This window comes from Crocodylus siamensis, chromosome 1 (genome assembly GCF_052110815.1).
Source record: "Crocodylus siamensis isolate JL-2025a chromosome 1, ASM5211081v1, whole genome shotgun sequence".
NCBI classification, from domain to species: Eukaryota; Metazoa; Chordata; order Crocodylia; family Crocodylidae; genus Crocodylus; species Crocodylus siamensis.
The window spans coordinates 97069033-97357390 of NC_143395.1; the positions used below are offsets into that span (position 1 = coordinate 97069033).

At 43.7% G+C, this 288358-nt stretch overlaps 2 protein-coding genes across 5 annotated transcripts; one reads left to right on the forward strand and one right to left on the reverse strand.

The window, feature by feature from the left end:
• Positions 1-2150: 2150 nt before the first annotated feature.
• On the reverse strand, positions 2151-173896 carry CEP85L (centrosomal protein 85L). 2 transcript variants are annotated; one of them, XM_090038580.1, is made up of 13 exons: positions 173614-173896; positions 156779-156940; positions 108235-109010; positions 58349-58470; positions 35676-35793; positions 26400-26576; positions 23648-23800; positions 23156-23310; positions 20456-20573; positions 19933-19983; positions 9768-9875; positions 8766-8979; positions 2151-7001 (listed from the first exon to the last, which is right to left on the reverse strand). In XM_090038580.1, exons 1-13 carry the CDS (start codon positions 173660-173662, stop codon positions 6838-6840), a joined length of 2367 nt encoding a protein of 788 aa, XP_089894706.1. In that variant the 5' UTR covers positions 173663-173896; the 3' UTR covers positions 2151-6837. The 2 variants fall into 2 exon arrangements, with proteins under 2 accessions (XP_089894706.1, XP_089894715.1); XM_090038589.1 differs by lacking the exon at positions 173614-173896 and having other exon boundaries at positions 108235-108898; positions 156779-156911.
• PLN (phospholamban) lies at positions 82794-104676 on the forward strand. Of its 3 annotated transcripts, none has more exons than XM_090038552.1 (3): positions 82794-82953; positions 87797-87832; positions 95776-104676. In XM_090038552.1, the coding sequence occupies exons 1-3, from the start codon at positions 82794-82796 to the stop codon at positions 95940-95942; spliced, it is 363 nt and encodes a 120-aa protein (XP_089894678.1). In that variant the 3' UTR covers positions 95943-104676. The 3 variants fall into 3 exon arrangements, with proteins under 3 accessions (XP_089894678.1, XP_089894694.1, XP_089894684.1); XM_090038558.1 differs by lacking the exon at positions 95776-104676 and adding an exon at positions 90066-93314 and having other exon boundaries at positions 82850-82953; XM_090038568.1 differs by lacking the exons at positions 87797-87832; positions 95776-104676 and adding an exon at positions 90066-93314 and having other exon boundaries at positions 82847-82953.
• Positions 173897-288358: the final 114462 nt, after the last annotated feature.

Consider the following 288358-nt stretch of genomic DNA (forward strand, 5'->3'; position numbering starts at 1 on the left):
CAAAGAGAGAACTGGCAGATTGTAGTGTGCCCAGTGCTTGGTATGAATCAAAACCTCAGGGACAGTTTGGACAGGAATTTGCTCAGAGAACTAATGTAAATAAACATTGAATTTATTTTGCTCTTGGGGACGAATAATTTTCATTTAAACTTTCTCAATCCTCTTGGCCTATCTCTGCCCTCATGCAGTATTAAAATTTGCTGTACTGGAGGTTATTAATTAATGTGAAATGGGGAAAAACATCTTCTGTTGATTAATTGTCTGATTTGATACATTGTGAATTTGAGCAATTGCAAGATGTCCTTTTCCAGTCTAACCAAGGAGACTATATATCTAGGAGTTATTTTTGAATGTATAACTGGTCAATATAGTATTTTTCTGGGCAGACTAACCTTGTAATTCCCTCTTTCTCCTTGCCCCTGTCCCCAGATTATTTCCATTTATGCCTCATTCTCCTCTCCCCTGCTCTTCTCATCTCTTTTCCTTGTGGTGGGTCTCAAATTTTCCCACAGAACCAAGACAGCTGTTGGTGGAAAGTCAGTTCCTTCCTTGGAAAAAGTTGTTTAAGAAGAGCTTGAACTAGTAAGAGAGGCTTTTGTTTTGTTTGATGGGCTGATAAATCTAACAACAACCTGTGCAACTCCCTACTATGCAACTCAATGCTCTGTTATCAACTCCTTTCTGCTGGTCAGGGGTGGAGGGGAACCCCTCCCTAATCAAAGTGTCCTGCAGGGGCCTGGGCATTCAGCTCCCCGCAGCTCAGTACTGTAGAAGGGAAGGGAGGGCTGCTCCAGCACCCCACCAGCTTCTAGCCTGAGACTCTGCAGCATGTGCTGGCATTTCTTCAGTCCAGCGGCAATGTCTACACAGTTACAAACTGGTTCAGTCTAGCCGGGTTAGACTACTCTGCAAAGATTGAATCAATTCAGACTCAGCCTTTTTTAATGTCTTCCCTTAGCCTTTGTGCCTGAAAGTTTGTGAAGAACTTTTCCCCACCTATTTAGTTAGTCTAATAAAAGCCTAAAGCTAGTCTCTTAGCTGAATCCTGCTGCTGCTCTATGTTTCCGTAGGACTTGATTGCTTGCAGATAGTCAGTTTTATGTACGGTGTAAAATTTTCTTTATTTGCAGGCTGCATTAAGGGATAAACAACTTCTGACACATTTGAAATCCTCAGCCTTGCTGTGGCCCGAAGATGCTCCATGAGACATTGAAGGCCCCCTTGCTAGATTGCTGATTGACCAGGTGCTGTAGGATGCAAGGAAAGCATCACCACAGAAAACTAAAGTGGTCTTTGGATCGTGTCTAGTTTTCCTGGCAGGTCCCTCCCTCACCAGCTGTCTGCAAATGCTGCTTTGCATACATTTTTCTTTTGCTCTCCTAGCATTTAACTATGAGCACAGGCTCTTAATTACTGGCTTTGATTGACAACTATTTTGCTTCCTTGCTTCCAGACAGGGGAATCAATATTATGTTTAGAGAGCTTTTGTTACAGGCTGAAGAAAGAGGATTCTCAGAGAATTACCAGTGAGTAATTTTCCTGTATTTATCTAGGCACTTCTTTCTGAAGTCTGTGAACAGGTATCCCTACTTTACTTTTACCTAGAGATTTTACCATACATCTGTGGGGCTCAGTGTTCTCTTCCTAATGAAGCAACAAATAATGTATTAATAGCAGAATAGTCTGTTTCCTATTGCCTAGCAACAAATCACCACAGGTGATACTTCTTTAAGAGCAACCATCACTTATGCCTTGGAAAGTTTTGCCTACTGAATATTTGGATGATATTTCCCATAAGAGCAATAGCCTTTTAAGAGCAACATAGTACCAGGGCACTGATGTACTGCTATTAAGGCATCAACTGTACAAAGAACTAAACATGAAACAAAAAGTTTAGAGAATTGGTATCAGAATGACAGATTTAGGTAGAATATAGGAAGGATTTTAAGGAATTACCCTCTTACCTCCACTCTTATTTGCTTGCATTACACATCTTCCCTTCCCCACCCCACTCCACCTCCACAAGGTATTGCTTGCTTTTGTCCTTTTTGGGGGAGAGACCACACCCTTCTTGTTTCTACGGTGTTAAGTGGAAGGCGACCTCAATACACACTGGTTATGACCACATACAAACACGGATAAAAAACAACTCATTTTGTAACAAAATTTATTTCTCCTCTGTAGATACAAATCCCAAACATCAAACGAACTTCCAGTGGAAAAATACTAGCCAGTAACAAGGAAAACTTTATTATTTAATAAATAGAACTTTGGCATTCAAAATTCTAGCTGTAAACCCTACTTTAAAAAAAATTACAAAAAGAGGCAAGAACGACAGGCTAAAGTCGAGCCAGCCAGTGGCTCCTTAGCTCCTTTACACCAAACACATTTAGATTAAGTCATGACAACTCTATTTACATGTGAGGTATTCTAAGTGGTTCAAAAATTGAACCCAATTTACAAAACTACCAGTCTTTATAAGGACTGATCCAGTACATAGGTCGGCTGTGCTTTTAAAAGGTAGCGCTAGATAGACTCTCCTCTCCAATGCTCACCAAATGATATCCTGTAGTTAATAGATACACAATGAACACTTTCTGATCGAGTCTCCAGCTCACTTTTCATGTACAGAAAATCTGAGATTACTAAAAGCAGACTAACTTCCAAAGTTTATACCTAGTACCTACAGCACTTAGAGATTATTTCTAGATATTATGTAGGAGGGTCTTTACTATAAAAGCCTAAGAACAGAAGATCTGTAGTTAGGGAGAACAAGGTGCAATCATAAATGGACATTCTTGCATCTAAAGTTGTTTAGGGAATATACATTTACTGCGGGCAAAAAAAAAAGGCACAAAGGTGTGCAGCAGTGGAACTGCTATTGCTAACGAACTCTTGATATAAAATAGTCTGTTTAGATAATCTTTAAAATCCAATGACCTGTTTTCAAATTGTAAATGCTGATTAGCTTACAGGAGAGAGCTTTTCACAATCCCTCACTGGAAAACTTGATTTCTCAGTTCAATCCAAAGAGCCAAATTCTACCTCCAGTTAAATCATGGCTGTCCACTGTAGCTACATAGTGATTATCATAACTGGATCCTTATGATTTCATTAAAGAATACTGCATGTGGCATTACATAACTGTGGGAGGTGGATAGAAGCCTGAATAAATGATCAGGGCAAAAAACCACGGCAGTTTTGAATGGTTATAGCAAGCTAAATAAATTACAAGATTACGCACTATAAACCCACACAACTAAAGCTAAGAATCAAAGGGCCTTGTTACACAGTAATTTTGGGCAGCTCCTGGAACTCCTAACCCCTGGATTGTCTGCACATTAACACCTTAAAGTGGTTTGAAGTGCTCCTTATGTGGCTCAAAGTGGCACCCCTTCAAGGCAGGATTATTTCTGATCTGTACTACCCAGCTCCTGTTCCATTACAGTGTGGCCACTCCCTGCAGATATGCTACCCAAGTTGAAACCCTCCAGTATCCCAAGATCTCTTACACCCCTGCCCATAGAAGCCTGTCCTGGCTCACCAGCCCTCTAGTGCCAACTCACAGATGCAGGTCCTAGTCCTGCTCCTGCTCACCAGCCCTCTAGTGGCGAGTCACAGCTCTGCAGGTGGGGGACAGTCAGAGAAGGTTTCTAGACTAAGGGTATGACTGCTCCAAACTCCAAGCTGGTCAATCAACATTTGTGGGGCTTACAACCTGAGATGTAACAAGGTCCTAAATCAGGTTTACATAATTCAGCTCAACTACTCTATATAGCAATTACATAGCATCATGTATAGCTTGCCCAGAGACAACACTCTCCAAGCCATTTTTAAAATACATTCTTGAATACAGTAGTTATTACTGTAAATATCACCAAAAGGACTGTATAACTTAGACCTGAAACTATACAAAAGTTACTGTACATGATTCTGTTAGTCCACTAATGGGACTATCCATTCAGTTTTTCAGCCCTTGAGATTGTCTCTAACAGCTACAGCAAAAAGTTGTCATGACTAAATCAGTTTACTAAGCGATGCCAATGTTAACATTCATTAATTAACCATATCATATTAAATATGTTGAATGGGACCACACGCACTACTTTTAACCAGTTAAACAACCATGCATATCTTACTTAGACAAAGCTTATTCCATTTAGAGACATCTGTAAACTGATGCATATATCAAGAGCTACTATAACAGCAGGTCCAATTTTAAGAAATCATGAAGAAAAAAAATACTGTATCTGTGGTCAATTCTAACTGCACTGCTAATTTGCATCTTTGGCTCATACATCTGTCATTTCTCTCCCTGCTTTAATTTAACTGAGGCAGATAAACTCAGTGTTACTTTAAATACCAAGTGCTCTATGTTTAAACATAAATACTAGAGGTGCTGTAACAGAAATTGCAGAATTAGAGCATCATCATTCAAAAAACAACAACTAAAAAAGGGACTTTCAGACTAGGAGAACATATACATACTTTGGAAGAGTATAGGCACCTACTGTCCAAAAAGCTCAAGGTGTTTTTCAACTATTACTTCATTAATCACAACTTCCCAGTGCACCACCCGTATTTCAGAGATGGGACAAATGGAAGCAGAGAGATTAAATAACCTCTGAACATTACAGAGCAAGTCACTGGTAGAGAAAAATATATAATCCAAGAGAAATTCCTCCTTTTTTCTCCCCCTCTTCCACACACACACAATTCAGACCTGGAATACATTTCCCACTTAGGAGTTTTGATTTTTCTTGTTTACATAAACAGTAACAGCAAGCCCTATGCTACAAGTAAAGTAACATATGTGACCCTTTTTGTGCAAATATGCTTAGTTTCAGTTCTGCCCTAGTGTGAAAAGTCCCCTTTTAAAGTTGCCACAACCGGTCCATTATAAATCAGAATTTCTAGGTATTTAAAAGCAAATGGCCCTAAAAAACAAGTTCCCAGCTGAAACATAGTTTTGGGCTAAAAAAACAAAACAAAACTATCTTTAATGTAATGACTAGATGGTTTCAATAGTAAGCATGGAAGAAGGACCAATTTGTGATACTTCTTAACGCTCACAACAAAGCTGCTTCAGTCTGAGTAAATTATCTCTTTTTAAAAAAATACTGTGAAGCATTAATGTAAATACTAAATGGATTTTCAGAGACCTGGGTTGAGTGTAGGTACAGGTATCAAGAAAAAAACCTGCTAAATAAATAAAATTATGTAGTAGTTAGAAAAGATTGGCCAGAATTTTTTTTTAACTACTACATCTTTTTAAAACTATTTTGAAACACCAAAAGACTGACAATTTCAAAGTCAAAACTGACATATTATCCATGGACTATTTCTTGCTGTCTAAAAATGACAATTTTGATGTTAAAGAAACTTAAGACTGCAACTGCTTTATCATCGATTTGCACTCTCAGTCACAGCAACTGAGGTTATCAAGGGGACCTGTTATCAGCACTGTCCATCAACTGTTATAATTACACAAACATGCTGCATATTATTTACTCTCAAAACCTTTTCAGTTTTAATGATCTTAATTGTTGAAAACCAACTCAATATTTAATAATGATACAGTGTAAGAGCCAGCTCAGCATGGAAATGAGAACTCGTTTGCTGTGGTTCCCCCTCCCCCCGCCGAAAAACAAGTGAATGCAGTTGCCAGGCTAAGTTCTGCTCAGAGACAGCACTACTACATTCCTTCAGGCTTGCAGAGACTCTCCTGACTGCAGATCAAAACTCAAAGAATATCTGTCAGTTCCCATAAGTCTCTCCTTAAAAAAAAAAAAGAAAAGAAAAAGAAAAAAATCTTTCTCTGCAGGACTGGAGGAATCTAGGACCCCAAAGAGCATGCAAAATATTACAGTCTTCACATAACATTCTGAGTTTGTGCAGCACTGACAGGATTGGGCCTTGATCCTGTACAAGGCCAAAAGCCTTACAGCTCTTCCTTTCAAGCAAATGGTGGAGGAACTGTATAGAACTGGGCGCTCCATGTGCAGGCTGTACACATTTAAAATGGATTAAAATGTCTCCAGTGTTACTGTTTCTGAGGGAGTGCTAGTCTTAAATTTTACACATCCTGGTGTTTGTGGGGGTGTCCCCCAGCTGTCATATAGTTAAACACCTTGTTTAAAGAATGGATGAATAAAAAAGATTTGATATCGGCTCATGATTGACCCACATGCACCTATAGATATTTTAAGCTTGTCTATTCATATGCTTGGGGTGGAGGGAACGAATCAATTGCAAATGAACATTAGGTGATCACTTACTGAAAATCACCCCGGTGAATCAAAGAGCACTACGGTCCCAAGTGCAGTTTCCATCACAATGACTTTTGCAGAATGATCTACCTCCACCACCCATATTTCTATACCTATGGGTGCCTGACTCTGTCATGCCCACCTTTCAATACAACAGCGGAGTTCAGATCTCTGTTGTGTAACTGTGAGTACAGTAGTAACAACAGTGCCTTTTTCCAACACTTTGCTTTGACTCCAGAAAACAATATAACCACATGAAGTTATTATAATAAGCCATGAGAGAGGAAACAAAATTTTACGTCTCTATAAGGAACGTTCTTCACAGCTTGGTCCTACGTTCAGTAGTTTGGAGAAAACAAGATGTTCTTGTAGTCTGTACTACTCCCTTCAAATGATTTTGCCCACTTCCCAGATTCAATATGCACAGTCCACTGAAAACTTCCAAGACACCCATGTGCAGCTCATATGCAACTTGCTATCTTCCAATATGGCTCCTCAATTGAAATGCAAAGAACTGTAACACAGCAGCATTTAATAATGTAGTCATTGCTGTCAGAGCAAAATGTTATCATTGGGTAATGCAGTTGTCTCCCATGTCCTGAGCATAACGGTCTGATATTATTGTCCTTAATTCATCAATATCCTTTCGTAACTGACACACATCCAAGAGTTTCTTGGAAAGAGTTTCTGTGCTCTGGTAATGCTCACTCTCTTCAGCCGAACTGCTCATTGCTGTTGAAATACAGGACACAGAGTTAGCGCTTTCCACAGCAGACATTTGTGAAAACCTGCACAAGCTCAGTCAATTCTAAAAGGGCATGCCTGATTTTAATCCAATGATACCAGAATAAATCAAAACAGTGTTTGGTGCAATTCAAAGCAATTTTTTTAATTTACTGTAGTTCTTTCAAAAAAGTATTGATGGGAAATCCTCATAGTCTACTTCATTCTACCTTGATAAGGGGCACTGGGAAAGCTGTGGCAGAACTTCCCAAGACCTGGTGGCAGACATACAGCCTAACACAAGATGGAGGGCTTGGGAAACTGAACCAGGCCAGCCTGGGAAAAGGGACAAAAGGCAGAATGTGGTGTTCCTGCAACTTGAGAACAAAGTAATCCCAAACAGCCCAAGGTAAAATTAAAGTTTATTCCCCTCTGTAAACATCCCAAATCAGATGCTAACAGGATGAATCCAAGATGGCTGTAGGAGTTCTTGCTACTACAGTGAGGTATAATTGGTACCTCTCACTGTCAGTGGAAGTCTGCTTAGTAGTCGGGCTATCTGGTCAGTTGTGATCAACACCCAACACCAGTAAAATGGCAGTGTACACTGACAAAGAGGAAGTCACAAACAGTTCACCAAAACTGTAAAAGGTAACCCCAGTTGCAATGCTTTCCTGACATATGGCTTGAAGGCATACTCTTGAGATTCAGATCAGGTTTAAATTAAGTTTTAAGACTGAAAGAGGGTTATAGATTGCATATGTAATCAACAGTGCTGACTGTCTTTACAGAGCATCGTCTGCCTCTGAACCATCTGAACAGGTTCTTCCTGGACCCAGTTGGAAAGTAAGAGGGAGTATCTAATCCTGTCAATCAAATATAAATCCATCCAACATTCTAAGGGGCTGACTGAGAAAAACTAGGACTTTACCCATATCAATTCCTCTGCTGTGTGCACGTTACTCCATAAACATGGCTGGACTACAGTGGAGTACCTGATGCAAATTAGTAAGATCCTAGAGTATCTTCTTTCCTGTCAGATCACTTCCTGTTGTGACCGATGTGATCTCTTAAAATTAGGTCAGAGTATCATCACCAATCAAATGAAAAGATCCCAGTATAATACCACCCTGCACAAGGAAGTGATTTCAGAAAGGCTGTATGTAACACGTTATTTAATCACTAGTAGTGAAACCACACAGCTGAAAACATGTTCTCTGGGTTAGGAAAGACTGATGTCCTGAGTACTTTTGTTTACTGGGTGTAATCAGCTAAAACTGGGTGTATTTAATGCCAAAGAACTGGGCAAAACACACTGACTTGCCCTATTCCCAATGTAGTTTAAACTGGATACAGGTTCTTCCTTTTCTGTCCCGCTCTATTGTATATGTTGTTATGAACAATCAAACAGCTGCTGAATTTCACTGCACATGAGGGAGCACTGCCAATATGGAAGATGTGGGGACTGTTTGTGATTTTAAGAGCTTTGGGATTCTTACAAGAGGCCCCGCACATGGTATGTAGTGGAGTCTAAAAGCTCAGCATGCAACTATGTAATACCTACAACCTCAGAGTAACTTAGAGGCAATACTTAAAACTTGGAGCTAACTGCAAAGCCAAGACTACTTGAAAAAAAATCCAGGAAGAGTGCCATTTTATCTTCCATGAGAGGGGCAGAGGCCATACACTTGCATCAGACCAAATACAATTCCCTTATTATAGGCTGCGTTTTTTTAAAGTAAAATATAAATACTGCATGGTAATATCACTTACATCTGATTCCCAGCAATAAGGAAAGGTTAGGCTCCTTGCCCTGAGCTCTCTGGGTGAGAATACTGCACAGTGCTTTCAAGTCAAACAAACAATGGGACATTTCCTTGAACAACTGATCCGCCACTGGCATCTTTGCAGACACTGGCTGTCTGGACTCCTCCATATGGCATATCTGCTCACTCAAAGAAGCGTTCTCATCCAGGAGTCTTTGGTTCTTTATGAAAACAAATAAGGAAAAAGGCCATGTGATATTCTTTACTTTACATCTGCCCACATTTGTTGTAAGAGCTGAGGATTTCTGATATTCACTGTACAAATAAAACACCAAGCTTCTGTTTCAAGTGGAAAACAATACAAATAACAATGAATGAACTCAGAGAAATACCAACATCCATTAGCCAACAGGTTCAGGTCTTGCTCAGACTTTGGGGGAATAAAAAAAAAAAGAAAAAAGGGTATCACAGGAGTTTTTGGCCACCACTCACCAAGTGCGAATGGCTAAAACTCCCAACCAGATGATAGCATTCCATCCTGGCAGTTTGTCATTACCTGCACTATTTATTAGCTCTTCAGGGCAGAGACCATCTCTTTATTACATGTCTAACAGCAGTGGTGCTCAACCTCTGAACCACGGAACTGTTTCATCCAGTTTGCAGGGTTTCCCACAGGTCTAGAAATTTGGTGGCAGCGGTGTGGTGGCCAGACCAATACCAATTAATGTGACCACTGCTCTCCAATCACCAAATTTTTCTGGACCCATGGGGAGTCCTGTGGTCCAGATGTCATGGTCCTGACAAGACAAATTATGTCAACATGCAGCTGTGTTGCCACCAGATCCAGCCAGCCCTGCACCACTCACTTGGTCCCTGGGGCCAGAGAGATTGAGCACCACTTTTATACAGCAACAGGCACAATGTGGCTTCAGTTAGGCCTTGAGGCCCTGCAGTAATATATTTTTCTTTTTAAAATAATATTGATAAAGGCTTTTCAGTTTTTACTTACTTCAAGCAAAGTCTTATTTAACTGCTGTATATTCTTCTCTTTTTCTTCAAGCTCATTCGTGATCTTCTGAACTCTCAATTCATCTTGTAAAATCTTCTCTTCCATGGACTACAGTGAAAACAAGAATAATGGCCTTAATTCATGTACCATAACATAATAATTGTTGTTGATTTGCTACTTTTGGATTGATTCTTTTCCCCTTGTCTATTTATTTCACCACTTCCCTAGAGTCATTTAAAGAGTCAGTGCCAGCTTCTACAGCATTTCTACTAAATACATTTAGTAGAAATGGTGGATGGGCTCTTTTCTTCTTCCCATTTTGTGATTCAGTCTTAAGATCAAGAGTGACAAAAGCTGATTAATATTTTTTTTCTGGGACCTGAGAAAGGTTAAATAGGATTTCACTAAGATATGTAAGAGATCAAATAAGATCTGGACCATGAAATCTAAAATTACTGTACAATAACTTTTTTTCCAAACATCTTTATTTTACATCAGGGCATCTTAAACGAACAGTAGCTTTACCACGCAGTCAACCAAAGACTGCGGCGCTGGTGTCATCGGGAAGGCTTTGGCTTCCATGACCACAGCCTGCTCTCTGGCGAGAGAGGCAGCGAGCTGCTGGGAAGAGATGGCCTCCACCTCTCTCCCTCGGGGAGGAGGCTCTTCTCAGCCAGGCTGGCTGACCTGCTCCACCGGGCTTTAAACTAAGCCCGCTGGGGGGTGGGGGGACTACTGCCACTGCTGGCCCACTGAGAGACCCTTGCAAAGCCAGCGGACCAAGGCACTTAAGGGAGACCACCCCTGCCCCAGCCCTGGCACAATCTGTGGGCAAGGCAAGAGCCCCCAAGGGCATACTTGCCTGCCTGTACACTAATGCCAGGAGCCTGGGCAACAAGCAGGACGAGCTCGTCCTCCTGCTCAGTGCAAAGAAATACGATGTCATTGGGATAACGGAGACCTGGTGGGACTCCACCCATGACTGGACCACGGGTATAGAGGGCTATACCCTGTACAGGAGGGATCGTGTTGACAAAAGGGGCGGGGGTGTAGCTCTCTATGTCAAGGAAAGCTACATGTCACTGCAAGCTGATCTTGGCGACCGGCATGGACAGCTAGAGACCCTCTGGGTAAAAATTCGTTGGGAATACGGCACAGGGGACACAACAGTGGGACTCTACTACAGACCTCCCACTCAAAGTCCTGAGCTTGACCAGGAGTTCGCCTGGGAACTGACTGAGGCCGCTTGCTCCAGGACCTTGGTTGTCATGGGTGACTTCAATTACCCGGACATCTCCTGGGAAGATCACTCAGCAAAATCCGAGCAGTCGCAAAACTTTCTCTCGTGCGTGGATGACCTCTACCTGACTCAAGAAGTCTGTGGGCCAATGAGAGGCAAAGCGCTGCTCGACCTGGTACTGGCTACGGGGGACGACCTAATCGGCGACCTAGTGATCGATGGGAAGCTGGGTGACACCTTCACCATCCACCATAAAGCTGGCAAGTCAGTCAGCAACACAGAAGTCCTTGACTTTGGAAAAGCCAACTTTGACAAGCTCAAGAGGCTAGTCAGTCAGGCCCTCAGGGACCATGACCCCAGGGAGATGGGAGTTCAAGAAGAGTGGTTGCTTCTCAAGGAAGCGATCCTCAATGCACAAGCTAAATCTATCCCAACACGGAGGAAAGGCAGCAAGAAGGCACAGCAGCCCCCCTGGCTCTCCAGGGACCTAGCGGACCTCCTGTGGCTAAAAAGGAAAGCCTACAAAGGATGGAGGACGGGATTCACCTCCAAGGAGGATTACTCCGCGCTGGTCCGGTCCTGCAGGGAGCAAACCAGGAAAGCCAAGGCTGCAACTGAACTCCAACTAGCTTCAGGCATCAAGGACAACAAAAAGTCCTTTTTCAGATATGTGGGGAGCCGGAGGAAAAGCAAGGGCAACGTTGGACCCCTGCTAAACCAGATGGGGCAACTGACAACTGATGCCCAGGAAAAAGCCAACCTATTAAATAGGTACTTTGTGTCAGTCTTTCATCAGTCACATGGGATGCCCATGCCTGCTATGGGACAGGGAAATCTGGGTGAGGGGGATCCCCTACCCTCCATAAATGCTGACCTTGTGAAGGAACACCTTGAGAAGCTGGATACCTTCAAGTCAGCTGGCCCTGACAATCTGCACCCCAGGGTACTCAAGGAGCTGGCGAGCGTCATAGCCCAGCCCCTGGCATGGATCTTTGAAAACTCCTGGCGCTCTGGTGTAGTGCCTGAAGACTGGAAGAAGGCCAATGTGGTGCCGATCTTCAAAAAAGGGAGGAGAGTGGATCCGGCTAACTACAGGCCCATTAGCCTGACTTCTATCCTGGGGAAGATCCTAGAAAAGTTTATTAAGGAGGTCATCCTTGAGGGACTGGCCCAGGCTAACATTCTAAGGGATAGCCAGCATGGGTTTGTTGCAGGTAGGTCTTGTTTGACCAATCTCATTTCCTTCTATGACCAGGTGACCTATCACCTGGACAAGGGAGAAGAGGTTGATGTCATATATCTTGACTTCAAAAAAGCTTTTGATCTGGTATCCCATGATCACCTCTTGGCCAAACTGGCCAGTTGTGGCCTTGGCTCCACCACGATCTGCTCGCTGGGAAACTGGCTCCGTGGTCGGACCCAGAGGGTTGTGATTGATGGCAGTCACTCATTGTGGTGCCCTGTGACCAGTGGGGTCCCTCAAGGCTCTGTCCTGGGACCCATACTGTTCAAGATCTTCATTAACAATGTGGACATTGGAGTCAGGAGTGGACTGGCCAAGTTCGCCGATGACACCAAACTTTGGGGCAAAGCATCCACGCCAGAGGACAGGCGGGTGATCCAGGCTGACCTGGACAAGCTCAGCAAATGGGCAGATGAGAACCTCATGGTGTTTAACACCGAAAAATGCAAGGTTCTCCACCTTGGGAGGAAAAACCTGCAGCACCCTTATAGGCTCGGCAGTGCTACGTTGGTTAGCACTACAGAAGAAAGAGACTTGGGGGTCATCATTGACCACAAGATGAACATGAGCCTGCAATGCGATGCTGCGGCTAGTAAAGCGACCAAAACGCTGGCTTGCATCCATAGATGCTTCTCCAGCAAATCCCGGGACGTCATTCTCCCCTTGTACTCAGCCTTGGTGAGGCCGCAGCTGGAGTACTGTGTCCAGTTTTGGGCTCCACTATTCAAAAAGGATGTGGAGAAGCTTGAGAGTCCAGAGGAGAGCCACGCGCATGATCAGAGGTCAGGAAAACAGATCTTACGATGACAGGCTGAGAGCCATGGGACTCTTTAGCCTGGAAAAGCGCAGGCTCAGGGGTGATCTGATGGCCACCTATAAGTTTATCAAGGGTGACCACCAGGATCTGGGGGAACGTTTGTTCACCAGAGCGCCCCAAGGGATGACGAGGTTGAACGGTCACAAACTCCTGCAAGACCGTTTCAGGCTGGACATAAGGAAGAATTTCTTTACTGTCCGAGCCCCCAAGGTCTGGAACAGTCTGCCAGCGGAGGTGGTTCAAGCACCTACATTGAACACCTACCTTCAAGAGTAAATTGGATGCTTATCTTGCTGGGATCCTATGACCCCAGCTGACTTCCTGTCGTTTGGGCAGGGGGCTGGACTCGATGATCTCCCGAGGTCCCTTCCAGCCCTAATGTCTATGAAACCTATGAAAATAGTAATGTCACATGCTTTGGCACAGAAGAAAAGGGGTTGGGGACAACTGGATTCTAGCTTTCTAGACCAAGGGAACTGAAAAACAATCCAACAACCAAGGCAGTTTTATAGATCACTACATCATACACAAGCCAATTTATGGAGTAACACTGCTTTAGAGGAATATTGATCCATCCTGATCCTATAGACCCATCCTCTAGAATGTAAGAGAGATTTTTCAAGCAGGTAGTGTTAGAGTGATGTAAGCCATGATGGTCCAAAAATTGTACAAAAGGAAAGGATTTCTTAGGGTGATAATCTTTACTGGACCGTCGACGTAGTTGGGATAAATTTAGACAGGCTATCGAATAGAAGGCATTCTTCTTTTGCATAATTTCTGCACCACCATAACTACAATGTCACTCTTAAGCTACTGTAACATGGAAGATATCAAAATGCGCTGCTTGATGGAAAATCTACAACCTAAAAGAAGCCAGACTACACACTGACATCTTCTTAAGCCTGTGCAGGCAACATAACATCATCTCAAGGGAACTCATCACCTTTAGGACTAGGGACAGAAATTACACATAAACCAGTAGAAGTGACCAAAAACCAGTTCAAATCTATAACACAAAAGAAGGTCAGCGTACATAAACCACTTTCAAAATGGCTGAAACTGGTTTAAGATAAACCTGGATGGATGTGGTATCCTATTCCCTGAAAATCCTAACATAGTACAATTGTCTTTCATACTCTGTCTTAAGTATGATTTCTAAAAGCCAAAGATGAGAATTTACTCTTGCTGGTGGACCAGTCACACTACAAGCTAATCAAAGGTTGCACTGACCAGTCACAATGGGCATGTCTACATGTGCATTAGCATGCTTTAGTTAATGCACGTTAAATCTAGTACCTCAATTGTGAGGTAGTAGGAAAATGGGCATTATCCTATCTTAATGTGCTTAATTAACTAAAAAGCAGGATTTTGAAGTGATGCTTAAGGCTCATTGGCCTATTTCAAAATGCACATTAGCTAGATAGCACGGGGTTTTTAGTGATGCTTTAACGTGCATTAAAATAGGTTAATGAGTATTAAAGCGCATGTGTAGATGTGCCCAATGACTATATGTTTGAATTCATCGCTTTATTGACAAGCCAGCTCTGTATGTTAAAGATGTGACTGGGCAACACTATTTATAAAAACAGAACAGTTTATAACTAACTGCTATTAAATTTTTATCATTTGATTTCCAAAACTATATTCATCACTAGCTCCATATTCCTGTAACGAATCCTCTGGAAATAATTTCTGTGTTGCTCTGAATATAGTATCAGCCTTTTTGATTCATGAGTCATTGGCATTTATTAGGCATCACTAGAATTGAAAATCTCCATTAAATTTCCAAATATTAATTGAGCGCCTCTAATCCTCCCCTGGATATAAGCTCCCTGTCTACCTGCACACCCGTAAACAAGCCCACAGGTTTTTTACCCTCAACAGAGGTTTCTTTCTCCTCCAGCTGTGCAATTCAATTTCACGCAGCAAATGCACAAAGTGAAATTTAGTGGTTAACCCTGTCAGTCACGATGAACAAAATAAACACAGCTCCAGTGACAGAAGTCTCTCAGATAACACATTCATTATATAATCTGACTTTTATTTTTTTATTGTTTTGCATGTACAAAATATTAATTTTGTCAGGGTCTAAATTAATCATTGGAACAGGGATTTTAAAACTTCCACCACTGTTTTGCAATTTCTGAAGATGCACTATACACAGTATGATATTTCTTCAAAAACCAACCATTAATCTCTCCCTGTTAAAAGACAAACAAACAAAATAAATCATATCACACTGAGATCAAAATTGTTATCTTGGGATTACAAGTAAATAAGAAATTAACCCTGTCCAATATAATGCTGTTTGAAGTAGGATATGTTTTTATTTCAACTACTAATCTTCAGAGACAAATACCAAAAAAGAAATATTTTGGCAGGGGGAGATGGCAGCATTGAAAAAAGGGTTTTGACGTTCTTTGGAATACAGAACTGAAAGAAAGAAATTATAAAGCATGCTTTTAAAATTGGGACTGGAGATAATAAGGAAATAAGATGTCTGGTGTAGTTTCAAATATCTTTTTTTTTTTAAAACCAGCTTGTTCTTCTAAGTCAGTGATTCTCAATCAGGATGCTATGATATCTTTTGAAGGGTGCCGCAGAAAGTGTGAGGAAATAAAGCAAATAATGGCAGCCTCAGGCTCTCCCTGGCTGGTTGCTCCCCACCTCACTGCTTATTCCCTTTGCAAAGAGGTGACTGGAAGCACTGTAATATATAAAATTAGTTTTTGAAACAGCATGCTGCTCAATTCACTAAAGTTGTAGAAGAGTGCCTTGTACCTAATGAATCCAGTGCATGAGAATGAACTCATACTGAAACTCTATCAAAGACAAGAACCAACTACTTGTGGGGGCAAATTCTCATAAGATAGTCACTCCATCTCTGATCTCAGTTCTAGTCCTCAAAAGGAACTTACAAAACACCTTTCGTAGACGAGTCTATGAACTTCCCTTCATAGATCTACTGGATACAAAAAATAATGTACTCAATATAGACACTGGATTTATGACACATCACAACGCACCTGACATCTGATTCACCATGTACCCGCCACACCTGATTTTATACACTTTTCTTTCCTCCCTTCCTCCCCTCCCCACCTTTTCTACCCTTTGTCTTCCTAATTTACAGCTATTTACTTTTTCACAGACAGCCTCTTTTCTACCTTGGAAAACTACTATAGTAGAGTTACCCTTGCCTACCTTTGGCTTTTTCCCCCCTTCATTTTCCCTCTCCCTTCCCTTCTTTACCTTTTGTTTTCCTAATTTCCACCTATTTACATTTTTACTGACATACTGTCACACAATTAGCTTCTTTCATTCCTTGGAATCTCAGAACAGCAGAGAACCCCTGTCCCTGAAGAAGTGTGATTGTGCCCAAAAACTTGCAAAGAACTTTTTTCTAACTACTCAGTTGGTCTGATAAAAGATATCACATCTAACCAAAAACTGTGCCTGCCTTGAATCTAATGAGAGGTGTCTTTATTTTGATATGGCAGAGAACCACTGTTCTAGGTTCTGGTAAGGAATCCTGTTGCTCTGCTAGTGATGTTCGTAACAGTTCACTAGTGATTTCCTATAACCTGGTTCTCCAGCCTATCATAAGGGAGTAAGAATTAGGGCTACACAAAGACAGGCAAAAGAATCAAAATGAAACAATTCTTGAGGCTGGGGGTGAACCAAACGTGGACTATTTTAGGATCTACAGCTGGTTTGAGAGCTAGGAACATACACAAACACCTTACCCCCAGACATGTTTAAGGATGCAGAGGGAATGGAGGGCCAGGGGGAAGGGAGAACAACCTCAAGGAACAGAGCACTATGCTGTTCAAAGGATGGTGTAGTTCTAACACAGGAATTTCACAGCCTGGCTCACTATGCAATACAAATGAGGCATATCAGACCCTAACTGCACAGTGAAACCTGCTCTACAAATCTACACAATACTGTGCCATGCTTCAGAAATCAAATTTAAATTAGACACAGGCAAAATATCAGGAACACAAGAAAGGCCAGGAAAAAAAATACATCATAATATTTGAAAATAAATATTTGTAGAGATGTCACAATCTTGACTGCTTGGGGAAAATATGTGAGTTGTATAGTTCTGCTGGGAAGATCGTTAACTATGGAGAGGGGAGAGGACACCTGGAAAAGTCTGTGGAATTCAATCTTGTTAAAGTTTTAGAATTCATGAAAGGTCCCAAGAACATCTGCACACTAAAGTATTCCCAACTTGATAAATGGTACTTTCCTAGGAATCCCAGAAGCTTAAATTATTGCTTTTGCTTTCCAGTACACTGATGTGTAGTGCTGTAAATGAATTTCCTCATGAGCCTTCCGACTGCTGCATTTAATATACTGTAGTTTAAATATGTAAGGACATGGTTGTTTACCAAATATCAGGCTTCCCATACTTGGGAGAGAGGGGCATCAAAAGGGCATGTTCAGCATGAGGCAGTCCTGGTTCTCCTATAGGCAGAGAAAGCCCAGTCACAAAAGAACCAGTGTGCTCCCAATGAAGAAGGCAGAAGAGAAGCGACAGATGTTGTGAGCTTGTGCAAGAACATAACCTGCACAGGCCAAAGATCCTAGCCTCGTGACTCCTTGCCTACTTAGTCAGATATCAGGCAAAGAATACGATAGATTTACTAGCGTGACTCTCGCCTCTGGTTACAGGGAAGACTGCCAGAGAAGAGGTGCCTTATTGACCCACACAGCTGTTCAAAGCCCATATACTTTAGCTCTGCTACCTGAAGAAATCCTCAGCTCCAAATTAGATCCACATGCTCCCTATAAAGTGCATGGAGTCAGACGTTTCAGAAAGGAATCCTCGAAAACAATCAGATAACCCAAACTAACCCTGGTTCCAACCACACAAGAAATGATCAGGGATGCAGGGTTTCCATTTCCCAAAGAAAAACAGAAAAAAAGGTGAATTTCCCCTTTTATCTGAAAAAAATGTGGATTCTTCATTTTAATGGGGAAATGTTTAGATTTTGCAGTTTTGCAAAGGGCTCTCTGCAAGCTGGCAGAGTTCCAGCCTGCTTGGGGCTCTGGGGAGCAGGAGGGGGGCAGTCAGGCAGGGGGATGCCATGATGGCTGACAAGAAGCCTAGACAGCAGCTCCTGCAGGTAAGCCTGGTGGTGGGGCTGAGGGTGCTGCCCAGCCAGGCGGTACATAAGGCCTGGGGCAGGAATGCGTGGCTGCAGGGCCCTGGCAGGGAGCAGGACAGATCCACAGGCAGTTCGTCCAGTGGTCAGGGGCTGGCTCCCTGCCACTGTTTGGACTCCTGGTGGGGGGTGGGGGGGACAGAGGGTTACATGCCCCCGCCCAATCTGTGCATGGAGCACAATAAATAAAGCATCCCAGTCCACATGTGCACCGGAATTAGGGTGCAGTAATTAACTAACTCCACCATGGGATAGTATTGTTGAGGATAGTACGATTGTACAGCAGGGAAATTTACTTCACTGAAATGCACATGTAGATGGCAACAGGGGCTAGCTGGGGCACGAGGGTGCTACAGTATGGAGCCTGCCTGCTGCCTAGCTCTGCCCTGTAGCACCCTCGTGCCTCCACTGCTGCCATCTGGAACCCAGGGCTGACCCTGTGGACACCACTGCCAGCCCTGGGCTGCTCTGCCCCAGCTCAAAGTACAGCTGTCCCAGACACATGTGCAGACACTGTGCCTAGGAGCTGTCTTCTCCAGCATAAACTGTGCCTGACTTAATCACATCACACTAACTACACATCTAGATGCATCCATTTTTACCAAAATAGATGACTGAATATGCTTCAGTAGTAGATGTTAGTTAACTCACACTATAGCAACTGATCAATAACACCTTTAACTTTAAGTCTTTGCCTATTAGACTTCCATCCACTGAAGACAGAGTTAGAGCAAATGCTGATGTCTCAGCAAATGTACACGAGGAATTATATATTTAGGGAGCAAATGTGTATTTCTCTCTCTTGGGGGCCTGCAATTTGTGCCTGTTATTTGACTTGCTGCTAAACAATGTACAGTCTTACTCACAGAGCCAAATGTAACAAATAGCTCGGCACACCACTGATGAAATATCCTTTAGATCACTTACTTGTGTGCAGGCCAAATAAGCGGTATCCAGTCCATCCACAGGCCAGATCCAGTATGCAGGGCAAGGGGGAGGGGGTGTAGCCTGGCTCCAACCTGGCTGCATGGGGCTTGGGAATTTGGCAGTTGAGGGATGAAGGGACAGGGGAGGGGTGCACGGCAGCAGTATTAGTTGCCACTGTTCCCCTGCTTTCAGATTTCCCAGCCCATGAAGAATTCTGTGAGCTGGATGCCATGGCTCTGTGGTAGAGATCTGGACTGTAGCCAGGGCCCAAGCACCCCTAACTTTAGACCATCAGCATAATACGGTAGCTGTATGAGAGCTGGCTATATCTCTAGCTTGCTCCTACTGGCAAAGTGCTAAGAATCTTTTATCCCCCCCTTAGTGAAAATATATTAAATGCTAGACTTTGAATTATTGCATTTAATAAAACAGAGACTTCTGCCTTGCTCACACCTGAAATCCAAATTCAGTTATGAAGTTATTAGCCTAAGCAGATATTACTTCCCATTTTTGCATTCCTTTCTTAAACTTCCCTAACAAACTATTTGCTACATATCCAATATAAGAAGAGAATAAACAAACTACAGGTATGGACACAGGAAAATCTACAATGTGGTAAAGTGGGCAAGAGTCTTACTATGAATTAGATGCACCAAAATTACTGGCTACGTGCATGCTTTTGCCCTGCGGTAAGTGGAAGCTAAAACATGACAGCTAAGCCTTCGGTGAAACAGTGATAAAGCAAATGATGATAATTTCCTTACCTGAATTTCTAAAGTCAGCCCAGCTATCTGATGTTGTTGACTGTCTATGACCTATCAAGAAGAAAACAAATGAGCATCACATTCAAAAAAGTCTGATTCTGTATTAGTTTTAAGTGACAGTTTTTCCATAAATTCCGATGCAACTATTTTCTAATATCAAGCACATCTTTTAAATTGCATCCCCTAAAAGACCTAAATGAGAAATCCTTTGCACCTATATGGCAGTTCCCATCATGAAACCACTAGCTGCTCAATTGATCACAATTAGCCAAGTAAGTTTCTTCTTCAAAACTTAGTCTCTGCATTACATTTGAATTGAAGCCCATTTCTTTTGAGCAACTGAAAATTCATGCAAAACAAAAGCCTTGACCACAGAAGTATGTGTGGAAGGGAAACCTCAATTAGCAATAAACATGAAATAAATCCTAAGTGAGTGATAAATAACATAAACAACACAGCAAGATACAAGGCTTCAGGGGTACAAATGCTACCAATAGCTTCTGTAATCAGTTCCATGTACTACCTTACTGGCTTTCTCATTCTCTTCTCTGAGGCATTCATTTTCACTCTGCAGCTGTTTTGTGTCCAACATGGGGAGACGAATACCATCTTCCAGGCATTTTTCTACTTTTTGCTGCAAACTGCAATTGAGAATTAAAGATGCAAGAGATATCAGTGAATTATTTGGGGGAGGAGCAAAGCACTAAAACTGAAATATGTTCTAGAGGAAAATATACACAACCACTATCACCTGGTTTACTGTCACACCCACCGAGATTGTAGGCCCATAGTCCAGCCTCAGTCCAAGTAAACAGACTGGAGGACGAGTAGTGTAAAATCCTGAAATCCCTGGAATTACTGTCGCTGACAAGAATAATCACCTGAATACAAAGGAGAAGCTTTGCTACATGTCCTGTATAGACACCTTTGCAAATATTGTATTCCTTAGTTCTAAAATAATTCCCAGACCAGATTCTGTGCTGTGTCTCCCAGGACACTCTGCTTAGGTTTGGCCCAGCAGGCGAGGAACAAACTTGTGTGCTACTTGGATTCTCAGCTGCTTGGGGGACGCCTACACAGCCCTAGCAAAGGTCAAAGTAGCATTGAGGACTGCTTTGACTTAGAGAGACCTGTAGCCAGGTCTCTGCCAGCCTGCAAGGGGAAACCTGTGGTTTCCCATGCTCTTCTCCTTTAAAGGAGAATCCATTTTTAAAGTTTGTTTGTGACCCTTTCATATATTCTTGTGACCCACTTTTGGGTTGCAACCCAGGGCTTGAGAAACACTGGTTTAGATCATACTTGTTACACAAAGAGTTTGATGGATGGCTTGAAATCTCTACCTCAGTGCAGTTCAGGGCTGCAGCCAGGCTGGACCAGCTCCAGGCAGGAGCCACCTCTGCAGCCCAGTAGGCGGGACCTGACGCAGGCTGTGCTGCCATGGCCTGGCTACAGCCCTACAACCCCACCGTAGGAACAGAAATCTGGGAGGACACATGCCTGCCCCACATCACCTGTGTCCCATCCCCCCCATATGGCCTGTGCACCTCCACCTCCCCAGATGCTTAGCCTCTGACCCCGCTCCTCCCCCCCACTTACCTAGCAGGAGCTACTCTCTACTTCTGCCTGGCCGCCATGTGCAAATACTGCCCCCTGCGTCCTGCTCCCCCCAGCCCCAAGCAGCCCCTATCAGGCTGGATCTCTGCCAGCCTGCAAAGGGAAACCACAGTTTCCTGCATTTTTTCTTCTTTAAAGGAGAAAGTCTACTTTTTTTCTCCTTTAAAAAGAGAAAATCTGCTTTTTTCTGTGAAAAACAGGAAACCTGGACAGACCCCCAGTTATGAGCAATATAGGCAGCCCCTTTCCTGTTGTTATAACTTCATCACTGTCTTTAAGACATGGGCATGCCAGAGCTGGCATCCTGGCTTATTGCCACCAAGGTGGGAGGAGAGTTGGCAAAAAAGAAATGTGCACAACAAAGGAGCATTGTTTACAGACTCTTAGTATTCTGAGAGAATAAGTGACTTTAGGTGGTAGGAGGAAGCGCAGTTGATAGTGGCTGAAGGGTAAGCCAAGCCACAGAAGGGTCAGATACTTCAAAGTCCCAACTCCATCTCCTACCTTTTGTCACAGACAATGGAGGAAGTTTTCTGGGAGATTTATCTGCAGCTGGTGCCTAAGCATTGACCTTACATGCTTGTAAAAGAACAAATAGGACACATTTCCATGGAAAAATTCCAGCTGGATTACTGACAATGTTGTCATGGTGTAGGTTAGATTCCTAGTGCCACTTAAAAGCTTATGTTAAAAATAATAGGGAGAAAATGTAATTTGCAGTGATGTGTGGTAACGAGTAAAAAAAGAGAGGCCATGAAAAAGAGGCTCATTTTCACTCATTTCTGGTGGGTGTCACTTCAGTTCAGTGCCCCTCACTGGCTTGGCTGTGCACCTCAGGACAGCTGCCTAAAAGTGTTTCCATGATGAAAGGCTAGCTGATTGGGACGTCTAGCCAGTCAGATCATTGGGCACATTGTTTCCAGCTTACAACGGATACACCTTTTTATTTGTGCCTGTGTAATCTACAGGGGATCATTTAATCTTCCCTGAAAGCCTAGAAATAGTTGAAGTGGTCTCTGGTTTCTAAATTAGAAAGCAGGATTGTCACAGCAATAAAAGGCATTCATGTGAAGAATGGTGAAGTGGGGGTAAGTGCTAGCCTGCACGGACTTGGAATGAGCTGCAGGAGACCAGAGAACATTCTCCTGGGGTAGGAGCGATTTGGTGACATCAGTTATTCTGCAAAGCTCTTTCATGAGACCCATCATAAGGGGCAGGAATGAGAGACCAGAAGACACGATACTACAGGTGATTTGAATTGCAGTGCAGAGACTATGCACCCCAAAAGCCTGGCTACAGGCTTGTGCAGCCCTGTTCCCGCACAAATCTCAGGGGTCATGTGCCCCTCCTTACCACATACACACCCCCAGCCCCATACACTGCGGGGGCTGAGGCCTGGGGGCGGGGGGTCATGGGTTGGGAGTGAGGAGCACCAGCGGGGCCAGGGGGCCGTTTTCTACTTGAACTATTTACTGGGTTGGGACAGGCCAAAGTTTACAAATGAGTCCCATTCCAAAAAAAAGTTGAGAACCACTGCACTAAACCATTCCTAGGGTGCCATTCAAGTAGGTATTCATTCCTAGGGTGCCATTCAAGTAGGTATTCATACCTCTGCACTGTTGAGACCAATTCCTTTTCTTTTTTTTTCTGACACACTAGTTGCAGCTCTTTTTCCCTGCATTGTGCTCTAGCTTCTCCAAGCTTCTTCTCCAAATCTGCCACTGTTTCTTGGAGCTGCTTGTTCTTCTCTTCCAGAATTTGCAGCTAAAGCATAACATCAGAACAGTCAGACATAAATTGTACATTTTATATTAAAAATGCTTCCTACAAGCTCCAGCTTTACAGTTACCTTCTGACTACACATCAGTCTCATCACTAAATTTTCAACTATTGTGCACTTAACTTCACTATAAATATCCTTTTTACACTGTAAAAGCATTTTTTAAGATTTAAACTATTTATATCTCTAACCAAGTAACAAAACTAGCGATACACATTGAAATGAAAGCAAGAAGAACTACAAAATCATCAACAATGGATGTCATGGAATATTTTTAAATCTGCACATCTTAAGTAGTATTACAACTAGAAAACTGCTTACCTGCTTACTCTGACTTTCTATGTCATCCAGCGTTGGCAGGTCAGCCAGATATTTTTCTAAGGTTTCAATTCGCCTCTGTTTCTCTTTGTTTTGTTCTGACTCTTTCTGGCATTTCTTTTTCAGGCTATTTATGTATCTGTCTCTAGTTTTAAGCTAAAAGGGAAGAAAATTACATCTTTTGATTATGGCAGAAAATATATGTACAGGATAATCTGGAAATCAGTATCACAAGGCTCAAAACCAGCTGATCTACAAAGCTATATTCCAAGCCAGAAGTAAGGGTAAGGGTAAGTAAGGGTTAACTATTACAGATGAAATGAAATGGTTGTTTATTTTGCTCGACTTCAATGATGTTTAAATATGTATGCAGTCTTGAAGCATCTGAAGCCAGTTTTGTTTGGTTTTTTTACCTCCCATGCCTTGGGACTTGAAAATGCTTATTTATACATTTAATTTTTAATTCTGATTGTAGAAGTATCCAAAAAGTGCTAGAAATAGCTCTTCGGTAAATGAGTATGCACTTGGCTGCTACACTTCATGGGACTCTGCAGATAAAAACTAGTAGCCAAGAACTGTTTCTTGGACTAGTGCAAAAGTGCCTTCCCCAAGGCAGTAAAACTGGAAGTTTTGTTCCTACTGCTACTCAGGAAAGGGGACTCAGGTATCTAAGTTCATATTAGAAACTGGTATATTTTTCCAAGTTTAGGTTAGTATTCTTTGAATTGTGGCACATTAGCCTTTAATGTATATGACCCTACCTTTTTATTAAATTACTTTACATACTTACTTCAAAAGATCTTAAGTAACTACTATGGGTTGAAGCCATGCAATTTGGCCAACAGCTATACTGGACAGAAGGAAGACTGGTAGTCAGGGTTTTGCTCTACTCTCACTTCCACTAACTGGGTGTGTAACATTGTCACTTTTTCTCTCTCTCTGCTTGTTTTGAGCACAAAATCTCTCTCATGATGTGCCTAATAGGGTCCTAATCCAGCTGGTGACTGTGTGTGATAAAGTAACTATCTAGCGCTCACATAAGTGTGTTCCATCAAAGCACTTTAAACAGGAATTCAGTATCATTACCTCCATTTCACAGACAAGGAAACCGAGGTGCAGAGTGGTGACTCAGCTTGCTCCCAGTCATTGATCAGGCCAGTGGCCACAGAACAGAACCAAGGCCTTCCAGGCTCCAGTGTTGTGCTCTACCTACTGGGCCACTACTGGGATCCAGACCACTTCTAGTGTCATGCCTTATGGCACTCTTACGATTCTCCTTACAAAGGTTTTTCTTTGGTTCTCATATTATTAAATACACACACTACAAGAAGCAGCCAGATAATATCTTCTTAGGAAGGTCGCTCTGCTTGTTTTAGAATATTATTTTGTGCATCTGCTACAGGAATAAGAAAACTGTTTCAAATGCATAACTACAAAGATTTAACCCAATAGGAATCTCAGACAGAGCTTCAACCTTGATGGAATCTGACAACTATACAAGAGGACATCACAATGAAATAGCTGCTTTGTTTAAGGCAGCTTTCCGAAACCAATCTTTATTCACCAACAGCCTGAAAAAGATTCTCTTTGTTATGTTTTATGACCAGTCCCAGAATGACCATGCATTCCTGGCACTTGGTTTATTAACAGGACTTAATACAAATACACCCCAAACCTCTTTTCATTCAGAATGTGATTTAATAAAAATTATATCTGTGCTGTTCAGACCCGGAAATCAAGCAACTTACCAGATAAGAAACACCTACGGTACAGATAAATGTGAACTGTAAGTTTTAAATGTAGCTGACATTTCTGTGTGGGGTGCTGGGGACATTGATCTTGCTGAAAATAGGTGTACGCCACTGGCCAGATCAGAACCCAATAACAGTTCCAAAAGAGTTTAGCAGATAATATTTTTCTCCAGGTACAATTTTTCAAGCCAAGAGCCTCAGGCATGCCAGAGGGCTGTAGACACACACTAGAAAATTTTTTTGATGATTTGTCAAAGAAATCTCTTATTTTTCTGGGAGCAAAAACTGACAGAGCATCCCATCCTGAAGAGACACCAACACTTCTCTTTCTCTAGAGAAGGTTCAGGTCATGGATAGGCCTACTGCAATGTCCATCATTTTCAGAACGCTGATTACATGGCCTTCCATGTCTCCTCTCATGTACCCACAGCCTCCCCTGAAGTCATACTCTGCACCTTCTCCCTCAACTACTCCTAGCTAGAAGGAGAGGAGCAGCATGTCCTCTTAAGGGAACCTGTTCAACAAATTAAATGAACAGAAATTAAAATTTCAACATGTGGTAACAAGTGCACTGCTCTAGACTGGTACCTGGGGCAGCTGCTTCTAGCATCACTTTGTTTATGTTTGTTGCCATCACAGGGCACCTGTACATGGAGTGCCCAGGCTGCTCCGACACCCTGGAATTCCAGCACATCGGAGCAGACATGATTAATTGAGGCTGCTGGAACGTGGCAACTGCCATGCTCCACCAGCCTCCTGTGTCTCGTGTAACAGCATCCCTGTGCTTAAAAATGGCAGCAGGGTCACTTAAACTAAAGCTTGTCAAATGAGCTTTCGTTCAAGTGCCAATTTTAAATGCAGGGACGCTGATACACGAGACATGGCAGCGCTTTAATTACAGTGGCTCTCAGAGCCACTCTAATTAAAGAGCTGTCCCCTCCCCACCCCTGGAACACATGCAAAAGTGCCCAGTGTCACAGAAGTTAAACATGAAAATCACTTACTTTCTCTTCCATCTTCTTTTTATCCTCACTAGATTTGTTTGAAAGTTGTTTAACGTACTCATTGAGTTCCAATTCTTTAGTCGCAACTGCTGCAAGTTTTCGCTCAAACGCCTCACAGTGGGATACTGATCTTTCCGAAAACTGAGGTTGCAGTGATGTGCTCTCATATTGTGGTTGCTTATAAAGAGTGAGAGAAAAAAAGAAGAGTTAAAGTGCAGCTCGCATTAGCTTGAAATTACCAGATGGCTCCTAAAGCGGGGGGGAGGAAGGAAAACACTCATACTTAGTAGGCTGGAAAACAAACCAGTAGTCTTGCAAAAAGAATAGCACATATGTTATAAAATGCTTTGTGATGAGATAGCACAACAGAGATTGCCCATGAGAAATAAACCGCTTTAAAAAACCCCCCAAAATAAACACAAAGACCCTTAATGCTGCAGTATACTTTTTACAAGCCGAAACAGTAGGACACATTTCAGCTGATATCTGTGCATGATTTCTAAGCATCAGAACAAAAGATACCACCAGAGTCATTTCTGGAAATGGTATTTTGTAAAGAAGGAAAATAAACTGAATTTGGCAGCTGTACCATAATAGTAGGAATAATGGCCTTCACAAAAAACCTAAATGGAGACAGTTGTAGTATGTGGCCATGTCCGGACAAGCACAGACTTTTGTTTCCCTGGGGACAAGTAGCAGTGGCATACCTCCTGTCGCCAGGGAATGCCCATGCCACGTGCGCTCTGGTGTGCAGAAGGCAGCTCCAGGTGGGATACGGAAGGCTGGGGCCAGCAACTCTGCTGGCTCCACCAGTTTTACCTAGGGTCCTGGGGGCCTTGGGGAGCTGCAGCTGTGGTGCTCCTGCAGCTAGGAGCCTGGCCAGCAGCTGGAGTGTGGCTTGAGCCAGAGAGGCTTCAGTTTTGGACGGTGCATACCACTGCCACATGCGCTGCTCTGCTTTTTGATGTGTGTTTTTTTTTGACCCTGGGATGTCCAAGGGTCAAAAAAACCCCTTCTGTGCTGCAAGGTAGTAGCACAGGGAACACCTCCACGTGTAGTGTGGCACTGCACATGGGTCTGCAGTACCACATAGTAGATGTTGGCACTCATCTGGACACAGCCTGTGGGACCAAATTAGATTTCTTTTGCGAGAGCAAACAATTCTGCAGTGCTTACAAACTAAAACACTATCCCACTGCAGCAGTATAGCCACTTGAACCTTTTGTTCAGAACCACCTAAACCAGGTGGTTGTGAACAAAATGTTGCGATTCTTAGCTTTTTTAAATTTTATGAAGGGGTAGGCATTATGATCTACATACAATTAATGGTGAAACTGAAGTAAAGAGAAGCAAAGTAACTTGCCCAAGAGGTTGCCAAGTGGCAGAGGTAAGAATAGATGTGAAGCCTCTTCTCTTGTACCCTATCTGTTAAAGCACGTTGCCTTCCCAAATCATAAGAGTGAAAATAATTTTTCATTGTTCATGGTGAGATCAGTGTGGGATTGCAGGAGTGGCAAAAAGTAATAGGAATTTAAGAAAGAAAAAAGCTTCTCTTGCAATAATCTGACAAAGAGAAGTTTAAAAGGCCATTTGACATACCTGAAAAGATGAATTTTGAACTGATAATGCCCCCTAAGCACAACAGACAAAATACTGAAAATCATTAAAAATTTATAGGGATTAAAACCATCTATGAGGAAAGCCACTAAGAAAATCTCCAGTAGTAGAGGATGAATAAACAAATTAAAGCTGAATCTCAAAGACTGGTTTTAAAATACAATTAAATCATGAAAAGCTTCATGTATTTACAATACATTTAATTAATGTATATTATTACATATATCAATGATTTCAGATTGCAATGGGGGGGAGGGGGCTGGAAACTGACACACATTTAAAAGATACACCAACATTTTATTCTTTTAGAAACAGTCTCATTCACCCAATCCCTGAGAGCAACTAATATACACCAAAATTATTAGGTTTATGTGTTGGAAGAGTTTTCTATACCTTCCACATGTGCTTAAAAATAGTTAATGTTTCCATTTGACCCAATACACATTTATTACAGACATACTCAAAAGTCAAAGAGTAATGTGCTGCAGAGCAGATGACTGGCATTCAAAGTTTTCTTCCTGTGAGATATTAGGTCTGTGTGAAGCAGCAAGTATTCGATTCAGATTCGGCCGATTCAGAGACATAGTGATTTGATTTGGTGATTCAAATCACTGACCCGATTTGATCTGGAGGATTCAGAGATTAGGCTATAGACTATAATGGGGAATCACTAAAATACCTATAACTTGGTCATTTGTTTTGCATATTCGAATGAAAACAGCAGGGATGGTAGCCTCTTCTGAAGGCATGAAGCCTGCCAAGTTTCAAGGATATGGGTGCAGGGGTTTCTGTGAAAATGCCCCTCAAACTGTTTAAAGCAAAACTCATATTCCTTGTGTGCATTGCGGCACAGTGGGATGAAAGCAGCAGGGATGGTAGCCTCTCATGCAGGCATGCGGCCTGCCGGATTTTAGGCAGAGTGGTGGAGGGGTTTCTGTGAAAGTGCACCTCAAGGTTCTGAAAGCAAATAAAAAAAAGCAATAAAGGTGCAGAGTGAGGAGGGTGGCACTCACTCTGTCTGCACACGGAGCTTGGGGAACCTCAGCAGCAGGAGGTTCACCTTGAGGAACTCCAGCTGCTCCACCAGACCAGGACCCAAGGAGGTATGGAGGTATGGTGGAGTGTCACATCACCAGCAACGCTGAACCCCCTCTCCCTTGGAACACTGGTTGGTGGACAAAACAGGTGTTCCTGCACAACCGTGGCCAGATCCTGCCACACTTGGCTACAGGTTGCCCAACAGGCGAAGGGGTGGCAGTGCAGCGGCTCCACATCCTCAGCGAGATAGGTAGCCACCAAGGCCCCCGTGCTACTATGGCACTCTGTCAAGGAGCAATACACATCCTCTGCAAGCAAAATGGGGTCAGAGGGGCAAGCAGAAGTGCTCTGGGTCAACACATAAGGGGGCCATGGGGAGAGGGATCTAATGGTGGGGGTCTACTACAGACCCCCCAGCCAAGGGGAGGAGCTGGACCAGGAATTTTTGGGCCAGCTTGCAGAGGCACTTAAGGCAAGGGATGTAGTTGTCATGGGTGATTTAAATTACCTGGACATCTGCTGGGAGGAACAGTCAGCCAGGTCGAACCGCTCCAGGAGGTTCCTGGCCGAGACAGAGGACCTCCACTTAATTCAGGAAACGCACAGTCCCACCAGAGGAAATGCCCTGTTGGACCTGGTCCTGGCCACAGGTGACGACCTGTTAAGGGGCCTCCAGGTCCTTGACCACCTGGGTGATAGAGATCATCGCTTGCTGGAATTCACCATCCAGCGCAGGGTGTCAAGGGCCTGCAGCAAGGCGGTAGACTTGACTTCAAGAGGGCCAACTTCAATGAGCTGAGGAGATTAGTGGGAGAGGCGCTGGGGTTCTCAAGAGCAGGGGAGCTCAGTGCCCAAGATGAGTGGTCGTTCCTTAAGGAAACTATACTCAGGGCCCAAGGGGTGACGATCCCAACAAAAAGCAAGGGGGGCAGCAGTGCTTGAAAGGCCCCCTGGCTCACCAAGGGTGTACGGGAATGCCTGATTGCCAAAAAGGTGGCATTCAACCGGTGGAAGGTGGGTGCTATCTCCAAAGAGGAGTATACGTCCTCTGCTTGGGCCTGTAGGAGGGCTGTCAGGAAAGCTAAGGCGGACATAGAGCTAGGATTAGTGTCCAAGATCAAAGATAACAAAAAGTCCTTTTTCAAATACATAGGGAGGATGAAGAAAGCACCAGGAAATGTGGAGCCCCTGCAAGATGCTCTGGGCAATCTGGTGGTTGCGCCAGAGGAGAAAGCAGATCTCTTTAACCAATTCTTCACCTCTGTTTTCTTGGGCAGGGACCGGGACTTCCCCACCGTGATGCAAGACGGACTCAAGGGGAACGCCTCCAGCCCTCAGGTTGGGGAGGACCGGGTTAGAGAGCTTCTAGAAGGGCTGGACGTGTTCAAATCAGCCGGTCCAGATGCTCTCCACCCCAGGGTGTTGAGGGAGCTAGCAGGGGTTATTTCAGGGCCCTTGGCACGGCTTTAAGAGTGCTCGTGGTGCTCGGGCCAGGTGCCAGATGATTGGAAGATGGTCAACGTGGTCCCCATCTTTAAAAAAGGGAGGAAGGAGGACCCAGGCAACTATAGGCCCATCTGTCTTACCTCAATCCTAGGGAAACTCTTTGAGAAGATCATCATGGAGCACATCTGTGATGGGCCGGCCCCAGAGATGATGCTCAAAGGCAACCAGCACGGTTTCATTAGGGGCAGGTCACGTCAGACCAACCTGACTGCCTTTTATGATCAGGTCACAAAAGCACTGGATGCAGGGGTTGCAGTGGATGTAGTCTTTCTGGACTTCAGCAAGGCCTTTGACACCATCTCCCACCCCATCCTCATTAAAAAATTGGGCGACTGTGGCACTGATGCCTACACAGTCAGATGGATTGCAGATTGGCTGAAGGGTCGTACTCAGAGGGTGGTGGTGGATGGGTCATATTGGACCTGGGGAGAAGCGGGCAGCGGCGTCCCCCAGGGCTCGGTTCTTGGGCCTGCGCTGTTCAATCTCTTTACCAGCGACTTGGACGATGAGGTGAAAAGCAACCTGTTTAAATTTGCTGATGATATCAAAATTTGGGGTGAGGTGAGCACACTGGTAGGGAGGGAAAGACTGCAGCAAGACCTGGATACGTTACAGGGGTGGGCTAACAAAAACAGGATGCGTTTCAATACTGACAAGTGCAGGGTGCTGCACTTGGGCAGTAGTAACCAGCAGCACACTTATAAGATGGGAAACTCCCTGCTTGACAGCACAGAGACAGAAAGGGATCTTGGAGTCATTACTGACTCCAAGATGAACATGGCCGACAACACAAGGTCACAGTTGGCAGGGCTAAATGGACCTTGTCATGTACCCACAGGTGCATCTCAAGCAAGGCCAAGGAGGTGATCCTCCCCCTCTGTGCAACACTGATCAGGCCACAGCTGGTGTACTGTGTCCAGTTCTGTGCACCCCACTTCAGGAGGGATGTGGACAACACTGAGAGGGTCCAGATGAGGGCCACCCGCATGATCTGGGAACAACAGGGCAGACCCTACAATGAGAGACTGCAGGACCTGAACCTGTTCAGCCTTCACAAGAGAAGACTGAGGGAGGACCTGGTGACCGTCTATAAACTCACTAGGGGGGACCAGAAGGGTTTGGGAGAGACCTTGTTTCCCCTAGCGCCCCCTGGCATAACAAGGAATAATGGCCATAAGTTGCTAGAGAGTAGGTTTAGACTAGACATCCAAAGGCACTACTTCACAGTCAGGGCGGCTAAGATGTGGAACCAACTTCCAAGGAAAGTGGTGCTGGCTCCTACCCTGGAGGTCTTTAAGAGGAGGCTTGATGCCTATCTAGCTGAGATCATTTGAGCCAAGTTTATTCTCCTGCCCAGGCAGGGGGTCGGACTTGAAGATCTACAAGGTCCCTTCCGACCCTACTTCTATGATTCTACCTGCCTTATGGTGGGGTCTGGTGCCTCTGGACCCCGACACTGAAGCCATGCCCTTGGCCCACATTGGTGGTGGAAGAGATTGGCTCATGGTTGGAGTGCTGGCACAGGAAAGTGGATCCTGCTCTTCCATGTCCTCCTGCCTCTGCCCTTCTGCCTCCTTGCCCCTGTTCACCAGCACCTCCGTCCAGTGATCGAGGGTTTTACTACTGCAGAAACTCCCCTTCACCCTTGGGTCGCACATGCCTACCAGCATGTGGACCGTACTGGACTGCAATAGATCCAACCATTTTTGATGCCCTCCTTTACCTGCTTCACCAGTGCTTGCACCTCTGGTGAAAGCAACTTGCCCCAACCAGGAATATCGATCCCCTGGAACTTCTCCATTTCATTCTCAAGCTACTTCATTATGGGGGTCACCTGGCTATAGAGGGCATTGCTGGTGCAGAGGCTCTCAGAGGCCTTGAGGAATGGCTTGAGGACCACCAAGATCTGAGAGATGATATCCTACTCTGTTTTGTTAAGGGGGCTGCTGATCCCAAATTCCCTAACCAATGCCATTTCATAAATGGCCTTCTGTTGCTCGACCCGCCTTTCCAGCATCAGGTGGAGTTCCACCAAGTCTCCACATCCTGCATGATTTTGTGCTGCAGGATGCTCAGCTCCATCTGTTTGTCCCACAGCATCTTGTCCCCTTTGATGCTGCAGTGAAAGTAGTCTGCCACTTTCCTGCATTTCAGAATAAGCTGGCTGGTAGTGATGGCGCCATCACTGGGAGCCCTGTCCCCCTCCAAGGCGTCCCTTAGTACAAGGTAGAACCTGTGTGCTACACAGCAGATCGTGGACCGCCTTGACCATATTGGCCTTGTTGTCGGTGACCATGAACCCATGGGTGAACTCGCCTTACCCAATGAGACACCCCTGCACCATGCGGTTTATGGCCACTATGATCTTCTTTGCCATATGGGACCCATCCATCACCTCTGCCTGAAGGAGAGCCCACCTACCTGACCAATCACACCAGTGCCCTGTGAGGGAGAGGTAGGCATGATCTCCACCCTGGCCGCTCCAGATGTCCAAGGTCATGCGCAGGGCTACCAGTGGCACTGCCTTCCACAGCTCCTCCCTCAAGTACTCATGCAGGGAGGCCACCACTGTCCTGCTAACAGTGGTGCATGTGGGCACTTGATATGATGGGGCCATGAGTGCCATGAGCTGCTTGAATCCTGGATGCTCAACTAAGGAGAAGGGCTGGACATCCAGATCAAGCATCTCCCCAAAGCTTGGAGTGACTTGGTTTGGCTTCAGAACGTGCCCCACTTTGTCTCTGCTTTTCCCCCACTGGTCCAGGGTGGCTTCTTGAGGACAAGGACTTTGGAGTGAGAGGGGGCTTCTTTTTGGGCATGCTCCCACTGGTGTCAGGCTGAGGAGGAACAAGGGCATGGGGGTGCTGCCTTCTGAGATGCAGCTGCATTGCCATGGTGGGGATGTGTTTCACATTCTTGCCCTGGGCTGATCTGCCTTCAGCAGTGCTGGCAGGTAACATTTCTGGGATCATCTGCCACCTCAAAATGACGTCACACTACACTACACTACCCACCCACTTCTGGGTTGAGGATGAGGATCCTGCCTTATTCCCCTTCTCACCGGCAGAGGCACAATAACAGGAGCAACTGAGTCACCTGCCCCCACAACCTCCTCTGCAGTGCCTTCCAGAGAAGGAGACCTGCCTCTAAGGGAAACTTTGAGGGGTGTGGAGAACAAACTGAGATTCCCCCTCCTTCCCCAGAATTTCCTTTGTTATAGCCCTCAGCTCCTCTGCTTCCAGTTACAGCTCCTCCTCTGGCACCAGAAGGCTAATGCTGGGAACTGAAATTGGGGTGGATAATGTCATGCTGCTGCTGGATAGTGGTGGTGGTGCAGGTGCAGGTACTGCTACCACCTCCTTGCTACCACTAGCAACAGAAGACCCATCGCTACCAGGAAAGAGGGTGCAACTATGTTTGGGATGGGAGGAACTTGCAGCTCTCCCTCTGTCCCCTCTTCTACCCCTGCCAGAAGACCTGGCACCTGCCTTTTCAGCATGCTTCATAATGTTTGGTGTGCTGCAAAATGTGTTTGTGTGTAATAGATGCTGTGCTTTCCTGCACAGTGATGACATACTGTCAGGGAAAACACAGATTTCTTTTTGTACGGGGAAAGAATCAAGACGGACTAACAAGAACAAATAAGAGAATGTTGGGGGAAGAATAATTTGAAAGGAATGGATAGGGATACCAATAGAGATTGTAGACAAAGGTAAGTAGGAAAGGATTGGATACAACTTAGAAGGAGAGAGACTAGCTAGCAAGAGACTAGATAGCGAGCCACAGCCTGATACGTTGTTTCTACGTCCCTCCCCCAGAACACTGTGATTGGAGGGGAACTAACTCAGAGAAAGATCACAGTCACTGGCCAGCTACAGATGTCAATATCAGAGCAGTCTTTTGTCCCCCTTCAGCCTTTTCCATATATGGAAGATCATCCCAGCCCCCTCCCTCGTCTCAGTTTCTGTTTCCTGCAAGCCTTCCAAATCTCCAAATCTCTCTGAATTGATACCAAAGCTTCTCACAGACCTATCAGATGTACCCTATGCCAGGTCCTCAGTTGGCATCTGTTAGCATATTTCCAGTGATCTAGAGCAGAGGTGTCAAGTCCACCCCAGGCCTGATTGAGGACACAGCCACTGCTCCCCTGAACCCTACCCACTGCCATATCCATTGAAATCCTGGGGCCCCAAATTCTATAGCAGGCCCTGACTCTAGCTCCACCCCCCAGCTTGCACTAGCTACCCAGGCTGAATGGTACTATTGGCTGGATGTTGGACTCCATTGATAGAGGGACTTACGCTGAGGGACTTGAGCTAAGGATCTGGTTAAATGTTAAATGACAAGAAGTTTAAGGTGACAGCAAAGGGACAGCACAGGAGAATAATTTCTTCATATACTTGCGTTGAGAATTTCTATTTTGCCTCTTTTTCTGCTACATCTATGGCTAAGTCTTCAGTGCAAAGGTCAAAATCTACATGTAGGTCTACCTGTACTTGGGTTTAACCCAGCTAGCACAGATATGAACTGTAGTGAAGGCATGACATCACAGGCTTCAGCCCAGGTTAGCAACCAGAGTACTTGTCTAGGAACCTGGGGAGACTTACGCATGCCAGGATGCCACATTTTCACTACTATGATACCTCCTCCAGGCTTCCCATATCACCTTTATTCATTCGAAGTGCTGAAGTTCTTTCAGCTCCAACCTCTCCCTGCATCCTGTTTTATAGCCTGCGCTGCCAGCTAGCTTTTGCTACAATCCCCTAAACTCATCTTCCATAACATGTACTTTCCTTAGGTTTCAAATATATTCAACTGGAACAGTTCAGCTTAATACATTTATTACGAAAGTACTTAATTGGAAAATGTCTGGCAACAACTTCCCCCTCTTCTGCCTCCAAATTTCTGCAGTCACTTGGAACATTCATGCTAATAGGACATTCTAAAATGTATGCAAAATACATCCATTATTCAACTTTATAGGCAATGAATCATTGTGGTAACTTTACTTTTTGGCCCTCAGTGAAATCTGAACATACATACCATTGAGTACTTCTGAAGCATTCAATTAAAATGTAACACAGCACTTTACTAAAATAAAGATATCTATCCTACCTGTAAATTAGTCATGAAAGACTCTTCACAATTCACAAGATGGCTCAGTCTGGCATGCTGAGCTCTTATTTCATTCTCCCTTATCTTCTGATGTAGGCTGTTAATTTGTTGCTTCTGCCTGCAATATATGAAGTCAGATTACATTTGTGAAGGAGTTTGGTAGAGGACAGAAAATAAACTGGAAGATTTATCGTTGAGAACATTATTACAATAAGGATCAACTTTAATTTTTAATCTCTCATCTGTCCAAACCCTAGGCTCCTTTTTACGAATTTGGCATTTTCACAATTTTAGATTATTAACATCTGGTATTTTCCCACTGCAACCTGCTGGCAAGTAGCCCATATTAAGCCTGAAATACAACATCTGCTGAACCACCATCCCACATACACTCCTCATATAAAATGGGCTGTATTCAACCTAGGGTACCCAGATGGAGGCTCCATGGAACTGCCACTTTAGATCACTACTGAATTTGAAAATACTTGTATCATTTACACCTGCAGTCAGAAAACATATGGACCGAAGCAGGAAAAGCAAATAAGGAGGAGATGTAAAAAAAAACAGATCTACTCCCGTATTTATTTTGGGTTGACCATTTTCCTCTGGAGGCCCTGCGCCTTTACTGTTTTTATCTGTGCAAGATGAACATTTATTTCACACAGGGAAATCTACAAGCCACAGGAAGCAAAAGGGTATTAATGAAAAACGTTATTAACAGGTAATTCTGCTTAATACTTCCTATTCTGAATGTTGTACACGCAAGATCTGTGTGGGATTTACTTGGATATAAGACCTCACCTAAGTTCACAAGCTTGTTTGTGACATTATAATTAACACTCATGGTGATGATGCCACGTGTAGAGAATTATATCCAAAAGATAAAATGGCACAAACAGGACCAGAGGATAAATTTCTATGGAAAAATGCCTATTTGTATGCAAACAGTGCAACAAAATTGTTATATTTATAAATGATAACCGAAGTGCATCTCAAAATAAATATCTTCCAAACATTCTCATAAGGTACCAGTAGGTTTTAAGAAAAATAAAACAGAATTAAGAGGAAAATGGAGAAGATAGTTACAAAAGGAACTGTTGATCAATTAGGTCAAGAGCCTCTGGTGGCAAAGTCAGAGAAAATGACATTGGCACAAACCCAATTAGAGGGATTTTTTTTTTTTTTTTTATTTAGCAATATTGACAGAACTGGGTATCACCAACAGTAGGCCCCAGTAATTTCACCTCAAGGAGAAATGTGATGCTTTTTCAAATAAATGTAAACTTACATGTCCCATAACTGTTTGTTGCACGATCTGTGGTGCCAACACACATCTATAATAATAAACCCATTCCACCACATGTGCAAATCAAGATCAATGGGGAAAAAGTATGATACAACTCTATATCATCTTAAGGTAATTCATTACATAGAATTCAGATGAACAAAAACAAGGCGACTGAACATTTTGTAGCAACTCCACAGTAAGTCTTAATATATTCTACAAAGTTATTCTGCTAGGCATTACATTTTCCTTTCCAATCTACTTTGAGGGATAAGCCTGTACATGTTAAGAAAGCAATGGATAATACTGAATAAATTTCCCCTAAAGGAGTGGCAGCAGAACAGAACAGAACACTTCTGGTGGACGCATTTATCTACTACTGCTTTACAAATAAGAGCTGCAAATCTGTGGAGGGAGTAGATTTGAAAATTAGGAGAGTATATGCTCTTTACTAGACATAGTCTACACTGCCATTGTCAGAGATTAAGAAGCCTTAATAAATTCTTTTGCCTTCTTAGACACAGTCAAGGGTTGAACAGTCTTCAGAAAACTCAATTACTGGAGCTTTTAACCAGGGGTCAGAGTGGGATGATAAAATTGCCTTGTATAATATCCACTATATTAAAAAGGGTTTTTTTTTTTACCAAGTCTGATTTAAATTATTTAAATGACCATCAGTGGATCCTTGAAGTAACTGTTTATTTTGTTTTGGTTGTTAAGACTTCACTGCTGGTCGTAAAATATGTATTTCTAGCCAGATGTTGAATGAACAGCATGAGCTTGCATTTAAAAATAATAATGAACTTCAAAATGTCATCCTCTCTCTTTTTACAACCCTCTTCCTACATCTTCTGTAACCTCTGAAGGAAAATAAAGTGAGCCAAATGCCTCCCTAGACTAAGTGACATTATACCAGGGATAAGACTGTCTCAATATTTTTTCGTTTATATTGCAAGGTATAGTTAGAATTGCCTGCCATGTTAAAACTTTGTTAATGAAAGATATGATGCAAACAGTTGCACTAGATTATGTAGTTCTGCACAATTATCTTTCCAAATACATTTTTTCACAATTAAATTACACAATTAAACTTCAGACCATAGAGAAAGAGTTCTTAAGAAACCTGATGGCGATTAATTCACCTACAATGAAAAACAAAATATATTCACTCCTTGCTGCTGTTCAGAGTCTTTGGACAACGAAAGGCCTCATAGCACATACACTTCATTGCCAACGATATCATATGCTGAAATAACTCTAATACATTGCTCCCCCACACCCGTTACTACAAATCCATTCCACAGCCATAGGCTGTTGGGCTTTTGTTTGAAAAGAAAGTGTGCGAAGTACTGATCTCACAAATATAGCATAGCCTGTGTGTAACAGTGAAAATGCTATACCTAACAGCCTGCCCATCTTCAACAAGTAATTCTAGTATTTTCATTAAGGTTCTGGCATAAGGTTCTTTCAATTTGCTGCTCAGACACATGGCAATGTTTAAGGGTATGCTACCAAGACCAGTAGTCCAAAAATACAATCAACCTAGAAAATGACAGCTGATTTCATCTTCCAGAACGAGACATTGTCAGAACAGAACAGCTTTAATGTTAACAACATGAAGTGCACACTGTATCTTTATAAAAGACTAAAACAAGGGCCAACAGAAAATTCTGGAGGGGTTTTTTGGGAGGACCAATGGTGGGGGTGTGGTGGGGAGATCCTGTACTCTTTCCACATACCAGATGCGCTTTGGTAAGTATCAAGGTTTTTCAAAGACTCAAAACTTTAACACGAGAAATTTTCTTTTTGGCAGAAAAACAGAATTTTCTAACCAACTGTAGAAAATGGATATTCACAATGCAATGAAAATGAAATCTCATTCACAGAATTAGTTTTCTGAAAGAGCTCTTATATTCAATTACTGAGGGCACCAAAGAGAAAAATCGATCTGCAAAATATTGCTTGTATGCAGACATTTGAATTTAGTTTCACTACTGTAAAGCAGAAAAAGAGTACGTTTAAAAAAAAAAATCACAGACCTCTCTCTTTGTTCTGTATTCTGGCTTTGGGGGAAAAGGGGTAAGAGGCATAGCTCTAAAGTAATCAACCAGCCAAATTAAAAAAAGGGTGGGAGGGAAAAAAAAGGATTTTTCTCTAAAACAAACTGAACTAAGGAATGAATTGGCAAGGTTGTTCTTAAAACATTTAAAGTAACAGTTCAGAAAAAAAATCTTAATTTAAAAGAGGTATACGTTTTTATTCCAGTAGCCAAATAACTGATGAAAGTATAACACTGATGTTTCATAACAAGGGTTTTAGGCTGCAAAACATCTCTAATCTTTTCACCTTTCCTTCCAGGTGTAAAGCTCTATTCAAGGAGCAGAAAAGAAAGCTTTGAAGTTTCTTTTAAACTACATGAAAGATCCCGTTTTACCCAGAAGACAGTACTGAATTCCCACGCAAGCATGCTTCAGTGAAGTAGTTTCATTTTCTTTGGATAAAATAAATCTTAAAAACCTGTTTTTCTTCCCAGACTTCATCTGCTTGTTCTACTCTGATTGCAGCTTTATTTTTCTCTCTCCTTCATCTCCTAAAGAAAATTCAATACATGTCCTAGGGACACTCTCCTCTCACTATGTTTAATTCCAGTCATTGTTGCAAATCTCTGAAGATCAAATTCTATCCCACTGCAACCCAACTGAAGTCAAAAGATGTACAACAGGTCACAGTGGGTCCTCACATCCTATGAGCTTTCCAGCTCTCAGGTATCAACTGCCAGAGACAAGTTCCTGATACACTTACATTTCCCAGCAGACGAGGTTCTTTGGGTAAATCTTATATCTTTTATTAGACCAACTAAATTGTTGGAAAAATGAATTTTTTCCCCCAAATATTTAGTTGGTCTAATAAAAGATACCAGATTTACCCAAAGAACCTTGTCTGCCTATATCCTTAGACCAACATGGCTATAACCAACAACCATTACATTTTCTGATTTAGCTCACTTTTACATTTAGCTCACTTTTACCTTCTTTTGTAAAATCTCCAAGTCTGCTTCCTGATCTCTTCTCCATTTATTCCCTAAACACCTTATATCTCAGCCCCCAATAATGCTTTTAATCCTATAAATTAGTGATATTTTATGGGATAAGAGGTGAAAGACTTCACTGACAGTACAGACACTGATTTTATTTTGATCACATTAGCAGAAATCAACTACGCCACACTGTCAACAGGGACTAGTTTAGCTAATTAGAGACTGATTCATTTTTTTTAAATATAGAACGATTTTATTAGAAACCACTAGTTTATTTTGCCTGGCCTCCTGTGTACTATCATAGATATTTCATGCAAGATACTCTATAGCGAGTCCAATGACTTCAGCTGAACCAAAGCATTTCAGCCCTCAGAAAGCAAAGCTCTTGTATGCCACAAGCAGAAAACAGAAAAGACTAGAATCCAAACAATTTCAAGACATCTGCAAAGGCAGGCAAGGATCTCTGGGTAGACGTGGTATCTTTTATCAGACCTACGGAGTAGCTGGAAAAAGGTTCTTAGCAAGCTTTTGGGTGCAATCACTTTTTTTCAGACATAGGGAATCTCTGCTGTTCTGAGACTTCAAGGAATGAGAGAAGCTAAAAGTGTGACAGGATGACAGTGAGGATGTAAATAGGTGGAAATTCTGAAAATAAAAGGTAAGAGGGGGAGCAGGGGAAAGAAAAGCCAAAGGTGAGTAAGGGAGGCTCTACAGTGGTCTGCAAAGGTAGGAACACAGGAGATACATGTCCACCTGTCCCAGCAGGCAGCCAGCGCCCCCGTGGCTCTAAAGGAAAACTCCACCCAAGATCCACCCTAACATGACCTCCTGGCCCGGTTCTGGTAACTAGTATTACTACAGGCAGCTAAAAAGGCTTCTTCCCAAACGCAGGGAATCACTGCCCTGCGCTTCTCCCCCTGCAAACGCAGGGCAGCCCGAGTGCGGGCTCCAGGCAGCTGCAGCTGGGTTGGGCGGGGAGGGGCAGGGCGGGACTAGCGCGGTGCGCTCACAGACCCTGACTGCAGCCAGACGCGCGTCACAGAACCTCAGCCAATGGCAGGGATGGAAGGGTCCGAGAGCCAATAAGGTGACTACACTTCTGCAAAGTGCTGCGCCAATCCCAGGCGAGCCCGCCATGGAAAACAAATGAGATGGCAGGAGTGGGGCCGAGTGGCGGTGAGGGTGGGGAAGCTCGGGGCTGTGCGCGCGCGTCGGGGAGTCTCCAGCGGACCCCTCCCGGGGCTGTGACGCAGCTGGCTCCTTCCAGGGGAGAGGGAGGGGAGAGCTAGAAGCCGGCCACCTGGGTAATCTTCGGGCAATGAGGGACCAGTCACCCTGTGTCTTTCTTCCCACAGAGACCTCAGTCCATTACACCAGGAACCCAGACTTCAGGGAGCTCAATGGTAGGGCAGCCCCCAGGTGTCATGATACTTGAGCTCAGCCTGGGGCTCTGACTGGCTGCCCCTTCTTGCTGCTCCACAGACTGGAGGGAGTGGGGAGTTAAGCCTCCCTCAGAGGCACTGGGTGTTGGCTGCAGCCCAGGCTGGGACAGGGACCTGTGCTGGGGGCCCTGGTACCTTCCTCCAGGCCCTGTCAGGATTGTGGAGGAGGGGAGGAGAGAAGGGTGGCTGCAGGCCGATGCCTGGTTTCTCTGGGAGCTGAGAGCAGGGCAGGCTGGGAGCCTGGATAGACAGCTGCACATCTTTCCCACAGAGACCAGAGAGGATCCTGAGAATGGAACACTTTATGGCAAAACAAACGCTGCTCATGGCTCAAATCCACTTGTGTGTACACACACACACACACACACACACACAGGTAGGGCTCCGCTGGCTGCCCTGCCTTGCTGCTCTATGGGTCAGCAGTTGGGCTGGGTGTACCCTCGGGGTCCCTTCTGGATCCTGGCTGTGGGATTTTGGACAAGAAATACAGGTGTCGGGAGTGGGAGGGAGGTGCTCCATGCAGCTTAGGGAGCCAGGAGCAGGGAGGAGAGGAGGAATCCAGGCGCACGTGTGTCCCGCATGCACATGTGCCCCCTTACCTGGCCCGAAACAGAGGCGGACACAGCAGCAGCGGAGCCAGCAGCAGGGGCAGCAGCAGCTGATCCCCCTAAGGTAAGTGGGCAGAGGGACCGGATGCAGCTGAGCTGGATCCGGAGTGGAAGCCCCCCAGGATCCCTCTTAGCTGAGCTAGTAGGGAGCCACGCTCCTGAGCCACGCCGCGCAAACAGAGCATGCCGGCGGGCAAGCAGGAAGGGCCAGGAGGGAGACTCCTGCTAGGGCAGGGTGAAACACCGCACTAAGCCATAAACAAGCAGCAACTCCTATGATGGTGTCGACACAGAGTGCTGCCAGGGCCCCTGCCTGGGGGACACCGCCTACCCGGGGCTTGTCTGAGGCCTCCACCCAGACAGAGCCCATGGAGGGGCTGGCGCCCCCCCCATCCCCCCCAGCCTGCAGGAGTTGCCCCGCAAGCGGGGGCAAGGATTGGGGACCCCCACACCTGTCCTGTGGGCACCTGCCTTAGGGACCTGGAGGCGCAGGTGAGGGAGCTCCAGGAGGAGGTTAGCAGGCTGAGGGGAACCAGGGAGGTGGAAGATGAAATTGACGGCTTATCTTCTTTTCCTGCAGGGCCACACACCCAAGGAAGAGCCCTCCACTGCAGAGTGGCAGCCGGTCACCTCCAGAACCAGGGATGCTTGTAACATTGCAGTACCAGTTCCTCCAGTCTGGATGGAGAACAGGTACGAAGCCCTGGCAACTCTGGAGGAGAAAGAAGGAGAGGAGGCAACCGGAGAGGAAGCAACTCCATGCTCTCCATGATCCCAGCAGGCCGAAGGAGCTAAGCAGTCCCAGAGGAAAAAGCATTGAGTGATCATCATAGGCGACTCCATCCTGAGAGGTACAGAGGGCCTCATCTGTCGCCAGGACTCCTCGACATGCGAGGTCTACAGGCTACCCAGAGCAAAGATTCAGGACATGAAGGGGATGACCCAGGCCGTGATCCAGCCCACCGATTACTACCCCATGGTCCTAATCCATGTGGGTACTAATGATGCTGTCAGGAGAAGCCCTGATCACCTGATGGCAGAATACCACACTCTGGGGAGCGTGATGAAGGAGATAGGCACACAGGTGGTTTTCTCTTCTGTCCTACCAGTGAGCGGACGTAGAAGATGGCATGTGACATGCATTGCAGAGACCAACTGGCAGCTTCAGGAATGGTGTCTCGAGGTGGGCTTTGGTTTCCTCGACAACGACCTGCACATCACAACAAGAGACATGCTTGGATGGGATGGGCTCCACCTTTCTCCTAAAGGTAAGCATGTGTTTTCTTCTAGGTTGGCGGATCTCCTCTGGCGGGCTTTAAATTAGGCTCGTTGGGGGAAGGGGAAGACGAGGGTGGAGGAAGCCTTGGACTGCCAAACCAAGCAACACCCACAAGTACAGCCCAGCCTAGACTAATGAGCGGAACATATACGCAGGTAAGCGACAGGGGCCAGGGTAATGCTGAAAGTAGGGGGCCAGTGCACACATCCACAAGAGGCCTCAAATGCCTCTACACAAATGCTCATAGTATGGGAAACAAGCAAGAGGAACTTACCCTCCTGCTAGCTGACACCAACCCAGACGTAGCGGGGCTCACTGAAACGTGGTGGGACCCAATGCATGACTGGGTGGTGAACATCAAGGGCTATAGGCTGTACAGGAGGGATAGGACAGGGAGGAAAGGTTGCACTCTACATTAAGGAGGAATACACATCCTTGTCAATTAGCAAAGAATCAGAGGAGGGGCACTCTGAAGTGCTCTGGGTTAGAATACAAGGCAGTCGAGGGGAAAGAGATTTAACGGTGGGGGTCTACTACAGACGACCCAACCAAGGGGAAGAGCTAGACCAGGAATTCTTAAGTCAGCTCACGGGGGTAGTTAGGTCAAAGGACGTGGTCATCATGGGTGACCTGAACTTTCCAGACATCTGCTGGGAAGAGCAGTCACCCAGGTCTGACCGCTTATGTAGCTTTCTAGCCAGAATGCAGGACCTCCATTTAACCCAGGAGGTGCACAGCTCCACCAGGGGAGATGCCTTGTTGGACCTGGTGCTGGCAACTGGCAACAACCTGGTGAGGGGGCTGCAGGCGCTCAACCACCTGTGCGACAGCGATCATCGCCTGCTGGAATTCACTATCCAGTGCAAGGTGGCAAAGGCCTACAGCAAGGCAGCAGCCCTAAATTTCAGGAGGGCGGACTTCAGCGAGCTGAGGAGAATAGTCAGGGAAGCACTGAGGTCCCGGAGGGGAAGGGAGGGGAGCCAGGTATCCAAGAAGAGTGGTTGCTCCTTAAGGAGACGATCCTCCAAGCCCAAAGGGAGGTAATCCCAACACGGATCAAAGGAAGCAGGAGGGCGCAAAAGCTCCAATGGCTCACCAAAAGCATCCGGGAGTGTCTCCTAGTGCCTCCAATGGAAGGGAGGAGCCAGTACTAGGGAGGATTATACTGCAGTTGCTCAGGGAGGCAGTCAGGAAGGCCAAGGCAGAGATGGAACTGGGACTAGCTTCCCGGATCAAGGACAACAAGAAGTCCTTTTTTAAATACATAGGAGCAAAAAGAAGGTTCTGGGTAACATGGGGCCCCTGCAGGACACGCTAGGAAATTTGGTTGTCACACCAGATGACAAAGCTAACATATTTAATGATTTCTTTGCCTCCATTTTCCTGAGGAGGGACCAGAACAGCCACCCCCTCTGGGCTCCCCTCAGACCCCAGGGGAGGTGGACCTAGGCCAAGGGTTAGTGAGGAACTAGTTAGGGAACTTCTGGAGAGACTGGATGTATTCAAATCAACTGGTCTGGACAATCTCCACCCTAGAGTATTGAGGGAATTAACTGAGGTCATTGCGGGACCCCTGGCACGGCTTTACGAGCACTCGTGGTGCTGTGATGTGGTGCCAGAAGACTGGAAGAGGGCCAATGTGGTTCCCATCTTCAAAAAAGGGGAGGAAGGAGAACCCAGGAAACTATAGGCCAGTTAGTCTTACCTCAATCCTGGGCAAGCTTTTTGAGAGAATTATTCTGGCACATGTTCACGAGGGGCCAGCAGGGGAGATTATGCTTAGGGGTAACCAACACGGGTTCGTTAATGGCAGGTCCTGTCAGACCAACCCGGTGGCCTTCTACGACCAGGTCACCGAATCCTTAAATGCAGGGGTGGCAGTGGACATAGTCTTCCTGGACTTTCGGAAGGCCTTCGACACTGTCTCTCACCCCGTTTTCATTAAGAAACTGGGGGACGGTGGTGTCAACACCTACACAGTCAAATGGGTCACCAACTGGCTGGAGGGTTGCACCCAGAGAGTGGTGGTAGACGGGTCATTTTCGACCTGGAGGGATGTGGGCAGTGGGGTTCCGCAGGGCTCGGTCCTGAGGCCTGCAGTGTTCAACATCTTCATCAGTGACTTGGATGAGGGGGTAAAAAGCACCCTGTTCAAATTTGCTGATGACACTAAGATGTGAGGGGATGTGGGTGCTGCAATCAGACCTAGACAGGTTACAGGGGTGGGCGGATGAGAATAGCATGGGATTCAACACCAACAAGTGCAAGGCGATGCACCTGGGGAGGAACAACCAGTACCATCCCTGCAGGTTGGGGAACTCTCTTCTCGTTAGTACAGAGGCAGAAAAGGATCTTGGAGTTATCATTGATGCCAATATGAACATGGGCCTGCAGTGTGGGGATGCAGTCAGGAAGGCCAACTGCACCCTGTCATGCATCCACAGATGCATCTTGAGCAGGTCCAGGGAGGTGATACTGTGTCCAGTTCTGGGTGCCATACTTCAGGAGGGATATGGACAACATTGAGAGTCCAGAGGAGGGCCACTCGCATGATCAGGGGGCAGCAGGGCAGGCCCTACGAAGAGAGGCTACGGGACCTGAACCTGTTCAGCCTCCAGAAGAGAAGGCTGAGGGGGGATCTAGTGGCCTGTTACAAACTAGTCAGAGGGGACCAGCAGGCATTGGGGAGTCCCTGTTCCCCCAAGCACTACCAGGAGTGACTAGGAATAATGGTCACAAGCTGGCAGAGGGTAGATTCAGGCTGGACATCAGGAGGGGCTCTTCACCATCAGGCTAGGTTCTGGAATCAACTTCGAAGACAAGTGGTGCTGGCTCCTACCCTGGGGGTCTTTAAGAGGAGGCTAGATGTACACCTTGCTGGGGTCGTTTGACTCCAGTACTCTTTTCTGCCATGGTAGGGGGTCAGACTTGATGATCTGCTCAGGTCCCTTCTAACCTTACAAATTATGAAACCTCTAGGCTGGAGCACTGGGGGCTGGTTGTCCAAGGCTAGGATGCAGCTGGCTTTGGGGTGGGCACTGGGGGCTAGTTGTACAGGGCACCAGTGCCCAGCGCTGAGATGCGCCTGGTTTTGGGACAGGTATTCGGGGTCCCCCTGGTGTGTCTGGCTCTGGCATGGGTATCTTGATTTCTCCCCACAGGCACTGCCAATGGATTACAGCATGTGGGTCCAAACCCCCAGGCCTGGGTATGAGGCTGGGTGAGTATCCTGCCAGGCTCGGGGTTGGCTGTGCCCCCATCTGCCTCCAGCTTCAGGATGAATGCTCTGTGGGGAGGCGCGAGACTCCTGTGGGTCTTGCCTGTGCTGCTGCCCTGCACCATTCCCCCTGGGCTCTGTGTGGCTCTGGGAGGGCACAGGGGTGCACTGGGGCCAGGGGCAGGGAGAGGCTGCTGCTGCTGCACAGTGCTGACTGGGAGTGCCATCTTAGGGCATTTCTAACAGCGTCTCCCCTCTTCTAGGACATGCTACTACCTAGAAGACAAGAAGAGAGAGAGCAGCTGCAGTATCCATATATTCTGCTACCGTATGTAAACACCAGCACTGCTCCCTGCCCCTCCAAGCACTTCTGCTGCCTCTGAGCTGTATCATCTGTCATGATTCCCTTCCGGGCTGGAGTTGGGTCTCACTACTGTGATGGCAGGGGCGGAATTCCACCACCAGCCAACAACATAGTATAGCTAGCTTAGCTGTGATATACATACAGTATTACTTCATATGTGTTTGGTGGGGGTGAAGGCCTGCCCTGCCCCTTATGCTCAGGGCATCTCTTTGCAGCCAGACCAGTGTTATTTTGTGTGATGCTATCTGTTGGGTCCGGATGAGTGGGGGATCAAGCTCTGCTTTGGAGTGCCTTCATGTGAACCCTCGTTAGGGCAATTCTACAGCCCTACACTTCTGTCAGGGCATGGTTGTAAAGTCCTTGCAGGGGGTCAATCACATGACAATGTCACTTCTTTCCACACCCTAAAGGAACTCAGCTTTGTGCAGGGACCAAGCTGGGGCACAAAAGGGGTCTCTGAGGTACAAGGGGGCTGGACCATATCAGGCAGCTGGATGGCAGCAGGTCTGGTCTGCTCCAGCCTCCCTCTAGGGCCTGTCCCATACACTCCATTTCTATGAAGGACAAAAAGGGTGGGTTGGTTTATTTCTAGTAAGCTCATTTTGGAAGCCTTTTTCCCTGTGAGAGCTGTAGCACTACAAAGGCATCTGCCTCCAGCCTTCCTGCTGTGTGCAGTGACTGGCATTTCTCCTCTCAGGCATGCATAATATTTAATAGCACTAAAGAGGTGGGGATCTGGTTCTGATATCTGCCGGTCATACAGAGTAGGGCAGGAAGGTGAAACTTGGCCTGACTTTAGCCTGACAGGGAGAACAACCTAGACACGCATGACATGCATCTTAAGGGGTTTTTAAGCCTTCCTCAGACCCATGCCAGATCTGGGGTCAAGGAGGATTTTCCCCCTGCTCAGAGTGGTCTCAACTAGCGGGTTTTGCCTTCCTCTGTAGCAAGGGTAGGACCTCTGCCTGGGTTCTATTTCTAATAGCCTTTCGCAGCAGCTGCAGCACCCTGGCTGCTGTGGCTCCCCTGGTTTCCCTGGGACAGGGGCAGTCTCGGTGCTCTGTTGCGCTGCTCAAAGTCTAGACATGAGGTTTGCCTGGACTGGTTTCCACAGGCCTGAAACTGCTTCAGGCAGGGCTGGGACTGGATGTGACCTCGGGGGGGGGGGGGGGGGGGGGGGGGTCCCTTCTAGTCCCACTTCTCTACAGTTTCTATGCACACTATGACAATCCCTCTCTACCCATGGGACTGTTCATTCTCATTTCTCTGGTTTTCTTTTTTAAACCAGAGATGTCTTTGTGAATGAGAAAGTGTCTCTCATTCACATCTGGAGGAAGTTTACCTGACATCACTACACTGTTTATGCCTTCCAGAAGGCCAAAACTGCACAGACAAAAGCCAGCTGACTTGAAACAAGGGAAAAATGGTTGTGCTATGTATTTTTCAAAATGTTAACTTGAGGTAAAACTGTTTGGCAATAATATGAATGTGTTTTACTTGGGTATAGGAAAATGCATTGTTATTCTGTGAACTGCACTGAACTTTCACAGTACTGGAAAGGGAGCAATCACTGACACATAGCAACTAACAAATGTAATAAGGGCGGTAAGGTTGGTGCTCATATTCTACTCACCATTAAAAAAACAAATCCAAAGCAAATAGGGCTGTGTGTTTCATTGCTGGGGAAGGGGAGTGGCAGGAGCTGGGTAACTGCCTCAGTTCAGCCTAGGCCCAGCCTCATGAAACAAGGGGGTCTTTGCAAAAGGATTCTTGTGCGAGAGGTGGTGGCAGAGGAAGAGGGGAACAGCACGCAGCTCCCCCTCCCCCCATGAGACTGGTGGCGTCTGAAAGGCACCTCATACAAGGACTTGTGCAAGAGGGAGGTTTTCACGGGGGTGTGAGGATTAGCAGCAAAGAGGAAAAAGCCTCCCCTCATGTGCCAATAGGATCAGTGTCACATGAGCATGCAAAGCCTTATATGAGGACTTTTTCACAGGGGAGCTGGTAGCAGAGGGGAAGGGGAGTAGCTTATATCCACCCCATAGGGTCAATTGTTATGAGTCTTGCAAAGGGCACCTTGCACAGATGTGGCCAGGACTGGTGAGAAAGGACTCACCCCCAAAGAGCTACATGGAGTCCACCTGGAGGCAGGCATTGCAAAATACTTGGTGGAAGGTGAAGGAGGGGACTCATGAATGGTGATTATGCTTTGCTGAAGATTTTACTTTAGAATATTGGGAATTTATATTTTTAAGAAATTATATTACATACACAGGTTTTTTTCTGGTGATGTCATAACAGTATTTATAACTTATCATTCCATGGGTTCTTGCACTGTTCTCATGAGGGTAGGGTCCAACCATCTTCCAGAGCTAAGCTGCATGACCAGCATCTGTCACATACCGTTCATTTTCTCCCCAGGGGAAGAACTGAGTGTTCACTGTAGTGTTTTGATAGTGTTCTGCTTTTAGGGTTATTTTGGTTTCTGTTTTTAAATGTAGTCCCAGCTGTATGTTTGTTAGAGAAGAAACATACCTAGCTGTAGCACAGCTGAAGCTGGGGAGGTTTCTGACAACCCCGGGTCCCTGGGGTCCTCCCTCCCACACAATTTTATTCTCAAGAACTCTCTGTTCCAAGTCATCACAGCCCCTGGCCTCACTCAGGGAATGGTGAAGTGACAGCAAACAAATGCTGCACAACCAAGAGAGTTGATGTTCTTATTCTGTTCAGCTTGGTGCAAAAATAAAGGAATCCTATAGCACTCAATATACTGGGCCAAAACCAGCAGCACAGCCTCATGGGCCAGATTCTGAAGGCCTCTACCCTGGCACACAGGAGATGTGTATATAGTACAAGTGATGCAAAGGCTTCTCTTGCACCCCTCGAGTAAAACTGTCAGAACTGCGGTTCCTGCACTCTAAGGATAGTAGGGTCTGCTCCTTCTTGGTACGCATCTCATTCCCACAGCACCAGCTTGCCGAGTAGAACTGACATGCAGGGATAGTGCACCATGTTCCTGATCCCCTCCCAACTCAAGTTACCTCAGTCCTGCAGCATCCCAGCAGAGCTGGCCCCACCCACCTGCTTTCACAGAGCTGAGACAATAAAGGCTCTGCTCCTTAACCCCTGCCTGCCAGCCCAGGAGGATGTGGGGCAGGGGAACCAACCCCAAGCCCCCCTAAGCCCAGGTCTGCACAGCACAAGAAGATGGAAAGCACCCTCTGTGGGGCTTACCTCCCCCCTCCACAGACCCTCAAGCCAGGCTGGAATCACATTAACCCCACTCCCACCCCTGGAGGTGCCGGAGGGTAGGGGAACACAGCCATCCAGCCAGGACCAGCCCTGCAGCTGGGGTCTGTAAGGCATGGGGAGGGGAAAGCTCCCTGTACCAGGTTTTCCACCCCTCCTTCCCCCTGCAGCCTAGAGAGCAGGGCTCAGATCCCTTAGTCCCACCTGCTTGCCAGCTGCACTTGCCTCTAAGGGGCTGGGGGAGCTAGGGGCAAGTGCATCCCTCCAGCCAGGGGAGAGGATGGAGAAATCCCCCTGAGGCTGGAAAAACCAGCGAGCCCCAGGCTGGAGGGATTGTTTCTGCTGGGAAGAGGAACAGCAAGGGATTGCGGGGGCGTGTGCTGGGCAGCCAATCAAGAATGAGCTCTGCCTGCAGGGTGCCCTTGGCAGTGGCCAGCAGGCTGGGAGGGGTGCTCTAGCACCCCCCAGCTACCGGTATGAGCCACTGCAGGGGTCTACCTGCCTTTCTGGTTTAAAAAGTGAACATCAGTTCACTTCATTAAATCGGTTCAATATACACAGTTTAGATAAACCAGCAAAGACTAAATTAATTCAGCCTCAGGCTTTTTGATTGTCTGTACTTTAAAAGCCTTTGAGGCCAAGTAGTTACAGATGCACAAACGTGCATACATACCCACAAACGTGGGTACATAATCAGGTTTACACAGAATGTTTGCATACCCTACACCACCCAATAAGTGGTGGCAATCACTAGAAATAAGTTGCACTCATCTGGGGCTTTGGCCAGGAAAAGGCCAAAGGTCCCAGATGAGAGAAAGCTCACTTAGATTAGTGGTGAGAAAGTATCTCCCTCCAGGCTTATTCTAACATTACCAATGGCTTCAAAGAATGTCTTTTTAAAAATATTCAAGCCAATCAGAGAAATACTTCCTGCTCTTTACTTTCAAATTCAAACTCATCTAAATCTCTTGAGAAGAACTATTCTATTCAAGACCAGTATCAGGTTTCAGGTCCAATATTTGAGTCTTTCAGGAGTTGGAAATTGGCGCTTTATCTTTCAAAACAGGGATATAGCTATTTTATAATGGATCACATGGCAGTTGTGCTAACTTAGTACCATGAGTTCCTGGGAAATACAGTACAGCCTTATGATATGAAAACACCACTTTTAAACAATCCCAACAGCAGGAATAGATTTTTGTCAGCATGATGATGCAACAAGCTAACTAACCCCGTTATAAAGAATTATGACTAGAAATAAACATCGTTTTTGTCACAGGATCAGCTGTGCCGGGATTGGCAGATACAGACACTGCCTAAAGCCCTCGTCCCTGCAGGATTGGGTTCTGCCATTCCCAAGACTTCAGGGGCCAGTTCCTATGGTACAACAGTCCTGGGTGCCTGGCCTCAACCTGGGGCATGCATCTGCAAGTGAAAAATGGGGATCCTAGAGAGTTCCCTTGCTCTGCAGCAGGAAACACCCACCTGGGAATCCCCAGAGCAAGGGAACCCCATGGGGTTCCCTGCTCCATGCTTGCTGACACACGCCCTGGGGTGGAACCAGTGGCTTGTGGGATGCCCCTGGGTCCCCTACCTCGCCATATTGCTGGGGATAGGAGTTCAGATGTCCTTTGCAATGTCCTGGAACCAACCGTTACCACATTTTCTGGGGCAATAGATTTTGGGCTTTGTCATGGGATAGTAGGGAAGGCAGCCTAGTGACAGAGGATGCAGAAAAGGCTAAAGTACTTGATGCTTTTTTTCACCTCAGTCTTCACAGGTCAGGTTAGCTTCCAGACTACTACACCTGGCAGGAGGAGGTGAGCAGCCAAGAGTGACAAAAGAACAGGTTAAGAGCCATTTAGAAAAGGTGGATGGGTAGAAGTCCATGGGACTGGACAGGATACACCCAAGGGTGCTGAAGCAGTTGGTTGATGTGATAGCAGAGCTGCTGGCCAACATCTCTGAAAACTCATGGCAATCGGGAGAGGTCCCAGATTATTAGAAAAGGACATATATAGTAAAGCACCCACAATTTCCTCACTCTTCCTTTTGTTGCTGATCACCCCAAGCAAGTGGCAAGATATCCTTATTCCACACCAGACCTTTGGGTATCCTGTGCAATTTGTTTATTTCACAGTAAACTGTTGCATTTCTTAGATGGCTACTATTCTTCACATGCCTTTCTTTACATGATACATTCTGGAAAATTCTAAAAAGGGCATAAAAATCAGTCTCTGCCACAAAAAAGCCAGGGGATCTTGGCCTTTTGAGCCCTATGTCCCACAAAGTCATACCTTAGCATACACACAGACACAGGCACTATGACCCCTGTTATTGGATAGGGGCGGGACAGGAAAGGGCCTTGTTTTCTGATGGGTGCAGCCCATTTCTTCATGAGACACCCTAAAGCTGTCATTGGTCCAGAGGGAACTCTGTATTTTCCAAGGCCTCAGGAGAATTTAGTGTTGGCAGGGTGAAGGCAATACTATATTTGAGGGGCAAGATGAAACAAAGACCTGGAAGATTTGTTAGATTTTAAAATGGCTGTTTTTTGAAACTGCAGAATAGTTTGAAAATGTCAAAATAAGACTCAAGAGAGCTAACTGAGTTAGGAGAGTGCAGGTGAGGAAGTCAGAGGGTATACTGCAACTGCATTTTATCAAATGGCATTGCTGTTGCTCACACAATTGTTGCTACCCACAGAACACAGACAGTGAGGGATACACACAGAGCTGTCTGCTAAGGAAAAAAGGGATAGTGGGAGTTGGTAAGTTTTCTGAAAGAACTCCCAAACATGTACGATAGTCCTGCTTTATCTGTACTGAAAATGAGAACATTCTCTGAAAAATAAAGCTACAGCCTGCTTGCCAAGTTTAACTCGAGGGATTAGAAACCTATGACCCTTGAACCAGATCCAGTCAGTAAAGTGGTCCAACCTGACCCAGGGGAATTGGTCTTAGGAAGTTGCACCAAATCATCCCTCCAATCCACAGCACTTGCCTCTGCTGCAGAGTCTATTGCTCCACAGGGTCCGAGTTTCCCCTTGCTGCAAAAGGGCTGGGAATCTGGCACCCAGCCGCTCAAAAGGGGACAGGGGCGGAGACTTCCAGCCTGCAGGGATAGTTGGGTCGTAAGCTCCAGCCCATACCAGCACAGGCTGCTAACTCCTGACACAGCCTATAACATTTCAGTGAAAACCCTTTAATAATTTCTGTTTCATTTGGATGACATATACAGTAATTGTTTATGGTTCTAAGGGGGCTTATGATAAAATCATCATGAAAAATTAGTAGCCAAACACCAGAAACCACAACAACCATTTACCAAGATTATCGACGAGAAAGTCAACAATATTTTAGTCTCCCAAACAGGTAACTTCGTAAGACTAGGCAAGTAAAATTATTCCCTTGCATCCAAAAGTCTGTCTAATTTTATTCAAACCATGCAACCAGTCCAATAAAAAATATCGCCCCACAAAAAACCTTGCCACAAGGGCCATATATACAAATCCCAGTCCATGGACAGAACTTCCACTTACATAACCAAGGGTTGCGCCTTCAATCAGAGCTGGAGCAGTTCATAACTTAATGATACCCATGAATTCAACCACCCACATTTCTCCAAAAATTATTATATTCAAACTATGATTTCTACACATGCAGCAAATGCTGCAACCCATCATAGAATTTTAAATCAAGAGCTACAATTATACACTGAACAACAAAGAATTGCAATAATGTGTACACAATCAGATCTCACCACATTTGATGTCAACTAATCAAGGCAGAATGGTCTGATAAAAGGCAAAGAAAAATGATGTAATTCAACTGCCCAAATGACAGCTCTAACTAAAATTTAGTTCGGGGTAGAAAGCCAATTATTTGGCAGCTGTTCTAAGAATCTTAATGTTATTACATGCTGAGGAATAAAAGCTATTCACTAAAACTACAACCTTTAGATTTACCTTTCCTTAAAAAGCTGTTTGACTGTCTCTGAGCTGCTCAGAAAGAAACCCATAATCATTATTGAATGCAGTATTATTCTTAGTAGCCTATTTCATATGCTCATATATTCACACAAGCCCTATATAAAAGTTCTTGCCAAACGAACAGGACAGATACTGCCTAACAACAGGTCAGAAATCCCTAGAACACAACAGCTGGCCACGTTCACAATTAGTCTAAATATTAGAAAGCAAGGTTAAAATTTTTAGTTTTAATACACAGAGCAAAACATGAGTTTATGAAATTCAAATATGTTAGCATTTAGCAAGACAATACAAGAACAGTTGCTCCTTCTAGTGGTAAAAATAATGTGGTGCTACATGTTTAAACAAAATCCTGGACAAATAATACATTATACAAACAATCCAGATGTTTCTTCTGTTTTTTAATTACTTTGAATTATGTGGGGTACAGTGTTCAGCCTGTAAATGTTACAAAAGCACTAGCAGATTTGCTTTTAAGGCCAGCTCATCTTGAACCTCACTCATGGCCCAACTGTCCTTCATTAACCGGCACTCAGAAAGGAAAGGTGATACACACCTCTGACTGTTCACTCATTTGTGGTTATTTCCTCTCATCCATTTCCTGCAAAAGGGATGATCTGGATTTGCTTTACTCAGTCCTTAGGGCTGTACAGAAAACTTGACTTTGTCTCAAATCCACTATGATTTCTGGTTTTTTATTACATACCTTACAGTAATACATTTAAGTAAGTTAAACCAAAACTAACTAAATAAGCTTTAATGTATTAATACCATTCTGTTCATAAGTGCTTAACTGATCATTTCTAAATTCAACTCATGGAAGGGACTCTAAAACAAATCCAACTGACTGTTACCCACTCCAGTGGTATTTCTGATGCTGTTTCTGTTGAGAAACGCAAACATACATTTTTAAAAACTCTACTCTAGATTTCCATTCCACTATAAAAGCCTACCTACCTGTGCACCGAGGAAGCATTTTTTTTTGTTACAGTTGATGAAGTTCCAGCTATGCAGTTTTTGTCAGATTTCCAATGTTAAAGACAAATAAATGGCATCTGTCCAGCTAGTATGATCCAAAGGCATTTTTCTTTTTATTCTGATCTCTCTTACTGGGGGTGGAGTTGACTCTTTTTTTTTTTAAATTAGAATATCTACTGAAATATCTAAGATTTTAAATGCAAAGCATCCATTACCTCCCCAGAGGAGCTAACCATGTAGTGCAGATCAGGGTGCGAGGACCAAGGTAACATCAGTTTCTCTCATTCACGGAACTACTGTGTGCATGGTGTATCCCTGGCTTGTGTCAAGAGCAGCGATTCTCAGTCACAGTGCTGTGCAACCCTGATTTACAGGATGAACCCTGAGACGTCAAATACAAATTCAAAGCATCAAGAATATTCCAACCTGTTGTAGTCTTTTTGAATTCTTTGCAACAGAAAAAATTCTCTATTATTTTTCTGTAGTCAAAAAATGAGTGAAAGCTGGAGAGCTGGCGGTTTCCAAGGATGCCCTGAGTCTAAAAAAGTTGAGAACCACTATGCTAGAGCAATGTCAGGGTTCCATTTAACTTGTGCAACATCCAGGGTTGAAATGGCAGCTGGGACCTGGCACCACACAGGCATGTCCCTACCCATGCTTCATTTCTTTCCGCCATGCCCTTCAGTTCTTTCACAATTCCTATGTTGTATATTTCCATTAAGGAATAGAAAGCAAGTTACTTAGCCCCTATGCACATCCTCACCTTTGGCAAGCACGTGCTACAGCTCTTCAAGTTTGGAAACCTTTTGCTTTAGCAGTACCTGTAGGACATGCTGCTGAGTCCTGTTCCTTTTTATGCTTTGCACTAAGGTCAGTTCATGCTTCCCATCAGCTCTCTCACCTGCAAAGTCTTAACTCACAATTTCAAGGAGAAAAGGAAGTGGGGTGGAACATGACTATAGATAGCGATGAGACATCTCAAAGAATTCCAGTTACTAGAAAGGCATCCAGATTGTAGCCGTACTGGTCTAAAGGAAAAGGCAATCAGGACTCCTAGTCGAGATAATATCTTTTATTAGACCGACAAGATTTTTGCAAAAAAATTTTGTTAATTGCAAGCTTTCAGGCACAAACACCCTTCATCAGGCATTGGAGAAAAGATTGTAAAACTTCTTCTGGGTAGAAATGAAAGTTCATATTTCACAGGATTTCACAGAGTGAAATCTTTGAAATTGACTCCTCTGTGAAATCCTATGAAATAAGTCCTCCCAACATTATGATAGTTTATTGTATGCTTGGTTTTAGCGTTTGGTGTCTATTTAAACCAGTGGTTCTTGACCTTTTTCTGACTTGAGGTACCCCTTAGAAAGTACCAGCTCTCAGATTTCACTCACTTTTTGACTACAGAAAAACAACAGAGCATTTCTTCTGTTGCAAAAAACACAAAGACCAAGATATAAAGGCAAAATGTTTTAACACTCTGGATTTCTATTGGATATCTCTGTGTTTATCTTGGGAATCATACCTTTTACATCTATCAGTTCTAAAACTGTGTGGCATCCCACTGTACCCTAAAGGATCTCAAAGCATCAATACCCTGGTACAGAAACACCAAAACAAAGAACCAGCGCTTTACTTTCAGTTCAGTGTGCCCCTAAGCTGAGCACAAGATGCCCAGAAGAAGCATCACGTAGTTTGGCCCAGCTCACCCAAAGTCTGTATAGATTAGGTGCTTCAGTGGGGCTTCCTGGCGCTTTTATCAAACAGCTGATTGAAACAGCTATTAAAGTGCCAAAAAGGCCCACTGAAGCACACGATCATACAGACACTGGGGAAATCATACAGACACTGGGGAACTGGGTCAAACCAACGTGCTTCCTCCTCTGCTAAAGCTCTGAGGTTTTTTTTCCACGTCTGTCAGCAGCCTAAACTGCTATGGGAGAAAAACAATACTGTGAATAAGTCAGAGTTTTGTGATTATATTGGTAACCATGTTAAGCCTTTTTGGTATGAACTCCTAGGCAGAAAAGCAAGTAACACAGAATTCAGTGTCCAAAAGAACTTCACAATGAACTGTAATGAAATGTCTTGTATAAGGGAAACAGATTAACCAGAAATACAAACTGGGCTTTCAACTGATACAACTAACAAGCTTACAAGCAAGGTCAGATACTAAATAAAAGGGATAAAGCAGAGTAAAGGGACTCCAAAAATCCCAATCGGGATGGGGAAAATTTCCCCAACACAGGATCTGAGGAAGACAGCCCTGGGTCATCTTAAACTTTAGGATTTAACAAACACACATCTAAGAGCTGATGGGGTGTTCTCAGGGTAGGAGTAACATGGAAACACAAAGCTATAGCACATAGTGCTGTTGGCAAAAGCACAGCCTGGGAAAACTGCTGCAACTCACACAGGACAACCTGAAGCGATGCAAGTTACATCAAGGGCCTCTGGGATCAGAAGACTTTAACCGAAGCTTAAAGCCACCAGAGCCTACCCTTTCCCCTGGGCTGAAGAGAGTGAGCTGTGCCTTTTGGAGGCACAACATAGAATCTCACTCATAAACTCTTATACCTGCTGTACTTTAAACCATCACATTTGTTATTGAAAACCGAGTTCTAAATAAAGTGGTTCCCAGTATTTCTAATCTCCATCATGAAAATTTTGATAACATAACCAATGCAAACAGATTGGAGATAAGATGCGTTTAACTGCTTTTAGAGCCGTAACCAAAAGATGAAAAAGAATGAATATAGGCAGAAGAGCCTTCAACAAGTAATAATTCCACATTGAAAGAGCAAACTATCCATCTTCCTCTACCTCACATGGAAAAGACAATTAAGAATGGGCCACAAAATAATTATGTGTTGTCTTCTAAGTCACTTGCGTAGAAATGTACAGGCTGAGGAGAAAAAAAATATTTTACAGCCAGTAAAAATTTTATAGGCAATAAACTTGGCAACTTGTCTCATTCTCCTTTTTCCACCAAGCTGGCTCTGAAGAGAGAGAAATTACGCTAAATTCCTGATCCAACAAAGACATATGCACACACTTGCTTTTCTCCGGTGACTGCTTTGTGTAAAAGTCTTTACGAGTCTGAGGCTCAAAAACCTTTAAACCACCAATCCTTTCTGGAAGTCAACATCTATAAGCAGTGTTTATGTCAATAGTCCAGTCTATTGTTCAATACTCAGTTTGAAGGCATAAAAGGATTACTCACCGATCAATCACAATTTCTTTCTGTCTTAGCAACCCTTCTTTGATTTTCATTAGAGATTCCCAATTGGGTAAATCCTGATATCCTGTGGCTGGGTAACCTTGACGAGAAGAGCCAGTCAAAACCTGAACAAAAAATAAATTTTTTAATTAGTTCTAAAGAACGGTAAGAATATAGAACTTTCTCTGTTCTATAAATGTTACGGGATCTATTCTTTCTGAAATATAAGACTTTCTTGTATACAAATCTGCAGCATGATCAATTTTCCTTTAAGTAAAACAATCAGGCAGATAGTAAAGTTAAGAAAGTGAACTTTCTTATCAAATCTTGTTTGTTTTTTTTTAAAAGGCATTTTACATATCTCTGAAAACACAGATGAAGGGAAAAAGCCACTCAGAGGTCAAGTACAATGGCGTTAAAGGAAATACTACAACGCACTGGATATATATTTCATTAACTTCATCTGTCTTTGAGCAATATACAACAGACTGATAACAAAACTGCTGCTGTCTTCAAATACCAGTTCTTCAACATAGTTCCTTTCACTCACTGGATTTTACATGAAATAGACTACATGAAAAATAATACAACCTCTATCAACATAATGTGCACTTAAAAGAATAGAAATGGGATTCAGTTCTGGCTAAATTTCAGGGCCAAATTCTAAAAAGATTTTAAGAATTAAAAATGACACAAACAACACATTTTCAAGTCTCCATGTATTTTCAACAAGGCTAGACTATAAAAATCACATTATTAACTGTATGAAATCATATTTCAGCAATTTTGATTGAGGTTCTAAGAAAACCTCTTTTATTTGTAGTATTGTAAAAAGTGTCAGTATTTTCATCTATTTTTCTCACAAAGGGAATGAACACTACACAATTTCCACATATATAGTGTAAGGCTTCCTTTTCACTTCCAGTATAGAATGTGTAAAAAGTATCAATAATTACAAACCTTTTTTTAACTTAAAAAGAAATTGGTATTTTAAAAGTTTAATCTTACACAATTATAGAAAACCTTTATCAATTTGAAGGCTTTCTAAGATAAACTGTATTAATTTGCACGTTGTATAGATATCTATAGTTCTGATTTTTGGATGACTAAAAGTTGGTCATAAACCGTTCATTAAAATTATGTTTAATTTTGCTGATGGATGAACATTGCATGACTAGTATAGAAAACACTCAAGAAGCTATTTTTATAGGATTAGTATGTTAAAACTTCCATATTTTGGCAGCGTTGGAGTGATGTAGCCATGACGTTCCAGGAATTGCAGCCAATGATTTTTTTCGACTAACTGCAATGTTGAGATAAATTTAGAAAAGCTTTTAAATACAAGGCAAGGCTTTCAAAAGCTTGCCTGACTTTATTGCAATCGTGTACTGCACTAACATCACAAAAATCCCTGCCTTTTAAAAACTTCCATAAACAGGCAACAATGTCTTCATCAACACATTTTCAGCTAAGTAAAACTGTCTGTCATCTCTTTCAAAAATTCTCTCATGCATCTGAATTTTAAGTTCCTGGGGAGACTGAAGGATTTTATAGACTTACAATCCCCTCTGGTACTTCATTTAAACATTTAATATTTTTTTATTTACTTAAACAGGACTTTTTCAAATTGACACTCACTAACGAGTCCCAATTTAAAACCTGAATGGACCATCTCTGTACGTCTTCAAGACATGCCATGCATCTGATTTTGGCATCGGATCTTGGAGTGAAGTTTAAAAGTAGCAAGTAAAATCCACCAACCATGACAATAATAAATAAGGCCAAAAAGGCCTTATCTTTAGGGGGGCAATCAGAACATCAAGCACAAGACCATGCTAGCTTCAGCTCAAGGAGAAGTTCTAGTGAGAAGCACTATTGCATTTACTCGATTCTAAGATGAAGTTTCCCCCTCCCCCCACTTAACATGGGGGGGTACCCTTGTTTTAGAATCGAGGGTGGGGAGCACATGGCTGCTATGGCTCAGGCTCCAGCTCTTACCTGGCTCAGGGCTATAGCTACAGCTGCTGCCTCCCTCCCCACCACCTCTGCACCCCACCTTCGGTGGGACAGGCAGGGGGATAAGCAAAAATGGTATTCAAAAGGACAAAACTGTAAAAAAGCACAATAAAAACATTCCTTCTATCAAAACACTCCACACCACCTGCCTCCCCACTGCCTGCCCCCCTGCAGCAGTGGAAGGAGAGACGAATTAAAGATGACCCTCCAATATTCAGTTTCTACATGTGGAAAATTATAACAAATTTATAAATTTTCCATGTATAGAATCTAACTATTGGGAGGTTACCTGAAATTCAGGGTTATCTAAGATTTGAGTAAATACAGCATCAACAGGACACTAAAGTTCTGGCTCCTACTCTTAAAAGAGTCCAGAAGATTGGGAGAACTGAACATTTTGCATTTAAATACCTTACTTTACTCTTGGTTTTTGTCATTTACTTCTAGCAGACGAAAAAAACATTAATAAAAGTGCTTTCCCCCCACATTTTTAACTGAATGCCAATTTCTATCCAACAGCAGCTTGATGCAGATCACAAATAAAAATAAATTAATAGTCTAGTAAAGGGATGGCAATGTTTTTGGGCAGAATGCCAAAAACACCTGCAACCTTGACTTGTAAGATGTACATGTGCCAGGGAGATGGCAGGGGAGTCATAAAGGGCCTGAATCTTGTTGTAGCAGAGCAGCCCTGTCCTCCCCTCCCTGAGGTGAGCATGCCAAGCAAAATGCCTTTGCATGCCATGCTCTGGAATGCACGCTGGGGGTTGCCTAGCACACAAGAACTACAATTTACACTTCATTATGTTAGAAAGTTGCAAAAATTTACAAATCTAAATAAATGCATGTTAAGTTAAATAACTGATTAAATATGACTAGTGCATCTCTTGGTTAAGAATTTAAGTACCACCAAATTTTACATAAATATTTTATATAGTTGCAAATCTAGATTTCTTAACTATTACCAGCCACTCACCTGGAGTACTGTGTCCAATTTTGGGCCATGAACTTCAGGAAGGATGTGGACAGCTTGGAAAAAAGCGCAGAGGGGAGTGACAAAAATGAAGCCTGGGAAGCATGACTTACAGGCTGAAAGACTTAGGGTTATTTAGTCTGGAGAAGAAAAGACTGAGGGAAATTTGATAAAAGTCTTCAGATATCTGAAGGGTGATTATGGATGGAGATAGAATGTAACCCCAGGGGACAAGACTAGGTGTAATAGACCAAAGCAGAAGAAATTCAGTTTAGAGATTAAGAGAAACTGTCTGATTGAAGGTAGTCAAGCACCGGAACAGGCTACATAGAAAAGTGGAATTTCCATCCCTGGAAATTTTCAAAAGCAGGTTAGGCAGATGCTTGGCTGGGATGGTTTATAGTCAGGGACGATTCTGTTTTGAGTAGGGGGTCAGGATTAGATGACCTTGTGGGGTACCATCCAGCCCTAATATCCAAAGATCCTATGAACCAGAAGTGGGTATGAAGGGGGAAAAAAAAAAAATCAGGTCTTCCTTTATGAAAAACTAAGGACTAATACAGAACAATAACAACAACTAGAGGACTAATACTGGGGAATTCAACCACCTTTGATTTAAATCAATCTACCCCACACAAATCCATCCCACACATGTGTATCCACGTGTGCACCAGCACTGACAAAATGATGTTTGGAAGGTGTCTGAAAGAAGTTTTCTGAGTGAATACCTTAAATCTCATCAATTATTCACGACAACTTGTTCCATGTTAGTCTTGCAAGACTTGGTATTAGCATGTGTAGTATCTGGCAAGTAAAAATTATCACATTTCTGTTCATGAAGAACATTCCTTTAAGTTCTGTCATATAACATTTCCCTTCAGCAAAAGGAACAATTTACCCCTACACAAAAAATTAAATCTAAAGAAGAATCTTTGTATTTGGCTTTGATGCTATGGTCTAAATATAAAATAATCTGGTTTCCCTATTAAGATACTTAGTTATTCTAATTATAGACACTGACTTTGGTAAATTCTTTAGGTTTCCTCCTTACAATTCCCTGCAATTACAATGTATGAGGATTGCTTATGCTTAGTATTAATTTAGTATTACTTTTACTAAGTAATACCAACCTGATAATGAAACTAACTTGACGACTGTATAGCTGTATCGTTAAAACATTATGAAAGATAGCATGCATGCTCCCTTTAGAAAAACCACACAGCTTCAGAATTTTGAGGACATGGATACTATCAATCTAAACCCCAATTTAGTTTCTGGAGCTCACAAAAACTCAGATTCAGTGTCACTTCTTTCCCTGTTCTTCGTTTTCCTATGTAGCTGCAGATAAGGTGCACCAACATGAAATCACTGCTATGAGAATCTATTTTGTACAGCCAAGCAGACCAGTGCCTTAGAATGTCTATCCTAACAGCAAGAAACTTTGTCACATGCTAAAATCATTGAGTGGTGCCCCATTTTTTGGCCTTTGCCAGTTCGCCCACTGTACCACTATTTGTCCTTCTATTCCCTACTGGGTATTGGGCTAGAATTAGAAAGCCAGAGAAATAGCCTTCAATCTAAGCAGAGAAGATACTCTCCCTTGTTATCTTTCCATGCCTCTTAGAGCCAAGGATTCATTTATTACATTACTCAGAAACACTTATCTGAGATGCTGAATCAGTGTCCTGTGCAGTACCTATCTATGCATTTGCCAATTCCCATTCACAGCTCTAACCATACACTGGAACTTCCAATAAGTAAGCTAATACAATAACTGTCTGGGACAAAAAAAATCCAGTCAATAAGGTCTTGAAGAAGACGACAGGATGTAAATAAGTTAACATCTCCAGAAAAAGTCAAATCTCCCCATGCTTGAGATACAGCTCAGTTCTACGATACAAGAGTAGAATCCTGCTTTCCTAGAGGTAATTCCTCCCTCCCTTGTCCAGAATAGCCAATCTTCTATGGTCCTTCCCTTGAGCACCTGAGTAGAAGGAAAGGAAAGCTGAACTCAGGTAAATCCTTTTCCACCAGAGACGGAGCAGGGTGCTTCCATATTCTGTCACAGGATGGCGGGCACTAGCATCAAAGGACTTAGCAGCCATCCGCTGGTTTGAACTGAGCCCTACAAATAACAACAGGCATGACACATGACACCCATCCACCTCTAACTGCTAACTTCTCTTCCGTAAGAGACCTAAAACCAAGACTTTGGGCAATCATTGCCAAGGGTTTTACACTTTTTCAAGGATTATGAGGGTATCAACCTGATTCAAACATTACATTCTGCTTTTGTAAGATTCCCTCTGTAGTTTCAACAGGCAAAGTTATTCTTCAGCTGCTAAAACAAAGGGCAATGTATAAACAAAGAATCTAAATAAATATAACCCATCTCATTGCTTGACAAGGGTAAGTTTTGGCTCTTATGCTAACCAATGAGAATGAACTTTCATTAGAAAAGTTACTAAAATGGATAGGGGGGAGAGATTAAAGACTATTACTGACATGTGAAATAGTCTTGAATATTATTTGAAAGCCTCTGCTCTAGATACTTTTTTGAAGCATTATTTCAAAACCAGTTGATCACTTAAATCCAATGCAAAAACAGTTAAAAATCAGATGGATATGCAACAAAACAAAAAATATCTATTTGTGTTATAAACTGACTGTGCAACCTATGTCACTGAAATACCAATGACACTTGAAAGTATGAGACAGAATAAACTTTGGAAAGTTTATTTAAACATATGATAAGTGATTTGCCAAATAGTTGCTACACAATGGGTTCCAAAATACACATCAACAGTAAGTACATAAAACTTATGTGACAGACAAACCTACTTTGTTTTGCTTTTTTTAGAAGATTTTTATAATATAGACAATCTTTAGAGTTCACTATGATTTTCTGGTAGATATATCAAAAGCAAGTGTTTTGGTGGTCATTTCAAATAGACAAATTATTTTTCCATTCCTTGTATCCAAGTGCTATAAATACTTTCTGAATAGTGCTCAAAATAACAAAGACACACTTCATTCATTGACAACACATGGTGCCGAATACTCCCAACAAGTTTCCAAATAGCTTGAATTGTGTGGTAACACCACACAGGTGGTCCAATTACATGAGAACTTTTTGTCCTCTAAAGCCAGTAAATCAAGGACTGGGAACAGAATTCATTTTTAGAAGTCACACATAATACACAAGCAACACTCCCCACTCCAGCAACCACTACCCCGAAAAATTACAAAAGATCTTAGTCTAACACCTGAAGCGTTCTTTTGCAACTGCTCTAGAAAACACAACTATTTTTGCTGGCTGGCACCTCTTCCAAGCGTATTTAGCTTAGATTGAAAACATCTGTTCAGCTGAAACCAACCCCTTCACACAGTGCAGTCCAAACTAACTTGTTTTTTTGACTTTCAGGACCTGGCAAACTGTCAAGTCACTGCTGAGACACAGATAGTTGCTTTAAGTCTTTGTTGTAATAGCTTATATGCAAATATTTATTGCTGGGACACACATTGCTGACTGATATCATCATGTTTCCCAACAGTGGGAAAAGAATTTCTCTCTTGACTAGAGGATACTAGCATTTGAATATATTTTTACCAAAATGTATTTAGGATATGCTGATATCCAAAACTTCCTCCTGCTTTTTCCTTAAAGCAGTCATCCCTCCACCCCCGACATAAGCAATTCTAATTAGAGTGCCCCCCTTCACCCTGAAGCATGTGTATAGACACCCTCAGCATCTGTGCAGAAGGATAAACCATCAATAATATATTTTGTATTCTTTACTAGGTGGCAACTAAATATTAAGAAAAAGGATTTTCTTCCAGAAATAATCTTTCCTTAAAATTATTAAAACTGCAAATCAACTTCTATCTTACAACAGTGAAAATTCCAACAGCCCTATTCCAACAGAACTATTACTCACAAGTGACAGGAAGCTAAAAATTATATTAAGTCAGGAGTGTCAAAAGTATAGCCCTCAGAGCTGCTGTATCCAGCCTACCCGGCTTCTGATGGACCACTGGAAGTTGTGCACAGGGGAGGAGGGAAGGGGCCTGCCACTCAGTCCAGGGCCCTTGAACCCCAGTGTACAGCAGCCAGAGGGTCAATGAGGGCTGGCACAGCCCAGGATGTCCTCCAGTCACTTAGTGTCCCATGGCAGACACAGAGCCAGAATTGTCACTGCTGCATGCTCTGGGCTGGAGCCGCTACCCCAGCATGAAACACACGTGTCAATGGCAGCAGCTCCAGCTCTGGTATGGGGCATGCACTGGGATCTGGAGTCATTGTCTCGTGGACTGGCCAGGAGTTGGAGTCACTGCTGCCACAGCCACCCCATGCCCTGGGCTGGATCTGGCCTCCAAGGAGCCCGATCTTCCAGATCCAGCTGAGGGCAGGAGGTAAGTTTGATAACCTTGGTTGAAATGAACAAATACATCTGGCGAACTGTTTGCAGCTTCATGAAATTAAAGAAACCCAGAAAACACTTCATACAGATTCTACATAATCAGTCACAAAAGGACTAAATAAACTCCTGCCCCAACAGGAGGGCACAGGTCATAGAACAAGCCAGGAAGCTCTGCTAACTGCACAGATTCAACCGTTTTTTCCTCTCCTGGGTAAGGAGGAAGTTTGAGATTTTGAGAGGCCATGGATTAGTGCTGTAGCTGCCAAAGAGAAAAGAGGAAGAAAAGAACAAATCCTCCTCTCCCTCCCCTAACACTGTTTCCCAGATTTCAATCCATTTAGCCTGAGGATCACAAAGTGGAACTGCTTCTTAATTCAAACCCCTGTGAAGCAAAGATAAAGGGAGTCTCAAAAAAGTTCAGTGGCTTACCAAAGGTCACACAAAGCCAGCAGGAGAACCAGGAACAGAACAAAACAGGTGACTTGTGGCACCTGTATTCCAGCCACCTGCTTCATTATACTCTGCACTGCTGCCACGTGAACAGGAGTGCTGCCACTCAGCAACAGGCAGTGGGTAAAACTCTTAAAACAGCAAAATCTCAATGTTACAAAAAAACCAGCTGCTTTTGCAAATCTTACTTATTCCGAGTCAGATTTTGTTCTTGATCATAACCGTGCAACCCTACCTCCAAATCAAAAGCATCTAATAGGGCTCTGCAGGAACTGGAATTAAGCCTTTCTTAACATCCTTATTAATGGATAAGACACAGGAATCATAAAAAAATTTTGGAAATTATGTTACAAATTAGGAGTAACTGTGACATACAAATGGTCCTGGAGAGATTATAAACACCACCAGAAGATAATGAAACCATATACCTTGGATGGAAACAGTTAAATATGCTTCAAACCATCATGTAAGGCAATTAGTATGAGAAAACAATTAATTGTCTGATTTGCTGTCCACTGGCAAGTGTTCAGCAGCATATTCTGACTAGAAAAAAAAATGAATGCAACTGTGGTCAGAAAATACAGTATCAGACTATGGAGAAGATAGCTCTAGTGTAAACCCTCTTTATATGGCTCTGGTTTAAGCTCTCTTGGAATACTGCATTCAATTTTCATAGATTTCATAGACATCAGGGCTGGAAGGGACCTCGGAAGATCATCGAGTCCAGCCTCCTGCCTGAGGGGCAGGAAGTCAGCTGGGGTCTTAAGATCCCAGCAAGATAAGCATCCGATTTACTCTTGAAGGTGTTCAATGTAGGTGCTTGAACCACCTCCGATGGTAGGCTATTTCAGACCTTGGGGGCTCGGACGTAATATTATCAAAAATATAATGACACACTAGATTGAATTCAGGGAAATGCAACAATAGTGACCAGAGAGATGCAGGGACTGATTTATGAGAAAAAGATCAGAAGAGCTAACTACACAGTGCACAATTTGAAGAAACATGATATCAGTCTGAAAATATGTCTAAGGATGGAGAGTAATCATTTACATAATGTATAGCATATGGTAACTAAGGGTCATAACTGAGGAAATACACAGTTTGGATTAAAAAATTAAGGAAAAAAGTTTGAAACAAAAAAAACATTGGTGACAAAAATTTCCCAAAAAGAATTAGGGGAAGTCCCATGGCTTAGAAGTTTCCCGCACAAAAACACTGGAAAAGAGAGGGTACAACGTGTGCCCTGGCAGAGATGTGGTCATAGTAACGTAACAGTTTCTTCCTTCTCACTACAGTATATAATTTCACATGAGGTCAAGTAATATAACAGTATAATTTAAGGTAGAATTTACCCCTCTATGTCTACAGGAGGACCAACCATACATAGCGTATAACACACTCACAATTAAATTAATAAAGGTTCCACCTTAAATACACCTGGACCATATCCATACCATACACATGCCACACAAGGGACTTCTGAAGAACAAAAGGCCAGAATGACAGTTGCACTAATTGGTATCCCAATTCCCAGAAATCTAAGTTAGCACTGACTGGAATACTGAAGTTAGCAAAAAAGAACCCCACTCAAGAGTGTTTTCCTCCCGGTTTTAACGTTCCTTTGCTTTCGTTACTATTCCTGTACATGCGTCTTAGAGAATTTACGATATTATTGAGAAAGCAACATAAATATTGTTTAGATATTTCTCCCCTCTTTTAGCTACATTTCAGTTTCTGTTTAGATATAGTAGTGATAAAGCAGAGCTATGCTTTATAAGGTGGGTCCAGTTTGTTGCATTAAATGGACCTCCACTAATGCATTCCATTGTGTAATATTTTTATTGAAATTGTATTAAACAATCTTTACAAGAACCAGCTACCGTATATGGTAAAGAGAATTATCATCTTGGTTTTTATGAGTCAATTATTGACAGAATAAAAGCTCTCAATAAGAAAAGAATGAAAAGTTAAACAGTTTATACAGTAGTGTGCTGCACTTTGAAAGCATTTTTCCTCCAGATTAAATGCAAGGGGGTGTGAACTGGAACCACACATCATGCATGAGATGAGATAACATCTTTTTTTTACTTGAGGCCAGTGACAGTTGGGTCCATTTATGCCTCAGAAACGCTTAACCCTGTGTCACATGGGTTAGTGTAATTTGTCCTCTTTCCTATTATCAGAGTCTCTTTTGTGATAAAGCCCAAAAGTCCAATCAAGACCGTGTCCCCACTTAGTCAGAAAGATGAGATAGTTACTGCCTACAATTTAATTAAGTGCAAAGCACAAAAAATGATCATAAACAAGCAACAGGATTGGAGGAGGAAGGAAAGATGAGGATAAAAATAATCAGATCAGTTATGTAGCCTAGGCATAGACTTGCACAATGGGAAACTTCAATGGTAAAACTCCCATTAATTATAATGGATCAAGACCAGATCCTATACAATTCCAAAGCTTTCAGTAATACCAGTTTATGCAAAGGTCCCTAAGCTAAGTAGGTGGCTGCTAAAATGCAGATAACAACAGCAAAACCAGGTCCTGAGAAGGAAGAGTATATACAGACTGGCTGAGGGAAGGTGGCCCAGGAGAAAAAAATAAAGATAGTTGAGTCCCAAGGTGAGAAATGGGAAGTTGAAATTGGCATCACTGGAGGAAGGGAGACACGGTAACAAAACAAAATAGATAAGAAGCAGAATTATGTACTTCTCATAAAAGTCTCTTGCAAAACTTGAAAAAACTAGGCACGAAAAACTGAGCATTTGGGAATGTTTTTAACAAACTAAAGCAACTGGTGCAAAAGGGCAGCAATTGCATTTTGTACTGAATGGGAACTTGAACATGGTAGTAAAACATGGAGAAACTAATGTTAGGAAGTTTGGGGTTGAGAGGTTTTTGCTTTATTTTTACCAGGATTTCAAAAAACTTGTTAATAAGACTCATTTCAATTTCAACATGCTAGGATATCAATCACATATAACTATCTTTCATCTGACACAGAAAGGAATATTTCTGATTTCCTAGAAACATTTCAGAAAATTGATTTGCATAATAATGACTGCAATTCACTACTGACATTCAGCATTCTGGATCTCCTGAATTTTCAAAACAGTTGTATTATGGCTTTGCTTTATTATTGTATAGAAATCCCAGCTCCCTTGTGCAAGACACTTAGAAACATAAGAGGGCAGTCCTAGCCTCAGAAGGCTTATACTGGTAAGTAATCTATTTGCTCAGAATCTGTCCAGTCACTTGAATAGTCTCATTTTACACAAACCCCATCTCTGTGTCAAGAAGCCAGCACAAAAACCTACACAAAGAAGTGAAAAATATTATTGGGCACTGTATGACTCATGAGAACATCCTTCTCTCTCTACTTCAACAGCAGCACTGATTAGCTTATCCACACAAATTATCTTAAACTAAAATGAAAAAAAAGCATAAAAATGCATTCCTGAACCTTGCAAAAATGATAACACACTGTCAGGGGTACCTCGCTCATGGACAAAGAGTACTGTCTTGTTTGTGGTATGCCAATTACTCAGTTTTGCTCCACAAGTTTCCCATCTCTGCCCCTTCTCAACAAGCACACTCTGATGTGAAAGAGGCATTCCCAAAGCTGAAAGCCAGATTATGCGACTCCCCCTACATATCTAGCCATTAGCGTTAAAATTATAACGCTCACAAAGCAACAGAAATGCCATTCCTTAAACTCTGTACCAACACCAATATTTTGTGTAAAAAACTGCTTCCATTTACATTCTGGCAAACCTTACAAACACAAATCACTTGTAGGTGCCATTTAATATATGCTATTAAGAGCAACAGTGCCTGGAATTTTCCATTGATAACAAGCAGGTCTTTCCTAAGTATAGAAGCACTTGTTTTATAAAGTGTTCATATTATCTTCCCATTACATTTAAATTCAAACGTTCTTGACTGTAACATTCAGGAGACAAATGGGAGCCCACTACAATACTGGCTGAGTTCCTCTTCCTTCTTTGAAGCTTTCTGCAATACACCACAGCTAAGTTGTTAAAATGATTTCTTCAATTTATTATTCTAAACTGGAATTCAGTCTGACAGAAGTGTGTAAATAGTTTTTTAATTTAAAAAAAGCTAACATTGATATAAAATTAAGATTGAAAACTTATGCACCAAAAATTCAGGAAATAATTATTGAACCACCATTATTACTTATCTATGTTATAGTATCGCTTAGCCTAGGAACAGAAATTACACATACATCAGTATAAGTGTCTGGAAACTGATTCAGATCTGTAACACAACAGAAGTCCAATGTGCATAAACTGCTTTCAAAATGGCTGGAAACAGTTTAAGATAAATCTGGATGGATGCAGTATCAGACTTAACTGATTTAGGTTAAATCGGCTTATTGAACTTCTGTCCAAGAGCCTCTCCTAATTAAAGTTAACTTGCAGTCCTCCAGCATCCCAGGATGCTTTGCACCTCCCTCACAAACCTCCCTTTGCAAGGTTAACAGGCTAGCCTTGACCCAAGCTGTCTGTTCCAGTCTAGCAGGAATGCATGCTCTGGCACCCCACAGCTTCAGGCATGGGCCACTGTTGGCATGTGACTGCATTTCCAGAATCAGAATTAAATGTCTGTTCACTTGTTTATCAGTTCAATCCATACAATTTAAAATAACCCACAAAGATTGAATCAATTCAGCCTTCGGCTTTTTGACCGTCTGTACTTAGCCTTAGAGACCAGAACCCGAATCAGCACCCAGTTTTAGGTAATACACATGTGCACCCATGTGCATGCATACACACACACACACACACACACACACACACACACACACTTCCACACAACAGCCAGTAGACAAGATAAAACAAATTAGCAGGTGGGAAGACAAGATTAGCAATGAAATAATCATGGTTAGCACATTAACAGTCCCAGCAAATTAACCACCCAAAAGGTTTCCAGGGCTGATAATATCTTAATTTCCGATTCTCTAATGTGGCAGATTTATGTTAAATGTATGCTGCTGCTATGTCTATACACATAATTTATCAAGCACTTGTAAAAATATGTCGCTATTTTTCTTTAAGTTGGTCTCATCTTTCCTGCCAGAGGTAGCATAAACCCATGAATAAGCGTTGTCTTTAGCCTGTATTTGAGAACGGGACTTCTTCAACTAGGGAAGTAAAGACGAGCATAAAAGGGCACTGACAGACATGCAGGCCCCCGCCCTAATACTTGAGGCTTTACATAAAGCCCTGCGAGTTAGAGCACCCCCCAACCCCAACAGACATCTGCCTCTTGGGTCTGCCACATTAGAAGGAAAGGTGATGAAATAGGTCTATATTAGTTTTTGAATATGAACTACAATGCTATTATAAATATCTGGCCAAAAGTTTTTGATATTTGAAAATGCAGACCTGGAAGTTTTAATGCGCAGCCTTGTGTCACTGAACTGAATGGATTCTCTCTCTTCCACTACTGTTTTTGTAGAATTTTTAAGAAGAAACCCAGTTGTGCATGTCAGCAACTGACAGATTCAACAGACTCAGTATTGTGAGATTAAATGAAAATAAAGGATGCATCAAATGGATATCCTCAAAAATCACTACTTGTAAACAACAGAGTTCAAAACACACACAAATAACCAAATCAATCCACCATTGAGGATGGTGGCCAAAACTTCATCTTAACAGGCAAGAAAAGATGGAATCCAGCCAAACTGTTGTCCTAGAAGTCTTGCAGCTGTGACTCGTTTTACAAATTTGTCCTTCCCTTACCCACATGCTGTCAGTACAAGTGCTGCACAGCATGCTCCCCAATCTCTTGTGAATTAACAACAGACTTCAGTCAAAAGAATGAAAAAAGCAGAAACAAGTTTCATGTGAATCAGTAAGGCAAAGCTGTGGGAAAAACACAGGACCTCTAAGTCTGTGTCTTCATATTCTATATGGGCCAAGAAATTTCAAAGAGCCTGTGGAACATAACCAACATACAAGAATACACTTGTATCTCTCTATGGCTAGGGACAGAAGTTACACTTAAAACAGTTTAAGTGATCAGAAACTGGTCTAAACCTGTAGCAGAACACAAGTTCAGTGTATATAAGCCAATTTCAAAATGGCTGAAACTATTTTAAGATAAATCTGGGTGAATGTAGTATCAGACTTAACTGATTTGGATCAAACTGGTTTATGGAACTTCTGTCCCGGACCTTCCTGATTCAAGTTAAATCAGTCCCCCAGGATCCCAGCATACTTTGCCGCCTTGGGCTGGTCTGTGCTATCTGCTCTAGAGAGCAGGGCTGGCCCCACCCCTCTGCTCTCTGGCTAGTGCAGCAAGGCCTGGCTGACAAGGGGGTGGGGAAGGGGCAAGCCCAGCTGGAGATGCAGCCCAGTCTGCAGGGTGGGGGGGGGAAAACTGCCCCATCAAGCAAATCCCAGCCAAGGTCTGGGGCTGGGGTGGGGACTAAACACCCCTCCCCAACTCATGGGCAACTGATGCCTCTTGAGTCAGGGGGCACTTGCCCCTCCCCCCCAGTGACCAGTCATCAACCGGGGGGGTTCCCCCCCCACAGCCGATTCTACTGATCCGCAAGTGGCAGCAGCACACCACTGGCACTTCCAGGCACCCAGCTGACACTTCCAGGAGAGCAATGACACTTCCAGGACAGCCCAAACTCCTGCTGGTGCTCTTGGGGGGGGCACCAGTGCTCTCGCCTGCCCCCCCGCCCAGAATGCTGGCTGACGGGGGTGTTCACCAACACTCTCAGATGGTGCACCTCCTACGTGTCGCCACTGCACCTGGTCAAACTTACTGCTGGCTTTAACTGTGGGCTACAAATCCCAGGGGCACCTGGAAGCAGGAAGAAGTGATGAGCAACCTCCTGCTATTGTAATTCTGGACTGCAAATCCCAAAAACCTCAGGGGCAGCAGGAAGAAGCAGTGAGCAGAGCCAGAAAGCCATGCTCTAATGCCCCCCAGCTTCTGGCCTGAGTCACTATAGGCATGTGACTGCATTTCCTGAATCAAAGGTAAATGGCTGTACACATCTGTTTCAATTTAATATGTGCAGTTTAGACTAACCTACAAAGACTGAATTGATTCAGCCTCAGACTTTTAAACTGTCTGTACGTAGCCTACAAATATAAACCCTGCAACTTCAACTGAAGAAAAAGGCTGAGCGGGAGCTCAAATTGTTTTCTGCCCTTTATGCAGGGATTATCAGGGAGAAGAATAATCTGGTTTTCAAATGAGATACCAAACAGTTTAGCGCATGGGTTCACTATTAAAATTTTAGCAGGAATTCTCTGACTATTCCATTCTGTATAGTGGAAGGCAGCATTTTGCCACCTTTTGGCAGCCATGGCACAATTTAATCCCGCGCCCTTTAATCCCTTTCCCCTGCCTGATCTGCTGCTCTGCGTTTTGTTCACAGCCTGACCCAATACTCTGCTTTCTGATTCCTTCCCTCTGCTCCCTGCCTGGTTTGCTACTTAGATCCCTGCCTTTTGCTGCTGTGCTTTCTGCCCTTCCTCCCAATCTGCTGCATGCCACACACAGAATTAGTATAGAATTAGGACTGACAAGTGTGGAAGGTAGTCAAATATTCTGTGCATGGAATAAGTGAACGGTTTTAGCTGTCTGGCTTTGCTCCAGATGGCAAACCTCTTCTACTTGACATTATGAGATGTACTTGAGACACACTTGTCTCTGAAAAACCAACAGTTTCATACATGGGTCTGAGGGCAATCCTGTCAGTTACTGAAAGCATTTTCCATCCTTTCAAGACAAATTAGAAGCAAAAAGGGCAAACCAGATATTACCAAGGTCAGGCCTTGAGGGCTTCTTAGTATAAACAGAGTCTAATCTTTCCAACTTCCATACAGACCAACAAGATCACAGAATATTTAGTACTTAGATATTATACAATGCTTCTCATTTGTAAACCTCAAACAACTCAGAAAGAAACCAGGCATATTATTCCACTATACCCATTTTGCACAGCAGGACACTTGAGGTAGAAAATGATTGAGTGATTTGCCTATGGGTTAAGCACAGTGCAGTGCAAATAAGATTGTATTTTCCCAATTTGGTAGAAGTGAAACAGAAGATAACATGGGGTTAAATAAAATGTTCTCTAACAATGCAGAATATTTCATACAGACATTTAAAAAATAGGAAGTAAAAGAAGAAGGGGGGGTAGTGCAGCAAGTAGAGCACAAGCCCAGGATGTTAGAGGACAAGATCAATTCCCTCTTCTGCTTAAAGTGATCTGAACCCATTTCTCCCACTTTACAGAAGAATATCTTAAGCACCTGGCTGTATGGCATACCAAAGTGGGTATCTATCCCTCTGTCCTGTTGGAACAGTTCTACTTTGTGCAAAAAATATTGTTAAAAAAGCCCGGTGGGACACCTGGGCTAAAGTACAGATGGCCAAAAAGCCCTAGGCTGAATTGATTGTATCATCAAAGGTTAGTCTAAGCTGCATAGATTGAACCAATCAGCAAGTGAACAGGTATTCACTTTTGATTCTAAAAATGCAGCCACATGCCTGTAGTGGCCCAGGCCAGAAGTCACAGTGAACTACAGCATTCCTCCCTGCTTAACTGAAACAAACAGGTTTGGCCATGGCTAGCCTGTGCGAGTGCGTGTGTGTGTGCGCGCGCATGCGTGCGTGTGTGCACGCGTCGGGGGGGGGGGGGGGGAGATGCAATGTATCCTGGGGATGCTGGTGGATTGTGAGTTAACTTGAAATCAGGAGGGGATCTGGGGCAAAAGTTCAATAAACCAATTTAACCTAGATCAGTTATGTCTGATCATATACCCATCCAGGTTTACCTTAAACCAGTTTCAGCCATTTTGAAAGCAGTGTGCACTGAACTTCTGTTGCGTTGCAGATTTGAACCAGTTTCCGATCACTTATACTGTTTGATGTATAATTTCCATCGCTGAACCGGTGAATGTTCATTTATACAAAAAAGGAAGAATTTCAACAGGAGAGACTGAGAAGAGAGGGCACCCCAGTGCCCTCCAACTACAGTGCTACTGATGAGAGGGAAAGTTCACCAATTCTGCCATATACCAGCAGTTCTGTGAAACCAGCCCCCAAACAAGTTTGCCATAAAGCACTCACACACATAAAATAATTCATCCAGCTATAGTAAAACAACAAGTAGCAGAAGTGAGAATAGAGAATAGAAGGTATCTAAGCAAGATCACTGGAATCTCAATCCACTGCCATTTTCACTGGGCTACGCTACAGCCTGATCACCATCAAATGAACAGTGGATATTCAGGTTAGCTTGTTAGGAAATACCGTAATACCACTGGCAATATTTGGCATGGAGATACCATTTCCTCAAGTATGAAAAACCCTTCTGTTTGAAAACTGGAGTCTGGGGAGGATGACTTTAGATGAAGAAATGGTAGACTTCTACTGAAAAATTCCAGTTTAATGGGGAGTCAAGTTCAATGTGATAGAATTAGTTTCATACAATTCTGTGCGTGCAACTAAAATATCAGTATGTTTGGGGGATACTTCATTCTGTAGAAAGACATGGATCTTAGGAAGATTATCGCAGCTTTTCAGAAAAATATTTTTAACACGATTCTTTGTAATACTGAACTGTTCTGCTGCACCCTCACTATTAAGGAACTTCTAATGGATAAGAAGAGGATTCAGAATCCTTCATGTTTTGAGAGAAGCAGCAGTTTCATACAGAACCCTGGAGACTCTGCACCTTTGGCCTTTTTTAGCCTGCACAGAATTCTTTCCATGTCTTTGATTCGTCAATGAAACCATATAGATTCCCAAATGTGCAGAAACCGCATATATCAGCTGTAAAGGCTCCATGCTGAACTGTTCACTCTGGAACTTCTAGCAGTTTGGATTCAACAGCAATATACTTCTATAAGTATGTCTACACCCAGAGGTTCATTATCAGTTTCTTAAATCTAGGAGCAGCATTTTTTTGTTGAATCACACTCAACCCTGCACCCCATCCCCTTGACAGGAAAGCAAAGGCCCACTGTTTCCAGGGTATGCGTTCACCAGCAAAGAACAGGCACAGACAGCGTTGCAAATGGAAGGCCACCACCCTGCTTGCCAGGTAGATTAGTCCCTGACCTCCCTTGGTAGCAGACAGGTAAAGGACAGCCTGCTGAAGCCACTGGTGTCCGTTCCAGAAGTGCAGAAGGAGCTGCTGGGGCTGCCAGTGACCCTACTAGAAAGGCTCCATTTTGTAACATGATATCTGTTGTGTAATAGGAGACTCAACTGTAAACTAAACATAGGAAAGAATGTGGAAGGTATGATTCTGCAGACACGGACTTTTTTGGCAAAACAGCCAGCCTGTGCCAGAAGCCTGGGTCAAGAGCCAGTCTTATTCACTATAAACAGCTCTTACTTTTTTTTTTTTTACTTTGATAGAAACCATTTCAGCTGATGATAAGGTCAAAAAAAAAGTGACATGAAGGTATACAGATCCACATTTTCTCCCAAATGACTTGGAACAAAAAACACCATAACAGAGCGCCAAATATTCTCTTTTGGTAAAGTAAAAGAAATTCTCCTTAATTTCACTCTGGCAATAAGACAGTCAACACTACAGTCAGGCCCAGGATTCACCATACTACAGAGGGCATAGTTTTCATACCCCATTGTGTGATAACAACTTTCATTAGGAGGTAGTTGCATGTAAAGGGAGAAAACACAAATCTCAGGCTTTCACTGGAATCAGTCTTTCTGCTTAGGGATCGGTATGAACTACAGCCTCAGATCCAAGTTCAGTTTGATACTTCGTATCACCAAATACCAGATTTCAACCTCTCAGGTTCACAATTATTTAAGTTTGGGATTTGAAGCTATCCTTTTTAAGTACAATTAGAAAATTTACTTCAGAAAAACTACCTATTATTTATAATAAAAAACATTCATATTTTTTCACAATGAAGTCAGGACTTTATCATAAAGAACCTGAAGACATTTCTATAAAACCATTTAAGGAGAAATTGGAAAAAAATATCCAAATATATTTGAGCTATATCTTTAATTAGGCAATAAAAAGGGAAATAAATAATGGCTAAAAATCCACCAAGGGATTATTTGTCTGTATATTTAACACTGCACACAAAAACAAAACTCAAGACTAGTGGACTAGGATGCAAGAAGGAAACAAATGACAAAAATTGGCATAACTAAGAACAGCCTACAGTCCAAACGCAACCTACAGCCAGCCCCTGCTTAATGCTGTTTCGCTATAATGCTCATTTGAAATTGATACCCAACTTCACTTAGCACTCAGTGAGTTTTGTTATAATGCTTGCAGCTGCTATCTTGGGTCATTAAAAACAATTTTGGTTGCCATCTTGGGTCGTCAAATACTTCCGGTTTCACTTAATGCTCGTTTCACTTAACGCTCAGGTTTTCAGGAACCGATTAAGAGTGCTAAGCAGGGGCTGCCTGTATTTATTTTGAAGCTCAGCTACCCATCAGCTAAATGTCTAATGCAATTTCTATCTTGATCCACATTGAGCGACCATTGGAGCAGGACAGATCATTGTTTAAGGAAACTTGTAAATTTCCCTGAGATTTACATCCATAGAGAAAAGCAATTACAATATTCTCTGTGATATGCCCCTTAAGCTTCTACATACTGCTAATGTGTCCCTCAGCTGCAAAAAGTTCAAATGTTCCTCTGTTAAAGAAACTTCTGCTGAAGATACTGAACAGTTGAAGTCCAACAAACAATCTTTGTCCTCTGCTCTGTAATTACTGTTCCAGTGAAGATAATTCAGCATCACCACACTTGGCAACTGGAATGTAGTCTTCCAGTCTTATCTCTCCTTCATATGCCTTTGTCTCTGCATTCATCCGTCACTCATAACATGTCAAAGAACACAGCTAATCTTTATGCTTCCTGGAACAGTTTATCTGAAAGACACTCAACATGCTTTCTTAGGTACAAGAATTACAGCATATCACCTAATGCAAACTAAGCAAGCCAGATCAATTGAGAAGACTTACAAGCCTCAAACTACAATGCACCTTTAGACGTTATTATCATAATGGGAAAACAAGGATAGTGTTAACCAAAAACACTCTGACACTAAAACCATTATTTCCTTTTATATTCTCTGCTGGAACACCTTTTTCTTTGCCAGTGAGAAAGCCTGTAAATGGTACTCTACAATAGACTAGTTACCAGTCTGTTTTTGTTGAATTTAATGAATACTTTAGTATCTGAATTCCAAAACATTACTGCAAAAAGAACCCATTTTTTGTAGAGTCTGCATGTTTATGCTCTTAATACCATCTTGTAAAATAAGATATTACAATGTATTCAGTTTATCCTAAATGTCTGATATCTAAAAAATTAAAACTTATGTATTGGGAGGGAGAAATTTTAAAAAACCCCATTCATATCAGAAGGGCACAAGTCTCTTTTGGGGAGCTCCTCTCCACCTAAGAATATGTCAAAGCATCAAGTTAAAAAAAGAAAAAAACTAGCCCTATAATGCATCATGCTGTTTAAAAGTCCATTACCATTTCACTGGCTAAAGGAAATAAAGATATTAAAGCTGACCTTTACTGAAACAGTCTTCAGTTAGTAACAAACCAAAATTAATACTGTTAGAGCCTTTAGCTTTCCAAAAGGAAAACATATCCTGACTATGCAAGATACTACAACTCAAGGATGCAAGAATCGGCCATTCCATTAGTTTCTGTGAGATTTTTAACTAGCTGTCCATGTATACCAAGAGAGAGTACTGACAGAGACTTTCTCTCAGCTTGCTAATATCAAATGACAGAATTAAATTTAAACAGCAACCATCTCAACCAGCATATAAAATGGAATATCCTGAATTACATTCTAACATGTAGGGAAGAGACAGAACTTGTATACTTTGTACCAAGAGAATACATGCACTACTGATATGACGCGTTGGGGTCCACAGCAGAGGTCCAATAAAAGGAAGGTGTTTACTACAACACTCTTCTATAGGTCGTTAGGAAGGTAAGAGTCATATCCAGGAGGCATTTAGGATAGAACAAAAATGAGGCAGCAAGACTAATCTCTTAACCCTTACCACTAACATTCGAGAAAGAAAAATGGAACAACAACTAAACTTGTAAAACCATCTCCTAAAGCGCAATCTCTATTCTTAAAAACACTTGTATAAAAATTCTGCCTTCTCTCAGCTTACCTGCCTTACAATCCTCAACTGGTGTAACTATGTAGTATCAATTTGAATGTAAATCAACATAATAGAGTTCCACTGATATGCTAGAATCCTGCCTGCTGAGTTCTATGACAAAAGTTGTTTCAAATGAATTAGCTCCTGTTCTTATACATTAACAAAATGGTTTCCTAAATTACACTCAGGGAACAGTGCAGGTTACACACAGGTATCACTAAGGGCAAAATTTGGCCTGCAAAATATATTGCTGGTGACAATGAACAAAAGTGAAAGAACCCAGCTTTGACTTTTGGAGTAGTTTGTAGTACTAGCAGTACTGTCCCTCCTCATGTCCCTTCATTCTTCCATTATGTTTAGCCTGAACAAACGTGATATTTAAGTTTCAGTGAGTTACACAGTAAGTAATGCCATATTTATTTTGGAATGTGCCTCTGTAAAGATATATTTCAACGTATACAATGTCATGACAGACAAGTGACATAACAATAGGAAATAAGGCTTCAGCCAATTCAGTGCTGTTGACAAATCCCTTTGTTTTTGTGGTTTTAAAGTAATCAAACAAGGCTCTGATTAATGTTAATTACTATTCTTAACTATAGATTATGAAACCCCAAATTAACATCTCAACTGTTTTAGATGGATGGCACAGGTGGTCAATGGCCACATTTGCCTCATTTTATAAAAGGTATGTTATGAAAGACAGACCAATCTCAAAATAACTTACAAGAAGTTAACAAGATTTCTTTTACTACTATTTAAATGAGGAGCTGCTACACAAAGGGTAACATCTCTTCTCCATGGATATTATCCCCCCCCCCCAAAAATCAACCGGATCTCTAAACAAATGAACAGAAACATGGTCCGTGGCAGATTCCCAATTCCTCTGGAGAAGGCCCAGATCATCTCCATTTAAGGCCATGCAAGCAACAGCTGCACATTTTTGTATACCAGAACAAAATGAAGCAGACCAAAGCCTCTACCGTGTATCCCTTTTTAAAAACGTTTCTTTTCTCACGTCCTCAACTGGTCCATTGGTGTCTAGTACTTTGTAAATGTACACAGAAGAAAAGCACAGCATACACTTGTGTAAACTTTTCGAGCTTGTTGCACTAGTACATCAAACAGGAAACACTTTGGGCATTATAGAAACATTAAAACCATGGAAAACTGCCCTTCCCCACATCATGAGAGTGTAAGATTCCAGATTCAATTTTAAGAAGGTCTACACAAAAAAAGTGTTGCACACAATCAGTTTCTCTGCAAGCAGTATAGACAACACAGTACTTTCACACTGGTTCATTTAATCTAAATTTGTATAATTGTATTCAAATATTTTAATTTTTTTTTTTTTTTGAATAGACAGTCCTCAACCAGTTTTACAAAGCACAGAAGAGGATTATGAAATTCCTCAGGAGGCCAACCTGAAATCCATAGTACTCATTTCTTCTTTATTTTCTTGGAATATCTTATGTCAAATATCACAATTAAAAAAAGAAACTACTGACTTGAGAAACTTTTCTTTCCAATGTCATTAAAAAAATCATTCTCCATTTTTTTTTTATATTTATGAACCCCCGAAACAGCAACAATCCAACAACAAAAGCACGACTCCCAAAAAAGAGTAACAAAATGACAGTAAAATACTACTTTTACCCCAAATCCATCTGTATATGGATAGTACTGTTGATGTTATAGTCAAAACAAATATGATTTAAAAATGATCAGAAGGAAAGCAGGTAAACTTAAACAGAAGAAAGTTTTAGCAACAGTGGTACATGTTCTCTCATAAAAGGGCATGGTGCATGGTACAGCCTTCAAAAGGTACTTTTGCTGTACTGCATCATGTGATAAATACAGGATGCCTTCTTTATAAAGGGCAAATACATGTTGGTGTCAGAGATGTAGAATGCTAATATTGCCACTATGAGTGACTTATGAGGCCTTTTGCACAAGTGAAGAATCAGCAGCCTTCCCTAAGGAGCCATTCAATTAACTTTGAATTGAAACAATAACCTCAAAATTTTCTGTTCTTGATTTTGAAGGACAATTCAAATTTACTGTGTTAAAATAAAATAATCAAACTCTGATTACATTACAACCCATTCTAACAGTTTCACAGGCTTGACTGTTAAACTAAAAGTCAAAATAGAGCTTACTTGGGGAAAAAAGGGCATTTATACACATGCTCATGGGGTGGGTGGGGGAAACCTTTAATTAGAGTGGCTCCAAGAGCTGCTCTAATTAAAGCACTGTCATGTCTCCTGTATCAGCATCCCTGCACTTAAAATAGGCAACAGGGGCACCTGAACTAAAGCACATTTGATGAGATTTAGTTCAAGCTCCACCACTGCCATTTTAAGTTTGGGGACGGTGATGCACAGCATTTAGGAGGCTGCTGGAGCACAGCAATTACCACACTCCAGCAGACTCGAGTAATAGAGTCTGCTCCAACACACTGGAATTCCAGTGCTTTAGAGCAGCCTTGGCACTCGTGTATAGATAGATGCCCAAAAATGCTGTAAGACCAAACCCTCCACTTGGCCCTCCAGGATGTTGTATATCTGGTTTCTACTTCATGGGCCTGTAGGCCAAGAACCAATGCTCCCTTTTTGCTTGTACAGCATCCAGCCCACTGTCTGTGTACTACATGATAATGGCATCTATTTACAAAATACTTGAGTTAGGGAAGAGGCTAGAGTGGCAAATCTTTTCAATCACATGGGAATAATTTGGAAGCTTAAAATCATCCAAGTTTATTTAGAGCAAAACCCCACCTCTTAATCTAATCTCTGGATGTGGCAATCTTGAGATGCGGTATAAATTGCATAGACTCCCCTGTGGTACGCAAGAAACATCTTGGAGAGACAAGATGATAGTCTTTACTGCACTGTATGCCCCAGGACGTCAGCTGCATTATACAAAAGCTATTCACCCCATAACACTAACCCACATGTAACAAATAAGCAGCATCATAATCCTCAGGACCTATAAGAAATGGAATGATTTATATCAACCAAATTCTCAACAGAGGCAGGTTTTTATTATGAACAAACATTTTGCCTTTGATGCAGCAAAATTTACCATATCAAAGAATTTTAAGACTTCTATATTTGCCACAACTCCATGAAAAAACTATATATTAGCATCCAGCCATTCCACTGAATCATGCCACTACTTAAGTTCCTTGGTTTCATGATGATTCAAGCTGTTTTTCTGCTATTTAAGTAGACAGCACCTTACAGCTTCCCCTTCTCCCCCATGGCCCTTTAAGAAAGAGAAAATATTTCCAGTGTTTAATGTGTTACTGCTATAACAAGTTTAGATGAGCAACTTCTCTGCTTTAGAAGACTGTATCACAACCAATCACAACTTCTGAATTCCTGCATGACATCATGAGCCCGGCCTCTGAAACTTTTGTTATTTTTTCTCCACCTACTTCAATTGTTCCCACAAACTTGGTGACAGACTCGGACAAGTTGCCAGAGAACTCCAGACAATTTCCCACAGCACAGAGCACACAATTCTATAATTCACTAATAATCATCAACAGAGGTAAGGGATCTCTCTTTTTATTACAATCTACTGTAGTTGCAGTTTCTTAAATTGCTCTACTCAAATTTAACAGACGATATTATTCATACCATCGTAAATAAAACCTCAATAGCTATCTTTTAAATGATGAAGGTATTTCATTTCCAATTCCAGAACAGGAAAACATAAGGCAAGGGATAAAAATTAAAAAAAAAAAAAATTAGAAAATCCTATGTATTCTCTCTTTCTAATATGGTGCTTTAGTATTTCAGATAACCCAGACTGAATAGTTTAAACCAAACGTTCCCCAATTATTGCGGACCCTTTCCAGATTTACTAGGTGCCTGTGTACCCCTGCCAGCATACGTTTTATAGTTTAACCCCTTAAATGCCAATTATTATTATAATGAAAATTAAATCCACCATTACACAATTTCTCCCATGTACCCCCCGGAGCTCTCTCATGTAGTACGCATACTATTGTTTAAACCAGGGGTACCCAAACTAACAGTATTACACAACAAGGTTAAAACTCTTATCATTCCTGCCCAGTACTTTTACTTTTTTTTTTTTTTTTTTTAAATATAAACTGAATTTTTATATTTTTTATTATTAAAATTTTAACAAGACTGTAAGGTTTCATATTGATTTTTTATTTACCTTCCCATTAGCAACCCAACATCAAATCCTAGAAAAGTAAGCTTTCTTTAAGTTGGAAAAGTTGGTTCACTTACATTGTGCCAAAAGAAAACTTTTTTTTGTTGTTCAGTATATTTGACTATAGTTTAAGCAGCATCAAGGTGCAGTATCCAAAGTTCTAGTGCAAAAGATTAAGAATCATAGATCTTCATTTTGTAATCTTTTTAAGACTTCTTTTTTTTTATTCTTGCTGGCCAATACAGGCACCTGAACTTGACCCAGAAGATTCCTACCACTATGCAGGATAATTCTGCTAAAATCATCAAATACTGTCATCCCAAGAAGCCAACTCCCTAATTCATCCCCAAGTGAGAGCTTGAGCACCATGCAAAAAAAAAAAATCAGAGTATTTTGAAAAGCAATCCTCTTAAATTTGGCCCTCTATAAACAATGTGTATAGAAATCCTCTAAATGAATTTAAAAATGAACTATTCTTTTGGTACACAGAAATAGTTGTCAAGTTTATGTTTATAAGAAGCACAAATGCCAATGACTGCACAGATCAAGAAACCTGAAAAAAACTGTCCCACAGGAAAGGGTACACAAAAGTGTATTTAAAATCTAAATCTATCCCTGTATTAAAAATGGATTTTTTGTAATCCACATGGACCTCATCACATAAGCATGTTTAAAGTTTCAGGAAAATTATGTAAGAATACAGGATTCTAATGTATAGAAATATTTCTCATCACTGTTGATACCCATATACAATGTCTATCAACATTTCTGAGAGCTGTATGCACTGGTGAAATTACACCCAGATATCTGGATTTGTATGCAATGTGTGCTCAACTGAACCCTTTGTTTCTGGTTCTGAAGGAAGGGCAAGAATACATACAGGCACGCGCGCGCACACACAAACAAAATGTGGGATTAGCAGTAAATGTGGGACTTACCAGGATGGGCCTATAACCAAATACCAGCATTCTTTTTTTTTTTACTGAAATTTTCAAATTACAGAATTAGCAAACTACAAAGATACCTATGAAAGTATAAGGGCACCTTTGGTTTTATTTGCTTTTAATGGAGTTCGATCAAATAAAAACACATGCTAGAAAGACCCTTACAAGGAGGTGCTCTGAAATAGCTTCAGAGTCCATCTCATCTCCTATACCATATGTAAACTTCTGCAAATATATCTGGTGCAAGCACCTGAACTGTGCCCACTCTATTCCTTCTCCTTTCCCCAACCTACTTTTTCATCATCCTAGTGGCAATATATATATATATATATTTGCACTACTTGAATCTTTTGCCTCAATTCAGATTTGACCTATATGCTTCCTATTACTTTGTCAATTAGTATTACGAAAGCAAAGAGAAGTTTAAAACCCAAAAGGAGAAAAAGAGCTCTTTCCTCTTAAAACCAAGAAGAGGGCAGGGGAAGCAAGCAATGATATTCCCAGATTTTGGATGGGGAACTGATATATACAAAAAGTGATCAATTTCCCCCAAGTTGCACAGGGATTTTGTGGGAGAGTTAGAAATTTAACCCAGATAACTTATTGTGCCTCAGTATAGATCATTCCAATGACTTGAGGTCCTGGCTTATTTTATTCAGTTATGAACAGTATAAAGAAATTGAAAGTGTAGTTACTTTAAAAAAAACAGTAACTTAAGATATGCACGCTCAATTAAAACCTGAGCAAGTAATTAGGCACATATGCTATAAGATGTTCATTAAAGTAATTTCTAGACTCCTCAACCTTTTCTGTTCTCATCAGCCTGAAATTCAGGAAAAAGTACAAACTTTTTGGTCTTGAGCAAGGGTATAAAATAAAAAAAAACAAGAATACAAAAATTGATTAGAAAACAAGGTATGGGTAAAATCTGATTCTAAACCTTCTGATTGAGTGTAAGTTCTCCCCGCGAAATTGTACAAATGACATATACGAAGACCATTTCAGTGCCAAGATACAGTTTATCTTTTCCCTTCAATCTTAATTTTAGACCATTTCCCAACGGACCATCTGGCTTCCTTTCAGCACCAGCTTTTCCCAGTTATCTAAGTTGATTCTTGTGCAGAAAGTTACTTCTCAATGTGACAGAGAACGGGTGCCATTTCCAGTCCTTCTCATCTGTTTGCACCACATTTTCCTTATTTCTCTTTCTTCCTCTGCTCATTTTCTGGCCTTCTGTCCCCCTGCCATTCATCTCCATTTCTCCTTTCCTGAACCCCATGTTCTATTTTAATTCAATTCCCCCACCCTGCTCACTCAGCAAACATATATCTTCCTGTCCACCCCATTTCTATCATAAAACACTAACCACCCCATCTCTTCCCAATGCTTCAGTTACCACCTTAACTGATCTCTCTCTATCCCTTTTTCTGTGTAATGCTCATATTTGTCTCAACCACTTACTACGTAGGAATATTTTAGCGTGCCCCAAGAGCTGTCTCTTTCTGCAGGGTCTGCAGGATCACCACCTGGTACCATTCTCTATCCAAGACAACTGAATCAGTCAAAGTAAAAAACAAAAACTTGAACCATAGTACTTAAAGCTGGAACAGTGTTCAGGAGAACTTCCATACTGTGGGTGGATGTACAGGAACTCAGTTAATAAACAAAAAAAAGCAGTGGACTACAAGCAGATCATTTGTTCAAATATTGCTGAGTGCTCTCACAAGTCTCTCCAGCAACACTGAACACTTGTTCCACTGAACTGAACTGAGCATAAAAACAGTAGACAAAGGACCTCTAGTGGTCTAATGAATTAGCACTCATCCTCTTTCCTTAGGCTGAATTAAAGGAGAGATTTCAAGGTGACAAAAGGTTCGGTACAGTTAATGGAAAGGTACCTCAAACAGTGTTAAGGTGTTCAAAATGAGTCAACATATTGTAGAATGATCTTAATTTTAACTAACTATAACTATAAGGCAAACTCCTTTAGCTAAGGAGGAAAAACAGGTAGGTCTCCACACTACCCACAGATCCTTGCAGGCCCAGAATGATAAATTTTGTTCCATATTCGGGTTTGGGTATTGCATATCTGCCTCTAGAAGGTCCCCAATCTGCACAGACGTCCCCACAGTGGGCAGACCTAGACAGTGGCCTTGCTCTCTTTTGGTTGAAAAAAGTTCTAGGTTCCCAGCAGCAAACACAAATCCTGCTCATTAGTTCTTTCCAACCTCAACTTCTCTTTACGTGCAAAAGAGTAACTAATCCAACAAATGTTCTGTGATAGACTATTTTAAGCAAGAGTTTCCAAAAACACAAATGCACAATGGTACTTAAAATTTATTGAAGAGGCTGATTTTCAAAAACCAAGTGGCTGATGTTGCCTTTTGGGAAGCATGCTATCGAAGTAAAAATACCATTAATTACTTCATCACTTGGTGGTTGTTTTCTATGCCTAACTATCCCGTGAGATACCAACAAATTGCATGTGTCAAATACCTTTTACTTCACTGATATCATTGCTGCATTTAGTAGACATATGACAGGAAACAGGCGGTATCTAAAATTGTTGTGGCATTTCCAACGGAGCCAAATTTATTCTGTATGACTCCAATGCAATCAATGTAGTTACACCAGGAATGAATATGGCCTACAGTTTTAAACTATGTTCAGATACCACCTCTCAGTATGAAGGACATTCAGAAACACGGATAAAAATAACCATGCACATTCACTAAAATGATGTCAGCAAAGAACCAAGTAGTGATTGTGGTTTCTTGTAAGACTTTATGCAGATGGAACCTCACACATAATGGCATGTAGAGTAGGTAATGAGGCCTTATCTTGCACCATTCAGGTGTTTCTAGCACACAAAATATCCATACAGTAATAGAATCAAAGGATTTTTTGTTGGGGGGAGGGGTTGTGCAATACTTGGCACATCATTATATAGGATACAAGGTTACCTGGTTTATGGAGCTATCAAATATAGTTTGTCCTCTTGCTGCACTTTGGCTCAGAGAGCCTTGTAACTCTTGTGTGTGCATACAAGTGTGACGTGCACAATTCTGGACGTTGAACAAAAATGTTTGTGCCAGTTACCTAAATTTGGGTCTCACTCTAATGCTGTTTTTGACAGCCAATGGAGGCCTTCCCTTTAATTAAACAATTCTTCATGGCACCAATATACCCAACTGTTCCTTTTGACCTTGTCAACTATCCACACAGCTGTGTTGCTGAATCTTTTTCTCTTTATATACACTTAGGTGGGCGACAACAGTCATGGAGGATTAAGGCAGAAGGTATGTGTTTGCTAGCTGAAACCATGCACCTTGTAAAGAAACACGTGCTGAAACCTAGACATATGGGCATAACTATATGCAGATCAGATAAGCTCTCCCACCAGAGAGAGTGGGCGAGTAGAGAAAGCAGCATTCAGAACTACTGCTGATTACTTCCTGGTTCTTTCAAAACCTGGCTATTTACTGTATTCTGAACACCCTTCATCCTTTCACCCCTCCCCCACCACCAAATCATGCAACATGTATTTCTTGTAAAACACAAAAACATATATTTCGCTTACATCACTTTCCCACTTACCCCTTGATGCTGGCAGTGTCCTATATATGAAAAACAAAGCCAGGGCTGATTTCACTTAGCAATTTTTTCACCCCTTCCAACAGTGGATATTACTTTTAACTTTATAAAACAAACAAAAAAACCCAACAACCTTAAGTGACGGGTCTTTACTCAGTGTGAGTGGTCTTTCTTAGTAACACAGCAATTTGTGATGAAGTCATTCTCAGCAAATAAGGCTGCCTGTGAAGTGTCAACCTCATGGGCTGCATGAACAAAATTATTTGTAACTACTACAAATCTTGCCTGGAACATAAACATTTAAAAGCAGCTCAGTCCGTATTAGGTTACGAGAATGGATAAGTATTCATTTGAGTCATGAGAACTCTTGTGTGTGGGCCTGAGAGACAGCAAGAAGAATATTCCAGGCAAACACTTGTTATACCTGCTTTCATCACTTCAGAGTCAAGCAGGGTTAAAAAAAAAAAAATAGTGGCAACAAAAATATATGCCTGGTGTTGTTCTGTTTGTGTTAATATTAAGATAAACTGAAAATTCAAATCAGTAAAACAAATAAACAAAAACCAAGTAATTTTCAAAAGAGCTATTATGATATTGAAGCAACAGAAGATACTCAAATATTTATGTGCAATCTGGTTTCTTTTAGAAGTCACTTTTTAAAGTGCTCTTGCAGTCTTCAGTACTGCAAGTGGAACTGTCCTGGTTATGGCATACATTTTAATAATAGCACAAGCAAACTGACAGCCACTTACTGTCTTCTCCCGTAGAGAGGCTTAGAAGAAAATATATTTAAAAAAAACTTTGAGTCTAACCACATGCTATTTCCTATGAGGTATTTTAGTCAGATCTGCACATGGACTCAACATCACCTTGTAGAATCCATGGTTCAATCAGAATGGCACTCCATTTGTGGGATGGTAGGTAACTGCCATATACTAGTTTTTCATCCTTTGGCAGTTCCCTGTAGAAGGGATGGTAGGAGTCTACATGACTTATTTCAGGGCATAGACTAAGGAAGAATACCTGTTAAATATGATTTGATACAAACTTACAAGAGTAAGCTCTGGTAGGGAATGTATGAGACAAAGAATAATGAATACTAATGCTGAAGCATTTTGTGTCAGGGAAGTGATGACTCTGCTAGGGACTGTACAAACAAAAAACCCTACCATTGCCCTGAACAGTTGGGGTGGAAGGGGGAGAACAGGGACTTTTTTTGCATTTATTTTTTTTAAACACCAGATTACTTGTATTCCCCTAAAATCACTGTGTATGAAACAGTTTCTCTGATTTAAGAAATTACAGCTACATTTTTTCCCTCCACAGTTCTGAGTCTGAAATGGTTTAGTGCATGTTAATACATCTAGAGCATCTTATTTCTGTCCTCTAAGAAAGTAATTTCCCAAATCAAAGAATGCATACATTTTCTTATACTGTCAATTCTTTTAAATAGAAATTCATCAACAAGGACGTATTTTCTTTTCTGTCCAAGCTGAGCTATCAAGAAATTAAATGGATTTTCCCAAGTCAGTGGAAGCCATAAACAAAATCTAAATCACAAGACCATAGTGTATCTTGATGGATTCAAACCAACTCCAATGAATAAGTTGGGAATATTTTCACAGGCTCTGAAGGGAACAAGATTAGAAGCTACAGACCTAATTCTGGGAAATGTGGAGTATCCCCAACACCCATTTTATAATAAAGCATCACCTTGAAGCAGCAAGTGCCCAGTACCTCTCAGGATAAGGCTGCACATGTAGTTTGTGTGTGAGCCTCCTTTATCTTTACAACTACTTTTCCAAGTGAAAATATTCATAAAAACTAACCTCACTTTTTCCTTTCAGGCATTATCACAACTGTAATACAATCTACACTCATACTGATCAAAACACTTTACTTTTGTGTTTCTAACTCTTCACTTTCCTGCTTTCCCAGCTCCACAAAGATTCTTTAAAACCAAACAGAGAAGATAATAAGCACTTTGCACTGCTCCTGACAACTTCTGTTCTTTACCTGCACTTCTAAATCTTCTGGTTTGTGTCCTCCACTTTGCTGTTGCCATGGAGAAGGTCCAGTACATAACACGCTCTGCCCTGCGGAGAGCCTCAACTATTGAGGTGAACCCACAATCACGCCAAAGGCTCCGGGATCTCTTTGTAAATTTTTTTCTTATTTTAATTTGCCTCTTGCTTATATGTATCATTGTGATGCTTCTTTGAAGTTCCATTGCTTCTGAATGATCCCCTCCATGCTATCCTATCCGAAAACCGCAAAGGGAGAGAAAAGAACCTCACAAGAAACTCCCAATGCAAGGATACCTTTGGGAGAGGGCCTGATACTTGGACTAGAGCTATCTGTCAACTACCACACCACCCTTACTAGCTACTGTAAAACATATTAAACCCAATGCTGTCTTGAATAGTGATTTAAAGCTTATTGTTAAAATGCTGTGCATGAGCTAACTTACTTGTTTGTCTTGTCAAGGGGCATCTTCTGTGAATGTTATAAACTACTGTCTTTTCTGTGGACTTGGGAAGGTCGCTGTGCTACTTAACTACAGTTTCAGCCAAATCAACGAAAATATTCAAACAGAAATATTACTTTTTGGCCAGTGTACTTTAATTCCCACTTCCAATCACCTAAGATACTAGACATATTCATAACTTGAATCTGGAGGGGATCTGGGACAGAAGTTAAATAAACCGATTTAAACTAAATCAATTAAGTCTGATATTATATCCATCCAGGCTTATCTTAAACTGTTTTGGACTTTTGGAAAGCAGTTTATGTGCACTGAACTTCTGTTGTGTAACAGATTTGAACAGGTTTCTGATCACTTATACCGCTTTGAGTGTAACTTCTGTTCCTAGCCTTTAGTGTTCACACACATGCATAAGGGATGGACATTAGCTAGCTGGTCTACAAGTAGTATATTTTTCTAACAGGGCTATCTTGAATAAAAGCCACACATCTGTCTTGTAGGAAGTTTGATGTTTTTGCCATGGAAGTCAAATTTTGCAGGAATCAGAAACAGAGCAGAAGAGCCACAGACCATGGGCCAACAGTGGCCCATGAAGGTGTTGTTCATAGGCAAAACCAAGACTTCCTTTTTAACTGCTCGTGTTTATTAGGGAACAGCCAAATACAAATATTTCCCCATTAATAATTATCCAAAGAGAAGGTATGCAACTATACGAAGAGGCCCACATGATCAGGTACAAAAAAAGCAATCTACAGAATAATCCTTCTAAATATATGGCTGTACCATTAAAGTCTGAGAATCTCTAGAAAAAAAGAGAGAATTCAGTGATCTCCTACGAGCAAAAATGAAACTACAGAAGCCTACTTAATGCAGTAAAACTTTACATCACTGAATGGTTAAAATCAGTGTCATGACAAAAGTAATTCATAAAATCAACAACTGTAAGATTGAAGCCCTCTCACTGCTGCTCATATTTAAATATGTACAATCTTTATACCAGCAGCATTCAGAGTCAGAGAAGCTCAGGATCCAAAGATGTCAGTCAGAAAAACAGAATTCGTTTTTAAAAAGGATCTATTCTACTCCCATCTGGGTGTGCAACTGCTATTAATATAAAAGAGATGTCAAAGGGAATTTCATGCAGATACTAAGGAAGAACAGCTTGCCCCAGAACTGAATGTTTGTTACAGGAATACGGATTAATGATCATGAATAATGGGAAGTCAGAAAGAACGAAGCAGCAGCATAGCATGTGGTGTAATGTAAGACTACATGGGTATGCCTTGCATGTTTAAGGCAACAGTTATGAAGACAGCAAACTCACAGAATGTGTATGACAGCTATAGGCAATAAACAAAGCTACTGTATGATGATTACAAGAGTCACTGATAAGATTCAGCAATCCTCTGGCTCCTATGACCTTCATTTAAGGACAGCTGCAAATTCTGCCACTTGCACTTCTAGAACATATTAGAATCCTAAATGTGCCCTTGAAGACAAGTGAAAAAACTGTTTCAAACACCTTGGTATCTGCATATCCCCTCCGCACAGTATCACATGATTTTGGTAAAGCCAAATGCAGGAGAGCATTAATTCTAAAAAGTATATCCTTATAATTCTTGCTTGCAAAAAAGTTCTGCTACTGTTATTTAGAATATGCTTATGGTAAAGTGTAACCGAAGAATTACAGTGAATTCTAAAAATTTAGTTTAGTTTAAAGGGAACGAGAATATTGTTTACAATTAAAACTGTAAGTTGTCTCATTTTCAATTTCATGTCTTTCCACTGTGCCCCACAAATCCAGGAGATGATATTAGTAAGTCCAGAATAACTATTTATTGCAAAGCGTCTAATACACATTAAGATGCTACTGCAGAAGAAATATAATTTAATGCTGAAAGCCTCCCTTTGTGTTTGTGTTGGAAGGCTCCAGTTTTCACTCTGGTTCAGTGACGTTTAAAATGTATTATACCTGAAAATAACTAGTACTGAAAATTTATTTTAAAACAAAACTGTTGGGCTTTTGTATACAAAACAAAAGAAAACACTCCCAAAAGTGGCAATCTGTACATTCAGGAAACACCTCATTGGGATAAGCTCCACTAGAGCCAATTGGTTTTTTTCAATCCAAGAAAACACTGCTAAAGGGGAATTTTCCTCATAAAAATGAAACATGGAATTGAGACATTGTTCGCTTATAATAAAACAAACAAACCCCAAGACTTAAGAAACTGGAAACCCTCTAACCATTTGACAACAATGTTCATATGTAGCGTGTACTGTAAGGTTACATTTATGTCACAGGATGCCTATACATGTACAGCGAGGCTGCTCTGCCACACTGTAATTACAGTGTACTGGAGCAGACTTGATTAATCAAGTGAAAAAAACCTGTCAATTAAAGAAGTAGGCTGGAGCATGGTAATTACCAGGCTCCAGCATATTACAGCATCTCAGCATCACCATGCTGAAAAATGGCATCATGGGGGTGCTGATACACATGACACTCTGGGTACTTTAATTAGATCTGGAGAGCTACTCAAATTAACCCCCCTCTCCCTCCACCCATCTCCCACTCCCAGAGCACGTGTATAAATGGCCTTGGGGTTCTGCTGATAAAAAGAAATGCCCTAACATTTCTTTTTCTTTTACAAAACTAATGCCAATGAAACCCAGAGATAAAAATAAAGCTTTTGTACACATTTGGTTACAATTCTCATTCTTTGTATATTTATCTTTAAAGTATTTTACTTCTGTTTACTAAAAGAAGAGATTGTATTAGTACACAAATAAGATGTTCAAATGCAAATTAGAAACACAAGACTTAGTTCTAACATTTACTATGAATTTAAACCATAGGAAACTAAATCACAAAACTTTTGGTTCTTTATATTTCTGTATTTTACACTCACCAATCACTGTATACAAACAATAGAGTGCAATTGAATACAGTTCACTCCCTTTTTAAAAGCACAATAAAAAAACCCTTAATACTTTAGATGACTTTGGATTAAGTTTTCATTTCTCTATTCTGCTTTACTACACACTACACAACTTTTTGCTAGTTTCTTACACATACATGACAAGAAAACAAAAAAGAAATAATCTTGGATCAGTCCTCCCAAAAAGGAAAAATACAAGTTCTGAACTTCTAACTGTCCCCAACCCCCTTGGACTTCATAGTTATTACGGGCTAGAAGGGACCTTACAGATCACTGGGTTCAATGGAAGTTCTCTCTTCCACTGAACCCAATGATCTGTAAGGTCCACCACCACCGTACATACTCAGAATCAAAATTACTCTTCCCTAAAAAACAAAACAAAACACAAAAAACTCTATTTTGTAGGACCTCTGTTTATAGCCATTTTACAACAACTGAGGATTCAACCATTTGAGCATTAGTTTTCTGACAGAGCAAGTCTGGGCAGCAAGGTAACAAAAATACTGACAGTTTAAAAACCAGCAGGTAGAGACAACCATTGTATTTTTTATCCTGTATTACTTTTACAACCACTATAATTGCTCCTACCAGGAAAGCCAAACCTCTTATTGAGAAGTTTTATGATGAAAAGGCAAGTATAGAATAGACATAATTAGTACTGCTCTTGCAAAGCTATGTAACACTAATGACTCTCACTGCAGAACAATCCATGCTGCATAGGTACACGGTGCATGGCATACACCAAAATGCACATAGCTTTTTGGGCAAACACATATAGCAGCCACATTTTCATTCACCTTCAATTTATTAATTTAAAAGCAGAAATGCTTTTTAGCTATACTTTACATGACAGAAACCAAACCAAGTACAAGAAACTGTTTATACATTACTTCTTGTAGTAATAAATTCATTCCAAATTCATCTACAGGCAGATCTATTAACATCCTATTGGAACCTATGTGGGCCACAGAAGCTTTCATTACCAGACTCCAGCACTTAACGTATAGTAGCGCTACAGCTTTGTACGGGCAAATATTACTACTAGAATCTAGCCCATAACATTAGAAAAATATTTGTAAAGTGCTCCTAGAAATGTTGAGAATCCCATTTAATGCCTTATTACAAAGAACTTTTTTACCTTTAAATCTCCTCTTCCCCACTCTTCAGTTTGTAATAGATTTAGCATTTTGTAGCTGGAAACTGAGAACGTAAGTAAGTATAAATCAAAGGACTATGATTTTCATTTTAAGGGAAAGGGGAGATCGATTAACCTTTCCTATAACCACAATAGAAAAATAAAATGTATTGATAATACGTATGGAGCTTCTAATCAAAAGCAGTGTCTTTGTTAGTAATCTCATAAAATATTTTTAAAAGTTTAAACCCAGACTCAAAAAATGTGTTTTATTATTTTTGGCATGTAGCTTTGCCAGACTGTTTATTGTATAAAAATCAGTTATGCCATTTAAAAAAAGATACAGGAAAACTAATCTCTTTTGAAATTCTATATTGAACAAATAAAAGCAGAATTCCTTCCTGTTTGGTGAAACAGAGGGGAAAACTGGCTTATCTTCAAAATGAAGTTTTGGCAGTATTTAGTAGGCTGTGTTGAACAGCCCTATTTGTTTCTGTTTTGTTTTTACAATTGCTAAGTTATTATTTTAAAATAAACTATTGCGTATGTGCTATTAAAAGCACTAAAATGCAACGTCTGCCAACTCAATCTAGATTCTTAATAAGGCTTTTGCAAAAGCAGCAATAAATCTTATGTAGCACGATGTTGGCAAAATACAAAGGGCGTGACTGTGCCACAATGCTGAAAACCCTAGAAGGACAGAGAATTTTCAAATTTGCAAAGACGCATCTAACCCATGTTAGAAAATTCTTACATTTTTTTTAAACAAAGAAATTTTAAGCTACTTGTTACTGGTCTTTCAGGAGCTATAAACCAATACATTCCAAAAGCTCCTTGAAGAACACCACACACAAGCTTTCATTTTCAAATATAGTCAAATGGTACATAAAAGCAATTTCTTTTAGAACTGATCAGTTCCTCGCAAGTTATGAAGATATAGGAGATAAGAGCAACTAGCTTAGAAAGTTTATTTTAAGTCATTAGTTACTGTGAACAATTTTCTCTTAGGCAGCAGAAAAACTGAATACAGGTAGAAAACTAAGGATACAGGATAAAATACATGTGAATTGCAATTGTTTACTACAGAAGCTGAACCAGCGAAAACTGCAATCAAGAGTCAGTTGCAAGCACAAGAGGGCAGACCTGTGAAGAGCATGGATCTTGCCAACAACCGAGGACTCAACTTGCTACTCAATTTCTTGCTTATTGTCATGGTGCTGGTGCTTGTGTTTATTCTTGTGAAACTCATGTGAAGCCCTGTACGGTTCCATGTTCCTGAAATGATAACTTAGCACTTCAAAGTATCTGAACTTAATATGCAATGCTGTACAGACAGAGAAATGTCTAACAGGATACAACCAACACACATTCAAATATCTATCCTCCAGCAAAAACAGATCTTAAAAGCTAAGAATAATGATGTATCTGCCATTAGAAAGAGAGAGTGAATAGTTCCTTGCTGACTACGAAAGGAAACTGTATCTAGGCTGACATCACTCTTGTCACTGATACAGAACATTTACTTATATTTAAATATCTACAAAGCAGACTGCAGCTTTTCAGGAGTATAATCTTTGCAAAGAGGATTGCAGAAATAGGGAATCTCCACAGATCAGCTTCTATGCAAAATGTGAAACACAGACAAGCCAGAAGGGCAGAAAACATGCCTAAAGAAATTGATAGCCAGTTTCAAGTAACTTCTGAAAAGGGAAACAAAAATAAGGTAGGTATTCCCTAAAGGAGAAATACCTACCAAGCAGTTACAGGATTTGACAAGCAGATAAAGTTCAAATATGAAAGTGTAGTGTAGCTTTTTAGGAGATGCACCATCCACTGTACCATCTGAGAAGTGAGAAGCCATTGCTATTATGCATCAGTACTCAAAGCAGTTAGAAATTCACCAAATGTTGAGCTTGACATTTTGAGCAGACAATTAATTACAAGATATTGTAAAACAGGCTACTATCAAGCCTCCACACTCTAATAACTAAAGTCTGCTCAAAATATCATGCAATAGTAAATGGAATGGCCTGGGTAGTTGCAAGAAGAGCTCACTGCTGTCATCTACTATGCGTGCAATAAACACTTGAAATGGTCTTTCCAAATTCAACAGGCATATGGAGCAACAAATTATAAATCAACTACTTTTATGTTACTATACTAGTGTATTGTCAAGTCCTGTAACAACTGTCAATGTACATTTCAAGCAGAAAGAAGTTCCACAGCTACTTTACTATAAGCACTTTATCACACATTTTGATTTATATTTTGAGGGATATTCTGCTTTTTAATATGCCTGTACATTCATATATAAGTGATTCAAGTTGTAATAATGGACAGTGGTTATTTTGATTAAATCCTTTTAGCATTTTGTAAATGAGTACCACAACATGAAACAAACCCAAACCCAACAGACACACAGAAACTGATCCAAAGGCCACTGCAGTCAAAAGGAAAGACAAACCCACTGTAATTTTTCTAGAGGTGCACTGATGCATCAGTCCAATCTCAGATTGGTACCCATATGAAGAAAATTCTCTATAACGGATTTTGGCGCAATAGGGGCCAATATTTTAGCTGATAAATGCCTGTGCTGAGCGCAACCACAACACAGCATGGAATAGAGCCAGCAGCATGGACAGCCCCCTCCAGCTCATAAGTTGGAAGGGGAGTGGGGAGAGAAGGGGAATGAGGGGAGGGCAGATCAAGGCCCTCATGGTAAGGAAGGGGGCAGGGGAAGGCACTGTCCAGCCAGGGTGTGTGTGTGGGGGGGGGCCACAGGGCAGGGGAGCGGCTTGCATGCACCCTGGGAGGGAGGGGGGCGTGCGCCTGTGGATCTGTGCGGCATGGGGTGCGCTGCAGCTGTGGCACAGAGCTGAAGCCAGGGCTGCACGGGACTTTTCTTGCCGGGGGCTAGGCTTGGAGTGGGCTCCAGAGGCGCTGGGAGAAGGCTGCAGCCACCCCAAAATTTCACTGCATCTCCACTCCCAGCCCTGTGCTGCCTCCTGACGCAGCCCTGGCTCAGCACCCTGCCTCCACCCAAGTGCCAGGAAAAGCTGCAGCTGTGTGGGGTGATAGACAGCAGTGCTGCAGCGAAATCTGGGGTGGCTGCAGCCTCCTCCCAAGCTCTGCCAGAGCCTGCTCTGAGCCGAGTGGCCCATGAGAAAAACAGTGCAGAGCTGGCTCCAGCTCCACCTCCACCTCCCAGCTGCTACCCATCTCACATTTCACAGATCCAGCAGCACATGCCCCCCACCCTCGGGGGGGGGGGGGGTGGTAAGCAGAGGTGGGAGCTGCCCCCACCCCATGAGCTATGGCTCCGTCCTGCACACCTCCCCCCTCCACGCTCCTTGGGCAGTGCCTGTCCCTGCCCCCTCCCTCACTGCAGGGGGTGTTGATCTGCCCCCCCCATGCCTCTTCCCTCCCGCCTCCTGCCTCCCCTTCCGCCACACCCGACTTACCACCTGGAGGCAGCTGTACTGGATATCGGATCTGTATCTGCTGCTATACCTCCTTAAATATTGGCATCAGCCCCCAAAAATCTCCACTAGTGTACCCCTAATTTTTTCTAATGTAAATTCCAGATACGTTACCTAAATCTATTTAAAAAGTGTACTGTGTAAATACAAGAAAAAGATAAGCAAATTTAAGCATCAGGATACACTGAACAAAACATATATTGTCAAATGTTTCAGTTATTTGAATTTGAAAAGAGACCCTTTTTGACATACTTCTGACATATCATCTTCCATTCAAAAGGACTTTATCACCAGTCAATATCATGCAGCTACCTTAGGGAAAAAAAATGTAATACCCACTTTTTCAGCAACTAACGACACAACATACATTTGAAACAATAAGCAAAATATACAAGTGAAACTGCAAAGAACATCTTCACTAAAAGGCAGCTACTGGACCTGGCTACACTTATGGGACTATTAACAAGTTCCTTGTTATATATAGAGACGAGGCATTTTTAAGGACCAGTGGCACCCCTGGCATTTTTTTTTTTTTTTTTTTAAAGAAGTGGCAAATCTACATTATCCACTCACACTTAGGTGCTAGTCTGCACATTTAGTGTGCTATTGCATCCCAGCTATCAGACCCTAAGAGTCCTAGTTTCATGACCAACAGAGTCAGAATGTCAAAGTAACTTCATTAAAGACATAAATATATGTAAACGAACTAACAACTAAAACAAACACAGTTTTTAGCAAGAAAATATGGTTTCATCAAAACCTTCAGAGGGAAAATGTAAATTAAATATTTTTTCAGTTTTCGACAGTTGATAAAAATATTTTTGAGTTGACTTTTAAAAAACTTCACTGTCAATTCCACTGGTCAAGTTGAGTCAATCACAAATGTAGCCTTCATTTGAATATCCAAAATGTTTAAAAAATATTTCTTCTCTGTTCTGATTTGGTACAGAAACATATTTCTAAAGGTTATCTATCATGCAGGAGATTTAAAAACTACTATTTCATGCCTAACTCTCAGGTTACGCCTATGTATTTTACAAGAAAACGTTAATGGAAATTGGTAGACAAGGTAGAAGAAGAAAGGAAGCTAACAGTCAAGTAGTTTTCACACATTATCTCATGTTAAATACTAGGGTCAAATAAAATTCCACATAGTCTAAAGGAGCTTCTTCTCACTAAGCACACAAACACATACTGTGTACTGAAAAATAACAGGGTATTTTTCCAAATTACGTCTACTATATAGATAGCCCTAACAAACAGATCTGCAACCCTATTTCTTACTATGATCTTCATGACACATACCATTTTCATTTTAAATATTATTTCTGTTATCCAAAGTTTAAAAATACCCACGCTCAAACCTCTCTCAGCCAAATTTTATGCAGGGTCTCTCAAGTCAACAGAAGCCCCTTTTATGTAACAAAGCCCATTTTCTCCACCTTACAGTAGCTTAATCAGGCAGCCCTTTCCTTTACAGCAGAGGTTAGCAACCTACACACAGCCTGCAGGGCAGATCCACCCTCAGTGAAATCCAGTTGGCATTTTACTAAGGGTACACTGATTCCCCAACCGCTTGATCTAGTCTGTATTTTGCTAATGGCACACTACATCTCCAGCTGCTCCAGCCCAGAGGCTCCAGCCCATGTGGAGAGATGTTCTTTTCACATTGCAGCCTCTCCTCAGTCCCTGGAGAAAGCAGAGGGGAATGGCAGCCCACAACACCAACCACCATTGCAAGCTGTGGCCTGCAACTGCAAAAGATTGTCCACCTCCGCCTTGCAGGAAAACAACTGCCTAAAAATTGGAGATCTGAGCACTAAAAGATCAGCTATATGGGATGAATACTAAGTGTAATGCAGGATGGTACAGAAATACAGTGCAAATCTTTCCTTCTCTAAAATAATGTTAAAATCAGCTTCTCTGAAGGATCATTTACACATCTTAGATGAAAGGATATGAGGACAAGTTACACACTCAGCAATGCTGCACAACAGGGAAGATTAGTAAAACCTCAAAACTCCTGCATAGTGTCAAAGTGTTAGAGAAATCCATAAAGACTAGTACCACCCCTGAAATCTGTTTTAAAACAGATATGTAAAACATTACTGCTTCAGGTGAACATCATCTAATTACTTCTAAGTAACATGCATCTCCTTTAAAGAGGTATTTGACTGATCCACTGAAGCTTTTCTATAGTTTTCAGAAGGAATACTCTTTAAAAGATACTTTCACCTTGGCTGCTTGCTGAGTATGTTATGATGAATGGTTAGTGTAAATTAGCTTTTAGAGCATGGGGCAAAGAAATTTGATCATTAAGATTTTTAAATTTAGCAGACAGCTATACCAAAAATTGTGACAAAAGGTTGAATACAAACAGACTAGCAATAACACCAAAAAGGTTAGCAGTGTGACAATTAGCCATTGTAAATCTTTAGCAAGGTTTGGGGCACTATTTCCATCACTTTCAGATTTTCAAATGAAACTTCGATGCTTTACCAAAATGTATCCGTTCATCAGCAAGCGATGGTGGATACTGCAGCTATTCTAGTCTAAACACAGCTACTGAAATTGAAAGCATGAATACTGGGAAGTTCTATGGTCTGTTTTGAAAGAGGTCAAATTGGCCAACTGCAAGTTCCATCTGGCCTTAAAATCTTTGTCCTATATTCTGTGTCAGAGTTAAATTTTGTTAGTTGTTTCTTCCTGTTGCTGTTGTTGGCAGTAGTGTTTTTAAATACCATATGTGGGCTATTTCTTTCTTGTATTGCAGTCATTTTGAGAGAAATCCACACACCCATTTCCAAACAACTGGGACTTTTCCTACTGCGCAGTTAAATAATTGTCACCCATAACAAAAAAATATTTTTGGTAACATGCAAAGAAAAAGGAAAATTGTGAAAAGGAATTTTATTTTCTATGATAACTTCTAAAAAATAGTTTATTGTCCTGTTAATGGTATTGTACACAGATATCACTGCTTTTTTGATTCTTTTTCTAAATAAAAGGAACTTTTCGCAAACTTTTCCTTATCTCAGAAAATACACCAAATCGTATTTAGGAAAAACTGAGGTGCAGACATGGCTCTAAAGTAAAAACACATTTTATTAACTGCTCTTTTAGGGTGACTTTAAAAACTGTACCAATTTGGCTAATGGTCCGCTAGCATAGGGAAACTATTCTCCCTTCCTTAAACTTCTGTCATTTGTTTATAAATGTAAAAAAAAAAAAAAAAAAAAAATCCCTCCCCTAAAAACTTATTTAAACCTCCCTATTCCTCATGTGCTACAATCACATTTTCTCACCTGAATAAGACCAGAGTGGTCATATTTCAGAGCCTGTAAATATTACTTGGTCATAAGTGGTGTTAACAGTCAGGAACACTCATCTGTCCCAAATAACTGTGTACAACTTCCTATCCCATGTCAGCTACACAGTCTCCTCCATGGGTAATTCAGAGCATTTTTCCTAAACTTGCCATCTGACCCAGAAAACAGACTTTTTTAAAGTCTGGGTGGACCTGGTCTCCTGAAGTGTATAAAACAAAAATACAAGACTGCTTGGAATTATTTTAAATTTGCTATAGTTCTGAAAATGAAATAAGCAGAAAGATCCATTTTACAAACTTACCCAAAAAGATAAGAATGGCCTCCACTTTATGATGACTCTGTCCCCAAAACATAATTTAATTGTTGATCGTCAGCGTTCATTTATACACAAATGACTGGAGAGGTTTTGAAATAATCATCATATAATGTATGCAAGACTTCACTTTTGTTAAACTGTGAGTTTCATCTTCATGCAAAGGAGAGGGAATCCAATTGTCACAAGTAAAAAACTATTTAAAAACAAAAAAAAAGCTGTAGGAAAACAGCACCTACAAAATATAATCTAAATAAAAGTGTTTAAATACTTAAGTTGCTTTATTTGTAATATCAATCTCTCCAACGAAAAGATGTGAATGGTGTGTATAAAAGTGAGGAGACCTCTACACAAAAAAGAAAAACACAGAAGACAACCTTACTTTGAGTGACTAATTAAACACAAGGCAGAATCAGTAATATATACAGAAATATTCATATATAAAAATCATATATAGATACCACTTTTAGCTCTACCTAGTAACTACCCCGATGGACCATCTCCCAAATAGATAATTCCCCTCTCTAGCATCAGAATGCCATCTACACCAGTGGTTCTCAACCTGGTGCCACAGCACCCCGGGGTGCCTTGAGATCCTGTTGAGGGTGCCATGGGGCACTGCTAGCAACGTTAGGTTTACAAATAGGATTCACAGGATAAACCCAGAGGTTTCAAATAGGAATCCATAGCGTTCTGATATAACATTCTGATGTATCATGGATTTTCTGAGTTCCCCGCAATAGAAAAATTGTCTGTAACCAAAAAATGAGTGAAAACTTAAGTGAAAACTAAGAGCTAGCATTGTCTGAGGAGTTTCTCAAGTCTAAAAATGCTGAGTACTATACAGGCAGTCCTCGACTTACAATGTTTCGAGTTACAATGTTTCACACTTACAACATTTATAAATTGACACAGTTTCAACTTTCTCATGTCAATTTTGACTTTACAATGCTTGATCCAATGCCACGCCACACCACTGAATAAGTTTGCTGCATCACTCATCCCCCTGGAGAACATCTGTCTAAACATCCTTAGACATTTGCTTTAAGAAAGCAAACAAGATTCCAGAAAAACCTGCAGCCAAGACTCTTAAGACAACTCCAGCCAAGATCCTTTCAAAAAGTCCAGCAAATCACCTCAAAGACATCCTTCCAAATCAATATGATTGCTATTTAGAATATAAATACATTAATGTAACTATATTACTCATCTATAATTGATTGAGCATAAAATTCTGGGTTATTTTTGCTGAAGATAGGGTATCGGGCCTTGATTCGGGAACTAATCCCCCATTTATAACATTGTTTCCTGTGGGAAAAACTGGTTCCAAGTTACAATGTTTCAACTTAAGACACAGTTTTCAGAAACCAATTGTGTTGCAAGTCCAAGGTCTGCTTGTACTAAGGCTAGAGGCGGTTGACAGAGGCCTCAACTTCCTCCCACGGTAATTTTACCTGTAAAAGAACAATCCCCATCAGGATTAGAGCCACCCTTACAAAACAGAATATGTAGTTAGTGTGCCAACTATAAAGATGAGAGAGGTAAGGAACTTTTTAAATCCCTCCTTAGGGAAAAAACTATAGTACTGAAGATATTTAAACAACCAAGCTAAAAAAAACAAACTTACCTCAGCATTTAGACAAACTAAAAAACCCATTAAGGTTACAATCCAAATCTGCCTTTGGTTGTTGCATCTCCAATAACCAGAACTGAGCTTCAAGCCTCTGGGCCAAATCGACTGTGTTGGGTCATTCCAGATTTATGCTAGTTTAATTCCACTGGCATAGAAGGGTAATGCAGTTGTGAAATCCAACCTTTCCCCGTTATCACAACCCCCTTTTACTAAGGCAGTACTCAGAATGAGAATCCATTTTTAGACAACATAATGTAAATGTTAACTCTTCCAATGATGGGCTAGACTCCACATTATAATAAAGAGTTGCTTAAGTTAATTACAACTTGGCTGCAAGTGGAAAGGAACAAGGTTATTTGAGTGATTGTGATATATTTTGCTAGATCAACTGAACAGCTGGAAAAATTGTTCTTTGCAAGCTTTTGGGCACAGGCATCCTTCTTCAGGCAGACAGAGAGAGTCTGCTGGCCTTTTCCAATTATTCAGTTGGTGTAATAAAAAATATCATATTTACCCAAATAACTTTGTCTGCCTGTATCCTTAGACCAACACAGCTACAACGAACACCCAAGAAACAAGTGTGACACACACAAAATTGGCAAACAAGTGGTGTGCAAAATAAAGAAAGAAAGAAAGAAAGAAAAAGCCTTCTTGAGAAGTAAAACATGGAGGGGGCAGGAAAAGGAACTAGCATAAAACAGCAATCAACACAGGCAGTCCCAGGGCAGGACACACACAGATTATGCTCGCTAATAAATTATAGTAATGATACTACAGTAATGAGGGCTATGTAAACTTCCTAAAACTGATTTAGGCTGTTTATAATAAAGCAAAAGTTTTTTAAAAGGTCCAAAGTGCCATGAAGAATAAAATGCTAAACTTCTGAGAACCTCCAGCCTGTCAGTCTTCCCTACAGCACAGGATGGATGGTATTACAGAACTCTGTCAACAAAAAAAAGTCAGTGCTGCCAAGAGTATTTAAGATGTTCTCTTTTTTCTCAGGACTAAGGATATTTATACCCAAAGCTAAATTGCCTCTGAACTCACATTAATGTTATTCTTACCTAATTTTAGTTTGTCTTTTCATAAAAGCTTTCATATCAAAATGTACAGTTTTTTAGCAGCTGCATTTGCTTTCCATGTGTAAAACACAAGTGTTTCATTTTACCACTCTTTTCCGCTAGCCATTTCTTTAGTAGGAAAAAATGCTACAAAGCACCATCACCTGCTTGGGGATCACCATGTTAAAATGATCTGTTTAAGATTACTTGGGGGGGGGAAGAACCCTGGCAAAACGTTGCAAAGAAAAGCAGGCAAAATACAGAAAAATTCAACATATTTACACAAACCAGTCTGAGTGTGTGAATATTTAAAAAACAAGAGAGACCCAGCTGAGAATGTAAGTGATGGGGGATGGGGCATTGCTGAGACTAGGGGGTCAGTGGGCACAACCGTTGGAGGCCTCAAATGCCTCTACACGAATGCTCGAAGTATGGGGAAGAAGCAGGAGGAACTTGCCCTCCTCCTAGCTGTCACCAGCCCTGACATAGTGGGGATCACAGAAACGTGGTGGGACTCATCGCATGACTGGGCGGTGAGTGTCAAGGGCTATAGGCTATACAGGAGGGACAGGATAGGAAGGAAAGGTGGAGGAGTAGCACTCTACATCAAGGAGGAATATACTTCCTCGTCAATTAGCAAGGGGGTAGAGGGGGGGCACTCTGAGGTGCTCTGGGTTAGAGTAAAAGGCAGTCCAGGGGAGAGAGACTTAACGGTGGGAGTCTACTATAGACCTCCCAGCCAGGGAGAAGAGCTTGACCAGGAATTCTTAGGTCAGCTCACAGAGGCAGTGAGGGCTAAGGATGTGGTCATCATGGGGGACCTGAACTTCCCAGACATCTGCTGGGAAGAGCAGTCAGCCAAGTCTGACCGCTCACGTCGGTTCTTAGCCAGAGTGCAGGACCTCCATCTAACCCAGGAGGTGCACAGCCCCACCAAGGGAGACGCCTTGTTGGACCTGGTGCTGGCCACAGGTGATGACCTGGTGAGGGGGCTGCGGGTGATGGGCCACCTGGGAGACAGTGATCATCGCTTGCTGGAATTCACCATCCAGCGTAAGGTGGCAAAGGGCTGCAGCAAGGCAACAGCCCTAGACTTTAGGAGGGCTGACTTCAACAAGCTAAGGAGGATCGTTGGGGAAGCGCTGAGGACCCAGAGGGGAAGGGAGCCAGATGTCCAAGGTGAGTGGTTGCTCCTTAAGGAGATGATCCTCCATGCCCAAAGGGAGGTAATCCCAACAAGGGTCAAAGGGAGCAGAAGGGCACATAAACCCCCATGGCTCACTAGGAGCATCCGGGAATGTCTCTTTGCTAAAAAGGAGACATACACCCAATGGAGGGATGGGGTCATCACCAAGAAGGACTATGTTACAGTCGCCCGAGGATGTAGGGGGGCAGTCAGGAAGGCCAAGGCAGAGATGGAGATAGGACTAGCTTCCCGGATTAAGGACAATAAGAAGTCCTTCTTCAAATACATAGGGGGTAAAAAGAGGGTCCCGGGTAATGTGGGGTCCCTGCAGGACACGATGGGCAACTTAGTCGTCATGCCAGATGACAAAGCTAACATATTTAACGATTTCTTTGCCTCTGTCTTCCTAAGTAGGGACCAGTTCAGCCACCTCCCTGCTGGACCCCCCTCGGGCCCCGGGAGAGACACGCCTGGGCCAGGGGTTAGCGAGGAGTTAGTTAGGGTACTTCTGGAGAGGCTGGACGTGTTCAAGTCCGCTGGTCCGGACGATCTTCACCCTAGGGTTCTACAGGAACTGGCTGAGGTCATTGAGGGACCCCTGGCGCGGCTCTATGAGCACTCGTGGTGCTCTGGTGAGGTGCCGGAGGACTGGAAGAGGGCCAATGTGGTCCCTATCTTCAAAAAGGGAAAAAAAGAGGACCCGGGAAATTACAGGCCAGTTAGTCTTACCTCAATCCCGGGTAAGCTCTTTGAAAAAATTCTCCTGGCACACATCCAGGAGGGCCTTGCGGGGGAATGCATGCTCAGGGGCAACCAACATGGGTTCATCAGTGGCAGGTCTTGTCAGACCAACCTGGTGGCCTTTTACGATCAGGTCACCAAAGCATTAGATGCAGGGGTTGCTGTGGATGTAGTCTTTCTGGACTTCCGGAAGGCTTTCGACACTGTCTCTCACCCTGTCCTCATCAAAAAGCTAGGAGACTGTGGTGTCGATGCCCACACGGTCAAATGGGTAGCCAACTGGTTAGAGGGCTGCACCCAGAGGGTGGTAGTGGATGGGTTCTTCTCGACCTGGAAGGACGTGGGCAGTGGGGTTCCGCAGGGCTCGGTCCTTGGGCCCGCACTGTTCAACATCTTCATCAGTGACTTGGATGAGGGGGTAGAAAGCACCCTGTTCAAGTTTGCTGATGACACTAAGATGTGGGGGGATGTGGGTGCACTAGAAGGGTGCAATAGGCTACAAGCTGACTTTGACAGGTTGCAACGGTGGGCGGAGGAGAATAGGATGGGGTTTAACACTGATAAGTGCAAGGTGTTGCACATGGGGAGGAAGAACCGGCACCACACTTACAGGTTGGGGAACTCCCCTCTTGCCAGCACGGAGATGGAAAAGGATCTTGGAGTCGTCATTGACTCCACGATGAACATGGGCCGGCAGTGTGGGGAGGCAGTCAAGAAGGCCAACCGTACCCTGTCATGCATCCACAGATGCATCTCGAGCAGGTCCAAAGAGGTGATCCTCCCACTCTATGCGGCACTGGTCAGGCCGCAGCTGGAGTACTGCGTCCAGTTCTGGGCGCCACACTTCAAGAGGGACGTGGACGATATTGGAAAGAGTCCAGAGGAGGGCCACTCGTATGATCAGGGGTCAGCAGGGCAAGCCTTATGAGGAGAGGCTACGGGACCTGAACCTGTTTAGCCTCCACAAGAAAAGGTTAAGGGGGGACCTTGTGGCCTGCTACAAACTGGTCAGGGGGGATCAGCAGGTATTGGGGGAGTCCCTGTTCCCCCATGCGCTGCCAGGAGTGACCAGGAATAACGGTCACAAGCTGGCGGAGGGTAGGTTTAGATTAGATATTAGGAGGCGCTACTTCACAGTCAGGGTGGCTAGGGCCTGGAACCGGCTTCCAGGGGAAGTGGTGCAGGCTCCTAGCCTGGGGATTTTTAAAAGGAAGTTAGATAAGCACCTTGCCGGGGTCATCTGACCCCGGTGCTCTTTCCTGCCAAGGCAGGGGGTCGGACTAGATGATCTTCCTAGGTCCCTTCCGACTCTAGCTACTATGAAACTATAATGTGAGAAACATTTGTGAAGTGGCCATTTTTTCAATCAGCAATCTTACCAAGATTCAACTTTGAATCAAACAGAAACTCAATTTCTGTAAAAATTCAGATAATATATGTTCTGGCTCATGTCAATATTATTGTTTCAATTAAAGCCTCTCTTGAAATGTCTCATAAATACTACTAGATGCACCATGCACATTACAAGTACAAAAAAGCAAGAGTGCCATTCCCATGTAGATAAACTGTCCTGTACGGGTAATTGCAAGTAGATATAAAAATTAACTGAACCACTTTATTAGCATTCAAACAATAATCAAGATTAATGAAAAGTTGCTCATACTAATGCCTAAAGAAATTTAAAAACATTAGTAGTTTAGGTGAAATGAGAGGAATTCTGCACCAAGCATTTAATGAACAATATTTGATGTCTTATTGCTTACCAACCACCTGATGGCAGCACACACAAGGTTTTATTCTTACCTGCATAAACTGTTCACTTCCTGTTCTAAGTTCTTCAAGCTGCTGTAGTTGCCCAGCTGCTAAACTGTACGACTCCTCTGCAGTCCTACAGTCCAAAGGATTTGCATGCAACTGTTCTCTAAGCCACATCTGAGTCCTCACTGAGGGCTGAATGGGAACGCCACTCACAGACTGCAAAGTTGCATATTTTTGTCCAAAAGCGTCACAACTGGCTGTGGTGGGTTTGCTTTCAGGTAAGGCACTATAGGTCATGTCTAAGGCATGTCTCCGATGAGAGGAGTCTGAAACAAAGTCATCTTTGCTGCAACTTTCAAATTTGTATTTGCAGTCCAACGCAGACAATTGTTTTTTCCCTGTTTCTTTATCCTCAATTTTTAGCAACTCCATACTATTATGAAAACAACTTGGCCCATTTGTCCTTAATTGCGGTGACATGGTCTTGTCTCTCCCTGATCTGTCTGTACTAGCCCTGGAGTCCTCTGAATGGATACTTTCATCCTGACTGCAGGTATCCGGTGTGCTGAGTTTAGATAAGGATGACCATTTCCTTACAGGCCTTGCATCCTTCATGTCCAGAGAGTTGTCCAGTGTGCCCCGATTTCTGCTTCCTCCTGACCGTAATAGGCTTGTACTCCACTTTGAACCATCACACTTGAAAGGTTCCCTGTGTTTGGAAAGTGAAGAGCTGGCATTAGACGGCATCACATGGGCAGTGGGAATAGAGACCAATGATCGGCTGGGTTTAAACGAGGAAGTACCACTTGAAGTTGAATGATCTGGGAAGAAAGATGCATCAAGTAAATAAAGTGCAAGACAAAACTCCTGCCAGCATTACCAACCAAAGGGCTAAATATCAACAGCAAAGATGAAAAGCTAAAACAGGAAGGTGCCCTTCTAGAATTTCTTAACATGACACCAGCTAATAATCTAGGATATCTTGGAAAAACAGGTATCTATAAACTTTACCATTTAATAATTGTTTCCCGTCAGTGCTCTTAGCCAGACAACTGCATTTTCACTTTCCAAACTATGCTACCATTTTTAAAACACAGTACTTTCCACCACCTACCCCCCACCATTTTTTTCCATTACTGAAGTTGAATATTTTAACTTAAAACAGTATTCTCATAGATTAAAACAAGGTTTTTGGAAAGCTTTTCTGTTCCAGGTCAATTTTGCAATACCTACACAGGTAGAAACTACCTATTTGGCCCTCTATTAAATTACCAGTGTATTTGTTTAGTGTTAAGACTATAAATATAGGAAATATATTTTATATATTTTAATAATGTAACTTCATAGTAAGGGCTGGGTTGAGATTTTTTTTAAAGGAGCTTTAAAATTCTTCTGTTTCACATATTAATTGCATTTAGTCTCCAAACCTGACATAATTATTCTTCAAAGACATCTGAGTTTCTATACACTCTATGTTTATTAATGTTTACTATTTGCAGAGGAAACAATGAACAAGCATTCCCTTTCTAAAACTCGCTTTCTTCTGGTTTCTCTAGCTAAACAGTCACCATAAATTCTAAAGTTTTTCTCTCTGATTTTCACATACAGATAGTGGATCAGGCATAAGCTACTTCTGAACTTTTTAAACTAAAAATATACTGTTCTCTATATTCAGGTTAATATAATTTTCTAATGCTAAGAGTCTACAAAAAGATTATCAAGTTCCACCTGTTACTACTGTTCTCACCCTTGTCAGTGTTTTTCCCTGATTCACCAAAGAGCCTGTGTAGCCAAGATAAGCAAGTCAGCAAGAGAGATGCCCATGTGAGTGAGTGTTCACATGTGCTATGAGGAGAGATTGCAGCTCTGTGGAGGTAATGGTACAGCATACAGTGGAATGATATACACACCAATGCACATGTGCTTATACCATGGAACGTTACATAATTCATAATTCAATTCTGTATTTTCTAAAGAAAATAAATTCCAAGTTTAAAAAAAAAAAAATCAGTATAGAACATAAGTTCTCATAACATTTCCTAAAGGTTATGGACAAAATTTCACATAGCTTGAATCACGATCCCCTGTATTTATACATGCCACTGCAAAAGCACATGGTGTGGAAGTTACACCAAAGCTATGATTGATCAAGACATATAGGATGAGGAAGAAGAGGTCCAGTAAACAGGCAATACAAAGGAAGTACCAGAAGCTAAAAAGGGACACTTATCAATAAAGCATGGATAAGAAATACTTCGCTTCTTTGCTTTCTACTATTTGAGTCAGTTGGCTTAACCTAAGTAGGATAAACTGTAAAGTGGAACCTCCTGTGTGGAAACAACATACAAAAAGAAAAAGCTATAAGATGAAAAGATCCCACTCATTTATTGTACTCTTCCCTGCATCACCAGCTGAAATATTAACGTGAGTGCAAAATATAATGTATATGAGCCACAGAGAGATTGCTGGGGAAAGTTAACAGAGGTGAGACAGAGGTTACTGTGGTTTGACTGACAGCTCTCCTGTGCCAGCAACTGGTGCTTAGCTTCACTGCCTATAGACAACCAGAAATAAGCAGCTAATCCTCTCATTAGAGCACCACCTTCCACTAAGTCACATGGCTCAGCCTTGCCTATGCTGTCCTCATTCACCTACTTTGACTAAAACCTTTTTCTTGCAACTATGCACCTGTATTCTGTCCAGCAATAACCACTGCAAAAACAATCCAAAAGTAACTTCTTTTCCTTGTTGAAGTCAGGAGTAAGGACAAAAAGTAAGGTTTCACATTGCTTTATGCTGTACTTGGAAAACAGCACATAACTTGAATTGGCATAAAGGGAACTCACTTTACAATGTAACAAATAGGGATACATTCCATACCCCAGGGAGGGCTAGGGGAGGAAAGATGAAGGCCCCAGCAGTGACAGAGGGAGTGGGGCACACGCAGGGGCTGGGCTGAGTGGGGCCCTGGCTGGCCTGAGTGGTGGGACAAGTGGAGGCCCGGGGGGTATGTGCCCCCCGATCTGCGTGTGGGCCGGAGGCAGCTGCCACTGCGTACTGCACTTTTGAGCTCCGCTACCCCAAGAGCTGCGCGATGCCATGTGCCTCCTGCCGCTGGGCAGGCAGGGGGCACAACGCAGGTGCAGCAGGGAGCAAAGCACTCAGGCTTCCACACACCAATCACAGCAGAGTGAATTTACCCCACATATAAACGAATTTTTGGTATAAAAAGGGTCATTGCATAAGAATGAATTCGCACATACAGAACCCACATAAAGCAAGGGAAACCTGTACTACTTCCTCCACCAACATGCTTAATTTCAGAATTCAAAGATTCAGAATCAAAACAAGAGGGAGGCGGAGAGAGCATATGTGTGCATATTTCATATGGCCTCAGTAATTACTCTATTACAAGTTTGAACTATTCATTTTTGAATTGCAGTCTAAATCCTGGTCCCAATGGCAATAAAACTTGGCTAAGGAAAGACACTATTTCAGCAGCTATAAAATGTATATGGCAGGGGTTTTCAACCTTTTTGAATCAGTGTATCGCCAGTGGCCGGATACGGGTGGGGGGGAGGAGGGGGCTGCATGTGGCTGAACGCAGAGTGGCGACAGCCGCTGTGTGCAAGCTTCCTCCGCCCCTCACGTCCAGCCAGGCAGGCAGCACCTGCACAGCAGCGTGGGATGGTGCGTGGCAGTACTCCGTCCCCGCCCACCAGCGCGTATCCCCTTGGGCCTTCTTAAGTACCCCCAGGGGTATGCATACCCCCAGTTGACAACCCCTGGTATATGGTATGATGCTTAGAGGTTAACAGTGATGGATATTACCAAGAACCCTAAAGTATAAGGAAACTGTGTACTTAAAACAGATTAATGTATTTAAACTATGGTTTTCTTTTCTCTTGAATTTATACTTGCATTGAAAATTTGTTTCAATTTTCAGGTAAAAAGCCCTCATCTATAAGCAAAGGTATCCTGCTATTTATCACAACTTCCCCACCAACAAAAATTTCTTTCCTCCCAGAAAAGGCAAAGCAACTCCTAAACATTTTTGACCATTTTTATTAAGAGAAAATACTGTATTTATTCAGGGGCATGTGGCAGGTGAATAAGACTTTCACCTTGTTTTGAGAAGGCAGAATGAAGGGAAAACCTCAGATTTTTTCAATCTTACCTGCCATGGAACCAGCTCACCTAGGGTAAAAGCTTCACTTGCCTGGAGCAGAGATAGAGTCACTTCATTAGCATCACTCCCCCTCCACTTACTGCTCAGCCCACAGGGTTAAACTGTAGCCACTGGCCCTGCAGCAGGCAGAAGTGGAAAGGGAAGCGATGCTGATGACAACTCTGTCTCTTTGCCATCAAGCTGGCTAGTTCAGCCCTGAGTTAGCTGGTACCAAACAGAGCCCCCTGCTACCATCCCAGCATCTGCATCCAATCTGGCATAGAAATCAGTTTCCTAGCTTAAGGCATACACACCAATTTTGGATGGCTAATTTTCAAAAAGACTGCACATGATACATGAATAAATGCAGTATCATCTGACACGTGCATTTTGGTGCCCCTGAAAAACAGTGAGCTGTGAAGTTTGGCATTTTATCTGGGCCAAGGATCTTACATAGGTAGTGCTGGTGCTACCTCCAGCATCCTTGTATATATCATCTACATGTAGTACTCATTTTACCTCTCCCCCTCCCAGTATCTTTACTCCACTTACACCCTTGTCTTTTCTTATTCTTTGTGTTAACGGTTCCATGCCAGACAAAAATAGTAGTGGGGATAGGGGGCACCATCATCCACCATCCTCTGGCACTTTCAAAATATTTCTGAAGTGCTCACCACCCTTCAAGCATCTTGTGTGTACCTGACATATCTATTCACGTTGTAACAGCCACACATATAAAACTCCCACAGTCCCTTCCCTCTTGTGGGGAAGGGACTCATTTCCACCGTCAGCATCCAGTGATCACTAAAACCCACATGTATGTTTTCTTCCTTCCTTACCCCTATTTCTTTTGATACAAAGACACAGTCAATTCTTGATGGTTTCTCTCCACTGGGAGCTGTTCTAGTAAAAACTTTCTCCACTGCCTACACATCTCTTAGGACTCTTCTTTTATTATATTTGTTAACAGTCTGGACGAGTTGTCTAGCTCCACTTCCTCCTTCCTCTGTTCTGTCACCTACTTTGATTATACAATTGAAATCTCCCACTATAATGCACGGTCTCCCTCTGACCACATAAACTGCTAGCTTTCTAAGGAGCACATTCTTTCCCTCTCCAGTAGTGCATATACATACAAGCACTCCTCGCCTTACAACATTTTGACTTAAGTTTGGCACTTACAAGGTTTATATATTGACAACCTGTTTCAACTTTATGATGCAAGTTTTGATTTTACAATGTTTGATCCGATGCCACACCACGCCACCAAACAAGTTTGCTGCATCACTCATCTCCCTGGAGAACATCTGTACAAACTTCCTTGGACATTTTAAGAACACAGACAACACTCCAGAAAAACCTGCAGCCAAGAGCCCTTCAAAAAGTCCAGCAACGTCACTCAAATAAGTCCTTCCAAATCAATGTGAGAGTATTTACAACATAAATACATGAATGTAGCTATATTACTCATCTATAATTGATCACGTACAAAATTCTGGGGTATTTTTGGTGAAAACTGGGTACCGGACTTTGGTTCAGGAACCAATCCCCCATTTATAACATTGTTTCTTATTAGAAAATTGGTTCTGTATTACAATGTTTCAACTTAAGACGCAGTTTTCAGGAACCAATTGTGTCATCATAAGTCCGAGGACTGCCTGTACATTGAAAAATTCTAATTCTGTTCCCCTCACTAATAGTATCATTCACTGCAATCTGCCACTCATGACTTCTTCTCCCTGCTTTGCTCTCAGCTCTGGGTTCCTGAATAATATTATTACTTCTGCCACTTTAATCTCATTTGTCTCTGACCAAGCTAGTTCCCAACTGCACCTTTTCTCAAAACATTTATAATCCCTCTCCCCTGGTATACCACATTTTTGTAGGTAGATTATGTATAGAGATACATTAATCCATATCGCATCGGCACCAGTAAAAGGAAGATTGACATTATCAGCAATCAGGTTTTTTTGGCTGATGTGGCCAATGTTGCCAATAAACGCCACATGCATGCACACAGCCGCAGCATGTACACAGCCAGCCCGGCAGCTTGCAGAGCAGTGTCTGGCTGGTAAGTCTGTTGGTGGGAAATGGTTGGGAGAGGGAAGGGGCGTGGGCAGGGGTTGCAGTTCAAGACCCCTGTGGTGAGGGAGGGAGTGGGGCTGGAGCAGGCGCTGCCCAGCCAGGGCAGGATACAGACAGAGCCATGAGTGGCTCATCCAGGGGGCGTGGATCCCACCACTGTGCACTCTCAGGGGAGCCATAGGGGCCACGTGTCGCCCAATCTGTGTGCGGCAAGGGCGGGCTGCTGCTGCAGGGTGGGGCCAGGGGCAGTGCTAGGCTCTTCCTGCCAGGGGGGTTGGGCCACGGCTGTGCCTGTGGCAGATGGCAGCAGCACTCGGAGGGGAGGCTACAGAGGGCCTACAGCAAATTTTGGGGTGGCTGTAGACCCCACTTTGCCCTCCCCACCCTAGTGTCACCACTGCCTGCCCCAAGTGCAGCCCCAGCCCAACGCCTCCTCGGAAGAGCCCTGCGCCACCCCAAGCCCCAGCCCACAGCGGCAGCCTGCCCTCACCCTGTCCACAGATCAGGCGCCACATGCCCCCCATGACTCACAAGGTACGTGCATGGAGGTGGGATCCACCTTTGCCTTCCTGCACTCCCCAGACAAGCCACTCCCAGCTCCATCCTGCCCCAGTTGGGCAGTGCCTGCTCCTCCCCCCCTCACGGCAGAGGCCTTGATCTGCTCCCCCCATGCCCCTTCCCCCCAACTGACTTACCAGCCAGACACTACCCTTCAAGCTGCCAGGCTGCATATTGGCAATCAAATCTGTATTGGCCGATATACGGCTTGTTAATAATGAGCCATGAGTACTGACCCACAAAATCTTTATCAATGCACCCCTAACTATGTCCTCCCTTACTTGGTTCCACACTGGTTCAACCTGTTTCCATCTTTTCCTTCTTAAGATACTCCTGAAGCTAAGCAAAACTATTGTCAACGTCATTCATTTATGCTCATTTAAAATGAGTGCACCTTCCCCTTTAAGGTTCATCCACGTTTGCTTTGAGCTGAGTGTGCCTGTCCCTTTAAGGCTCATTTGTGCTACTGCTCAGGATGGTCGACTCCTCCCCTTCCCTCACTTGCATCCTGTAGCCTTTGCAAGTTTCCAGATTGCTTCTGTGTTTAAGGCCTCCCTGCTGCTTCCTATCTTCTGGTCTTTACTCCAGGCTAGAACCCAGAGGCATTAGCAACAGGACACTGCTCCCCGGCTCTTCCTCCTACTCACCTCCCTCATTATCAGGTTTCTTCTTTCTGGTCTTTTAGCCCCTGCATTTTCTCTGTTTTCCCAACCTGTCTTTCTGGTTCTTTCTCTTGCCCCCTCCCCCAATTTATTTTCCCTGTTGTAATAGTGGGAGAGGGACAAAATTCAAGGCAAATCTACAATAATTAGATTCCATACCTGGAAAAATATTTAAAAAATCTGTATTTTCCATACACAGAATCTCATTACTGGGGAGTATCTTATACGTGATTTAACATACTACTTAGGTGTCAGTGACAGAACTGTCTCACAACTCACAGTCCTTTTAATACATCACTTAATGCTTGCTCATTAGGGGATGGTAGTCTTTACAAGTCCTTTCTAAAACAGCTGCGCAGGATGACAATAATCTGAAAAAGGTCCAAAAGTGGGATCAAAAGTGAAAAATTTAGGGCTATACTGAGAACACTTAATATTGCAGTCTCCAACTTTGTTTGCGTGTTTTGGTTTCATCTATCTGCTTTGTTGTTTTATTTTCCACGTTTTGTTTTACTTGTTCTAGTTGCCCTTTTAAGTTTGTTTCTCTTGCTGTCAGCTGAGCCAAAGCCTTTGTTACAAAGGGCAGCATATAAATAAATAACTATAGCAGTACTAGAGAAGGCAAGGACCTCAAACTGAACCAGCAGATGGCCAGTCCAAACAAAAAGCATTTTAGAGCCAACATTTTCTGAAAGCAAAACTGTTTCTTTATATGATAGCAGCTCCCTTTATGATTCTCTCTGCACATTGCTTATCAGTTATTTATCCTTATAAGCTAGTTACAATTAATGCAGAAAATGTATACATACATTCTTCAAGTACATCTTTCAAAAATATAAATAGACATATAATACAGTAAGTGTACATAGAGCAGATATGAAAGCATCTCAGACCCAGGATAAAAAAAAAATTAAGGCATTTTCCTTTGCAAAGAAAATCTGAAACACAAACTCCTTCATTAAGCTAAAACAAAGCAACAAGTAACGAATGACATAGGCATTTCTAGGCATCCCTGGAGATCTAGAAGCTGAATGCAATGGCAGAAGGGAAGCATAAATATACAGCACAGAAGGTCAAAAGAATAGACCGTTAAAGCAATAACTGAGTTCCAGAGTATGATGAATGTACTGGTACCTTAGGACCCCTCTATACCTTACATGTATTATGCAATTAACTAGTTGATTGCATAATTAATTTAGACCAGTTACATGTCCAAATGAACTAAACTATTACGCCACAAAAAGGTCCATCCAGCTGGACAAATGTGTAATGTTTTCATAGCTGGGTTGTATCCAGCTTTAAATCTGCACATGTAATAGGGTCTCCCCAGCTGCAGGGGTGCACCATGCGCAGCTGGGGCCGGCAGTCCTGCATTTATGGCGACTCTCCATCCCAGCAGAGCCCCACAGTTCCTGGGGCTGTAAGTCCTACAGCTGATGAAACTCTCAGCCCTGCACATGAGGAACAGCCTCGGCAGCCACTGCGCACTGCTGAGGTTGAAAAGTCCCGTTAACTGCAGACTCTCAATCCCAGGAACCAGTGGGCACTGCCATAACCGGGAGTCCTGCCAGCTGTGGGACTGGCAGCTGCATGAGCTTGCTATCTGCTGGTGCAGCAGGAGCTCAGGATGGCAATCCCAGGCTTCCCCTGTACCAGCAATAAGGAGTGATAGGATCCAATGCTGGATCCCACAATCACGCCTCCTGCCATGCATGTATGGCATGGGAGGAGGCATGACTGTGTGGATCACGCGTTAGATCCCATTACGCCTTAAGCTTCATGTGGAGAGGGGCCCTGAGAAATGGAAAGCTAAACTATCATCATTAAATCTCTTTTCAACAGCATTGTATCTAAATGTTTCAATTTATCAGTGACTGACTTTCTGGTACACTTTTTGCTACCTTCCAGTTACTGTTAAGAAAACTGATCTTCCTTTATGCAACAGGTCCCATATGATTCATTCTGGGTACGCCTACATGAGACATTTACTGAGGAGTAGATTAATTAGCTCCACAGCAAACGTCCTCCCTCTACACATGCGGTCCTGTTAGGCCACAAGAAACTAATAAACTCTGCAGCACTGCATGTGTAGACACTGACATGGCTGGCTGGGGCTTGTGGGGGCTTCAGTGCAGGGGCTCCCTGCTGGCTAGCCCCGCACTGGAGCACTCTGCTACCCCAGCCAGCCCTCCACAACAGACTGAGCTAGGTCAGAGCAGTCCCAGGCTGGCAGGCTGACCCCTGGAATCCCCTGCTAGCTGGGGCTGCTCTGACCCGACTCAATGTGCTGCTGTCCTGGGCACACATTCAAACAGTGCACCTCAGAGCGATAAACTATAGTATAATATCTTCCAGAGTTTATTGTTTTTAATTAATTGCAAGTGTAGAAATGTCCTCTGATCATATATTTGGCACTGGAGCAAGTGGCAAGGATCCTAAATGCATTCTACATTTCTCCTCACCCTTTTCCTCAGTGTTCCAACACATCCATTCAATGCCCACTCCTTCTCCCACTTTTTAAATAAAATATATACAATAGTAGTTTGGTTAAATTAAGCTGAAAGTCAGAATTGATAAGTTATACAAACTACACTTCACCATGTATACTACTGTAGGATAGTAAGTCACCATCTTCAATTTTCGTTCCATAGTTTCGTTTGTTATATGCAGATCTATCCATCCCTTCCAAACACACAGTATTGACAGGGGATATACCATGTAAAGGTTATATTATTTGTATCTGTAATAGCACTATATTCATCTGTGTTAGAGCAGTAAAAAGTGCCATTTCTTTCTTCACCATCTGTTCTTTCTGTAAACTTCCTCTACTCCTTGCGTCCAGAAAAGTTACCGAACATTGAAGACTAAACACCACCACCAGGTATTTTATCTATTCCCCTCTCACCACACTTGAAGATTCATTCCCCACATACTCTTCACCTTTCTAGTCCATGACTGAGGGAAGTAGCGATAGCAAGTGCTGGCCACTGTCGCTATAATCTAAAAATACTTTTTTACCCAAAGAAGTAAAAGGAAAAGAATGGCTGCACAGTCCCAACTGACTGGGATAAACATGTACTCTTATGCATGCACATGCTCCACTGCAAGGAATCTTTCAAGCAAACATTCAGGGTGCTTATAGACATGCTCTGGGAGTGTGTGCGCGAATGTGTGGAGGGCAGAGGTGGATCCGAGAGCTGCTCTAATTAAAGCACCTGCAGCATCACGTGTATCAGCATCCCCATGCTAAAAAATGGAAGCGGGGCGCTTTAACTGAAGTTCATCATGAGCTTTAGCTAAAGCACCCCTGCCTCCATCTTTCTGTGTGGGGATGCTGATACGCGTGACACTGGAGTCTGTTGGAGCGCAGTAATTACCATGAACCAGCAGACTCAATCTCAATTAATCGAGTCTGCTCTGACACTGTAATTACAGCATATCAGATCAGCCTCCCTGCACATGTATAGGCACCCTCAGAGTCTCAAGAGAAGACTAAAAGGATCTGGTGACACAACAAGACGTACATCTAAAGTACGCCACACTACATATTAATATCAGCTTAATTTTAAATACACAGTACATATCTGTTTTTGATAAGGTGATACAGGGTAAAATCTTCCAATCGCTGCTCAAGGTAAAGATAAAACTAATGGCTTAGAGGGGAAAAATACTGCACATCTCATATGGCAAAATGTTTCAGGAAATATTAAAAAATACACCTTTTTAAAGAGCAAGAAGCTGCAAAATGTAAATCCGGAAATATTTTTTGCTCTAAAAAATACAAGGACAGGGAAATTCAGCAGAGAAAGGTCTTGATTAAAAATATTTTTAGGAGATACCAGTAGAACTTCTGAGAGTTAGCATGAAAAGTGACTTCACCAAAAGGTCCTGCATACCTACCCAGAAAGTGGGGGAGCACCCACAGGCACAACCCAACCACTGCTCTTTGTAGTAGCTTAGGGCAAGACATACTATATGCATGGTAGGATAGTACTGCCTAAGTTCAGTGACAAGCCACCAAAATGGTCTCAAGGTTTAGAATGGAATAGTAGGGATATTTTTTTTCCCCAAATTCTGATGGTTTCCTAGCAGTTTGCAAAGAAGATAAGTCCATCAGCTACAAGCTAAGCAGAGAAGCAGCAATCACCCTGTGTTTCTCTGAAGCTGCCTAACTGCACTTAAGACGGACAAGGAGGACAGCAGATGGAGGCTTCTCAAGCCTTGTTCTTCAACCTAGGAAAGGTTCACCAAGGATGTGAGGTGAAATAAGGCTCAAAGACCATCCCATATATAAACTGCTTATAAAACTTAATAGTAAATTAGACTTACGCTGCTCACCCTCAATTTAGTGGCTCTTATACACATCCAGAGAGGCTGCTTCAAACACGTAATTACAGCACGCTGGAGCAGACTTGACTAATTGAGTCTGTTGGAGTGTGGTAATTACCATGCCCCAGTGTCATGTGTATCAGTGTCCCCATTCTGAAAAATGGCAGTGCAGTACTTTGAATTAAAGCTCATTCAACGAGCTTTAGTTCAAAGCGCCCCACCACCATTTTTCAGCATGGGGACACCGATACAAATGATGCTTTGGGCGCTTGTAATTAGCACGACTCTCAGAGCTGCACTAATTAAAAGCACCCTCTCCCCCGACCCCTCTTAACACCCAAATGCAAAGCAGAGAAGAGACTTGAATGCAACAGTTTCTTTTAACAATATTTGTAGCATCCTACAATTTGGACTGCTGCATATTAGGGTGACCCCTAACACAGACCAGAACTACAAAACATGGCTCTAAACTGTATCCGTGGCTGACACCTGGGGACTGTCAGGGCATTGCTAGGCCTCAAATTCCAGAAGGGTACAGGAGCCATTAACAGGGCTGTATACTTTTGTAAGATTCCTCTTTGAAGAGAGAAAATGCTCCTGGTGCCAGTTACAACAGCTGTATGGATGATATGCATGGAGCAGGGATTCTTAACTAGGTGCCCTGAGATCTTTTCAAGGTTGCTGTGGGGTACCATGCAATGTAGCAGTGTTCAATGTACAAATATGATTCAAGGATAAACCCAGAGTTTTCACACAGGAAGCCACAGCATTAAAAATATTCTGACCTGTTGCAATCCAAGTTCTTTGCAAAGGAAGAACTGCAAACAGCTAGCAATTTCTGAGGGGTGCCTTGAGTCTGAAAAGGCTGAGAACCACTGACAAAGACAATGAAGCATTAAACAGCCTCACCACTGCTAAAGAATCTCTGTTGTCCCATTCAACAAACACATACAATTAAGTATTTTAATTCAATAACCTGTGCTTCACAAGAGATTGCATACCCTATATCTGATCACAAAGAGACTAAAAAAAATATCAGACTTGCCTCTCAGTGGAAACAAGTTAAAAATAATCACTAAGTCTGACTAGAGAAGGCTTTCTGAAGTAAAGACAAGGTTGCTGCTTTCATTTGTCTGTTCAACTTGCATAAAAAAGGAGAATGCTAACATGTTCAGTTATCTAAATTTCTTTAAGCAAGTAAATTAAAAACAAAATGTATAAATAAAGCTATGCTTTACATAAGTAAATTGGTCTGAGAAGAAAGAACACTATGAACCATCTAATTACATAAAAACGTGTTACTTTCTTTTTCTGGTTTTCCTCTCAAGAAAAATCAAACACCCACACTCTGACTTAGAAGCATAAGCTCCAATGAGTAATGCATTAAGAAAGGTTTTCAAGTTGAATATTTTTCCCCACAAAGTCCTTTAAATTAAATTTCTGAAAGAGCATATTTGAAAATATGCATGGTCTGATTTTTGTTGTTTTTGTAATTTTGGAAATTAGGAATTCCTTGAAGATTTCTCTTTTCACTTGCTTTAAGAGAGTCCAGAAAATGTCATCAAACTACCTTCCCTCTTCTATCTCTTTCTCACTGTGCATCCACCTACTTGCTGCCTTCTCAGCTTTAAAGATGCTGTTGTTACTAACATACAACACGAATAAAGAGTTCTCACGTATAGCTCTAAGGAGGGTTCACAATGAGCATGATGCAACAAGCTGTTAGAAATATTATTGAAAATGCATTATCAATAGTGTAGTTAGAAGAGCACAGCTGCCAGCTCTCCCTGGTGGGAGGGGAAGGTTGGAGGAGAAGCTACTAAGGGCTCTTTGTATTAAGGTATCACTCTCTCTCCGTTTTGCAAATTTACTTTCTCTTTGTTACAGCAAAGCATATACTCCTTAGCGTTCTCATGCAGATAAGAGTAAATTGCAATTTTTAATAGTCCTGTCCTTGGAGCAGAGAAGGTTTGAACTTTTGGTAACCTAAAGTACTTTCTGAGCAGGCGCAATTAGCTAATGCATATAAGCCTATCTGCCCCGCATACTTAAGTAGTTAATTATAATGCACATGCGACGGATGACGTGACGTCATTTCATATATGTTTGTATGAACCGGAAATGAGTTGTAAGAGTTCCTGCTTCTGCACACGTGCTCAGGAGAGAGGGGATAAAGCCTGCTGAGAAGTTGTCCCCGGGGGCAGAGTGTGGTCTTTTGTCTTCGCTCTGACCCTATTTGCAAATATATACCTTTTGTGTTGCTAATGGAGTGTGTCTGAGACTGAGAGTTCTTCGCCTCCCGAGAAACGAACCGCAGCCATTTCTGCAACAAAGCCACCCATGAAAAAATAATCAAAATGCATATAAAATGCATCAAGAACGGAATGGAGAAGAGGGGAGGAGAGAAACATTTCCCCCCACCTGCTTAATTTTTTAATTTCAGTAATCATGAGGGTTATTTGTAAAACAGCAGGTATCACTTTCAAATCACTTTAAAATGGATGACCGATCCTTAGATTAACTGCCTTTTTTTCTGGAGAAATGTAGAAAAAGTACTCCACAACAGAAATTGCATAACCAGGTATACATTTATGGTATGGTAAGTGTCAAGATGTTTGAACACACATGCTATTAAAGGGGGACTAATATCTTAACTTGCAACCACCTTGTATTGAAATGTTGCTCTATTTTCCTTTAAAGTAAGCATGGAAGAGTGAAGACTTAAAGAAATCGAAAACATTCCCTTATCTCCTCCCCCCAGAACTCTCATTAAGACTAATTGCTAGAGCACAGAAACAGTCAAAAAGCGACAGATTTTACCCAACAGGTTTTCTTTCCTTCTGAAGCTTACAAATAAGAAATCTCTCTGCACCATAAGTACCATCACTTTGTAAGCCACAAGATGCACGTGTTTCTGCCCTCCCTCTGGTACTCCATCTAGCCCGTGGGATACTGTGTACACATTGAGATTACAGGAAAACCTCATTAATTCAAAACACAGGGGACCAAAAAATACTGAGTTCATAATAAACTGGTTCACATTATCCAAACTACAGTACTACACTATATTTATTACATGAAGCCATTATACAGTGCCTGTATAATCTCTCTCAGGTTTCTTAGAGAAATAACTCACTGTGGTCTGCTTAACCGTCTTTTTACACTGATCATGGACGATTCAGCTAATTTTTTTTCATGGCTTTCTGTATTCCCTCCTCCATGGCAGCAGCATTGTCTTTCAGCACAGATTTGAGAACTGTGAGTACTGCATGTACCTCCTTCTGTGGCACACATTTGCTCAGACACATCGCTCTTTATTTTCTTCTACCTCTTCCTCTGTGGGGGCATCCTGACTTGCTCTCTTACTACTTCCTTCAGCATTGACACTTTATCATCAACATTGACGGACTCTTGGAAAGCTGTGAAGCAATCCATTTTTCCTTGAAATTCAGCCTAGTCAGGATCATCTTGCTCAAATTCAATTTCTTCAGCAACCTTAGTGCCAAAGCCACCCTGTTCAAAGCAGTTTATCCTTTGCAATGACATTTCTCATAGCATCAAGAATGTTCCATTTTTGCATATTTGTTGAATTCCTGGAAACATCTCAGCAGATAATGCACCAGTTGTTTCCAGTATGTCATCACAGCATGGTGTATTATTTCCTGCTCTAGGGACTACATGTAGCTTGTGGTGCTTGATGGGAAAAAGAACACGCACACATGCTTCAAACCTAATCCTTCACAACTGCAGGCCACACAGTTCTCAATTAGTAAAAGCATATTTCAATTTTGGCATGCCATTTTCTGTTCAAGTTGGAGTAGCCACTCAAAACAATAGTTATCCATGTATTTTTGTTGACTGGTATAGGCATGGCAGGTGTTTCATCCCTTTCATACATCAGGGATTGTCAAACTTCCCCACCACTAGCGGCTGTAGTTTCTCACAACCATCAGCATTGCAACAGAATAGTAGAGTGAGCCCTTCTTTGCTTTTCTTCCCACCTGTGACACATTTCTCCTTTAAATGCCAGTGATCTATCAGGCTGCAGTTATAAAAAAGTCCCGTCTCATCAGCAATGAATGTGTCCTTCAGCATGCATTGTCCAGAATTGGTTTCACACTTGCAGCCACATCAATATAAGATGCTTCACCATGTACACAAAGCAAAATGATGTTGTGACAATGTTGGAAGCCAAGCATTAGAACACTGAAACTCTATTCCTAGCTTCAACACAATTTCATCTGCTTTCTTTAACTAGCAGCCCAGATACTGGGATACTATTCACCCTCATATCACAAAACCACTGGAAACAGTTCAGTTTCTGAATATAAATAACTTTACACTTCAGAGTCCTTTCTTCATCCTGGTTTTATAGCCTTCTGTTGCCATCTTCTCTACCGAATTGCAAATCTTCAAACAAGCTGAAACCCAACATGGTTTTAAGCAATTTCCATTTTGGATTTCACTTTCTTATCTGCTTTATATATCATTTTCAACTTCTCTGAAAGTGCTAACTTCTTGGTTGCCATGAAGCTCACCCCTGCTGGACTTGCACATAACTGAAAGCCAGAGGTGTATATAATTCTGGCAACATAAAATTACCAACACGTTACTGAACAGTGGTGAGGACTGTTGCTATGCAGACTAATTCTGCACTATTATTTACGTAGTAGTACTGTACCTTGGAGTAAACAAACAAGTTTTCATGGGTTTATGGTCCAAAGGACCAAAAAATGGCTTCAAATTTCAAAGTAACCACATTTCAAATTATCCATATTATAAAGAATACAAATCATAGTTTCTAGGGTCGGAAGGGACCTGAGTAGATCATCTAGTCCGACCCCCTGCCATGGCAGGAAAGAGTACTGGGGTCAAACGACCCCAGCAAGGTATTCATCTAACCTCCTCTTAAAGACCCCCAGGGTAGGAGCCTACATCACTTCTCTTGGAAGTTGGGTCCAGATCCTAGCCGCCCTGACCATGAAGTAGCGCCTCCTGATATCTAGCCTATCCTGTCGGCTGGGGAATGACAGTAACTATGAGATATCCAATACTTTGAACAATGCAATGTCAAATTAACAAGGTTTTCCTGAACTTCTGTGGCTTCCCCAATATGAAAACTGCTCAGAACATAGACACTATGTTGGCTCTCTCTCAGAAGCATGGAGCTATGGGATTTCCTCACACTTAAAGTGAGTCTGGTATCTCAGCACCTTCAACAGCAGTCTGCCTAACACCTTACCCAGACACCAGATCAATGCCAATGTAAGATTAAAAATCACCTTCCCGCATAAAGTATACCTACTCAATCCCCAATAGTATTAAGTGCAACAATTACTCTCAAGTAAAATGAGACAAGGTAAACATCTGATACAGACAGAGGCTATCTGTAACATCAGCCAGTCATATGAGCACTCCTTTCTTAACCCTATATAACAGTGTAGCCTTTCAACCAACATTTAACCACAGCTGTGTTTAAAACACATTTCAAGATTTTTTTTTTTCCTCCCCAGTCAAAAATGGCAGATGAGGGAGATTGTGCCGGTACGGGTGTACATGTGCATGGGCACCAAGGTTGGAGTTTAGGTAACGTCTCAATGGCTGTCACTGGAAATAATTTAAATATTTATTGTTCACTACTTCATTTTTAGTTGCTTCTCGTCTATCTGGGTATTTATAGAACTCATCTCCATGGTACCTAATCACCTTCATAGCTTATGCCATACAAAAATTTTTTTAAAACAACCAAACACCCCACTTTCTTTGCCACTCAACTTCCCTCTGAAACCTGTTTCTACAAACAATTCCTTCCCCAAAAAATTAGAAATACAATTTCACTCTACATGGATTATCTGATTCAGGGTCTTACTTCTTGACTGAATCACATACTCAGCATGAATTATTTAATATACAAAGGAGGACAGAAATAAAAAGGAAATGCTAACCTATAAACTTACTTTTAATTCTAAAATGAAATCAAACCCTCCAGTCACTAGTTCAAATTTTAGATATTCATCTTATGATGGTTAGTGCAGGGGGGAAAAAAGGACATTTCAGTCTGTTTTAATGATGTTAATTATTAAATGTTCCTTCACCCTGACACAGAAAGCCATTCTACGCAATGCAGTGCCTAATGTGGTTTCTTATGTTACCTAATAGTAGCAGCAAATCCCTAACACAGCAAATTATAATAGCATTCGGCACACATCCAAGCTACCCAGGTGAAATATGAAACTTAGCAAAGGATAGGGATTTTAGAAGCTGAATACAGATCTTTACATCACTGCTGAGGAGGCAGAAGTGGTAACTGGGTCCCAATGCACTTCTGTTTTAGGGTAGGAGCAAGGAAGATCCAAAATAGTTATGATAGTAAGTCAAAGCAGCATGCTTCATTCACAATTCTGAAAATGCTTCTGAATTCTGAGTTAAGGTTACTTTAGTCACAATTGGAATGGTGAGATATTGGGCATGTGTTAAAAAAACCTAAATTTTGGTTGATGATAATTGTGAATGTTGAATATAATGTATCATTTTTAAAGAAAAAGTGATTTTTTTACTACACCATTTTTTAAATGTTTTCCTCACTTCTTAACAGGTTGGCTTTCCTTTTACAATGTAACATTTAAATTTAATAATGCTAAAAAGCCCACACCACATCATGGCGTTTTCAGTTCTATACACCCTCAAGAAGAAAACACATCTAGGCACATTTACAGGATTGGAAAACCGAGGCCAACCAGTTGTTATCAGGCCAAAATTATAAACCATCAGACTACAGAACCAGGAACAAGACATGTCTCCCAATAAGGGCCTCATTCCTGACGAACTGGATGATGCAGTACTCCAAAAAAAAAAAAAAAAAATACTTCTCTCTCATTCATCCCTCCCCACCCTCAATCTGCACAAACTGGGTAACGATATCATGATATTACAGCAATTTTTGACAGGCAAATAACTAAAGGTATACAAACATCTACATAAACTGTGCATTGTTCCCAGAGCTGCAGCAGAAAGAACATCTCTGAAGAGCTTTGACACCAAACATACCAAACTACAATGCCTGAAAAAGTCTTCATGCATCTAACTTCACCGAAGCAGACTCCATTTCTCAAAACTTCAGAAGTGCACATTTGAGTCAACCAGTGGGTGTTTAATTTGTTATGTTTTCTGACCCCTTGAAGTGTTCAGCCTCTCAAATTTCAATGGAAAAAAATACTGGAAATGTGGAGATTCTAGTAAAACCAGCAATTTTTATAACTTTGCTTAGCACTAATTTTTTTTCCATTTTACTGGTATAAGGTATGCCTATTTTAAAAACAGGCTAGTTTTTTCAAGAGACTAGACAAATGTCTTAGGTTTTTAACATTTAAAAAATAGTAATACAAAAATGTGACGGCTTTGCTCATTTTCACCACTGAAAGTAACCATTAAAGCCAATCAATATAAAAGTAGGTGCGGGTACATTGTGAATTAGGGTCTGTACTATCTTCAGATGAAGGTACGTTTTTATACAGATATGGCAAACTCCTGACAGCTTATAAAATTTGATGCAGAAAGCAAAGCTAACAGAAAAGGTTTGTCGATGTTAGTTATTCAAGCAGTCTGCAAATCCAACTTTAAAATTTAATTTTGTTAGAAGACTAGAAAAACATTACCTGTCTTAAGAATTGCAATACCATAGAAATATAGTGATGCACACTGCTCAAGTGTTTAATTGAACGAGTTTGGGGTGGTAGCATTATGAGTGGTTGAGCCCTAACAGAAAATAATGCCAGTCATTACAACACAAAAGAATTCTTACTAAAAACAAAAAAACCCTTTTACACTATGAAATGCTGCCATTTTACATATCTCTCTACAACAGCTTTAAGGCTTCTATGCACTGCTGCAATATAAATGTTAAACCATGGTTAAATAAAGTTGAAGTTATTTTTTTTTTTAAATTATGGGTCCAGTGTCTATTCCAGAAGAATAATGACTACTGTAACCCTCTTTAGTGTCTTACATGTCTATTAAATTAGAAAAGTTACCTTGGAGCTATGCTGTAGTTTAATGATTTTCAGCAAAGCATGGCCATGGTAAGAGTGCTTCATGAAGTCCTGCTACTGTTTGCTTTGCAGCTTTATGAAAGAAGAAATTACAGTCTGGGATGGCTAACTATCTTCTGCCAAGCATGCACTTAAAAATTCTACAGGGGTCATTGTGAAATGGTTTTACAAGATACCCTAACTGCTGTTTTAACCAGCCAGCAGCTGCAGAGTGCCAGCTATTTTTCCTATTTGGGGGAAAAATAGTAGGTTTCCTGGAGAGACTTTATTGTGCATAACACAACTACCTTTCAGACTACCTCGGTGAAGACATTTAACTTCCGACACCAGTATGGAGAAAAACAGATTATGGGAAGAATGGACAAAGAGTCCACGAAGCTGGCACAGTTGGCGGAGGCAACAGGATAGATGTGGCAACAGAAGAGAAGGCTGAATGCTCTACTGGCCTATTATAGAGACAAGGAACATCCAGTCCCAGGGAACGCCAGAGATGGCAACACCAAGGATTCTCTGGAAGCTATATTAAACAATAGCTATGCAAACTGGTACATAATCTAAATGAGCTTTAGAAAAAGTGCCGGTGTGTTTTATTCATGAGTATTTTTCCCCTCCCTAGCCTACACAGGACAAAAGAATCCTTCATCAAAACAAAAGAGCAAACACCAGCTTTTTCATGGAAAAACCGTATTTCCAGATTATGAAGGGAGAAGTTCTCAATGATCTGTACGTTCTCAGAGCCCATTCCTACCAAACTTAATGAAAACAAAACTTCCATTACCTTCAATTGTGTGACAGCCTAGTTAAGTTCAGTAAGATCATCGCTGCGTTGTGTCTCATTTTGCTCATCTCAAGTTGATAAGCATCAATTCTCTTACCTCCCCCATCTACTGTATTTGCACTGCAAAAAAAACCAATAGTACCATTTTGCTAACATCTGCTTCATGCAGTCATGCAAGCATACACCAAATTCTGAGCCTAATGAACTTATTACTCTGTTTGGTTAGGACAGTGGCTCTCAACCTTTTCAGACTCGAGGCACCCCTCCATAACTTTTTAAAGTTAAGCAGTAGCCCATTTCAAAAACAATTATCCAAGTGCTTACCTCCTTGCAGAGGCGGTGGGGGTGGGGGTGGGGGGTGGGGAGCAACCAGGCTGGGAAGACCCTCAGCCTGTGCTTATCTCCTCACATCTTGAGACATCCTTCAAATAATCCAGCAGTACCCCACAGCTCCCTGGCTGAGTATCACTTCATGCTTACCCATCAGAAGCCATTCCCTTTTCTAATTATAATTCTAACATACCACTATTTAAGATATTTTACATACTTGCTTTTTCATATTTTTTATTAGTAAGTGTATACAGGAAACTGATCAAAAAATACACCAACTTTCTGGTAGCCTAAATTATAAAAAAGTGCTTGTGCAACCTAATATTAACACTGATGGGTGGGGAGGTATCAAACTTTTGAACAGCAGTTAATACCCAAGGCAATTCTACTCCCAACTTGACACCTTTGTACCACGAGTGGTACCTCCTGGCCACAGTCAATGACCTGGTGAGGGGACTCCAGGTTCTTGACCTCTTGGGTGACAGTGATCATCGCCTACTGGAATTCACCATACAGCTCAGGGTATCAAGGGCCTGCAGTAAGGCAGTAGCCCTTGACCTCAAGAGGGCCAACTTCAACGAGTTGAGGAGATTGGTAGGAGAGGCACTGGGGTCCTGGGGAGTTGGGGAAGTGGGTGTCCAAGATGAGTGGTCGTTCCTTAAGGACACGATCCTCCATGCCCAAGGGGTGACAGTCCCAATGAGAATCAAAGGGGGGGAAGAGTGCTCACAAGACCCCCTGACTCAAAGGCATTCAGGAATGCTTGAAAGCTGAAAAAGAGGTGTACACACAGTGGAAGGGAGGGGCTAACACCAAAGAGGAGTATACCTCCATCGCTCAGGCTTCTGGGGGGCTGTTAGGAAAGCTAAGGCAGATACGGAACTAGGGCTAGCATCAAGGATCAAGGACAACAAAAAGTCCTTTTTTAAATACATTGGGAGTATGAAGAAAGCACCGGGTAACGTGGGGCCCCTGCGGGATACGCTTGGCTATCTGGTGGTTGCACCAGAGGAAAAGGCAGACCTTTTTAATAATTGCTTTGCCTCCATTTTTTTGTGCAGGGACCAGGACTCCCCTACTGTGATTCAGGATGGACTGGGGAGAGACTGACAGGCCTAGGGTCGGGAAGGACCGAGTTAGGGAACTTCTGGAAGGGCTGGATGTGTTCAAATTAGCAGGTCCAGATGCTCTCCACCCCAGGGTGCTGAGAAATTGACAGAGGTTATCGAGGGGCCCCTGGCACAGCTTTATGAGCACTCGTAGTGCTCTGACCACGTGCCAGATGACTGGAAGAGGGCCAATGTGGTCCCCATTTTCAAAAAAGGGAGGAGGGAGGATCCGGGCAACTATAGGCCCATTAGTCTTATTTCGATCCTGGGGAAGCTCTTTAAAAAGATTATCCAGGACCACATCTGGGAAGGATCAGCAAGGGTAGAAGATGCTCGGGAGCAACCAGCATGGGTTCATTAGAGGCAGATTCTGTCAGACAAACTGAATGACCTTCTACGATCAGGTCACAAAATCATCGAAAGCAGGTGTCGCGATAGATGTTGTCTTTCTGGACTTCAGGAAGGCCTCTCTCACGGTCTCCCACTACATTCTCATTAAAAAGCTAGGCGACTATGGCACTGATGCCTACACAGTCAGATGGGTGGCAAATTGGCTGAGGGGCCACACCCAGCGAGTGGTGGTGGACAGGTCATATTTGACCTGGAGGGATGTGGGCAGTGGGGTCCCTCAGTGTTCAGTCCTTGGGCCCGCACTGTTTAATCTCTTTATTAGCAACTTGGAAAGGGTTGAAAAGCATCCTCTTCAACTTCGCTGATGACACCAAGATATGGGGTGAGGTGGAATGTTAGAAGGGAGGGACAGGATACAGCTGGACCGGAGGCAAAGGTGAGTGGTTATGGGTGGGACTTCTGGCCCTAAGATGGCAACCAGGAGGCAGGGCAACGGTCAAGGGGTAAGACAACCCACGCAGCCTTCAAAATCTCACCAAACCTCATTAAGCAGCCCTCTACCCAAAATAATTGCTTGCCCCGACCTACTACCACGCTGTATAACCTTCTCATAGTAAGAGTTAAGACAAAAAAAAAAAAAGATAAAAAACAGATGCTTCTCATCTGAACTCCAATTAAAATAGAAATTAGCAGTTTGGGCTGCAGAACTATTTTATTTCCAGCCAGCCTTCTTGTCATGTAATTACAGTAGTTTATAACAGAATATTTAAGGCCTGCAATTGCCAAAACCAGGCATGACTGGGCTGTACTCCCTGGTCACTGCCCTAGTTCTAACATCCTTCTCCTTTCGGAATTTCAGTCTAGGATACAGTGCTCCATATTCCTCCTTCCATCTCTTTAAACTGGCTTTTATCAACGTCTCATTTTTAATTAAGAAATATAAAATGTAGCAAGACAGTCTGAATCCAAGTAGCAAACAGGCTGAATTAACTAACTGCAGTTACTAGACCTGGGTTTTCAGTAATCAGTTTATTAGTAGGGAGCTTGATCCTACAAAGTGTTGAGTTTTTCTAACTCAGTGAAGAACTGCTAGGTTGGGCTGAAAGTTCTGTAAACTGAAACAGTAAATAGACTTCCCTTTCTTCTGCTTCCTTTTAGAGGAGTCTTGTTATATCTTTCCTGAACATGTCTTTTTCATGCAAGTTATACTGCTGCTATACGAGAACATAGACATTTAGAAATATTTAGTAATGGTAACCTATTACTTCTGTGAAAACACAAGTTAAGCACAATTCTTCTCTACTCTACTCTCCTTCCCTCCCTCTTGACATTTTCTAACGCAAACACATTAGACACATGTTAGATTAGGTAAAATATTCCAAACTGATTTCCCCAAACCACAGGAGGCCCTATCCTGAACAAATAAAAGCAAAGGAAGAGTCCACTCTGACTCTGAAAATGGCCTGCAACCATCAATGGATCACAGGCCCTTGACATCAACTGAGCAATTTTGCTTCAGGCTCTTGCTCAGAAACAGTAGCAGACAGATCTTTGTATCACATCTCTCGTAGTGTTTCAGTCAGAAATCTCCACCAGGACCCTAATCCTGCAATGAGCTTCATGTAATCCCACCCCTGTGCCTACAGAAAGCCTCACTGCCTTCAATAAGGCTTTGTGCAATAATCTACCATACAATACTCACTAAAGAAGTGCAGCCTATTTGCCGAAATTTTCAACAAGCTCCCAATTGTGGGCAACACACCTAACATCTCTTCCAAGTGCCTTTAGGCACAAAACAATTACGCTGCTTTGGCTCTACTAAGGTCCTTGCTCCCCCTAATTATAATTTTTTGCCAAGCAAACCAAAGTTAAGGGAAAAATAAAGTATGACATTTTTAGTGAAGCTTTTTTCCTTACAGACAGCCTTTAAAGCCCAGTAATTTTCATATCCAGTAATTTAGCACTTTTACTTTAAGTACTTTGCTTCCTATTTTATTATAGACAGTAAGAGTGGTATGTTTCTTAAGAGAAAAGAAATCGATTGCAGAATACCTCAAACCCTAGGTTACACCATAATCCACTGAAAGTCAGAGTCAATTTATACAGCTACTTTAAAAGAAGTTGCCACAAATTCACATCCATAAGAGCACTGAACATCAGTTGCCAAAATAATGTTTTACTGAAGATAATTCTGCAAATAAGCCAAGTTCAGGGGATGGAGGAGGACTTCCAAAGAAGCACGTCCCCTATCGTGAATTCACAACTTTCACATACACATATAATCCTGTAATTGCAAACACTACGGTACTGCAAACACTTAACAGTCTCTATAGCAGGGATAGGCAATTACTTTGGCTGGTGGGCCACTTAACAAGTTTAGGTGAGCTGTTGAGGACTACACATACAAAATCTTTCGAGGACTACACATACAAAATCTTTCAGAATATGTCATTTTAACAAATTATAGATAAAAAAACACTAAATAAATAAATAAATAAATAAAATCAAACATTATAACATTTTATTTTTAAAAATATTTTTGTCCCAATATATGTGTTTTTGAGTAGGGTATATAGAGGCAATTCTGTAATAGCTCAAAATAAAGTCTTACTCTTGTATGTTGTGGGACGGGGGTAGGTGGGGACTGCACACACACTAAGTCCCAGGAGCTGGCAGAGGGGGCAAGGGGAAGGAGAGGGGGGAGGGGGCACATGTAGCACAGCTCACCCAGGGGGGTGTGGTGCAGGTCCAGTTTGCAACCCCCCATCTGGCCCATATGCTTCTCATTTCTATCATCCCTCTACCAAAGACAATAGCAGTGGCTGTCCTTCCTCTTAGCCTATGCAAAGTGAAGCAAACAGCTGCTGAACTCTCAATCCCATTCACTTCCCCTCCTGAAAAATACACGTTTGCAGCAGGGGTTTTCGGCAAAAAATAAACTAAAGGTTTGGGGGCATGGATATCGAGATTATAGAGGCTGCCAGGTGACAAAATACCTTCCTGCTGCAAGGACGGTTTGGCAAAACAGCAATCGCCAACAGTTCTAACACTGGGCCATTCACTGTTTTTCTAGTATAAGCCACACAACTAATGAAGTTTGTTTGTTGTAATTATGCCAGCCCACCTTTCCATCATGTGTACTGACTGACCAAATCAGAAGTCATATTCTAATACCCCAGCAAGCTTTAAATTTTCTTTTCCAGGATTTTGTGCACTTTAATACAGAATTCTCTCTCTGCGTCTCTCCCTTCCCTCTTCAAAAACAGAGAAAACACAAACTATTAGGAATTTTGCATAAATAAGAACAGTGGGGTCTATACTTTTCATATGCTCCCATTCACAGTTCAGAACCACCTGTATTTCATTACTGCAGAGTAATAAAATGAGAAGATAGATCAATTAAAAATATAAATGTGCATTATACACACACAGTTGCAATTCATGACTAAGAACAGCTAAATATTTTACTTTTATTTTTGTTACATGTGAATAGCAGAATTAGAAATTCCTCTCCTGCTTACATACACAGAGTTAAACACACAAATACAGTTTTTCTTTGGAAATTCAAAAATAAGCCGTATTTCTTAAGTAATAGATCAGTGACTTTTGGCATAGGCTTACTGTAACTTCTCAATCAAGTGCGCTCAGTTTGTCTTGCTTGGTCTTAAGTATTCAAGCTAAAACTGTGAAATCTAACTGGATTCAAAAACAAAAAGGTTCTGATGGCTAAAGTAAAACCTTCACTGCCACCTACACACACCCAACAATGAAAGCAGGCTGCAAAGTAAAAGGGCAAAAACTTTTTGTCTGTAGCTGGCAGACAGGAATCCAAATAAGGTGATAATGCTACAGAAAATAATCACTATAGAAAATAACATTACCTTAAAGGCCTTTTTACTAGAGGTGCTCCAATATAGCAGTCTGATATTGGATTAGCACTGACATAAAGAAAACTTTCTCTATCAGAAACCAGCCTGAAGTGGCCAATAAATGTCACATGCATGTGTAGAGAGTTGCAGCACAGCACGTAGGCATTGTGAAGCACAGTCGGCAGTGTGGAGAACTGGTAAGTCTGCTGTGGGGGGCAAATCAAGGCCCCTGCAGCGAGAAGGGTGTGGGGCTGGGGTAGGGGCAAGTGCTGCTTAGCCAGGGCAGGAGAAAGGGCGTGCGGGACAGTCACAGCTCATCCTGGGGGCACAGGAAGTGGGGGGGCAGCTCACACCACTGCGCGCAACTCGTTCAGCAGCTCGTCCGCTCATCCAGAGGCTCCCGCCACTACTCCCGCCGATTTTCTGGGAGGCTATGCAGGGGGGTACACCCCCATATCTGCATGGGGAGGGCAGCAGTGGCACTGGGAGGGGGCCTATGGAATGGCTACAGTGATTTTTGGGGTGGCTGCAGCCCTCTCCCGTAACCCCCTCCCAGTGCTACTACTGCCCGAGTGCCAGCCCCAGCCTGAAACTGCAGCCTGTCCCACCTATGCTCCATGCAGATCTGGGACACATGCCCCCCCCATGCCCTCCTGGGGTGTGCACAGCAGCGAGCCACCCCCACTCTCCTTGGACAAGCCACGTCTCTGTCCCACATCCTGCCCCACCCCAACCGGGCAGCTCCTGCACCAGCCCCAGCCCCTCCCTCACCGCAGAGATTTTGATTCGCCTCGCCACGCCTTCAACCACACCAGACTTACCAGCTGCACACAGCTGTATCAAATTGGATCAGTATTGGTCAATATGCCTCCTTAAAAATCAGCTATCAGTATCGACCCCAAAAATCTCTATTGGTGCACCCCTACCTTTTACCTAACTAAAATTAAATTAAGTAAGTCATCATTACCTTGGACATCAGGCTACAATCCTGACTAAGGCCTCAGGGTGCTCCTGCAATAAAGCTAATAAAAAGAAAAAGTTGAAAATCTCATTCTAACTGGCAAAAAAGAAAGCCACTGTTTCAAGTCTGTACAAGGCCTGTTGAATCTGTGAAGATGCCAGTTATTTTTAGCCTCTAACAGAGATGGTCTGAACTGTGATGCAAAAGGATACACCATTAATACTCTTTCCATGGTTTACATGACACACTAAATACGCGCAGGATGTTCACTCTTATGATTTATGGGCCTATGATATCAATAACAAAGTTGGGACATATATTTAGGAGTAGAAGAACAAACATAAGGAAGTGTATATTGTTCTACACAGTGAGATCTATTTAAAATAAAATTTGTACTTATGCCAGCTCTTCAGCAAATCTAGAATGCTACAAGCACAGGAAACAATGCTCTTTTGGAGTCAAGGTGTAATTTTGACACCCAAAATTAAGGAAAAAAATCTGGGTGAATGGACATGAAAATACTTCATTGCATATTTCCCTCTCAGAAGCAGACAGATGATGGTGCTCTACACCATTCAATTATTTTGAACAGAGCAGTTTACAAGCATGAACCCCAGGCTTACAGGGGACCCACATACCCCAAAAAACTACGTGCGTGTTTAATTTGCAGAGATGCTGGGAAAGGAAGCAAGTTCACTCCCAAATAGCACAAGCGGCCATGAGGGGAGAAGGCTCTCTACAAGACTGTACACATCATGTACAGCTGGAAAGGAATCACATCTCTCTCTCCTTGGGCTACCTAGCAATGTATTTGTATGATGGTTGTTCAAACCAGAAGAAATTTTTAAAAATCTGAGCTATTGTGGAAAGAAAAAAGGTCATCTTAAAGGGCATGCAAGAAAATAGTTACTAATGTAAAATAAGGGGAAGATTGTACACATGTAAGAATCTATCCTCTATAACATGGCTTCTCAACATGTGGTACAAGTACTCCTGGGGGTACATGCACACCAAAACCCCCCAAAGCAACGGGTTGCTGCCGCTCCCCCACGGCCAGGTTGCATCCAGCTGTTTGCCCTCCCCGCCCAAGCCGGCCACAGGCTGCTGCAGGAGGGGGAAGGCAGGCATACAGATACCCATGTACTCCCCTCTGACCCAGCCACAGGCAGTAAGTTTCTTTCTTTATCCTGCCTGCACTGGGGGGTGGCAGACCCACACAGCGCAGGAAGGCGTGCGGTAGGGGCAGGGAGTTGCCCCGCTCCCTCCTGCACTGTGGGGATTGCCCCACAACCTGGCCCACCTGGGACCCCGTTCATTGCGCATGGGAGGGAGCAGGCTGCCACTGCTAGCTGGGGCTGCTGGCACCCCAAAATTCACTGTAGCCCTCCAACCTGCCCCCCCCCAGCGCTGCCACCAAACACTGGGAAAAGCCCAGTGCTGTCACCAGACCCCTTCCTGTAGCCAGCCTGGGCTCCAGGCAGCTGCAGCAGACAGTGGGCAGGCTGTAAACAGTTGCACCAGGCTCCACAGCCATGGCATTTGCTCCATACTGGCAACTGCATGCAAGCCTCAAAGCAGAGAACAGGGGAGGGCTGCACTGCCTCAGACCCTGCTCTCTGCTCTGAGGTACAAGTGCAGTTGCCACCACCTGAAGCTGATGCGAGGCTGCAGAGCCTGGTGCAGCTGTCTTCAGCCTTCCCACTGCCTGCTGCAGCTGCCCAGAGCCCAGGCTGGCTACAAACAGCTGGGCCAGGCTCCAGAGCCCAGTCATCAGCTCTGTGCCAGCAGCCACTGCACTCATGCCTCACAGCAGAGAGCAGGGATAGGGTCTGAGGCAATGCAATCCTCCCCCGCTCTCTGCTCTGAGGTGTGCATGCAGCTGCTGGTATGGAGTGGATGTCAGGGCTGCAGAGCCTGGTGCAGCTGTTTGCAGTCTGCCTGCTACAGCTGCCCAGAGCCCAGGCTGGCTACAGGCGGGGGCAGGCTGTGCTGCCTCAGGGCTCACCCCACCATCATGCGAGCCTGGAGCAGCAATCTGCAGTCTCCTGGCTGCAGGCAGCCCAGGCTCTGGGTAGCTGCTGCCAGCCAAAGAGCCCAAACTGCTTGCAACAGAGCTTACAGCCCACCTGCTGGGAGCAGCCCAGGCTCCAGGTCGTTTTGTCTCCAGACCCAATTTCTTGATTATGCAATAATAATAGTCATAATAATAATCATTTATTATTTTTCCGATTTGCATCATCGACATTCTTGATAAACAGTTATCCCTAACAGCCATATTCCTTTGTAGAAAAAAAAAAGTTTTCATATGCTTTAAATAGCAGTACTCTACACCTTTCACAACTGGTATTTTTTTCTCAATAGCAAAATTACGCACAAATCCCGCAGCCAAACACAGTGCAACTGCAGCACAAGAACGTAAAACTCTCAATGCAAAAAAGCCTTTGATGGAGGCTTTCCTTTGGCATCATGCAATTTCAAAATAGGGAAGAGGCAAGTAAGTACTTTAAAAGGTTTATTCATTTGCAGCTCTATAGAGGGTTTTAAAATAAGCCAATAAACGTCAATGCAGCCTACATATGGTCACCTAATCAGAGTCGATCTGTCAGAGGTTTGGGGGGCGGGAGCTTCTAAGGATTTCACAGTAATGAGATTTTTATACAAACTTCCTATTTCAGGGCAAGATTTCAATCTACAATCCACACAGTGTGCTTCAACTTCTACATTCTGCTCTCCCTCTGTGAGTTGTTCTCTGAGTGAAAGCAGAACATGGGGTCAAAATCTGCATGCTCACACAGAAGGAAAATTTCGGTTTTATGTTAAATCTTAAAAACAAATAGAACACACACAAACAGCGCACTGAGTTACACAAGCAAACAGTATGAACAGCCCCTTCCATGAAGCATGATCCCTCATTTAACATCAAGTAAAAATAGCTGCCTTTAAAAAACAAAACACTCATTTGGAAGCTTACATATTCATTTTCAATGCATCTATTGGAAAGTCATCAAAAAACAATGCCTGTATTCCTGAACACAGATTCCACAATTTATTAAACAGGCCTTAAACCTTAAAAGATCTTTAGTCATCCTTGCGTTTCTAAAGTTATGCCATCATTCTTCTATCAAATTGTTCATGGGGAATGGGAGTATAGAGAACAGGAAGAAAAGTTCAGTTTTATTCTTTAAAATAAATCCTGATAGGGGAAAAAAGAAAGGAAGAGGGAGGATGGATGGATGGACCTTTTTCATTAGCAAATTAGTTACTGATGCATTTTACTGTGTGTTCTCTTGTCATGAGAAAAACAGAAGGCCTCCAGTTTCTTGCTTTCCTTTTTTTGGCAGCATAAACACTGCTGATACTGTTGGTTCTCTGCAAGAGAGCCATGAGAAAACAAATTGTATTAAACTTGTTGCTTTCAATCCCATTCTGTATCCCAATGTTACCCATTCATGCTCAGATCAGGCCATAAAGGACCATTTGGCAAGTGAAGGAAAATTTTTAAAAACAAAGCCACTGTAGAGTAGACAAGATGGGTTACCCTGCAGTTGTCCAATGACTCTAAAAGTATCACCTCCTATGCAATTATAGAAGCACAACCAAAAAATTAATATTTCAAATGTAAAACAAGAAAGTATACCTGGGAGCCTCCATTTCCCCTTCTCTCAGTCACTTGAACTGGTTTCTCTCAAACATTATTAGAATTTGAAATAAGAACTTCACTGTTGTACCGTAGCCCTTAAACTCATAGTAAAGAGGAGTAAAACTTGAATGAAGGAATGAATGTATCAAATTTCAGCACTGCATGAAAGTCTAACAGAATACTTCCCCTAAAACAGCTGACACAAACAGAACAAAGCTGAGATCAGTGGTTCTCAAACTGTGGTCCGCAAGCCACCACTGGTCCATGAGCTCCATTCAGGTGGTCCGCAGGAAGGTGACCTAAGGCTAAAGCTGACAAACCATTACACCCAACTTCCCTGAGCTTTAGTCAAAAAACAGGCACATCCATTACATTAGAAAAGCAAGACCACTGATACTAAAATATGAGAAATATGAGTTGTAGGCTTTGATTTGTAAAACAAAAAAAGCTTCAGTGGTCCACTGAGACCCTCAGCAATTTTCAAGTGGTCCATGAAAAAAGGTCCTAGAACCACTGATTTAGATCAAATATCTGCAACTAGTATATTAACAGTATTATATGACACTGCCAGTAATTTTACACTTGTGTACCTTAGCAAAGATTTTTTTTTTAATTTTAAACTGGGGAGCACCCCAGAAAGACAGACATTGATCTTATGGCAGCCATAGATGCATCTTTGCCAGTCACCTTGCAAAATCAGCTATTAAAAGGGTGAAATTCTCCAAAACTACAATAAAATGCAATGGGATCACTACGATACTGAAACAAGAGCCCTGAAAGTGTCTTGACTCCCATGTACAGCAGGCATAAGCAATAAGGAGGTCGTTTCACAGATGACAGGGGTAGTTGCATGTAAGAAAAGGGTAGATGCAGATATGACCAGGAGAAGCAAGAACTTCAAAAATCTATTAACCACAAAATACTATGCACCACAAGGGTGATATTCAATCTACATCATAGTCCAAGGCTTCCATTCCTCCATATCCTCAACCCTTATGCACAAAACCTTTTTACTCTGTTTTTCCACGTGGAAATAGGATTTCATTTTAGTGTGTGCATGCAATACTTATAAGAAGAACAAAACATTAAATACTCAGAGAAATAAGCTGTATTTAAGCTGTATACTACCTGAGTAGTATAAATGTGTATTAGGTGACTTCAGGCTTCAATATTAGATGTACCAAAACAGCACTGCAATTATATAGATTAAAGGTTTCTGGTAGGAAGCTGTCCTTCGCGCTACCACACCTGAAGGGCTCCTCAACACAAACCAAACTTTGTAATAACCTCTTTTGTCTCAATGAAAGAGAAATAAACAGGAATACCAAATAATAATGCAGTGCATAAAAAAGGAGGGTGTTTGGGAAAAAACATCTGCTTATTAATCAAAAGAGAACTGACCTAATGTTTTATTAAACCAAATCATGCTGGCAACTCAAATATATGCAGAAGAATATGAACAAACTCTTCAATTATCACATTTGCAATTTAGTTTTCCTGAAGCAGATCAAAACTAGCCAGACACACACTTAAAAGCAGCTTCCTACAATGAGGAGTTGCTTCTCTCCACCCACCAACACTGAAAAAGAGCAGCAGTGTCTATGTGACTGACTAGGTTTCTGCAGTGCAGACTTCTATTACTGCAGCTACCACATGAGCAACCATCATCACAGCAAGCTTTACCTATGCCACTGGGGGGGGGGGGGAAACCTACATTTGATTTTTCCTTCCATTTCAACTGAACCTACAAGGTTTTCTTTTAACAAATATCAGATTCTCCAAAAGCTCTCATAGGAAGGAAGTAGACTAGTCTTAAAACAATCTAGATCTTCAGTCACAATTCTAAAATTAAGTCAACACATTACTTGCAAAAGCCACTTGACTACAATAATAAAGCTAGGCCGTATTCACTGGAAAGATCTCAGCATTACCGGTACTGAGCATCATTTTGGGTCTATTCTGCAAACTCAGGATCTAATGAACTGATAGGTTTCAAGCATCAAATCATTCCTCTAGACCCAAGTTCAGTCTCTTGTACTTTTCATTCACAACTTTACCTGCACAATGTATCACATCGCAGATACCCACTCCTCTCTACAGAAAAATAAGAGACTAGAAAGATTTTTCTTTTATACCTGTAGTATTTACCTATGCACAACGTTTACTAATTTCTTCACAACCGAAGACACCCACCTAAAAACAAGGTAAGTACCTGTAATTATCAAGAAAATATAGAATAATACATTACAGATTTCCCTCACTTTATGCGGGTTGTGTGTGTGTGCAAATTCATTCTTATGCGAGTATCCTTTTTATACCAAAAATTCGTTATGTGCGAGGTAAATTCTCTCTTATGTGATCAGTGTGGTGGAAGCTGGCAGTCAGCTGCTTTGTGTGGTGCATTGTGGGAGCGATGCACACCAAAATATAATCTCCTATGTTGATATGTGCTCGTCACTCATTGTCTGCAGTATGTGTTTCTGTAGCTGCCATCCCCATTATGATAGTGCCCTGTGCTTGTGTGTACTGTCTGCTGTTGGTGAATACCAAAATTGTCTTTCAAAAGAAGTGGTAGAAATGGGTCAGGGGGTCAGAACAGTTGAGGTCTGGGAACCTATCCCCATTTGTTACATTGTAAAGTGTCTTCTCTTTATGCAAATTCAAGTTATGCACTGTTATCCAGGAATGCAAGTACAGCATAAAGTGAGAGTATTTACATGACTTCTTTTCATAGAATCATAGAAGTAGGGTTGGAAGGGACCTTGTAGATCTTCAAGTCTGACCCCCTGCCTGGGCAGGAGAAAAAACTGGGCTCAAATGATTCCAGCCAGGTAGGCATCAAGCCTCTTCTTAAAGACCCCCAGGTAGGATCCAGCACCACTTCCCTTAGAAGTTCGTTCCAGATCCTAGCCGCCCTAACCGTGAAGTAGTTCTTACAGATGTCTAATCTAAACCTACTCTCCACCAACTTGTGGCCGTTATGCCAGGGGGCGCTAGGGGAAACAAGGTCTCTCCCAAACCCTTCTGGTCCCCACTAGTGAGTTTATAGACGGTCACCACATCCCTCCTTTTAAGTAAGTTTGGAAGCCATACATACGATTCTATAATTATACTTAAAGCAATTATATGAGTTAATATCACGTTTACACATAGGTTTACATGCCTTAAATCTTACTTCTCCTTTTCTTTGACAAAATCTATTGCTCATCTCAGCAGACTATGCCTGAAACTACCTTAGAGCAACCTGGGGGCTGTTGTTGGGCTACTGCAGGGACCCAAACACACAGGAAAATATAAGCATCAGCCAATAGCTTAACAGCCATGATACCCCTTTTCCTCTGGTTATACCACTTGCTGTAGCACTAGCTGGCAAAAGGGACTCAATATAATGTCTTCCCCATGGGGCGCATGCATACATGCAGGGGCATATATGTTTCCCATGGGACAAACAGCAACAGTACATATTTGTGCTGCTGTTTTTTGTCCCTAGGCACTCCAGCACACAGCAAATTGACCCAGGTGGGGTAGGAAAGGCTGGGGCCAGCACCTGTGCTGGCCCCCACAGCCATACCTGGGGTCCTGGGAGCCTTCTGGGGTAGCAACAGTGCCAAGCTGGCGGCTCAGAGCCCGGCCAGCAGCCAGAGTGTGGTTCTGGGCAGCCAGGCCAATGGATGCATGTGCGATGCATGCAGTTTGCAGTGCCTCCAACAGCTCTGAGGTGCCTTCAAACAACACATGTCCGTTTGTCTGGATGTGCCCATGGTGCATAAAGGCCTATTTCTTGGGATCACTGGGTGCTAACACAATAAGATCACAAACTTTACACTGCAATGGTTTTCTCTTGAGCAGTTAATGCCAGTTTTCTGGTTAAAACAGGGACAGGCAACTATTTGGGCCCATGGGCCAAACAGGCAGTTCTGAGAAGCTGTCATGGGCTGGTAAGCATTCCCCTCCCCCCAAAAGAGCCCAGAGAACAAATGTCCTCTGGCTCCTCCCACTACCACCACCAGTGCTCAACAGCAGCTGAGCACAGTCCCAGTTCTGACCCCGGCCCGCTCCATGCCCACTCCAGACTTGTCCTAGAAGAAGTGGACCAGCTCCAAACAAGCTGGAACCTGCACGCACAGCCCGAACCTTGGCCTACTCTGTGCCTGCTCCAGACTGCCTGCCCACGCTGAACAGTGGCAGCAGCAGCAGCTGGGCAGAAGCTGATGTCAGGTGTGGGGGAAAAGTGGCCGCTTCCTGCTCACCACTGCCAGACCCTTCTTGCTGCAGCTGCCCAAAGCCTGTACCCAGGCTGCCCTGCAGCTCCTGTCTACTACCACCACTGCCCCACTGGGCAGCCCGGAGACAGTAGTGACAGCAGCAGAGAGGAGCCACAGGGCAGCCTGGGTGCAGGCTCTGGGTGGCTGCAGCTAAAAAGGGCCCAGAAGAGGCAAGGGGGAGGCAGCTGCCTTTTCCCCTCACTCCCAGCAGCAGCTTCTGCCTGGCCACTGCCACTGCTCAGCATGGGCAGGTGCAAGCATGAGGTGGGCTGGGGTTGGGGCTGTGTGTGTGGGTTCCAGCTGGTCCGATCTTGCCAGGACAGGTCCAGAGTGAGCACAGAGCAGGCGAGGATCCAAACTGTGCACATGGGTCCCCACCAGTGCCATGGGGTTGGGGCCAGCAGCAGCCAAAAAGAGCCACAACCACCTGAGCTGCCTAGAAATGCAGTCCAGCCATGAGCCACCCCAGCCCTCCTGTGCACCTGGGGGTGGCAGGACGTGCCATGGGCCAGACAGCACCCGGGCCTAGCAGGACTGAGGGACCCACTGTAGGCTGGACCCATGGGTCACATTTTGCCCACTCCTGGGCTAGAATGTGCCAGACAAACAGAGCAAGAAAGGATGGACTTCAAATAACTAATAAAACAGAGCTTTTGATTTCATCCTGTCTGATATTTATATAAAATGGCGTTTTGTCATTAACAGTTACTTAGAGCAGCATGACCCCTCAGGACCCTTCACTGTCCAATTCTCCCTCCCTCCCTCCCACCCACAGAATTGGCACCCCTCAAGGTACCACTACAATCTTACAGAAAGCTTCACACCCCTTTCTGATGCACATAAATTGCAAAGTTCACAGGAAAACTTAGTAATTAACCATTCCTGCCTTTACCCTAAGGCCAGGTAAAATTAACTTTGGAGGGTATTGAGCGCCTTTAGAAGAAACATTTTTTTTCAGTAAAACAAGAGGTTCTTCATAAGTCAAACAAGAACAGGAGTGCTTGTCTATGTGGAATGGCAGGAAGAGGTGTTTGTCTTGATGACCATATGGCTGTATGTAATGGAAATCAGTTACTAAACATATTGGCATGGCCAGATGTTTGCATGGTCACACATTCTGTTCTTAGTACAGGAAATTTCTGCTGTTCAGACACCTGCAAAGCTACCTTACTTAAGGCTATAATGCTGCTTTTCCCAGAGGCCTGTACCCACTACTTCTCAGCATCTGCCAGCACACATGGTTAGCATTACCTAAACATTTTAGAAGCCAGAATACTCATTCCCCATCTTGATCACATTCATTATGTTTTAGTTCAAAAAGAAACTCAAACTCCTGAAATTTCCCTGCCAAAAATATTAGAAGTACTAGGTAACTTTTTGGGAAACAGAATGATGAACGCTGCCACAATATAACAAAATTAAGTTGTTTTAAACTGATCACTTTTGACCGGCATGAACAGAACATGATATTTCTAATATATTTAGAAAATTATTGTTATAGATGTTATTTGGAAACTAAAGTAACTGAGGATTTAGTAAAATTATCATCTACCTCTCGTTGTGTGTGTGTGTGTGTGTGTGTGTGTGTGTGTGTGTGTGTGGGCAATGATTTTTTTAAGATTAAAAATATATTTTTTTATTTATTTAAAGCAGATTTTTTTTATTTACTTGTATTTTTTGTTAAGATTTTTTTTAAAAAAAACCCTATATAACAATAGTTTTCATTTAAGATACATTAGAACTCAAAATATCATGGAATAGGGATTATATCTTCTAATTATATACTATTAGAGACAATGTATTCATGTAAGTTTTTTAGAAAAGTTTTATAAATAGGTCACAACAGGCCATGGACTATACTGGAGGTCCAATCTTACCAGGTTCCGAGAGGCTCCTCTATAGATTAGTAAAGATTAAAGAAAACCACTCTACCCAACAGGACTCAGTGCTCAGTCTAGAACAGTGGTAGACAATTATTTCAGCTGGAGGGCTGCTTAAGTTTTGGTGAGCTGTTGAGAGTAGACCTTCCCCTTGACAGGTGCCCCGCCCCCTGGTCACCATCTTGGAACCAAAAAACCCCCAAATTTTATACTAAAAATCAAGCATCCACCATAACATTTTTAAATTTAATTTTAAAAAGATATTTTTGTCCTGATTGTGTTTGTGTCATGTATATAGAGGTAATAGCATAATAGCCCAAAATGAAGTTTTACTCTTGTATATTGTAGAGGGGCAAGGGGTATGGGGTTTGTTGTGGGGGGGAGGTGTACGTGTGGGTAGCAGTGAGCAGGCACACGGATGTGTGGGGGGGTACATGTAGGGAAGGGTGTGGAGGCTATGGGTGGGTACGGTGTTTGTGGGGTGTGTGATCGTGTGTGGGGAAGGGTGTGGTTGTTGGGTTTGCAGGGGAGGGTTTGAGGGTATAGTGCGGTATGCATGGGATCCCTGCACAGGCACGCCCTATAGCACCCGTCCTCACTCTGCACACCCTATGGCACCCCCCAACACTGCCAACAGCATGCAGCCCCAGCGTACCTCGTGCCTGCTTCAAACTAACCCCAACAGGAGTGGAACAGCCAGACGCACAGACAGCCCCAACCCACCCCAGGCCTGGACAACACTGCCTGGCCGTGACACGTCCTGTTGCCCCCTGGGCATACAGCAGAGCTGGGATAGCACCGCACCATGCTGCCTTTCTGGCAACCCAGGCAGTGGCAGGCACTGGTCCCAGCCTGGCAGTACCAGTGGGGACCAGCACACAGCCGACCCACCCCACACCTCCTGCGGACTCACCTGCTCACACTGGACAGCTGCAGCCGCTGTCCAATGCTTCCTGCAGTAGACATGTGTAGCTCACACTGGGCTGCCCTGTGGCTCCACCACTGTCACTGCCGCTTCTGGACTTCCCAGTGGCAGCAGCGCAGAGCAGGCACAGGGCAGACCACTGTGGGCTCCGGGCAGCTGCTGCAGGAAGTGCTGGGCAGCAGCGAGAGGGAGAAGCCATTTTTCCCCTGTGCTAAGCACGCTTCTTTCTTGCTGGCACTACTGCTGCTGCAGCTGTTCAGCATGAGCAGGTGAGTCCACAGTAAGCATGGTGCAGATTGGAGCTGCACGTGGGTCCCCACCAGTACCGCTGGACCGAGATCAGCGGCAGCAGCAGTCAGAAGGAGCTGCCGCTGCCTGGGGTGCCTACAAAGGCAGTCAAGCTGTGGAGCTGCCCCAGCCCTGCTGCATGCCCAGGGAGTGGCACAACATGTCATGGTGGGATGGTGTCTGGGCCAGGCAGGACTGAAGGACCCATTGGCAGGCTGAAGAAAGAAAGCCCCTCTACAGGCCAGATCTGGCCTACGGTCCATATTTTGACCACCCCTGGTCTAGAAGATCCCACTAGGCATCTGTGAGATGCTTAGTTTCAGTTCTCAAACTGTGGATTTGTATCTCCAGAGATAACATCGTTGTTAACAGCAATATATGGAGATAACTTGATTACCTACCCATCGGCCCTACTGTCTCTCTGCAAGTTTGTGTACACAGAGTCATGCCCTTCATTGGGGGGGGAAGTAGAAACAAAAGAAACATTTTGAGCAGAATATTCCAGAAGTCTGGAGGGATAAGTTTCTGAGTATAGCCTCTCCACTGATTTGACATCTAGTGAGGGAATGGTATGGTCAAAGGGAAAACCCATCATGGCAGCAAGCTTGCCAGGCTGTAAAAGAGAACCTGTCTGGGAATATTTTTAATGAAGTTTATACCAAACAACAAGAACACACTTTTTATAGAGCACAATAATTAAATTGAGGCTTCCTGACCAGTGATTTAAATCAACTCCACTCAGGGTGTGAGTGTATATATATCAGGTTGTCTGATAAATTTATGTCAGGCAGAAGTACCTAGGTCTTCCAAGTTTGCCCCTGCATGCTCCTCCCAGAAAGGCATGCAGGCACTTTTGTGCTTCCCTTCCAGGAGAAGTATGCAGTGTCAGACCAGGAAGCAGGGATGCCAACCCAAGGCAAAAGAGTTACTTTTTTAAATTCAAAAATTGGAGGGGGTTTTTAATCAGAGAAAACCAGGATTCCTGCTGATAACAAAACTTTCTTTTACCACCAGTTTGTATATTATGTAAATGTAACCCTTTTGCAAAGTCCTGGACATAGGCTGGGGTCAAGTTTACAGGCTCCTATGGGCTACACAGTCCTGAGAGAATGCAAGGTGCTGTGCTCCCACACACAAGATGCCTCTGCTCTGCACGTCCAACACTTGCCTCCAGGTTCTTTCCAACAAGAAATTCTCAATCAAGCTCCTAATCACTTAGTTTTTAACTGACAAATCTATTTTTTTCAAGGACTTCACAGACATGCATTTTTTAAAAGACTGATGGCAACCACACCAGGAAGAGCTGTGGCAGAGTGGGAACTTCTGCCTGCTTTACGTTTAGATAATCCTAATGCGGGCAGCACACACTTGTGCTGCATGCCCTTCCCAGTCTGGCTACATGAGGCACACAGGACAGTTTCACCCACTGAAGAGGCAATGATGTCCCACACTGCAGTCCCCCAGTTGAGAACCACTGGCCTAAGGGCTTGTCTACAGAAGCTGTGATAAGCTAGGCTGAGATTTTAAACATTTATTTCATGGTAGACAATTATCCCACAGTGAGAGTGCCTTTGTGCAGCTTATGTTAAAGTGATTCCAACCTGTAGAATAAAAAAGTCTGCATAGAAATGGAGTACCTAGAACATCATGGCTATGCTAGGCAGTTTCACCAAGTACACAAGGCTCCATGTCCAAGTCCTTCTTGCCGGGAATTTGCTACAGTCATTCTTTCCTATCTATTAACACCTGGAAATAAGTCATATTATACATTTTTCATAGTTTCATAGTTGGTGGGGTCAGAAGGGACCTGAGCAGATCATCAAGTCTGACCCCCTGCCATGGCAGGAAAAAGTACTGGAGTCAAATGACCCCAGCAAGGTGTTCGTCTAGCCTCCTCTTAAACACCCCCAGGGTAGGAGCCAGCACCACTTCGCGTGGAAGTTGGTTCCAGATCCTAGCCGCTCCGACTGAAGTAGCGTTTCCTGATGTCCAGTCTGAATCTACCCTCTGCCAGCTTGTGACTGTTATTCCTAGTCACTCCTTGTAGTGCTCGGGGGAACAGGGACTCCCCCAATGCCTGCTGGTCCCTTCTGACCAGTTTGTAAATGGCCACTAGATTCCCCCCATAGCCTTTTCTTGTGGAGGTTGAGATCGTTCAGGTCCCGTAGTCTCTCCTCGTACGGCCTGCCCTGCTGCCCCGATCATACAAGTGGCTTTCCTCTGGACCTTCTCCATGTTGTCCACATCCCTCTTGAAGTGCGGTGCCCAGAACTGGACGCAGTACTCCAGCTGCGGCCTGACCAGTGTCACAGAGGGGGAGGATCACCTCCTTGGACCTGCTCGAGATGCACTTGTGGATGCATGACAAGGTATGGTTGGCCTTCCTGACTGCATCCCTATACTGTCGCCCTATGTTCATCTTGGCATCGATAGTGATTCCAAGATCCTTTTCTGCCTCTGCACTGATGAGAAGGGCGTTCCCCAGCCTGTAGGTATGGTACTGGTTCTTCCTCCCCAGGTGCAGCACCTTATACTTCTCAGTGTTGAAACCCATCCTATTCTCATCCGTCCACCCCTGTAACCTGTCTAGGCCCAATTGCAGCCTATTCCTCCCTGCTAGCTTGCCCATGTCCCCCCACATCTTAGTGTTATGAGCAAATTTCAACAGGGTGCTTTTTACCCCATCATCCAAGGCACTGATGTTGAACAGCGCGGGCCCGAAAACCAAGCCCTGGGGGACCCCACTGCCCACATCCCTCCAGGTCAAAAATGACCCATCCACCACCACTCTCTGGGTGTGGCCCTCCAGCCAGTTAGCAACCCAACTGACTGTTTGGTGCCGACATCACAGTCCTCTAGTTTTTTAATGAGAATGGGGTGACAGATGGTGTCAAAGGCTTTCCTAAAGTCCAGAAAGACTACATCCACTGCTACACCTGCACGTAAGGATTTTGTGACCTGGTCATAGAAGGCCACCAGGTTGGTCTGATAGGACCTGCCTCTAATGAACCCATGTTGGTTGCCCGTAAGCATAACCTTCCTCGTTGGCCCCTCTTGGGCATGCGACAGGATAATTCTCTCAAAAAGCTTACCCAGGACTGAGGTAAAACTAACTGGCTTATAGTTGGACAAGGGGGTAAAAAAAAGCACCCTGTTCAAATTTGCTGATGACATTAAGATGTGGGGGGGATGTGGGCACGCTAGAAGGGAAGAATAGGCTGCAATCAGACCTAGACAGGTTACAGGGGCGGCCGGATGAGAACAGGATGGGATTCAACACAAAAAAGTGCAAGGTGATGCACCTGGGGAGGAACAACCAGCACCACACTTACAGGCTGGGGAACTCCCTTCTTGTCAGTACAGAGGCAGAAAAGGATCTTGGAGTCATCATTGATGCCAAGATGAACATGGGCCAGCAGTGTGGGGATGCAGTCAGGAAGGCCAACCTCACCTGTCATGCGTCCACAGATGCATCTCAAGCAGGTCCAAGGAGGTGATCCTCCCCCTCTACGCCGCACTGGTCAGGCCACAGCTGGAGTACTGTGTCCAGTTCTGGGCGCCGCACTTCAAGAGGGATGTGGACAACATGGAGAGGGTCCAGAGGAGGGCCACTCGCATGATCGGGGACAGCAGGGTAGGCCCTATGAGGAGAGGCTACGGGACCTGAACCTGTTCAGCCTCCACAACAGAAGGCTGAGGAGGGATCTAGTGGCCTGTTACAAACTAGTCAGAGGGGACCAGCAGGCATTGGGGGAGTCCCTGTTCCCCCAAGCACTACCAAGAGTGACTAGGAATAACAGTCACAAGCTGACAGAGGGTAGATTTAGGTTAGATATCAGGAGGCACTACTTCACGGTCAGGGCAGCTAGGATCTGGAACCAACTTCCAAGTGAAGTGGTGCTGGCTCCTACCCTGGGGGTCTTTAAGGGGAAGCTAGATGTACACCTTGCTGGGGTCATTTGACTCCAGTACTCTTTCCTGCCATGGCAGGAGATCGGACTCAATGATCTGCTCAGGTCCCTTCCAACCCTAGAAACTACAGAACTATGAAACTATGATTGATTAACTCTGGACTGCATATGAATTATATCTTCCAGATATCATGTAAGCATAATGTGAAACTAAGAATACTTCATGTTTTTCAGGCTGCATGCACTGATAACAGGAGCCAACAGCAATTGCCAGCTCACAAGATTGAAAAACTTCAGCTCTTCTATTGTCATACCATCTTCAGTGGAAGGTTACATTACAAATAATGCTTGAAACGGCTGACAGTGAACACAAACACACACCTCAACCACAGAATTAAAAAAATATGCTTTCAAAACATATAATATTTTCTTACATGCAACATGCCCTAGAATAAAATACACAACATGTCTTTGAAAGACAGAATAAAGGGGGGAAAAAATGTATCTTTCCTTATAGCAGCAGTACGAAGCCAAGCCTGCTCATTGTTCTGGTCTCTGCGGATCACTGCAGATTTCACTTAGCTCTTGCCAATAAGGCAGAAACTGTCCATACCATATTTCTTGCATGTAGCACTCCCTGAAAAACTCACAGGGATGCAGGCAGAGTGGGGTTAAAAAAATAAAAATAAAAAAAGTACGTGCTGTCTGAGAGCAAATACTGAATATAAAATCAGCAGGTCACGCCTCTTTCCTAACCCTGCAGTAAACATGTGCTAAGTTTTACTTAAGTCGTAGAAGAAAGAAGTAACAGTATACAAGGTATCTCAAGAAAAGATTACATAAAACTTTAGTTGTCATAAATACAGAGATGTATTAAATCAAAAATGCTGTTTCTTGTGTCTTTAGACTGCAAGCATTTTGAGACACCGCATTATACTAGGAAGTTTCTTGAGGAGGAACAAAAGATGAAATTTTGAAATAGTGGAAACCATACCTTCACAGCTAGCTGTACCATAGACATATGTATACCAAGATATTGCAATTAAAACTAAATTAATTAGATAAAGCTGTGACCAAAAACAGAGAAATCAATTCAGTTCAGAATGTAAAAGGTCCATCCCTTTGAACAAAGCATTTTGTTAAACCAATTCTGTAAAATTACAGTTTCTCTGATTAAAAACTGTATTACAAAGAAAGAAGATACATCCTCCAAATTATGACTTATGCCGCTTCTCCCACAAAGCCCATCTCTGAAAATAATTAAGGACCACATTTTTAACACAGACAATGCTTACAATGGAAAGAGACTTCAAGTCTTCTTATACAGCTGTTGCTGAAATTGTTCTTGCATAAAGAGACCTTTCTGATGGCTATCTATCTGATACTAAGTTGCACAATGGAGCTACAGGCTTATGGGTAAAAGGTTTGCCAGAATTGGAAACATAAACTACTCTTGGGTGTGGAAGTACTGGAAGTAAAGTATTAGTATAGTTTAATACACATGAGATATGTGCCCTTTTTGTGCTTGCAGATAAAGCGATACCTGTGTGAGTTATCACTTCTTTCAAATTACTGAGAGAGGAAATACTTGTAATTTGAAAGAAGTGATAACTCACACAGGTATCGCTGTGTTTCAGGGAATACAGGGTTCCTAGAAGTTATCAGAAATGGGTTTTTTTCTGAACCCCTTTTCTATTTTAAAGACTTATGTTTATTTCAGTGACAGTTATACAAAGTTAGGGTCCATTAGGCCCCATGCTGTATTTTCAAACCTACATACTTCTTTATTACCAAGACTTCCTTTCCACTGCTCATGTCCCTGACCTTTTGTTTCTTTTCACTTAAGGTCTGAAAATGTAATTAGTCTTCTGGCCTAAATCTGCAGCATAGGCAACAACCTGGGCCCACAATTCCACGTGTGAGGCCGCTATCACATCAAGCCCTTGGTGATTCATTTACCATCTCTACTGTTGTGGATTAGAAATTCATCCAATCTCCATCCCCTCTCAGGGAGTCAGCCGGGGAGATGGATGCATAAACAAGGGTGCCTCAGACAGTTTTCAATGCAGTTGTTCAGCTTTTTCCCACTAAAATCTCAACTTTCATACAGTTCTTACAGGAAACTGCCTCCTGTACTCCCAAAGAGAAATGAAGGGAATTTTCAGCAGCTGGTGTTATCTTCACAGGCTTCTGCAGAATCTATAGTGCCTTGAAGAAGATCCTTAAGCCTCCAACCCCTCTTCTCAGAAAACAGATGAGCTCTGATGTCACTCCAAAACAAAGTTTCTATGCAGATAACATTCTCTAAATCCTTGCTGGTGGGTTAGCTACTTTTTAAGGGCAGACTTATAGAAAAAAATAGGTTTTCTGAAATATTCTTGAAGGAAGAGGAACCAGAAAGGAGGGAGAAGTCCAATATTGAAAAAAAATTACTTTGCTCCAAATTTTGTTCACAGATATAATATACTTCTGGGACAACCAACCTAAGCCTTTTTTGGGAAGAGCAGCATATAAATCCAATTAATCAATCAAGCTTATGTTCATTATTTTTTAACATCTAGTTACCATTTCAAAATTATTATTTCCCCCAGACTCTTCCTCACCTCCACACCTCATTCAACTTCAACTGGCCTAGTTTGTTGCCAATTTCAAATCCTGGTTTCTACCACTGTTTGTGCTTCTAATGTCAGATATTCTATTACTGATCAAGGTTTCTTGTCCCTTTGATGTGCGTAAAAATAAATAAATAAATAAATGGACATATATTTCCCCCTCTAAAAATAATACATCTTTAAGCCAAGAAGCATCATTTATACCACATACCTTTAAGTTCTACAATTTTATGCCAAAAAGAATACTCCTAATATATTAACATCCTTTTTCTTTAATATCCTTTCAAAAACATTTTTTGAAATGCTATAGAAAAACAAAAACAGAAAACGGCTTAAGCTCCATTCCGCACTTCAAACAATGTATTGCCAAATAAAATAAACTTTTTACCAAAAAAAGGTTAAAATTAAACAAAATACATTTTCATAAATGTAAAATAAAGCTACAGGATTTTAGATTCAGCAGAAGTGAAGCAACAAGGCCATGTTTCATTTTTCCAACATTACTAGAAATTGAACGATTTGCTGACTTGTCAAAAATAATTCTTCTCTGTAAAACCCCTGAGGGCTACCTTCACAGCACTACACTGAAAGCAGATGGCCCACACTGAGTCTATAACTACAAGTCTGACCTGGCAGTCCTACAGAAATCACAACGACTATGCTAATTTTTGGTCTGAAGAAAAGTCTAAATTTCAGGTTGACTGCTATTATTGAGAGAGAGCACAAACCCAGGAACTCAAACTTTCAATCCTCCTGCCAACTTATCTTACAGTTACATTTTCCTGTTCTATTTTGTTTGTTAAACTGTTTTCCTCTCCAGTATGCAAATTTTCAAATAGCAAAGCAAGCAGGAAACTGATGGATTAAGCAAGAGATATAGTGAAACTGATTTTACACAAAGTATCTTCAAATGCACAAAGTAAGCAGCCAGAAAAAAGGAAAGAAACTACAACAACAGAAAGTGAAATTACTACAGATGTTACTTGCAAGAACTGTAGGTCAAAGATGTATGGACAAGGGTTACTTAAATTAATTACAGCCTTGCAAATAGGTTTGATAACAGTAATCATCCTCATTTTTCTTCTTTTTTCATATAAATGTTTATGAGCACTGCTGGAAGTCTTGTCTTCAGGTATAAAACAAATCTTGTGCAGACAGACTGTTTCATTTCCTGTCCCTCCTCAAATGAGGAAACCCTCAAGAAAAAAAAAAAAGTGCTGCCATCCACATGTTCAATCCCAACTCATTATTTTGCAATCCTTAAATGTTAATTTACACTCAAAGAGAAACCCATTGTGCTAGTCCGTGCAGGGGGAAAAGGGGCTTTGCCTGAATGATGGCTGAAAACAGAACCCTAATGATGCAAAAATTAAGCATTATTTCACTATAAGCCAATCAAAGTTGCTCTTAAAACACCCACATACTAAATTTGCAAGAAGAAATGGTTTTAGAAACAAAGGCAGTGTTTTCCTCTCCAACTGGCAAACCTAACAAGGGATCCATTCTTCACTCAGGAAAGGATTTTCCCTACTATAAAGTCCTTAGAGGCCCTAAATTCTGAGATATCTTCAGGACATCAAGAGCAGAGGCCCCCTGCTTTTACAATGGGTCAGGAGTCCCACCCCATGCTCCCCTTTTTCCTGGCTGTAGATACCATAGGATTGTATTCTGAATTTCCATTACATTAACCTGGAAAATCATTAGGGGGAGAGCACACGTGTCCAACACTGTCACTACCCAGCAAAGACTCCACCTATCTTCTCATTCACTTGCTGATTATATAAAAGCCTTTCAATGGGTCTGGGGCAAGGCATGCTGCTGCTTCTGCAAGGGTAGAACTCTTACTGGCCTACCTGATGAGCAACTCTAAGGATTCTGGGGAACATGAATTTTCTGGGGAAACTTAGTTTTAGCCCTCTCTAGATATTTCTGATTAGTCACAGAATCAATGAATCAGCAGGGACCTAGACAGATCATCGAGTCCAACCCCCTGCCATGGGCAGGAATGAGCACTGGGGGTTGGAGGGGTCATAAGACCCCAGCCAGGTGCCTGCTCAGTTTCCTCTTGAAGATTTCCAGGGAAGGTGAGAGCACCACCTCTCTGGGAAGCCCATTTCAGGCTCTGGCCACCCTTACAGTGAAGTAGTTCTTCCTAATATCTAACCTAAACCTATCCTCCCTCAGCTTGTGGCCATTGTTCCTGGTGACTCCAAGGGGGGCCCTGGTGAACAGACTTCCCCGAGTCCCTGCTGCTGGCCCCTGATAAGGTTGTAGGCAGCCACAAGATCCCCCCTCAGTCTCCTCTTACGGTGACCGAAGAGATCCAGGTCCCCCAGCCTCTCCTCATAGGGCCTGGCCACGGAGGCCCTCAACCATACGAGTGGCCCTCCTCTGAACCCTCTCCAGGTTCTCCACATCCCTCCTGAAGTGCAGTGCCCAGAACTGGACACAGTACTCCAGCCACGGCCTGACCAGTACCGCAAAGAGGGGGAGCAAGTCCTCTCTGGACCTGTTGGTGATGTCCCTGTTGATCTATGATAGGGTGCGGTTGGCTCTGTCTATTGCTTTGTCGCACTGGCGACTCATATTCATCCTGGAGTCTATCATGACTCCAAGATCCCTCTCTGCCTCTGTGCTGCCAAGAGGGTCAGCCCCTAACCTATAACCATAATGCTGGTTCCCTCTCCCCAGGCGCAGCATTCTGCACTTGTCCTTGTTGAACCACATCCTGTTCAGATCCGCCCACTTCTCCAACCTATCCAGGTCTGCCTGGATGCGGTCCCCGCCTGCCGGTGTATTCACTTTGCCCCACAACTTGGTGTCATCAGTGAACTTGAACAGGGTGCTCTCCACACACTAGTCCAGGTTGCTAATGAAGATGTTGAACAGCACAGGCCCTAGAACCAAGCCCTGGGGGACTCTGCTGCCCAGACCCTCCCAGGTCGACATGGACCCGTCCACCATCACTCTCCGGGTGCACCCCTGGAGCCAGTTTGCCACCCATGTGACCGTGCATTCACCAGTGCCGCAGTCCCTCAGCCTGCCCACCAGAATTGGGTGGGACACTGTATCAAAGGCCTTCTGGAAGTCCAAGATGATGACATCGACTTCCTCCTTCACATCTAAGCTTTCTGTTATCTGGTCACAGAAAGAGACCATATTAGTCAGGCAGGATTGGCCTGGCACGAACCCATGTTGGTTACCCCTCAACATCACTTCCCCTGCAGGGCTCTCACAAATGTGGCCCTTGATAATTTTTTCAAAGACCTTCCCCAGGATAGAAGTGAGGCTGACTGGCCTGTAGTTGCCAGGCTCTTCCTTCCTCCCCTTCTTGAAAATAGGGACCACACTGGCCCTTTTCCAGTCCTCAGGGACCTGGCCCGAGCACCAGGAGTCCTCAAACAGCTGTGCAATGACACCAGCCAATTCCCTCAGCACCCACAGATGAATCCTTAAATTCTTTGCAACTTCATTAGATGGCACATAATAAAATGCAATGCATATTCCCCCAAACAAAAGACAAAGTGACATGAAAAGGAAGCCTCCTCCATCTTTCTCCCAGTCCTGTAATTAAACTATCTTTGCTCCTTCACAATAAGACTGCCCTATAACAGAGATGTAAGCTAATGCATGCGATTCATATGAATCAAATGAACAAAAAGCAATGTCACAATCCATTAATAAAATTGATAAACAGTGTATTCTTTAACAATATTCAAAGGACATTAGTATTTTAAGAAACATTCACCATTAAAAACATACTGGATCATCTCTCTTGCTCAAACACTGAGAACTCCAAAATTTAAGAATCTCAACTCACCTTCCACACTATCAGAACAGGAGGTACCAATGCCTGTGTCCCCGCTGTCAGAAGCTATACTGTGTCTTCTGATATGGTTACTTTGACTGCTTGATGGACTGTTAGTGGCCTGCCACAAGGATTCAGTACCAGGCAACCATCCCGCTGAAGAATAATCTGAGCCTATAAAGAAGGAAGTCAGAAGTCTGTCATTCCAGATATTGACTACAAGCCAAACAGCACTTACATATGAAAAAAGGTACAAATCAGGCTCTGTGTACCCTATTGCAAGCTTGGCCCAAATACTGCAATAATTATTTCTACTGCAATCAAGCACAAACTTACATTTCCTCTAATAGGTTCACATAAATATAAGTCACTCATCATTTTCATATTTTATAAAATGAGAATATACAGTAACATTCACATAATGTTTAACAAGATAAATACATTTATTTCACTGCCCATTTCTGAATTCAGTTGTCACCACACTGAATAATTTTGTACTGAAAGCATGCAAAAGAGATGAAAAAGGGGAAGCAGACAGTTTGGACAACTGAAAAGTTGTATGGCCCTTGAATATGAAGGAGGTCACAAAGTTGTGGGACAATTACTCTGCCTGAATGCATTCTCTTAAATAAAATGAGCAGGGAACCATCTTTGGGTTTTTCCAGAGAGATTTTATTACTCCGCAAATTTACTCTCAAATCTATTGTTTTAAGCCTGCTATGGGTCAAGGACGTTGCAAATTGAAGACAACCATGTTTCTTTACTCTTTTCACTATAAGAACTATTTTTAATAAAGATAAACGATTATATTCTAGAACATAGTTCTAAGGAGATGGATGGTTTCTACAGCCTATTTCTATAGCCGCCTAGCCCAGTTGCCCAGCACAAAGCAGATTTTCATCAACCAGTATCTTAAGCATACTGTCCAGGAAGAAGAGTGGATAGGTATTGGAATACTTCAAATCAATAGCTCAACATTAAAACCTAGAAACAGTGCACAACCCAATTATTGTTATATGCTGATCTGGCAATAACTATGCTGCAGTTTCTATAACAGATTATTTTTATTAAGTGATAATACTGATCCTACAATAGCAACTGTTCTCACCTGGCAGGCACAGGCATTTTTCTTCCTTTTAGATCATTTAACATGAATATTCAAGTTTATTATGTTCTACCAAAGATCACAATCAATTTTTGGAGGCTCCCAAGAACACCTGGTTCCAGTCATGAGTGGGGGGCTAACTAACACATAGATTCTTTGTGGAGGATATCTGGAGCACATATACATACCAAGTAGTGCTGAGCTGTGGAGTCACCATGGCTTGAAATGCTCTTGATTTTGCTGAGGCCCAACCCAATGAACTACATGGTATATCATGAGCCTTTTGGCTTTAGATTAATAAGATACATAGTTTGTATTATTTGTCAGTAGGTACCAAAGTCTACTCAAAACTGAGTTTACGGAGTATCTGTACTAAAACTTGCACTAGCTTCAAAAACTACAGGGGGCTACAGGGGGAGAGGGGGGAGTAAGGGCTGTAGCCACCTCAAAATTTCACCGTAGCCCCTGCCCACCCCAAGCGTAGCCCAGCCCACCACTCTGGAAAGAGCCCGCACTGCCCCGGAGGCAGCCCACCATGCCTTATGTGCAGATCTGGGAGCACACACCACCCCCATGCCCTCCTGTGGTGCATGCAGCAGCAGGAGCCACCCCTCCCCCCGGACAAGCCGCTTACAGCTCCAACCCATGCCCCACCCTGCCTAAGCAGTGCCTGCCTCAGTCCCAGCCCTAGTGCCACTCCCTCCCACACCGCAGGGGCCTCTATCTGTCCCCGTCCACCCCTTTCTTCCTCTGCAACAGACTTACCAGCCAATGCTGCTCTCCAAGCCACCACACTGTGCTCCTGGCCACATGCATGCTGCGGCCATGCCCAGCACAGCAAAAAGGGCGATTGCCGATGCTCTCATTTTTCCCCTATGTTGGTGTCGGTCCGATAAGGGACCAATGTATCAGTGCACCTCTACCATTTTTATTACAAAAACCTAACATGGAAAATACATCCAACTAAATCTACAATTTTACTTGTAAAACCTAAATATTACTAATAATATTAGGAAAGCCTAATCTTGTCCAAGTCATGCATAAAGTACAAACCAACAATTAGAGAGGTAGCTGTCAGCCTCAATTGTGTATTAGGACATGGGTGGCCAACCTGTGGCACACATGCTGTAAGTGGTATGTATAGCCTATGTTTAAGGATAGGAAGCATGAAACAGAGCTGCAGATTGGCCAGGAAATTAAATATTCTAAATTAATTATCTGCCCTACAGCTTTAAATCAGAACAACTTGAGGACAGCATTTTAGAGTGATTGCATTTAATATTATAACCCTAAAGAAGTATACATTCATGTTATAATTTCTTTTAAGATATGGTGACATAAGTAATCTACTTAAGTCTTAGCTCTCTTGTTTTACGTAGTCTTCTCTAGAACCATTTAATGCAATTATTAAACCTTACTGATTAAAACAATTATGAGTACATACCTCTATAGAAATAATTGAGGCTTTGAACATTCAAACTCACACACATTAAATGACATCTACTTGTAAACTATGACAAGTTTAAAAAAAAAAAAAAAAAGATAAAAGCCCTTGGGTAAAAAGGGGCAATATCAAATATACTGGATTAATTTTGATCTTTACACAGCATGAACCCAGTACAGACCTTTAAGGCACCTTTATGCAATATCAGGTCAGTAAAATACATAAAGGTTAGCCAAATGCAACTATTTAAACATCCACCTATTAGGGGTGAAATCCTGGCTCCCATTGAAGTCAGTGGGAATTCTGGTAAAATGTATATGGATTTTTCTTCCAAATACAACCTTGTCAGCAAAAAGCAAAAAACTTTGATGCCTGAACTACAGATGTTTCTAATTACAAGTCTTGTGTGCCAAACCTAAATGTATTACCTCATGCTGCCATGCTGGCTCACCTCCTGCTCTTCATACTCACTGCACTCTTCACGCCACTGAAGCACAACAATAATGTTCTTCTTTTCTACTCTGTTCCATCAGATTTTCGCAGCTGGGGAGCCTATCATTTAGCTTCCTTTATTATCTCTTTTCATACTATTAACAAAAACACACACACACACACACACAGAGTACAAAACAAAAGCTATAAAGATGTGCGAATTTCCGAAATGAAAGCCGCATATTGTATATTAAAAGCCAAATCCTCTAGCAAATAACTCCAAAGACTCTGTATTAGTGTCTTTACTAGGGTTTCATTTCACTGTAAACTCAAGACACCATCACAGCCTTGTGCCACTGCCTAAATATCCTCTTTCTTAGCTATTGCAAGGGTTTCTCTCCAAAACCTCCTTTGGCCTAGAACTATACTTCTGTCTCCTTCAAGAGCTAATCTCTGCCTCCCGTATGTACAAGATGGAGTTCACAACTCACATCTTCCAATGATGCAATCAACAGACCTTGTGCTTTATGCATGCTTCCCACTCTAGATAAAAGCTGTTCTGCTGAATCTGGAAAAAATAATGAAAAACACTACCACCTTTTCTCTTTGTAACCTAGATCAATACCCTTGACTGTAGAGAACAGCCAGGTCAAAACAAAGTAGAGAGATGTGCATTAAATTTGGGTCAACTATATTTCAAAAAACCAAAATCAACAGAAATTCTTCATGAAAAAATCCCAGCATTTTTCAACTAGCTCTATTATTATATTAAGAAAGAAACAAATGGTATTTAAGTAATCCCAGGCCCACTAGACTGACTAGGGAGGAAGTTCCAGTACCCTTCACGGAAGCACTAGCAACATGTGAGACGCAACACCAGGGTGTTTGAGTGCAAAGGCATATAAAAAGTCAAGAGTTATTACCCCTGCTCCTATCATCTACAATGAAACCAGTATTTCACTCTTAAGTTTTAACAAAACACCAGTTCCCTTCATCCTCAACTCCTGTGCAATTAGTATTAAATCCTTTCCACAGCATTTACGCAAGTCTAGTAAGGTAGCACAGAGAATTTTAAAAGGGACATGGGGTACACATGTGAAGAAAACAGGACTGGAAGGAATCTCCTGGGTTCAGTACTTTGCTGTCTCAGGCAAAGTTATATTTCTTGCCTCCACTTCCCCCTCTGCCAAATTGTTCTACTCCCCTTATGGTTAGAAACCTGATATTCCCAAGACCTTAATTGCAATTCAGGAACCAAAACACTCAAAGACTGGGTATTAGACTAGAATCTAATGTCAAAGTGGTATTTTTGGGCACAATTTGGTGGGCAAAGAACCACGTATTTCAATCACATTCACTTAATAAGACTACTTCGCTCTGTAAGATACAAGCTAACAAACACAGGGGAAAACAAGACTACAATATGGACAACTAACAATTTCAAATGTACCTTAGAAACTAAGTGGTTAAGAGAGACCCTACCCTGCCTTCTGTCTGACTTCAAACTAATATGGCTAACTGCACCTCTCTCAAGTTCATTCACAGTAAAACTACATTTTCACCTGGCTTTTCAATCATATTAAATGAACGTTCTGACACACTATTTTCAAACACTGAGATAGAGCTCCTGTAATGAATCAACTCTCCTCAAAATTCACTGCCTAATGGCACACTGGAAGCCCTCAAGAAGAGCTAGACAATGCATTAAAGATTCTGCTTTCTTCTTTATTTGACTTCATATCTTTCTCATTGCACCCAACCCAAAATGCTCCACAATCTACCAAGAGGTAGTACCCTTCACAGCCATTTAACTGATTTTCATACAGTAAATGTTTCAATAGGCTTTAATTATGATGACATGGAAGTCCTTGCTTCGCTCTCATCACTAGGTGCACTCCATGAAGATAAGAAACCTATAATTACAAGTGTTTTCTACATCATTTCTGTTAGATAAAATAATACATATTTAATACCATTCCTTCTAACACTTTTTCAACTTGATTTCCTAGTCTTTAGTTAGGTTACTGTCATAGATTTCTAGGGTCAGAAGGGACCTGGCAGATCACTGGGTTCGGCCACCTGCTCCAGGAAGGAAAGAGTGCTGGGGTTAAGTAACCCCAGCCAGATGCCTATTCAATCTCTTCTTGAACACCTCCAAGGTAGGGGAAAACACCACCTTCTTTGGAAGCCCATGCCATATTTTGTCAACCCTTACCATAAAGAATTTCTTCCTTATGTCTCATCTAAATCTATTCTCCTTCAGTTTGTAGCCATTATTTCTGGTAACCCCAAGGGGTGCCCTGGTAAACAGAGTGCCCCCTATTCCCTGCTGGCCTCCCAATGAGTTTGTAGACAGCCACACGATCACCTCTCAGCATTCTCTTGCGGAGGCTAAAAAGATTCAGGTCCCTCAGTCTGTCTTCATAGGGCCTTACCTGCAGGCCCTCAACCATACGAGTAACCCTCCTCTGGACCCTCTCAAGGTTATTCACATCCCTCTTGAAGTATGGCGCCCAAAACTGGATGCAGTACTCCATCTGCGGCCTCACCAATGCTGCATAGAGGGGAATTATCACTTCCCTAGACCTGCTCGTGATGCACCTGCTGATGCAAGAAAGCGTGTGGTTAGCCTTGCGTATTACCTCATCACACTGGTGGCTTGTGTTCGTTTTTGCGTCAACTAGGACTCCAAGAGCTCTTTCTACTGTTGTGGTACTCAGAATGGTACTTCCCAGTCTATAGGTGTGTTGGAGATTCTCTCCCCAGAAGCAGTAGCTTGCATTTATCCTTGCTAAATTGCATCCTATTCTGACCCAACCTCCTCCCCAGTCTGTCCAAATCTGCCTGAATTCGCTCCCTGCCGTCCGGTGTGTTAACTGTACCCCATAGTTTAGTGTCGTCTGCGAATTTAGACAAGATGCTTTCAATACCTTCATCCATATCACTGATGAAGATATTAAACAACACTAGTCCAAGGACCAAGCCTTGAGGGACACCACTGCCCACATTCCTCCAGGTGCATCACCTGATGCTGCAATATTACTCAAAGAAGCTTCCATCTTTTGATCAGTATTAGTCCCAGAATTCTGTATAAAGCTCTCCTACATTAATTCCCAAATATAAAACTGGCCTCTGAAAGTTAGGGATTGCCAGCACATATGGATAGTTTTGCTGCGGTGTAGGCATTAAGGAAGCTGCCATCTCTTTCTTTAAAAGAGTTGTAAAAAGAAGCCTGATACTCTGAAACATATTTGGGGGGGAGGGGGAGAAGAACAGCTTTCCACACCATCTGGAGAGACCATAATGCCAAAGCAGCAAGTAGACTAAAAAAATTAATAAATATACAGAGAGTCTCAGATACCATTCCAGTGTGACACAGATATGTTTTCCTTCTTGAACGGCACATTAAAGTTCCTCTGACAAAATGAAAGTTATGTTTGTTTCAATAAGCACAAACAATTTTTGTTACAGTGTTCATAACAGGAATTATATCAAAGGTATCAAACAGCACATTAGACTTCTGCAGAACTATTACAAGCTTCCACGCATTACAAATTATTTCAATTTGGAAATTTAAAAACCTCTGTCAATAAAGCTACAGAGCTCTTGCTCTGGTTTGTTGGTTGGAGACATATAAAAATTTGTGATTAGAGTGACATATGCAGAAGAGAGAGATTACTGTAATCAAATGCTTCATCTTTTTTTTAGCTCTCTACAATCTGCTACTGAATAGTAGGGGTGTGCGAAACGGGCCATATTCGACTTGGATTTGGCCCGATTTGGGAGACAGTGATTCAATTCATTGATTTGGATCACTGTCCCAATTCAATTCAGCCAAATCCAAATCTGAAGATTCAATGCTGATCTGAAGAATCAGAGATTCAGCTATAGACACAGCTTTAAATGTTTTTTCTACATACCTCGAGGTACCAGGCATGGCTCATGGATGCCGAGACGGTGGGGTGGATGGAGTGCAGGGAAGCCCCCGCGTGCTCAGTGGTGGACCTCCCCGCCAGGCAATTGGCTGTGGGGGGACCCTGGTTCTCCCCCAGACCCAGGAGGCACGAGTCAGCAAGCTGGGGGTCAGGGTTCCCCCGCACGCTCCACGGTGTCCTTGGAAGTGGGCCAGAAGCACTTCTGATCCAATTCCGGACCTGCCACAGAGCATGCTGGGGACCGCCCCCATGGCGCTCCATCCACCCCACCATCTCGGCATTCACAACCCACCTGGTACCTCGAGGTATGTAGGAAAAAACATTTAAAGCTGTGTTTATGTCCGAATCATCGAATCTTTTCAAATTGATCCAGAGGGTTCCAATTTGATTTGGAGAGATTGAAGAGTCTTCTGATTCGATTTGGATTCGGAGATTCGGACACTGAATCAGGCCGAATCTCCACCAAATTGAATCAGTGATCGAAGCTTCGCACAATGGGCTGATTTAAATCAAGTCAATGTAAATAAATTATTTAAAATCATCAAGCCAAAGGCCCAACTTAAATAACTGATTTTTACCCCACTGTATTTTTTTATTTTTTTTAAAAAGGTGTATTTTCATTGGTTGATATAACAAGTCAAATAAGTTAATTTACAACTAAATACAGTTTTTACAGTACATTTGGTATGTTTCGTAAGTACACTATACATACATGTGTGTATGCATGTATTTTTTATTTATTACACACACACACTTATATTAAGCTACACACATGCACACATCTGGATTTTTTAGACATCCTACATGATTAAATATGTATTTCTTATTCACTAAATGATTAACTTTTTGCTTGTATTTGTGTCAAGCTGCATTAAGATGGCAACTTGAATTTAATTCAACACACAAAAACTAGCGCATCAAATTTATTAAAACATTTGTATTTTGGATGCAGATTTTTAAATCAAAACACGGTGCACATTTACAACTAATTTATTAAAATTAAATGTTATAGTATTAGAAGCATAAACTGTGGTTAGTGAATTAAACCAATTACTTCAGGTCACCCTGAGGAAAAATTTCTAAAATGCCTAGGTGAAAGTCATGTGAGCTTAAGTTATCTTTGTCTAATTCTCTTTAAAATGAAACAGTCATTTTTTCACCTAGACTGTTCTAAAAATGTTTACCCCCTTTCAAGTTTTTAGAACTCAAAAATCTCATCCTCCTCCCCCTTTTTATTCATAGACTGGGAAAGAAAAACAAGTTTTCCTGCTTTTTCAACTCCTAATTGATTTCTCAGCTTTGAATGAAGAAGTCCAAATGAAGAAAATATTATTTCTCCACCTGCAGAAGAGGCAACAGCTGGTAGAAGCACTTCAACAAATTCTTGTAACACTGACCTCCACCTTAGTGACCTCACTGCTAGTGACCTCCACCAATTCAGTGGTGTGACTTTCTTTAAAAGATACTCAGCATGGTGCATACACTACTGTCACAATATTACATGTTTTGGGGGCTTCTTTCCCCAAACTGCAAAAAACATAAATACGTGCAACAGTTTTTAGCGTAAACTTTTAATACCCAGTATGTTTGCGTCACAGACACAGACACTTTATGAGGGCAGACCATCAACTATGGCAAAGAGGGCCACTACAAGAATTAATATGTGGCTTAATTTTTTCAGTGTTAAATCTCAGGCAGGCTGCAAGGCTTCTGAAGAGAGTGGAAGGCTGAAAGTAGCTCATACTGGAGAAAATGATAGTGTAACTTTGTTGTACAGTACCATATATACACCAACAAAGACTTCTTCCAATAGTGGCAGCATGACTATCTGCTCCTACAGCTTTAGTCAGAACCATTAGACTTAAGTCTTTTCACTTGCTCTTTCTAGCAACTAGAATCATTACAATAGAAACAAACCTTGTCCCAATTTTGAATGGTGTGGATTTTTAAACAGATGCTAACCGACTCATATTAAAACCCTTGTATAGACAATCATTTTTAACATACACTTAGTTGACCCAAATCCTAGGGTCCCCATTAAGGTTTCCCATGACCAGCTAATGTGTGTTAGAAGTACAAACCTGTCTTGTCTGCACAAGGTTTTAATGCATACTAACACCTTCTTCTAGAATGGACATCAGCACACAGGGCAACCCCTTCAACACACAAATCTGTTTTGTATTTACAGGCCTTAAACAAAGATATTCTGTTTAGAAACAGCAGAGTGATTATTAATTAATTAAATTGATTGATTATTCTTAATTTAAAATATATTCTAATTTTAACTAAGCTTCTAAAATACATAGGGTTAAAAAATGTTTTCTATTGTTAAATCAGTTTTTCAATCACACTGTCACATATACAAGGAAAACCCTTGTTAATGCCCTGGAAGGTACAATATGCTCATTAAAATGTTTATTTTGCAGATCCACCAATCTTTTTATTGTGACCTGTTAACATTAAGTTGTTTACAGCATAAACTCCCATTAATCCATAAAACTTTACATTTAAACCAGTTTGAAATAGTTATGTTTTGTGAAGAGACTTACTGAACTGCCATTCAAAACTAGAACCACAGTTTACTCATTCATTATTAGGAAGTCGGGGGGGGGGAGGTGCGCCTGTGGGTGGGTATTCTAGTGCCTGTTCTTGTAAGTAGAATATTGAATTAAGCTCAAGTAATCATTACTTCTGTACAACGGCCTGCTGCTATACTGTGTACCCAGTATAAACCTGTAATGCTGTGTCTAGTCCGTCTGGAGTAACATTAACTCACCATTTACTACCCAGCTTCCAAAGATAAATGTGCCTTCTTGCCAGACCCATCACATCTTCCAGTAGCTGATCTCCAACTACTGATCAATAAAACCTATTACAGCAATGAAACTGCTGTATTTGTGCCACCCCAAACTTCCACCCCCAACAGTCCCTCCCCCCCCCAACCAGCACAATAAGATTTTTTCCAAGTACTTTTCTCTCTTCACCAAATTAAGCAGCTAACTTTCATTTGAACTGCCAGATAGGTGTATGGACATCTATTTCATAAATTTTTCAAATCCATAAGGCTCACAATGAGCTATGACTTTATCACAGTAGCTAATTGTTTAATTATGACATCACCAACTCTTTTACATAATAGCTCATGATGAAGGTTTAAAAAAGAAAAAGCCTTAGGTGATTGAGTTATGGGGGGAAAAAAAAAAAACAATCACATTCCCAACCCATCATAAACCACAGTACGTAGAAAACTTCTCATATGATTTTATTCCCACTTTTATTGGTCACATTAGCCAAGTCTTGCTCAATTTCTATGTAATCCCCTGAACCCAAGAAATTTGAGAATACCTGGGTATTAGTGATTTTGTTTGGCGAAATATAGCTTGACCACAAATGGTAGCTTTGTTTTTTTAAATAATAGGTAACATAAATGATCAGTATAATTTTCTCCCTATACTCGTGTATATCATACAGAACTCAGTTGAGGTGAACAACTGTCTGATGGGTGTACAATGAATGAAGAAAATGCTTTATAGTTTCATAGTTTCTAGGGTCGGAAGGGACCTGAGCAGATCATCTAGTCCGACCCCCTGCCATGGCAGGAAAGAATACTGGGGTCAAATGACCCCAGCAAAATGTTCATCTAACCTCCTCTTAAACACCCCCAGGGTAGGAGCCAGCACCACTTCTCCTGGAAGTTGGTTCCAGACCCTAGCCACCCTGACCATGAAGTAACGCCTCCTGATAGCTAACCTAAACCTACCCTCTGCCAGCTTGTGACCGTTATTCCTGGTTACTCCTGGCGGTACTCGGGGAAACAGGGACTCTCCCAATGCCTGCTAATCCCCCCTGACTAGTTTATAACAGGCCACAAGATACCCCTCAGCCTTCTCTTTTGGAGGCTGAACAGGTTTAGGTCCCGTAGCCTCTCCTCATAGGGCCTGCCCTGTTGTCCCCGGATCATATGAGTGGCCCTCCTCTGGACCCTCTCCATGCTGTCGACATCCCTCTTGAAGTGTGGCGCCCAGAACTGGATGCAGTACTCCAACTACGGCCTGACCAATGCTGCATAGAGGGGGAGGATCACCTCTTTGGACCTGCTCGAGATGCATCTGTGGATATATGACAAGGTGCAGCTGGCCTTCCTGACTGCCTTCCCACACTGCCGACCCACGTTCATCTTGGAGTCAATGATGACCCCAAGATCCCTTTCTGCCTCCGTGCTGACAAGAGGGGAGTTCCCTAACCTGTAGGTATGGTGCTGGTTGTTCCTCTCGAGGTGCATCACCTTGCACTTGTCTGTGTTGAAACCCATCCTATTCTCATCCGCCCACCCTTGTAACCTGTCTAGGTCTGATTGTAGCCTGTTGCATCCTTCCAGCGTGCCCACGTCCCCCCACATCTTAGTGTCATCAGCAAATTTGAACAGGGTGCTTTTTGCCCCCTCGTCCAAATCACTGATGAAGATGTTGAACAATGCGTGCCTAAGGACTGAGCCCTGTGGAACCCCACTGCCCACTTCCTTCCAGGTTGAGAAGGACCCATCCACTACCACCCTCTGGGTGCGGCCCTCCAGCCAGTTGGCGACCCATTTGACTGTGTGGATGTCTACACCACAGACCCCCAGTTTCTTAATGAGAACGGGGTGAGAGACAGTGTCAAAAGCCTTCCGGAAGTCCAGGAAGACTATGTCCACTGCTACCCCTGCACCTAATGATCTGGTGATCTGATCGTAAAAGGCCACCAGGCTGGTCTGACAGGACCTGCCACTGATGAACCCGTGTTGGTTGCCCCTAAGCATGCAGTCCCCTGCTGGCCCCTCATGGATGTGTGCCAGAATAATTTTCTCAAACAGCTTACCTAGGATCAAGGTAAGACTAACCGGCCTATAGTTTCCCGGGTCCTCCTTCCTGCCTTTGTTGAAGATGGGGACCACGTTGGCCCTCTTCCAGTCCTCCGGTACCTCACCAGAGCACCACGAGTGCTCGTAAAGCCGTGCCAGGGGACTTGCAAAAACCTCGGCCAGTTCCTTTAGAACTCTAGGGTGGAGATCATCCGGGCCAGCTGACTTGAATACGTCCAACCCCTCCAGAAGCTCCCTAACTAAATCCTCGCTAACCCGTGGCCCAGGTGTGCCTCCCCCGGGGCCCAAGGAGGGCCCAGCAGGCAGCTGGCTGTTCTGGTCCCTACTTAGGAAGACAGAGGCAAAGAAATCGTTAAACATGTTAGCTTTGCTGTCTGGTGTGACGACCAAATTTCCCAGCGTGTTCTGCAAGGGCCCCACATTACCCGGGACCTTCTTTTCACTCCCTATGTATTTAAAAAAGGACTTATTATCCTTAATCTGGGAAGCTAGTCCCAGTTCCATCTCTGCCTTGGCCTTCCCAACTACCCCACTACATTCCCGAGCAACTACAGAATAGTCCTCCCTGGTGATGACCCCTTCTTTCCATTGGGTGTACGCCTCCTTTTTAGCAAGGAGACATTCCCGGATGCTTTTGGTGAGCCATGGAGGCTTGTGTGCTCTCCTGCTCCCTTAGAACCTCGTTGGGATTACCTTCCTTTGGGCTTGGAGAATTGTCTCCTTAAGGAGCGACCACTCTCCTTGGATACCTAGCTCCCCTCCCCTCCGGGACATCAGCGCTTCTCCAACTATCCTCCTTAGCTTGTTGAAGTTTGCCCTCCTAAAATCTAGGGCCGCTGCCTTACTGCATGCCTGTGCCACCTTGCACTGGATGGTGAATTCCAGCAGGCGATGATCACTGTCGCCCAGGTGGTCGAGCACCCGCAGCCCCCTCACCAGGTCATCACCCGTGGCCAGCACTAGTTCCAACAAGGCGTCTCCCCTGGTGGGGCTGTGCACCTCCTGAGTTAGATGGAGGTCCTGCACTCTGGCCAAGAATCCTACGTGAGCATCCAGACCTGGCTGACTGTTCTTCCCAGCAGATGTCTGGGAAGTTCAGGTCCCCCATGACTACCACATCCTTAGCCTTCACGACCTCTGTGAGCTGACCCAAGAATTCCTGGTCAAGCTCTTCTCCCTGGTTGGGAGGTCTGTAGTAGACTCCCACCAATAAGTCTCTTTCCCCTTGACTGCCTTGTACTCTAACCCAAAGCACTTCAGAGTGCCCCTCCCCTGACTCCTTGCTAATTGAGGAGGATGCCTATTCCTCCTTAACATAGAGTGTCACGCCCCCACCTCTCTTTCCTATTTCAAGCCATGAATTGTCTACCCAGGAGTCAGCAACCTTTTCGTAAGAGCAGGCCACCCCATAACCCAGATGTTGCCACAGGGATGCTCTGTAAGCAGAGACTGCAGTGAGAAGTGAGGCAAGAGACTATTGGCTGGCCAGCGAATAGATAAGCACAGACTGAACTATGCAGAGAAAGGAAATTGGTTGTCATTCTTGAAACATGGTTTAGAACAGTGTTTTTCAACCCATGGGCTGCAAGAATATATGAAAGGGTTGTAAACAAACTTGAAAACAGGATCAACAAACATTAAAAATGGATTCTCCTTTAAAGGAGAAAAATGTAGGAAACTCTCGCTTTTCCCTTGCAGGCTGGCAGAGGTATACCCTGTGAGGGGCTGCTTGGGACCCTCTATGCCCCACACACCCACCCTCTGCCCCACACACTGGGGATTGGGACCTGGGGGCAGCAGGTCAGGAGTGAGGGGCACTAAGTCAGGACTGGCCATCCATGTTTACAAATGGGTCCTGGTACAAAAAATGTGGAGAACCACTAGTTTATAACAGACCTACCTGGCCAAATTAAGCCTGCAGGCCCCTGGCATATGCAGTTCAGACAGCAGTCTAAAAAGAGCAAGTCCAGAAGCTGTGGAATTCCTGTTGAAACCACCTCCAAGTGTTTCACTAGGTTACAGTGTCTGCTGCTCATAATCTATGAGTACCAGCTTCCCCCTCACCCCTCCGGCCATTAGAATCAAATCTGTTTAGTTCATCCTACCCACCTGCATGCAGTTTCATTATATTTTGCTTTTTTATTACAACAAGATTATCGTAAGCTTATAACCTATCTGTGTAATGAAGTACCAGAGCTATAGAGTTCTTGCTGGGACCCCACACAGGCCTTTTATGTTTGACTTTACTTTGCAACTACGTGTTAGAATCGCTGGCTACTGGAGCGCTCTGACTGATGCACGATTCTAATAAGCATCAGTCTGTATTCTTCTATCTTAGTCTACACCTGTATAAAGGTAACAATTATTAGCCCAATTTGCGCAGCCTTTTCATGCCCATAGTTTATTATTTACAAAGAGACTTCAAAACGAATATACATATTTTTAAAAGTATAATTAGGTTTTCAAACAATGGCTAAAAAGGCTTAGATTTGTTTTAGCTCAGAAGTAAAATCTGCAATGGGATAAATATTTGCCATTTCTTACTGATCTACGCACAAAATAATATCTATTTCATTTCAGAACATGCAATTGTACTAATCTGCAAAATGAACACAGTTTTGGAAATTAAAGCAGGGATAGCAAAGACTTCAAAACACAGCTAAACTTTCAGATGTTTCCAAGACATTGCAGATGCTTACATTATGTCCCACACCAACGTATTTGTTACACTGCCTTTCATTTTTAATTTTATGTTATAGTTAACCATTTCACACACACAGACCAAATTTGTCCCGAGTACACCTCCACAGGCTACAATTAAGACTTTCAAAGTGATGTAGCCTATTACATGTTGAAAAAACTGAAATTAACATATTTCACAAAGTATAAGGTACTCACAAGCTAGTTTGCAAGCTCTCATTGCATACCTAGTTTTATAAGGTTTAAAGAGGTAGGTTACTAGTCATTAATACACTATACTGAAATACAAAATGGAATATAACATAGATATAAAATATGCTTTTAATGACCTATTATGCTTTCACAATAAACTGGGTTTGAAAAGAAGCCCTATTGTGCATCAACAAGTCAAAATGCAAAACTAGCCAGTCAATAATGGTATAATCAACAACTGTTACTCTAAAGCAGTCGCCTGAGACAAAACTACTGCAATCTTTACCAATCATTTGGTGCAAGGTAAATATATAAACATCATTATAGGACAGAGGTCTCCAGCACTGAAAATAATTGCCTCAGATTGTTTGTCAATGGCAGATTATTATTCTTTGACAACAGATTTCCTTCCACTACCAAGAAAGCCTCAATTTTGTTCTCTGCATCATTAAAGAAATCTGATGCAGGAACAGCAATTGACCTTGGCATTCATCGTCTTTTTATCAGAAGGTCAGTACATCTAAGACCCTCCTGTCTCTGGCACCCTGTATTAGGTATCAAAACACTCAGATACTTCAGCCTCTCAGAACAACTAAAACTTTCTTCATCACCATCTTGGAAATTCTACTGCAGGGATCAGATCCTAAAGGTTTTATTTTACCTTCATCATCTAATCAGCCATACTTCTAGCTAGTCCCAAATTAAAAGCTCAGTCTTTTAACATACTGCAGTGGGAGATTTCCTTGACATGCTATATAATATGAAATTCAAGATGACTTGCTGAACAAATGTAAGGAACACGGTCATCCATTAATGCATTACAGGATAAATAATGATCCATTTAATCCAGAAATACTGTAGACCACTCAACTGACCCGAAACTAAACTGCTGGCAAAGTGTAAGTGGATCCAAAGCTGACTGAAGTAACTCGACAGACTCCCATTGACTTAAATCAGCTTTGAATTAGGCCTTAAGACAACAAATATAACAACAGGCATACACTACATAATGTCACAAGTCTATTGTTTATAGGATGTGATTTTTAAACTACAGCCAAGATTTCAAAGGTGCCAAATTTCCAATGACTTCACTAATATCTGCATCCTCAGTACTTAAAAAGTCACATCCACAAACACAGCCTCCTCCCCTTATTACAGCTGACCCACAGAGACAACTTTTGGTATAAAAAGAACAGATAACTAGAAAGATAAAAGAAAAACTCTGCTCCCAGAAACACGCTGGACAATGCACATTCATGTTATACATAGTTCAGAGAAATTAATAACTTGCTACTATTAGAGAAACAACAGTGTCTTCTTTCACATTACAGTGAGCAATACACTGGACTATTTGTGTAGGTTCAGGCAGCTGCTGGAAACATCTTAGCTGTTCTTGCATCTGCAAGCAAGTCCATGTCAGCTTAAAGCCAAACAATCCTCCCATTAAATACGCCTAGTGATTGCAGGGGGCATTCAGTGAGAGACGGTAATGCTGCAATTCCAGAAGGAACTGGATGGAGCACCTACATTTTTGGTGTCATGGAGGACATTTACCCCCACGGCGAGACTGGTTCTGAGACCGTGGGGTTTCTAGTGGGAAGCGTTACCGTCTCCCAGGGATCTCTTGAGCATATGCTGACAACATTTCCTCGAGGCAGGACATCGGATTCCCTGCTCTACCTGTGGCAGACGAGGGTGCTGGTCTGTATCGTCAGGGCTAACAGCAATCCAACTATAGGTGAGATGATGGGTTTGGCTCCACCAATCCTGCTCTGGCAGAGGGCTGCCCCTGATGACCTCTGGAGATCCCTTCCAGTCCCACTTCCCTGTGGGGCTCCACCATTTACATAAAACAGCTGAAAGGGCCAAGTGCTCCCGGTAATGCAGAGCGGGGCCGAGACTGGCGGGAGGGCGGCTCATCCTCCTGGAGCCCCAGGCGCCCTGCTCAGAGCCAGGAGTCACAGAGAAGGGGGCCGGCCTGCCAGGGCCCCCCAAAACCCTCTAGGGTCCAATCCAGCCCCTCCCGGACAAGCACAATGTAAACAGAGCTTGCCCACATCCGAGACACTCCTGCACTGCGGAGGACAAGGCCACCGGGCTTGCCTGGAGCCCGGCCCGGTCCCTCGCCCGCAGCCCGGCCCGGTCCCTCGCCTGCAGCCCCGGCCCCGCCTCGCTCACCGGCCGTGTAGCTGCGCAGGCCGCCGTCGCCCAGGCACCGGCCCCACATGGCGGCGCCGCCGCCGCTGTTGGGGCTACTGGGCCGCCGCCGTCGCCCGGCGTCCGCGCTGCTGCTGCCGCCCCGCCGGGGCCGCGGCCATGGCAGGACAGCGCAGCTCAGGGCAGGGTACGGGGTCCGGCCGCCTCCGCCAGGCGCCGCGGAGACAAAACTTGCAGCCTACGGCCGCCTCCTTCTGCGGCGGGGCGAGGGCGGGGACTGGGACGGGGCGGCGCCGGCTCCCTCCTCCCGGCCAGGCCCGCCTCGACGGCGCCGCTGATCCCCGCCCGCCGCGCACACACACACAAATCAGGGAGCCTGTGGTGGACTACGCACACACACGCCGAGCAGCTTGTGGACTTCACGCTCGCATACACACACACATACGCTGAGGAGTCTGTGGACTACACATACACACAACGCACGTCTAGGAGCCTGTGGACACCACACAGAAAATCACGTGCGCACACCCCCACACGTCAAGGAACCTGTGGACTGCACGCACGCGCACACACACACGTGTCTGTGGACTCCACCTTCACTCCCTTCCCTGTCTCTCGTCCTCCCGGGCCCCCAAAGCCTGCCCCACAGCATTCACCCGCAGCTGGCGGCCAAAACAAGCCCCACAGGCCTTTAGGAAACGTGGGCCTCGACCCACCAGGCAAAACTGTAAGACCCCTTGGGGATGGGGGCCAGTAGGAGCATATCACTGATTCCTTGGGACAGACAGAAAACATAACAGGGAGGAGAGTGAGGGTCATAGGTTTATCACAAGGTCAACAAAGGGTGACATGGAGCAGAGCACACTGGCCCTCAAACAAGCCCAAGGAGGCAGTGGGCACCGCCTACTGAAACTGCCCAGAAATGTGAACAGACAAGGGACAGGAAAGCAGCCCTGCAATTCTTGGGGGTCTTCAAAGCCAGAGCCTTCTTCCTGGACAGATACATCATGAGCTTTGCCAGGGCCGGGAAGAAGTTGCCCAGGAGGCCTCGGTGCCTAGAGTGGGTTCACCCCCGCCCCCTCTTTCATTCCTCACAGCTCTGATCTGGGATGTGGGAGGAGGAGGCTAGTGGGCTGCAGGGTAGGGCAGACCCCAGAGCATGGAGGTGGGAAGGTAAAGGTACAGCGCAGTGTCAGCCCACAACCAGAGTCTCCTCAGGCTGCGACTACTCCTTCATCTACTGCATGCAGCCCTGCCAAAGAAAGGGGTGTTGTGCACACAGAGAGCATATTTGCTGCCCAGTACAAGGCAAAGGGGCCTTCACTGCCAACAACTGAACACTAGATTAACTGTAAATCATACATGAATGAAGAAGGATGACCAACACCACCCTGGTTTTGCTCCCCAGCTTAAACTGAAAAGATACTCAGTTGCCAAATGAAATATACCTAAGCTTATAGTAAAGCTACCTCATTTAAATGCATTTGAATCTTGTCCCCACAGGCTCAGAAGGATTTGTGATAATACATCATTTTCCATATGTGGGCCTACTTCAAAAAGGAAGGGTAAAGAGATGAAGGAAAACAAGGATTGCTACTCATTTAAAGAATAAAATCTCCCGCACAAAAATATCCAGGTTGTTTTTCTATTTCATGGAGTCACAAGTGATGACCAGGCAAGAGCAATATATATATACACACACACACACAATAGTTAGAAAACAAAATAGCCCCCTCCCAAGACACATTCAGTCTGCCCAGAAGATCTTAACAAATGATTCCCCAACTGGGCATAGTTATACCATGGCTATTGGTTTGTGACTGGGTCTTGGTTGTCCCATTCTGAAGATTTACAAATACAACCCAGCCTCTGTTAGAAATACGCCTGGATAAAGAAGGATATAGGATATATCTGTGGTGGCTGAGAAAGATGTATTTAGCCAACACCCAGCATCTACATGCTCTAGCCTGAAAACATCACACTTGGAAAACTCAGACAAGGGAAGTGAATTACTCTGCCACTATATCCTGTGAGGAACACAGCCAAGAGTCAGAGGGGCAATCTGAATATCACAGAGCATTTTTTTTCCGCATGAACAAAAAAAAAAAATCAAAAGCCTGTGAGCTGATCTAGTGCTTTTTTTTTTATTGGTAGCTGATCAACGTATTTTTCCTAACTTTTAACCTCCTCTGGAGAATCCAACTGTTACAGATTGGATTTCAGCACACAGCAAATTTAAAATATCTATGAATTAGCAGCCCACTTATCACAACATAGTTGCTAGGCGATTTTCTACAAGTAAACTATAAAGCTTCTGGGCAAGTGTACACTGATAAAAAACAAAAAGTAATGTTGTGAAGATACTTGCACAACACCTTCAGAAGACAGGCTGTGGAACAGAAACACATACCTTTATGGGACACCAAAAATGATGGACTTAAAGCCACTAGATTTATGGTTCATTATAACTTACCTCTCACCTATCCGTCTACTAATTTCTCTGCTGTTCTTTGTTTTTCTTTCCAGCGGTTAAATTCAGTAACAAATTAAGGTTAAGCTAAAGCAATTGTTCTTTTATTTAATTTGGACTGTAATTGTTTCTTTCCCAGACCTGATGAAGGGCCCCGATGCCCAAAAGCTTGTCTGACATTTCTCAACAAGTTTGCCCAATAGAAGATATTATCTCACCTCACAAATCTTGCTTTTGTCTTATTTCTGGACCTCAGCAGCTTTACCAACAACACTGACAAATATCTACTCAAGAAAAACTCCCCGACAAATTCAAAACACCTCCCTCTTGAAAACTGCTGAACAATTCAGTTGTGGTATACACCTCAGTATTTCTTCAGGACAAAAAATGTGGATCATGACAGACTAGGGAAAGGGCCTCAGTGCAGTAAGAATGGTTCCACAACATGTATATCTTGTCTCCTACCCCTCTATCCTCACTTTTGAATTAAAAAACATTGCAGGTAGTCTCAAATACTGGAAAATTGGCCTAGAGACCTACCTGTTTGAGGTGCAAAACTACAAAGAAAGGCCATTACTCGGCTGAGATCAGCAGTTGTCACAGGCAGGTGGTGTCGGACCCCATATGCGAATGAAATCTGCTCTTGTAGAAGATTGAGCTAGATGACTTAAATCATTACTTGTGATCTTGTTTGGTTTTTTTGAAGAAATAAGAGGAAAATGGACCTCTCCATTAACTATGAAATACTGGGCTAATAAAGAAAAAGCAATCTAATACTTCAGAGCCTCTCTCATACCTAAGAGACCTTAAGCGTATTTGCATTACTTGCACAAAGACTAAGGGCCAAAAATTATACAAAATTTTCCCATTTTGTTTCCTTGTTCCCTACTTGGTTTTACTTTTTCTGTCACCTACTATGTTCTGTTTTAATTTTGCCCAAACTGGTAGAATGGACAATCTGACTGCATACTTTCAGTAAAAGTTCTAATGTATGCAAATGCTGTTATTTTAGTTATATATAATTTTATTGCTCATTTTATTGTACTCTTTTGGAGAAAGATGTAAATAAAATACTACTACTACTGCTACTAAATGGTGGAACGGAATATATGTAGTAAAGTGTTCTTTATTTGCCCCGGACCCATAAATACTTATACAGAAAAAGGTAGTTCAACAGCACTTTACAGAACACTCTTCTACATGTTGCCTAAAAAGAACACCAGAGCTTCTTATCTGTATGCTTTTACACTACTAGAATTCAGCACTTTTACTTAGCACATTCCGAAGAGGGCAAAGTGGGTTTTAAAGAGTCTGTCAATGTAAAAGGTTTTGGTTTTTTTATATCAAGTACATTATCACAAAAGAAAACTACAACAGAAGGAAAACCACACTAATATTGAACTTAGGAGTTTGACACTACAACACAGTGCAGCAGTAAGAACCCAAAGGCATAAACTGTGAGACCAGGTGGAAATGTGACCGGAAAAGGTGTGATGACAGTCCTTCCATCTCATACGTCCCTGACGTGCTTTGGTGCATCTGGTATGCATTTCCTCTAATGGTAACTAAACAGATTCCTAAACATCTCTTACCAACAAGAGAACAGGAGGAGGAAGTTGAAGGACAAAAAGTTGATAAGAGAGAAACAACTGGATTGTTTCATTCATTTCAACTAGCGTTTTGTGGATGTTAAACTCAAAATGATTTCCCTGTATTTGAAGTATCTAATTTCCTGCATCAGTACTCTCAGCATGTTAACTGCTCTAGCCCTGTTAAAAGAAAACAGGGTACACATTTTGAATGAAGCATTCAGTCAATATAAGCTAAGTCAGTCTCTTCCTTTTGACAGAATTCTGGGTTGTTTTGTAGTAACTGAAATTAATTATCAGTATGTTCATAGCACTTACATGTCTAGAAACTGGGACAAGCTGAAATCAATGGATTTAAACCATAAATAGATTTTGCTTACTAATGCTTTATTAATTCCCTAATAAAGCATTTTCCTCTATTCTGCACACACACCGTCCTATTTAATCCTGCCATAAAAGAAAACATTTATTTTGCGTTCTCAAATTTAAGCTAATTTGACTGAATCTTCTGCAAAGAAGAGTTTGCAGGTTGGACCAAGTCTTAAAAATCCAGATCTGGATTTACACAGAAACAAGTTTCAGGAACTTCAGATCTGGGAATCTGGTTTGGAACCAGTTCGGGATTTTAACTTTTTTCCTCCCCTCTAAGAAAAAAAAACATTCACAGTTGCAGCTCCTTTACAATATTAGTGAATTCAATTACAATTTTGTCATTTCCAATTCAAGGGGTATAAAAAATTGAATCATATAATACAATGTCAATAGTATAGGTCAAAGAATAGATGTAGCTTTACCACTAATTTATGTACAAGTGGAAGCAAGTCCCTTCCAAGTATAATTATTGTGCAGTGTGCTATTACAGACAATGAATGGGCTTGATTTATTGTCTGAAAAGCCTTCTCTCTACCCCCACCCCAGGATTCAGTGACACAAACTCCTCCCTCTTGGCAGAAAACAAGAAAGAGAAATGATAACAGAAAATAAGATGTGTTGGTGCTAAACAGCTGCTACCCGCTTAATATCATATTCAACTAATTTGTAACTGGATTCACAAATCACATCGTTATTTTATGTTTGTTTTTTCTGAGTAAAAAAGCATAATGCAATAAACTGAATTAAGCTGGAGCATGACAAGTAAAAACAGCACTTTTGTGTGAGTAAACCTTTTCTGCAATCTTAATTTATTCCACACATTTTCCTTCATATCTTATAGAATTAAGAAATTAGATGGCTAAAAAAAGAAAAAAGTAATTGAAATTGGTTTAAGACAATACAAACTATTTCTGGGGGCTTACAAGGATGTGAAGCATCTTTACAGCCTGGTGAAAAGCTATAACATATTTTCTACTAAAAATCTATATTGGGAATGACTTTGAAATTCAAATTGCAACTTTTGCATTCCCTTAAGTTTCCATTTCTTTCTTAAACATCATAAGTTTTCCCTCCACAGTACACCTTTGTCAAGGAGTTGTATACTGATGGATGGACGAGAAAAGCATGAGCCCCAGATGCTAACAGAGCTGGAATGAAGTTAGGGATATCTCACCCTCCCATCCTCCTGCACCCTGTACCTTTCCTGCAGTGACTTCAGTTCCAGCAGCAGAGAGGGAGTAGAAGAGGCAGCACAGGTTAGCAGTTCTCTGCTAGAGGGGAAGTGGGGAATGCCCTCTTTTTTGTTGCCAAAAATGGTAGTGTTTTGGCCACTCAACATGCACACCAGCAGCAAAAAAAGAGGTAACATCTCCCTTCACAGCCACAAAACTCCTTCTGCACCAAGTGTACTGCCAGAGCTGGAGTAGGGAAGGTGCAGAGAGGCAAAGTGACCACCAGTATCTGGAGGAATGTTCGTTCACCAGAGCACCCCAAGGGAAGATGAGGTCCAACGGTCATAAACTACTGCAAGACCATTTTAGGCTGGACATAAGGAAGAATTTCTTTACTGTCCAAGCTCCCAAGGTCTGGAATAGCCTGCCATCGGAGGTGGTTCAAGCACCTACACTGAACACCTTCAAGAGAAATTTGGATGCTTATCTTGCTGGGATCCTATGACCCCAGCTGACTTCCTGCCCTACGCGTCAGGGGCTGGACTTGGTGATCATCTGAGGTCCCTTCCAGCCTTAATGTCTATGAAATCTATGAAAGTACTGCCCAGCATATTGTATCTGCTCATATCTGTGAAAAGAACCATTTTCATAATTGTTTTATCTTTCTACAGGTAAATCAAACTGGGCAGTTTAAATGCAGACATGCACAAATTGATCTGACTTGATTCTCTTTTGCCCTGCTGCCCTTATATTGTCATCTATGTCCTCAGGGACTGGGTAAAAATTAAAAAAAAAAAAATCAGTATTGCCAAATATATGATTTATCACAATAAATTAGTTTTTTTCTTAAAACTGTAGGGCTATAGGTTTTTACCTAGAAATCTTTTATTTTTTTCTAAGTAAGTTTCTGACCCTTTTGTGGTTGCATAAACATGAGGCACAAGGCACATAAAACTAGAGGTCTAAGGAGGTACACCACCAGCATGGGCAGACATCACTGAATGTCAGCCAGGCCAAGCCAAACTATTCGATCTGAGAATATGCAAAATATTGGTATTTCAGCTTCTTGTCCCATTTCAGGACAAAAAAAAAAACCCAACCAACCAAAAAAAAACCCACACATACATCAAAACATTAGAATTCCTTCTGAGATAGGAATTCTGATTACTGTCAAACTCATGCCTGGAAATGTTTGGGTTTTAAAGTGAGTTGAGATGGCACAATGACTTGTGAGTAAACTACAGTAAAAGCTGTGTTAACCACCATTTTACTAACCGGAATACTCTATTAACCAGAATTTCTGGCATGCACATCAAATATTTCTTGAGCAGAGCCATGGGGTGAGGGCAGCGGCTCCCCTGTGTGGGCCACACAAGTGCTGCCCAGCTGACCGGATGCAGGGGGTGGAGAAGCAGTTTGCATGCCACAGCAGCCACCGCTAACACCATCTACCACCCTGTGCCACCACCACGTGCAAGTCCAGATAACCAGAATTTTTAGATAACCACCACCCCGTCTTACCCTACTCATGCCGGATAACAAAGCTTTTACTGTAGTTTGCATCAGTGTAAATGACAACCAAAAGGCAGAAGGCAATGTCAAAAAACAGCTTTATACTACAAGATTTCCATCCTGCAAGCTGTTGTACAGAGGTCAGACATCTACACCAAAAAGCTTAATTTAAAAAAAATTACAGCATATACCTCCGGTGTCTATAATCTAAAACAAATTATTAGACTGTTAGTCATTAAAATTAAGAAAGGATTAGACTGTCAGTCATTTATACTAAGGAATTGATATTACTTTCCTTGTACAGTGAAAACTCCTACTGACCTCTTTGGACAGTTGGGAGACTAAGAAATCCAGTATACAATATTAAATGATATGAGGGCAAAAAAACACCACAGCACAACAAGCCAGTAATCCAATGATGTACAAGGGGAGTGGAATGGAAATTCTTTCCAAATGCCTGTGGCCATCAGCTGATGACCAGAAGCATGGGATTTGTTTACTCCAAACCCAGGAAGAATAACTAGTGATCAGATTATCCAGTTACTCCTATACAAGCCAAAAACAATGCTGCTGCAAACTAGTCAAGCTCTCTTCAAGTCAATAAAGTTTACCCCAGGTTTGACTTTGTCTAGTTGACTCAGTGGTATACAGTGCCAGTAAATCCAACAGTCTGCATTACTATTTAGAAAGCATTTCTTTCAACTTGTTATAAATACAAATGTCATTAACTTCATCAAATGTCACACTCCTTGTACATATTGCTGGATCATATGTATTGCTGGAATGTCTACAATTATGTGACTGATTATTTTTAACATGCCTTACATAACCTTAAATGCAATAGTACAAAGATGGGTGTAAAGCCCTAACTTCCATCATCTGGAAAGATGGTATCAGATCTAAATTAACTAGTTCTCCAGTCTCTTTCATGGGTTGAATATGACCTGGGATCAAACAATTACATAGACAAGATGGTTTGGGCGCACCATAGCTAATAGATTAGACACTTTAAAAAATAGGTAAGGATAGCTTAATGGTATAAGATTAGATCTGAAATCAACTTTAAACTTTGCTGAAATTCCAAAAATATTAACTTAAGTCATTATCCTTTCTAAGAGAGCATGTGTGCATGTCTGTATACGCACATGTGATCACATACACACACATTTTCTATAGTGTTTTTCATATGAGATCTTGAAAATTAGATTCTACCTACTTAACAATGATCCCACTGTGCTTTTGTTACCTATAGAAGTGTATCCAATATCCTTGGCACAGTATTTCACATCTCTTGTGCAGCAAATTCGTTCCTGACTGAAATGACTTCTTTTCAGTGCTATATGTTAACAGGGCAAATCCTGAAATCCTTAAATCAAAACCCAAAGAAGAGATGTACTCTGCTTGTATGGGCTTCGGAACCCGCACACTCCGTATAGCAGAATCAGACTACCACTCTCTCTTCATTGTGCTAACCAGAATTGCTCCTTATTGAGTGTTTTTGTCAGCAAGTCTTATCCTCACTGAGACTGCAAGGCATAGTATTTCTAAACTGAGCTGCAGGGTATAAATACTTCAGCCTTCTTATAGCAATCTTAGATCGGTAAACAAATACTAGTACAGGCTCTTCTCGACACACCCAAAGCAAAGCAAAATTAGGACCCGAGGAGCCTTTTTGCTTCACAGCACTTGATGGATTTATTTCAGAGGGTACAGGGATTAACATATGATATGCACGTATACACACACAGACAATATCATTAGACTGTTTTGATGATGACTTGAACATTAAATTTAGCCCAAACAAGGATATGCTTATTTACAGTAGCCATGGATCTCTGACTTGGCTGCAGAGATCTCTCTCCAGCATTCTACTTTTAACACATTGCCTAAGAAGTCAAATAGGGAAGGAAACTTTTTGTTTGTTTATAAAATTATTTCCCAATCCTTGTTGTGGCCAGGCATGTTGAAATAAATGGGGAAAAGATCAAATTACTAACCTGAAGGAGGTTAGTTATTAAAATGGGATAAAGCAAGAATGGAAAAAATAGATGTCATTTCACTGAGAATGTCTGTCATTTACTGCTAAGTTATTAAGGAAAAAACATGGCCATCTACATTAATATTAAGTACATTCTTTAGAATAAGTTATGTCACTGGGAAACCAAGATAAAATTCAATTGTATGTAAAACTGAAAGGGTTACTTTTTAATTATATGAGTAGAAGAAGGAAAAAATATAAAAATCAAGTGATAATTCCTAACTGTGGAGTAGCATCACATCAATTATAAAGGATTGCAAGGCTCTTAACTTTCAGTTATTCAAAGGGTGCTTTTTCACTTTGCCATCCCAAACAATGACACCTGTAAATACAAGGTGAATTCAAGAATCATGCTTTTTTCAGTTGCCGTACTACGCAAGAGTAGATGCAGGACAATCAAATGTTTTCTGTATCTTTTGTTGAAAAGGTATAGCGTTAACTTCCCATCATTGTTCTCCTCTTCTCAGGCAATGACTACTTTGCTCAGGAAGAAGCAAGAATCCTTGGGAGCAGCACCCTTCGCCCTTAGGGGACATATTCATTATCATCAGTTCACATGGCAGGTATTCTGAACCAACAGCCATATTTAAAAGGATGAGTAAAAATACAAGATTTACACAATAGGTTCATCTTAACTTAAGTCTCCCTTTGGACTGTCTCCTTGTTGGTAGCCTGTCCATGAGAACTGGATGTGGAGTAAAAAAATGTTATGTATCTGTTCTCAATGTCCATATGTCACAAAGAAAACAACACTGAATAAACAGGAAACAAGAATTCATGTAAGAAGCTACAACAGATACTAACAGACAGGAAATAAGAGTGTAAGGGTCAGCCATGCATAAGATTCCCATCTGCAGACTTCTTCAATGGATCCTCCATCCGGACAATTCATTCATGGAAGTCTTTGCTGAAAACCACAATGGGATTATATTACTTGAGCTTTTCATAACATTGCCACTGCTGGAACTTATGTCTTGCAGCCATTATGTGATGGCCTTTATTTGGCATGAGGCACTCAAAAGATACAAAATACAAACAGAACAGAAAACAACAAGGAAGACAAAAGAAAAAACAGACAAAGCAACAATAAATTGTTGGGGTTTTTTCACTAATACCATAAGTAGTTCACTTTTACTAATAGGTATAAGGAGCACAATATAAAACCAAAAAAAAGGTGCTAATCTAATGATTTAGGGAAAAAATATCTTCCTATTGGATCAAGGATAACTATCAAAGTAAATGTAAAGTAAATTCCAAAAAAAGGAAATACTGAACTACATATTAATATTATTTTTCTCCATGTCTGTGACAAATTCATGAATTGCTGTATTTATGATGAGTTCTGATACAGCCAAAAATGTGCTGGCAATGTAAAGGTGTAAAACTATAGGCACCAAATATAGTTTAGAATCTAAACTAAAAATAATACACACTCCAGTGGTAGCCATGCCTAATGGTATATACTATACATGAAGAAAAACAATAGTTCATTAAAGATAGGGAATGAGTTTGTTAAAACAAACACCAACCATTTTACTGAAATCCAAATTTAATGTTTGATAAAGTTTGAAAATGTCCAGAAAACTGTGTTTTAATGATTTTTTAATTTCTCTGCAGAAGTACCAAAGCACTGTGACAAAAATATTGGGCACCTGGTAACCCAGAAAATGCATAATCCATAAAACAAAAATGGTAAAAGTGACTTCTAACATGAAACCCGTGAATTATACTTGAAAACATGCTTAGGAACTAAATCCTATTTTGCATTACGCACCTAAATGACATGTTTGCAGCTGAATAACTGCAGTTTGGGGCATTTATGTACAATTTTGGGATTTGTTCTCCCTGTGGCAAAACAGAATCACACTTTGTGGAGACTTGTCAGAAGTATAACAGAGGAGATGAAAAATTGGTCTCCCACCTTTTGGTCTTGAAGCCTACTGCAAACTTGCACAATGCTGTGGGCCACCAGAGAGACCCCTGGCCTAGTGCATGGGAGATTCAGGGTGCCTGTAGACTGGTGGGGAGGTGCCCTTATTAAAGCACCCTCCCCACTCCCAAAGCACATGTAAGAATGCCCTCAGGTTTTAGCCACATCCAGAGGGTGTTTAAACCTGCATCTGTTGCTTCCCAGCAGTGCCCCAAGTACAAGGCCATGAGCCAGGCATTGTACCCCACCCACTCCAGCCAGCTGCAGTTTTTTTGCTACTAAAATTTCAGGACCTGTCCAACCTTACATACATAAGTTATCCTATTGTGCCATACAGCTGCTCAGTTCAAGCGCAGCCCCACTGAGCCAGCAACCAGAACTAAACTCTAAACCAGTGCTTCCCAAACTTTTCCTTCCTTTCCTGACCTCATTTATTACCCCATTTCCTCAGCATGGCCCCTCAGTACCAACCCACAGCCCCACACCCCGCTCCAGGTGCCCCAAGACCAGTGCCCACAGCCCCCTGCCTCCCTCAGCAGTGCCCAAGCTCCAGCTGCTGCCCATGGAACATGGCAGCTGCTGCAGCTAGAGCAGAGTACAAAGCCCGGCTTCCCCCCATCCCATCCCACGCCCCCTTCCTCTGAGGGCGTCACAGCTGGAGCGAAGCCTCCCCATGGCAGGGGGGAGGATGCAGGCTGCTTGCTCTGAGCTCAGGGCTCCCTGCCCTACTGCCTCCCAATGGGAGGGTCTACAAGCCAGCAGACAGGACCAGGCACAGGCAGGAGCACCACACTGCCATGGCCATCAAGCTGAGGTGCCCCCTGTGTGCCTGGCAGCAGGGGGTACAACTCTATGCTGCTCCTACACCTCGCCTTGGCAGCCGTGGCAGTGTGGTTCTCTCTCCCATGCCAGGTCCTACTCGCTGTGCTGTGGAGGCAGCTCCTGCTTGGAGCTGGTCCGGCCTAGCTGCAGCCCCACACCCCATGCCCCGCTGTGGGTGCAAAAATCTTGGGGAGCACATGCCCTCCTGCCACGTTGCCTTGGCCCCCTTGCTCCCTCCCCCTAGTTTCTTGTGCCTTCCTGCCACCCAAATGTGTTGCCTGTGTCCCTTCCCCCTACCCCTACAGACTTACCTGGAGGAAGCTGCAGGAGCCGCTTTCCATCACTGCTTGCCTGCCACATGCATGTGTGTGCACACATGCACATGGCATCTCCTGCCTCCAATTGCCCTCCTCCACTCTCCCCGACCCGAAGCAGCCCCTTGTAGGCTGGAACTCTGCCAGCGTGAAAGGGGAAACCTGTGTTTTCCCACATTTTTCTCCATTAAAGGACATCCACATTTTTCTGCAGCAAACAGAAAACCCGGTTTATTGCAACCACATCTGCTGATGTTGTAACCCAATTTGGGGTTGCGAACCACAGTTTGGGAACTGCTGTCCAAACTGTAAGTGCCAAAAAATGTAAATGCCATTTAAGTGAACAAAGTAAAATAAGATTTGGACCTTAATGTATAATAAAAGGTACCACTTTTTCTACCGTGTCTACAGTTTTGCATTAAATATATACATATACATTCAGATGACCCAGATGATAAGCAGCAAATGTGCTGAACACTATCTGCCTACAGGTATCATTTGTGCTGGCCTAGGGAATAAGTGGCCAGTTCTGGAAACTGACTCTCCTGCATTAAAGACTGTATTGTCAGACCAGTCATGCCCAAAATACTTTATAAATGTCCTCACAATCATGATGGCTTCAGTGAGTGATTTAAACTCGCAGCTGAAGCTGAAAAGAACACCAGCTACACAGAGAAGAAGTACTGGCTTGAAATATCAATAGACAAAATTGACTTATCCCCAGAAGCACTCCAATTCCATCCTTACTGGTAGCATATAGAACAATAACCATGACAAGATCATAGGTGGAAACTTAATAATTAACTGCATTTAATTTCACGGTCAACCAGCACAAAAAGGCCAGCTCTTACAAGGCACTCAGGATTATATTTTCCAAAAAGCCTAACTCTCAATGTGCTAAGCTCCTTTAATAATTTTCCTGAAAGAGAGTTTGACTGTTTGGCAAGGAGTACCAGCCAGATTTTTCTCTCCCATCAATTGTATTTTTAAACATAAAGCCAACTCAATATCATTTCATGAGATGTGGAGCAGCAGACTTATTTATATTTACTGTTAAATGAGGAAACAAGGAAAAAAAATCTCTCTTTATCTAAACATATCAAAGGCACTGGTAACTCCTATAAATAAAATCGAAGTGTCTTGACCTGTACTTGCTTAGCTGTACATGGGCAAAAGCAAATGCCTTTCCTCTCTGTTCATCCTACATGCAGAAACTGGCACCTATTGTAGCCCCTTTGAGCTGCCCTGAAGGAGGGAGACCCTTGACTATGGGCCTCTCCAAAATAAGAGAGCAGTGGCCAAGGAAATAATAGAGGTAGGTGGCCAGAATGGAGGCAATCTTCTCAGAAGCAGTATTGTCACATTATGCCTCAGTTATGAGAGTTCATCTCCAGGTGAAGTCCAACTCTTTACAAAAGGGAGGGTAATATTATCCATATTACAAAATGATGATCAAGAGAGGCACAACAAGTCTGCCGCAGAGCTAAAAAGAAAACCCAGATCTCACCGAACTCAGTACTGGGACCTCATCACTGACCCAAGCTCAATAACAGTGTTTAACTTCCTGAGCTGAAGTGGCTGCATATAAAGATGGTTATGCTGCAGTAATTACTCAGTGAGTGTTGTTGATTTGTGAAGTGTTATGACAACAATAAGGGAAATGCTAAGCATTGTTTCAATTTCAAATCAAAGAAAATAGCCTATAGATTTCCAAACCTATAGACTAAGAATAATTCCTGTAAGCATGTACTAGGACTGCCAAACTGGTTTATTTCTGTGCTACACAATGAGTTTCTGATATGAATATGTGATAAAGTGACTGAGTATGGGTGATATTTAAAAGAGCAGCACCTAGAAGAGACTTGAGCTGCCTTTGAATCTTGTCTGCTACATCCTCTGGTAGATAGAGACCAGCTGTGTTCATGAATAAAATGAAAAGAGACTATGGAAACTAAAAGCACATTTAATTATTGAAACCTGGTAAGTTTACCCTGGCTGGTAGCATATCATGTTGACTGGTGAAAACTCCTTTCCTTGGAAAGAAGAGAAGGGTATAAGATGTACCAAAGGAATGACAACTCCTCTTGGCTGATGTAAGTAGCAGTATTAACATAAGACCTTGACAAAATTTCTTTTTTACAGCATGGGAAATGGTTCAGTAGCTTTAAAGATAGGTTGTTTTTTCCCCAAAGGGATAAAGATAGAGTGCTGGGAAGGCAAGCAATTCAGTCATTCCTACAAACAGCTTGTTTTTTTATTTTTGTCACCATACAGTGCACTGTCAGTTCTGACTAAGTAACAGACAATACAACTTTTGATATACTTCAGAAAGAGTTATCTGTAGTCATCGTGTAATGCCTTTTTACAATTTATTAAGGGTACATTTTGAGGGTTTCACGTCCAGAATCCAATTCTTAGATGTAAAAGCTTTAGACAAATAAATAAGAAACAAATAGGTTCATGCTTATTCCATTTTTCTTCTCATGTACCCTGGGAAGTCAGTTCCTCTCATCCATAGGATCATAGGAATTTAGGGCTGAAAGAGACCTCACAAGGTCATCTAATTAAGTTCCCCGCTCAAGGCAGGATCATCCCTGACTAAAACATCCCAGCCAAGTATCTGTCTAACCATGGAGATTCCACAACTTCTCTAGATAGCCTATTCCAATGCCTGATCACTCTCACAGTCAGCAAGCTCCATCTAATCTCCAGCCTACATTTCCCCTGTTGTGAAAACCAAATAAAAAAAGGCATTAAATACTTCTGCATCATCTGTGACTAGACTGCCTTCTGGATTCAGTGAGGAACCTATGGAATCTCTGTTTTTCCTCTTGTTTTTAACATACCTATAGAATCCCTTCTTACTGCCTTTTATGTCCTTTTTAACTATATTTCAAATTGTATATTGGCCTTCCTAATTTTCTCCCTGCATGCCCGTGCAATATTCTTATACTCATTCATAATACTAAGACCAAGGCTTGTCTCCTATTGCACTTCCCATTCTTCCACCTCATCAGGATAGCTTGCTTCTGCACCTTTAAAGAGGCCTCCTTAAAGTACAGTCAGCTTTCCTGGACTCCTTTCCCTTTTAGACTTGCTTCCCAAGGAATCCTGCTCACCGGGACCCTGAATTTATTAAAGTTTGCTTTTCTGAAGTCCAGTGTCCTTTTTCTGCTGCTCTCCTTCTTTCTTCCCCTTAGGATCTTGAACGCTATCATTTTGTGGTCACTGTTACCCAAGTTACCTTCTACCTTCACATTCTTAACCAACTCCTCCCTATTTGTGAGCAGTAAGTCAAAAAGAGCTTCCCTCCTTGTTGCCCTCTCTACCATCTGGATCAAAAAGTTATCTCCAACACACTTCAGGAACTTAATGGACTTCTTGTGCATTGCTGTGTTTCCCTCCCAGCAGATGTCCCAATAAATTAAATCCCCTATAACAGGGGTTCTCAACCAGGAGTACATGTACCCCTGGGGGTACTTGGGAACGCCCCAGAGGGTATGTGGCAGTGGCATGGAGAAGCGGGGGCACTTCCAGTTTCGCCAGCAGTGCTTCCATTTTTTCTGGTTTCATCGCTGTGTGTGGGGACGCCCCCTTCTCAGCTCGTTGATCAGCAGCTACTGGGGACACCCCTCCCCCCTGCTCACTTGTTGACCAGCCAGGGGACTCCCTGCTTCTCAACTGGCCACTGGGGGTACACCAACCAAAAAATGTTGAAAACCCCAGAGGGGCCAGGTCTGGAACCCAGTCCCAGCGCAGAGACCTCGTGGCTACCCCAGGGAGGAGCTTTCACCAAGACTCAGGGCCAGAGAGGGCTCAAGGCTGCAGAGGCTTCATGGATATTGGACATCCACAGTGTAGGCTGGATTCTGCCAGGACCAAGCAGGGTGAGGATTAATGAATGACTGACCCACGTCAAGTATAAAGCCCAAGTAGGGATCGAGACGCGGGGAACAGGACAACACAGGATCAGGAAGATGCATAAATAAGGCAAGGGGTGGTAGAGAACACTCAGGCCAAAGAATGTCCGGATCCCACCGTCATAAATTTGAAGGCCCAAAGCACCAAAGTGCATGGTATACCAATTCTGGTGATCCAGACAATGACATCTTTGGTTGGTGTTAGGTGAGGTGTAGGGGAGGCAGAGCCCCAAGCAGGAAGAACAACCAGGACACTCAAAGGAAGGCACCAGGAGGGATGGGACAGACCATCTTCTTCCCAAGTAAAATCATTTTCCAGCAAAAATGTGGCAGGCGAGACCCCCTGGGAAACTGACCAAAGTCCACCCACTAACAAGCCTGTATCTTCCCCAATGTGGCGGTGCTCCACAGGCACCAAGGGGGCTGGGAGAAACCCTGAGAGCCCCTGCCCCCACACCCCAGGAAACTTACTTTTTGGAGCGTGGCCAAAGCCGGAACCGGAGCCACGACCATGCAAGCTGGCATTATGCCGCCTCTTTAAACAGCTGCTCCCAAGGTGGGGGAGCACCGGACTAATTGCAGTGGCTGGGGGCACCGCCACAGGAAGTTTAAAAACTCCACCAGAAGCTGGCAGGTGGGGAGGAGAGATAGAGCCAGCGAGGAGCACGCCAGGCAGACAGTGACTCCGGAGGCTGGCAGGAGTGTTGCTTCAGGCGCTGCATCCCTGCAATAGGCTAGGGATGATCAATCCCTGGCTGCCTGAATTTCAGAATTTATAGGAGTGTCTGTCTCCCTGGGAGAGGGAAGGACGCGAGACAACAGGAGCCCAGCCCTCTGGCACCAGGGTTTGGGGCTCCAGATGCCTTAAACATCCAGGCAACTGACCAGTGCTGAAGCTGATGCCTGACCCCTTAGTAAATGTGCTTACAGGGAACGGCAGAACAATGAGAGCAACACCCAAGCAGTTGGTGAGTGGATGGGGTGTAGGGGAGGTGGAACATTGCAGCATGAAAGTGAGTACCTCTGTCACCGGGTCACCCTAGAAGAATACCACTGAACCCCTCCTTTCACCAAGTAACAACAAGTCATGGCAAGCAAATTAACGGGGCACTCTGGTAAAGGGGGATAGTACGTTACTCACCACGCCCACTAGAGACGCCACACCCAAAGCAAATGTGAAGTTGGAGAAGACCCCATGGACTCGACACACAGGTGAACGGCATGGGAGACTACAGGGGGGAAACTGTTTTAGGAGTTATAATGAGGTGAATTTAGTTATTTAGGTTGTTTAACATAAGCAGGAACACCCAGTGTGCTAGAATTATCACCTAATGTAGTCGTAAATTTTATCTACATTGTTGTGTTATTACCTACTGTTACTTTTTTATTTATTTTTTCTGTATATAAATCCATTGTGTATAATAAAGAATAACATGGTCATTGGGTTCAGAGTTAATTCCCAGGTGGTAAGGGTGAGGGACACACCTCTCTCCATGGGACACCACAGTCAAAAGTCTGCCTGAGAGGCTCCTAGGTCTACTGGCACACTGAGGACCCAAAATCCAGTGCATCAGTTGGCCTTAGCATGCTGGCACGGGTTATACAAGTATCTAACCGACTGTCCTGCCTTCTTCCTGAGACAATTGCTAAGGTTTCCATTATTCTAGCTCTTGGCCTAATCCTATTCCAAATTAAATCTGGTAACACTTCCACAGATTTCTTCAGGGTCATCAAACCCAGCCCTATGCTATTTCATGTAGATGATTTTGCAACCCAGAGATCAAGTTTTCATGAAACAGATCCAACTCTCAGCAGTAAACACATTTAAACTGTATATATAATTCTTTTAAAAAGTGGTGCTGAGATACTTTTTAATATAACTTTGGATAGAAAAATGCAGGATTTCTTTTTTTGTGGAATAGGCACTGTAATAGTACATTAGAATGTTAAGTACTGAAGAACCAAGTCATAAAAAATAAGTAGAGAGTAATTATATGCATATGACTGTAAGCAAGATCAATTAAAGGATCCACAATAACTCACACGTATTTTCATTGTGGATTCCAGAAGGCTCAGCCATCCCCTTTATTCAAATGGCATCACTGCTTTTCAGTTTGTATACAAGCTAATGACTTTTTTTGTCACAGTAGACAGAGACAAAAAGATTCAAAGGGCAACAACTGATTCTCACCACTGGCTACAAGGAGATTTTTAAGAAAGAAAAAATGTGACTAGTTTTTCTGAAAGCAAAAGGATGTGCTTTAAACATCCCAGTCCCCTTTTCTCTTTCCTGCCTATGTATGGCATCATCCTTTGCTTTTAATTCTTTGTTCTTGTAGATGCAGCAGTGAATGTATTGGATATTTCCTTCTGGATATTATTGTTATGAAAGCACCCACTTTGGTTACCATAGCACAGGATCTGTCATTATTTCCATTATAAAACCGTTTCCAGGGATTTTCAATCCAGCTATAAAAATTCTTCTAGATTGAAACTTAGCATAAAAGGTCACAGACTGATATTTCTTATTAAGGGACTAGACGGCATAATGCATTACCTTTTCCCCTCTACAAACCTAGGTTCAAATACACATATGAAAATAAGTTTGGAAGTCACCACTGCATGCTTTTCTCTAAACTGTCTGGTGACAGCAGAGTTAACTGTTCACAAGTGATAGATACTCTCAGCTAAAAGAAAGCTCAGTACTAAGACAAAAGCAGGCTAAGAAGGAGCTGAGTTGGCAGACCTGTGCAAAACTGCTTGCACAGCAACCCCCCAGATAATACCTAGCTCTAGCCAGTGCTATTAGGTCTTGATCCAAAACTCACTGCAGTCAATGGAAGAGTTTCCATTTTACAAGCTCAGTCGGGTATTTTAATCACAAAACTTGACATTTTAGAGATGCACCCAAACAAGAATTCTGGACCTCATCACATCTCCTCTTGAACATTATAGTGGGGGAAGCTTAGAGATGGGTCTGAAATACAGAGACAGGGTTTTAATGAGGTATGTTTGATTCTGAGGCTTTAATTCATCCTGTTCTAGAAAGGGAATGGTTCTGAATTGCAAGATCAGATCCCAACTTCTCTTCACAAAGTAGTAGTGATTTGTACTTAAAAATATTATTTATGGCCTCTCTCCATGGTAAGCAAGATGCCAAAATTCTCTTGAATGAAGGAGGAGCCACTTGACTCCAATCCAATTGTTTTTATTTCTCTCTGTCTGTGTCTGTAGGTCAATGGAGAGCTTAGTCTTAAAAGGAACGCTTTTCTCTTGCTTGTCTCATTTTGTGGTGACGTCTTACTGCTAGATATGCAGTTCTGTGTAGCATATTCCATAATATAAAGAGAGCTAGCATTTTTATTCTCTATCTGAAGTCAGACAGCAATAAGATACAGACTGTGCTATGACTGGGGTAGCAAACTCATTAGGCCCCACAGACCAGATGAGTGGCACAGGGCCAGTCCATGGGCCAGACTGGGTCCAACGCATGGAGCCAGTCTAGCCCCCTATGCTACATGGAACATGTGCATGCCTCAGACTGACCCTACATGCAGTGTGCACTGGCTCCAGTCCCACACACCACATGTAATACATGGGGCCAGGACCAATGTGCGCTGCATGTGACTCACAAGCTGGCCTGAGGTGCATGATGTATACAGCACACAGGTCCATTCCAAGACCTACAGGTAGCACCACGTGCTGGGTGATAGGGCTCTGCAGTCTGGATGCCCTTTGCAACACCCCTGCTCTAGGATATTCCATGTGAAGTGTCATGCCCCAATTGTTTAATGGAACAACCCAGTGCTGAAAAACTCACGCTAACAATAAGTCTACACATGAACACTGAAAAGCAATTTTATAACTGTCTAGATAGATCCTTATACAGTACCCATCACTAGGATATATGACATATCCTGTCTGATAAGTAAACATTATATCCATTTCACAAGCAGGTAATCTACAGAACAGGCTGATTCACCCTCTGGCTGCGACTTTCCACAAGTCAAGCTGTTTAAAAATCTATAGCCTGAAGAAGTGATGTGCACCTGCAGCTCACTCTAAAAGCAGTAGGGTTTATTCTGGTTCTCTTACAAGTAAGCAGAGTCCTAAATACTCATTCAGTACAGAGCTGGCTTACAGCTGTAAGAGCAATGGCCCATATTAGCAAACCTAAGAGGTGTGCAGCAGCTGATCTCCTGTAAACATCATTTGTCTGTTTTTACCCTCACTCCATTAGGGCGATACATCACAAATGCTACCAAATGTCAAACCATATAATTTATTTATTCCAAGCTACATTATTTATCAGCCAGGTTATACGTGACTTTCATAAGCGCCCTTTGCTGTACAAAGCTGGAGGAATCTTTTCATATGCAGGAAATGCTATATTTGAATATATTTTTTCATAGTGCAGTCAGTGAAAGTAAAATTGGAAGGCAGATACCTGGATTTTCTCTTGGCTGTCATCTGCTCACTGTGTGGCTTTAAATAAGTTATTCAGTTTCTCATTTACAACACAATTATACCAATTAGGACTACAGATTTTGCCTGCTACTATTCCTCTTTGCAGGACACATCTTAATATCACCAGTTCAGCTGACTGCCCAGGCCACTGTTGGGGAAGAAAGGTTCAATGGCTTATCTCCTACCTATCCAACAGTCCTGAAGGTATCATAGTCTCTTAGCTGGTTAGGGACAACCCAGGTCCTCCACCATTCTGTCTGGCCCTTGTATGAGCCAGGCAGGTCTCCTCCTCCCCTCCTCCTGAATCCTGGAACACCTGTTTTAATCTGGCCTTAGTCAACAAAACCTCATTTAGACTGCAAACACATTTGGACAAAGACTTGTCCTTTTCAAGTCAGTGAGGTACCCTGATGATCACTTTACAACTCATTTAATATTGTTAAAAGCAAGAAAATACTGCCCTGTAATTCAATGCAGGCAGATAACTGTGAAACCTGGATATAGCCCACCCTAATGAAGGTGTTCTGAACTGCCCCAGTGAAACTTAATGAAGCTGGCTTTCACACCCACAGCAGAGCTATTGTGTGCATGACATTTACTGCTAGGAATTAATGCTGTGCCTGGCAATGAATGGCCTGAGTACTGGCTATGAAAAGGTTCTTTGCATCTCTTATTAGTTATTGAACATGCAGAAATAGAGCACAAAGGAAACAGACTTTGGCAGTTTCAATGTCCTTAGCTTGCTGGATCAGGGGAAAAAAAATCAAACTATAATGATGAAAGACCTGTGTCTCAGTGCCTGCTGATTAGAATCTTCTGTTCAATCAGCAAAGTCTTAGTTCAGTAGGAGGAGTTTTTTGGGTTGGGGTTGGGGGAACATACCATTTTCTACAGAAGTGTTAATTTGGGGTACTCATCTTTTGGCTGGCGGAAAGAGTTTGACAGCTTTGAAAGACAGCATAGGATATTAATCATCGTTCTGCTCTGCAAAATAGCAAAGATTGCCTGCAGCCTATAAGGCAGTACAGGTAGTCCTCAGACTTAGAGACAATTGGTTCCTGAAAACGGCATCTTAAGTCGAAACGTTCTAACTCGGAATCAATTTTCTCATAAGAAACAATGTTATAAATGGGGGATTGGTTCCTGAACCAAGGCCCAATACCCTATTTTCACCGAAAATACCCCAGAATTTTGTACTCGATCAGTTATAGATCAGTAATATAGCTACATGAATGTATTTATATTGTAAATAGCGATCATATTGATTTGGAAGGACTTCTTTGAGGTGACTTTGCAGGACTTTTTGAAAGGCTCTTGGTTGGACTTTTAGAAGGGTTCTTGGCTGGAGTCTTCTCAGAAGTCTTGGCTGCAGGTTTTTCTGGAGTCTTGTCTGCTTTCTTAAAGAAAGTGTCCAAGGAAGTTTGTACAAATGTTCTCCAGGGAGATGAGCGACACGGCAAACGTGTTTGCTGGCGTGACGGCACATCAGATCAAGCGTTGTAAAGTTGAAACTGACATCATAAAGTGGAAACAGGGTGTCAATTATAAATGTTGTAAGTGCGAAACGTTGTAGCTCGAAACATTGTAAGTTGAGGACTGCCTGCACTATCAGGACTACAGAATATAGAACTGAAAGCTAGAAAAACTGGGTGTTGTTCCTTTATTTATCACGAACTCCATGTGGGAACTCAAGCAAATTGTTTAGCCTCTCGTTTCAGTCTCTGTCCAAAATGTAAGGTATCCATCACACGCCACTTAGAAAAGTTGCAGACTCTCCATCCCAGGATATTTTCAAGAGCAGGTTAGACAGACATTTGGCTATAATGGTTTAACTGGGGATGATCCTGCCTTGAGGAGGGGGCTGCACTAGACTGACCTCATGGGGTTCCTTCCAGCCCTGCTTTCCTATGACCACCATATTCACTAATCACTAATCAGTAAAAATAAAACCAGTGTTTAGTTTAACAGATTTTAAGGTCAGAGGGAACAACTGGATAACTAAATCAAGCTTTCCCATGCAGTTCAGCTCAGGAAATTTAATCCAGATAGCTTTGTATCACCTATTTCAGTCCTTAAAAGACTAAACTGCGTAAGCCACAGGAAGAGAACAGGAGATACCATGGTGTGACCAGTACCTGAGGCTCTGTCAGGAAATTAGTGAGGCAAGAAATGCCCAGGTGATGCCAGGGGATAAATACCTCCTGTGCTGCATGGGAATGCAACTCTGCAAAAGATTATCACCAGTCTGACCAGAGGGAAAATGTTTTCACAAAACCCAAAATGTGGCAATCAGTTTAACCCTTAGCTTGTGTGCAAGGCACCTTTTCTAATCACATTAGTGAAAGAATTATCTGTACCACCTCAGATCCCTGTCCTGTTCTCCAGCTCTGCCCAATCTCCGATGCGTCACAGAAAATTAAAAAACAGAATACATGTAGCCAATTATGCATTAGGGAAAAATTTCCATCCTGACCTTTAACCAAGTCCTATGGTGATTTGGTGACCCAGCCAAAGCCATGAAGAAGCTTGAGATTTGATTATGATAATCTTCTTCATACAAGATGGTAAGTTGTTCTCCCTACAGATCCAGAGGCAAGACCTGCTTTCAGCATTAAAGCCCCTCTCTTAACCAATGCCAAAGGTTATGATTGAGTTCATAGGATCACAGGAAAGAGAGTTGGAAGGGAACTCACAAGGTCATCTAGTCCAGCCTCCTGCTAAAGGCAGGATTGTCCCTGACTAAAGCATCCCAGTCAAGTATCTGTCTAACCTGCCTTTAAAAGTTTCCAAGCATGGAGAGTCGACAACTTCTCTAGATAGCCGATTCCAGTGCCTGATCATTCTCACAATCAGAAAGTTCCTTCTGATCTCCAGCCTAAATTTCCTCTGTTGCAGCTTGAGGCAGTTGCTCCTGGTCCTGTCCATTACAGCCACAGAGAGAAGCCCATCTCCATCCTTTCTATAATCACCTTCAGGTATCTGAAGATTGTTACCAAATCCCTCCTCTGTTTTCTCTCCTCTAGGCTAAATAGCCCTAATTGTTTTAGCCTTTCCTCATAAGTTTGTCTCCTAGGCCCCTGATCATTTTTTTATCCCTGCCCTTGACTCTTTCCAAACTGTCCACTTCCTCTTGAAGTCCAGGTGAGGCCTCGCCAGTGCTGAATACAGCAGAAGAATCACATCCCTTGATTTGCAAGTAATGTTCCTGTTAGTACAACCCAGGATGCTGTTGGCTTTTTTTGCAACACGAGCATACTGTTGGCTCAAATTCAGCTTATGTTCCATGATAGCCTGCATTTGACTGGGGGCAAATGGATACCTGGCTATTTGGGCTGGTGAGTGAAGTGCATCATTGACTACAGAAAGTGCCTTGTGTCACTGGCTGCAAAAACTGATGTGCCTTAACTAGAGTATCATGATATGCCACCTAATGTGGAATCCAAACTTTGCCTTTAGTGAAGAGCTGCAAGTGCTATAAGCCTGGTGCCAATGAAGCAGGAACTTGGGGTCTTCCTAAAGCCTAAGGCAGAAGAAGAAGATCAGGGGAATATAGATTCCAATGCCAGAACAAACTACCATGACCAGCCAGCCTGACCACCCTTCCCTGGGCACAAGCACGCTGAATAATTTATCCCAGAAGCTGAATTAAAACATTTCTCTAAAAACAAAAGATAATGACAAAAAAATCAACAATTTTGAACTCTCTCTAGTGTTTCTACATCTTTTTTGCAGTGTGGATCCCCAAATTGGTCATACTATTCAAGCAGCCTTCTGACCAATGCCACATATGGGGAAAAAAACATTTCCTTATTTCTGCTTCATAGTCTCTTCTTATATATCCCAGGATCTCCTTAGTCCTTTCTGTCACAGCATTGCACTGAGAGCTCCTGCTGAGGCAATTTTCCCCCTAAGGCTTTCTGTCACTTCTATCCAAGACAGTCTCCCATCCTGCACACATAAGCAACAAGCTTAGTTCCTAGGTGTATTACCTTACACTTGGCTGTACTAAACCAATTCCTGTTAGATGGTGATTAAGCCTATGTTCTAGTATGGGTATTTCCTACACTTCTGGACTTTTCTGGTTGCTGCACTGGGCTGGGAGATAATTCCTCCCCCTCTCCCTCCCCTTTCCGCTACATGTGTCAGGGTTTTTTTCAAGCCGTCCTCAGAGGCATTGGTTGTTGTTGACTGCAGCTAAGACTAGGGATGTTGATCAGGGTGTACTAGTGCTCCTGCTGGCACTTAAATTTGGAGGTTCCTGGCTAGAGCCTCTTACCCCTCTGCTCAGGGTCAAACTGATCACCATATTTGGGGTCAAGAAGGAATTTTACCCCATGGTCAGACTGGTATGGATTGTGGGGGTTTTTGCCTTCCTCTGCAGCAGAGGGTGTGTCCCTTTTCCTTGTATCTCTTGAGCATATATTAATAATATTATCAACCTTTGCAACAGTACAGTGGCCCCCATGGTGCCCCTGATTTACCCATGGCAGATTAGGGTGGTTTGTCTTGTGTTGTGTCAGGGTTGACTTCATATTTTTGCTAAGAGGTTAGACAATGGATAAGGATAGGGATGATCCTCTCTCAAGCAAGAGGCTGAACTGGATGACCTCTCAAGGTCACTTCCAGCCCTACTTCTGATTCCATGACTAGAACCCAGGACTACCCCCTAAGCCAGTGAAGAGTCCTACTCTTTTCTTGTTAATTTTCTCTCTGGCACCATGGACTTTGCATCCCGTTGGCACTTCTTCAATATGCAAGATGGATGGTGCCCTTACCTAGCCCTATGTTTAACGTCATGGTTAGGGTGCTTTCCTTGTAAGTGAGAGATGTGGTTTTGAATTCTCTCAGGCTAAATGGGACCTAAAATCCTGATCTCTAACTTCCTCAGTTAGTAAGCTAACCACTAGTATATTATATAAAATATACCATTGGAAAGAAGCATTAGCATATGAGTAGGAAAGGTCAACTCCAATGGCATCCTCCTCTTGACCAAATGCACTGAACATAGGCTCACCATCACTAACACCCAGTTCCACCAGACAAACAGGCACAAGACATCAGGGCAACACCCAGGATCTAAGCATTGGCACCTGATTGACTGTTATCAGCCATACTCTGGATCACAGAGATGTACACATCACCCAAGCTATGCTAGGAGCTGATGATTGCTGGACTGATCACCATCTTATCTACTCAGGTATGTCATTCAAACTGGCCCCCAAACAATGGTTGCAGCATAAACAATGCTAATGGAAGATCAACATTGAAGGACTCAAGGATCCAAGCAAGCAAGACCTCCTCCACCAATGCCTCAATGAACAACTGCTGAATTCCAATCAACAACAATGGGAGAATGTCAGCAGGATGTGTGGTGCCCTCAAAGCCACCATCATCTGCACCTGTGAAGAGACATTTAAATTCTCTACCAAGAAACATGAAAACTGGTTTGATGAGAATGATCAGGCTATCCAAGAGTTGATCAATCACAAGGCCTTTTCTGCTTGGCAAAATGACACCAACTCCAAGCAAAACAAAACTGAATCTCTAACAATCCAAGGCAGAGGTCCAAAGGAGGACCCATGATATGAAGAATAGATGGTGGGAAGACAAGGCTAGAGAGATTCAACATCCTGCTAACATCTATGATATGTACTTCATACTTCATAAAGTTTCTTCAGTGCCACCAAAGCCAGCTATAGTCTGAGCACTCAGGGACCAACCCTCTTGAGACTTAAGGCTGGAGGAGACTTGCTCAAGGAAAGGGCAGGCATCAATGCCTGTTGAAAGAGCATTTTGAAGACCTTCTCAATTGAGACTCTGTTGCTGACAAGAGTGTTCTCAACTCCATCTCACAATAATACCCAGTCAGTTCTTGGAATCCTTCCAACCCTTGATGAAGTAAGGGAAGCCATCAAGCAGATGAATAACAACAAGGCATCTGGAGTGGGTAGAATCTACATGGAAGTCTTCAAGAAGAGGGGAGAGAAGCTCACATCACAGCTTAATGCCCTCATCTGAAGGATCTGGAATGATGATGAAATCTCAGATGACCTCAGGGATGCCATGATTGTGATAATCTTCAAGAAAAGAGACAAGTCCAACTGTATAAACTACAGAGGGATCACCTTGCTGTCTACCACAGGAAAGACCATCGTGACAACTTTCCTGAACCATTTCCTCGCACTTGCTGAACAGCTCCTCCCAGAATCTCAGTGTAGGTTTAAACTTTAAGGCATCAAGAAGCACAACTCACATAATCTTCACGGCTTGCCAGCTGTGGGAGAAATGTCAGAAACAATATAAATCTCTCTACATGGCCTTCTTTAACCCCATAAAAGCTTTCAACTCTGTCAGCTGAGAAGTGTTATGGAGAATCCTTCTGAAGTATGGATGCCTGCTGAAGTTTGTCACTATTCTTTGCCTGCTCCATGACAGCATGTGAGTGATAGTTCTCAGTAATGGATCTATCACAGATCCCTTTAAGGTCAAAATGGGAATTAAGCAAGGCTGTTTCATTGCTCCAACACTCTTCTCAGTATTTCTTGCTGCGATGCTATATGTGACCACCAGCAAGCTTCCAGCTAGAATGGAGCTAAACTACAGAATGGATGGTAAACTGTTTAACTTCAGCTGACTCTGAGCCAAAATCACAATCACTCCAACTTCAATCATTGAGCTCCAGTATGTTGATGACAGTGTAGTGTGTGATTACTTGGAACCACACCTTCAGGCAATCACTGACATCTTTACTGAGGCATATAAGAAAATGGGACATAGCAGAGATTAACATTCAAAAGACTACGGTCCTCCACCAACAAGCTCCTAATGAACAGTACCCAGCTCTGGTAATCCAGATCTATGGGGAGGATCTGGAGAAGGCTGAGTATTTCCTTTACCTTGGACGCCATTTCTCACAGAAATCCAACAAAGAAATCCAACATTGCCTCTAATGTGCAAGTGCAGCCTTTGAATGCCTCAATAAATGGGTGTTTGAAAATCACAACATCGGCTCTGAAACTAAGTTCATGGTGTATCAGGCAGTCGCAATCCCCACTTTGCTGAATGGAGCTGAGACATGGACAACATACAAGAGACATCTAAAGCTGCTGGAGAAGTACCACCAACACAACCTGGGGAAGAGCCTTCAAATCCAGTGGGAAGACAAATGCACCAACATTAGCATCCTTCTGCAAGCAAACACCACGAGTTTTGATTAAATGATCATCTAACATCAACTTTGTTAGGCCGGCCATGCCATCTAGATGTGCAACTCCAGACTCGCGAAGCAAGTTTGAATCACCCAGTTCAGCCAAGGTGTATGCTCAAGAGGGGAAAGAAAGCACTTCAGGGACGTCCTCAAGGCCAACTTTAAAGATGCAACATTGGTGTCAACTTGTGAAAGACTGTCACTCAGGCCTGCCCCAAATGGAGGAAGAGTCTGCTGTGGGGATCTCAGTACTTTGAAATCTCACAACAACAATAAGAGATGGAAAACTAGCAATGGCAGAAACAGTGCATCATGGACCAAATCAAGAATCCAGCACTACCTACCCACATGGAAACACATGCCTGAGCTGTAATAGAGTCTGTTGATCCTGGATAGGCTTCATTATCCATCTTCAGATGCACAGATAAGTCAACCATGGAAGAGAGAGAGAGAGAGAGAGAGAGAGAGAGTGAGTGAGTGTGTGTGTGTGACCTGAAACTTTGCATGCATACTAAGGAGACCCTGGGGGCATGCACCTGGGTGCTATTTTTTTATTTGGCTCCAAAAATGTTTGCCGATTTTTTGATCTATACTGCATAACCCCCTGTGACAGGTCAGCCCCAGGAAGAAGAATAAATTTGCATGTGCAAAACATTCTTTAGCAAAGCTCAAAGCTCCTGGCCAAGGTCAATTGGTACAGCTGGAGAAGGCTCCGCATTTAGGAGTATTCCCCTAAGGGACTGGTTAACAGGACCTGGGAGAACCTGCAGGTAGAGTGACGGCTTAAGGAAGGTCCAGAGAGAAAACCGTACTGGGCCTTCTCAGGGACTGATTAGGGGGTTGTGAGAGGCATTCCCTGTAAGGCAATCTACAAAAGCAAACTTGCCAAAAATCAACTTGCAAAAGCTGCAGCCAGAACAGCTGAGACTCCAGAGCAGCAAGTTGCAAGATGAGAAACAAACAGAGCAGCAATGGCTGCATCAAGAGCAACTGAAACTCCTGCACAGCAAGTTGCAAACAGAGCAGCGATGGCTGCAGCCAGGAACTAGCCCCGGAGGCAAAAAAAAAACTCTGCATTCTTCTACAATCCAGCCTTGGATTATGGTTCTGATCCATTAGCTGGAACTGGCTCAATGGTGACTTCTTGCAGCCACTGCCTTGCAATGAGATGGAGAGGAGAAGCTCCAGGGATATCCTGCAACAGTGGCAAGGTTCAACTGCCCCAAATGAATGATCCTCCTGAGCGAGCCCCTTCATACATTGTTGACAGGCAATATTCCAGATGCATGTCATTTCCAAACCAACATTAGAAGATACAACTCATGCTTCCAAATGACATCTTCTGGCACCATAAAAGACATCAGAGAATCTGGCTACATGCCCACATTTAAAATGCAGGGCCAGGTTTATCATTGGATTAGCAGTCTGATGCTACTCCCAAATGAAGAGCCCAAATTCCTGCAGATCTACTTCATGGGTGACAATACAAAGCAGGCTGAACAGCGTTGCAACAATGTCATTCAAACCAGCCTGCAGGTGGTATTGTAGTTGCAAGACATACTCCACAAGGAAAACAACTATTTTCACAGTTTCAAGTATGCCATGGAGAAGATGACTCCTGAGTATAATGTTGTCATTCATGCAGACAAAACTTCAGCTGGTGAGCACGAGCGGCTCTTCAATGCACCCACAACATCAGAAGTGGCTGTCATTCTGGCTGGTGAACAACATGGCAATCGAGACATTGTGGTGCAACTCAGGAACAACCTCCTCCACAGAATGGCTGAGACACACCGGTCATATGATGCACTTCAGTATCCACAAATTTTCTGGCAGGGTGATGACGGCTACCATTCTGAACTGTGACAAACAAGCCCAGCATCGGGGCTGCCAACTCAGCAGAAGATTTCTACCATGGACTTTTATACCTACAGGATGATGCTGCAAGCTAGAAGTTTCAGTCACATCTTGTGATGCAAAGATCTCTTCTACCAATTTGCTGTGGACATATTTAAGCAGAAAGGTTGAGATTCATTCGAATGAACCAAAAGAAACGCAGAGTTGAAAAATATGTTCACCTCAGGGATGCCATGAACAATAATGGAGTTGCTGTCAATGTTGGCCAACTGGTCATTTTGCCTTCCAGTTTCACAGGTGGGCCTCACTACGTGTATGAACACACTCAGGATGCCATGACATATGTGTGAAACTATGGCCGCCGTGATCTTTTCATTACCTTCAACTGCAACCTAACTTGTGCATCTTCTTTCTGGATGCTCCAAGTGAAACTGGGAAAACTTTTCTCCTCAATCTTCTTTTGGCCAAAATCCAGCAGACAAACAGGATTGCCCTTGCAGTGGCATCATCAGGCATTGCTGCCACACTGCTGACAGGAGGAAGAACAGCTCACAGCCTTCAAGTTGCCCTTAAATCTGGCAAGTGCAGAGGCACCAACCTGCAACATTGCCGGGGTACTGGCAAAGCAAAGGTCCTGCAGGAGTGCCAGCTCATTGTCTGGGATGAATGCACAATGTCTCAGAGACTCTTGATCGCACCCTCCAAGATCTTTGACATAATGACAAAACAACGGGAGGAGTGACTCTGGTGTTGGCTGGGGATTTTTGACAGACACTGCCAGTCATTACACATGGAACCAAAGCTGATGAACTGCAGGCCTGCCTCAAAGCTTCATACATTTGGAAAAACATTCAGCAACTCAGCCTCATGACCAACATGCGAGTGCATCTAACACATCTGCTGGAGAGTTTGTTGCAAGCCTGCTCAAACTGGGAAATGGGGCCATGGTATCTGAGAAGCAAGATGGAACTATCTCAGTGAACAACATTGGGAAAACAGTTGCAACACTTTGAGAACTGAAAGAGGCAGTTTTTCCAAATGTTGCACATCACTTACATGACCACAGGTGGCTATGCCAAAGAACCATCCTGCCACCATAAAATGATGCAGTCAATACCATAAACAAAGACCTTATTTCTCAATTGCCTGGCACTGTGCAAAAATACAAGTCAGCGGACAGTGAGGCAATGAGACAGTCAACTACCCAATAGAATTTCTCAACTCTCTCGAACCACCAGGTGTGTCTTCACACAATCTGAAGCTTAAGATTGGTGCACCCATCATTCTTCTCAGGAATCTGGACCCACCAGCACTCTGCAATGGAACATCACTGGCTGTCAAGAAGCTCATGCCACATGTCATGCAGTGGGACAGGATGTCTTCGTTCCACTCATTCCAATCATTCCCTCCGACCTGCCATTTCAATTTAAATGGCTCCAGTTCCTAATCCACCTGTTTTGCCATGAGCATCCACAAGGCACAGGGACAATCACTCAAAGTTGTTGGCCTCAACCTGCGAAGCCCATGCTTTTCTCATGGCCAACTCTATGTTGGTTGTTCCAGAGTTGGCAATGGCAAAAGCTTTTTCATCTTGGCACCAGATGGCAAAACATGCAACACTGTCTATCCTGAAGCCCTACACGGATAAAAAAGTGTCAAACACCATCATGAACTGGGATAGAAAAATGTGATGTGAAATCCTCAGTGCTATGCTAAAGTCTTACAAAGTAAATAAATAATTCTACCTCACAATTCAGTTGTTTAATACATTTAAATGTTCAACTTTTATAGGTTTCTGGTATGACCAAAAGCTCACAGTGTCAAGCTGCATCACACAAGTAAAATAGAGTATAAAACTAAACACATACACACAGCTTATTAGTAGAGTGAAATCAGATAGAATGAAAATATTTTATTTATAAAACATTAACATTTGATTACTGCAACCCGTGCAAAGCTGAGTACTTTGGCTAGTATTATATAAAAGGTAGGCAGCACCAACACCAACAGCTGTGTCTTAAAGAAAAAGAATGAGCCAGTCCCTCAAGTGGGATAATTTCTGGTGCCTATATACTGGGATTGAGGCTAGCAATCCCAGTTTCACAAAGGTACCTAAATTAGGGCTGCAGGAAAGCTCATAACTCCAGCAGAGAAGCCAGATTTTGGACATACCCTTCTCTGTTCTCTTAACAACTATCTTAGGCGTCTCCTGCTTGACATACTGCCTCCTCGCATCCCATTCTGAAGTAACTAACTCTTCCCAAGGAGAGGCTCTTAAGCACCTAATGCATCTTTGTGAATTATATGCTGGGAGCCCAGTACCTAAAAAAAGGGCCTGGCCGTACTGAGTGTTGCCATGTTTATGTCCCTTTAGTTGTCTGTACTTTAGCTGCTTATAAAAATCACTCAGAACTGCACTGACAGATGCTGTGTGAAAGGTAAATCATGTTTTCAAACCCTACATGGAAATTATCTTAACTTTTTTAGGTAATGAAAAAAAATATTTTAAAATGAAATCAGCCAGCCAAGCTGGCATTCAAACTTTTGCTTTTTTGCAAAAACCTCTATTAAAAATACTGGTAACAACACCTATCATTGTCTGCGTTAATGCTGTCATCAGTAAATAAAGAAAAAGTTAATTTTTAGTAGCTTGCAACTTGCACAAGAATACTATGAATACTTGGGAGAAAATATACAAAAGCCTTTAACTGCAAGACATGTTTAATAGCTGCTGTTAGGAAACTGAATTTTGTCCATATCAATATCTTCTGAGTCTCAAACAACACTGTACTCAGCAGAAGCTATTATAAATTATCTGATTTCTAGAAAATTGATATTGTATTTCTTGAAAGTGAGACGTGAACAAAAGATTTATTTTCCCTTTTACTTGGTTACATTAAGGTAAGAGAGGTTTTAGTTTCATTCTGAAAGACAAATATTTTCATTTTCTAGTAACTATCACTATTCAATGTCTTTGGGACTTAAAATTATGGTTGGATATAGCTTTTTGTGATTTTGGTAAAAATTTTGACTCAATATTCACCTGCAAATTGTATTTATCAAACACTGTAATTTCAAAACATAACTGGGAACACATGCTGTTTATAAAACATACACTCATAACATTTTCTTTCTAACCGTTTATGCTCCGGTTATGAGGTAGTTTAAAAGTGATTATTATTCCTCCCATGCACTAGAATTATTTGAGGAGTAGTCTGTTTATCATTGGCTTTTTCCAATAGAAAAAGCGTACAGTAGTTAGAACAAGATGTTTAAAAATTATGGCAAAATGACTTACAGGACAGACTAATAGATCAACGTAAGTTAACTAAAGGAAAGTCATAATGAACCCATTTTCCATTGGCTTCCCTATATTAATACAAATGCAATCAGGCTTGAGATCAATATTGAACAAAAGACTTTGCCACAGACAGGTGTTCACTGGTGTATATAAAATAGCTCTGCCATGTCAGTTTGATTTCTAGTAGGCAGATGACAACACTACGAAATCCACCATTACCAAGTGATTGTACAACAAAACTGGAATCTCAATAGAGAAACCAGTATTCAATAAGTGATGGACTGAAATTCCAGTTTGAAAATACCCTTTAACTCCAGGTCATTAAAGTTTATTATTCATGAGGAGAAACCCTGAGTTATTACTTTCTGCACTTTTTGAGACAGAGCACTTTTATGAGCCTTACTATCAGTCCAGTACTGCAACAGCAGTTGCACTGCAAACTCTCCAGAACACTATAAACTTAGTGCAAGACAGAGAAAATTACATCAGCTCATCTGCAGAGCAGAATTAACAGAGCCAGGGGAGCCCATTTTACCTTCTGTGACGTTATGATGCCTTGTGATGGAAAACAGCTGTTCTTGTTCTCATACCATACACAGTACAATACAAAAATATGAAGAGTAAAACAAGGAGCTGGGAAAGAACTGCTGCGTGCAGACCACCTAGGTTAGGATATTACTTCTGATGGTTATGATCATGGGTGGATCTAGGATTTTGAAAAGGGGATGCAGATGTATCATTACCTATAACACATTTTTCACCAGTTAAAAACAAACTATAAGCTGTATTAATAAGCTAAGAGTCTAGGGCTATATTATTCAGTTTAAGATCAAAGCAAAAAAAGAAAGCATTTTTTGGAATGTGCATCAATTTAATATAATATTTCATATATTATATATAAAAACACAGCAAACTAGGCAAAAATAATCAAAACATTATTTCATTAGTCCTGTAGTCATTAGAACTAAGTGTACATCTTTTTCCAGATTTATAAAACAATCTATATCTAGCCTTCTTAAGCATCTTGACAGTGCATGCAATGCTTTAGTGAAAGTTATTTCCATACCGGAGTTAACTTTTCCACACCTAAGGGTGTTGTTACGTATTACCCTTAGGCTATACTAAGAGCTCTTAACAGGAGAGTGTCCACATGTTAAAACATGAAAACTAATGCTAAACACCCTCATGGAGTCTTAAAATTTTGACACTTCAAGTGAGGTTAATCTTTGAACTATGTTACCCAGCTTGCATTACAGTAACATGAGACTGATCTGCAGAACTAAAACAACCAATTTTCAGTCCTACAGCATCCCCCACCTCCTGCTGGATAAACTTTCTACCCCCCTGAGCTCCACTGCCCAGGGGTAGTACTAGCACCAAGCCAACTCCTCTTGCCCTCGGGGGAGCGACCCCATGCAAGCAGTACAACCAGAGAGCAGTGCAAGAAGCCAGATATTACCTACCTATCTTCATCAATCGGGTGCAACCAGAGACAGAGAATGAACCAAAGGGTATTTGCCTGGATTTCATCAGCTGAGCACCAAATGGAATCACAGTGAGATGCTGGACTTCATCACAATTTGGGACAAGAAGAGGACCATTGTCACCACTAAGGGCATGAAGCGCAACAGGCAGAACCAGGTAATCTATGAGTGGTTTACAGCCCAGATGGTGGTTTGAGGTAGCATTGGGACTGGCTACAGATCTCAATCAAAATTAAGTCCTCGAAGTCACAGTCTATAACAGGGGTGGGTAAAATATGACCCGTGGGCTGGATCCGGCCCACGAGGCCATTCTATCTGGCCCACGGGGCCCCTTACAAATGTAGAAAATTAATATTTCTCTGCCCTTGGTTCCTGTCAAAAATGACCCAGTAGGACCCCAGGGAAGCTCGGAGGGCTCCAACAACAGCAGGGCCCACCCGGCCCCACCCCCACAGCCGGAAGTCCCAGCCCAGGTTTCTGGCCTGGGAGCACATGGCTGCCCCACGCTGGAACCACAGGTAAGTGGGGGGGAGAAGGGTGGGGGGGGAAGTGGCCCCTTCCCTGCCCCGTGGCTGATGCCCCATGCTGCAGCTGCTCGCAGCCTGCGTGGGGCTGCCTATGCCTGCTCCGGACAGCCCTGTGCGAATTGCCATGTGGGACACCAGCCAGGGGCGGGAGAGGGGCTGCTTTTCCTCCCCTGCTCAGCTTTTCCCTGGGTTCCTTCCTGGCACAGAGAAAAGAGGCCCCTTGCCTGCCCCATGGCCAGTGCTCCCTGCTGCAGCCACTTGCAGCCCGTGCAGGGCTGTCCAGAGCAGACATAGGCAGCCCCAGGTAGGCTGTGAATGGCTGCAGGGAGCGCCAGCCATGGGGTGGGTGAAGGGTCACTTTTCCCCGTGCTCAGCACCAGCTTCTTCCCTGCTGGTAAGCAGAGGGTCAGGGCTGTGCACTGCCCGCCCTCCCTCATCTGTACTGCAGAACTGGGGTGCACTGGGTGCGAGTGGGTGGGGAGCCAGCGGGAGCAGAGGGCCCTCACCAGTGCCCTGGGGTCAGTGCCGGTGGGGCCCAGAGCAGGGTGGCAGGAGCGTGGGGTCCCAGCTGGCAGGGGCTCTATGGAGTCGGGCCAGCTCCCCCCTCTCCCTTCTGGTGCAGCCCAGCCCAGCTCCACAGATCCCTGCCAGCCTGCACCCCACTTTGGGCCCCACCAGTGCTGGCCCTGGAACATTGGTCCCAAGACATTGGGACATTGGTCTCAAGATGGTGACTAGGGGGCGGGGCACCTGTCAAGGGACGGGGCTACCCATGTGGCCCTTGACAACTTGCCAAAAATGCTTAAGCAGCCCTCCACCCGAAATAATTGCCCGCCCCTGGTCTATAAGGTGCAGGGATGACAACAAGGTCTTGGATACAGTGAGGACCATAGTCCTCTACCACAAGGAGCTGACCTAGAGCTTCCAGAAGAACCATACAGTTGCATCCCAGCAAACCATGCATTGCATGCTCATGGGCCTGGTACGGTGCAATGACAACAATGAAGGAGACAGCAACAATGATGAAGTAATCTCATATTGGCCACTTACTGACAAGCAGGAGGATGTCTGCTCTGTGGACTTGTTCTCCAGCCAGACTGTGACCCTGACCCTGAACCCTACGACTCAAATGCAAACTCAGACTCAAGGCAACTCAAGAAGATGGGGTCAGCTCTGACAATACCCTCATTGATCTGAGGGACACAGACAACTCAGCACCTATCAGTGGTAAGTCTCAGGAAAGGGAGTTGGCTGGTGGTGTATTTGGGAACCTGCAGACAGGTGACATTTAACATGGCTTGAGAAAGATTCAGGATTCAAGGGGTAGCTCATAGCTGGGGGGTGGGCTTTAGGTTCTGGGATGTCTCCTGGCTTCAGGGTGCCTTTCAGTGATAGACTAGGTAGTGGGGTTGCATACACTACTGATGCCCCACCCCGACACACACTCCTGTGATTAACCAGGAGGTTTAGAGGCTCCTAGTTGCACCCCTACTCACCAGCTCTCTAATGTGTGACTGCTCAAAGCTCCTTCTAACATGAAGACTGCTTAATGCTCCACAACACCTAATATAACCTAAAGGTAACATGTAACTACACCCTGAGCTAGAGCTAAAAACAGCCTGCAGGGCTGTGAAATAGGAGAGACATTACCAGGAGCATCTAATTGCAGAATTGCAGAAGAAAGGGTACCTTGATTAAAGGAACAATTAAAGACCAGTAAAATGAGAGAGCGTGGCTAACACCTCTGGAATGAGGAGTTTAGAAAGAGTCTAGTAGATTATAATGAGCCATGAAGTCAATTGACTCCTTCAATACTGCCTGAATAAAAATGCTGTTGCCATCTTCCAAGCATTTGGTTTTAAACTTTGGGTGAAGCAGGCATCAAAGAAGGGTGTAACTGCACTCCCCCTGAGTCTGCCCTTGTCCAACGACACATGTGAACAATTCCAAAATTAGAACAATAAAACCTTATTAATAAGGTCTGGGTACGTTAAAGGTCCGGGTACGTCCTTACTCCCCAAAACCTTATTTCTACAAACTCATATCAACATTTCAAATGTCTGCTTAAATTAGGGAAAATAATACATTTTCCTGTGTGTCTGGCAACTGTCTTACTTGGAATATTTGCTAATAACGCTATACCACCAGCCATTAAGAAACCACTTGGCAGATACACATCTCTACAAAACAGCTTTATAATTAGGAAACAGAGCTGGTTCCTGGGGGGAAAAGTAAGTTTCCCCAGAAGAGGTTTGAATTAACTGGCAGAAATGAACGAAGTGGGATGCATGCAGGCAGGGCCAGACTGTTGCCTGCAGAGGTCAACCATGCAGCTTTGCATTTGGGACAAATTAAATGCAGGCCTTTACATTCTAAGTTCAGGGGCTGTCCGGAAAAAGGAATTTTCCTGTTATGACACATTTTGAGCTTTTGAAAAATAAAACCCCACCCCTAGCCAGGACGACAGGTCAAACAATCCATTTTTTTAATGGGAGAAAAAATTGTGCAAAAAAAAATCAATTTAAGGAAAACTGTAACTGAATTCTTGACCTCAATATTGAGGACAACAGCTCCCTGGCCATCCTAGCTCCCTGGTCCTGCTGGTAGCTCCCTCCTTAAGTGGTCAACTTCTTGGCTCCTAGTCCACACATCTGGCAAGTTGCCAGGCTCCTTGAGCTGCCAAGGGGCAGCTGCTTCCTAGGATTATTCAGCTCACCACACAACTGGCTCCCTGCACAGTCAGGCTGTCCAGGGAGCTGGGCTGGCCTCTCAGTTGGTGGGGTAAGCAGACAGCAAGCCAGAGACCCTGGCAGCCCATCCTGCTACCCCACTTGGTTTTCATCAAAAGTTTTAATGGATTCCTAGGGTTCTGTCACATATTCTGGGCAGATTGGTATTCAGGCAGAAACTTGATGACCAACTCTTATGGCAACCCCCCTGGAGTGCTAACCAACTCAAATGGAGCCCGGCTCCTCCTCCTTTCCAAAAGCCACAAAGCAATGCATTCTCCATCCTCAGAAGGGGTAGCACAGGAGACACGCTTCTTACAGTGTGCCAGGGAAATAAGTCCAGAGGGAAGGAAAGAGTGAGGGTTTTAGTTTTGTGTTTCATTTCTCCCTTCCCCCCTTTTCTCCCTTTAACACAGGTAGGAAAAAGCAGCACTGATTTAGAAAAGGCAATTGTCTTTTGGGCGTACTATTGCTTTAAGTCCATTTTTTAGAAAGAGTAGAAAACAATTGTAAAACACAAATCTCATGGCTGATGGTTCAACGGTATCACAAAAAAACTATACAGTAGAGGAGAAGAGACTTTCAGTACTCATGTTTATGAATGGCTTTTAGAGCAGTCAAAACCTGTTATATTTGATGATGGACGACTGTTCACAAGTCGTATTGTTTAACTTTCCACATTTAAGTTTTAATCTTAGTTCAATTAACCATAGGCTTCACTTTTTTGTATTTGGCTGTTCCACATGGCTTCTACAGGAAAACAGATTAGATGGGATGTGCACCCTCCCATGTTGGTGCACTGTAAAAATAACGTAGAAAATAAACAGGAAAGCCCACTCCTTTAAAATACTCTGCGTGTACTGTAATACCTCCAAAAATACATCAGCATTGGATCAAAGCTTTTTATTTTATTTCCCTTGCCTTTGTTATTTTTCTCATTTTTACAGCATTTTTATCAACCAGCTTAGAAGGATTTTTGGAAGTGTTTAGTGTCATCTGAGTGTCAGAAAAGGCCACATGAGTGGATTCATACTGCGTTCTTCTGATACCCTAGAAGATGATAGGTCTTCCCCACAGATACCAATAAGATAAAACAGCACATAAGGGAGGTTGAACTTACATCCCAGTTCTAACAACAAGACTGCTAACTATAATCATAGAATAGTCATTACTTTTTGCACTTGTGTTAATGGAAAAATAGCAGATATTTTTCATACAAATCAGTGCTTCACTTTGCAAATGTTTTCTCATGCAGCTGTGATTTTGCCCTATTCACCATGAACTCACTGAATCTTTTCCTAAAATATACTCTATGAAAACCACAGACTTACTCAATATTATACATCCAATTGCAACAAAAATACAGTTAGCCATAGAGCTAGATTTTGAACTCGTTTACCCTCCTATTAATCCCAAGTAACTCCACTGACCTCAGTGGATTTATTCTGGATTTGTAACTAAATAAAGAATGTGATCTGTAGCACAACTGATCAAGCTTCAAAGCCACATATTTGTGACCTTGTGTGAGCACAAAGGCATTGAAACACATTAGTTATATAAGTACCCTGGAGACTGCGCTACATATAAATTCAGTTAGAAACGAACCATATGATAACAACTGAAAGTCTTTTCAGCCCCACCCTCATTCAGTGGTTTCTAATATTGTACAACCCAAAGACAGGGGTTCTTTTTCTACATGCTGTAATGTAAGTTACCAACGTGTTTTCAGATCCTGTTTTTTATTTCACAGAATCATTAAAAGGAATGTGACAAAGGACTATTATGTTATCCAACCCATGCCCCTGCAAAATACCCAGATGGCCATTTAGCTCAGTTGGTTAGAGTGTGGTGCTAATAACACTGATCCTCAGTTGGACAAGATGATCTCTTCAGGTCCCTTCCAGATATGAAATGTATTAAACTTTTCCTTATTTAATATTATTTTGCGCAGTCTCCTTTTGCACATACTGAACTGTAAGACCTCTATCACAACTCATTCTAGGAAAACAGCAAGGTCTTTACTACCCCCCTGGCAACTGTTCAACAGACTAGTGGTTCTCCCTGTGACACAGTTTTTCACATTCTCCACAATACTCTAGGATGGCACCTTATTGCAGAGCTGACTGTGCTGTGGGCAGGAAAAGTAAGAACAGAGGAACGAAAAGTATCCAGCCTTTCTCCCCAGCAAGTGCACCAGAGTGCCCTCAAATACTATCATTGAGCAATTCAAGCATGTTGAACTCATCCAGAATACCCTACCCCACAAAAGACTTCCAGCAATACCCATCAGTCCCCATAAAATCTGATCTAGCATTTCCAGGACCCATTTAACAGTTCCCCAGTCTCAAACTCAGTAATCTCAAGCACTCCCAGCCGTCCACAACAACCAGACTCTCACATCCAGATCTAGTTTCTTGCCATAACATCAACATGAGTCATTTGGAGCTGTATACAGTTGTGTTTTGGGGTTATACCACATAAATGCAGCTATGTTGGCACTTTGGGTCAGAGAAAAAAATGGGGAACCAGTTTTCAAGATCTTTAACACAAATTAGTCTTAACACAAATTAATACAGAAATCCCACTGTCCAACCCAGACCATGTTTTGTATACAATCAGGTTCTTTAGCTTGTTCTCCTCTCCAGGTCCTTACCACTAACTATTTCTAATACAAGTAGAACAGCTATTTAACTTAGAGGTCTTTTCTGTGAAAATAAAGATGACAATAGTACTCCAGTTATGCTCTTAATAGTGTTACCATTGATGTCTAACTCACCAAAGCAACAGTGATAGAATTCTTCCACCAAACAGTAGTTTCTCTAAAACACAAACAAATTTTTAAAAAGCATTAATTTTCCAAAATAGCACAACCAAAGTCATCCTTATGGACTGTCTGTAATAAGCTAAAAACTCCTTTATAATATAATATAGAATCCTGTAGTAAAGACAAGATTCTCTAAGTGAAAAAAATTGAAACCTATTCATTGGAATTGTCCTTATTCACAACCTCTCTACACCAATTAGTTAATTCCATTATTCTTATTTTATGCCCATTTTTGCACTTGCTTGGGACAACTATAAATGACTATACAAGTTGCAGAGCATGGAACATCACATTCTATAATTTTTTAACAATAGATTCTATAAAACTGTTATTACATTTCTAGTAGGATCTATTGGTTTCATCCCCAGAAAATGCTATAAGATTTTCCCATAAGAGTTTAACAACATCTTTAAAAAAAATTCTTCTCCTTATAGGTTAGGACTGGGCTGAATATGGTTAGTATCTTACTGGAAACATTACCCTGGAGTGAAGAAGGGAAGGAGAAAGAGTTGAGTGTAAGCTGTGTTCTCACTGGGCACATCTACACATGCTATTAAGGTGAAGCAATAAACTTCAGCACTTATCTTGGCGGAGTTTATTGCTCCTGGGCACCATATTTACACATGTGCCTGGGACCACAGCATATTAACTCAAGTTGGAGCAGTCCCAGCTAGCAGGTGGTCTGGGGGATCAGTCCACCTATCAGCCCAGGGCTGCTCTGACTCAGCTGCAGAGGGGCTGGCTGGGGCAGGAGGGTGCTCCAGTGCGGGGCTAGCAGGCAGGTAGTTCCCACACTGAAGCACCAGCCATGTCAGTGTCTACATGTGTAGTGCTGTGGAGTTAATTAGTTTATTCCACCTTAACAGAGTCATACGTATAGACACAAGACATTTACTGCACAGCTAATTAGTCTACTCTGCAATAAATGTCTCATGTAGATGAACCCACTATTCTGTTCCAGAGGAGATGAGCTGGCATAGATTCTCCCCAAGGATCCATTCTGCTCCTCAGTACCCTTTTTTTTCTAAAAGTTCATGAACAGCTCCCTTTCTCTCCCCCACCAAAGGGAAAGTAATTCTTCAACATGCTTATTTTCCAGAAGAAGGCTGATCTATGACTATTTATGTGTAATTTACTTGATAGTATCAACTGGTTGGGATATTTTAAGATATCATCTTCCACACTTAGGACCAAGATCCATCTAATGTCCTAAAATCCACAGTATTTTATATTTTGTGGTCATATTGCTGAAGGTCTGTGGCCATTCCTTACTTGCAAATCAAACATCCCTTGCTCTAAGGTTGGGTTAGTCAAAAGAATATGAGACGGTTTAATTCAATAAGCATGATTTTATACAGACGCATGCATGCATGCATGCTGCATCTCATACCACTTTATGAAATTATTAGCAAAGGCAGTGGAACATTTAAAAGGCTTAGGAGAAACAGGGACATATGTTTTTAGCAGTGGTACATATCAAAATGGAGAGTCAACAAGTGAGAAAGACACAGGGCCCTACAAATGACAATAGCAAAGTAGGCTGTCATACCAACCAAGAGGGGACACTGGCAGATGAGAAATACCAGCTAGACTTGTAGTTTAAGACACAGTCCTATAAAAAACGAGCTCTTAAGTTATAGAAAAAAACTTTTTTAAATCAAATATTAGAGAAACCAGTCCTCTAAGCCAATCAGAGTGCAGCAAGTCAACAGAGGTACAGAAAGCAAATCTCTCTCAGTTCCACCAAGAACCATCATGTTAAATGGTCTGATTTTCATTTATACTCAGGGCCCTCAGCAGAGTAAAAGAGTCCCAGTGTAAGAATCAGGCCCAAAGTGTCCAACTTTATTTGATGTTAATAAACATATCATTAAATATGACAGAAATGGGATTTCAGTGATACATGGACTTTATATACCAGAAATAACATTGTTTTAATCTAGTCAAGGATGAGTGTCTCCTGCTGCAAAAATAATCATCTTGGTTTAGCTTTGGCATATATTTTTCTTAAATGCCTGAGCATTTATGTATCAGCAGGAGGCCATTATCCTATGACAAGATTCCATTTCACTGATATTACCTCTTCATGATGCCAAGCAGAATGTGTTCCTGTCAGTCAGAGTGCTGGAGAACCAACACTTATTTACAGATCATTTTTTTTATATATAGCCAGTAAAAATAACTTCTTCACAAACATATAATCACAGTAAAGATGGATTTCAAAGGATAAACAGAAACAAATGCCCCTTTCCTAAGCCACTCAAAATATAGCACTTAATTAACGATAATCTGATCAAATGTCACTTCATGGAATTGACTTCCATCCCATAAAACAATTCAAGCTCTAATAGTTCTTTACTGTACCAAAAATAAAATTGTCTTAATAGGAAGTGAGAAATTCACACAGCATGTGAAGTTCATCTCAACATTTGCTTTTGCTAAATTACTTAGTTTGGCCTTGGCATTTAGATATGGCAGAAAAGCCCTAACCTGTGGAACTATTCAATCCCACTAACTTGATCTCCTTATTTGTATCTGGAACTTTTTTTTTCTTTTACAACAGGCCAGCCTCTTTCTTGAGGAAATGTGGTCTCCATCTGTTGATTAAACTTGTTTTCCCCCTGCTCAGTGAACAAAGGAGACCCTACACACATGGCCCTCCTCTTAGAGAGGAAGAGATTTTCTGTCTCTACAGCACCATTCCTGATCCTATACCTCTGCTGGACCTTGTAGAAGACTCTGCAGGTCCAAAGATCAACATAGGGGTGAGGGTTCAGACCCAAACTGGCAAGAACCACATGAATCTTATCTTGTCTCAGGCACTAGCCCCATGTATACCTGCAGTAGGTAGATCCCCGTCAAAAAGGTTTGAAGCAGCTGAGTGGCTTAGACTATTGTTTGTCTGAGCACTGCCAAAAATAATGTCCCAGCCAAACCAGCGAGAACAAAGAAACTCTTGTGGGTGGTAAATTAAAAAAAATATATCTGAAAATTAAATTTTCCAACAAATACATGACAAAGATAGAAGCACAGTAGCCTGAACTAATTGCTTTCAGACAAACCTTGCACAGGAAAGACCCAAAGGTTGGAGTAACAGCCCCATAAGGAACATACATAGGCAGGTACTGAGAAATTAGGAAAAGGAACGCAAGTGGTGAAATCAAAATCACTCTTGTCAATAAGGGATGACATGAACACATGGAAATTGGAGGGATGGAGAGGGCACCATAATGTTTGGTGGTATTAGGGACTCCAGAACTGGAGGGTAGACATACTGGGGTTATGGAACCAGCTCTGATGGAGTCAAAGGAAACAGATCTAAGGATGCATGTGGAGAGAGCCAATGGAGCACCCCACCTGTCAAGTCACCAGCAAAATCTCTTTCTTTTCTGTTCTCAGCTACAACTCTGCTTCCTCCAAATGCCATCCCTGATCCCCAGCCACCTGCAGATCTCAAAAAGGAAGAAATGTGTATGGGAGGAGTTGTACTCCAGCAGAACCATAGGAGGAGCACAGCTCAGCTCTGCTCCAGTCCACCATTCTCCTAGTTCACCATTCTTTCCCTCTCAGAAACACCATTCTCCCAGTGCCCAGTCTGACCTTAAGAAAATGCAAAGTGAATTTTTGACATAACTTAATTCAGAATTAAGTTTCATCAGTAAAAGGAGTTGATACATCATTAAAAACACTCAAGGAAATAAAGAAACCACGAGTTAAAAATTCTATGATCTCTTGATGGTAAAGCACAGGAGTGAGGGTTGTCAGGGAATTTCCTTGAATTTCAGAGCCTGCATTGACAGGAAATACATTTGAACAACCTCCTGCCTAAGTAAGGTTTGATGTGTGTGCCTGTGTGTGTTATGTAATATATCAAAAGCGATGCAAGTATTTCTGTGTTTCCTGTATTTGATGACTTTCTCCCAGATCTTTTTTTGTCTATTTAGAGTGTAAGCTCTTCAGAGCAGAATCTCCCTCTTGTGTTGTGTTTGTATGTTGCCTTGCACAATTCTAATAAAAACAGTAATCTACAAGGTAAGATACAAGCATTTTGTATACATCTATGGAATGATTTCCAAAGCAAGTGAGATCAACAAAAATATAATAAGAACATTTAAAGAACATACTGCATAGCTACTGGAACTACTCAGATGCATACCAGCAGTGTTTCCATCCGCATACATATTTTATGTTCTTTTTGGAATAGGTTTTTCTGCTCTTGCTTTTTCCATTCAGTCGCTGTTACAGGCCTCACTGTCATGTCACTTTTATGTCCCTGTCTTCTTTTTCCTTTCCTCTTTATACTCCGTCACATTCTTTTCTTAACCTCTTTATCCTCTTTCCATTCTGCTTCTATGCCCTCAGTTGTGACACTCCATCCTTTCCTGGATCAGCCTCTCACCTCTGCATTACCTTGCTCAGCAAAAAACACGACTCCAAGCAGCTCAAACAGCTCAGCTGATTGTAGCTTCCAGTTGCTAGGTAACATCTCCTCCTCACTTTGTTGTGCAGCCTGGTTGCCTGGCACCTCCTCTGGGTGCAGGCCCAAGTCTCAGGATGAGGATTCTTCCATATAGGGGACTCAAACGAAGTCCATGTATCACTGAAATCCCACGCATGCACATGCCCAAGCCTGCTGGGCAAAGTTCAACCCTGAACCCCAAGGGAGATGGAGCTCATTCAGCATCTTTTAAAAAATGTGAAGCTCTTTTTAGAGAATTAAAAGCTACAGGTATACAAGGATGTAGGTTGTAGCTGTGTAAGGACATAGGCAGACAAGGTTATTTGGGTAAATCCGATTGGTCTAATAAAAGATATCGGATTTACCCAAATACCCTTGTGTACATATACAAGAAAATGGATCACCCTACTTTTATCTTCTATGGAGATGCAGCCATCTCTGTGATCAAAAGCGATAGCCACCATCACAGTACACAGAACTCTATAGTTTAATATGCATACTCAAGACTAATACAAACCTCACCCAAACATAATTCTAAGTAGACATTATTGCCTTTAGACTTTGCAGCTAGAGATGATTGAATTTTTCTTTAGCTATTTACAACCTCAACAATGTAAACCATATTCATATTACATACACACCCACCATTTTAAAAGAATACAATCTAGATTACAAAGTTAAGTACATACAACATTAGGGCATTACAGATTTTAGTGTTCTTTATGTCCACCCTTCGCACTGAATGAGACAAGGTCCTGGGATCTTTAAAAAGCTATGCTTCAGTTTAACTTTAGGAGCCTGGTTCCTTTTGATCAGAGACCTGAGGCAGAATGTCTTGCATTCAAATCTTGTCTAACTTTATCCCAACTACATAGCTGGTCCAATTAAAGATATTACCCAGGGGAGGCACACTTAGGCCAAGGGTTAGTGAGGAACTAGTTAGGGAACTTCTGGAAGGACTGGATGTATTCAAATCAGCTGGTCCGGATGATCTCCACCCTCAAGTACTGAGGGAATTGGCTGTGGTCATTGCGGGACCCCTGGCACGGCTTTATAAGCAATCGTGGTGCTCTGGTGTGGTGCCAGAGGACTGGAAGAGGGCCAATGTAGTTCCCATCTTCAAAAAGGGGAGGAAGAAGGACCTGGGAAACTATAGGCCAGTTAGTCTTACCTCAATCCTGGGCAAGCCTTTTGAGAGAATTATTCTGGCACGTCTACAAGGGGCCAGCAGGGGAGATTATACTTAGGGGCAACCAACACGGGTTCATTAGAGGCAAGTCCTGTCAGACCAACCTGGTGGCTTTCTATGACCAGGTCACCAAATCTTTAGATGCAGGGGTAGCAGTGGACATAGTCTTCCTGGACTTTCAGAAGGCCTTCAACACTGTCTCTTATCCTGTTCTCATTAAGAAACTGGGGGACTGTGGTGTCGACACCTACACAGTCAAATGGGTCGCCAACTGGTTGGAGGGCCGCACCCAGAGGGTGGTAGTGGATGGGTCCTTCTCAACCTGGAAGGACGTGGGCAGTGGGGTTCCGCAGGGCTCGGTCCTTGGGCCCGCAATGTTCAACATCTTCATCAGTGACTTGGACGAGGGGGCAAAAAGCACCCTGTTCAAATTTGCTGATGACACTAAGATGTGGAGGGAAGTGGGCACACCAGAAGGGAGGAATAGGCTGCAATCGGACCTTGACAGATTACTGGGGTGGGTGGACAAGAATAGGATGGGATTCAACACTGACAAGTGCAAGGTGCTGCACCTGGGGAGGAAGAACCAGCACCATACCTACAGGCTGGGGAACTTGCTTCTTGTCAGTACAGAGGCAGAAAAGGATCTTGGAGTCATCATTGATGCCAAAATGAACGTGGGCCGGCAGTGTGGGGATGCAGTCCGGAAGGCCAACCGCACCTTGTCATGCATCCACAGATGCATCTCAAGCAGATCCAAGGAGGTAATCCTCCCCCTCTATGCGGCACTGGTCAGGCCGCAGCTGGAGTACTGCGTCCAGTTCTGGGTGCTGCACTTCAAGAGGGATGTGGACAACATGGAGAGGGTCCAGGGGAGGGCCACTTGCATGATCAGGGGGCAGCAGGGAAGGCCCTACGAGGAGAGGCTAAGGGACCTGAACCTGTTCAGCCTCCACAAAAGAAGGCTGAGGAGGGATCTAGTGGCCTGTTACAAATTAGTCAGAGGGGACCAGCAGGCATTGGGGGGGAGTCCCTGTTCCCCCAAGCACTACCATGAGTATCTTGGAATAAGGGTCACAAGCTGACAGAGGGTAGATTCTGGCTAGATATCAGGAGGCACTACTTCACGGTCAGGGCAGCTACGATCTGGAACCAACTTCCAAGAGAAGTAGTTCTGGCTCCTACCCTGGGGGTCTTTAAGAGGAGGCTAGATGAACACCTTGCTGGGGTCGTTTGACCCCAGTATTCTTTCCTGCCATGGCAGGGGGTCGGACTCGATGATCTGCTCAGGTCCCTTCCAACCCTACAAACTATGAAACTATGAAACCCTAAGAAAGCCTTGCCTCTCCAACTATTCTATCTAATGAATTTGCAAAGGATGACTGAATAAAAGCATCTACATATTTGGCCTTTTCTAACATCTGAGTTCCATTCTCTACAACCTAAATAGCATATTTGTAAGGCAGAGTTTTGTATGCTATTTCCTTGGGGTATTTTTATTTTCTGCACAAAGGTACAAACAAATTCTATTCTGTGCTACTCTAACAATCTCTTTATCATGCAGGGTTTAAAACATGAGTGTTCAGCATATAATTACACCACCTAAGAGACAAAGCTAATTATGTTAGCTGGCAGCAGCAAGAGGATTATTGTCCCAAGCATAAGCAGATCCAGGATTGCAGTGACAGAGGTGCAGCCACACTCACTTTGACAATATGGCACAAACCCAGTGAAGACAACTCCTTGTGCATGCACAACACAACTGAAGGAGGTGTAGTTACACCCCCCTCACCAAGATCCTGTATGGCAATGAGCTCTAGGGCTGGGGACAGAAGTTACACATAAACTGGTTTAAGTGATCAGAAACTGGTTTAAACCTGTAACAGATCCGAAGTTCAGTGCACATAAACCAGTTTCAAAATGGCCAAAACTGATTTAAGATAAATTTGATTTTGAATGTAGTATCAGACTTAACTGGCTGGGGTCAAACCAGTTTATGGAACTTCTGTCCCAGACTCCTTCCTGGTTTAAGTTAAATCAGAGTCCCCCAGCAATCCGGTATGCTTTGCAGCCCTGGGATGGACCATGCTCTAGAGAACAGGGTTGGCCCTGCCCTCTGGTCCCTAGATAAAGCAGTGAGGGTTGGCTGACAAGGGGATGGGGGGTAGGAAACCTGGCTGGGGGTGGGAAGGGGGGTGGCAGCCCCTGCCAGACGTTTCCCACCTGGAGTGGAAGGGGTGGGGATGTGGGTAGGTGTGTGGGATAGGGCAACAGCCTGAGAGGGACTGCCCCCCTCCAGGAAAGCCCCTGCTGAGGTCTGGGGGTCTTAGAGGGGCTTTAATCCTCCCATCCCCAGCTCCCTGTGCTACCCACACCCCCTGCTCTCTGCTGGAGCAGGGTGCAGGGCACAGGCAAACAACAGCCGGAGAGGGACTGCTTCCCCTCCAGCAAACCCTAACTGGAGGCTGGGGTCTAGGAGGGGCTTTAACCCCTGCTTCCCCAGATCAGTATGCTGGTGCCAAGCCCTGCAGGATCAGACTGAGATGTGAGAGGTGCTGGCAAAGACTTGACACAATCATCATATATATGTGCTGGAGATAGAGCTAAGGGAAGAGGTGTGACCAAAGAAAGCAGAGACCTAGATTTGCAAATGGCAGGAGACCAGCAGACTCCACCCCTTCCCACCTCTGGTAGAGACAAAAGCAAGAAGCTGATAAGGGCAGGGGTAGTAATTCCCGTCAGCTCCCCCAGGCCATGGGGGAAGGGGAAGAGGCTGGGGAACCAGGCTGGTTCCCTGCCACCTATGAGCACAGGTGCAAGCCCTGCAGGAGCAGACTGAGAGATGGGAGGTGCTGGCAAAGGCCTGGCACAATCATCACATGTATGTGCTGGAGACAGAGGAACAGGAGAGGGTGCAGACAGCTAGAGCTAGTGTGACCAAAGAAAGCAGAGAACTACATTTACATTATAAAACACAACCTGTAAAAGGTGGGAGACTGGAATACCTACCCAAGGACTTTCTGAATACCTGACAGTAAGGAGACACACTGCCCTTAGGATAAGGTAAGACTTATGCAAGTCTTTCTCTTGTCTTTTCGGTGTATTACATTTCATTTCAAGTTAGACTACACTGTGTGTGCTCTCACTGTGTTTTACTGGGCTGTATCTTAGCTTAGGCGAAGGTTTTGTTTGTTCTGTCATGTGTTTGAGGTTGCAAAGTGCTGTGTTCAATACATGCTCGCTTCAGATAAAGGACTATTCTTATTTAGGTTTTTATGAATTCAAAGCCACTAGCTTTTCCCACCCCCTGACCCCCTCAGTCTGGCAGTGGCTGCCCCCTACCTCGAGTGGAGAGCAGGGTGGAGGGGAGGAGGAAGGGGGATGGGACAGCAGAAGCCTGGCAGGCACTGCCCCAACTGGGGCCTCCACCCTCCAGCAGGCTAGGCCTGGGCTGGTGCCTGGCTAAACCCTCTCCTCTGGAGTAGGGAGGAGGGGAAAGCCTTGGATGGCTTCTCTCTTCCCTTCCCTTTGGCAATGGCTGGCAGGTGTGCTCTAGCACTTCTCAGCTTCTGGCTTGAGCCACTGCAGGCACGTGGCTTCATTTCCTGAGTCAAAAGTGAATGTCTGTTCATTTGCTTATTAGTTCAATCTGCTCAGCTTAGACTAACCTGCAAAGACTGAATTGATTCAGTCTCCAGCTTTTTGACTGTCTCTACTTAGCCTAAGAGTTCACTGGTATGTTAGTGGTGCTTCTACTGGGAGTTGTGTGTGTGCTGGGAACTTCATAAGCTCACAGGCTAGTTGGCACAGGGTCTGACCAGAGCCCTAGCTCACATGCAACTCCAGAGCCCAGGGGGTGAGCACTACTGCTGTTGGCCCCCCACCCTTACCCTCACCCACCCAATTCAACAACAGCAGGGAAAAAGAAAGGAGGAGTGGCAGCTGCACTCAAACCCTTGGCTCTGGAGCTATGTGAAAATAGGGTTAGTGCAACTGGACTGCCACACCCCCTCTGGATCTGCCCTCAATTCCAAAGTAGGAGAAGGGGCTGCTGGCCCCTGCTTGGTCCTGAAGGCTTGGTCCTGAAGGCTGTGTTGGGACCCCAAGCTGGCTTCTTTCTCTCTTTCAATTTTTGGAGATTCTTCCTCCATGTGGTACTCCCTGCTGTGGAGTTCTAAGAGAAAGAAGTGAGGTGCAGAAGCCAAGTTCAGCCTCACTTTCCAACTACCAATTATAGGTGCAGGGCCTGTTTTGCTCTCATAGGGTGCCCCATGGAGGAAACTCAGAGAGAATACTGGAGATAAAATTTGCTTTGGTAGACAGGAAGAAGTGATGAGCAGTAAGAAGCACAGACCGTATCTCCCACCCCTACTCCAACTACAGCTGCTCTGACAGCTCCTGGGTATTTACAGCACAGTGGGTGCGTCTATACGTGATGCTACATCGCTGTAGCAATGTGCTATGCAACATAGCACCAATAGGCAAAAACCATGTTGCTGCAGCTACATCTCTGTAGCAACGCGCTCCCTCATTATAGTGCACTTCTATGGTGACATAGCAGCTAAAAATAACCATGTGTGGCCAGCACAATGCAGTACGGGATGTTACTGTGCCATCATTTAGTATTTCCAAAAGGAAGTGCTAAATAATGGTGCAGTAACAACAACACTGTACAGCCACATGTAAATGTGCCTTGTGTCTGCTGCTACTATGGATAGTCTAGCAGTGGAGTTAAGCTCTTCAGAGTACTCAGGACAAACTATCAACATTGTCCTGAGGCAATGAGAGAAGGAAAGGGGTAGTTTGTAACAGTTCATAGTTCATAACTTAGCTAATCTAAGTGGAATTCCAGAAAAAAAAAAAGGTACTTCTATGGTCCCAAAGGGACTCCTTTTGCAGCATCTCACAAGCCTGCTACAAATGGTGGAGATACAAGAGCTTCCTAGAGAGAAGGTACAGAGAATCCTGTGGGATTGAAAATAATATTCAACTCATACCTCTTCCCCCATGTCGCCTCCGTATGATACTTATCTTTTTTTTACGTCATAAATTTTTCATCATAAATTTTTCACAACCACTGCAGTTGTGGTTCATTGGCAGAATCCTTACCTGCCATGTGGGAGACCCAGGTTTAATTCCCATATATGCAGGTAACTACAGGCATTAAAGCACTGCATATCCTGGATGCTGTCTTGGTGGCCTAAAGAGGGGGTGAAAGGTCTAGGCATATTCCTGCCTATGCATCTGCAGCACAGGTCCTGGTGACCTCTTATGCATACACCAGAAAACAAAAGGATCAATAGTTGCCTACTACTGTTCAGAAATAGGGTTCTATCTTGATATACATTTATACAGTAGCACATTTACACATGCACTTTAATGTGCATTAGCTTATTTTAATGCATATTAAAGCTTCATGTAAAAAACTGTGCTTTCTACTTAATGCATATTAAAATAGGCTAATGTGAATTAAGTGTCAGTTAAAAACCATTCGCTTTAGTTAATATGCATTAAGCCAGGCTAATGTGCATTTTCCTAGTACCTCACAACGGAGGGCATTTTTACATATGCAAGCACTGCAGCGCCGGCACTTTGAAAAGCACCTGGCACTGTGACGCTTGCAGTTGAGAAAATGGCAGCAGTTTGCTTTTGAACTAAAACACATCAAAAGTGCTTTAGTTCAAAAGTGCACCACTGCCATTTTCTGTGTGCTGACATGCATTTTGCTGCTTATACAACTAAGTACAGCACAGTTTGTTTCAGCTCACATGCAGAACAGACTCGATTAAACGAGTCTGCTCTTAAGTGGCAGATCTCCAGCACGTCACGGGACAGAAAAGTATGTGTATAAATGCCCAGAGGTACTAAATTAACTAAAGCACATTAATGCACGTGTAGGATCTAGCATGGAGGAGTCCCTCCTCCTGACTGAAGCCACTAGCTAGGCCTCTGCAACATATATTACATAATGTCAATGCCAACAGGACAGATAACATAGCTCCTGAAGCGCCATATGAAGCACCGCATTAGCTGCACAGGACACTCGAGAGTTACACTTTGCCCAAACCTCTGCAGAGCCTCCCAGTAGGAAGCAGCAGTTTTAAAAATATGGTACCCAACATAGAAATATTTATTCAAATAATATTATTGCTGAGACATACACCAACAACATTTATGGAAAACATTTATAAACAATTTTCCTTCTGGTTAATATAGTTTCTGTATTTCCATGTTGTTAAATTCCACCTGTGTTCTCTTTTATTCCAGGCATTTCTCTTGTTACTGTTTATTCTCTACCTGAAATCATAATTTAACAGAATGTACTTTTCACTAGAAACTGAAAGCAGTATGGACAGGAAGAAATGTTTGTACTAATGATGGAAAGTTTGGCTATATCACAACTACAGAAATCAGAAAATGGTACACAGCAAAAGTTGATATCATAGGATCTTGTATCTACTATGCAGCTGATCAACTGCTTAGATCACATCTCCAAAGTAAGTTCATTACCAGCAGAGTAACTACCACGCTGCAAGCCGTGATACACAGCATCACAGTCAGCTAACATATTTTGCTCTTAATCGCACACAACTGAAACAAGAGTCCAGCACCACGTGAATCAGTCCAGTCATCAGTAGAGGAGATTTAATTTCCCAGCCTGACTCTTTTGTCTGCCATATATCAGGTTACCTCTCCCCACCTTGGATCATGATCTCTATTGATTTGTGCTGCCAACTTGGGCAATAATGACTGAGGTGCAAAGTATTTCTTAAAGCTAAGTGACTGGCTGGGAGTAACTGCTGTCCTAAGAGTCAGATAAGAGACAAATTCCAGCCAGTATTAAACCCTCAGGGAATGCCCTAACCTGTGGTGGTGACTGCTGTCAAAGACTAAAAATGAGAGAAGAAAACTCATCCCATATGGATTTTTGACACGTGCAAGTTTTTATACTAAAGGACTAATACACAGCAAATTAATATATGAATATACAGCAAATTAATATACAGCAAGATATACATCAGCAAATTATTCCTGACTTTATGGTCATGTTATCATTTTCTGTTTTGAGGGAAGAACATTATAAAAACATTTTTTCTATCAAACCAACAGCGAGCAGTTGTCTGAAAATAAATTCCTATCTACAGTTATACAAAATGTTTTCACTCCACTTTGAGTCCTTTTTTTGGCTTTTTTTTTTTAATTTTCCCTGTTCCTGACAATCCTAGATCAAAATAATTCCGTGCTTTTGGACCTTTCACTCCACCCTTTCCCTCAGGTAGCTCCTTGTGTTTTCTCAGATGCTTAATGAGGATTTGGGAAAAAACAAAACAAAACAAAAACAGGACTTTGCGTGTATATACATGTGTTGCTAACAAGGGAAGGTGCCTAACTAACAGTTGAAAGAGGCTGAGACAATGCTAATAACCACAAAGCAAGCAGTCAGATGTGTAATTTAGGTATTTAAACGAGTAAAATGAAATCCCCATTGAAAGACAGAGGGGAAGGAAAGGAAGAATCTTAAAAATGCAGGCAATTTTGTCTACTTACTACATTGCACTTTTACTGAACTCTGCCATACGTAACTTTTCTCCATAAGTGGATTTTTTTGCAGAATGTGCTTCTCCTGTCCATCTCCTTTACAGACACCTAGTTGACAAGCTTCACAGAACTTCTCACTGGGCGCATCCATGCAAGACATTTACTGCGAAGTTGACTAAGTAGCTGTGCAGCAAACACTGCATGTCTATACGTGCACCCCTATTAGGTTGGAGTAAACTAATTTACTCCGCAGCAGCACATGTATAGATGCTGCCCCTACTGGCTGGGCACGAGGGTGCTTCAATGCAGGGGCTACTTGCTGGCCAGCCCTGTGCCGAAGCACCCTCGTGTCCCAGCCAGCCCCTCCGTAGCATGTCGAGCCAGGGGGAGCAGCCCCAGCTGGTAGGCTGACACTTTGCCAGCAAGAGCTGCTCTGTCCTGGCTCAGTGTGCTACACCCCTGGGCGCACATGTAGACATGGTGCCCAGAAGCAATAAACTCTGGAGTGAGTTTATTCATGTGCCTTAATTGCAGAGACATTTTATTCTGTACAAATGCTAACAACATTTCAACTGTCTGCACTCTCATTCCTTACAACACGTTGATACTCCATAGCACAGGAACTTTTCCAAGGTATAATTGTCCCAAAATGAGATTTTGTTTATATTTCCTTAAAGATTAAATGCTTCCATATACAGTGCTTAGAAGCCTGTTAAGAGCAGTCGCTTCAAGTGTTAAACTATGAAGGCAATGAAAGATGTGAATTAATTAAGCAAAATTGGGGGAACTTCTGCTGACAAATCCAGTTACAACACTGACACTTGTGCAAATAAACCCTGCCACATGGACACATGATATACTGCCAAAATTTTAACAAGGAACGCCATCATTTTTCCATTGGAGTCAACAATACAGGTGACATTTCCTAGGTCAAGTACTCTCCCTCCTACCAGGATAGTGTGGCTCCCATCTCTACCACACCAGTGGCTGAACTAGCTCACAGAATGGTGAAAGAAGTGTATGGTCCATCCCTAATATACATGTAGAAGTAGCAAAGAAAGATACTGGAAAGAATTTCCCTTATTATAACTGCAGCAGCTATCACAGATGGCTTAATGGCACAACAGTTGCCTCTGTTAGCAGCAGGAGTTTCAGTTCCAAGCCAGAGACAGATGAAATGTTGTATTAAGCAGAGCTAGTCCTGACATCTTTAGATGGATTCCAAAGCAATTGTCCTAACTCTTGTCTCTCTCAAATCTAACCTGAAAGGGCCATTACATCACTATGTGCTGCATTAGTTTAAGAATTTTTGGGAGGGTGAATGAGATATTTCTGCCATCCCCACGCACACTTTAACTGACTCATTATACCCAGAGGTGTGTGCATACGTGTTCAAAGGGAACGTTAGGTCTATTCCAGCCTCCTGCTTCAAACACAAGGAAAAGTTCAAATGGTCTTAGGCATTGTCCCATCTAAACTTGAGTGTCCGCCCAATAGGGTAATTCAACATGAGGCCAGGCTTCCCATTGTGCCAAAGAAATTCTAGAAAGACCTGATTCAAATTCAGATTTGGACACCCAGCACTCTACACATTTCAAAGACCATTGGAGGTGTTTTCTTTCCCCATGCCACACTTGACTCAGTTGCGGTCAGCAAAGTACTCAAACTAGAGCCCTCTCAGCTGAGCGGGAAGGGATGTCTGCAGGGTGTTCACTGTTTTCAGACTGTGATCTTAGAACCTGTTCCCTACTTGGTTACAAACAACCTACATTAGGTAGTCTTCTGGAGATAAGACAAAGCCCATATTTTTTTCTGAACATTTGGGAAGTTGATGGATAATAATGCAGTAGTGTGGAGCGCTGGCTATTCTATTTACCATGTTGTTATGATATATATTATTGGTCATGTTCAGTAACTTAAAAATAAATATTTTAAATCTGACACATTAATAGTTTTAATCCTATGAAGGTCAGATTTTTTATCACATCTTCCCCCTCCCCCATATACCCAGCAGGCAGTGTATCTGTCTTTCTTCTGTACTATCGTCTAATAGCTGTAGGGACTCGTCATACATTGTACTCAAACTCTCCACTGTACTCTGTCTTGCACTCTAGCCTATGGTGCAGCAAGGCTCTGAAAAATGGTAGCACTTTAACTAAAGATTGTTGGACGAGCTATAGTTAAAGCACCCCCACCAACATTTTTTAGTGTGGGGATGCTGATACACGTGACACTGTAGTCTGCTGGAGCTCAGTAATTATTATGCTCCAGTGGACTCAATTAACTGAATAGACTAAAATTAATTGAGTCTGCTCCAATGTGCTAAAATTACAGCCCGTCAGAACAGCCTTGCTGCGTATCTATAGGCGCCCCTTCAATATTTATCTCAGTCTTTGGAGTTCTTCATTTCTAAGAGCACTGAGCCATTTTTGATGATGTGGAGAAGAGGCTGGTACACCTGGCTGATCATCCTAACTATTCACAGTGCCTCTGTGGACATAGGACCTTTGCCAGTGTTCTTTCATTCAGTTCTCCTTGTAACCTTTTGACTTTTCTGCACATGTGACTGCTTGATTATGTACTCTTGCATTTGGCCTTCTGCTTTCTAGTGACCAAGAAATGGATGGTCTTCTAATATCTAGGGCTTCCATGCTTCTTGCCACTAGTACATCTGAGGCAGCAGATTTCAGGGTTCATTTAACCTTTTCTAGCAGTTCACTCAGCTCTCAGTTTCAAGCTGTGTCCTGCAAGCTCTTGGCTGACCCCCTTTTCAATTTCCTTCTTAACTTGGATCTTTCCATATTGAATATGACCAACCTATACAGCTTACACTTCTCACAAGCACTTCAAGTAAAACTAAAAATTGCAGAAGATAAAGTTTTTCAGCTTTCTGTTTTGGGGAAACCCCTCCACTCAAACACTGCACTCATCCATCTTTTATTTATCAGGAACAAATCAATCATGTTCTTGCCAGTGCCATTCAGACCTTCCCAGATCTATTTCCTACTTGTACCCGGTGGTTGTGCCTAAATTACCAAGTTTCTGGTGCTATACCCAAACATACCCACAACATCTGTCTGTGGTTTCATCACTGATCTTGGTCTTCTGATTTCCACGCAAATAAGGTTGTGCACAGGATTTTGACAATGAGGCTTCTGGGATTTTATACGGGGACTCTATGACATAGTAATTGATAACTCAATTTCCTAGCAACCTACAGGAGATGAGCTGCATGTATATGGGGCATTTGTAAGTGTGCAGATCAGAGACAGACAACAGAGAGACTGGTATTCAGTAACCCCAGGGAAATTCTGATTTCTTCAGCATCCAAGTAGCATGCAGTTGCCTTTGTCTCCTGTTCTGAGCCTTTCAGGAGTTTCAGAAACCCAATAAAGCCCAAGCTTTGCTAAATTGTGAAAAATTAAATACATCTGTATGTGAAGTGGCTAAATACACATTTACTGGATAACCTGCCATGTTCCTCTGTATAATCACCACATAAAAGTACCTAAAGTGTCACATTGCAAGAGTTTGGGGGCACACTACATAATTAGCAACCTAGTTCATTTGCAGTTTTGTAGATTTTCTGGAAACCACAAAATCTGGGATTATCCATGAAATCAACAACAAAAATGACAATTAAAATAAAATGCTGGCTCTCCCATGGGAGCCAGAGGTCCTTGCTGCCAGGCGGGGAAGGTGCCAACTGGTGGGGCACACTAACAAGATGGTAGTTACCCCTTGTCCCTCCTCCTCCTGCCAGGGGCTCTCTGCCAATCAGTGCTCAGGGGCAGGGTGGCATGAGGGACAGCCAACAATCAAGATCAAGGCTGGCCCCTCAGCCCTCCTCCCCCACCCCAGGCCTCCCTGCCAATCAGCACCAAGGGGCGGGTCAGCTATGCAATGCCTGCAAAATCAGTTCTGTGTGCTGCAGGTAGGCTCATAAAAAACATTTGTCTCATTGTGATTTAGGTAGACCCTATACATAATATCCACTCTCAATGCACTATATGCTATCATGAAAGGGTTGATTGTTTTTGTTTAAAACATATTGGCCCTGATGGCCAACAATATTTACTATTTGGCATAGTAGATGTAATACAGTCCTATATATGCAATTTTTCTGTATAGCACAAAAATAGAATTCATCCACAGAATAAAATTAGGATTTATTTTTCAAGGGGAAAGCAGGGAGATATTGAGCTCCCTGAAACAAATGCAATGTGAAACTGAAATTAATAATGGCAACTTAAAACATGCCTCTTACCCATTTTTTCTTTCACAGGGGTGGGGATAATTAGCAAATCTCAACCCATAAATTAAAAAAATATATATGTGAAGTTAGTGTATGTGAAAAGTGCCAGACTGATGGGTTTGGAAGTTAGAAGCCAAAACACATGGACAGCATGGGCACTGGGAACAAGAGCTGGCTCACACTTGGGAAACACTACGCTTGAGAACGAGACGTTAAATTATTCTCTATGCTTTTTCAATTTTAGATTTATAATTCAGACTGCTGGCATTGCCTATAAGGATGTCAACTGTGAGGGTGGTTTTTCTGACCCAAACATTTTTGAGACTTTTAGAAGACCGTGAAAAAAGCTGAATAACGTAGTTGAAAATATCCTTGGTTTTCTGTACAAGTTGGGTGCCAATGCAATATATGATGACCCTTCGAAGTTGCGGCCTTACTACCACCTGGAGCTGCATTTCTAATTCTACCACTGACGTGCTTAAGATTCCCTCTCACTGTTTACTGAAATGTAGTAGCATATTATCCAGAGACTATACTTTACTCTCTGCGTTATCTCAGAAATGGAAATTAGTTCCAATTAGTGGCAAGACTTTGGCTCTTACAGGTCCTCACAAACTACTGGAAGTTGCCCTGGGATTTCACACTGCACTACATATCCTGCTAATGATGATCTTAGTTTGCATATTTGCTACACATTGGTATTCACCACAGCTCTAGCCTGCCAGATGTTTAGAAAAGTTAGTAGCAAAAATATCCTAACAAAGTGCAGCAAAAAACCTAACCTGTGCAGCAAAAAACACAAAGGAAGTGCCTGTGTCACTGATTAACATTAATACGAATGTAGAAAACAAATAATTTAAAAAACAGGATTTTTTGTTTGTTTGTTTCTAACTTTTGATTTTGCTACATCCCAAGTTCACTGCTTGGTGTCCACACCCCACCCCAAGACCTTCCCCTGTTTTCTAAATCTACTCACTTTCCGCAATGCCAATGGAAGTTTTATCTGAGGAGGATGGCATTTAAGACTAAGTATAAAATCTCAAGATCTGGTTTGAAATTAATATTTTCCTGGGACAGTGGCAGGAAAACACAGCAGCAATTCTTTAGGAGGGCTTGTCAGTTCCCCTTAGGAACAGAAGCTGCATCTGATTACTGAAAGAAAGCTACCCTTTTTCAAAATGTGAAGACATTAAGGAAAAATTAGATTCTGTTTTTACATACAATAATGAAAACAGTCTTCACATCTTGCTCTTGCTTGGCTTAGTTCCCATACTACCAGCAAAACAACTGCATAGCAACCCAAATTTTCCCACAATATTTCCTCATACAGGCATTGTGTGCCCAGAGAAAACACAGCACCTAATATTCTCTCTCTGGTTTGGCTTCTTGTAGGTCGACGACTTGACCTCCACAAATGTTTGAGCTCCAGCTGCAGGGGCAGTAGGTGCCATGCCAAAGAAGACTCTGGACAGGCAATAATGTCTGCTAGGAACCATGCAGTAGCTTTATACACTCAAGTTATCTGAGTGTGGGCCAGAGGGATTACTTGCTGTTCCTCTCCACCCTATTTCCTCTTACAAAGACAGGAAGCCATTAGCAAAGAGGTACATGCAGCCTTTATATCAAATAACCTGTTGTATGAATGTTATGAGTGATCTCTAGCTTGCATTCCTGTAGCCCACGAGGAGCTCGCCAGAGCACATAAGTAAGTGCCACTTTTAAAACATGCTATCCTGGATACATGAAACTACCTTTTCATTTACTGCCTTCAAAGAACATTTACAAGCATACAGAAGATTTACTAATGGTAAAAGGCTCAGTTTGCTTATCAGAAATCCCAGTTGTGGTAGTATCTCAAAGCTGAATAGTTTAAGCTACTTTCCTCCCAGTTCCCGCATCAGTAAATGAAAGAGTCTCCTTGAACCTTCTGCAATTGTTCTTGAGCAACATGCAGAAAAAACTGTAGTATTTCTGAAATGTGCTCATGTATTCATCTGAACTGCAAGCCCCCTCACTCCTCCAAACCATGCTGCAGAGTGAGAACTGCTCCAAATAAACTTTAACCAGAACAATTAATTAAAAGAAAACTCTTTATCAAACACTCAGAGATAGAGGGGCACTTACTTGCTTTCTTCATAACTTCCTCTGGAGCATTCTCTGTTCAAATGATTGTGACAGGAAATTGTGGTATTATGGGTAAGCTTCAAGACTAGCACAAACCACCTAGTGCAATCTGCAAAGGCAGTCAGCACTGAGTTAAGCCATGATCTGACTGTCCTATATATGCAAATTATAAGCCAACACAATGCAGAAAGAAGTTGCATTACTAAAGAACCTTACAAAACATTTCTGGAAAATACCGCCCCCCCGTTCAGAATAACGAAGGTCGTATTTGCAAAGCTCTAATAATAAATTAAAAGCATCATAGATGTCTTATCAACATCTACTTTGGCTGGGAACTTCCATATATATGCTAGCTGTCTTTAAGTCTTTTAAAAGCAATGCTAGCTTTTTACTGTTTGCTGTTTATATGAGGACAGAATTATTGGAACAAGGAGCTATGGTCTCAAGTTGCAGCAGGGGAAGTTTAGATGAAATATTAAGAAAAACACTCACAACAAGGATGGTAAAGCACTAGTACAGTGGAATTTCCATCCTTGGAGGTTTTTAAGACCTGGCTAGACAGTCTTGGCTGAGATGATTTAGTCTTGGATGATCCTGGTATGATCAGGGGGTTGGATTAGATGATCTCATGAGGTTCCTCCCAACCCTATCATTTCTATGACTTCTGTGATCATTGTTTTAGAGCCTTCCTGTGCCATGTAGTCAGGTATAAAGAGACTGTTGTATGTTCTCCCAAAATTGATGTTTATACATACTTGAGACAGGCCTTAGAACAGGTCTAATGCTAACTCTACCAGTTCTTTGCTATTCCAACAGTGTTGGGGCTTTTGGGAGTGGAGAATGGCAAATTGGGGGAAGGAGGAGGTAGACTGCATGAAAGCAGGGATTAATTGGGCCAGATTGCACCTCAAATGATTCTGTGCCCCTGCAATGACCCACTGCCACAGGGTGCAAATTAGGGCACATGATCCCATTGAAGGGTTCTAATGAAGTCAGAAATGACTAAAAAGGACCCTACAGGACCCACATTTACAGGACCCTATGTTTTGTATTAGGCCACACTGAAATAGGAAATGAAAAAGGAAGTGACTGTAGTAGAAGATCATGCTAATCAGCAGAGCTCTACCTCCTTTTATTGGCTCCATGTCCAGCTGTCATTAACAGGTGTCTGGACATGTCTTCTTGTGAGCTGGCCCACTGGCTCCATGCAGAGAAAAAAGTTCTGCCAGACCATGCCAGAGACCCAAAGAAAGTGGCTGGTATTGGGGCAGAAGTACATGATTAGAAGACAGAGGTGGCAAGAGTGGAGGCTGTCACTTCTTAGCTTAAGTAAAACCCCAGTCCCCAGAGAAGTCAAGTGTTTCTCAGAAACTGGCCTAAAGGGAAAAAAAACACCCTTCTCTCTCACTGGAGTCCTACACTTTGTTTCCTTCCTATGTCCCTTTTGTTCTTCTCTTCTTGAGTTGCTCTTTTACCTCCTCTCTTTCTCACTTCTCTTTTTCTTCTCTGCCCTGTTTAAGTGGAAGGTGCTTATCTAGCTTTCTAAAAATAATTAACCTACTACATCTTGGTTGCTTCTCTTTCTTTTCATTCACACTTTTACACAGTATTTTAGGAGAACATTTTTCTCCTTGTTCTCTCACACCTTCTCCATGTTAGCTCCAGTTCACTTTCTGACTCTGTATTTTGCTTGTTTCTTCCTACATATTCCTCGAATCCTCTTTTTATGCTGTCTTTCTTGGTCCCCAGCCTGGCTCCTGATCAACAAGTTTCAATCAGTCTTACTGCATGCACCATAGCTCAGCTGAACCAGCTGGTGGGTAGAGGAGCAGAAGGCCCACCTGCTAGTTGCTAGATCCACAAAAGGACTTGGACATAGCAGCAGGTAAATTTTAGGCCCCTCAAGGCTTAGTAGAATCCACTGTTGCAAAGTTAGTGCTTTGACTCCTGTATACAATGCATGGAGAGATTTAGGCATTTGAGAATGGGAGCCACAAAAGCCAGCATACAAAACAGGGAGATCCCCAAGAGAGGTAATAGGTCATTCTGAGCAGGGGGTGCTTTAAGCCCAGCCCTCCTCAGGGCCAAGGCCCAGATCAATAGGAGTTAGGCACCTCTGAAAATCAGGCCATTAGGCACCTAATTCTGGGCTGTAGACAAACACCTCCATTCGCTCAGGATTCACGACTCAAAACTCTCTCTGAGTTAGGCACAATAAACTAGGATCTCCCTCACAACATACCATCATTACTGCACTCAGGAGCCAGTGCTTAGAGTCTCCACTTACGTTTTCTCATCTGCTTGAGGGAAGTTGATCCCACATTTCCAACAACATTACTTTCCAGCCCCAGGTTAAAGGTTCTTCTGGAGCTGGGTTCTCAATCCTGCCTGCTGAAAGTGCTCCACTTTGCATAAAATAGAAAAGATGATGATTTGCCAGTTTGGAGGTGGGAATACTTAAATTTGACCTCAAAATGGTATGCACTGCCAGTCGCTCCACTTTCATAGATTTCATAGACATTAGGGCTGAAAGGGACCTTGAAGATCATCAAGTCCAGCCCCCTGCCCCAGGGGCAGAAAGTCAGCTAGGGTCAAAAGATCCCAGCAGGAAGCATCCAGTTCTTCAATTTGCCCCTCCAAATGCTTCCACTTAATCATCTCAGCTCTGATTTATAGAATCATAGACAATTATGGCTGGAAGGGACCTCAGGAGGTCATCTAATCCAACCCCCTGCTCAAAGCAGGACCCACCAAAACTAGATCATTCCAGCTAAGGTGTCACGGTGTGGGATCCTAAGGGTGGCTGTGATCTCCCCTAGTGCCCCCTATCGTGCCAAGTTTACTTCAAAGCACCCTTGTTCTCACCTGCCATGTCTTGATCATATAAATATTAAAGGGAGGCTGCCTTTCCGACCTCTTGGTCACGGTGCTCTTGCTACCCCACGTCTCGCTTTTATAATGGGGTTCCGGGCACCCCAGCCTTATGGGCGATGTGTGGCTCCAACCACCCCTGTACCACACCCCAAGCCTTGTTGATGTACCGGACATTGTTTGGTCTGCCTTGCTCTCTACGCCCTCTCTGGCGCACGGGCTTTCTGCAGCCCTCGTCTCGCAACCGCTCCCTCTGGTGCTTGCCAATCGCTGCCCCCTTTGCTCGGGGGGCTTCTCGCTCTGCCCCTTTCGCTCAGGGGGCTTCTCGCTCAGGTGTGCTCAGGTGGCCGTAGCCGTGCCTGGCTCCAGCTCTCCTCCTCGGGGTCTCGAACCCCCGCAGATGGGTTCAGATGGCCATAGCCATGCCTGGCCCCTTTGCTCTAGGGCTGGGGTCTGCACACCCTGAAAATGCTGCACTCTCTCTGGTGCTGGGGTCCCCACACTACTGTGGGTCCCCTATGAGGCCTTCTCCAACCCCTAATAGCCTCACCCAAACCACCTGTAGCAAACAGTAAACTCAAACTCAAGCCCTTGGACTATAACATAAGCCTAAGCCATCTGGCTATAACAACATTCAAGCCTGTCACAGGGTTTCTCCATCCCTCACCCGTAACAACTGCCCGTGCATTCTGGCCTCTTCCTTTCCTCACTCTGACAGAGTTCCTGCCTCTATGGCTGCTGGCAGGGAACTGCCTGCCTGGCCTCAGCCTGGGTTTAAATAGGAGCCAGGCCCTGCCTCTTCTGGTCAGCTGACTCCCACTGGTTACCCTGGCAACCCACAGCTGGGCTCCTCACTTACTGCTTCACAAGTAGCAGGCACCTCAGTGCCCTGCGACATAAGGCTTTGTCAAACCAGATCTTAAAAACCTCCAAGGATAGAGATTCTACCTCTGTGGGTAACCTGTTTCAGTGCTTTGCTATCCTCCTACAGAGAAATATTTTCCTAATATCTAACCTAAACTTCCCTTGCTGCAACATGAGACCGTTGCTCTAGTGTTTTTAACTCTGCCTGCACAAGTCTACCTAGCAGTGGATCCAGGATGCTGAAAAGGGGACTGTGGCGGCACTAGAGAGATCACTGTGCATGCATCTGATGGCCAACCCTAGAGCTCTTGGCAATGAAGGGAGGGTGCAACTGCACCACCACACCCTTTTTAGAGTCCTCCCTGAGTCCACCCACTCCCATTTAACTGCAAGTTACATTTCACTTTGCCACAACCACATCTCCCACTGTTCAAAGTTTTATTCCCCACCCCGCAACCCCAAATGGCAGAATTCATTCAAGCATTCATTTATTTAAAGCCTTTTTATCTAGAGTGTAGCTCTGTTCAGAAAGTCACTTGTATAAAGATTGCACCTTTTGTTTAACATTTTTGCTGTCTGTGGATTTTCAGAATGACCTTTTCTGGCTTCATTGATAAACTTAATTTACCTATATCAACTTTTCCTATTTTTAGTCTCATTAAGCCAGCAAGGACAACACAGCTGAAAGAAAGGGAACCACATGTTTTATTCCTTTTTTCCATTCCCAAAAGATTCTAAGTTCTAATAATTAGCCCCGTTGAAACCCACTGTAAGCAATGAAATTGCAGAGGTGTCACTGTAGATGTAATTTTACCTGCCGAACCTTTAGTACTGATGATAGAGTGTGACTTGAAAAGGACCCAGAGCTTTTATGAATTTGCAAAGCTGGCAGCTCAATATATTTTCTTTTTCTGCTTCTTAACCAATCAGACAGCTTTAGTATTAAGTGGAAGACAACCCCAGAACCCTGTAATATAAAATAACTTTTTTTTCCCCTCAGATAGCAAAGACCATTGAGGAACTGGCTCTCATTCAAATAATTTTTAAAAATATTATTTGCATAGAAAAGACTTTGCCTCCTCATGTCATCCCAGCTGGAAGTGATCAGGGACTAGGCTGAGTCATCCCCACCCCCCACCCCAGGGCTACAGGAAAAGGGTCCTGCCTGCATAGGCCTTTAAGTCCAGACCAGACAGCAGCAAGCTTCTGGGTAATGGACTGCTACCTTGTGCTCCTGACCCACTTGGGACCACTCACCAATGCTCTGCTACACTGACTTTGGCTTTGTGACCCTGATTCTGGTTCTGGCCTTGGGTTCTTGACTTCAGTTTCCCTGATCCTGGCTTCTGGACCCTGACCAACCTAACTGCTCTTACATGTAGCCAAAGCTTCTCCAGCTGCCAAAGGAGAAAGAGGGACATATTTTTAAATCAAGGCTGTCTGACTGGCAGCCCACGGCCTATGAGGGGTTAATATGCGGTTCCTGGGTTCTCACCAGGCCGCCACTCCCCACTATTTCTTTTGCTGCAATAGCATCTGTAGTCTCCAAGCTCTACCCTTTCTCCTCCAGCTGCCACTTCCTGCCTTTGCCCTAGGGAGTGGGCCAGTGTAGCAGTGCAGGAACCTGAGGGTGAGTCCAGTGCTGCGGTGGGGTTGGAGCTTTGTGAAAGGGGGACTGTGCCTGTTCAGTGCGGCAGTGCACAGACACATGTCACACGGGCAACATGTACCTGCATGGGCACATGTTGCAATGAGTTGTGGGATTGTATTTATGCATCCATGCAGCACAGGGGTGGGGGCAGGTAGTGCTTCAGTGAGAGGGGTCTGTGTAGTGCCACAGTGGGGGGGTGGGGAGTGATTAGTGTGGTGTGTGGCCCTGCAGGGATGGCCCCTGCAACATTTGGTCCCTAGGGGCTTGGCAGTTGGATAGCCCTGTTTTAAGTAATCACTTATTAGTTGAAGCACTTGCCCAGGAAATGGGAGACTTGGTTTCTAGGCCCTCCTCAGGCTGATTGAGTTTGAAGCCCACATCTCCCATGTCCTGCAACAGTGCCCTGCCTGTCATGCTAGAAGCCAGCCAAGAGCACAAGGGTCATCAGGCCGAAGAGGAAGAGTGACACTGGCACCCTTCTCTGGGGGTTCCTTGCTGTTGCCCCTGCTCCAAGGATTGTGTATGCATTAAGTGCTAAACATTGGATAAAACAAAAACACTGCCAGGAGCACAACCTGGAATTTCAAACTCAATCTTCCCAGGTGAGTATCCCTCATCCCGGCCTGGCCTCTAGCTCTGTGGTTAGGGCACTCTACTGAGAGATGAGAGATATAAATTTGAAACATCTCAGGCAGAAGGGGGAAGAGTCAGGTGTTACGCTTTGTCAGCAAGCGATATATCCTTGAGACTATTATGGAAACAGTACGCGTCACTACTTTCACCTCCTCTTGCATTTGAAATAGAAAAAGCAATTCAGATGGTGGAGCGCTCAAGTTCAAAACCATGAATCCTGACCTTGTATAAGAACTTGCACTCAAGTCTAAGGCTGTTTTAGTCAGGGACACAGGATTTCAGACACACCACTCTTCTCAGTGTTTGCTATTGGCCGGTTTAGGCTCCTCCTTCCCTCCCCCAACCTGGAGCTGGCTCTTATGTGTCCTGTTCCTAATTATCTGACTTACCCCATTCACTATATCAGAAATTCAGGCCATACTCTTCTCTGCTCAGCATCAAACTGCTGACCCCAAACAAACCCTGAACACATTTCCACTCCACACACACCCAAATCCAGCAATTAGGCAGAGCAAAGGTGTTTATCCTTGCATCCTCCCCCATGACCTGCAGCCAGGAGGTTTTGTGGATTGGAGTCTTAACCTAAATCTTTACAGGATCAAGAGCATTAGGCACTAGAATGAATCACCAGGATCATCCTTTGATTATTTTTTTCCAAGCCCAACCTGCTATCACTGAGGTTAACAGGAGTTTTGCCAGCAACCTTAATTGGATCAGTCAAGTCCCTGAAGTGTAAGCTACTAGACAGCTTTACCCTTTTAGCTAGGAGACATCCGGGAATGTCTCCTAGCTAAAAGGGAGGCGCACACCCAATGGAAGGGAGGGGCCATCATCAGGGAGGATTATACTGCAGTTGCTCGGGGATGCAGGGGGCAGTCAGGAAGGCCAAGGCAGAGATGGAACTGGGACTAGCTTCCTGGATCAAGGACAACAAGAAGTCCTTTTTTAAATACATAGGAGGCAAAAAGAAGGTTCCGGGTAATGTGGAGCCCCTGCAAGACATGCTAGGAAATTTGGTCGTCACACCTGACGACAAAGTTAACATATTTAATGATTTCTTTGCCTCCATTTTCCTGAGCAGGGACCAGAACAGCCACCCCCGCTCTGGACCCCACTTAAACCCCAGGGGAGGTGCACCTAGGCCAAAGGGTTAGTGAGGAACCAGTTAGGGAACTTCTGGAGGGACTGGATGTATTCAAATCAGCTAGTCTGGAGGATCTCCAACCTCGAGTACTGAGGGCATTGGCTGAGGTCATTGCGGGACCCCTGGCACGGCTTTACGAGCACTTGTGGTACTCTGGTGTGGTGCCAGAGGACTGGAAAAGGGCCAATGTGGTTCCCATCTTCAAAAAGGGGAGGATGGAAGACCCAGGGAACTATAGGCCAGTTAGTCTACCCTGATCCTGGGTAAGCTGCCAGGAACCAGTGGAGGACAGCAAAAACATATGATCTGTAAATCCCCCACCAGTTTTTCTTTTTAAATAAAAAATCTTTATAAGGTGGCTGAAGCTGGAGATTCCCACTCCCAAGGATTGTAGTTTTGTCTCAGCAGCTGCCTTTGCTTCAGCAATGACTGGAAGTCTGGTTCCAGCAGCTGTATGCTCCCATCAGTCTTGAAAGGAAGAGTACAATGAGTTCAGTGGTCTCTGGTGCTCCAAGACAGTCACTGGTGATGGTGTGTATGCACAGACCTGCTTGGCTGATCTTGAAGTGTCCAGCTATATGAGGGGGTTTCATACTGGGCTCCAAGGTCTGGTTCTGTTCAGAAACATGACTGATTCAGTGAAGAGGCCAGTAGTTTGACCAAGATGCATCCCTTATGTGGACAGCTAAGGCTGGGCAGATCTTTGTCTGGAATCCAATGAACTTTTTGATAAACAGGAGTGTTTGTAATGGGTTTCATAGTTTCTAGGGTTGGAAGGGACTTGAGCAGATCATCAAGTCCGACCCCTTGCCATGGCAGGAAAGAATACTGGGGTCAAACGACCCTGGCAAGGTGTTCATCTAGGCTCCTCTTAAACACCCCCAGGGTAGGAGCCAGCACCGCTTCTCTTGCAAGTTTGTTCCAGATCCTAGCCACCCTGACCGTGAAGTAGTGCGTCCTGATATCTAGCCTAAATCTACCCATTGCTAGCTTGTGACCCTTATTCCTGGTCACTCCTGGTAGTGTTCAGGGGAACAGGGACTCCCCCAATGCCTGCTGGTCCCCTCTGACTAGTTTGTAACAGGCCACTAGATCTTCCCTCAGCCTTCTCTTGTGGAGGCTGAATAGGTTCAGGTCCCATAGCCTCTCCTCATAGGCCCTACCCTGCTGCCCCCGATCATGCGAGTGGCCCTCCTCTGGACCCTCTCCATGTCGTCCACATCCCTCTTGAAGTGCAGCGCCCAGAACTGGATGCAGTACTCCAGCTGTGGCCTGACCAGTGCCGCATAGAGGGGGAGGATCACCTCCTCGGATTTGCTTGAGATGCATCTGTGGATGCATGACAAGGTACGGTTGGTGGTGGTGAAGAAATATTGGGCAATCAGTGTGGCAATGTGTGTGGGGGGAAAGGGGGACAGCCTCTTTGGAGAAGCTGGTAGAAATCATCAAAGGCAGGTCCTGCCTCACCAACCTGATTGCCTTTTATAACCAAGTAACTAAATTCTTGGATGATGGTGTCGCCATGCATGTAATCTTTCTAGACTTTAAGAAGGCCTTTGACACTGTGTCTCACCCCATCCTCTTCAATAAATTAAGTGACTGTGGCATTGATGCCTACACAGTTGGATGGGTAAAAAATTGGCTGATGGGGCACACCCAGAGAGTAGTGGTGGATGGGTTGTACTCAACCTGGCAAGAGGTGAGCAGTGGAGTACCCCAGGGCTTGGTCCTCGGGCCTGCACTGTTTAATATCTTCATCAGCAACTTGGACGAGGGGGTGGAAAGCACACTGTCCAAGTTTGCTGATGACACTAAGATGTGGGCGAGGTGGACACACTTGAAGGGAGAGAGAGGCTACAAATAGATTTAGACAGACTACAAAATTAGGCAGAGAATAGGATGGGGTTCAATGTAAACAAATGCAGGGTGCTGCACCTTGGGAGAAGGAATCCACAGCATACATACAGGCTGGGCAGTTCCCCTCTTGAAAGCACAGAGGTGGAACGGGATCTTGGAGCCATTATTGACTCCAAGATGAACATGAGTGCCAATGCCAGACTGCAGCCAGCAAGGCCAGCCGTACCTTGTCATGCATCCAAAGATGCATCTCAAGTCAATCCAGAGAGGTTATACTCCCCCTCTATGCGACTTTGCTCAGGCCACAGTTGAAGTACTGCATTCATTACTGGCCACTGCACTTTAGAAAGGATGTGGCCAGCCTGGAGAGGGTTCAGAGGAGGGCCACCCGCTTGGTGAGAGGGCAGCAGGACAGGCCCTATAAGGAGAGACTGAGGGACCTGAACCTGTTCAGCCTCAGCAAGAGGAGGCTGAGGGGAACCTGGTGGTTGCCTACAAACTCATCAGGGGAGATCAACAGCAATTAGGTAGAGCCCTTTTCTCCCCAGCACCATGTGGGGTGACAAGGAACAATGGTAATAAGCTGATGGAGAATAAGTTTAGGTTAGAAATCAGAAGGGAATATTTTACAGTTAGGGTGGCCAAAATCTGGAATCAACTTCCCAGGGAAGTGGTCCTCACCCCTACCTTGGGCAAATTCAAGGGGAGGCTGGATGATTACCTGTCTGGGGTCTTGTGAACCCAGCATTTGTTCCTGCCTGTGAAAGGGGGTCAGGCTAGATGATCTGTTCAGGTCCCTCCTGACCCTAGCTACTATGAAACTATGAAATTCCTGTTGGAAAGAAGAAAGTGCAGACCCACCAATCCCACCTTAATAGGATACTAACACTAAACTATCATGCATCCCCTGAGGAGGGGGAAAAGGGTGAAATCACACAAGCCCAAAGATGCAGTGGCATAATACAAGAGGCAGAGTTTTGGCCTAACTCTGCCTCATGTTCCTTCTTGGAGCTTTAACTTATTATAGGAGTAAAGTAGCCACTTTGGGTCCACCTGACATAAGGATTGGTGTGTCCAGTCTTTGGGGCATCCCAGAAGCTTCCTGAGGATGCCTTGAGGGAGCCTAGAATTAGAACAGGTCAAAGTATGCATGGCTTAGTCAGTCCCCTGCCTGAACAACAAGTATACTTATAAAGATATGCATCGACAATAGAATACAATCTGTAGAGTAATAACAGTAACATAGATAGATGCAGTAGAAAGGTTCTCCAATGAGACCACATATGCCAAATCAGTAAAGTAAAGCAAAGGAAAATTTTCATGACACTGCAACCCCCCAAAACATAGTGGGGTTCATGACACCAGGGTTTGGGGCTCACCCTGCAACTTCCCCACCAGCTCCTCACTCTGGGTGCTAATACCTGATCTGTGGAGAAGACCCAGGGGCTGTGGTTCAGGGCAGGCCCAGGCCGGGAGCCTCAGCCCTAGCTGCACCGTTTTCCCAGAGCTAATTCTCTTGTTATCATTTATCACCATTCTTCTGCAACAATCTTTTAATAAAGAATACTCGATCTACAGCACATCACTCGATAATAGCCCCTCAAAGCTGAATAGGGAGTGATGAATGCCAACTAGTGATCACACTTAGTATTTAAAAGAAAGATTGGAATTCTGTCCATGACAACCTGCCTCTCTTACCCACTAAAATGAGTGTACAAATTAACAACTAATCATTCTTGATTCTTAAAGATACACTTTGCATTTCAAAAAACTGACAGTGCAAATCAGAGTGAATGAAATCAGGTGTGAGTTTAAATTACACATTTGTGCGTTTCCATTAAGGATTTAACAGTCACTCTGTGTTCATTAAATCACGAATTGTTATTAGAAATAATAGCCTGTACTGACTATCACACAGATTGACCTATATTTATGTGAAGAGCACAAGGTATACAATAGTGAAGATGAAGCTATTAACTAAGAAATTAACTTTACTGGAAATAAAAGTGGCTTTTATTTGCCAACTGTTTTTTCATTTCTAAATGGAAAAGAGGAACTGAGGGGAGAATGATAGATATCCAAATAATGTGAAAGGTCTGGAAAAAGTGAACAAGGAGCTGTGTCTCATAATTTTACCAGGCACCTCCAGTTCTTGTATTTTCAGGGAGCAGGTTGAAAATAAAGTACTTATTGAAACAGAACAACAGTAACTTGTAAAACTCTGCCACAGGATGTGGTGGAGGCCAATAGTGCAAGTGCGTTCATAAAAGAGTAAGAAAAAATGTATGAAGGACAAGGCCATCAGGTGAAGAAATCAGGGATGTAATCCCAAACTCAGGACACCCCCAAACCTATGAGTGTTGGTGTCTAGGACAGTACGTCATGGAATTGATTGCCCTACATGTGCCCTGTTCCTTACACATTTCCTCTAAGGCATTCCCTATTTGCTATCCTTGGAGACAGGTACTTGACTAGAATTACTTGAATTAGACTGAACTAGTATGGCGTGTTTGTTAATTATTTCAGAAAGGCATAAATGACATATGCTTAGGTTTGAGTTTGCGAGTAATCCCCATCCCTGTTCATCAAAGCATTTACAAAAGTGAGGGCCAGATCCTTGGAGGTATGTCAGTAATTATCTGTCTCTTTAGGGCATTTATAGACAACACTTTTAAGCAGGTTTAAAGCAGGTTAAATGCCTTTTGTGCTGCTTTAATGGCATCACTGTTTGCACATTCGGCGGCATATTGCGTGTTAATTCCAGCTGCCGTAGTACATTCCGCGGCGTAATGCACCTTAAATGACTTTAAGGTGCTGCAATGTAAAACACCTCTGAGGAGTTTTAGTTTCCTACCCTACATCCACGGAGGGAAGCACCAGGATCTGTACAGCTCAGGGGCTGTGCAGGCAGACCATGCAGGCAGCCCAGTAGCAGCCTGGGAAGGTAGGCTGCACAGAAGGGGGAGAAAAAAAAAAAGCGGCGAGCCTGATCTTTTTTTTTTTTCCCCCAGAGCCTGCCTGCCCGCCTGAGCTGTGTGGGGGCCTGGTGCTTCCCTCTGCAGCTGCAGTGCCCCCAGGACTCCCTGCAGGTGGGTACCACCAGCAGGGAGGGCCGCTGCTACCATGGAGGGAAGCACCAGCCCCCTTTCCTCCCCACCCCTTGCAGCTGAGGGGCCGCTCTGCCCACCAGCAGCTTGCTGTCCTCCCCTGCTGCTGGAGAGACAGGTAAGAATCGGGCTCTGACATGGGTGTACACAGCACAGGGGTTCACTTCGCCCTAAATTGAAGCGGTGGTTTTTTAAAATTTAGGGAGAATTAAACCCCTGTGTCGTGTACAAACCCCTTTAGACATGAGTTAGGTTCTCAGAAACCCTGCTCAGCTGCCACCTGACCCTGTAAGCACTTACAGGAAACTGCAATATCATGTAAGATTTCTGAGCTATCATGAGCTAGCTTGGGTACCAGAGGTGCTTTGGCCAGGGACAGATAGTACTTGTGAAATCTTGCAGTCTTCAGTAAATTCTCTGCCCTTATTCCACTGGCAGCCCATATTACTACAGCTCACATAACAACCAATGTTGTCATGAATATGAATATAACTATCCAAATCTTTCTTTTTTTAAATCTCACTATTTGACTGCCACCTCCTTCTCCAGTGGACTCCTCATGGGGACAGGCTATGCATAAATGTTTCTCCTTTTATCTGAGGCAAGTTTTCCTGACATGGTGCTAGGTGTCATTTATTGTTAGTGAGATAATAAAAGGTTCAGGCACCCTGGATGTGATAGGCAATCATTTCCATGGCATAACTGTAAATAGATAAAGGAGTAATCATTCAAGCTTGCCCCATTTGGGGAGCAAAACTGTAAGGAGAGCCATACCAGCTGTTCTCAGTGAGCACAGTATAAGAAGCAATTCACTCAGAAAGATGTATTAATTCCTGTAAACTCTAATATAAACCCCAGGACAAACTCTTTGTCATAATTTTTTGTAGCCAATGCAAAAAGAGCGAGATTAGGTTCATGTAATTAAACTGTCAAGCAGACTTCCAACTACTGTATTGTACCATTTGTAGCCTATTGATCAAATAAGTAGAAATGCCAATAAACAGAGCATTACAATAATTGAGTGTTTAATTTAAAGTGGTATTCCCAAACTTCTATTTATGGTGGGCAATAAAGTTTTCTATTGGAAGCAAAATCAATTGCTGAGCAATGAGGCCTGAGAGAGTAAAAAACTGAAAGGTTAGGATATGAAAACAATAAACACAGTGTATTGACTGTCAACCCAGACTCAGTCACACACTGCCTGACATTTGACAATGACAGCCCTATTCAAAATAGGACTTTTGAATAGAAAGGAAACTACAATATTTTTTGCATCTCTAGTATTAATGGACATTTTGCCTTGTTAACTGTAAGCACTGTTAGTAATATGCATTCCAAATGCAGACCCACACATAGAATGCACATTAGGTTGCTGGAAATAAAAAAAAACTGGATTGCAAATGAATTCTTAGACACTCCACAATGCTCACATCTTCATTTCTCATTGAATCTAGTGTTCAAATAAAGGCCCTGATTTGCAAAGGCATCCCCTCAAATATGTGGTCTCCCACTGAAGCCATTGCAACCCTGTGCATCAGACTCCAGGATATAAACTAGCAAATCCCAACACACTAGCAAATCACATGTGAAGAGCCTAGAAGTTTCAACCCAGGAGATATTTCTCCATGTTACAGAATCCTTCCAGTTTAGCAATAGCTAAAAAACAGCTACTTTGCTTAAAAAGATGCAAGACTGAAGTAGCAGGAATACTGCTGGGCAGGATCAAAACATGAGTGGTGCCATCTTCAATGAAACTCCTCATTTGTCACTCAAGGTTGTAGCTAGGAGGAAATCATGGCAAACAGATTGCATTATGCTGATTGATGAACTTCTGTTAATTACATGTTGTCATAAACTGGGAGTTCATAGGGTGTCACGTATGTTTTCTTGAATGTCTTTTACTGTTGTGACATATGTAATCTCTACATATAGGTAATAGTGAGCTGTATGTAACTTTATCACCTTTATGCAGCTATGTATTGTAGTATTTGTTATCATATGTATTTCTTTTATGTTATAATAAATTCAGGATTGTACGATAGGATCACATCTTTCAAGTGACAATGAGTTTCTTTAGCAGCTAAGAGGGACTTAAAGCCTAAATGGCTCCCTTTTCTTTTTTGTGCCTTTGTGAAAATGTATTTAGCAGAATTTGCAGATTTCACTGGAATCTGATAGGCCGCACCATGACCGCTTCTGCTATAGCCTTGAACTTGTGGCTGAAGATTCAAGTGCTTCGAACAAAGGTTTGTTGACTTATCACCCTTGTTGACTTATCACCCTTATATCTGTACTGTAATTGTCATGAACTCAGCCCTTACAGTCAGTGGTAGATTTACATTTTAAAAGGAAAGGGGTGGGGATGGGGGGACAGCAATTTATATGCATAATATTGCCTTCCTTACCCCACCAAGAATCCAAGAGGTGATGTATGTAAATAGCCAGGAAAACAGCTGTACTTAAGCCTGTCTCCAGAGGTTGTTTTTTCTTTAGTCTCCCTAGGCACAGGGGAGGCTGTAGTCTCTCAGCATGAATAAAAAGCAGGCTGTATAAAACAAGCTAATGGGAGAAATTGCTGGAGGGACTGGTCATGAGGTCAGAGGGAAAAGCTGCCAGGGACTGCATCTTTGGACTGGAGGTGCAGGGCAAGAACAGGTTATTTTTCTGATATCATTTTTGTTTATTTATTTTCATATCTTCATCTGTATTTCAGTATATGGTTATTGGTTTCCTTTTGATTTTTTGTGATTACAAGCAAACACAGTTGCAGGAGGATTCTCTGACTAATGAACATACAATTTATCCAGTGATCCCACTTCTGTTTACAAGTTGGGCGAGTTTTGATGCTCATGAAAAATGGGAAGAAAATTCATAGCAGAGTTTATGAACAGCTTCTCTGAGATATTTAAACATTATGCTAAATAAAACATTTAGATTAAGATCAAAAGCTTTGTTGATAGTGTTTCTCATTAGTTAATCCTACTGTTTTAGCCAAACTATAATGCTGTGAACGGGACAAATTTACCAGTCAATGTATCCTCCTGCATGCTGTACAGCAAGGGTCGGTAAAATACAGCCCATTGGCCAGATGTTGCCCTCCACAACAGTCTATCCAGCTTGTGGCTCCCCTAAACATTTTAGAAAATTAATTTTTATCTGCCCCTGACTGCCTGTCAAAGATGACGGGTGCCAGGGCATCAGGCCCCAGGTGGAGCCAGTGGCAGGACCCAGCAGCTGAGCAACAAGGCCTGCCCTGCTCCACCCCACCCCCAGCCCTCCACTTCTCCTCCGATCCCCAGCCCCCAGCTAGAAACCTCTGCAGCTTCTGGCCTGGCAACCCTAGCCCTCGCCCTCCTGTTCCCTTCCCTCCCTCTGTCTAAGTGGAAAGGCAGATAAGAGCAGATGGGGGGTGGGGGGAGGAGATAAACCACTGTGGACTGCGTGGTGCTTTCTGGCCTGGGCTGGAGCCAGAGTGGGAAGGAGCAGTGTGGTGGCTCAGAGAGTGGTGGGGGGAGCTGTGGGAGGGCCGTGGAAAGTGGTAGCGGCATGGTGAGAAGTGGAGGAAGCAGCAGGGGCTGCAGAAAGTGGCAGCAGTGTGTGGAGCAGTGGGGGTCAAGGGGAACAGCGGGGAGAGAGGCAGGGGGCTGCAGAAAGCAGCAGCATAGGGTGTGGTGAGGGGAGCAATGGGGGCCGCGGAAAGTGGCAACAGCTGGGGGAATGGCTATGGTGGCAGGCAGGTGTGCAGTAGGGAAAGCAGGAAAATGGCAGGGGAGTGGCAGTGGCAGGTGGGAGCACAGAGCCTGTGCTGGTACCCTGAGTCTGGCAGGGACCCAAGGTGGTTGGCAGGACTGCAGCACCTGTGCACGGGGTCTGTCTAGATGCATCAGATGAGGCTCGCACGCAGTGCAGGAGAACATTATGAGATGGAGCTGGCCGCCCAGCCTTGTCTCTCTCTTTCTCTCCCCCACCACCCACAGTAACCACCCCTGCACAAAGGGACAAGCTGTCCTGAAGTTCCCCAGGAGTTTGAAGCAAACAGTGCTCTCTCTATTCCTGTGAGCATATGCAGTGGCTTCAGTGAAAGCCCTCTGAAGGCATAAGTCAATGTCAAACATAGGCCTTTGGGTTGCCCGAGCAAAGGTAGGATTTATCCCTCTTAAAACTGCTGCTGGGTCTGGCACAGCCTGCAATCCTGCCACTTGTGGTATTATTCACATGCTGGCCCCACATGCAATGGAGCCTCATGGGTGGAGTCTGGCAGCCGTAAAATAGATACAGCAAGCTTTAGATTGATTTTTTCCTCCTTTTAACAGGCACATTTGGCTCCCAGCTTATCTTCTTGGCTGCTTCCTTCTCTGGCTCCAGCCTTTTGTGCTCTGGGAGATGTGGTTTATGGTATCTGAGCTTCCTTGATTTCTTTCATTCCTTTTCTATTTTCATTAATAATACATACGATTTCGACTACTCTGTCCTTCACAGAGCAGACGTCCTTATGCACACCCCATGTACTCAAATCCCATGAAAACACCCTCAAATATGCTCACAATTGCCACTAGCTCAATGAGATGTTCATATGTAAATAAGAGGCATTTGGGATCATAACGCCTATACAAAGTGGTTATATAGTACAAATTCTCTCTACTACTTTCCTATTCTCAAATACCCAGGATATACAGTATTTACAGCAGAACCTTTTAATAAAAATACAGTGAGAACATAAATCACCATAACCTCTGGCAAGCCTGTTCTTGTATTGTTTTGTTGTATCTATCATTTAATATTTTCTATAAACTAGTGTTAGAATGCTTGAAGCAGCATATTATTCTAAAAGAATGAGATTAGCATTGACAGCATTGTTTGTCATATCAATATTTGTACCACCACATGGTGTCAAATCAATCACCAAGGTGTCGTTTAGTTATTGTGTTATCAAAATAGTCAGAAACATTATTCTATAGAATTGATACATTCTTGTGATATTTTATCATAAGCGCATTCCTAAATAGGGGATAGTACAGATTTACTCAAACCATAAGAATAACTGCAGACAAGTATGGTAAATCTCTCAGGCAATGAATCATTCCATTAAGAGGCAGTAGGGTCTGTAAGCAGACACTGGACTGGAAAAAAAATCAGCAGACCTGGGTCTTACTGCCAAGATTTTTATCATTAAGCTCGTTATATGATTGTAGGCAGGTCATTTTCCTTTTACCCTTTCCTTGCCAGCCAAATGTTTGGAATATATATGAGCTGCATATCACAGGGACTGTCTCTTATAAAACTGTTGTGTTAGCACTGATGGAGTTTAGGATTATTGATTTGTACCAGGTGGTTTGGAAAGGGGTGATCCTGTCCCAGGCAGGGGGTTGGACTAGATGACCTGTGAAGGTCCCTTCCAGCCCTTCGTCTCCAAGATTTTATGATTCTCTATGAATCAAAAGCCTAGTGGAGCCCTGAGTCTCAACTGATTTTCTAAATATTCAGGATGATCTTTATAATCCAGTATTGCTCTGGGTTCCAACCAAACAGGAATGTATAGGAAAGTTTGAAGATTTTTTTTTAACTCCACATTGGTAAAATGATAATGAAGCAGTAAATTTTGCCCCGCTAAATTATTCATGTGAAAAAACCACTTCATAGAATTCATGCACTGAGCACCTGGTTCACTCTTAGAACATATTTGTAAGTAATAACAGCTTTTCTTTAAATGGTCTCTATTTTCCCTCAATTCTGATTTTCCTAAAATTTTGCTAGAATTCCCTCACTTTTAAGGGAATGGAGCAAAGGCCTTGTGACAGAATCTTATTCATAGATTTCATAGACATTAGGGCTGGAAGGGGCCTTGGAAGATCAGAGTCCAGCCCCCTGCCCCAGGGGCAGGAAGTCAGTGGGGGTCATAGGATCCCAGCAAGATAAAAATCCAGATTTCTCTTGAAGGTGTTCAAAGTAGGTGCTTGAACCACCTCCAATGGCAAGCTATTCCAGACCTTGGGGGCTTGGACAGTAAAGAAGTTCTTCCTTATGTCCAGCCTGAAATGGTCAGGGAGGAGTTTATAACCGTTCAACCTTGTCATCACTTGGGGTGCTCTGAGGAACAAACGTTCCTCCAGATCCTGGTGGTCACCCCTGATAAAAACTTATAGGTGGCCACCAGATCACCCCTGAGCCTGCGCTTTTCCAGGTTAAAGAGTCCCATAGCTCTCCGCCTCTCGTTATAGGGTCTGTTTTCCTGACCTCTGATCATGCACGTGGCTCTTCTCTGCACTCTTTTCAAACTTCTCCACGTCATTTTTGAATTGTGAAGCCCAAAACTGGACGCAGTACTCCAGCTGCGGCCTCACCAAGGCTGAGTACAAGGGGAGAATGATGTCCTGGGATTTGCTTGAGAAGCATCTATGGATGCAAGCCAGCATTTTGCTCACTTTACTAGCTGCAGCATCACATTGAAGGCTCACGTTCATCTTGTGGTCAATCATGACCCCCAAGTCCCTTTCATTCATAGTGCTAGCCAGCATAGCACTGCTGAGCCTGTAAGCATGCTGCAGGTTTTTTCTCCCAAGGTAGAGAACCTTGCATTTTTTGGTGTTAAAAACCATCCGGTTCTCATCTGCCCATTTCCTGAGCCTGTCAAGGTCAGCCTGGATCACCCTCCTGTGCTCAGGTGTGGATGCTTTACCCCAAAGTTTGGTGTCATTGGCGAACTTGGCCAGTCTGCATCTGATACCAATGTCTACATCTTTAATGAAGATGTTGAATAAAATAGGTCCAAGGACAGAGTCTTGAGGGACCTCACTGGTCACAGGGCACCACGACAATCAACTTATGTCAAGCACCACCCTCTGGGTCCAACCACGGAGCCAATTCCCCAGTCAGCGAATCATGGTGGACCCAAAGCCACAGTTAGCTAGTTTTGCCAAGAGGTGATCATGGGATACCAGATCAAAGTCTTTTTTGAAGTCAAGATATAACAACAATCTCTTTCCCCTTGTCCAGGTGATTTGTCCCCTGGTCGTAAAAGGAAATGAGATTGGTCAAGCAAGACCTACCCGCAACAAACCCATGCTGGCTATCTCTCAGGATGTTGCCATCAGCCAGTCTGTTAAGAATGGCCTCTTCAATAATCTTTTCTAAAACCTTCCCTGGGATAGAGGTCAGGCTGATGGGCCTGTAGTTTGCCAGATCCACTTTCCTCCCTTTCGTGAAGATAGGCACCACATTGACCTTCTTTCAATCTTTGAGCACTTCACCAGAGCACCAGGAGTTCTTGAAGAACCATGCCAGAGGCTGGTCTATGATGCTTGCCAGCTCCTTGTGTACCCTGGGGTGTAAACTGTCAAGGCCAGCTGACTTCAAGGTGTTCCTTTAGAAGGTCAGCATTGATGGAGGGCAAGGAATCTCCCTCACCCGGGCCTCCCCATGGGACTGGTGGAAGACCAACACAAAGTACCCATTTAGTAGGTTGGCTTTTTCCTGGGTGTCAGTCGTCAGTTGTCCCATCTGGTTTAGCAGGGGTCCAGTGTTGCCCTTGCTTTTGCTTCGCTCCCCACATATCTAGAAAAGGACTTTTTATTGTGCTTGATACTAGTAGCCAGTTGGAGTTCTGTTGCAGCCTTGGCTTTCCTGGTTCACTCCCTGCAGGTCCGGACCAATGCAGAATATTCCTCCTTGGAGGTAGATCCCATCCTCCATCCTTTGTAAGTCTTTCTTTTTAGGTGCAGGAGGTCTGCTAGTTCCTTGCTGAGCCAGGGGGGCTGCTGTGCCCTTTTGCTGCCTTTCCTATGAGATGGGATAGACTTTGCTTGTGCATCTAGGATTGCTCCCTTCAGGAGCAACCACTCGTCCTGAACCCCACTTCCCTTTGGGTTGTGTCCCTTTAGGGCCTCACCAACAAGCCTCCTAAGCTTGTCAAACTCAGCTTTCCTGAAGTCGAGAACTTCTGTATTGCTGACTGACTTGCCAGCTTTATGGCAGACAGTGAAGGTGATCAACTCATGGTCGCTGTCACCCAGCTTCCCTTCGATCGTTAGGTTGCTGATAGGTTGTCCCCGGTTGCCAGTACTAGGTCAAGCAGCGCTTTACCTCTTGTTGGCCCATAAACTTCTTGTGTCAGATACAGCTCATCCACACATGAGAGGAAGCTTTGCGACTGCTTGGATCTGGCAGAGCGCTCTTCCCACGAGATGTCTGGGTAGTTGAAGTCTCCCATGACAACCATAGACCAGGAGCATGCAGCCTCAGACAATTTCCTGGCTAACTCCTAGTCAAGCTCTTGATCCTGGGTAGGAGGTCTGTAATAGACTCTCACCATTGTGTCCCCTGTGCCGTGTTCCCCACAGATTTAAACCACCCTGGGAGCCAATGTTGGCTTGCAGGAATGTGTAGCTTTCCTTGACAGAGCTATAGCCCCACCCCTTTTGGCCACTCAATCTCTCCAGCACACGGTATAGTCAACTATACCTGTGTCCCAGTCATAGGTGGAGTCCTGCCAGGTCTCCGTTATCCCTATGACATCAAAATTATTTGTGTTAAGCAGGAGGACAAGTTCCTCCTGTTTATTCTCCAAGCTCCTGGTGTTTGTGTACAGGCAGGCAAGTGTCCCAGCCAGTCTGGCTGAGAAGAGCCTCCTCCCTAGTGGAGAGAGGTGGAGGCTGTCCTTTCCCAGCAGCTTGCTGCCTCTCTTACCAAAGAATGGACAGTGGTCATGGAAGCCAAAGCCTTCCCAATGACACCAGCACCGCAATCTTTGGTTCACTATCTCTATCCTCCTCTCCCTCCTCCACCCATAGCCTGAGACTGGAAGGATCAAAGAAAACATCACCTGCACCCCTTTGGCCGCGCTCCTAAATCCCTGTAGCACTTCATGACCCAGCTGGGAGCGCTCTGAGCAGTGTCATTTGTGCCCACATGGATAAAGGAGCATAGGGTAGTGGTCAGAGGGCTGGAGGAATCCAAGGATCTTTTCCATAATGTCTCGGATTCAGGCTCCTGGGAAGCAACAGACTTCCCGGCCTAAGGGGTCAGGGCGGCAGATTATCCCCTCAGTCCTCCTCAGGATGGAGTTTCCCATGACAAACACTTTGCGTTTTGTCTTAGGGAGAGTGGGGATGGTAGCTATGGTTGAACCTGTGCTGTCTACCGGAGCTGGCAGCTTAGCAGGCTCTACTGGGGCTCCAAGCGGTTTGTACCTGTTGCAGAGCTCCAGCGGGGCGGGGACCTTGGTACGGTGGGCCTTGAGGCCCTTGACCACCTTGGTCCAACCCTTGGGCTGGACAACATGGGAGGTCCTCAAGTCCTCCCCTGTCCTGGGGAAGGTGACCACGGGCTACCCTCTGCCTCCTGGGGAAGAAGGGCCTGGCAGTAGGAGTTGATCTCCTGCTCACAGTCCCTGATGGCATGCAGTCTCTGAGCTGCACCCTGGAGCTCCTCCAGCTGGCACACCAGAGACCCAAAAGGGGAGCAGACCCCACGAGGGGAGGTGGCCATGCTCCCAGACCCCAGAGCCTGAAGAAGTGAGAGGCAGCCCCCGCAGCCGAGAGCCAGAGGCTCCATCTGTGTGGAGCCTGGAACCATGGGCTCTGTCTGGGTGGAGGCCTCTGAGGTGGCAGAGGTGGGGGCCAAAGACCTCGAGGGGACCCTTGGGTTGCAGCGCTTGCCCATCTGCGGCATGCTGCTGGTAGGGCAGCTGCAGCTGGGACTGGCTTCCCTAGCGGGGGTGCAGTGGCAGGGACTCTGGCCCTCCCGCTCACCCTCCTGCGCAAACTCTGTGCTAACTCATGCACTGAGCAGACAAGTGCTCCTGTTTGTGTGGCCTGTTCACGAGGCTCTGGTCATGTGGCTCCCTGGGGGCTGGGTGAAGTAGGAGCCGGGGTGGAGGGCGTGTCCCTCCTGGGCTTGGACTCAGCTGCCCCACAGCTGTCTGGGGTTAGGGTCCCTTCCTCCCTGCTGTGGGCCCCACCTATCTCTGACTGTGCTGGAGGTCTGGGTCGGGGTCCTGCTGGGGGGTCCCTAGGCTCAATGGGGGTGCAACAGGCTTCTGCCTGCATGTCTGTCACTGGTGCCAGGGACCAAACTGTGGCTAAGCCATCGGCAGGCCCTTTTTAAACTCAAGCAAGCTCCAAAAAATTCAGGAGGCCAATAGCAGAGATGGGGTGCTCTCTCACTGGGCATATGTTTGTCGGACTTCTCCCTTTTCTTCCTCCATCCTGAATTCATGGGCAGGTTCTCACTCCCAGGTCTGCTTTTGTATCTCCATCATTGATTGTCAAACCTTTTTACACCTGTAAACTTTATTGGGGTCTCAGCCTGCTAGCTTTAACTCCTTTTCTTTGGCTGGGGCCATTAGCTAAAATAAAAAAAAAATGGAAATTGGAAGTAGTGTTCTTTCTGATGATAGTCTTCCCAAGCATTAAAGCCTTGCCAATAGGCTTCATATTCTTGCTCAGCTGTCTCTCTCTTTCTTGGCTTCCCTGCAGCTGGCTAACCACGTTCCTGTTTCAGAAACTCCAAGCTGCGACTTCTCCCACAGAAGCTGATTCTGGTCTCACTTGGATACTCTTCACTCCCCCCTTGCTATTTCATCTTTAAAGAGGACTTCCAGCCTTTGCCCTTCCATTTCTAGTCCCTCTCTCACTTCTCAGTCCTTCTTGTCTCAGCTCTTCCACTTCTCTCTTTCCCCTATGTTCAGTAGCAGGGTAAGGGTTCCCTGTTACACGTCTCATACCCACTGAAGTCAGTAGCAACACTCTTACTACCTGCAGCGGGAGAAAGATTGTACTTGAGGCACAAACAACTAACTGATGTTTCCAAATCACAGAACTAGATTATCATGGGGGATTTCAATTACTGTGACATCTATTGGGACAGAAGAACAGCAGTGCACAGGCAATCCAGCACATTTTTGGATCATGTCAGGGGAAGCTTTGTTGACAGCCAGAAAAGAATTGGTTGAGAATGCAACGGTGGAAGATAACTGACATGATAATGACCATAAAATGTCCAAGATCCTAAGGAAAGGAAGGAAAGAGAGCAGGAGAACAAAGAATGTACTTCAGGAGAGCAGACTTTAACAAACTCAGGGAACTGGCAGGCAGGACGCCCTGGATAGCAAGTCTGAGGTGAAGAGAAATTTAGGAGAACCGGTTATACTTTAAAGAAGGTCTTTGTTAAGGGTGCAGGAGCAAGATCTCTGGAGGCAGTGAAGAAATGAGAAATGCAGCAGAGAAATGCAGTCTGGTTAAAGAGTGAACTCTTCACTAATTTGAGAACTCAAAAAGGAATCCTATAAAGATGGAACGCAGGAGATGGAATAAGGCAGGCCAAGGCATGATTTAAGATGCAACTAGAAAAAGAGGCAAAAAGGCAATAAAAAGGATTCTAAAGTATATTAGAAGAGGAAGACCATGGAAATTGTAGGACCCTTACTAAATGCAGAATCTAAGTACAGATGAGGTGGAGAAGGCTGAAGTATTTAGTGCCTTTTTATATCAGAGTGGAAAAGGAATTGCCCAAGGTAATTTCAGAGACACTGCTTATTAACTTTGAGATTTTGTGGAGATCGGGTGTAGTCCCAGATGATTGGAAAAAACAAAATGCAGTGCTTATCTTTAAGAAGGGAAAGAAACAGGATCTGAGAAACTATAGACCAGTCAGTCTGGCCTTGATGCCAGGAATGAAGCAGATCATCAAGGGATCTTTTTCTAACCTGGAAGAGAACAAAGTGATCTGGAACAGATAACACGGATTCATCAAAAGCATTTCATGCTTGACCAACCTGATTTTTTCCTTCTATGACAAGATCTATGGATAGTGGGAAAACAGTAGAGATGATATGCCTTGAATATAGCAAGACTTTTGGATACTGTCCTCATGACTTCCTCAGTCATTAGTAAGCTAAGGAAATACAGACTGGATGAACGTACCGCCAGGTGGATTTATAACTGGCTGAATCTGTTTGCTCAGTGAGTAGTCATCAATGGCTCAATGTCAAGTACTGTGTCCAGTTCTGGGCGCTGCGCTTCAAGAAGGACGTGGAGAACCTGGAGAGGGTCCAGAGGAGGGCCACTCGTATGGTTGAGGGGGCCAGCAGCAGGGACTCAGGGAAAGTCTGTTCACCAGGGCCCCCCTTGGAGTCACCAGGAACAATGGCCACAAGCTGAGGGAGGATAGGTTTAGGTTAGATATTAGGAAGAACTACTTCATTGTAAGGGTGGCCAGAGCCTGAAATGGGCTTCCCAGAGAGGTGGTGCTCTCACCTTCCCTGGAAATCTTCAAGAGGAGACTGGATAGGCACCTGGCCGGAGTCTTATGACTCCTCCAACCCCCAGTGCTCATTCCTGCCCATGGCAGGGGTCGGACTAGACAATCTGTCTAGGTCCCTTCCGACTCATTGATTCTAAGTTGGGAGCAGGTATCAAGCGGAGTTTCCAGGGATCTGTCCTGGGCCCATATTGTTCAATATCTTCATTAATGATTTGGAAGGTGGGATTGAGTGTATGATTGGCAAATCTGCAAATGACATCAACTTTAGTGCAATTGCAGGCATTCTGGAGGGTAGGGCTAAGATCTGGAATGACCTGGATAGACTGGAGAAATGGTCTGAAAGCAATCAGGTGAAATGTGACAAATACAAAGTCCTGCACTTAGAATGGAACAGTTGCATGCAAATATAGACTTGGAAATAGCTTTCTAGGCTGCAGTATCACAGAAAAATACTGGGTGTTACTGTGGATCATAAGTGGAATACAGTGTACTTTTATTGCAAAAAACCCAAAACCAAATGGCACACTGAGTTGCATTAACAGAAGTGTAACTTGCAAATAAAGGGAAGTAATCCTTTCACTCAGTTTAACACTGATAAAGCCTCACATATGTCCAGTTTTAGACCCCTTTCTTCAAGAAAGGTATGGGCAAATTAGAATGAGTCCAAGAGAGAGCAACAATAATTATCAGAAGTCTGAGAAACATGACTTACAAGGAAAGGCTGTAGGAATTGGGATTATTTAGCCTGGAGAAGAGAAAACTGAGCGGGTATTTGATATTAGTCTTTACATAGCGGAAGGGTAGTTATATGGAGGATGGAGATAGCCTTTGCTTTGTGGCTTAAGGTGACATGACTAATTTCAGTGGTCTCAAAACTAAAGCAGAGGAAATTGAAATGGGAATATTAGAAGAACTTTCTCACTAACTGGACCAGAGAGATTGTGGAATCTCTATCCCCAGAAATTTTCAAAAGCAGGTTAAACAGACACTTGCCTGGGATGATTTAGTCAGGGATGACCTTGCCTTGAGCAGGACTTTGAGGTCCCTTCCAGCCCTACTTTTCCATGAATTTCAGAAATCATGGCCAAGTGAAGGCACTTTTCAAAGTTTCTTCATGTTGTTATATTCAAAACTTAGGAAAAATGCCAAATGCGGAATTTGCTGCTTTCATTCTTCTGCCTTCTTCCTCGAATGGTTGGAGCATGAGCAAAGGAAAAAGAATAAAGGAGCTGTGAATGTGAATGTTTTGGAGGATGGTGCCACCTGGTAGTGCCCCTTGCCAAAATAATTATTTTAAAGGAGAAGGGCCAGGCAGTTCTGGACAACAGCTTAAAAATATTTGGTGCCTCACACTTAAGTATCTGCCTGAATCTAGCTTGCAGCATAAAATTCACTCAAGGCTTACACCTCATAAACCAGTACTGATAAATTGTGGGTGCTTATTAAAGCCCTATTCAAACTTCCAAAATTATTTGAGACTGAGAAATTCTGTTGAAATGAAATGATATCCAATTAGATAGTACAAGAGAAACTATGATTTTTTTTTAAGTTAAGCATTCTTAAATCCACAAAAATACGTCTCCCTTTTGCCTTTTTATTTTGGGTCTTTGTTTCTCATTTAATTCAAGTAAATTAATGTATTCTTTGGGTGCTTTCAAAAATTTATTTTCACAGTGCCATTGTGGGGTAGGTAAGCATTATCTACAAAAGTGGGCATAAGCCTGAAGCTCTAGAGCAATGGTTCTTAACCATTTTTAGACTCAAGGTGCTCCTTCAAAAATGCCAGCTATTCACTTTCACATTTTTATTGACTACAGAAAAATATCAGAGCAATTCTTCTGTTGCAAAGAACTAAGAAAGACCACAACAGGTCAGAATGTTTTTGACACTGGATCCCTATGTGAAATCTCTGGATTTATTTTGTGAAACACAACTAATGCATTTGAGATTCTTAACAAGACCTCTTAAAAGGATCTCAGAACGCCTCAGCATGCTCTGGCATCCAGGCTGAGAACTACTGATCTATTCTTGATGAAATGCTCTCTGATCCCATCTATTGGTGAAGAAGAGTAGAGCAGTTAGAGCTGCTTCATTCTCATGTACTATTTTACCCAAAACAGCACCCAGACAGATGCTTCCAATAGAGAATAAGTTCTCTGCTCCCATTTTTGGTGAAAACGGGACATTATGGGGGCATCCAGATGAGTGCGCACATGCCCCTTGCCCCATCTCAAACCTCTTTGAGACAGGGCAAGAGGCACGTGCAGGAGTGAAAGAAGGTTCCCTGTCCTGCAAGTTTGCAGCACAGGGAGAATATTAGACTCCTGGATATCCAGGGGTCTAAAAAAACTGCTCCACAGAAGAGCGGAGCAAGGCACGGTCCCAAACCATGCCAGGGAGTCAGTCCTCGAAAGCGATGCTCTGGTATCAGCCAGAGCATCTCTTTTGTTCTCCTGCTGACTCCGGCCCCCCGTGTTGTCCAAGGTGGGGTGTGGGTGTGGGTGTGGGTGTGTGTGGTGACAGGTGGATGTGGGGGGATGCCCCCAGGGCTGCGGGGATATGGACCCAGCCCAGCCCCTTGCAGCTTGCTAGTCTGGCTTTGCGCCAAAGTGGGTCGCAGAGCTCTGGGAGGTGCACACAGGACCTGTGCCTCCCGGAGCTGTGTGACCCACTCCAGTGCAAAGCTGGACTAGCGAGCTGCACAGGGCTGGCCCAGGTCCTGCCGCCCCCCGCCCCCCTGACACAGCAGGGCAGGGGCAGGACCTGGTGCAGTGTGTGGGGACTGTGCACCATGCCCAGATGGGTCCTGCTGGCCCTGGGGCAGCCCCAGGGCTGGCAGAAGGTTTCCGTGCACTGTGCTAGGCCCTGCTGCCATGGGCCTGGCACAGCTGGGTGGCAGCGGGGCCCCGAGGGTGGCAGAACATGACTGGGCCCAGCACGCGGTCCCCAGGTGCTGCGCCGGGTCCTGCTGCCATGGCTCAGAATGCCTCACTCCCACTGCTGCTGCTAAAGGTAAGTTATGGGTCCTGGATGGGAGAGGTGGCATTCCATGTACTGTAGGGGGGGCTGCTCCCTGTGGGGGCCAGTAACCCACCTCTCCTCAGCAGCCCCCCCCACACAATCCACCCACACACCCCACAGCCCTTCCCACCCACCATCACACACTCTGCATGCCCGGCTGCCAGACAAGATGAGACCTGCTGGCAGGAGCTGTGGCTGCAGGGGCAGCTGTCTCCACCTCCTGGTTAGTGAAAGGGTCATAGGGAGCTCTAACTGCTCTGTGGTAAGAAAACAAAAAGCAAACAGCAAAACATATAGGTATTTAGAATTCATTTTATTATGATGATAGAGACACTGGTAGGCTTCCAAATTGCTTTAACAGTGTGGGTATATCAATAAAACGTTGTTCAACTGATCTATATCTAGAGAGAGAGAGAGAGAGCCACACAGGGCTGGCCCACGTCCTGCCGCACACCACCCCCACTGGCACAATATATGTACAAAAGACCACTTAAATAGAGTAGTCTTTTGTTTTAATTGTGGAGGAACATGGATTTTGGGGTATTTTACAGAGTGACTTTGAGATTTTTTTTTTTAGTCAGGGATTTTTCAGTTTTCACATAGGGAACACCAGAATTCCTGCTAGGGAGGCAAATGGCAGGACCCAGGCAGAGGATCCTGCTCAGAGTTGGCACCTTGGACCCAGCTGGAGGTGGCTGACCTCCAGATGGGGCCAGGAAGACATGCTTTGACAGTTCAAAGCAGGCCACCATACTGGGAACATCTTCCGGGGGATAGCTGCCCAGATGGTTGGGCAGGGAGCACACATGGCAGTAGTGTCACACAGAGGCCAACCCTGCATCCACAGGCCACTGGCAGCTGGCCCAGAGGGGCAGTTCCCATCTGGGTCTGGCAGGTGCGCAGCAGATCACAACCAGGCAGCAGCCCCACCACTGCCAGACAGCTGCAGTGGGTAAAGGGTGTGGGAAACTCTCAGGAGTGCTTCAGCAGTCCAGCTGGCATGAAGGGTAATGCCCCCAGGTACCAATTGGCTGGGCCCCAGAAGCTCCCATCTATCTGTATCCTTCAAGTATCATGGGTGACATGCTGAAAAGCTGGCTCTGTGCCTCATGCACCTCCCTGACCCCCATAGTAACCTCATAGCAAAGGTTACCTCAGAGAGGCACTTGCCTCAGTAAGTGTGTCTGTGCCAAATAAGGTAATGACATGAGGGCCGAACGGCTGAACACGATTGGCTAACCCACGTCACTCCCTGTATAAAGGCCTCCTCCCATCGAGGCTCGGGGAGAAGCTTTGAGAGCTGACACGGACAACTGACTAACTGTTAAGTTGTATCCACCGGCCTGATCAACCATTGCTCTTTCCGCTCACCGCTATCTCCCGCCACCACTCCCCCTTGGCATAAAATCCCACCCCACTATTGACCGTTTCAGCTTGCAAGCTGTTGTAACCATTACGCTGCGCTGTCAAGTTCAAATACAACCTGTGTCTCCGTCAACTAAGGGATGTAAGTCAATAAATTCATTCTCTGGTCAAACCGTTAAGTGTACATGCCTCCTTCACCTCATAAGTCCAGATCCAAACGAACCTGAGGTAGCTCAGCTCCTCAAAGACTCAACAGTGGACTCTAAGGTTCACCTGGCTAACTAATAGCCCCTACTGTGTGGGGCCAATGGGTAAAAGATACAACAGAATTCTTGGGACAAAAAAGGCAAAAAACAGGATAGAAGTGTCATGTGGGTCAAAGGGTCAAAATGTGAAAATAAGTGCACCTGAGCAGAGCCCCCTGGGCCACACCCACCCATCCTCAAAGGCATCCAAGGAGCCGGTGGATGCTGCCCACTGATGCTCCACCCGGAGACATGCACAGATAAGTAAGAGGAAAGTGGCCCTACAATCTCCAGGCACCTTCCTGGCAAGAGCCTCCTTCCTAGTCAAATACAGGGCCCACTTGGCCAGGGCCAGGAGGAGGTTGACTAGAAGGTCCCAGGACTTGGTGGAGCCACAGATGGGGTGACCAAAAACAAGAAGGTGGGGGGTGAAATTCAACCAGAACCTCAAGAGAAGGCTCTGGAGGTAGAGGGGCTGCAGCCTGATGTACTCAAGGGTCATGTGCACCAGGGTCTCCCGCTGCCTGCAGAAGGGGTAGGAGACCAGGGTCTCTGTGAAGCTCACCACATACATGCCTGTGGCGATGGCTCCATGGAGGAGCCACCAGCTGAAGTCTCCAGTGGCTCATGGGATGAGGGTGGAGTACAGACTTGGCCATTGGGATGCCACAGCCATGCCCTTGCCGAGCAGGTCCCACCATTTGGTGTCTGGGCAGGATGCAAGGGCAGCATGATGGACAGTGGCACACAAGCGTGTAGAAGTGATGGCAATGGACAGTGGAAAAGATGACCGGTCTGGTGTTCTCCAGCCGGCTCAGGTAGTGGAGCAGGGAGCACCGTGCAGCTGACAGAGTTGCTGGCCCCATGACAATTTTCAGTGGGCTGGAGGACACAGGGACTGCTGCTATGTAGGACCTGGTCAACAAAGGCAAGGGTGTCAGGAGGCAGGGCAGATTTCACCTCCTGGATCAGATGGCAGGTTGCAAGTATCATGGGTAGACCCATGCACCAGGCCAGCGCAGAGGGGTCCACCCACTCCTACCTCTCATAGTCCAGGAGGTCTCCAATATGGGTGATACCAGCCAGGATCAGCCTCTGTCGCAAACTGGGGTGCCTGTGCCATTGGCACCTCCAGCTGGGGGTTCCAGAGGAGGGGCTCGACGAGCAGGTTGTCACTCTGGGTAGCTGTTGTGGGGGACCTGGAGGCAGAGGTCCTGGTAGAAATCTGGCAGCCCTTGCAGGTCCTGCAGGGAGAAGCCCTACAGGCTGAGGACCTGCCAGTCATAATGGAACCCCCAGAAGTGGCAGAGGAAAGCGCACCCTAGGTGGCCCCATGCTACATGGCTGCTGACACCCATCACCCACTGCCAGGCCAAAACTCTTGACTCAGTTGACAGGGCAGAGGAGGCCGCCAAGTACAGTGCCTGGCAGGCCTCCACCCATGCCAGGTCACCCGAGTCCTGGACCGTGAGGAATATATCGTCAGCATACATTGACCAGACCAGCTGCACTGCCAGCATCCAGAACATCAACCCTGCCACCCGCTTCCACAGGAGAATGAGGAAGGGCTCCAGGGCCAAGGCATACAGCTGTCCTGACAGTGGGCAGCCTTGACACACCCCTCTCCTGAACAGGAAGGGCTCGGTCAGGGTCCAGTTGAGCTTGACCAAATAGTCTGCAGAGGAGTACAGCACCTGGAGAGCCCACACAAAGCGGGGTCCAAAGCCAAATGCCAGCAGCATGCCTGTGAGGTACCTATGATCCATTCTGTCAAATGCCTTCTCCTGGTCTAGGGATAGGTGGGCAAAAGACAGGCTCTCCCAGCATGCTAGCTCCAGGAGGTCCCGAAGTAGGTTGTCAAAGATGGAACATCTGGGCACTGTGTACGTCTGGCTGGGATAGATCATGTCTGTCAGTACAGACCACAGGTGCAGCGAGATGGTTTTCACTACGACCTTGTAGTCTGTGCAGAAGAGGGACATGGGATGCCAATTCTTTAGGTCATGATGATCTCCCTTCTTTGGCAGGAGCGTCAGCGCAGCCCTCCATCATAACAGAGGGAGCTCCCCACTTCCCTCAGATTTGGCCCAGACTGCAGCAAGGTCCGGGCTGAGGACATCCTAGAAAGCCTGGTAGACCTCCAAGGTCAGCCCGTCAATGACTGGAGCCTTGTTGCCAGGCATCAGGCAGACGGTGGCTGAAAACTCAGCCAGACTGAGAGAAGCTTTCATCTGGTCCCAGCCACCCACGCTGACTTGCGGGAGTCCCTCTCACAGGGTCTGACAGGCCTCAGCATTGGTCGGATCCAGGGAGAAGAGCTTTTCATAGAAGGCCTATGTGTGGTAGTGCATCTCACCTGGATCCATGAGTGGGGTGCTGTCACCCGCCAGAAGGCAGGAGATGTACTTCTTGGCCCCCCACCTCCTCTCCAGGGCATAGAAGGAGCGGGAGCTGCGGTCCATCTCCCAAAGGAGGTGGACACGCGAGTGGACAAATGCACCACAGGTGCAGTGGTAGTCCAGAGCATGAAGCTCTTCCTGCCTCTCCCAATGCTCTCCGCAGAGGGAAGGGTTGGTTTGGTTGGCAGCCAGTCACCTCTCCAGCTCTAACACTTCCCATGCCAGATGTCCACCAGGGACTAGTCCATCAAGATCTCCCTGAGGACAACCATGGCGGCCTTGTTTCACTCCTTGCCTGACTGGTCTCATGTGTTAAAGTCCCCGTCAAGTACCAGGCACTTGCGAGGGTTGAGGGTGCTGATGTATGTGGCCACCTGGTGGAAGAAATCCACCAACTCCAGGTCCTTTGCAGGGGCATACACATTCAGATAGTTCAGGACCAGTCCCCCCACCTGGACCCAGAGGTGCAGCAGGTGGCCTGGCACCACCTCAATGTCCTGGAGAACCTCCAGCTTCAGGCCCAGGGAGAACAGGATGGCCACCCCAGATGAGGTGGCTCAGAAGTGACTAAAAGAGACCCTGCCTCCAGCCACCAATTTGGTTCATTGGCTAGAGTTGTCAGCATCTCCTGCAAGAATACCATGGGGTACCACCTCTCCTGAAGGAAGGAGAGCACCCAACACCTCCAGAAACCCTTCCTGCAGCCATGGACATCGAGGGTCGTGATCTTAAATGACCTCATGGCTGGGGGGGGGTGTGGAGTAGACAGCATAGCAGAGGCCTCATGCATCTCAATGCCTGGTGTGGGGCCTGCTGGTTCACATACCGCCCTCCCATACACATAGAGGGCATCTATAAAACTGTGGACCCGCCTATAGATCTGGGTATTGCAGCTTTTGGGCTCCTTGCCTTCCCCCACCAATGCCCTTGCAGTGGCAAGGATGCTATCAAAGTCTCCCCAGCAGTCCAACGCTAGCTGTACCTTGCTTGCAGACCAGTGGGTGTAGTCACAGTCAAGAAATGCTAGTAGCTCATCCCTGGGACCAAGAGGTCTGCAGGCTCCATGAAGCCTGCTGATTCTCGGGCATCCTCTTCCTGGTCCTGGATCTCAGAGGGCTCTTCCAGCACCATCTGAACCCCCTGGTCTGTTAAGACCCCTGTGTCTGGTTGGGATTGGGAGAGCACTGCAGCCCCCTAGAACAGGGGTGGGGGTAAGGGTGGGGGTAGGGCTCCTTCACAAAATGCTGGGATAGAGCTGGAGCTCTGGGGGGATCAGTCCATTGATTAGGGGATCCCACCACAAACCCCTCTGGTGCAAGTCTATGGGGCAGGCTGCAGGTGAGGTTTTCCTGGTAGGGGGAGAGAAGAGACCTACCAGGCACTGCAGTGGCTTTGGTCTCTGCCTCAGAGTCCTGAGGGAGGAGGTCCCTTTTCCCAGAACTCACCAGGGTGAGACCCAGAGCCTCTGTATCCCTGAGATCAGAGGGAGGGAGGCTGTGTTGCCAGGCCTTCCTTTGGGCAGGCCTCAGACTTGGCACCCATGGTTTCAGGGAGCAGGCCTTGGTCATCAGAATGAAGGGCTTCCCCCATGGGCTTCCACTCAGGACTGTCTAGGAGCCCCAAAACCTCCTCTGTGGGGAATCACCCATTTGATCTTTCCCGGGGGTGGAGTGTCAGGCACAGCTGGGGAGGCCCCTGGAGGCTGGGCCACTCCTCCCAGTGGGGTGGTTTTGGGAGGGGGAAGAGGAGTCCTCCACATCAGAGGGCTCCACCTGTGCCTGGGCCTTCCTCTTGCCCAGGGGACTTGTACCCACTCAGCCATATGGTGGTCCTCAGGTGGATAGGCTTCAGCAACAGAAAGGGAGCAGTCATGACAAGGATATGACTAGGGGCAGGGGGGCCCTGCTCCCCCTCTCCCCCCAGTTGCTGGTGCCCTCCCTGGGACTCCACTAGACTTGGTTGTGAGGAAGAGTCCCTTGAGCTCATGGGTGGGCTTGTAGTTGTGTCTGGGGTGCCAGGGGGGCTGAGGCACCAGTGGCAGGGGCACCTCTTTTTCCAGTGGAACCCACAGATGCCCTCTCTGCCTGGCCCATGGGGCATTCATGATGTAAGTGCCCTGGGGCATGGCACCAGAACTGCCACAGGTCCTCCAGTGTATAGAAAATCCTCATCAGGGCCCCTTGATAAGGAATTACCAGGCACCCCTCAGCTTCCAGCTGTGCTTCCACCACCAGCTGGATCATGACCTGGCAACAGAAAGAGTGCACATAGCAGAAGCCAGGGTCTCGGCACCCCAGTGAGAGGGCCACCACTGGGGAGATAACTCTCCCCAGGGTTTGGAGCTGGGGGAGCAGGTCCCAACTGGGGATATAGGGAGGGATGGAGTCGTGGACAACCCTGGTCCCCAGCTCTTCTGGAGGCTCTAAGGGGAAAAAGATCCCCTTGCCATGAAAGCAGGAGGCCACCATGATCTGGGGGCCCCCACTACTTGAGCCAGGGCCTGCACCCAGGTCTCAAAGTGCAGGTTCTTCCACTTGGACAGTTGCCACTTCACCCCATGCCTGTGGGTGAGTGTCAGAAAGGGGGCCCTGCTGCCCAAGCTGGAAGGGCCGGTAGTGGAGGGTCCAGGCCCCCCCTGCTTTAGGTCTCCCTGCAGCTGCCTATGCATAGCTGCGGTTCCCCCCCACAGGGGGCCATGTTGGTGGGACCTGAGCTAGGTCCAGAGACAGGCTGAGTGGGGGTGCTAGTTGGTGTAGTGCACCTGGTCCCCACCGGCGCTGGTTGTCTAGGCTTCAGGGCAGGGCCCTTGGCCTTCCCACCCCCAGCTGTGGAGAAGGCTGAAGAGAAGCCCTTCCCACTGCCCTTGCCCTTGGTCCCTGATGATGGGACAGGGGGCTTGGGAACCCCTCGGGGGGGGGGGGGGGGGGGGGAGAGAGGGACCTGGCTAGGGGTGACCCCCTGGCCCTGTTGGCTCCCTACTGGAGTACCACCTGCCCCTGCAGCAGAGGTTGCAGGCTTCTCCACTCCCAGAGGAGGTTGGTTGGACTCTGCCCCTGGGGTGGAGGCTGTAGGGACATGTATCCCCTTGGGGGCTTGGCTGGGATCCACCCCCATAGTGGGGGACTGCGGGAAGCTCTGTGGGGGGCATCTGCCCCCTATCCCCCAGAAGGTTCCTGCCCTGCCATTGTTTCACATGAGGGCAGGGAAGACAATAAAGAAAAACAAAATATCCTGTGGGGCTGGTGAATCTAGTAGGGGCAGGCTGAGGCTGTGGGGCAGAAGGGGGATAGGGGGGAAGGGGGTTGAAGCTCACTGAGCCACAGCCCTACAGGAAAAAAACCCAGGAGACCTATGCTTTGAGAGTGAGTGTGTGTGTTGCAGGGGGGGAGGGAAGACACACACACAAGGGCTGGGGAAACTTGAGTTGGCTTACTCAGTCACACAACAAACACCAGGTCAGGGGGAGTGGACCACAAGTCTTACCACACAAAGGCAAAAAAAAAAAAACACCCACACAGGGAAGACTTCTGAGGCAGGTATAAGAGATGGCTGGAGCAGTGGAAAGACTTTGTTTGTGGAAGATCTGTCCAGAAGCCCCTCAGGCCTCCAGCCAGTCACTCAGCAGCAGAGCAGTTAGCAGGAAAACAAATCAGGATCAGATGTGGTGAGGTAGCTGTGGCGGAGAGTAGAGCAGCCAGTCAGTTAGGAAGTGATCCAGTGCAGGTGTGGTGTCAGGTGGTACATCAGGGAATTTCCCCCTCTCCTGAGAGGGGGCAGCAGCAGCAACAGCAGTGATAGGAGCCATTCAGTTCAGCCACTCAGGGTGTGCTTCTGGTGAGAGTGGAGGTGAAGGTGGGGGTGGCCTGCCAAGGCAGCTGAGGCAGGCAGGGTTCCTTTAGGCTCTGATAGTGATGATGGGGGAAGGGCCCACAGGCACTGCAGGCCCCCTCCCCAAGCTGTCCCCTGACTGCAGCTTGGTGGTGGGCTGGGCAGAAGACTGAAACAGGGGTGCAGAAGCTGGAGTGCAGTGGGCCCTTCCTGAGGGTGGCAGCAGCATGCAGCAGATCCCCTTGGGGGGGCAACAACAGCAGCAGCAGCTGCCACCCAAGGCAGGAAGGGGTATAGCCAACTTACTCCAAAAGCTCTGAGATGAAGCAAGCAGCTAATAGTAGCCAGAGGCAGGAAAGGGCCTAGCCATCTTCTACCCAGAAGCTCCTGAGACCAACCTTGCAGCAACCAGCCACAGCAGCAGCAGCCTGGGACAGGAAGGGTTATGGCCAACTTCCTCCCAGAGAAACTCCTGAGAGTGAGTAGCCCTAAGCTGCTTGCCAGGGCATGTTTTTGTATGGATGGGGTTAGGACAGGGCTTTTTATACTGCTGGGTTCAGCACAGGTGCTGGCCCCAGACTCTAGCTCCCCCTGGCTGAGGATCCGGGAGGAGCCAGGCAGGGTTATTTTGTCCCAAGTGGCACAATTTGCTCCACTCCAAAGTGCATGTCTGAGCATGTGTGCTGAGGCAAAAAGCCCTGACTCAAATTTGTACCATTTCTATTTGAGCTGCTACAAGCACACAGACTACACAGCCAATAGACGCATCTGTCCCTCTGGGCCACCTGCCAGTGGGCTGTGGCTGCAGGGTTGGCCTCTGTGTGACACTACTGCCATGTGTGCCCCCTGCTTGGCCATCTGGGCAGCTATCACCCAAAAGATGTTCTGGGTGTGGTGGCCTGCTCTGAACTGTCAAAGCCTGTCCTCCTGGCCCCAACTGGCCAGGAGGTCAGCCACAGCCAGCTGGGTCCAAGGTGCCAGCTCTGAGCAGGCAGGGTCCTAGCAGGAATTCTGGTGTTCCCTATTGGAAAACTGAAAAATCCCTGATAAAAAAAATCTCAAAGTCACTCCTGTAAAATACCCCAAAATCCATGTTCCTCCACAAGTGAAACAAAAGAGTACTATAAAGAGAGAGAGTGAGAGAGACAGGGATCACTTGGACAATGTTTTATTGATATATCTACAGTGTTAAAGCATGTCTCTTATCATAATAATAAAGTGAACTATAAATGCATGTTTCATGAATTCATGAATATATATTTTGCTGCCCTCCCACAGGGGTGATGGCCCCCACACAAGGGGTTATGGCCCCCCAACACAGGGATTAGGCCCCCACACAATGAGTACGGCCACCACACAAGGGGGTTCAGCCCCCACACAAGGGCTATGGTTCCCCAACAGGAGGTTCGGCCCACCCTCAAGGGGTATGGCCCCCCAACAAGGCTGTGCCCCCCCAGGGGCAGCCCCCCACAAGGGGTACAGTCCCCCAACAGGGGCCAATGGGCCCCTGCAGGGGCTACCATCTCCCTGCAAGGCCCACATACCCCACCCCAGCCCCCTGATTGCTATCCCACCTGACCCCATCACCTGCCAGCTGCTGTTGCCCACCCAATGGCTGCCCCTCCCAGCCCCATCCCTCACTCCCCCAGACCACCCAATGGCTGCCCCACCCAGCCTCACCCCCCCAGTTTGCACCCCGAGACCCCCATGGCTACCCCCACAACCCCAGGCACCATCACTTAAAAAAAACAAAAACAGGAAAAAACCCAGGAAAAAAATGGGAAAAAAAGCCTCTACTTACCTTAGAAGCAGGGGTGGGGGTGCTCCAGGGCCTCCTGGCAGAGCCCCTTGGGCAGCACAGGACAGCAGAGGGGCAGCAGGGTTTGTCCCTCTGCTCCACATTGTGCCAGATGGAGGCTCCAACTGCCAGTAAGTGCCGGGGGGGTTGTGGTTTTTTTAAATTATGGGGTGGGGGGAGGGACCGGGCAGGGAAATGATCGGGGGGTCTGGGGTGCTGGAAGGGGTGGGTTCAGGCAGGGAAGCGATCAGGGGCTTTGGGGGGTAGGGGGGTGAGGCCTGGCAGGGCAGGGATCAGGGGGCTGGGGGACTGGGCGGGGCCAGCGGGGGTCCCCTCCAATGGTCCCCTCCCCCCTCCTCCAGCCCCCCTGACCCCTTACTCACCAGCACTGGAGCCCTGGTGCTGAACACACAGCCTGGCTGGCCACGCATTTCAGCGCCAGGGCGAGGGGCCAGCCACAGAGACGCTGTGGCAGCCAGAGCGTTTCCCTGGAGGACCCAGCCTCTGGTTGCCTCAGGGCACGGTCCCAGACCCTGCTTTTTTTAGTTTCAGTTTTTTTAGACCCGGTCTAGTTTTCTCCCTGCGCTGCAAACTCGCAGCATGGGGAACATTTTTTCATTCCCACACATGCCTCTTGCCCCACCTTAAAGGGGTTTGAGGTGAGGCAAGAGGCACATGCGTGCTCATCTGGACATGCCCTATGACTACAAAGAACTTCCTTTGCATAGTTTTTTTTTTTTCCAGTGGTTTCTCCTTTGACATTTTGGAAATCACTGTAGTATACCTAAACTCAGAACTGATCAGGAAGTGAAAGGGAACTTAAAGAAAGGAAAAGATAGCTTGAAGTCTGCATTGAGGTCCAGCATTCCAGTATTTCCCCTCTCCTACATATCCTAGTCTGAAACTATGCACCAATGGTGATTTGATGGACAGCAGCAGGTAAGGAGCAAATCACCGTACATGGGTTAGATCTGGGGCAGATTATTATTTTGGGTGGAGGGCTGCTTACCTAGTTTTGGCAAGCTGTCAAGGGCTGCATGGGTAGCCTGCCCCTTGACAGGTGCCTTGTCCCTGGGTCACCATCTTGGGACCAACGTCCCAATGTCTTGGGACCAATGTCCCAGGGCCAGCACTGGTGGGGCCCAGAGTGGGGCACAGGCCATCAGGGGTCTGTGGAGCCAGGCTGGGTGGCACCAGCAGGGAGGGGGGAGCTGGCCTGGCTGCATGAAGCCCCTGCCAGCTGGGACCCTGTGCTCCTGCCACCCTGTTCTGGGCCCCACCAGCATTGGCCCCAGGACACTGGTGTGTGCCTTGTGCTCTCACTGGCTCCCCACCTGCTTATACCCAGTGCCCCCCAGCCCCGCAGTACAGGTGGGAGGCAGTTCACAGCCCCAATCCCCTGCTCGCTGGCAGGGAAGAAGCTGGTGCTGAGCAAGGGGAAAAGCGGCCCCTTGCCTGCCCTATGGCTGGTACCCCATAGGGCTGTCTGGAGCAGGCACAGGCAGCCTGAGGAAGGAGTCCAGGGAAAAGCTAAGCTCGGGGGGGAAACAGCTCCTCCCCTGCCCCATGCCCAGTGCCCCATGCTGCAGGTGCTCACAGCCCACATGGTGCTGTCTGGAGCGTGCACAGGCAGTGCAGGGCACCGGCCGTGGGTGGGGAGGGGCCGCTTTCCCCCCCCCACACACTCCCTCCTTGCCTGGGGTCCCGCCCCCACTTACCTGACCTTCCTGTGCCGGGGCAGCCACATGCTCCCAGCCCAGAAACCGTAGCTGGGACTTCTGGCTGGGGGGGCAGGGCCGGGTAGGCTCTGCTGTTTTTAGAGCCTGCTGGGCTTCCCCTGGGTCCTACTGCCCTTAGTTGCTGTCATTTTTGACAGGAACCAAGGGCAGAGAAATATTAATTTTCTACATTTTTAGGGTCCCCATGGGCTGAATAGAATGGCCTTGTGAGCTGGATCGGGCCCGTGGGCTGTATTTTGCCCACCCGTGGGTTAGATAGTGGCATGTCAGAATGGGACTGGGCAGCACTTCCCTGTGGGAATACACTGCACAACAACATTGAACCACAAGTGGGATGTTAGCCTGTGGGGAAGAGACATGGTAAAAAAAATGTTTGTCAAATAGACATTCACACCAGAGAGTGGGGAACCAGGTTAACCTACTGGTACCAAAGTTATTATGAGGGAGTATTTTACTTACATGTAGATATATGGACACTGTGCTCCCTCTTAAAATGTCCTTGTTTCATATACAAACTCACAAGTGTGACAAAGGGAAGCATTGCCCACTGAAAGTGCCCAGGGATATTTAATAATCTCAGAAATTCTGAAAGGGGGCTCAACATGGCAGTGAATACAAGAGGAGCCCCTTGATAGTTGACCTTGGCCCGTGTTACTGCCAACAGCACCAGATAGAAGAATTATATATGAGGAAGATAAGATGTGCATGCCTCGAACAACTCACTGGAGGCTACCCAGCAAGCCGGTAGCGCTGCAAAACATAACTCTGGTGCTCTTACTCTCAGGCTTTGCTTTACACAGCAAGCCAACTTTTCAGAGAATTCTAACAATAAAAAGAAAAACCAGCCTTCTCCCCTCCAGAATTCAAGGATGTTAAAGGGTGAAGTTAGACTATTTTTTCTCTACTCCACTGGTAAAATGTATCAATTTGGCCCCCAAAATAGGACGTTCATTATTTGGCAACCGAGGCTAGTCAGCAAGCACAAAGCCATATATGAATAATGGCTAGTCATGAACTATTCCATAGCTGAACTTTGTTGTCCACCACAATTTGTCAAGTGAGACGCATTTCAAAATCTCTGCTGACTTCATGGGAGAGACTTGGGTTCGTCATCTCCCACAGGCTTGAAGAAAAGCTGAAGAAACAAGCAGAAACAAAAACACAAACAAAAAAGAGTAGATATAGAAATCTTCCTAGGTTTTAGTCCATGTCCATGGAAGACAGGAAGTCCATCCCCAGAAAGTGGCAATGCAGTTTCTTCTTCTCTCTCAGCATCTCAAAAGCCCCCTCTGTAAGTTCTCTAGAGACCAATGACACTCTCTGGATCTCTGGGGATCTTGTGATATACAATGAAAAAAGGGTTTTTCTCCCTACAGTTAAGTAAAATAAGCATAATTGAGAACGTCCTTTAACATATTTACAATAGTGGTAACAGGACTTGTGGACTAGGAGAAAGTTTAAGGTGAGCATTATAGGAAATACTCATCTTCCTCTGGATCACGAGGTAGTGGCTAATCTAATATGACTGATCCTATGCAATGCAACAGAGCTAAACAACAGCAAAGTTGGGCTGTTGCAACCTTTTCAGCCATTCTGATAATGAACAACTTAGTTTTGTGGCACTCAAAATCCAAAAGCTTCTGAGTAGCTCACAAAAGGACATGCCTACAACCCCAAACTGATTTATTTTAATGTAGTTTCTCTTATTTGTTCACGTTTTCTTATTGTCAAATAAATCAACTCATAAACCCCAAACTAAAAAAAAACTCACCCCCAAAAAACTAGTCCCCCAGAGAGATACCAACTAGAAAGGAGGCGACATACATTTTTTCTTTTTACCCTCCAAATGCCGACCTTGAGCCTCATCCCCAGGAAGGACAGGACCTTCTGAAGGCAAATGAAAAAGGAATGGAGAAGAGGATTCATTTAAATAAATATAGAAGTGGTTTGCAGTCAATTTGTTGACATTCAAATAACACTGTCAGACGGCTCCCAATCTGGATAAGAAATCTGTTCAATTAAAGTGGAAAGATGGCTACAGATGGAGTTAGCTGGAATGAAATAAGTGCTGCTAGTAAGTGATAGGATTTTTCCTTAGGAGTTAAGAAACCAGTAACAAAAAGAAAATAGGGCCAACATTTTATTTTGCATTAAAGCATGACAGGTTTTCAGCCACCTGAGCCCTGCTATTCTCTGGAGATGCAATAACCCCTGACAGGCCAGCTTCCAGTAGATGAAGAGTGGTTAGCTAATTTGATTTCTAAACCATTAATATTAAATCTTCACTGAAGTGACAGTAAGTGTGACCTGTCAGCTCTGTCTTCCCTACTGCTTTATATTTCTGTTTTAGGTCTGTATTAGATATTCGGTAGTACAAGATGTACCTTTTCTTTTCCTGGAAAAAAAAGTTTAATAGTGAAAAAACTACATCTAAAAATTAAGTTGTGTATTGAACCACTTCAAACTTTGTACTAGTGCACAGTACACGTAGGTATGGAAAGTCAGCAGATACACAAGATGCCAACAGGTACACATTTTTGTCTCCCCTAACTGTCCTACTGTTTCTTGCCCAGCAATGAGAAATCTGTGTGGACAAAGCTTATCTCTGTGTCTCCCCAGTCAAAACTCACTTGAGAATGATAGTTGGGCTGGCAAACTTACATAGCAGCACACAGAGAAGCCCAGACTCCCACAGGGGTTAAAGATTAACTGTCATAGCAGAAGCACAGTGTAGTCTCTTTGCAAGTAAGAAAACTAAACCCATCAATTATTCTCTTTAAGGAGAGTGTTTGAAGTGAATAAGTCATAAGACTAGCTGACATTTGAACTCAGGTGTTGGAACAGGAGCACAGTTTGTATGTGTTGTGTTGGTTAGACACAAATGCAAAGTAAGCTAGCAAGTGTCCCTTCCGGGGACATCTGACTACTTGCACAATTAATGTGAAGCAATAAACTCTGGTGCTTATTGTGCCAGAGCTTATTGCTCCCAGGCATGCCATTTGAATGTGCACCTGGGACCACAGCACATTGAGCTGGGTTGGTGCAGCCCCAGGTGGCAAGAGGCCCCAGGGGTTAGCCTGCCATCCTGGGGCTGCTCCCCCAGGCTCAATGTGCTGTGGAGGAGCTGGTGGGGGCACAACAGTGCTCCAATGTGGGGCTAGCCAGCAGGCAGCCCCCACACTAAAGCACTGCCAGCAGGGGCAGGATCTACACATGTAGTGCTGCAGAGGTTTTTACTCCGCAGCAGGACAGTATTTGTACAGGTTTCCCACAATTTATGCAGTACAAGCATTCCCAGAAAACTGCACGTAAATTGAATTTGCATAAAGCGAACCCACTTTACAATGTAACAAATGGAGATATGTTCCCAGGGCAGTGAAGGAGGGATGGAGTAAGGCTGGGACTAGGGAAGGGGCAGGGGGAGGGCTGCAGCACAATCTGCTGGCTGCTCCTGGAGCTACAGGAGGGAGCTGCAGCAAAGGAAACTGAGTGGGTGCAGGGTGCGGGATGGGGGGCCATGGCTCTTGCTGCTATGTGCACCCTGGGAAGGCTGCGGGCTGGGGGACTATGCTGGGTTCTTCCCAGGGGGCATGTGCCCCAGATCTGCGCACAGGAGGAGAGCAGGCTACTGCTGGTGGTGGCAGCACTGGGCTCTTACTGCTCGGGGCAAGCCGGAGTGATGGGGTGGGGGGCCTGCTGCCATGCCAAAATTTGCTGTAGCTCCCCCCAAACCTGCCCTCCCCACCATTGCCAAGAGCTGGGAAGAGCCTAGTGCTGCCGCCAGCCCCAGCTGGCAGCAGCAGCCTGTTCTCCTCCTGCACACAGATCTAGGGGCACATGCCCCCTGGGAAGAGCCTGGCACAGCCGCCAAACCCACAGCCCAACCAGAGTGCATGTAGCAGCAAGAGCCATGCCCCCTGTCCCACGCCCTGCACCCACTCAGTTTCCTTTGCTTTGCTCCCTGCTGCAGCCCACAGAGCGGCCGACAGGCTGTGCTGCACCCCCACCCCTTCCCCTACAGACTTACCTTGCCGCGCCCCGAGCCTCTGCTTCTCCCCACTCACCCCAGCCCCTGCTGCAGCGGCCCCGGGACCAGCTGACACCACCTGCCTGCTTCACAGCATGGCACAACCCAGGCACTGGCATGAGTGGGTACAAGCGGAGCCCCAGACCTGATTGCATAAGAATGAATTTACCTTGCATGTAACAAACCTGGGGTATAAAAAGGGTCATCACATAAGAGCAAATTCACATGTACAGAAGCCACATAAATCGAGGGAAACCTGTATTTAGCAGTACTATCCTGCTGCGGAATTAGTTTACTCCAGCCTAATAGGGGTGCATATGTATACCGCAACATTTACAGTGGAGCTAATTACTCTGTTTCACAGTAAATGACTCATGTACACGTGCACTCTGAAACTCTGCAAGCAAAAGGGAAGTTGGACTGAATGGGAATTCAGGCCAGAGGGGAAGCAGACAGCTTAATTACTGCTTAGTGCACTAAGAGGAATTATTTTTAAACACATTAAAAAGATAAAGAATGATAAAGCCTGAGTGTCTAAATTTAACAAGAAATTTAAGAGCAGGGGGAAGCCAGCGCTCAATCACTGAGTAAAACCCTTGGGTTGACTAAGAACGTAGAATCCGAGTTGTAGATTTGGCAGGAGCAGTCACTACCCAATTTAAAGTACAAAGCAGGATTAGTTGCCTTGTGGCCAAGTGCTATCTGTGCATAGAGACATAGGTGGGCAAACATCTCATGGCTATAAGAGGTGAAGTATCTCACAGTTAGAATTGCTGAACTGGAAGATCAGATGGGAATGGAGTCAGAGGCGTCATATAGGGGAGCTGCAGAGTTAGCCTGACTCACAACTGCCACCCCTACACCTCTGGTTGAGGATGCTAGTGTCACAAAGGGGGAATACCAGGACAAAATGCAGGGACAAACTCTCCTAGCTAGAATCAATTTCGCAACAGCAGTAAAGTGATCTTTCCTCATCTATATCATCAGGTTGCTTAAGGACAGGTGGTAACCATTTTTAATGCAGATGTGCCGTGGCATAGAGGATTCCATTTGTAGAATTATTACTAGCTGATATGGGGCAACAGGGAGGAGTGTTCAGTAACGTGTCTACCAGATAGTAAGGTGATGAGTCTTGTGAAGACCTAGACACACTTCCTATGAGCGCTAGGAAGAAGACTATGCTGCAAATGTAGCAAAGATGAGACGAAATCTAAAAGAAAGTGAAGAAAGCCCCAAGCTAATAACATATAGCTACAGCACTCATATGATGTACCTCTCAGCCAAAGACTTCAGTGCTCCAGAAATAAAGGCTAATGGTGTTGAAATTGTAATAACTGCTTTACAGCAGCTGCTTTGAAGAAAGTGGGAGGAACAAAACTAACTCTAAGACACATGATGCAACTCAGTAGTGGACTGTTGTGAGCAATATATTGAGAACTGGCTTAATCTGATGGCAATTTGTGAACAAAATTGTGAAAAAAATAAATGGAACCATCATAGCCAAAGTTCTCAACATTGGGCTAAAGAGAAATGTAGAACATATGCTAACTATCCTGAAGCCTTGAACAAAGTGCAATCCTGAAGCCTTGAACAAAGTGAAATCGCTGTTTTACTGTCGATACTGTTGAAATTTGGAAGGACCTGAGTGAGACCTTGAAAAGAGAAATATGCAATGACAGAGTTAAATTACAGGCATGAAAAACTGAATGGAGCAAGCACTATCAAGAGCTCATTTTCTTGCCAATATTCTCAATACTCAGTACCAGGGTCAATCCTTAACTGCTGAAGAAGAGGATTTGACTATGACATGGGCATCCAGCAATCATCCCTCCATAATACCAACTATAATACATTTCAGGGCTAAGGGTGAACCATTCAAGAAATATATGTTTGCTGATGAGGTTTTAAAGAAAGTCACACCAGTGAACTGGTGGAAGTCACTTAAGCATCTGGATCCATCAGAGACTATTGAAGTGTTAATTCAGCTTTTAGCAGCAGTAGCTTCTTCTACAGGTATAGAAATAATATTTTCTTCCTTTGGACTAATTCACTCTAAATTGAGAAATCACTCAGGAACTGAAAAAGCAGGAAAGCTTGTCTTTCTTTTCCAGTCTATGAATACACAGGACGAAGACGGTGAAGACTGAGTTGTGCATAACCCAGTATTTTACATTTCTAATGTTGACTTGATTGAAATAATCTATTTATGTAAAAACAAACAAACAAAAAAGCACATTTTACATTTATAACTAAAACAGTTAAAAAATAAAAAATGCATATGCTTGTTTTGTTAAAATAATTATACATGTTTGTTTGTTGAAGGAAAATATCCAAAATGCACACGCTTGTTGTTTTAGTTAAATAAAACAATTTAAATGTCTGTTGTTTTTGGTGACAGTTGTTGTCCTCCTCCTAATACATCATGGCAAAAATATCTCCCAAATAGCCATTTGTGAAGTCATTGGGAGATAGTTCACCTCCCAATGACTTCACAGTTAGTTTTGGTCCATACAATACCCAAATCATAATTCAGTTTTCTGATGTAGCTGCAAAATTAATCTGAAAAATATCAAAATAAATCACTGCTTTAAAATGGATAGCGTGTGCCTTCTAAAAAGGAAACCTACGTCTATCTCCAAATTGCGAATGATATGTATTAAGGTTATAGCAAACAAGAATGTACTTTTTGTAGAAAACAATGATTAAATTGAGCTTTTCTGACCAGTGAGTTAAGTTGTGTTTTAAATGATGATTTAAATTCATGAAATCTAAATCAAATTGGCCTTGGTTGTTGTACACATGGAAACTATTCCTCCTTTTTTTGATCCAAGCTGTTACTTGACTTGTAGGGCTAGCATTTTGTTTTTGTTAGTGGGGAGAAACTAATTTGTCCACACTATTGTACACATAGCTTGTGTAGACATCCTGAACAAAATCTGAACACAGGTTGCTAGCAGTGCAGCCACTCAACACTAGCTGAAAAAAACCTGCCTAAGTAGCTGGGTAAATATTCAAATTCTTAGCTTAAAACTAGTTCAGTTTTGTCTATTTACAGCTGCAGCCACGGAGCCACGGACATATAAATGTTTTCTTTGCCTAAATCCTACTAATTTATAAAGAGTGGATACAGTCCTTCTTTCCTCCCTGAACAAATTAACAGGAGATAATTTCTTCATTCTCATTTCCAGGCCTCTTTCAACCAGCCCTTTGACTTAAAAGCAGTCTCTCCTCAATCTTTCACTCTGCTCTTCTGCCCCCCGCCCTCCAGATTCTCTGGCTGTGTCTGGACTTCTTTGCTCCCTCTCTGTGTACCCCTGTGCACCTCACCTTTTTTTTTAAATCACACACCACACACCTCACCTTTTTTTTAAAATCACACACATGGCCCCTGTCTTTACCAGATCATCCTGAATGAAAACCAACTTATCCACATGGTTCAGCATCTATTCACATCTTACTATGTGCCAGAATTTGGGTGGTGGCTCTTTTAATTTCAGCTACCTGGCCCCATAGAACACTTAGACTGTTTATAGACATTTATCCAAAATGAAGGGCATCTCTTATATCCAGGTGCTTCTCCATGGTTTTGGCCAGTGCCCCCATGAAACAACACCAGTGACTTCAAGAGGCAGAGAAAAGAACTCTTGGAAGTTATGTTTCAATTATTAGGGAAAAAGCAAAAAGTTACTATTAAAAAATGTAAGTAGATAATGTGAACACCTGTAGATACTACTTCATGCTCTACAGCATAAGCTAGTCATTAACTGATGGGGGTCTAAAAAAAATGTTCCTGAGATTATTTCATAATTGACTGTCATGAATTTTTTGGCCCCAAGCTTTGAAGCATCTCTTATGTTGGCAAAAGGAGGCCTGAAATGGACTGGATGAAAAACTAAAGACTCCCCTTTGTGCTGCGTTCCACCTCTAGGGAAAAACTTGAAATAGAGACCTCATGGCATAAACCTGTTCTCTGATGGGGAGGCATGAGTGCTAGGTAGGGAGTCAGGGAGTGTCGATGGTAAGGGAACATTTTCCCTTTCTTTTCCTTATCTCAAGCTAGCCAGACACAAGGAAAATAAAAAACAACCTATGGACATATATTGGTTAAACACAGACAGTCAAAAAGTCCAAGACTGAATCAATTCAATCTTTGCAAGTTCATTTAAATTGCGTAGATTGAACCAATAAGCAGTGAAGAGACATTCATTTTTGAGTCCAGAAGTATAGCCACATGCCTGTAGTGGCCCAGGCCAGAAGCTGGGGATGCCAGAGCTTACCTCCCTGCTCAGCTGGAACAGACATCTTGGGCCAAGGCTAGCTCACTCACCCTGTGAGGGGAAAGGAGGGTAGGCGTTGAAGCAGAGGTACAAAGCATCCTGAGATGTTGGAGTCTGTGAGTTAACTTGAATCTGGAGATGGGACAGAAGTTCAACAAGCCTATCTGACCTAAATCAGTGAGGTCTGATACTACATCCATCCAGGTTTATCTTAAACTGGTTTTGGCCACTTTGAAAGTGGTTTATGTGCATGGAATTTCTGTTGTGCTACTGGTTTGAACTGGTTTCTGATCACTTAAACCAGTTTATGTATAATTTCTGTCCCTATTCATTGTTTGCATGAAGGGCTGAACAGACTTACCCGACTAATGATCAGAAAGGTAACAGGATCCTTAAAAATATATATATATATATATATATTTAGAAACCACATCATCTGAACAGATGTAGCACTGTTAAAGTTCACTGGATGAACTAGGTTTATTTTCATCAGCATCTCTTTCAGCACAGGAACAAGAAGTCAGCAGGTTCACAGATGCATACCTTTAGTCCCACTGGATGTTTTGATGAATATTAATAACTGCTCAGGCCTATGTTCGACAGCCGCTTGGCCAAGAGAAACATACAAGAGTTCCTGGTTTAAAACTTACAGGTATGCTCTGGGAATTTTGCAGAAATGTCTTTGTGTCCATCCTACCCATGGCCTGTTTTGCATACTAAAATGAAAGCAGCAGTAAGAGTATCAAGAGGATCCCACCCTGGAAGGAAACCAAGGAACTGACAGATGAGCCTCAGAACTGTGCAAACTGCTTCAAAAGCCCATCTGCAAAATATTGGCAGGGAGAGGGCATTGTGAAAAAGAAACACTTCATTGATGTCATTTCAAAATTAGACAGCAGGATACCTCTACTGAACTAGGGATTCCAGCTCAGAAGTCATATTCCATGGGAACCTTCTCTTATGTTCCACCAAAATGGCTAGGGAAAGGAAGTTCATGAGATATGGAACTGTGGAGGCAGCTGGAAAATGTTATATTTTTTCTTCAGCAATTTAGAATTTCCTCATTTAGCAAATATTTTATTTGGCAGGTATCTGGTGCAAATAACATGGCTCTCCCTCATTTTATTTACCTCTACACCCTAGCACCATCCATATAGTCAGCCAAAAGCCTGAAGAAATGGAAATGGCATTTTAGAATAGCCATTACTGCTGCATAGAAAGGAAGTTTGTACATATTACATTACATTGCATTGACCACACTATAGCAAAAGGATGATTATGTAAGAACAAATTCCTTGGATATTTCACCATTGATGCTGGTTTGACCTGAGGTCATTACTACCTGGTGCCTATTTTTTGCCTTATGTGAAATGAAGTGGTATTCTCTAGATTCCTAACTGAGGTATGTGTTCACTCGAAGCATCACAGTGTTTGGTATGCTGTTGACAGTCTCAGCAGAAGGTGAGGATTAAGAAAACACTTGGAAGTGGTCCCTCCGGCTCAGATCTGAGACCTACCATTGTGGGGAACGTAAAGACAACTGGCTATGCTCTTGCCCATTTATACCCAATCTGTCCTTTCCAGAATTGACCGCTTCCACAAGCCCTACATTCAATTGATCTATTTGCTTATTTTAGAAAGGAGATTTTAAAAAAATAACTGGGAAATAAAAAAAATTGGATGTGCAGACCATAGAGGAGAATTGCCAGCTGGTATGTGGTACTTCAAACATCACTTACAGGAAGACTTTTGTCTGAAGGCAAAGTAATCCTCATTTCTGCCTCTGAAATAAACTTCAACAATATCTTAACAGCTGCCCCATTTCTTTAGTCCCTTGAGTCCTGATTCAGCAAAGAACTGGGGCATACATTTGATGACCCAGTTCCACTGAAGCAAAATTCCCTGACCTCTTCCATTTATTATCAGAAGTAAATCAGTTTATAATACTAATGGTTACCAAAGCTGCGTTGATGGGAAAGACTACATGACATATTAACATTCCACTTAATATGTCTGAGCATAGAAATCATCTCTCTGGGTTCTGGGGAGTAGGTAGGTCACTATGCCCCTTGCAAATAAAGTACCAAATATATGAAAAGCAGATTTTTCATACAATGTTGTAATTATTTCATTCTTGCTCCATTTCCTCAAATATATGAATTACTATATTTCTTATCTAGACCTCAAAGTAAATGGCATTTCTAAAAGCAGCTATTGATAGCTCTGGTCTAGAATCAATATTACAGAATTCTTTAAAAGGACACGGCCACAGAAAGCTTTTGTATGCATATAAATATATGCACAGTGCTTGTATATGCCCACACAATATATGCGTATACAATCTTACCAATATAACAGCCTTAAAAGGAGGGGAGGGGGTGTTAAAGCTGAATTAATTTTAAAATATTCCTATTTGCTTATTTACAATATGGGTTGTTTGTTACTCAGCTTGGACAAGAAAAACTGAACAGAGAGCTGTAACTGGGCTTTCATTTCTAATTGGCTTTCACGTTTTCATGCATGCTATGACAACCCCAAAAGGGTTAGGGTTTCAGATGCCCAGAAGCGATAAATTCATGGAATATTTATACAATATTGTATCCTGTGTTGGTATGTCCTCTAGTATTTGAACTTTCCCTAACCACAGCTACCAGGTGCATGAAGAAAATTACAATATTGCCAACTCTTTCAAATTGATAGAGACAAAGGGTGCATCTACATATCACCATACAGTGATGTTGCTACGGCACCATGCTTTAGTACTTCCTTTTGGAAGCACTAAGGCATGATGCAGTACAGGTGGCTACTGTGCTGGGCGTATGGTGCACTGTTAGATTTCACCACCATGTCGCTGTAGCAGCATGCTATACTGGGGGAGTGCGCTGCTATGGTGATGTAGTTGGTGATCACATGTAAACCCATGTGATCTCTGTGTCACCGTAGTATGCCATATGGCGATGTAGCACGTTGCTACGTCGCCGTAGGGCAATGTGTAGTCGTGCCCTAAAGCTATTCACACCCAAATGGGTTACCCTTTGAAAACCTTAGCTGGCCTGAGGCAGGGGACGGTGGTTGTGACCACATCCCTTCAAACTGAGGTAAATCTGCCAAATCAGGAAACATTACCCTGGTTCCAATCCAAGGTAACTTATTTCTAGGGCATGGTACTTTCTTTGCAGGGCAGCGCTGGTTTCCACCCAGTTGTCCCAAGGCAGTTGCATCCAAGGAAACTTTTGACTCAAAGCTCACTCTTTTGGGCAGGCCTGTTCATGTGGTCATGGCTAAGGTGACTGTGGTCTCTTCCCTAGGAGCTCTCACCTGAAGCCCAAATTACACAATGTTTATAAAACATTGCTGATAAGGACTCTGACCTGTCCCCAGATCTCGAAATGGTGATCGATTCTATACCTCCGCTCCCTATTCCTATTAAGGATGCACAATCTCCACTTCTATGCTTCTTTCATCTCCGTATCCATCCATCTATTTTGCTTCCTCACCCACACATTTCACCAGCCTGCAGTGCATGCCTGCTCTTCCTATAGCCCAGAAGGTTCAAAAGGAGGTGGAGAGGGCAGCTCCGGGGGCAGGTCCCCACCTCCCATGCCTGAGAACAGAGAAGAGAAAGTCAGGAGGAGCACAGCTGCCTTGTGTTCTTCCTAGTCTTTCCCTCTACCCATGGGAAAGTAGTATCAGCTGCACCTCCATCATCTGCTCCCCTCCCAAAGCACCCAAACCCTTCTGTCAGTTCTGGAAGCGGTGCAAAAAGTCTGCCTGTCTCTCCCACTGAGCAGCCATTCTTCCCAGGAGACAGGAAAAGCTACCAAGAGAGCTGCTGGGAAAGGCTGGAGTTTCCCTGAAGCCTTGTGTCATTGCCTTACCATATCCAGCAGCAGCCATGCCACTGGTAACACTGCATACACTAGTGTGAGATGGGTTGTGATCCAGGGCAAAGCAGGGAATACTTAACTTCCAGCAGTAGTCAAATGACCATCTCCCAGAGCTTGGAATACCATATAAGCTTGACTTTGTTCATATATCTTGCTAATGTATTTTAAAATGTAACTATCCCTGTCTGATCTAAGAGCAGAATCAATTTGTCTGTTAAATGCATTAGTTGTGAAAAACATTTTCCTACCAGGCCATAGAAAGGGAAGGAAGCAGGGGTACAAGCCAGCCATATCCACTAGAAACTCAGTACTCACAAAGCTGAGTTCTTGACAGTGACAGCTTGGCTCGTCCACCATGGCGCCCAAGATCCTTTTGACAGCACAGCTTCTCTAGGAGCTCTGTAGCATCACCCTATCCTCCCACCACAGGAGAAATGACAAGCAGAAAGAGGTAATACTGTTTTGACCAGTATTAATGCACCCACAGATCTCCATATTGTTTTGAAGAAATCAGAAGGAAGCAATAAGAACAAGTCAACTAATTTATCCTTCCTTTTGGAACAGAAGGGTGGCTTCTCCTGTGCCAAACGTTCTAACATATTTCACACCCATCCCAAAAAACTTCATCAATATTATTTAAATCAAGCCTTGCTGTGTTCCCTGAACACTTGCAGTCTTAAGGATGTTTATTTTTCTAGGTTTGCTGGGGAAGAACTTAGGAAAAGAAAAGTTAATTGACTTCCCTAAGATTATACACAGGGAAGGTCTGCACCACAGCCTGCATAGTATCATGATAGTTTTACTTTAGCTACCAGGGTATGTATGGTAATCATAAAGCTCAGCTGCAAGCTAACTTCAGAGCTATTTATCTAGCTTCTCAGCTGGAGTGTGTATCCTCCACTTAGCTGCATACTGCTCCAACTACAGTAAACTGCAGTTAATTCACTATCATGATTTTATTCACTGCTGTTTCAATTTCCTACCAGTCACCCCTGCCCCACCTAAATGATCAACTCCTGATACTTGGTCATGACTGAATAATTTGTCATTAGTTGCGTTCCCTTTGGACAGGCAAAATATCCTGAGCTCACTATACGCTTCTCAGACAAGGTAGTTTAAAAAGTCAACAACAGAGACTGGAATAGAACTGGCCTTGCCTAACTCAAAACCTCATGCTTTAAATGCTGAAGTCAGGTGATGTGTTGCAGGGAAACTGCACTATAAATTGTCATAAGTACAATGTTCTCTCACTCCTTGTGTGCGTGAGAACACACCTTAGCACACCGCAATGAAGGATAACTCATAGACCAAAAAACATTCCTCCAAACATTTTTTTTGCATTTTCAGCTCTGTTTTTCTCCAGACTAGAGTACTGAATACTACTGTGTTCTATTTTTTTAAAGTTGCATAAAATATGTATAAATAAAATATAGTGGTCTCCTGGTTTTATTGACAGGTCTCTGCATTGCAGATCTGATCCAAAGCTCATGAAAATCAAAGGGAACTTTCACATCAAGTCCAACAGCCTCTGGATTAGGTTGTAATGTACATCTTTAAATCTGAACATTTTGTGCCACTTTCAGCAATAGTAGAGATGAACAAAAATATTGATGGGTTGTCTCCTTGATTTGACATACACAATAGAAGGAGAAGAAATAGAGATGCAGTATATCAAGTTGCACTTATTAAATGTCAGCTTGGTTTTGATTCTACTTTTTAATTTTCATTGAGAAACATCTAGTATCATTCAATTAGGATATAGATCAAACTGGCACCATTGCCACAGGCATAACAAGGCATTCCCACAGGAAATGCAGTCATTTTTTCTTTTGAAAGTCTGTGTGCATATTAGTACAATGCCTTGTAGGCTGTTAAAAGCTACTAAATCATACGGGTCCAGGGAAAAAAGATGTCTGTTCTCAAAAGAAAAAAAAAAAGCAGTAAAAAAAGCCTCCAGCTGGAGCATTAAAAACCCAGTGCTTGAGATGGATCCTGACTTAAATCTGGAATGAGTTTAGTGTTGCCAAATTGTAAAGACTGCTGCTATATGAGTGTCATGACTATTTTCGACCAAGGTCTCTCACAATCTCATGTTAAAGCATAGGCAACACAAGACACTTGTAATTTTCACGGCTGTGCTACTATTTGTCCAGAGGCTGGCTGGGGGAGAGGTGTGGGGGTGTGGAAGAAGGAAAGGGAGGGAGGCACAGAGCTTATGTGTCAGAATTATTCTTGCACTCAGTTGTGAGCAGTAGCCTCACTTCACCAAATTCAATGCTGGAGAGAAGGAAGTTAATGGAAGTAAAAGCCAGGAGAAGCTCTCTCTCCTATCTTATTTAGATACATATGAATAATATCTGATACTATAGATACATACGGAATCATAGAAAGTTAGCATCGGAAGAGACCTCAGGAGGTCATCTAGTCCAACCCCCTGTTCAAAGCAGGACCATCCCCAACTAGATCATCCCATCCAAAGCTTTGTCTAGCCAGGTTTTGAAAACCTCCAAGGATGGAGTTTCCACCGCCTCTCTGGGTAACCTGTTCTAGCATTTTACTGCCCTCTATTGAGAAAATTCTTCTTAATATCTAGCCTAAACTTCCCTTGTTGCAACTTGAGACCATTGACTCTTGTTCTGTCATCTGCCACCACTGAGAACAGTCTGGCTCCATCCTCTTCAAGCCCTACTCCAGGTAGTTGAAGGCTGCTGTTAAATCCCCTCTCAATCTCCTCTTCTCTAGACTAAATAAGCCTAGTTCCCTCAGTCCTTCCTCATAAGTCATGTGCCCCAGCCCACTCAACATTTTTGTAGCCCTCCGCTAGACTCTCTCCAATATCTCTACATCCTTTTTGTAGTGGGGGGCCCAAAACTGGACACAGTACTCCAGATGTGGCCTTACCAGTGTTGAATAGAGGGGAATAATCACTTCCCTTGACCTACTGGCAACACATCTACCAGTGCAGCCCGGTATGCCGTTAGCCTTCTTGGCAACAAGGGCACACTGCTGGCTCATATTCACTTTATTGTCCACTGTATCCTCCTGGTCCTTTTCTGCAGAGCTGCTGCCCAGCCAGCCATCCCCCAGCCTGTACTGGTGCATGGGATTGTTCCATCCTAAGTGCAGGACTTTGCACTTGTCCTTGTCAAACCTCATGAGATTTCCTTTGGCCCAGTCCTCCAATTTGTCTAGGTCACTCTGAATCCTAGCCCCACCCTCCATTGGATCTACTACTCCTCCCAGTTTGGTGTCATTTGCAGACTTGCTGAGGATGCACTCTATATCATCTTCCAGAACATTAATGAAGACATTGAACAAAACTGGCCTCAGGACCACCCCCTGGGGCAATCCACTTGATACTGGCTGCCAACTAGACATTGAGCCATTGAGTACTACTCTCTGAGCCTGGTGCACCAGCCTGTTTTCTATCCACCTCATGGTCCATTCAACCAGCCCGTACTTGCTTAGCTTGTCTGTAAGAATGTTGTGGGAGACTATATAAAAAATCTTGTTAAAATCAAGGTACAAGACATCTACCAGTCACCTTGCATCCACAGAGCCAATCACTTCATCATAAAAGACAATCAGGTTGGCCAGGCATGACTTGCCCCTGGTGAATCCATGCTAACTGTTCCTAATACAGTTTTTCTCCTCAAAGTGCTTAGAAATGGATTCCTTAAGGATCTGCTCTGTG

Coding starts and splice junctions, on each gene's coding strand:
- PLN (XM_090038552.1), top strand. CDS start 82,794: ATGAGCCCGGCCTCTGAAACTTTTGTTATTTTTTCTCCACCTACTTCA. Junction 82,954..87,796: donor ACTAATAATCATCAACAGAG/GTAAGGGATCTC, acceptor ATATACACTTAG/GTGGGCGACAACAGTCATGG. Junction 87,833..95,775: donor ATGGAGGATTAAGGCAGAAG/GTATGTGTTTGC, acceptor TGTTTACTACAG/AAGCTGAACCAGCGAAAACT.
- CEP85L (XM_090038580.1), bottom strand. CDS start 173,662: ATGTGGGGCCGGTGCCTGGGCGACGGCGGCCTGCGCAGCTACACGGCC. Junction 156,941..173,613: donor CCTGCGCAGCTACACGGCCG/GTGAGCGAGGCG, acceptor CCTTCTTTATAG/GCTCAGATTATTCTTCAGCG. Junction 26,577..35,675: donor CTTTCATGACTAATTTACAG/GTAGGATAGATA, acceptor ACTCTTTATAAG/CAACCACAATATGAGAGCAC.